The 249,440-nt window shown below is 43.2% G+C and overlaps 1 protein-coding gene across 1 annotated transcript; it reads right to left on the minus strand.

Moving 5' to 3' along the window:
- Nucleotides 1-88,670: 88,670 nt before the first annotated feature.
- On the minus strand, nt 88,671-223,452 carry TBX15 (T-box transcription factor 15). The gene is made up of 8 exons (XM_073329070.1): nt 222,994-223,452; nt 138,378-138,591; nt 130,038-130,139; nt 128,549-128,720; nt 127,932-128,099; nt 122,167-122,231; nt 109,345-109,442; nt 88,671-90,849 (listed from the first exon to the last, which is right to left on the minus strand). The coding sequence occupies exons 1-8, from the start codon at nt 223,193-223,195 to the stop codon at nt 90,065-90,067; spliced, it is 1,806 nt and encodes a 601-aa protein (XP_073185171.1). The 5' UTR covers nt 223,196-223,452; the 3' UTR covers nt 88,671-90,064.
- Nucleotides 223,453-249,440: the final 25,988 nt, after the last annotated feature.

Here is a 249,440-nt window from a genome sequence, read left to right on the forward strand (position 1 = left end):
TTAAATTTAATCAACTCTTCTCCCCCCCCCCCCACTTCTCTCTCCACATCCATAGTCCAGGGCCAGCTGCCACGAACACTGTTACAAGTTTGACCTTAAAGTTGGACAGTTTTGTCACTCCAGTGGATCATAGATTTCATGGGAGATAATCTGAAAACCAAGGTCGTCTGTGGGAGTGTTAGGGCCAAAATGGAGTCCAATGGACTGCAGAATTGAGGGAGCTTGAAACTGTAAGGACTTGGTCTCTAAATTGAAGATCAAATCTAAAATGTAGTCTAGTTGTGTGCATTGATCCAGACATTATCTGATGGAAATTGAAGGTGAACCTGACAGTTAGGAGATTCTGGATAGACCACAGCCACAGCTAGATCACCAGTGACGGCGTGGCTCGTGACAGAGTCATGCTGCCAAGGATGAAGGAAGTAGGGTCTTGGCAAAGATGTCCCAAGGTTGAGACTGGGATACCTTGTAGAACGTTTGGCTCCACCCCAGGGTTAGGAGGCCATGCCCTCTGCAACAATATCTCCTAGAGAACCTCTCCAAGCTTCTCTAAATTACCCTCAGCTGCTGTGGTCCCCAAGGAGCAGTTCCTCAGCTGAGAATAGTGAGACTGAAGCTGGGCTTCACCCACATATCCTCACCTCCCCCAACCATGCCTTTGACTTGGTCCCTGTGTATGGTGCTGTGCTGTGTGGTGTGTGTGTGTGTGTCTATGAGCATAGAGCTATTATGCCAGCCCTGCAGTGCCAGGTAATCCCCGCAACACATGTATATTCCCCAGGGCTGGATCTGGCTAGTTTACAGCCCCATTTGCACTCCTGGAGCAATGTAAAGAGGCCATACTACACCTGTGACTAGGGCTCTGGTGGAAGGCAGTGAAGATGAGGCCCTATTATATAAATAATTGTCTGGTTTATTCAGTGGTTAGAATACTATAGACAATCACATTTTGAGCAAAAATGAACGTAAGAATGAGAAAAATAAATTCTGTATATGGAGAGGACTCCATTGTTCAGATCAAAGTGGACCATAGTTATTTGGATCCCCAAAACAGAAAGAGTAAACAGTTACATATTAGCATCAAGTCTCCAATTATTAAACAAACCCTGAAGGCACATACACATTATAAGGATCTAGGAATGATTCCACTAAATTGTGGGAAGACATGAGTTTTCAATCAGTTCTAAGTCTTCCATAGCTTCTTCATTCTGATCAAACAGAACTGAAGAAATTGGACTCACAGAGCAAGGGAATTACATGCTTCATCAAAATCAGTAAAGATGTATTTCCTTCCTTTAGCAAGACACATAACCCAATGGGAAAAGTGAATCTTTTAAACAAAATGTTTTCTGTGGGCTTGTGGTTCCTTCACAAAATCTGGAAATCTAAGTATTGGTTATATTTTAAAAATGATTCATCAGTATTACCAATATCACTTTAGACTATGAAAATTGGAAGAATTTCAAAAACTTCAATTAATTTACTTTTAATTCTTTATACGACTTACAATGAAAACAGACTAGTCAGTTTGATTCTTGTTTCTAATCAGTTTCTAGGCAATTTCACTTTCGGGTTCCCATGTGCTATCACAGCGCTACAATGGTTTTGAGGCAATAATGCAGGAGAATGTTTATTCATTGGTTTTAATAATTAGATTTATTGGAGTTTTTTAAAATGTTGAAAGAGAATCATAGAACATCAGGGTTGGAAGGGACCACAGAAGGTCACATAATCCAAACCCCTGCTTAAAGCAGGACCAATCCCCAATTTTTGCCCCAGATCCCTAAATGGCCCCCTCAAGGATTGAGCTCACAAGCCTGGGTTTAGCAGGCCAATGCTCAAACCACTGAGCTATCCCTCCCCCAGTTGTGTCTGCTTTAGTAAAAGCAAACTAAAATTTTGTTTTTGCAAAACCTAAATTCTATGCTGTTTGTCCTGACAGCATTCCTTAATATTTTACGGTGGTTTTATACACTTTTCAAGTTAAGAGTATGATTAGAGTATTAGCGTAGAACTATTGACTAGATAATGTCCCTAAAATCTGGAAGTGGAATTTACTCTGAATTCTTCCAGAATTCTTCTTTGCCTCTATTTTTCTGAGAAGTAACCTGAGAGATACTTCAGTAATAAATTACTGTTCAGAGGTGCTTATGTCTCCAGGAGAAAACAAAAATATTCAGCCAAATGTACAGAGCAGTGTATGAATATGAAAATGCATGGACGTTGACAAAATTATTTAAATACAGATCACAGAGGGAAGAGAACTTATATACAAAGTGTATTTAATATACAAATGCTGAACCATTATGACAATGAAATTAGTGTAAGTTCACTAAAAAAGAATGGGAAAAAACCCCACGCAGGTATTACATGTGTATCTTAAGTTTTTAAAGAATTGTATGATACTATTTCTCTAATAGAATAGAATATGTGATCCCATAGTCACAGGCTGTATTGTGATAAATGTATAGGCACAAAGGTGCAATGTTAAGGTTTCACGTTCAAGGGTTCAGTGGTTTGTCATATACTAAGAATGCTATTATATGAAGACGACAAATGTTAATCTAAAGTTCTCCTTTAGTTTCTGATTTCTTTAGGTTTCAAGTTATCTCTTAGGACTCATTAATGATCCCTTACTCACAAGGAGCAATACCTTTCCATGCAAGTAGGCCCATTGGTTTCAGTGGGACTGGTTGGATAATAAGGTACTTCTTAATGTGAGTAAAGGTATCAACATTTTGTTCTTAGTGATTGTGAGGCTTATCCAATTCCAACTGCCATCAGTGGAATGGTTCCCTTTGACTTCAATGGACATTAGATTTGGGCTCTAAGGGAATATCTACACTGCAATTAAAAACCCATGGCTAGTCTGTGCCAGCTGATTCGGTTTGCAGGACTCAGGCTAAGAGGCTGTTTAATCGCAGTTTAGTTGTTCAGACATGGGCTGGGGAACAAGTTCTACGATCCTGCGAGATGGAAGGGCCTCAGAGCTTGAGCTGCAGCCCATATGTCTACACCATAATTAAACAGCCCCTTAGCCTGAGCCCCGCGAGCCTGAGTCAGCTGGCACAGGCCAGCCACGGGTGTCTAACTGTAGTGTAGACATGCCCTAAATGAATTCACTGTGGAAAGCAAAGGAGGGGGAAAAGAGGGTCAGAAGTAGAGCAAACATGCAAATAAACTTGGGTGAAAACATACAACTGAGTTCAAAACTCACCGCCAAAGAGTAAAGAGATCCTAAAGGGGGTCTGCATATCTATGAGACATCTGATACAATAAAATTATCCCCTAGATGCACACAGATGGAGGCTGAGCCCTAAATCTGGACAATGTTAGGAATAAAAGGGGGGCTGCTGTAGAAGAGCAGCACAAAGAAAAATCATAATAGATTTGTATTGCCTTGTCAATTTTCATCCAGTGTGTAACCTTAAAATCATAGACTGCTATCAACAGTTGGATTTGCCAGCTAGGAGACACAAATGCATCTCTCTGTGTCTCACAGGGAATTTCTCTGGCTTGTATTTGATTTTTCTCATTCTCCTCCCCAAGCAATGACATTATTGCTATCCGCATACTTGTTTTAACTTAGTTTGTAACATTTCATGGTGCGGTTAGCACCAATCATGGCTTGTGCCTGCTCACAATGGGAGATTCTCAAAGGTAGAGGTAGCTGTTAGATGCCTAACTGCCATTTATGCATTTGAAAATCTCTCTCAATAGGGTTAAAACTTGGTTAATACAGAGGCTGTTAACAGTGGCAGTGTTCCTGGTGCCAGCGAGGGATGAATTGTTGTTGTCTCCCTGTAATCTGCTTTGCACACTGTTGTTTTGCATGTGGCCCTGTAAATGTTCTTCTGGCAGCCGGTTTGTCTAATCATCCTTCCTAGCAGATCTCTATGTGGCAGGACATTGTCCCATGGTAGCACCCAGTGTGCATGTCCCTATCTCCTTGTGACTGAAGCACTGTGCAGTGAAATGGAAGCGCTCCTCATCTGGCACTAGTCTGGACTGTGGTGCTGCAGTAACTTTCTTTCCACTGTTACCTGGCTCCAGGGCCGGATTGAGACCTTTAGAGGCCCTAAGCACTGAAAAGATTATGGTGTCCCCTCCCCCAATATGTAATTCAAAATAAAAACAATACTATACCGTAAAATGCCATTTTATTTTTCAAAATACACAAAACTTACATGTATGCTGAAATTAAAATAGCTTCTTTCTAGATTTTCTGGCTGCAAAATCTGATTGCAAAATTCTGGATAAGTTCATCGAAGTGGACTCGACAAAGCAGTCCGCTTCCATACACAATAGGGAAAGTGAATCAAGTCTGTCCTGACACGTTGTTCTCTGAGGGGTTTTTATTCTTTTCAGCTGAGAAAAAGAACGTTCTGCGGAGCGGTTAGTAATCATCAATGTTAGAAAAACATGTAGTGTGATCTCTACATTTGGAAATTCACATTATATTCCGTCTTTCAATATTCTGTCATGAAGATCAATGTGACTGAATTTCGTTTTTCCTGTTTCATTAAACTTTGTGTGCATATAACTGGAACTGCCGTACTTCTCCACAGAGATTCATGTTCAAGTCAACAGGGTATGAGTCAACTAGCTTTTGGGAACCTTATGAATATTGTTTGTCAGATAAGTCCATATCGTTTAGAAAAGAAAATCTACTTGATACTTCTTTGTACACTTCACCTCTCCTCTTCATATGAGCTTCAAGTGTATCAATTATAGCATAGTAAGTAGATATGTGAAACTTGTCTCTAGGATTCAATGCTGTTTCTGTTGCACTGCTATCATTTGCTTGTTTTTTCCTGATTTGCTTGCGGGACTAGGCTTCTTTGTAGTTAGTATCAGACAAGATATCTTTTGATATGTCTTCAAATCTTTCGAAATCATTCCTCAAAGTGTGTAAGTGGTCTGCTAATGATTGACAGAGGTCTGCACATGTTTTCAAATCCAATTCTTTTTTTGGAGAGCTTGACTTGTGTGGTAAAAGTGTTGCAAATTTCATTCCACATGGTCAACATGAATACAAACTCTAGGTCTCGCATCCTGTTTGCAATGTTTTCTGCCTCTCATATAGTTTCTCCCTTTTGTGATTGGTCTTCAGCTATACTTTCTAATGCATCCACAATCTTTGAGTAGGACTCTAGAATTGTACTTGTTGCCACTGCATATGCCTCCCAGCGAGTATTAGAAAGAGATTTCAACACACGATTGTTAGGGGGCTTATTCCTTCACCCACTTACTTTCCTGGTCCTTCTCGAATGAACAGAGAGCAACAATACCCGAAGTCCAAAGGTGCAAACAATTCGATGTTTATTGGGGTGAACTTCCAGCAAGCATGATTCCAGTTTCCTTCCTTAGTGTCCCCCTTCCCAGCTCTGACACCACAGAGCCTTACCTGTGTCCCTGTTCCCATTCCCCCACTTAGCAAAACATTATTCCAATTTCCCTACCCCCATTCCATTCCCATTCCCTCCCTTAGCAAAACATGAGTCCAATTCCCCACCCCCATTCCCTGTTCCCATTCCCCCCACACACACACACACTTCCTGATTGACTGCAGACTATATAGTAAAACTTGGGTTCTGCTTAGCTATACCTTAACCAATCATTTTCCTGAAATTTAACTAACCAATCCTAACATAGTGTAACATGATTATTTAACCAGTTATATCCCACCACCTTAATTAGTTTACACCCAGCAAAATTAATTATACAGCAGACAGGAACAATCACAGAACCAGACAGAGATTATGCAGACAAACAATAGTAAAGTGGGAACTATAATGACAAAACAATACAGAAGTGAGGATTTCACATCCCAGCTATTGATAAGTGAGTTCTTGCCAGACAGGATAATATCAAACTAAGTTTTCTTTTACATTTTCTAGGCACTTCCCTTTCTCTGGAGGTGATAGGCACTATCAGGACAGGATTGTATTCCTAACAGCCGAACAGCACCTGATTTCAGTGTGACTGGCCTGGAATGTGAGGATGTGATTGGTCGCTTCCCAGCTTATGGCTGCCTCCGCTGCTTAGCCAAAGGCCTTAATCTAAGAACAGGGCCTCAGACTGTCACAATAAGAGAAGGCCCTTACACTGGCAGACAGTGATTTTGATTCTTTCTTTTATACCTCTATAACTAGCCAATTGATAAGAATACACCTAAATTCTTAGAGTATAGGCCTGTACAGACAGGCCTGAATATCTGTATTCTAACAAAAAGAACAGGAGTACTTGTGGCACCTTAGAGACTAACCAATTTATTTGAGCATAAGCTTTCGTGAGCTACGCAGAAATGAGCTGTAGCTCACGAAAGCTTATGCTCAAATAAATGGGTTAGTCTCTAAGGTGCCACAAGTCCTCCTTTTCTTTTTGCGAAGACAGACTAACACAGCTGTTACTCTGAAACCTGTATTCTAACAACGATCATTGCCCAAATATGTTTTAAGAACTGCCCATCGGTGTGTTGAGGCAGAGAAAAATGTATAAAGTAACTGGACTGTTGAGAAAAAATGTACTGCCACTGGACAACAATCAACAGCACCGCGGCCGACAAGATTGAGAGCGTGTGCAGCACATGGTGTGAATAGGGCATATTTGTTCTGTTCTAAAAGCTTCTTCTGCACGGTCCTTGATAACGCCCTGACACGTTGGCAGCGTTGTCATAAGACTGACCTCTGCACTTTGAGAAATCTAGTTTGCAAACTTGGCTCAGATAATGCAGTACTTGATTTGCCATTTTTTCACCGGTGTGGCTTTTCAAATTGAGGAATGTTATAAATCGTTCAACTGTTTTTCCATCTGTGGGAGACACATATCTTAGTACAATACTCAATTGATCGATATGTGAAAGATCAGGTGTAGAGTCGACAGATAAACTGAAGTACCCAGCAGTACTTATTTCATTCACAATAGCTGAATGAACTTTGTCACTCATTAGACCAATGAGTTCATCACATATTGTCTTGGAAAAGTATGATGGGTTACCTTTGCCAGCATTCCCATATTTTGAGATATGGCTTGCTAAAAATGGGTCAAACTGAGCTACAAGCTCCAACAATCCCAAGGAACTTCCATTCTGCAATGATCCAAATGTATCGTTTGATCCCTGGAAAGGCAGACCACGTTCAGCTAATGTTTGAATAACAGCTATAACATGCTGCAAGACATGTTGCCAGTATTCACGCTCCCCTTTAATTTGTTCTTCCAATTTTTGTGTCAATCCAAAGCCCTGTCTTCGATTTAAATATGTCAACATTGAATCTCTGTGAGTAGTGCTATTTTCATGTTGTTCAATTAAACAGTGTTCCGCCAGTCACTAAATCGGTCTGCAGCAAACCGGGATGTTGAAGGTTTATATGCAAAAAAATTGCAAACAAAACAGTATGCAGACCCTGCTGATGGTGAATACAGTAGCCATTCTTGAGTGTATTTCTCACCATTCGCTTTCATGCCGAAAAATATTTTTTGTGGACAATATCTTGTTTGTTTGCCATTGGCAAAAGTCTGATGTGATTTCTCAAATGGCCCAGTGTGGTGTTGACAGTCATTTGGTCCACGATCTATCCAGTAAGCTACATCATCAGTACTGAAATCAACCCACATACCAGGATCTTTTCTCTTATTATTTACAGCATGAGCAGGTTCAGTCTCTGACACATCCACACCTTCTAGAACAATGTCTGTTTTACTCCCAGGAGTAGGATGATCAGTTACAGTCTCTGACACATCCACGTGTTCTGGAATGGTGTTTGTTTCACCAGTAGAAGAAGGGTCAATCTCTGAAACACCTACAGGTTTTGGAATGATGTCTGTGCTACTGAGAGAAGATGTTGCTTCTGATGGATTCGCTTTGAAAAATGATGTCAGCTTTGGAAGATTTTGGAAAATTTCACTAGTTTTTTGTTTCTTTTCTTCTGCCAGTTTACATTTCTGTGCTCCACTCAGTTGGTTACGTTTCATCCTGCCCCTTATCTCAGTTATCTGAACTTAAAAAAAAAAAACAAATTACACAATGTACACTATTTTATGTATATATGTAATATATATATATATATATAAGAAAGAAAAAAATGAATCAAGTACGTATAACTCAGAAGAATATATCAATAATAAAACATAAATTTATTGCAATACATGACAGGATCTGATTTCCTCTCATTATTTCAATCTACGTTAGTAGGATGCCCCCCTGGTTTAGGTGGGGATAAGTAATAAAAAGAGAATAGAAAAAAGGGGGAAGAGTGTGTAGTGGAGTGTAAGGAAGTCTAACAAAGTTCTGATTTTTCCCATGATGACTACTTAGATGCTTTTTTTGAAATATTAAATATCACATTTTTAAAAAAAAAATCTCATTTTTTTTTGGTGCCCCCTGCTTTCCTGGTGCCCTAGCACATGCTTAGACTGCCTATTGGGTAATCCAGCCCTGCCTGGCTCCTTGTCTGGGCATTGTCACTCTCAGGGCGACAAACAGGGATGTTAAACTATGAGACTATAATGTCACTGAAAGAATTTGTCTGGCTGTGCTGGTGAAAGCTCAGGCTCAGATATGAGCATCCAGCTGTGATGGCAAAGGAAATGCTCAGAAAGAGTTGAATAGTTACAATGGGAAGTTAAGCTCCCACCCAGTGATGTTAGTGAAATGTTACTGATTGTGGCAGGGGCTGCGGATGTGTCTAGGCAGCAGCATTAGCAAGTTGTTATGAGGTGGAAAAGCAGAGGAGATATATGGTTTCTTGTGGCTGTGTTAATGTGCCCTGATCTCTGAGCACTTCCTCTTCTCTTCTGCATCCAGTGAGAGCAGCAGGAAAGGGATTGCCACTATAAGGTTCCCCCGGAGGAAGGACTTTACAGGCTGTGAAATATCATTTCTGCTCTGACTTCAATTCCTGGTAAAGCTGGTTGCTTTTTTCAGCCCAGCCCAGTCTCCTTGCCCCGGAAATAGGTTTGTGAAAGGGAGCCCACCCTCCAGCTAGGGTTTATGGCTTTTGTAGCACTCTTCCTTCAGCAGTAAGTGTGTGATGATAATGCTTGGTTATTATTAACACACCTCACCGTCACCTGGCCCAAGGGAGACCTCCAAAAAGAAAAGGGAGCTCTGATGTATGTGGCTATGAGAGTTTCCCAGCCATGGGACTGTGGATTGGTACTGATACTTCAGGCTTATGCAAAAGGTATTCTGGGCTCCCCATCCCTATGTTAATGATGATGGCGCCCAATGCATTGCCTACTTTCCATTCACATGTGTTCTGAACTGAAGTGGAGACTGGGCATTGGACAATCCAAGCTCCATTGCAAGTTGAGCAGGCTGATGAATGGGAGATAGTGAGCAATGGCTAGGACAACTGAGGTCTTAGTGTGGTAAATCAGCATGGTTTTGCAAAAAGACTTGGGAATGCTGGCTTGGAGCCGCTGTAGGTGCGGATCAATGTGTGTGAGAGTGGATAATTGATTTTTCAGTTTCGGGGGCCAAACCAAAAAATATTGGCAAAAAACTAGGTTGTTTTGAACCAAAATTGACTTTTTCTGTTTTTTATCACCAAAACAGAAACATTGGAAAAAATATTGTTTCAGATCAAAACACATCGGAAACTAACTTACAAGAAAATCTTTTTTTTTTTTGGGGGGGGGGGGGGGGCTTAACTTTAGTTAGCATTTGGAGTGTTTTTTTATTCACAATTATTTTTTTTCTTTTTTACTTCATTTTGGATTTGGATATTTTCCACCCCTTTTTTGGTTTCTAAAATAAATATAACTAAATTTCAAAATGAAATGTCGTTTCCATGTGAAAAGTTGAAATATTTCATTTTGAAATGGTTGACGTAAACTGCTTAGACTTTATAAAAAACAATTGGGGGGGCAAGTTGAATTTGTGAAAAGTTTTGGGTTCCCTGAAAAATCTGAATTTATGATTTACCAAAAAAATTTCAACCAGCTCTGTGTGAGTTTGTGTATGGTATCACTGTTGTATCACTAAACCTGTGATAAATCTCATCTTTGAGAGGTCCAGAAGTGAGCTAGTACCTCATGAGCTTTCAAGGCTCTTCCGAAGCACAGCCAGGTCAGAAGAGTAATCTGTTATACTCTGTTACCCTTCCCACAAACACACACACAGGGATAGATGGCATTTCACTGGATGAATCCAAAGGCTGATTCTCTTCAGTTTGGATGCTAATTTCCATTTTTGCACAATGCTGCTCCACAATGTCATCTCCTCATGAAGGCAGAGCTATAGTGCTAGCAAGAGGAGAGTTAGGATCTCGCAGAATCCTGGAATCCTCCTTTGGCCTGGAAAGGGTTCTCTTATACTACCCTACTACACTGCTCTAGGAGCCTTACATTGCAAGAAGATCATAAATCTTGACATTTAATATCAGTTTGCCTTGCAGCAGTTTAAACCAGTCATCTCTGGTCATCTCTGACCATCCAGATCAATTACTTCATTTCTACCTTAGAACATCCTTGCAAATCACTGTCACATCTTGTGAATACATCTGTGATATCACAAAGAGTGTCACAGTTCTGTTTGGAAAGATGATTTGTAAATGTGGAAGGAGATGTGGGGCTATTTTTAGACATCTTGACAGGATGCTATACAAAAGTTTGCTGTCCGTTTTCCACCATTGAGCTATGCTATCTCTGTTTGTTAGCTCAATACCATTTCTGTGCCCTTTTTCACCCTGCATCCACAAGTAAGGTTCCAAGGAGTGATGGATTACTGAGTGAAATAAATGGGAGAGGTTTGCACCCATATTCCCCCATACAGTTGTCAGAAAATGGCTTTCACTGTCTGTTTTTTATGATGAATTTTATTATGTGTATTACACATCAGAGACAGTCACTGAGCACTTTCGAAAATCCACCCTAAATAGACAAGACAGACAAAGAGTGGAAGTAGCAAAATATTATTATTAAAGGTGTGGAACTGAAGCATTGAGAGATTAAGCAGTTTGCCTAAAGAATCTGTAACAGAGCTTAGACTACAATCCATATCTGTGAGGTATCAGCCCACTTCCTTAACCATAAGACTACTTTTCCTCTCTGGTTAAGTTTAAATCCCAGAAAGCCTGGCCCTGATCCTTCTCCTACTGAAATGACAATGAACGTTTTTCCATGGACTTCAAGGCATCCAGGACTGAGTCACAAGAGGCTATAATAATAGGCCACATCATTCCACTTCAATCTCACCAAACTCTCCTTCATATGGAATAAATGTACTGTGCACCTACAGAAGAAAATGAAAACAAGGAGTCCCCCAGGCTGCCATTCCTGGAGCTCCCTTCTGGGCTCTAAAAATACGCCTTCTCATGATATATTTCAGTACTAATTAAGTTTTCACTGTCCCTCCCACAGAGGGTTATCAACATAGTTTACAAAGTGTCATCTTTTAGCAACTGCTCAAGAGCTGGCTGTTTCCCATCCCACCCCTCGTACAGCCTCGGACATGTTTACGTGTCCTCTTTACATAAACACAGAGACAAAAAAAAAAAATTCCCTGGTGTAGCTCGAATATTTTCAACCAAAGAGAAAAAATCTCTTGCCAAGTTGTTCAGTAGCTGGAAATCACTTCTCACATTCACAGACCAGTCTTTCTTTTTATTTTGAAATGACTAACCATACTGTGATTAATGGCTCACATAAATGGGCTCAAAATAAATCTGGCACAAATGTAGGGAAGGAGGAGGATAGATGGGATAGTAGCTAGCTGGGACCATAGCAGGACATAGGTAGCGTGAATGGCATAGCGGGCACTGACACAGGAAAAAATGTTTTGTGCTATTTGTGGCTTAGGATTGCAGCTGCACATGGGTTCACTGTCATGTAGCAAGGCTCAAAGCCCAGAGAAATGGAAGCCTGCATTACATACTCTCTCATCTCTACCAGATCGCTGTTACTAGCACTTCTCTAGAAGACTCGTGCACAGTTTGATAATAATTCCTCTGTACTAAAATGCTAATGCAACTCTTGGCTAAGTACACAAACAATATACATTTATCATACACGATACCTGCTTTATATTTCATAAGGCAGATTGCACTATATCAGTGCTACACAATTATTTTTTCTAAGGTTACCAAATTGGACAGTTGGGGTTTTTTGGTGACAGTTGAGGGTGAAAGTGGTGGACAGTCTGTACTGGAGACTGAAGACATCTGTTTATTCCCAGAACTGGTAGAATGTGGGCAGTACAAGCTGCATTGCTAATAAAATTTGAGAGTGACCCAAAGATTAGTAGAGTGGTAAATAAGGATGACGACAGGTTAGGCATACAGAACGCTCTTGGATCACTCGGTAACCAGGACCTGGTCAAACAAACTGTGTTTTAATACAGCCAAATACGAGGTCAGACATGTAGGCGCAAGGAATGCAGGCCATAGCTGAGGAACAGGGGGTGGGGGATGCGGGATGTATCCTGGAGAGCAGTAACTCTGAAAAGCATTTAGGGGCATAGGGGACAAAGAACTGAAGATGAGGTCCCAGTGCATTGCCCTGGCAAAAAGGACTAATGAGATCCTTGGATGTATGAACAGAGGGTAGGAGTAGGGAGGTGATTTTACCTCTGCATGCGGTATGAGTGAGACCAGTCCCGGAATACCACGTCCAGTTCTGCTGGCTGCATTTTAAAAAGGATGTTAAAAAAATTGGAGAGGGTGAAGAAAACAGCCTCAGAAATGATTTGTGGGTAGGAGAAAATGCATTTTGCCTTAAGGCATAACAACATTTTCCTTTGTCAAACTGAGTCAAATTGTTGTGTTTTTGGGCTGTTCAATATTTGCCTGATGGGAACAGTAGTTCAGGTGCCTCATGCCTCCTTCACTGGGCTTTATGCTGGTCTATAATCCCGCACAGTTAGGGCCCTGTACAAATTGAAATTTAATGGACTGCACAGAAATTATTAAATTTAGCCCAATGCCATGATTTTTTCCAGCAGCAGGGCGATGGAAGTGGGCATCCATGCATGTTGGTCTTGTGCTCAGTGCAGTTTGTAGTCCGTGTTCTAGGCAGCGGAGCTGCTGGCTGCTGTGCCTTACATAAAACCAGATGCTGAGTATCCCCTTATCCCCCAAACCACTGCCCAGACTTGTTGATGCTGCCACACTTTATGAGCCGCACCGACACCGGAATACATGGATGCCTTCTTCCACCTCCACACTGTTGGAAAAATTGCAGCAGTTCAGGGGGGACTCACCAGCCATACATAGTCCGCAAAATTCTATCCTTTACCCATGACACTGCTGTGAATTTTCAAAAAAAATTGAGTTTTCCCAGGTCTTACCCACAATGACCCATAATGTTTCCTTTCATTGAGGAGGGGTGCACCAGGACAGTCAAATGACCACAAAGCAGGATGAATAAAAACCAATTATTATTTTTTCAATTAGATTTTTAAAATTAAAATTAAATACATTTTTTCTTTTAAATAATGAACCTATTTAAAATTAAATTTGTATTTATGACACTCTATATTAAGGCCCAAATTTATGATAATTTATTAAAATAATTTATATTAGATGATAAAAAGAGATATTCAAGCCGTATAGGTTTGCTGCTGAAGTTTTAAAGAAAGGCAAACCACTGAAATGGTAAAAGTCACAGGCTAACCACCATCTAAAACAACTTTTTATGGCAGTAGTTTCTTCTGCAGGTGTACAGAGAGTATTTTCTTCATTTCAGTTTATTCAACTAGTTCAGTTCAAGTATAAGTTCACTGAAAGATGAGAAACCAAATGGTAGTTGAAAAAGCAGGAAAACTTGTTTTCCTCTCCCAAGCTATGAATAAAATCAAGATGTCAGAGGATGAGATCTACTAGTTCTAAAATCTTGAAGGACATGGTGATCAGAAACAATCAGTTCAATTTAGTAACCATAGATAATACTTCTTTTGTATAATAAATCAGTTCGGTTTAAATGCAAAACATGTTTTGATAAACTTATTTTTTTCTTATGTAACCAGTATTTTAAGGTAATTTTATTTAAATAATAAGAGCAATTTTAATGCTGATTTTAATTGAATTCCAATTCCCATCCAAATGCAGCTTCTCACAAATCATGCATTTTAAAAAAATATAGTAAATAAGAATGCATCATAATAAGAAATGTAAACGTTAAAGATTTGAATAAATATAAATTAAACTATACAGTTGAGAATGAGGGCATGGGGTACTTGAACTATAACTTCCATGAGGCCCTGATTTATATCTAGGCTTGGCAGGATTCAATTTTTTTTTTTTTGGTAATTACAATGGATATCTGTGTTTATTTTTAATTTTTTTATCAATTTAAATTTTCACAGTTGTGCAAAATGATGAGATTTAAGCATTTTTTTCAATTGTTAAATGTTCACCGTTGTGAGAAATTATGGCCAGGGGGTCAGACAATAATTACTTAACAACAGTAGACATTGAGGATCAAAAAGTTAAAGCTTTGTAACCATTAATACACAAATTATCAACATCATATATCACACTGTACAAAGTAAATATCCTGAAATCAAACCCTAAAGGTACGTCTACACTGCACACCGCTTACTGCAGTGTGTAGGGCTACATGCCACAGTGAAAAGCAGGCTGCATCCACAGTGCAGTGTGTGGTCTACATGTGGCAAAGAAAGGCTCTGGATGCGGGAGGCAGCAGGGAAAGGCTCTGGCAGTGGGGAGCTTGCCAGAGACTTTCCCTGTTGCAGAGTCTTTCACTGAAGCAGGGAAAGTCTCCAGCAGCTGGATGACCATGGGACATTACTGCTAAAAATAGCAGTGTAGGCAGGGGAGGAACTGCTTGGGCATAAAGAGTGTTGTGTATGGTGCATACCCTAGGGGTTCTGGTGTGTCTTTGTTCTCTTAAACAATGCCTCACCATCGATGCTGCTATTTATACCTGTGCGAGAGGGGGCGTGCAGAGTATGTATGCTACATGCTGCCATAAGGAATATGCAGTGTAGATGTACCTTAATAAGTTCTTAAACAGCATTTTTCTTACTTGCCCATCTATCCGTTTTGATTATTATTGATGGACATATTCTTTCGTTGATTTGTGTATGTACGGTAAAATCAATACTAACCGATAAAACTCTAATTCTTCCAAGCCTATTTATATCGAACCAAGCTGAAATGAAATGTTTTGAATCAATTCAACAAACCCAAATGTTTTGATTCAAGTTTGTATTCTGGAAAAAATATTGATATTTTCATTTTTTATCCAGATTTGGGACAAAAACTAATTTTGAAATATCAGAACAGAAATTGTGATTATACATACATAACGCATTGGCCAAATGTGGTCATTTTTATGTATTCAAGCATATTCTGTTATACTTTACACAGAAGCACAATGTATATGTTACAAATACAGTATGGCCACATATATATGGAATTATTGAATATGGCTTTGGGAATTTCAAAGGGAAAGAAGGAGAGAAGTAGACAAAGGGAATTTGAATTAAGGTTTGAAACCTACAAATACTTCAGTAGTATCAAAAAATGAGTAAAAAGGTGAAAGTTTGGAAGAACTAAAGTGATAATTTAGAAATGATTTTTCCAGCAATGTTAAAGAAAATTAACAATAAGGCTAAGATTTTATCTCATAAAGCCAGGCAATTCAGAGTTAAGGTTCCCATAGCAACTCTAAGTCTGCCTATTGCATATGTTCGTTCCACAAAGGTCTTTTATTACATCAGCACACAACACAAGGCATAGAACTTAGAAAATATTTATTTTACAGGTCTGGGTTAACTCTAGTCAGGCATAGAAAAGTGACATACCATAGGGTGATGCTGAAGGAATGCAGAGAGTGTTATGAAGTGGGTGCTGGGGTGATGATAGAGCATATAGTTTGTTATGGACTGTGTGTTGGAGGGTATGGCATAAAAATTTAAGGCAGAACTTAAGAATCTTGTATCCAGTTGAAACTACATGGAAAGGTAGGACGGCAATATGCAATCCCCTGAATTGGAATTTGGCCAGCACACCACTGTTACGCCTTCACTTTTATTAAAAGTGCTATGGGATGTTAAAGGCCAGGTTTTCAAAACTGTTTATGCCAACGTTAGGTCCAGCTGCTGCAAGAGAGAGAGAAAAGAACAACCAGTACTGTCGGTAAGTATCACAGAACAACAAACAAGTCATGAGTGTTGGATTTGGCAAACATGTAAATAATACATAAATAGTAGGATCTAGTCTGTTTTATTTGTTTTTATGCAATTTTTTTTAAGTTAAGTGATTTTGCTTCATCATGAGGATACCTAGAACATGAGGGTCACACAACTCAGCAGCTATGGATAGACATGCTTCGGTTAAAAGAAAACAAAGAAGTAAACGTGGCTACCTTTCAGAGGAAAATACACATGGTGAGTTACAGAGGGTAACCCAAGATGAAAATACAGGGGGCCAATTTCTGCTCTTCCTCATGCGTTGTAGGGGAAGCATGGGCACCTAACTCAGGGCTGAGGATTTCACTAGACAGCAGGGCAGCTAGCTGTTAGGCATTGCAATGTCCAAGTCCCTTTATGAATCCAGCACATTAACTCAAACAGAACCACACACACTACTCACAACAGTTCTTTTGGGGGAGATGAGAGGGGACACATTTGTTGCCTAACTCGATGCAGAAGGCACCCAGAAAAATGAGGCGCCACATAGTACAGGTGCTCAGGCCTGGCTATTGCTATCCAATCTATCTATTCCTCTAGGACCTGTCACTGGAATTTGATGCATATCTCATAGATATAGATCAAGGTGCTACTGGCTAACAAAGCATCTGCTCTCTTTGTGCATGTTTTTGCCAACATTGTTCATTAACTATTTCACTGCTCATCACAACACGTAAACAAGAAGAGCAAATATTATATTATATTATTGAGATCTATACTAGGATTTCCCAAAGAGGTATGAGAGGGAGGAGGGGTGTGCAATATACTAGCCCGGATGAGTGGATGACATATAAATTGAAATGTGCAAGCATTTCACAAGATATATGAGGGTTACTGCTGGTTCATTTTCTTGAAAGGAGGCTCAGCTCCTAAACTGGAAGGATGGGGAAAGTTGAATCTTTAAAGATGACCCCCTTTCTGCAAAGTGTGCATTAGACATTGGAGTTAAATAGATGTTAACAAAACCAAACAAAAATAAGGGGCCAGCTTCTTCACTGCTCTGCTTTCTGCTCAGCACAGCAGAGGAGGGGCCATCAGGGAGACAGTTATGGCTCCTTGATTCTGTGCCCATCCTAAGCACAAATTAGTTCAGCCTGGGGTCTGTTCTTTTTGAAACTTTTTAATTTGGACAAAGGTACAATCAAACATTAACATATTCCATCATACACTACTTATTACTTATTCAGGATCAGGGTAATATGGAAAGAACCTGTGTAAAGGTACCAGTGTGCTGGCTGGGGTGCCCGCCTCCAAGTTCAACCACATTTCTAAATACCTGTCCTCTTTCTGGTTGCTTCTCTTGTGTATGTACTTTGTGTGAACACTTTTTCTTTACAAGGACATTCCAAATTTTACTATTCCGCAATTCCGTAGGAGGAGAAGCCACATTTTTCCAAGAATGTCAATACAAAGTTTGCTGCTAACAGTTAGAAAGAAATTATAATTGTGGATAGATGGATAAGTACTTTAGCCATGCCCCCAATATGTCCTCCAGACAGGGAGGCAGGAGGGAATGGTGGCATGAGAGAAATCTATGCCAACCACTGGGAGCCACCCTATGCCAGAGATAGGGTCAATCTCCATCCCATTTGTCCTACACCACAAAAAAATGAAGTGGAGCAAAGAATCTGGCCCAAAGAGTTATAAACAGTCTGACTAAGTATCGGAGGGGTAGCCATGTTAGTCTGGATTGGTAAAAGGGGCAAAGAGTCTTGTGGCGCCTTATAGACTAACAGACGTATTGGAGCATAAACTTTCGTGGATGAATACCCACTTCGTCTGACTAAAAATCCCTTCTCCTCTCAAGCTTTCAGTCTCATGTGATGGCCTCACCATACTCGTTCTGAAGTCCCCATGGAGCTTTTAGGGTGAACCAGATCTGAATGATCAATTTTTTATAGTTACTTTGTAGTTTATACAGTTGGAAATGGTGGAAAAGAACACCAGCTTTTTACAGCTACGTTTCTGTATGAAAACATTTTTCATGAATTTCCACCAGCTGGGTACATGTGTCACTGTATTTGGCAGCTGACGAGGCTTCTCCCGGGAGGTGACCTCCATCCTCCAGGAACACAAGGATTAGCAGAGCCAGCAGAGCATGTGCATAATGCTGGTCTGGAGAATGGAAAGCTCTACCCTGCTTTAGTGGAGCCCTGTTACAGACACAACATGGATAACTGTAAAAAGAAAGGAGGAGGGGTACAGAGTGTGAGATGGACTGAAACATATATTATAATGTCACTACTAATGAACATGACAGTTAAGGTTTAAAAGGTCTTTGCATCCTGTACTTTTCTTTTCAGTCCTTTACAACATTTTCATGACTATTCCATTTGGGCTACAATTGTACAAAGGTGATTTGGTGACTGATACATTTTTTGAAAAGTTCCAACACAATTTATGTATCCGTGTTTGACAATGTGAACATTAAAAGACAAGGGTTTCAGATTTGGCCTGTAGAGAGATGGTGTGGTCCTTCTTTCTGTGCCTCAATTTTCTCTTCTGTAAACTGGGGACTTCCACCCGCACTGTAGCCAGGGGACAGGAGGCGGCTGGGTTATGTCGGTGGCCAGCAGCAGCCTGGAGGTGTTAGCTGCCTTTCAACACTGTGTGGGCAGGAAGGGACAAGCTGCCTGGGGGGACGGGGAGGGCAGGGGGAAGAGATGAACTCTGCAAAGACATAAGCCAGGTCATCCCTTTCCCTTCCCCTTCTGTTGGAAGCAGCTCTTGTGCCAAAAGCATGGTGCCAAAAGGTTGCTGCTGGCCACATTTTGGTGTGAACCCTGGCAGAAATCTGGGGAGGGAGCCATGTCACCCTATGTGCCCCCCTACCCAATGTGTTGCCTCGGGAAGATGTGTCACCAGGTACCAGGAGAGGCGGGTCCATCCCGGGGTCCCAGCCAGGCATAGAGAGTGGAGAGCACCAGGCAGGGAGTGTCCGGTCGGCCGGTCACCCTCCCTGTATGAGAGATGTACTGGAGTGTGTGTGTGTCACCGATCTCTAAAACCTTAAAGATAAGAAGGTAAATAAGAAGAATCCAACTACGCAGTATTTCTTTTTAACAGGGGCTCAGTCAACTTGATGTTAATTTGAATGTTTGTACTGCATAGTTCTGATTGATTGCTGTTGAACTCACTTGAATACGAGGTGATAGATCTGAATACGAATAGATAGATTTGAATTTTACCAGGTGTCCCATATTCAGCATAGGGAAATATGGTCACCCTAGTTCTGACCCACTGTTCTGATCGCTAGGCCTGACCACCCATGCAATGCCCAAATCATTGCCAAAATGTGCTCTTGAACTTCCAAACTCTGAGCTCATTGTCACCTCATTGCTAGAGTAGATTCACCTCCTCTGGCTTCCTTCTTGTAAACTGCTATGGTCTTCTGCACAAATTGGCTTGGCAAGTCACAGAGATGTTTGGTGATCCTGTGCTTCAGTGAGTGTATGCAGCACTTGTGAATAATCCTTGTGATCTAATATGGTCACTGTGCTGAAGGATTTCACCAGTCTCTCATAGAGAGACTGCCTTATGTTTGGGAAGGAAAGGGCAGCATGAGTCAGGCAAGGAAAGCAAGCTGGAGCATAGGAAATAGCTTGCCTTTAACAAGAGAACAGGGAGAAAGCAACAGAAACATCCAAAAATATTTTGAAGCCAGCCATCTCACTCATCCTAGTGCCAGGCACCAGTGAACCCACAGGAAAGAGCAGATGGCTTATTTGGAAAGACTTACAGCAACTTTTGTCTTGTGTGTTATTCTCTGTCTGTGTTCCTAGGACTTCAGAGGAGTTAGAGAACCTTTTTTATTTAGATTGGGTGTTGGAAGAGCTGTAAAGCAAACACCAGTTTGGAAAACAAAAATGTTTCTTTCTAAATTCTACTGATCATGCTCTTTGTCAATTCCAGGGACTGTTCCAGTCATTTCCTTGTGGTTCAGCCATTTCACATGCACATAATAAATCTGCAGTCATGTGGATGTATAATAGTCATTTCCCCTCTCTCCCTCTCTCTTTTTCCACCCTTGAGTGGGTCTACTGCTTTTTTGGAGAGGGAGACTTGGAAGGTTTTGTTTTTGTGGAACATCAATCCAGGTTGTATAAGGAGAAGGGGATGTATAGTTTAAATGCCTCCATCTCAGTAGAAGTGAAACCAAACTTCAAGGGCAGTGTTTCTCAACAAACAGTCCATGGACCATCACCAGTCCAAGGCAGCCTCTGCGCCAGTCCCTGAGATTTCCCTGACACAGAATATTAATATTTAAAATGTAAAGTTTATTTTTTGTACTTGTATGTTACATTACTGTATGCATTCAATTATTTCTGAACATTAAATAATAATAAATAAACCGACTGGGTTCACATTGGTTGCCATGGTGCTGATATGCAAAGCACGTTCGTGTGCATTTACTGGAAGGAAGTAGTTAACAGAAAGTAACAAGTGAAATTTAAGTTCTAGTAAAACTTTTACTTAGCCAAACCAGACAATGTCATTGTTAAAGCAGTTACCTCTGGACTGATTTTTTAGAACTAACAAAAGTTCAGAAAAAACATAATAGAGATGTGAGTGATTCCAAACATGACAATTCAGAAGAGTTAGAAAACATAAGAACATAAATAAGAATGGCCATACTGAGTCAGACCAATAGTCCATCTAACCCAGTATCCAGTCTTCTGACAGTGGCCAATCCTAGGTGCTTCAGAGAGAATGAACAGAAAAAGTAATTATCAAGTGATCTGCCCCCTGTCAGTAGGGTAACAAGACAGCAAGTGTGAAAAATCGGGAAAGGGGGTGGGGAGTAATAGGAACCTATATAAGACAAAGCCCCAAATATTGGGACTATCTGTCACCCATTCCCAGCTTCTGGCAAACAGAGGCTAGGGAGACTTCAGAGCATGGTGTTGCATCTCTGCCCATCCTGGCTAATAGCTAGGGCCCTACCAAATTTATGGCCATGAAAAATACATCACGGACCATGAAATCTGATCTCCCCAGTGAAATCTGGCCTTTTGTGTGCTTTTACCTTATACTATACAGATTTCACTGGGGGAGACCAGCGTTTCTCAAATTGAGGGTCCTGACCCCAAAAAGGAGTTTCAGGGGGGTCACAAGTTTATTTTAGGGTGGTCGCAGTATTGCCACCCATACTTCTGCGTGGCCTGCAGAGCTGGGCAGTTGGAAAGCAGTGGCTGTTGGCCGCATGCCCAGCTCTGAAGGTAGCTGTGCAGAAGTAAGGGTGGCAATACCATCCCAGGCCATCCTTCCTTCTGCGCTGCTGCTGGCGGTGGCTCTGCCTTCAGAGCTGGGCTCCTGGCCATCAGCTGCCGCTCTGCCGCTGCCCAGATCCGAAGGCAGCGCTGCCGCCTGCAGCAGCACAGAAGTAAGAGTAGCAGTACATCAACTTCTCCTACAAGAACTTTGCGACTCCCCCATGACTCCTTTTTGGGTCAGGACCCCGACAATTACAACACCATGACATTTCAGATTTAAATAGCTGAAATCATGAAATTTATTATTTTAAAAATCCCATGACTGTGAAATTGACCAAAATGGGCCGCAAATTTGGTAGGGCCCTAGAAATAGCCATTGATGGAACTAGCCTCCAGGAACTTATCGAGTTCTTTTTTAACCCTGTTATAGTCTTGGCCTTCACAACATCCTCTGGCAAGGAATTGCACAGGTTTACTGTGCATTGTGTGAAGAAATACTTCTTTTTGTTTGTTTTATATCTGCTTTCTATTCATTACATTTGGTGACCCCTATTTTTTGTGTTATGAGAAAGAGTAAATAACACTTTCTTATTATCATCACACCAGTCACGATTTTATAGACCTCTATCATATTCCTCCCTTAGTCGTCTTTTTTCCAAGCTGAAAAGTCTCAGCCTTTTTAATCTCTCCTCATATGGAAGCCATTTCATACCCCTAATCATTTTTGTTGCCCTTTTCTGTACCTTTTCCAATTCCAATATTTTGGTTTTGAGATGGAGCAACCAGATCTGCACACAGTATTCAAGATGTGGGCATACCATGGATTTATATAGAGGCAATGAGATATTTTCTGTCTTGTTATCTATTCCTTTCCTAACGATTCCCAACACTCTGTTTGCTTTTTTGACTGCCACTGCACATTGAGCAGATGTTTTCAGAGAACTACCCACAATGACTCCCAGATCTCTTTCTTGAGTGGTAACAGCTAATTTAGATCTCATCGTTTTATAATGTATAGTTCAGTATTATGTTTTCCAATGTGCATTACTTTGCATTTAGCAACAAAGAAAAGGAAATGTTTGGCCTTCAATCGAAAATACAATTCATCTTACGTTAAGTTTGGGTATGTTGCAAGTGAGGATGTAGAATGCCAGAAACCTCTCTGTGTTGTGTGTGCCATGACCGTAAGCAATTATGCTACAATACCTTTTAAAAATGATTTGACACCTTGAAACCAAACATCTGAATTTAGAAGAAAAGCCAATGGAATTCTTCCAATGGAAGCGAGATGAAGTGAAAGGCAAAAGAAACTACTGCACACTGCCGTAACATCATAAGAAGGTATGTTAAAGGCATCATATATGCTGTCTCTATGCATAGCTAAATGCAAATCACCATTTACAGTTGGTGAAGATGCTTGTTGTGAAGTCTTGGGTCATGCAGCTGCCAAAAAAGTGAGTTGCATTCCACTGTCAAGTGATACTGTCATACTTTGAATCACTGATATTGCAGAAGATATCGAAGCGCAGTTGATAGAAAGGGTAAGAGAGCGTCAAGCTGGTGTGCAATTCAGTTGGATGAGTCAATGGACATTTCTAAAGCAGCAGTTCGTATCGTTTATGTGTACTATGCCAATGAAAGTGCATTTCACGAAGATCTACTCTGTTGTGAAGAACTGCCGCAAAACACAACAGGTGCTGAAATCTTCTGGGTCCTAAATGAGTATGAGACAGGACAAGGACTTCAGTAGGACTTCTGCACTGGAATTTGCAAGGATGGAGTGGCCGCAAATATGGGCAGATATTCAGGTGTAGTTGCGAGAGTGATGGAAGCTGTACCAACTGCTCAAGCAACACATTGCTTTATTCATCGAGAGGTCTGGGCAGCCAATAAGTTGTCTTCAGAGCTTAATGATGTCCTTGGTAGTTGATAACTTTGTGAACTTTATGAAAGCAAATGGACTCAATTCTTGCATCTTCGCTACAATGTGTGAAGAATTTGGGTCTGAACACCATCACTTATTCTTAGAGACTGAATTGTAGTGGTTATCCTGTGGCAAAGTATTAAATTAAGAGTAAGGACTGCAGTGTGAACTTGAAAGGCTTTCTGTCCCTCTGGCAGGATACTTTCAGGATTTACAATGGCTCGCCAAACTTGCATATCTGGAAGATATATTTGATCACTTCAATCAGCTCAATCTCTCTATGCAGAAAAGTATGTCAAGTGTCTTTTATTGGCTGACAAGATCACGGCCTCTAAAAAAAGCTCAAAGTCTGGAAAAAAAGAGTCGGGCACGACTGTTATGACATGTTCCCATCTTTAGCTATTTATGACAGTAAAGATGTGGATCTGCCTCTCCTACGTTAAATATTGCCTCCCATCTAAAATACAACTCTCCAAAAGTTCGTGGACTATTTTCCATCAGACTCTGATCCACAGAAAAGAAAGCAATTGGTTCGTGATCCATTCTCCTCTCTTGAAACTGAGACCTCTCTGTCACCATCACTGGAGGACAAGTTGTTGGAACTGTCAAGTGATGAGGGTCTAAAGTTACAGTTTCATGAAGTGACTCTACCTGTTTTTTGGGTCAAAGTCAGACATGAAAACCCACAACTCAATGAACTTGCTATCCAAACTTTGCTCCCATTCCATTCTACATGCCTCTGTGAAATTGTATTTTCAGTGATGACTACAATGAAAACAAAATACTGCAACTGACTGAGCATTGGAAAGATGCTCTGAGTATCTTTGTCAAACATTCATCCCCAGATTGAAAGACTTGTGTCTACAAGACAGGTACAAACATCTCATTAACAGTATGGTGAATGAATCCATCTGATTTTATTATTATTATTTTTTAAACTAAATCAATTGAATTATCTCTAATCTACAAAATGAGATATACAGTTGAAAGCAAAATTATTGGTACCCTCCATTTGAAACAATGTTTAAAAATCAGGTTAACATTTTCATATCAAGTAAGAAATGCCTTACATGCAGATAGTGCAAAAAAGAAAAGCCTGGCGATACTGAAAAAACAGCAAGAAATACCAGTGATACATTGTTCATTTATTTTCTCTCAAGTGGTCCATGACAATTTAGGAAGGCAGCAAGCTGGCCCCTGGTATCAAAAAGGTTGAAAAATGTTGTTGTAGGGGAAAGGCTGGCTAGAGTAGTCAGGATGGCAATAAACCAATAACAAAAAGTGAGGGTGAAAAGAGGGAAAAATGAGCACTTGTGTAGCCAAATATCAAGCTATAGAGAACAAAATTAATCAAGGAACCAAAGGGCATGAAGAGAAGAAATTCTTTAATTGCCTGTACACCTAGGGGCCTGGGTAGTAAACAAAAAGAATTGGAATTGCTCATTTATTAGCATAAATTCAACCTAGTGGGTGTTACTGAAACCTGATGCGAAGATTTGCGTGATTGGAATGTTAAAATAACTGATAAGCTATTTAGGAAGGATCTAGTAGGCAAAAGGGGCAGGGGAGTGGCACTCTATGTCAAAAATGGCATTTCTTACTTTCAAGTAATTGACAACTTGGAAGAAGATCTTGAATATTTATGGATCAATATTTTCACAGGTCAAGCACAAGATGATGTATTAGTTGCTGTCTCCAAATCACACTAGAGAACAGGATGACCAGCTCCTTATGCGCCAATTTATAATGCGTTGGAAAGAAAACTCTGTAGTATCATCAGGGAATTCAATCTGAGTGATTTGTGCTGGAAGTCTCAGGCTGCCAGTACTAAAACATTCTAAAAATTACAGATGACTATTTTCTAATTCAGAAGTGTTGCATTCAACGTGGGGGAATTCTACATTAGACCTTATGTTGACAGATGAAGAGGAATTGATCACAGAATGGTAGCTTAGGTACAAGTGATTGTGACTTGATTTCATTTGCTATGTTCAAACAGAATAAAGTCCAGACCAGTAATATATTTAAAAGGACTAATTTCACAAAGCTGAAAACAATTATGAACCAAATCAGCTGGAGAAAAGAATTTAAACAGAAAAATGTGAATGATAATTGGGAACTGTTTGAGATCATTTTGCTAGATGCCTAAAAATCCACATTATCACATTGAGGAAGAATGTCACACTGGTTAAAAAAACAACCTGTCTTAGATGGCATGTGAAAGCATCTCTCTCTTTCTCTATATGTGTGTGTGTATATATATGTATGTGTGTGACATATTATAGATGAAGAAAGCAGAAGTAAAAAGTAATGAGTATAAATCAGAAGCTAGCAATTGTAGAAAATTGATAAGGGAAGCAAAAGGACACAAGGAGAAATCTATGTTCAGTAGAGTTAACAACAGTAATAAAGAGTTTTTAAGTATGTTAGGAACAAAAGGGATCCTAACAATGGTATTGGTCCATTAGTAGAGAGAAATGATAGAATTGTCAGTAAGAAAGAAGAAAAGGCAGAAATGCTCAGAAACATTTGTTTTATCTATTTGGGGAAAAGCCAGATGATATATTATATAGTATGACAATTAAATGCTTTCCATTCCAACAGAAAGTGAGAACGATGTTGAACACCAGCTACTAAAGCTGAATATTTTTAAATCAGCAGGTACGGGTAATTTGCATCCAAGAATTTTAAAAGAGCTGGCTGATGAGCTCTCTGGACTTTTAACATTGCTTTTCAGTGACTCTTTGAATACTGGGGAGGTTCCAAAGAATGGGAAAAAAGCTAATCTTGTGCCAATATTTAAAAAGGATAAACAGGATAACCTAGGTAATTATAGGCCTGTCAGCCTCACATTGATCCCAAGGAAAACAATGGAATGGCTGATTTGGGACTTTATTAATAAAGAATTAATTTATATAATTGATGGCAATGAACATGGATTTAAGGAAAATAGATCCTATCAAACTAACTTGACATTTTTTAGATATGATTACAAGTTTGGTTGATAAAGGTAATAGTGATGATAGTGTGGAAGAAAACAAGTTTTTCGATGACAAAAGATTGGGAGAGTGGTAAATAATGAAGGGGACAGGTCACTGATAAAAAGCAATACGCACTGCTTGGTTACCTGGTTGCAAGCAAAGGATGTGTGTTAATACATCCAAGATATAAAATCATATAGGAGAACCTCAAAGATGAGAACACCAGAGTTATGGACTGACCGGTCAACCAGACACCATGTGAAACCAGAAGTAACCAATCAGGCAGCAGCGGAGACAAAAAAAATACTGTACTGTGTCTGTATTCCATCTTAAAGGTAGGCACATCTGGGCTGCCTGTCCACACCCCTACCCCCACCCCCACCCCTACGCACGGGGCACCCACTTATAGCTTGGAGTTGAAGACACGAGATTCACAGGCAAAGCTGTGAGTCCCTGCTGCCAGCCCAAGGCAGCCAGAATAGGAGCAGCACTGGGGTCTGTGCTGCTTTCCTGTAAGCTAGGGGTGCTGTTTTCACCCCCTCCTTCCCCGGCCGTGTGTATGTGTGCTGTTTTCACCACCATCCCCCTTCGCACCCACCCCGGTTGGTAGGGGGACGAGCTTGCCCAGACAAGAAGCTGCCTTCAAGGAAGCTGCCTAGCTGCCTCTGGAACCTGGCCTGAAGTGTGAACTGCTGGAGCCGGCACTGCATTTTGTTCAGAGTTACGAACATTTCAGAGTTATGGGCCACCTCCATTCCCAAGGTGTCTGTAACTCAGAGGTTCTACTGTACCTCCGGGAACCAAAATTATAACCCATACTAGATGGTCACAATGATCCCTTCTATGAATCTAGGGTACAGTCTTGCCTCCTATTCAATGTGTATAAAAGGCCATTACTTGGGTTAGTGAGGAGCTGCAGACGGTGCCCTCAGTATGGTGATGGCATTCAGCATCCTGTCTTTATTTAATTTTATCTGACTAGAGAAACTGAATGATTTACCCAGTGTTTGGAAAATGGGCTGAGGGCAAGCTGGCAGAGGCTTAACCTAGAAAGGTTGGAAGCAATGTTGGAAAAAGCAACCCGTAGAAAAAGCTGAAGTTATGTCCAATGCCACACTGAGGGAGCACACCTGCCATTTTGTAAACAGTTTTAGAGTCTAGGGGGTCATGATAGCTCCTAATCTTCTCCTGGATATGCCAGGAGCGGCTGTGGCCAGGGCTGCTTTCTCCCATGTACAGCTGGCAAGAAGACCTTTTCTTTCAGATGTGGGCCTTACTATAATTGCCCAGATCTCTGCACCACTTTTGTGTTAATTACACTGGGTGACATCAGGAGACTATTTAGATATGTAGATTAGTGCTTCATGTTTCTGCCCACTCATTAAGCAGTTTTCATTCAGAGGTATGCTACCTGCACTGGCTACTTGTTAGGTCCATGTGGAGTGAAAGGTTATCTTTAGACCTTTATAGCCCTAAGTGGTTTAAGACTTTGTGGCTTGAGAGACATCCCTTTCCCCTTGTGAGACTGGTGTACTTTATATCGGTAGAAGTGCTTGATGTAGGTGTCCCTGGGCTTAAAAGAGGGGGTGGGCCTCTTGGAAAGGCATTTTCTGTAATCAATCCCTGACTCTGGAATTTACTTCCCCTTGATCTGAAATAGCAGGAACATGTATCAGCACCTGGCATTTTAAATGGACAAACTCTAAATCACAACAAATAAGTAAGGAGGAACCTGCACCCCTAACTGCCTACAAAGCAATGTACCAGGATCCACTCTATCACTGTCTCCTGAAAAGACAACTTTGTGCAGGTATACTCTGAACAAATTGCTCTAGAAGGCTTAGTTTAATTATGTACACAGGAGTTTTATTTTACAAAGAGTATATTGAGACCTAAATGTGCTGTTGACATCAGCAGGGCAATTCAGTTATTAGTTGTTATCTGTGCTGGTATGGAGTCATGGAGACTTTCAGGAAGGGAAAGAAGATACTCTTTGCTTGGTAACTTGATGCTAAGAGCCAAATATTCATAGATTATATGAATCTATAAAAATTTGGCCCTTAGTGATTGGTTACCAGGAAACCCTACGGGCCAAATTTTCATAGATTCAACCTGCCCTCTAAATTTGTGCCTGCATTGTCACAAATTCAGCATTTGGAGTGTGCTATTTTCCATGCTCTATAACTTGTTTTTTCCTGACAGACTCGGCATTGGTACATTCAAATCAGCAGTCTTCAAGCAAATATTATATAGTTTGCACACACCAATTTGAATTTTATGGTATGCAAATCTTGTGTTTCTAAAACACACCCAAAACTTGCACATGCTGCAGCCTGGTGAGTGAGAATTCAGAAGCCATTTTTAAAATAAATGTGTCCCTACGTTTAGCTTTTAACTGTCACATGTCAGCCTCTTGGTGGGTTGTCAGTCCTGGGGAGCCCCAGGTAGGATCGCAATCAAACACAAATCCATTGAAATACATTATGAGTTAAGTGCTGTTCATCTGGGCAGTGTTCTCCCGCCCGCCCCCCCTTCCCTCCCCCACCGAACCATAATATCATCCAGGTAAAAAAAACTTCTTCGGGAATTCCAGCTATTAACTTCACCCAAATTTTGTTTTTTTCAGGACCCAGGAATTTTTCACAGGGAAAGTGGGTGGGGCTGCGCTGAAGGGCTGGGGTTACCAAGGGAGCAGAAGGCTGCACCCCATAATTACTGATTGGCTGCTAGACAGAGTTCCATCCTGATCCCAGCCCTTCACCATGGCCCCATCTGCTTCCCCCATGTTGTAGGGCTGGGATCAGAAGTGGGCTCTGGCAGAGAAAGTGGATGGGGCTCTGTGCAGGTGTTCTTGGCTGCCAGGACCCAGCTCCTGAAGCCTTCTAAGAAGAGTCCTAAGCCCACTGAAGAGGAGTCTGTACCTTTGGGATTTGATAATCCAACCAAATCTGCTGGACAAGCTATCCTGAAGATGTGTAGGAATCCAGATCTGGATGAGAGATGAACACAATGGTTCATCTGAATTAGTTGTTAAAAGACAGTTAGCTTTTCCATAACTGGTGTTCTTCGAGATGTGTTGCTCATGTCCATTCCATATTAGGTGTGTGTGCTTGCCACATGCATTGGTGCCAGAAGTTTTTCCCTCAGTGGTATCCATAGGGGACTGGTTCTGGTGCCCCCTGAAGCGATGCACACATGTTGTGGTGTATGGGGCACCCCTCCCCCTGCCCAGTTCTTTCTTGCCAGAACTCCATCAGTGGAGAAGGAGGGCAGGTCATGGAATGGACATAAGCAACACATCTCTAAGAACACCAATTACGGAAAAGGTAACTGTCTTTTCTTCTTCAATTGCTTGCTCATGTCCATTCCATATTAGGTGACTCCCAAGCAGTGCCAAAGGAGGCAGGTAGGAGTTCATGGACGTGTAGATTGCAACACAGCTCTGCTCTGTCCGCTGTCACGATGAAGAGCTGGGTCGATCTGCAGAAGGGCTTGGTAAGCTCCCGGTAAAATGCCAGGGCACATCTAACGTCCAGGGCCTGCAGCCTCCTTTCCTCCACAGTGGTGTGCGGCTTGGGACAAAACACTGGGAGGAAGATGTCCTGGTTAACATGGAAGGAAGACACCACCATCAGCAGAAAGGCTGGATGGGGTTGCAGTTGAACTTTGTCATTGTAGAATACTGTATACGGTGGCTCCGATGTCAGGGCTTTAAGCTCCAACACTCGTATCGCAGATGTTATCGCCACAAGGAATGTGACCTTCCATGACAGGTGGGAGAGGAAGCAGGAGTCCATAGGCTCATAGGGCGGGCCCGTGAGCCTAGAAAGAACTAAGTTAAGGTCCCACTGTGGGACAGGAGCCAGGGCCAGTGGGAAGAGTCTCCTGAGGTCTCTGAGGAATCGGACCGACATATTGTGTGAAAATACTGTCTGACCTTGGGTCGGCTGGTGAAAAGCAGAGATAGCTGCAAGGTGTACTCTGCTAGAAGAGAGGGCCAGCTCCTGGTTCTTAAAATGGAGCTGTCATAAATATAAAGGGAAGGGTAACCACCTTTCTGTCCACAGTGCTATAAAATCCCTCCTGGCCAGAGGCAAAACCCTTTCACCTGTAAAGGGTTAAGAAGCTAAGATAACCTCGCTGGCACCTGACCAAAATAACCAATGAGGGGACAAGACACTTTCAAAGCTGGAGGGGGGGGAACAAAGGGTCTGTCTGTCTGTGTGATGCTTTTGCCGGGAACAGATCAGGAATGCAGTCTCAGAAACTCTGTTAAGTTAGTAAGTAATCTAGCTAGAAATACATTAGATTTCCTTTTGTTTAATGGCTGGTAAGATAGCTGTGCTGAATGGAATGTATATTCCTGTTTTTGTGTCTTTTTGTAACTTAAGGTTTTGCCTAGAGGGATTCTCTATTCTGAATCTGATTACCCTGTAAGGTATTTACCATCCTGATTTTACAGAGGTGATTCTTTTACCTTTTTTTTAATTAAAACTCTTCTTTTAAGAACCTGATTGTTTTTTCATTGTTCTTAAGATCCAAGGGTTTGGGTCTGTGTTCACCTGTACAAATTGGTGAAGATTTTTAGCAAGCCTTCCCCAGGAAAAGGGGTGTAGGGCTTGGGGGGATATTCTGGGGGGAAGACATCTCCAAGTGGGCTCATTCCCTGTTCTTTGTTTAACACGCTTGGTGATGGCAGCATAGGGTTCAAGGACAAGGCAAAGTTTGTACCTTGAGAAAGTTTTTAATCTAAGCTGGTAGGTCCTAGGTCTTCATGGGCCTGGGGGGTCTTTCCCTGTGGGGCCTCCACCTCTGGAGGAGGACAGGATGCTGCAGGTGGTGGCCTATCTGAGGCCCCTACCACTGACCAGTATAAGCTTAGGGGGTCTTTTGTGCAGCTCCCCACATCTGTACCCTAGAATTCAGAGTGGGGAAGGAACCTTGACAGGAGCAGGTAATCTTAGATTGTAAAGAGGAGCACGTTGGAGAGATGCTAAGCTCAGACGCACAGTGGGAGAACCTCGTCCATTTGGCCAGGTAGGTTACTCTAGTGGAAGGCTTCCTATTTTCCAAGACAATTTGCTGGACCTCATTAGAGCAGGCCCTCTCCTCCAAATTCAACCACGCAGCATCCACACTGTGAGGTGGAGGGGGGCAAGGTTGGGATGTAGGACACGTCCGTGATCCTGCGAGAGCAGATCTGATCGATTGGGAAGGGGCCAAGGAGTGGCCACTGCTAGGTCCAACAGCATGCCAAACCAATGCTGGTGCAGCCACATCGGGGCGACCATGATGACTTGGACCTTGTCTCTCTTGACCTTCGACAGGACTCTGCTGATGAGCATGATTAGCGGGAACGAATACACCAGAACCCCTGATCATGACAGGAGGAAGGCATCGGAGAGGGAGCCCTTGCCCAGGCCTTGTAGGGAGCGGAAGAAATGACACTTCCTGTTCTATCTGGTGGCGAATAGGTCCCCTTGGGGAGTTCACCACCTTTGGAAGAGGATCTGGGATACCTCTGGATGGAATGACCACTCATGGTGAGAGGAAAAGGATCCCCCAGTGTGTTGCTGATGCCGGGGAGATGTCGCGTGGTCAATGCAGTAATACCAGAGCTGGAGTGCCTCTTGGCAGAGGGCCAATGAGCGTGCTCCCCTTTGCCTGTTGATGTAAAACATTGAGGCCGTATTGTCTGTCAGCACTCTCACAACTTTGCCAGTCAGGTGTTGTAGAAATACTCTGCAAGTCAAGCATACTGCCCTGGGCTCTTTGACGTTTATGTGAAACATCATCTCCTCTGGGGACCACATGCCCTGGGTCTGGAGGCCGCTGAGATGCACATCCCAGCCGAGGTCTGAGACATCCGATATCAACTCAATCGAGTGATGGGGATTGTTGAATGGAACTCCCTGGGGTTGGTCCACCAACGAAATGAGGTAAGTACTGTCTGTGGGATGGTAAGTACTGTCTGTGGGACATTTTTCAGGTGACCGCTGGACTGGAAATAGCCCGTTGACAGCCATTGCTGCAAGGGCTGCATCCTGGCCTAGTAGGGCAGACGATGTATGTGCATGTTGCCATGTGTCCCAGCAGGTGCAGGCAAACCCTGGCCATGGTCAGGGGGAATGCAGAGACTCCGCATGAGGTTCATCATCATCTGGAACCTCTCCTGAGGTAAAAACACCCTGGCGCAGGTGGAGTTGAGAACCGCTACGATGAACTCTATCCTCTGCATCAGAACTAATGTTGACTTTTTGTTCTTTACTAACAGGTCCAGGGATCTGCATGTGGCCTGCAGCACCATGACATCTCTCTGGACTTGGGACCTGGAGCGGCCTTTCACAAGCCAGTCGTCGAGGTATGGGTAGATTTGAACACCTTGGCACCTGAGGTAAGCAGCCACTACCAACATGCATTTGGTGAACACCCTCAGTGCTGTCACAAGGCCGAATGGGAGGACCGCAAACTGACAGTAGTCGGGTCCCACCATGCAGTTTAGGAAATGTTTGTGGCCTTGAAAGATCGCTATGGAGAAATATGCATCCTTCAAGTTGAGGGCGGCATATCAGTCTCCCAGATCAAGGAAGGGGATAATAGAGGCCAGGGAGACCATGTGGAACTTCAACTTCTTTAGATATATGTTGAGGTCTCACAGGTCCAGGATGGATCATAGTCCCCCCTTGGCCCTCGGGATTAAAAAGTACTGGGAATAGAACCCCTTGTTCCTTACCTGAGAGGAACTTTTTCCACCGCACCCAGCTGCAGTAACCCTTTAACCTCCTGTGTGAGGAGACTCTAGTGAGAAGGGTCTCTGAAGAGGGATGGGGAAGCGGTGGGGGGGGTGTAGAAATAAATTGTATTTATTAATACTGCCACAGTATTGAGGACGCAGCAGTCTGAAGTTATAGCGGTCCATGCAGGGAGGAAAAAAAAGGCAGTTGGAGAACAGCTGGACAGACTGATCCAGGGTATAGTCTGGTAGGTGACCCTCTAGCGCACCCTCAAAATGCTTGCTTGCCCCCTGCTTATTGTGGATTGAACCTGACTGGGCAGAGGGTGGAGGTGGGTGGCTCGGGTGGCACTTGTAGCCCCTTCTCTTCTTATGGGGGGCTCCTGGCAGGGTTGACTCTCTTGGCCCTGAGATTGCTGTGGTTTGAACCACTTACAGGCTGGACTGGGAATGTACAGCCCCAGAGTTTTCAGGGTAGTGCAGGAGTCTTTAAGACCATGCAGTTTACTGTCCATCTGCTCTGCAAACAGGGCCTGGCCAGCAAAGGGGAGGTCATGCATCGATTGCTGAGCCTCCGTTGTCAGACCTGAGAGGAGGAGCAGCCAGGACTCCCTTCTCATGGAGATGGCTGAGGCCACGGTGCAGGCCACGGAGTCTGCTGTGTTCGAGGCTGCTTGGAGGGCCACTCTCGCTGCAGCCATGCCCTCTTCGAGGATCGCCCAGAATTCCTTCCTGGACCCTTTGGGCAGCGAGACCTTGAACTTGGCCATAGACTGCCACATATTGTAGTCACAGTGGCCCAGGGGGGCTTGGTGGTTGGCCACTCTCAACTGAAGGCTGGAAGATGAATAAATTTTTCACCCAAAAAGATCCAGTCTCTTTGAGTCTTTATTCTTGGGCGTAGCCCTGCATTAACCCTGCCTCTCCTTCTGGTTAACGGCCTTAACTATGAGGGAGTTTGGGGCTGGGTAAGTACAGAGATACTTATGGCCTTTAGCAGGCACAAAATATTTGTGCTCAGCCCTTTTTGAGCTGGGTGTCAGGGAGGAGGGGGTATGCCATAGGGCATTAATAATTTTCAATTCTAGTGTAGGAGTAAAGCGGGTGCCGTGGAGCAAAGAACGTTGAACAGTGAGTCCCACAGCTCTTCCTCCTCCTGCCTGGAGTCCCAGGTTAGAGGTGACCCTCTTCAAAAGCTCCTGATGAACTTTGGCTTCATCTTGCGGAACCGAGTGAGGGGGACCCATAATCGCTTCATCTGGTGATGATGAGGACAAAGCCAGTGCTGAGGTATCTACCACATCCCCTGGTGGTCCAACTGGCTGCTCCCCTAGGTCCTCATGGGCCTGGGGGGTCTTTCCCTGTAGGGCCTCCACCTCTGGAGGAGGACAGAATGCTGAAGCTGATGGCCTATCTGAGGCCCCTACCACTGACCAGGCAGCCTGGGAAGTCTGGGTGAACCCCCATGGATTCCAGGGGTACCACACTGCCAGCCATTGGCTCAGAGGCCACGGGGTTGGTTGCGATGCCGATGAGGTCAACAGTACAATTGGTGCCAGGGCCTGTCCTGCTGCCAGGGACTCCTGATCAGCACCGAAGTCATAAGCGGAGCGGTCACTGCAGAGTGCCCATGACCGGCTGGCCTGGTGGCTCTCCTCCCTGTGGTGCTGGCCACTGTGCCTCAACACCGACCTGTCCAATTGGGATGAGTTCCTCTCGTGGGACCCCATGGATCTTCAGCGTTTAGCGGATCTCTGTCGGTAGACCGGTGATCTATGCTTCACGCTGCTTGACTGGTACCAGGAACTAGAGCAGTACTGGGAATCGGAGCAGGCCAGTCATTGGTAGGATCTCCCCGATTGAAGGGATTTGCATCTCGGTGATGGGTGCTGGCAGGCAGATGACCAGTGACCCCGTTATGCTGATCGGTCGCAGGACTGGTGCTGAGGCATTGGGGACACAATGGGTCGGTCTCAAAGCTGCCTCCTCAGGACCGTGCCAGGTTACCCGTGAGCCATGCCTCAAATCCCGCTGTCAGTGCCCAGGGTCTGGAGACTGAAGAGGGCTTCTCTGAGCCTGCCTCCCAAGGTCCGAGGCATGACGGCTCTGTGTGGGCAAGCACTGGCGGGATGTCCCACGCAATGGGGAGCGGCACTGCTGAGGTGGGGACACTTGGAGTGGTCCCAAGGTCAGTTTACCCCTGGATTTGGGTACTGCTGGAGCCGGTGTGGGCAGCACTGGTAGCGTCAGGATCTCCTGCGCTGGCTGCAGGGCCTTGGGCGTGGATGGGATTTCGAGTTGACGGAGGCCCTCGTCACTGTCTGGTGTGGCAGACATATATGGGAGGGGCTCAACTGCTCAACATGAGCTGGGGCCCAACTCCCTGATGGAGGTGTTGAGCCATCCAACATGGGTCTTGGCTCTCCTCTAGTTCTCTCCCTTACGGGAAGTGGGAGATCTTCCCCTTGTGGACCTCTTGGGCTTCTTGGTCAGGGCTGGGGAGGGGGATCAGTGCCGGCTCGCAAACAGCACCAGCAGGGCACTCCACACTGATGCTGCAGTGCTCGGGGCCGAGTCAGACCTCTGCTCTGGTTCCAGGGTCAGCGCCGACTCCATCAGGAGTTCCCTGAGATGGATGTCTCTCTCCTTTTTCGTTCGGGGTTTGAACAACTTACAGATGCGCCATTTGTCGCGTATGCGTCCTTCACCTAGACACATTAAGCAGCTAATGTGCGGGTCGCTGATGGGCATAGGCCACTTACAATGATTGCATGGTTTAAAGCTGGGGCATGCTCCCTCCCTAGGCTGAGTCCCATCCAGGACCGACTAACTAGAACTAATACTAAGGGTAACTACTAAACTACATACAACTATTTTTACAGAGAAACATTCGTGAGACACACTGAACTAAGCGAAAGCGAGCCAAAGCAGCAGAAGTTCCAGCACTGTCACTGGTGGCAAGAAGGAACTGAGATGGGGGAGGGACCGGCGGCGCCCCTTATGCTGCGGCATGTGCCCGCCACTCCAGGGGGCACCAGAGCCAGTCCACTACGGATACCACTGAGGGGAAAATTTCTGGCACCGGTGCATGTGGCGAGCACACACACCTAATATGGAATGGACATGAGCAAGCACTCAAAGAAGAAACGTTAGTTCTTATTAAACATAATTTGCACATTAAAAAGTGGGTCAAATGTGATGTGCACAGATAGAGGGAGAAATTAAATGCAGGAAAGAAAAGAGTTCTTTTCCTGTGAGGCAGAGAGGTTCAGAGAATGTTTCGAAGACAGTAGGAACTGCAGAAGAGAAGTCTGGTGTTATATAAGTTGATGGCGTGGGGAGGCTGTGTCTTGAATTAGGGTCTCTATGGTCAACTTGGCCAAATCCATGGACAGTTTTGAAACTCATTTTGAGCTGGATCCTGGAATAAATAGGGGAACAAATGGGAATGTGGTGATGTGGTCACAATTCTCTGTATGTGTGAATAGATGGGCAGTGACATTCTGCATGTGTTGGTGTTTGGAAATCTGGGATTTGGGGATGCCATACAGAAGGAAGATGTGGTAGATAAGGAGAAAGAAGACAAAGGTAGGGATGAGAATTTCAACAGAAGTGGAGATGAATCAGTGAAAAAAAGAAGTAGAAAATGGAAAGTACAATGCAGGACTGGAAAATGCAGGATGGGAAATCGATCATTTAGGATACACAAACCTGAACTTAATGGAACTTAATGGACCTTAACTATAACTGCTCCAGAGAAGATCCTAGCTTGCTTGACTCCACAATGTTTTTGTCAACATACTATGGGAGAAAAATGTAGCATCAACTCCTCTCCTGCAGGCATGGGGTAATGATGGTACATTGCATTGCCCAGAGGTTAATGCACATACGCAACTGCCCAGATTTCTTGTGGGCCAGCACAGTATTTGTTATTCCTAGAGATGTATCTATGGGGTCAGATGTAACAGCCTCAGTGTCCTGACACTAGTGCCCATTGTGCTAATGAGAAGAATTTGCGGGGGTTGATTGGCAAGTGACAACACTGGGTGGTAGTGATACACAAATTTTCTATCAAGCCAATGCCATGATACCTGGCAGGAAAGAAAGCTGTTCAGGGCCAATCAACTTGTTGGATAGCCTAGTTCTGATATTCAGAGGTTCTGAATTTTAAGGAAGAGAATGGATTGAGGCTCCTCAGAGTTGATCCTACATTTTTGAATACAAATTGGGAAGCAGGGAGTGTCTGTAGCTAGCAGAACGCTGGCAATTGCATTTTACCTCCAACTAAGATAGAGGTCTATCCAGAGCAAGCTCACATCAGTGAATAGGGTGACAGCAATCAGTAGTTTGGAAATGTCTGATGTGTGCTAGCAATGTAGTGATATGTTAGCCCTCCTGTCCACACCGAGAATCAGGGGCACTCCATGGCCAATGCAGTTACAAGAGCAACAGGTCTGGATGATCGTATTAACAGATTTGATTTACACTGGCTGATTGTCTCCTTTAATAAGTCATGGGTGTTTTCTCCTGATCTTCCTGGCCTAGTGCTAAGAAGCAGCAGAGAGAAAATGATTATGAATGCCACAGCATTGAAGTGACTGAGAATAACAAAGGTCCTGTTTAGTCATGTGCGCACTGAGACCCCTGTTCTTTCATCTTATGTACTGATCCCTTGGAAAATCATATAGATTGGCAATAATCACAACCGGATGTTATCAAAGGACTTCAGAGAGGTCTAGTAAGAGGCTACTGCCTATTCTTCATGCAACAGGTTTCTAACACAGCTGGCTTGAATAATAATCATATGTGGATGCTTGAATCTATCATTCTATCAATTAGTGGGTTCCACGTCAATGTATCCTGCAGGACACCTGAGTTACACATGGTAAGGAGTCCCATGCACAGTCCCATGCCAGTAGAGCATAGTGAGCTTGCCTATCTGATGGCCTTGCTCCTTGATGCCTATTAATGTTTGTGGAGGTTACACACCCCGTGTCAAGAGAGAAATGGACCCCTTAGTCTGTTCTTTTCTCCTAATGGGGCTTAGGACATCTGAGGTGTTTCTTTGAGGCATTGCTCAGTTGTGACCCAAATGCCTACATCATTCTCTTCTGCTCTCCCCACTTCTGTTGCAATTCAAGGCCTCCTGTCCTCAAGCTGCGGTGTTCCAGTGCTCCTGAGCAAAGCTGCAGCCCCTTTAAATCACTTCTGACACCCAACACCTCTCTGTTTTCTCAGCCTGCCTACCCCAAATATTTCCCTGAAGCCTTGACAGAATGTGTATTCACAGGGCAGCTCCAGAGTAACAAGTTTTCATTTTTGAGATGGTTGAATGGGGAGCTTTGTGGTGTGGCATCCTGCCAAAGAGTGATCATTTAGTCAGGAGAGCTCACTATTGGGTAGTTAATTTGACATGCAGAATAGAGTGGTTAGGCTCTCTCCAAAGGCCAGTCAGACACTTGTCGGTTCCCAGTACTAAATTATACCTGATATTTAACTCCAAGCTTTAAGGCACTTGAGTGTAAAACTTGACTTCAGCGAGTCTGATCAGCCACGCAACCGTTCATTCACTTTGACACACTCAATTTTCTCCAGTGGATTGTGTGACCATTAGCTGCTTTAAAGAGATGTGTGAGTCTCACCCAGCTTTCCACAACCTCTGCGTTACACAGCTGGCAACAAAGATGAAAAATTAGTGCTGGCAAATAGAGCTCCCCTTGATGAATGCCGTAAATATGAGGTTAGGAGGACCAGGACCTCCTTATGTGTAAAAATTTGAGGGTCTGAATGCCTCTCTTTTATGCTAATTATGGCATTTCTAGGAAGGAGCCAATCTGTTTGAAAAAAATAATTTCTCCCTCCCGCCCACCCACTCTCTGGTATTGTTAAGCCTGGGATTCAGAGGTTATGTCTACATTTGAGTTGGGAGATGTAATTATCAGGTCATGTAGATGTCCTTATGCTTGCTCTGCTCAAGCTAGCATGTTAAAAATAGCACTGTAACTGAAGTAGCACAGGGGGCAGCTCTGACTAGCTGCCTGAGAAAGGACCTGCCTGGATCCCTGGGTACATACTCAGGTGGCTAGCTCAGACTGCTGCCTGTGTCACCCCAGCTACACTGCTATTTGTAGTGCACTAGCTCAAGAGGAGCTAGCATGAGTATATCTGCACTGGCTGGTCAGCACACCTCTCAGCTCAAACGCGGACGCAGCCAAAGGCGTGATGTTAGCACATGTTCACTAACACGTGCTAGCTAATGTTATAAAAATCTAATGCTGCCAAGGCACACTACCTGGAACACATGCTATGCTGGTTTTATTACAGCTAAGTTCCCTTCTGTACTCTAAAATATTCAGACAACTTTTTTTTCTTATGAGTATCAGCTGGCACCTAAATACTTTGCCAAAACACTTTGAGAAAGATTATTCTTGTGGTATTTGTATCTGTGACAAGAACCAGAAGTGGTGGAAATCTGGAAAACCCATCTGTGGGGAAAGTCAGTTCAGTGTTGCAGATTTGAGGGGTCTACAGAGTCCGGATAAGCTTTGGATTGAGCTTTTGGATACTTATCCAAATGGATCCTGTACACAGAACATTTTGAGGTTCCCCCATCGTTGGTGATTTGCACATTTTCAGGTGAGATTAGCAGCTGTGAATAATAATTCGTGGCCAATCAGACGGCTGTGCTGTCAAGTCCCTGTCTCTATAGCTAAAGTGTACTGCCTCCCAAGGAGGAACGATGTACCTATTGGATTCTGCCACTTGAAGAAGTGGGAGAAAACATCTTACTATTAATAAAATAAATTATCTTATTTAATTTGTTAGTGATTTTTCCTATCTAAGTGCTGTCTCTAAAATGTGTGTGGTGCCCTCAAGGCCTTTACATCACTTTTATTAATATCCTTGTTAGGTACTCAAATATTACGATGACACCCATAGCATAGGAAAATAGTCCCATTCACAGCTCCATAGGACAGATTTCCTCAGCTGCCATTCATACACCTCTAGCACAGTCATGAGACTGTTATGGCACTGGTGGTAGAGACATGATAGTAACAGATGAAAAGACCAAGTCATTCTAACTAGGACTGGTTGAAAATTGGAATTTCCATTTTGTGGAAAATTCTGATAATTCAAAAATTGTTTTCATCCTGATGAAAAGGCAAAATATCAATTTTTTTCACAGAACAGAAAGTTCTGAAAAAAATATTTTTGAATTGTTTTGTTTTGACATTTCTGATTGACACTAAATGTTTCCACATTCCCAGATTGAAATCGGACTATAATTGAAATATTTCATTTCAGGTCAGTTGGATATTAATCTGTGTCCACTTGAACTGCTGTGGTGCCTCATGGGAGTGGTAGTTCAGATGCCTAATGCCCCTTTTTTCCTTATGGGCTGGGCTCCGTGACTGGACTAAATATCCCATGATGCACTGCACGAATTCAACCAGAGGGGAGCCCACAGTGCATCCTGGGAGATGTAGTCAAGATGAGCAGGTCATAGAAGAGAATGAGGGCAAGAGGCAGCTGAGCTGCAGCTTCTATAAGGTGCTGTAGCAGCTCATAGACACAGATTAGTACTGAGTTTACCAAAAGTAAAACTGGAGAAAGTCCAGCGAAGAGCAACAAAAATGATTAAAGGTCTAGAAAACATGACCTATGAGAGAAGACTGGAAAAAATGGGTTTGTTTAGTCTGGAAAAGAGAAGACTGAGAGGGAACATGATAACAGTTTTCAAGTACCTAAAAGGTTGTTACAAGGAGGAGGGAGAAAAATTGTTCTCCTTAACCTCTGATGATAGGACAAGAAGCAATGGGCTTAAATTGCAGCAAGAAAGGTTTAGGCTGGACATTAGGAAAAACATCCTAGCTGTCAGGGTGGTTAAGCATCAGAATAAATTGCCTAGGGAGGTTGATGAATCTCCATCATTGGGGATTTTTAAGAGCTGGTTAACCAAACACCTGTCAGGGATGGTCTAGATAATATTTAGTCCTTCCTTGAGTGCAGGGTACTGGACTAGATGACCTCTCGAGGTCCCCTCTAGTCCTATGATTCTATTATGCTGTAAAAAATGAAAAATTTTGAGTCAATTTGACAGGCTAAATGTTTCAGTTCAGAGCTGAACCAACTGTAAATACTTCACTTGAATTTTCCAAGTAAAAAATTGAAAAAAAATGGCAAAAATCAAAATTTTCCCACAAAAAATTTCAAATTTGCTATAAGTGCAGTTTCAGGTGAACAAACATTCTGGTAAAAAATTACCAACCAATTCTTAGTTTAATTCTTTTTTTAGATACTTGTACCTTTCTCCTTTCTCCTTTTTTTTTTTTTTTTTTGGTGGAAGGAAGGGCTGAAACTTGTCATGCTCGGTCTCAGCCAAAAGGTGAACTTCAGTGAGCCAGGCTAAGCAAAATCCCTCCAGCCATTTATGAGTTGAGGGACCATAAAGTTTGTATATGCTGCAAAATCTTGCTGAAAAGTGACCTTCAAAGAGAAATATTAGTGTGTGTCCCTTTTTGAATCATTGTGATTTATAAAGAAGAGCTGGAGTTTTGTCTGGAGTTTTGTTTAGATTGGTTTTTATTTCTGTTTTTTACATTAGCTATTCAGGACTTGTCTCTCCTGTTTTCTCTGGAAGATTCTAGGGACGACTGGAGAACTAATAAGACTATGTGTTCAGATGCAACAAGAGTATCAAGCAATTGAGCAAGTACATTCTCTCACAAAGAGTTTTAAGCAGTTTGACTAAAAATTCTTTCTTACTTGCTCAATTGCTCAATCCAGCCCACCCCCACCTCTGATGCTTACAATGAGAATGCATGCAAGTGAGAATGTGTGCTGGAAGAAAATGCGACACTGCCGGGGTACGAGAATATCAGGGTCAGGGTGAGAGGGGCATGCTGAAGCACTTTTATTTTCCAAATAAAGAGTTTCCAGTAGACTGACAGGCCTGGTGACCTAGGCCCGCTAGTTACCCACGGAACATGCACAGCTCAGCAGCAGTGTATTTAGTGATTTCTAACGTTTTATTAAACTTTGACTCTTGTTGTTTTTCAGGTCTGCTCTCTGAGGAGCTGTCTCCTGCAATCCTGGGCTCCTGCTTCAGTGTTGCCCCAGCATGCACTGTGCTGGTGATGTCACAGTTCATGTGGAACACTGGAGCTGACTTTAGGGATCAGGTCAGCGCTACTTTGTGCCATAGTATAGGTCTTAAAAATAAGGCTGTGACTATATACATGGTAGCGCTGAACTGGTATCTCTCACTGTCGCAGGGCTGCTGCTTCTAGAGCCAGTTCCTCCCCCCTGCCTCCATTCTTTGGCCTCCACGCTCCAGCTCTCTTTGTCCTTTCATGGAGGACCCTCCCTCAGCCCTAGCTCTTGCCAGCCACTCACCATTCTAAGCAGAAATGGTTTTCAATCCACACATTGGAGAGCCACAGTTGGACCCTCTCTGTTTGGAGACACAGCTGTGCCTGTGGGTCATGCATGCGGGGACAAAGTGCAAGCAGAAAACAAATGTGGGAGAAGGGGGAACATGGGTCAATTTTGGAAGCAACAGCCTTGCTCTTCTCATGGTAATGCCATGGTCTCATTGTAGCAATGAAAAATACTATAATGGCTCTACTGTGCATATAGTTTCTCCTTTAACATGTTTGCTTAGGACTTGATCCAAATCTCATATAAGTCAATGGAAGTATTTCTACTGGCTTTAATGGGAATTGGGTGGGCTTATGGTGCATGAAAGAAAAGGGTAACATAATTAGAAAGGTGGGAGTAGAGGGGAAACTGGATTTCCCTGTGTCCTAAAGGACTGTCTGTAAGGGCCTCCATGATTCTCTGCTGAGTTTTAAGTCAAGAGGAGAATGCATTCCACCAAATGGAAGCTGGAGAGTCTGCCCTGCACTGACATGGGCCTTCCCCTGCTTAGTTGGGGGCAATCAGCTGAACAAATTTGCAAATCACCTCTCTGGCCAGTTAATTTGTGGTTGGCAAATATAGGGAGACAAGATATTGAGGGATGGGTTTCTGGTGTGCATCTCTGGACTTCTAAAGCTCTACATTTCTTCTACATACTCTTACTACATTATAGAGGTTCAAGGGGAAGAATGGGTGCATATAGGAATAGGTATTGGGATGGTGTCCCTAACCTCGGTTTGCCAGAAGCTAGGAATGAGCAACAGGGGATGGATCACTTGATGATTACCTGTTCTGTTCATTCCCCCTGAAGCACCTGGCATTGGCCAGTCGGAAGGCAGGATACTGGGCTAGATGGACCTTTGATCTGACCCAGTATGGCCATTCTTATGTTCTTATGGTTTTGGACTTACTGTATATTTTTAGATAAATACTATAGATGTTGAACGTTTTGTGGTTGCCTTTGTCAGTATCTTCCATGCCCTAACAACCTACCACTTTCCTTTCCTCCATGATTAGTGTAACCACAATGTTAATGTTATCACCTTCACTCCCCAGTGCACTGGGAGTGGGGGCAACACAGAACTGAGTAAAAAACAGCTGTGATTAATGCCATAAATCAGAAGGATTTTAGAATCTGATGACAAACCTAATTCCTGTCAGAAAAGAGCAGAGCTGACCCCTCCCAAACTGTCATTGAAACCGGGCCATAAAAATCACAGCTGTCACCAAAGCACGTCTGGTCTCTGGGGAACATGCCATCTTGGGGACTCATCTGCTGTGTGCATGGCCAAATTCCGAGCCCTCAGGCACATTCCACTTGACATTTTGTCACATCTATTGCTGGTGCATCTGTTCAGAGGCATTAACTCTTCTTAAATCACTTTATCCCCTTTTTGCTCTGAAAAAACTAGGCTACAGGAGATGGGGAGAGCTCAGCTCGGGCCATCACAGGAAACATAGTCCATATGTTTAAGTACAGACTGCAGGCAGTAACTAATCCCTCTAGGCTACTTGGTTACAGTAATAAGGTCAAAAATCAGATCTTGATACCCCATGAATGTGTAAAGAAGTGATTCTCGTTCATATTCCTACTTAATCATATGAATCTTCCCTGCCCATACTCCTGGCCCCAGTCCACTGACAAACTCCCATTTCCAAAGGTGAAGGGTCCCAATGTCTGAGTTTAAAGCTGAACTACACACATGCTCACTGTGTTGGTAGGCTAGTTCTGATAACTGCAGCTAGAGAAGGGACAAGTTTGTGAAATAGTTGAAACCCAGTTCTCAAGCCTGTCAATGGAATAAAGTCCTAACTTAGCTCAAAGCAAAAAGAATTAAATGATCATTCCTGTGTGCTTCTTGTTTACGAGGTAATAACCCTGTCCTAGACTAAATCAACTTTGAAGCCAAAAACTTTGTAGCAAATGAACTCTAATGCTCAAAGCTGAGGCAGTTATCAGCCCTAGATATGGGTATTAATAGAAGTGAGTGAATAGTTTGTACCATAATAATTCATTTGATGAATTTTGCTTCTTTTCCAGTTTGTGAATTGCCACAGTTAACCTATGATTTTCCTTACTTTGTTCAGCATTCAAGATTATTCACTCAATTTCAGGAGCCAATTCTCCATCTGTAGATAGCTTGTGAGCAGTTTGTTGCACAAATAGGGCACATTGAAAATTCCACCTCCAATTGTTAGTTTTGATTTGAGATACAGGTCATGTGGTATTGCATCTGTCCTCTGATGGGAGGAGCATAATTCTAGGAGGCAATTTTTCAGGTGTGAATACTCATGCTTACAAGTTCAACCTGTGCTTTCTGCAAATATTGGTTAAAACTCATTGCTTCTCCAAACTCTTGCCAGTAGCCATCTTTGCTAAAGTATTTCATGGAGAGCAAATACACAAGGGGCATAAACACAGCTAAAGAAAATTTCAGTTTTCTTATTTCAGTGAATAAATGTCGAAAACGTTATGGGGTATTTGCAAAACTTGGGTCATTATTATTGAAATTTATATTTCTTTTCCCTCCTTCCTTGCTCATTAAACCATTTTTGTCTCTTCCACGCCAAAACAAGTGACACCATCGTCTCCATCAGGGTATCATAGTCCATGACTGGAGCTGGCTCCTACAGCTTAAAGATAAAAGAGCCCACTGGGGGGAGGGATAGCTCAGCAGTGTGAGCATTGGTCTGCTAAACCCAGCATTGTGAGTTCAATCCTTGAGGGGGCCATTTAGGGATCTGGGGCAAAAATTGGGGATTGGTCCTGCTTTGAGCAGGGGGTTGGACTAGATGACCTCCTGAGGTCCCTTCCAACCCTGATATTCTATGATTCTGTGAAGCAACCAGTTCCCAACCAAGATATATACATTTGCAATAACTGCCAAAGATCATGCAGATCTCAGATTGGTCTATTCAGTCACATGAGGCATTGCAAACCATCTACATCATAGGCTGCAATTCTCACCGGGGTCTCTTGCAGCTGAAAGGATGCAAACAACTTCAAAACTTCACATCACATCCTTACAGCAGAGGCAGGCCTGCATGTCAAGAATAAGAACAGTTGCTCTACAGTGCTTCACCTTGCATTTAAAACTGAATTTGGACATCGTTTATTCTCCCAGTTCTGTTGTGTTATTAAATATCAGGGAGAGGGATGGAGAAGGTTCTGTGTCTGAACTGACGCTGAAAGCCTCCTGAGATCAGCCAATCAGAGGGACTTTTAAAAATGCCAGGCCATTATGCCCCAGCTGCTTTGCACTGCTCCAGCAAATCACAGCAGCCTCAGTTAACAGATGCAAAGTAGCTGGGGGGGAAAAAACAGTGAATTTCACCTGCCAGTTTTCCCCATAGCTACCTACAAGTGGTACCCCATCTCCCCAGTCTCCCATCTTTAGTCCTGACTAAAACCACTGGGAGAAACACCTCCTCAGTTGAGTTTAAATGTCATTTAAAGCATAGCACATTATTCTTGCTCTTCACACAAGAGCTTCCTTCAGCTATAAATTATATGGTTATAGATTAGCAGTTATGAAATGCAGATAGGTGATAAGGAATGCTAAAGGTATCGATGCAAAAATCGATAGTGAGGTTGAGGAAAGTTAGAAGGTTTTAAAAAAATATATTAGGAACAAAAAGTATAGATCCAATACTAGATAGAGGTGGTAAAAATCTCAATAATGGTGCAGGGAAGGCAGAAGTATTCAATAAATATTTCGGATCTTTATTTGGAAACAGGCTGGATGTGTTTACATCTTATAGTGATAATTAAATACTTTCTGTTCCAAGAGTAACTAGAGAAGATTTTAAACAGCAACTAGTAAAGTTAAGCATTTTAAAATCTGCAGGACTGAGTGACTTAAACCAAAGTGTTTCAATTTACTGAGGTGTTCTCTGAGTCATTGATGTTGATATTTAACAAATCTTGGAACACTGGGAAAGTTTCACAGGACGAGATAAAAGGTAATGACCCAATATTTTAAAAGAGTGAATGGGCTGACTCAAGTAACTGTCAAGCGGTTCATCTGACATTTATCCTGGACAAGTCTGATATGGGATACAATACGTAAAGAATTATAGGGTGCTAATGTAATAATGTTAATCAGCAAGATTTTATGGAAAACAGGTCCTGTAAAAAAAAACTGTATTTTTATTTATTTATTGAGATTACAAGTTTTATTGATAAAGGTAACTGTGCTGGCCAACTATATTTAAGTTTCTGCAAGGCATTGGATTTAGCACTGCCAACATTCTGATTAAAAAAGAATCAATATAGCGTATATCAATTGGACTAAAAACGGGCTAAACAATTGTTCTCTAAAAGCAGTTGTAAATGGGGAATCCAAAGGAAGTGTTGCTGTTCTTTGCCCAATGCTATTCAATATCTTTATCAGTGATTTGGAAGAAAATATAATATAATGGCTGGTAAATTTGCAGATGACACAAAACTTGATGAACTGGTAACTAATGATAAGGCTAAATCAATTACAGAGACCAATGTGGATCACTTGGTTTGAATAACATGAATTTTAATACAGCCAAATGCAAGCTCCTGCATCCAGGCGCCAAAGAAAGTAGATCACATTTACAATATGGTGAACTGTTTTTTGGAAAGCAGTGACTCTGATAATAATAATAATGCCTATCTGGGGAGAAGTTATGAGATAGTAGAAGCTCTTTATTCCAGAAGACAAAAGAATCACATGTTATAATGTTTGGAAGCCGAAGCTACATAGATTTGAAATAAAGTTCAAATGTTAACAGTGGGGGTAGCTGAACATTTGAGCTACTTAGCTAAGGATTTGGTGAATTCACCATCACTTGACATCTCAAAGTAAAGATTGCATGTCTTTCTAGAAAATATGCATTAGTTCTACCACAAGTTATTGGCTTTGATGCCAGAATCACTGGATGAAACTCTCTGGTCTGTGTTATGTAGGAGGTCTGACTTGGTCATCATAATGGACCCTTCTGGCCTCAAATTCTTGGAATCTATAAAGATTATTTTTAGAGCTGACCAGGAACAAATTTCAGCCTATGGTTGTTTGCAAATAGCTCACTGTGCATTGTCACTACTGATGATGTGTGATTGGTCACCTGAATCAAAAAGGACCAAATGTAAATTTTCCATAAGAGAGAGTACAGTGTGTATGTATGTATATGTGTCCTCTGATAGTCTGTACTCTGAAAACAAAAATGGCTAGTGAATTCAGCACAGGAAAAATACTGGAAACGTTGAAGACACAGGACCCAGAAAACAAAAGGCCCCAGTTTCATAACTATGTACACCTGCCAGGGACAGCTTTTAGCTCTGGATCATTTGAATCCAGGGGCACTACACCCACTGAGAATCTATCCCATTGTGTCAGATTGTGTGCAGATTCTGAAAGACAACTTTTCATTTGCTTTAACTCAGTTCTTGTTAAAAATGAAAATTGGATTCTACTGTACAGTTTCTCTGAAGCAAAGAGTGGAGTCTATGGCAAATTCTACAGCTACAGATTCTTGGAATACTTGGGCCCCTGCTTAAACCCAACTGTTCCATGATGTATTCTAGCTATGATGACCCTGCACAGCACAAGCCATTGGATTGGGAGCCTTCTAGTCTAGGTAAATTTGTATTTATCTGGCAAATCCCTACTGCTATACAGAGCCACTTACATCTACAGAACTGTATAAAATCAAAGAATCATCGAAATGTGGGGCTAGGAGGGACCTTAGGAGCTCATCTAATCCATCTCCTCATGCTGAAGCAGGAACAAATAAATCTAGAGCAAGTGTTTGTCCAATCTGTCCTTAAAACACTCCAATTACGGGGATTCCACAATCTCCCTTGGAAGCCTGTCCAGGGCTTAATTATCCTATTAGTTAGAAACATTTTCCTAATATCTAACCTAAATCTGTCTTGCTGCAGATTAACCCCACTAGTTCTTTTCCTACCTTCAGCACATGTGGAAAACAATTGATCACCGTCCTCTTTATAACAGCCCTTAACGTATTTGAATACTCTTATGAGGTTCCTCCTCAGCCTTCTTTTCTGAAGCCTAAACATGCCCAATTTTTTTAACCTTTCTTCAGAGATCACGTTTTCTAAACTTAGCATTTACAATTTGTCCACAATTTCTAAACTTAGCATTTACAATTTCCTGAAGTGTAGCACTCAGAATTGGACACAATACTCCAGCTGAGGCCTCATCACTGCCAAGTAGAGGAAGACAATTAACTCCCATGTCATACCTTCAACATTTCTGTTAATACACCCAGAATACTAGCCTTTTTCCTCAAGTGTGATACTGATAACTACTCTTTGAGTATGGGCTTTCAACCAGCTGTGCACCTACCTTATCGTAATTTCATCTGGAATCCATTTCCTTAGTTTGCTTATGAGAATGTCATGTGGGACTGTGTTAAAAGCATTAGTAGAATCAAGATATATCACATCTACAGCTTCTCCCCTACCTACTTGGCCAGTGACACAGTTAAAGAAGGAAATTAGGGAGCCAGAAGATAATAATAATAATAATTAATAATAAAAATTATTATTAGGAGAACCAGGTAGCGGAGTTATTTAAGTTAGTTAGTTCATAAATAACTCCTCTACCTGATTCTCCTGTTCAGCTCCTAATCTGAACAAAGCCATTTTGTGCTGTTGCTGAGCAGTCCCTCTGTCTGAAATGGAAGTTCATGAGCCTCAGAAGTCAACCAGTTAGCAGGAGAATTCCCCACTTCTGTCCAATTATCCCCATTCCCCTTCACCCTAAAATCTGACTACCTACTGTCTGGGGGAAATGTGGTGTTATGCTGGAATCCACAACTCTTGCATTCCAACATTTGCTGCAGAAAAAAATGATATGCCAGTCCCCAAGTCTTTTATGTCGAGCTCCCCAGGTTTCCCAGAGAGTGTCCAATCACCTTTAGATTTGGACTCCTCATTTTAAATTTTAGCAAAGGCTCGGTGATTTGCCAGAGGTTTTGCTTTTTCAGCTTGGGCAAACATGCCTCCCAGACCTCTTGAGAGAGGATGTAAGATTTTCCAATTTCTGAATAAGCCAATGAATCATAAAAATATTGAAACATAAAATAAATATGTTTTAAGAAAAGATTTTGTGTTGTTAGAGAGGGACTGGCAGGCACCTGAGGGCCCAAGGATCTTTTCTCCTCTGTGACCCAAGCCCGCATAAAAATAACCTTTACCAATCTGAGGATGTAGGAATGCAGTGGTGCCAAACTTCCTAGTTTCATTCCCGGGAAAACTTTATGGAAAAATCTGTAACTGTTGCAGAATATTCTGAATTCAGACTGTCATGAATTGTTATGATGATGATTGCTAATTTTTCCAGATATAGCTACAGACTCTGCATATTTTATTTTCTATAACTACTTTTTTTAGTAACTTTTTTTTACTACTGTAAATCAAGGTAAGAAAGATCTGAGGCGTTACGCATACAAGCAGTACATAGTGTCAATGGTTTTGCATAGTAGTCTGAAGAGTTATAGTTACATTGCAATGATACTTCTACAGCTCTTGCTAATTCCTGCTTTTCCCCATATACTTTCTTTGGGCTCCCTACCTTCGTTGCTTGAACATTCCCAGTCTGTTATTCCTCTATCCAAGAGCTGCACAGTTACCATACAATTACAATTTCATATATTTACTCTGCATTTTATGACCCAAGGCCAGATTCTCAGCTGGTGTAATTGGCATAGCTTCAGTGCTTTACAGCAGCTGAAGATATGCCCTCCAATTCAAAACACCTTAGTTGGTCGTCCAGATTATCCAAACAAGGATCAGTTTCTGTGTGTGTCTTTGCCTTTGTTTCTGTCTCAATCTTGCTTTCTATTTCCATCTCTTTTTGTCTCTAACTATTGTTTTCCTCCTATATGTCTCTTTCACAAACTGCAGTAAGCCAGGATTTAGCAATTCCATTTGTCCGCTCAAGACGGACGAATAGGAACTTTCCCAAAAGGAGCTTATGTTGTTATGTTCTCCATATTTGAGCCAGACTTTGCATTTTTCAGACACTCTGATGGAGTTCAAGACTGTGGCGTTTTTATGTATGTGATCACAGTGTGTTACATGACGGCTAGAGTCAGAGAAGGACATAAGCACTTAACTGCCACTTCAAGTGCCTATATCCCAGAATCAGGCCCCACTGAAATTCACAAAACCCCTGCCCAGCTGCCACTGAATACTATAGGTGCCTAAACTCTCTTGTACCTAATTTTTTGCTGTAGAAGTTCCCTAGTCACTTATAAAGAAAAGGAGTACTTGTGGCACCTTAGAGACTAACCAATTTATTTGAGCATAAGCTTTCGTGAGCTACAGCTCACTTCATCAGATGCATACTGTGGAAAGTGTAGAAGATCTTTTTATACACACAAAGCATGAAAAAATACCTCCCCCCACCCCACTCTCCTGCTGGTAATAGCTTATCTAAAGTGATCACTCTCCTTACAATGTGTATGATAATCAAGTTGGGCCATTTCCAGCACAAATCCAGGTTTTCTCTCCTCCTCCGCCCCCCACACCCCCACACAAACCCACTCTCCTGTTGGTAATAGCTTATCTAAAGTGACCACTCTCCTTACAATGTGTATGATAATCAAGGTGGGCCATTTCCAGCACAAATCCAGGGTTTAACAAGAACGTCCGGGGGGGAGGGGTAGGAAAAAACAAGGGGAAATAGGTTACCTTGCATAATGACTTAGCCATTCTCAGTCTCTATTCAAGCCTAAGTTAATCGTATCCAATTTGCAAATGAATTCCAATTCAGCAGTCTCTCGCTGGAGTCTGGATTTGAAGTTTTTCTGTTGTAATATCGCAACTTTCATGTCTGTAATCGCGTGACCAGAGAGATTGAAGTGTTCTCCAAGTGGTTTATGAATGTTATAATTCTTGACATCTGATTTGTGTCCATTTATTCTTTTACGTAGAGACTGTCCAGTTTGGCCAATGTACATGGCAGAGGGGCATTGCTGGCACATGATGGCATATATCACATTGGTGGATGTGCGGGTGAACGAGCCTCTGATAGTGTGGCTGATGTTATTAGGTGTCCTGTGATGGTGTCCCCTGAATAGCTATGTGGGCACAGTTGGCAACGGGCTTTGTTGCAAGGATAGGTTCCTGGGTTAGTGGTTCTGTTGTGTGGTATGTGGTTGCTGGTGAGTATTTGCTTCAGGTTGGGGGGCTGTCTGTAAGCAAGGACTGGCCTGTCTCCCAAGATCTGTGAGAGTGTTGGGTCATCCTTCAGGATAGGTTGTAGATCCTTAATAATGCATTGGAGGGGTTTTAGTTGGGGGCTGAAGGTGACGGCTAGTGGCATTCTGTTATTTTCTTTGTTAGGCCTGTCCTGTAGTAGGTGACTTCTGGGAACTCTTCTGGCTCTATCAATCTGTTTCTTCACTTCTGCAGGTGGGTACTGTAGTTGTAAGAATGCTTGATAGAGATCTTGTAGGTGTTTGTCTCTGTCTGAGGGGTTGGAGCAAATGCGGTTGTATCGCAGAGCTTGGCTGTAGACAATGGATCGTGTGGTGTGGGCAGGGTGAAAACTGGAGGCATGTAGGTAGGAATAGCAGTCAGTAGGTTTCCGGTATAGGGTGGTGTTAATGTGATCATTGTTTATTAGCACTGTAGTGTCCAGGAAGTGGATCTCTTGTGTGGACTGGACCAGGCTGAGGTTGATGGTGGGATGGAAATTGTTGAAATCATGGTGGAATTCCTCAAGGGCTTCTTTTCCATGTGTCCAGATGATGAAGATGTCATCAATATAGCGCAAGTAGAGTAGGGGCGTTAGGGGATGAGAGCTGAGGAAGCGTTGTTCTAAATCAGCCATAAAAATGTTGGCATACTGTGGAGCCATGCAGGTACCCATAGCAGTGCCGCTGATTTGAAGGTATACATTGTCCCCAAATGTAAAATAGTTATGGGTAAGGACAAAGTCACAAAGTTCAGCCACCAGGTTAGCCCGTGACATTATCGGGGCTAGTGTTCTTGATGGCTTGTAGTCCATCTTTGTGTGGAATGTTGGTGTAGAGGGCTTCTACATCCATAGTGGCCAGGATGGTGTTATCAGGAAGATCACCAATGGATTGTAGTTTCCTCAGGAAGTCAGTGGTGTCTCGAAGGTAGCTGGGAGTGCTGGTAGCGTAGGGCCTGAGGAGGGAGTCTACATAGCCAGACAATCCTGCTGTCAGGGTGCCAATGCCTGAGATGATAGGGCGCCCAGGATTTCCAGGTTTATGGATCTTGGGTAGTAGATAGAATATCCCAGGTCGGGGTTCCAGGGGTGTGTCTGTGCGGTATTTTTTCATGCTTTGTGTGTATAAAAAGATCTTCTACACTTTCCACAGTATGCATCCGATGAAGTGAGCTGTAGCTCACGAAAGCTTATGCTCAGATAAATTGGTTAGTCTCTAAGGGTGCCACAAGTACTCCTTTTCTTTTTGCGAATACAGACTAACATGGCTGTTACTTATGTTTCTGCCTCTTAGCACGCCCAATGCAGCCCCATGCCAGGTGTCCAGATGCCCCAAACCCCAGAGTGATGCAGAATGTGGGGAAAACACGCATTGCTCTGCCTAACTCACCTGTGGGGCTCAATCTGGTGTGCAGACTCACAGCTTGCCTACCAGAGTATGCCCGATATGTGAACACACACAAAACAGCCTCAGGATCTCCCACATAATTTTTCGCCCAGTGGCTAGGGTCCTCTCTTGGAAAGTAAGACCCCCGGTTCAAGTCCCTTCTCTGTCTCAAGGGCGAGGACGACTGCAAGCAGGAACCTGCCACCTCTCAGGTGAGTGCCCTAGCCATGAGGCTATGCCCTATTCTGAGGTGGGCCTCTCTCACTCTCTCCTGTTGAAGCTGTTTCATTGGGAATAAATAATTAAAAAATTAGTTGGAGCAGGGGGACTGGAACCTCCCACCTGTGAGTGTGCTAACCTGAGGGCTATGGAGTCATTCTCATGCTTCTTTGCTCTTGCCCACTGATTCTCATTATTTATCCACAGTGGAACAGCTTCAACAGGAGAGACTGAGGTAACCCACCCACCCCCAACAGAATATCCCATAGCTCAGTGAGTGCACTCCCCTGAGAGGTAACTGATCCCTGGTCAAGTCCTTTCCCTCCCTCAGGCAGAGGGTAACTTGAACCAGGTGTCTCCCATTTCCTGGGTAAGAGTCCAGTAGGCGGGAGGTCCTTCCCTGGCCCACATCTTCTATTAGCTGGTTTAAGTGAAGAGCTGCCTAGCATGCTGGCTTTTGTGAATCCCATTCACTGTGTAGGGAACTTGTGCACCCAATCCAGGCTTTGTGAATCCCAGGGATTTTCTAGATGATTTTGTGAATTGAATCCTAAGTGCCTGGCCCAAAGTAACAGCCTCTTACACTGCTGCGGATAAGATATGGGCAAATCTAACTTGAACGGCCTGAGAACAATGCCGTTTGTTCCAAAGGTGACCTTGGACAACACCAAGGCTGTTTTGCACTTTGAGAAATGGCCTTTCCTCTCCCCACCTTGAGAGTTGGTGCCAACTGTTCTTTCTTCATGGCAAGTGGAGGGAGAGACGGTGACATTAGGCTACTCTCAGCAGCTCCCTTTTCACAAGGAACATGCGTTCAATTAGAGGATTTTAATTAAAACGCTTTGCTATCGCATCCTGTTTCCAGTCCCTGCTGTAAATTCAGCTTGACATTCTCCCTTTAACAGGTGGATGGGATTATTCTGAAAGCTGCCAGATGGAGGGAAATAGAAACAGGGCTGGAGATTGAGGTACAGAAATAGAGAGGCAGGGGTGTGTGTGTGTTTATGTGCATACACATGTTCTTTGGTGCATACCTTTCAATATGTGCTGTACGTAATACTACCCATTTCTACTAGGGTTCCATTTTTTCACAGGCCTGTCACTTTCTGCAGTTCTCTCTTGTGGCTGAAATTCTCCATGCCCACTATCAGCCTAGAAGTGAATTGTCTTTCTTTTCTGCTGGATGAGATCAGTATCATCTAATGAGCTAGTAAACCGGGGCTTAGGTTCAGCCAGTTCAGGTGCACACTTTCAGCAGGGTGGCCTGACATGGAGGCTGTCAGTCAGCAGAGCAGCTGCAAAGGGCAGCCAGGTAAGCCTGAAGGCTTTGAGGAGCAACTACAGCTGTATCAGCACCATCTTATTGGTGCACAGAGAATAAAGAGCTAAGCATATGGGGATAGGTGGTGGTGATGTTACTAAGATGGTAAAGCTCAGAAGAAAGAATGGGCAGGGTTAAGGAGTGAGAAGGGTGGCCAGCCTGGAGAGAGGGGCTAATGGAAAGCAAGATGGCTAAGAGACAGAAAGGGACGGGACAATTGGAGCCCAGGAGAAGAAAGGGGAGGGACCAAGGCAAAGGAGAAGTGAAAGAAAAACTGAGGGGAGAAGGCAAGGGAGGAGCTCAGGAGGTGAGCAGAAAGGAGTGGAAATAAGGAAGGAGCAGAGAGAGGAACAGTGAGAAAACACAGGAAGTGAAAAGGGGAAGGGCAGATTCAAGGTGGGAGGATGAGGAAAGAACGAAGCTTCTGATTTTTGTCTTTTCTTTAAAAACAACAAATGCCAAGGAAATAAAAAATAAAATACACGTTCAGGTAAAGTGGTGTTGTGTGCGGATCATCGCTTTGCCTTGTGGGGCTGCCTTTTAGTGCAGTCATGATGTTGCTAGGTGTCTGCTACCTGAGGAAATGACTAAGTACTTCCAGTTACAGGAGAGGTGGAGATAAAGGGTATGTCTATGCTGCGTTTGGGGGTGTGATCGTAGCACAGGTAGGCATCCCCACGCTAACTTTAATCTAGATAGTGTGGCTAAAAATAGCTGTGAAGTGCAGCAGCAGAGGCTATCGTATGGGCGGGACAAGCCCTCCCCAAGCCCTGGGTACATATTCATGTTGCTAGCTTGTGCCAGGGTCAGTCCCACTGCATCTTCACTGCTCTTTTTATCCACGCTGGCTACGTGAGAGCTCATGTGGGAACGCATACCTGAGCTGCAACCACACCTCTGATTGCAGAGTAGATGTACCCTAGGAGACAGTCACAGCTAGCATAGGGATGGGTAATTGGAGGATGATTATGTGTAAGCAAGGGTGTCATTGCAGACCCTCTAAAGGGTGGCAGTCAGGCCTCTCAACTATTTCTCCTCTTCATGGTGAAAAATGTTCCTTGTTTCAGGGCCGTTTTCCTATCTGCCCCACAAGAGCTAGGAAAGGTCTAAGAGGACTATCATTTATTGCACCTAGCAAGGAGTCTCTGATCTGGCTGAGGCCTTCAGAAGACACCACAATATAAATGTTCAGTAATAACATAAGAGAAATGTCTGAGGCAAAACCTAATTTGAAACACATGAGGTAGGACTCTCCTTGACACACCATGCAACCCACCATTCAGCCTCAGTCATGGACTCTGAGGAGGAGGCTCCCTTCATAGGAGCATAGGGGTCACTGTACTGAATCAGACCCACAATCCTTCTATTCCAGTATCCTATCTCTGACAATGGCTAGGACCAGCTGCTTTGAAGAATCCTGCAGTATGCAGTTACAGAATAACCTGTAAATATGGCCTAGGAACAAATATCAATGAATTTGCATTTATCTGTATTAAAACACATTCTGTTTGGCTGGGTCCAACTTACCAAACATTTCATACCCTTCATTATCATAGATTACAAAGCCAGAAGGGGCAGTTATGATCATGTAGTCTGATTTGCTTAATAGCATAGGCCATAAAATTTCCTCAGAATAATTCCTTCTGAATTAGACCATACTTTTAATCCAATTTTGACTGAAAAATGGAGAATCTGCCACAACCCTTGGTGAATTATTTCAGTGGTTAATTTTCCTCACCATTAAAAATGTACTCCTTATTTCCAGTCTGAATTTGTCCGGCTTCAACTTCGTGCCACTGGATTGTGCTATATCTTTCTCTGCTTGATTGATGAGACCATTGTCAAATATCTGTTCTCTATATACATACTTATAGACTGTGATCAAGTCACTCCTTAACCTTCTTTTTGTTAAGCTAAATAGATAGAGCATCTTGAGTCTATCACTGTCACAATTCCTTTCTCAACTGTGGACATCAGAACTGGATCCAGTATTCCAACAGCTCTTACATCAGCTGCAAATACAGAGGCAAAATAACTGCTCTACTCCTACTCAGGATCCCACTCTTTATGCATCCAAGCATCACTTTAGACATTTTCACTACTATGTTACACTGGGAACTCATGTTCTGCTGGTTATCCACCACAACCCCCAAATCTTTTTCAGGGTCACTGCTTCCCAAGATAGTCATCCATCCTGTAAGTACGGCCTACATTCTTTGTCCCTAAATATATGCATTTACATTTAGCTGCATTAAAACATATATTGTTTGTTTATTCCCCTTTTATCAAGTGATTCAGATCACTCTATCAGTGACTTGTCCTCATCATTATTTACCATTCCCCCAATTTTTATGTTATCTGCAAATTTTATCAACAATAGTGATAACTAAGTCAATGTAGACGTCTGTAACATGTTTGACTTTGTACTGCATGACACTTTGATTAAAAAAATTTAGAACGATACAAAGTTAACTGTTGGTTTAGCATATATAGACTTAGTACTATTCTTTAAATCAGAATGGCATATGCCACTAAGTCTACATATACTAAACCAACAGTTATCTTTATAACCAGACTTCTAATCTTATAAAAAAAGGATTTCAAATTTGAAAAGACTCATATTCCCATCAGTGTATCTAGCACTGAGATGAGGAAACTGAGGTATGGACAAAGTAAAGTGACACTGACAGATCAAATATGGACAAACAGTTTATTTAAAAATGAGGTTTTACATCACTCAAGACTCATAGAACTGTTTTCATTAAATTGATTATTTAAAAAATTCCACTGGAAATTATATGTTATTTGAAACGCAACAACTCAAACATAGCAGTGTTGGGCTAGTGCATGAAAACTTAAAAGTGAAAATGACTTGAACTTGACTAGAAACAAAGTGAAACTGATTGGTTCATTGTCTAAGTGTCATTGTTCTGCATCTAGTTGCGCTGACTGCACTATATTACAAAAAGTAAACAAAGAGCATTCATGATGAAAAGTGCATTAGGAGCCAGATCCTCAGCAGGTGCAAATCACTGTAGCTTGCCCATGATTTTTAACCGCATTACCTGTATAACATTGTAGGTGTGCATGGTGCTTTACAGATACAAGATAAAGATAAGATCCTGCCCCAAGGAGTTGCAGTTTAAAATAAATACACTGTGACAAAGTTCCTCCTCTACCTTGGTGGATTTGCTCACCTTGGAGATTCATGGCAGCCTTCAGTTTGGCCGTTTTCGTGAACCCACAGTTCAGATCAACTCCTCCTGTGTCTGACCAGGAGTTGGGAGGTTTGGGGGGAACCCAGGCCCACCCTCTACTCTGGGTTCCAGCCTAGGGCCCTGTGGGATGCACCTGTCTCGAGTGCCTCCTGGAACAGCTGTGCGACAGCTACAACTTCCTGGACTACTTCCCCATGGCCTCCTCCCAACACCTTTTTTATCCTCACCACAGGATCTTCCTCCTGGTGTCTGATAATGCTTGTAGTCCTCAGTCCTCCAGCAGTACACCTTCTCACTCTCAGCTCCTAGTGCCTCTTGCTCCCAGCTCCTCGCACGCATGCCACAAACTGAAGTGAGGTCCTTTTTAAACTCAGGTCCCCTGATAAGCCAGCATTAATTGATTCTAGCAGTTTCTTGATTGGCTGCAGGTGTTCTAATCAGCCTGTCTGTCTTAATTGTTTCCAGAAAGTTCCTGATTGTTCTGGAACATTCCATGTTGCCTTACCCAGGGAAAAGGGACCTACTCAACCTGGGGCTAATATATCTGCCTTCTAGCACTCTCCTGTAGCCATCTGGCCCGACCCTGTCACAACACTTTTAACAATCGTGTATTATGGGGGTTATGCAATGGACTGAATTTGGACCTGAATGTAAACTATATTAGTAATTTTTCAAGAAAATCAAAAAGATGATAGCTAAAGAATGAGAGAAGGAAAAATGCAGCTGCAAACATTAGCATGGGTCCTGAATAGTATGCTCACACAGAATGCCAAGAACATCCACTGTGGCCCAGTTGTTATCAGGCAAATAATCTGAGGTATAAGAGATAGTAACTTGTGTCAGGGATCAGAAAGGCTGCTGTTGAAACAGGATGGCATATATAAATATCAAAGTGAGTTTCATTTTAAAGGAAGTTTTAAAAAAATAAAAGGAAGTGAGCTGGATGGAAACTGAATTGAAAGCTACAAAACATTACACAAAATTGCTGATGGGGGCTCAGGGGTTTTGGTATGGAACAATTCACCTTCTAGTTATGGGTTCCAGTGCAGACACCAGCTAAGGGAGCCTGTATAGCTCAAAAGTTTGGGAATGGCCAATGACTCTTTCACTTCTAGGTCCTGAGTTAAAGTTCAGGTTTATATGGGAATTGACAAAGATTCCCCTCCACTCCAGTTTGGTGGCTTATGTAAATTGGGGGAAACGGGTCCCAGTTCCTAATTGACAGGCATCCACAGCATGTAACTAGCACTACTGCTGCTTCTTATGGTGGTCTCAGCAGTGAGGCAAAGGGCTGAGTGTACCATGGAGGCTGAACTCACCCTCTCATTCTAAATCTAGCCACTCCAGGTTCGTCTTGAAGCTGAGAGGTGCAGGTTGGGGCAGCATGTGCAAAAGTGTGGTCAGCTCACCCTGCCACTGCTCACACTGCATCAGCTCTATGAACAGGGGACTTCCCTTTTCAAAGCCCCTGCCTAGTACTTTTCATGAGTGCTATATTCACAAACCCTCTGGGTGCAATGTGCGTTGCAAAGAAAAGACTCCCCAGTGCACTGAGCCTAAACCACTGTGATTAATAATGCCACTAGTGGCGTATTTGTGAGGTTAAGCAATCATGAGTCACTACGTTCAGAAAATTATGATATTACTTTTTGTGAGAAATGGTTACGTCTTGCAAGCTCTGAGGCTTATTTCTGGAAATACCCATCTAATGTGAGTGGAAGTTTCTGAGGTTTCCTGTAATCATATTATTAAGTATGATCCACAGAATAAATTTGTGCCAAAAGTTAAATCAAAAATGGCCCTTGCAATCACACATGTTCTAAACAATTTATTTCACACCACTAAACAGTTTCTTCAAAAGTCAAAGTCCACAAGCTGAATCTGGATCAGCGCCCAGTGCTACAGGGTACTAAGGGTTCGTCTACACAGCAAACAAAGAAAGCCACAGCAGTGAGTCTCAGAGCCTGGTCAACTGACTCGGGCTCGCTCTACTGGGCTAAAAATAGCAGTGTAGAAATTTGGGCTCAGGCTAAAGCCTGGCTCTGAGACCCTCCCCCTTTGCTCAGTTTCTGATCCGGGGTTCCAGCCCAAGCCCAAATATCTACACTGCTATTTTTAGCCCCAAAGCGTGAGACCCACATCCCTGAGTCAGTTGGCCCGGGCTCTGAGACTCACTGCCGTTTTGTTTTCTGTCTAGACATACCCTAAGTTGCTTGGGCATTCTGATGTGCTTGAGCTCTGAGAAGTGTGAACATACTTTACATCACTTAACAGCTCATAATACTTGTCCCAAAAATGTAACTGGAGTTCCCCAGTGGGAGATGATGCCACAGGTTCCCATTTGACTGCTTTAGGGGTAGGAATCCTAGCTGCCTGGAGCCAATCATTGGGGGATACAGTAGCAGCAGCAGCATCCTGAGTTTGGAGATCTGACAATGTAGGGGAGAATCACAGCTGCCATTAAAAGAAGAAAATTAATTTTCTAGCCTTTTTCCTGGCAAAACAGTCTTTAAAATATCACTGATATAAACTGGTCACTGCTGGAAGTGTCGCCAACTTTTCTTAAAGCTCTAGGTTATTCCTGGTCTCCTTCATCACTGCCCAGGGTTGGCCTTTGGGACCTGTCAGTTCCAAAGTCACATGTCCCTTGATTTTAGATAGCCTCACAGAGCCATCCATAGCTGTGCAGGATGGCACAGAGCTGGGTACCCCAATGCCTTTAGGGTCCTCTCAGTTAGCTGCTTGAAGCTGAGCTAGCTCTTCTGCAGTGCAATCAATGTGACTGGCAGCTCAACAACATGGTTTAAGAACATAAGAACAGCCATACTGAGTCAGACCAATGGTCCATCTAGCCCAATATCCTGTATTCTGATGCCAGGTGCTTCAGAGGGAATGAACAGAACAGGTAATCATCAAGTGATCCATCCCCTTTTGTCCATTCCCAGGTTCTGGCAAATAGAGGCTAGGGACACTCAGACCATGGTGTTGCATCCCTGACCATCCTGGCTAATAGCCATTGAGGGTCCTATCCTACAGGAACTTATCTAGTTCTTTTTTGAATCCTGTTATAGTTTTGACCTTCACAACATCCCTGGCAAGGAGTTCCACAAGTAGACTGTGCATTGTGTGAAGAAGTACTTCCTTTTGTTTGTTTTAAACCTTCTGCCTATTAATTTCATTGGGTGACCCCTAGTTCTTGTGTTATGTGAAGGAGTAAATAACACTTCCTTATCTACTTTCTCCATACCAGTCAAGATTTTATAGACCCCTATCCTATCTCACCTTAGTTGTTTCTTTTCCGAGCTGGAAAGTTCCAGTCTTTTTAATCTCTCCTTATATGGAAGCTGTTCCATACCCCTAATCATTTTACTTGCCCTTCTCAGTACCTTTTCCAGTTCCAGTATGTCTTTTTTTGAGATGGGGCGACCAGATCTGCACACAGTATTCAAGATGTGGATGTACCATGGATTTATATAGCGGCAATATGATATTTTCTGTCTTGTTATCTATCCCTTTCCTAATGGTTCCTAACATTGTATTAGCTTTTTTGGCTGCTGCTGCATATTGAGCAGATGTTTTCGAGAATTATCCACAATGACTCCAAGATCTCTTTCTTGAATGGTAACAGCTAATTTAGACCCCATCATTTTATATATTGTAGTTGGGATTATGTTTTCCAATGTGCATTACTCTGCATTTATCAACACTAAATTTTATCTGCCTTTTTGTTGCCTGGTCACCCAGTTTAGAGTGGATTAACCCCGACACTGAGGGTACGTCTACACGGAGGTGGGGGTCTGACTCTCAGCTTACATAGACATACTTACGCTAACACTAAAGATAGTGATAATTTGGGTAGCAGTGAGCAGCAGCATGCCCCAAGTACTTGTAAAAAAAGTGTTTCATAAGACAATTTGAATGCCTAACACGCACAACAGCTATACTTTCATAGAAGGAGACTGGAAGGTGAGTGGGGTGGTGGAGAAAGATACCCCATTTGATATAAAATAAGTTTGTTACACCGGTGAATGCGCTAAAGAATCAGTTCCCTGCCATGTGATTAGGCTGCATTCAGTCCAGGTGCTGGCCTGGCTTGAACCCTCTGTTCCCAGACTCCTAAGCTAACTTATGATCATATGGTCCGGGTGCTGCCTAGTCTCTCTAGACTGTGTAGTCAAACTAGTGTAAGGGACCAGTTTGGCCTAGCAGTGACAGCTGGGACAGGTCAAGAACAGCCACAAGGTGGAAGTCAGTGAGCAGGGATGAGGGTAGTTGTTAAAACCAGGATTGATAAGTAAGAATCAGGGGCAGAATGAGGTCACAGTCAGAGACCAGAGATCCAAGATAGTATCAGGAGGGAACAGTCAGGGTCAGGCTGGGGTCAAAGACGGTTACCAGACTGAAATCAGAGGCTGGAGTTAGGGTCAGAGTCAGGCTGGGATCAGAGATTAGAGATCAGAAAGCAAGGTGAGGTCTGGAATCACGGAAGGCCAGAAATCTGTATGATTGCTCAGACAAATTCCTGGGGTGTTCCCTGGGTTTAAACAGTGAGCATGGGTGAATCAAATGGCTGCAGGTTGTTGTCACTGTGTACCCTTTGGGCAGTGCCTAAACTCCACAGTGTACTTTAGATACAGCTCTCTATGACCTCCTGGTAGCAATGCGAGAACATCAGCGGTCCCAGGCTTTACTGACCTGGGTTCTAGTCTCCTGGAGCCTTATAACTAGGGTTGGGGCCCTCTGCATCTTTCAGCAGTAAACAGCCATCTTTTTCTTCAGTGGAATTGAGCCCCCAACCTGGGGGCCCTTTTAAAGCTTAGTTAAACTGACTCAGTGGCTGAGCCAGCTTGACAGAGTGTATTGCATGAGATCGGCCCATAGCCAACCAGGTCAACAAGAAGAAAAAGAAATATTCGTGTCCCATTCTAAGCGCTAAAACAGTGTGAGTCAACACCACTCAACCCCTCCCCCCTGCTAAAACTAATCAGGACATTGGCTTAAAAATCACAAGAATAAATAGTTTTTCCAGCTGCCTTCTAATTTTTGAGCCCTAAGGGACAAGATGCCAATACCTAAACTGTGTGGGATTATTTTTGGTTCAAAATTAATCATCAGTGCACATGTAAAAATACAGGCAGGCCTCACTGCTTGAAGGGGAATCCACATACTTTCTCCTACCTCCAGGGAGTGGAGAGCGGCCATTCTATCTCTCTTCTGTCTCCCTCCATACCCCACTCAGTCTCCTGCATCACATTCTCCTGTCACACTGCACCCAAGTTTCCTGATCCCTATCTACTCCCTACATTAACTTACCCCCATGTTTCCCTCCCCTTCCCTTCAGTCTCTTACTCACATTCTCACATTCCACCACCCCATTCCCGTGCTGTCCCTCAGCCTCCTACTACACTTCACATTCCCTTGTTGTCCCCTCAGTCTCCCTCCTACACCCCACATTCCTTTTCACCTCTCAGTCTCCTCTTACACTTAATATTTCCGTGAATCTTTTATGTTGTTCTTTGCATTAAAGCAAGGAGAGCTTTTAGCAATTAAATTATACATTTATATAACAGAATAACCAAAGTTGATGCTTGCTGCATTCTACCATTCTCTGATCTCCCTGTAGTCCCGAGGCCTATCTTCCAACATGGAGGATGAATCCACATTCTATATTCTAATATGTCCTATAACAACTGTTCCACATAGCACTTCACTCTCCCTCCTAATGCCCACATTCCCCTGACTCCTCATACTTTCCTGTCCACTTTACTAACACAGTCTCATTCCTTACCGCCCTCTCAGGTCTCATTCCAGGCTCCTCTGGTGATTAAGAGGTTATCATCTTCTCTTAAGGACAGCCTGGTTTCAGCCCCATTAGAATCATGGGAATCTGATGGACATCTTTACTTGGGACAGCCACAAACTCTTGCGAGACTCATGATAAAATCATGAGAGAGTGTATCATGGATGTCCTTCCCCTTGTTCTCCTTTTAGTTGCTGCCTCAGCCTTCTTCCTCCCCCAACCCAATGGATGCTCATTTCTTCCCCTGTCTCTGGTGGCTTCTGCTTTTATTATTCCCTGGTGTCTTCCCCTTCAGTCCCTGGCTTATAACTAAACGAGCAAATGGATGAAATTAAGAAAAAAAATAAGACTTGGAAAATCAGGCATAAATTCCTGATGGTGAGAAGTTTATCATGTTTCACAAACTCTCCTAAGGAAAGACATGACAGCTCATTTAGGGCAGTGGACAATGCACTGGAGAAACCACTGTTAGGAACAATCCTTCATTGATCACAGGGGATATATAAAACGATCTCATAGGTCCTAATTTCTATGATAGCCAACCACAATGGATGAGCATACTACCGTAGTGTTTCTGCTGAAATGATGTGCAGCAACATAATGAACAATGGAGACATTTAAGTCACCCTCAATTGGATTTAGTGTTGATACCCATTAAGATGGATGGGAGCAATTCATGTCTCTTAGAATTAATGTTCAGTCCTTATACAGATACAGGAAAACAGCCACAAATTTCTTTACCTTGGGCTCACATTTGGAAGTTTTTAATTGCAATGACAAGGGCTAGAAACTTCTTTTTAAATTAAAATTCAGGTTCCGTGGAAACTGATGGAGCCGCAAGAGAATTTCTGAAACAGCATTCCTGCCTATCGCTACTCATTTTGAGTCCTGCATCTAGTCCCAGGTAAACAGGGCGAATGTTCCTCCACAGCACCTCTGCCTGGAGTAGCTTTTCCATTCTCCAAGACTAGGGCTTAATTCTAGTATCCAAGCCACATTCCATCTCAGATAAGAACATTCTGCCTCCCTGCAGTTTCAAATGGATGCAGTATTCTTCTTCTGTATTTTACACTCTAAACTGCGGTGTAGCATTGCTGTTAAACAAGAAATGCCTTCTACCCCAGAAGTGGATGGCTGCATTTCAATAAAGAATGAAGTGATCCCCATATTAAATTTGGAATCTTTTGGAATTGATGGTGATAGATTAGTAAATTATTTTTGCCATTATAGCTGTTATAGTGATCATTTATTTTAATTACTCATGTTTTTTTTGTTCAAATACCAACAGGTTGGAGAGAGGGTCACAATTCAAGCTCAATACCGTGAACCGATGAAAAGTTGTATAGAACACAGTTAATCCAGTGGGTGTATTTATAGGTCTAAAGCAGCAGATCAATTTAAGTATTTTAGTCAAGATTGTAACAAAGTACTGACACCAAAGTTCTGATGAGAATCCTGGATAAAGAACCCTCAGAACCAACAGGCATGTCTGACTTGGAAAGGGAGGGAGGGGTGCGAGTGGGGAGAAGAGGAAAGTGTATGAGAAATCCATGTGAGGAGCGCCAGACAGCTTTTGTCTGCACAGAAATGGTTTTATGGGATTTTCTACAGAAAAAGGAACCCAAAAAAAAAAAAAGTTTGAGTTCAAAAGATCAAGTTGCATTTTCATTGATCTCAGACTTGTAAGAGCTGCTCCATCAATCACAGTTGTTTAAAAATTCCTATTAATGACACTGAGTGCTAGGGCTTCCCATATGGTTTGTCTTTATAACATTTGGGCATCTCTCTGGAAGCAGTATGAGAATCTGTCAGTGTCAGAGCCAGACGCCATGCATTCATTCTCACTTCCCTGCCAATGGCATAGGGGAAATGTTAACATGGGAGACCAAAGGGTCCTGCGTTCACTAAAGCAGCAAATAACTTCATATCAGACACGACAAAAGAATGAAGAAGAAGGAAACAAAAGGATGAAGAAGGCAGCAGGACATGTCCTTGAGGAATACCAGGGGAAGCAGGAAGACAAGGGAAAAATTCTGCCACATCCACTACCTCAATGTGCTCATTCCACAAGGTACAGGCTAGAACTTCAAGAATTGATGGTGTGTGACGTGGGAGCAAAAGTGAATACCTGCTTGTTCAGAAGAAACTGATGAAAACATGAAAAAGCAAATCCGTTCACGAGCAGAAAGGAAATGTAAAAGAAGAAATCCCTTCCTTACACTTCACAATGTGTTACAAACACAGATTGGGAGTAAAAAAGATTCTTTATATTACACCTGAGCCTGTTCTGGAGGTGAACAGTAAAACCAGCACTATGTTGGTAGCCAAGTTACCATGTGGATGGTGGTTTTAGGAACCGCAACGTAGGCATTTGTAGAGTTGTATTACTAACGAAGAAGAACCTCATGCCAGACTGTGGCGCATCGGTGTAGGAGAAAGGCACACATCTGTGCATCACATTGTGTACTTTTATAGGGCTAAGGCCCGATGTCTTTACTCAGTCTTTATGCAGGATTTGGCGCATTTATTTACATACTCATATGTGCTGTCAACAATATGCTTGTTGCTGCACAAACTTCTAAGATGACCCAGTCCATATATCAGATAACTTACAATCTAGTTCCAGCTAGCCTAGCCTGGAACAACAGTTCTAAACTCTTATGCTGACAAACCTTGGAGGAAATTCAGATCTGGATCCAATCTTCACCACTCAACCCTGTCTCTGTAATGAGCCAAAACCTCTCTAAAGGGCTGTAAAGCTCACCCCACTGAACTTTGAAGAAGTTTTCATTGGGATAGATTTTTGGATCTGCTCTTCACTATTCAAGTCTATGTCAGGTTCAAACAGAGACAAAATAGTTCAGACACATGATAAAATCGGTTGTGATACTAGCTTCAGAAATCTTGGAGTCTTGGGTAGTTCACAGCTGGAAGGCTGCACAGAATGTGTGTGATATTGTGTATTGTGAACAATTATTTATTTAATTTAGTTATTAAATAACTAATGCAGGACAGGGGTGTCTTACCGTTAATATAGAGTGTTATTTCTGTGTAGCCAAATTCTAGTAGCAGCTACATAATCTATGCTAATGGTTGCCAATGCATTGTCATGAGCTCTAGTTATCACTCACTGCCAATGTCAGATACAATGCTGATCACAGTGACTGACCTTCCCTTTCTGCTGCCTGGTCGAACCTTAAACCATTCAGAGCCTGAAGAGCATAGATAAGAGCTGTCCTAGACCATCTTGTAGCCAGAAATGAGGCTTGCCACTTCTCCTGGCTGCCGGGAGGTGGAGGAGTCCACCCTCTTCTTGGCCACTGAAATGTGGGAGGGCATCAAACACTTTCTGCTGAGATGCTGGATGCACGTTAGAGGTTGATGGTCATGTCATAATAAATGTGTTGCAAGTGTGTGTTATTATTTATTACTAGTGCCATAGATGTGCATGGCACTTTACAAAACATGACAGAGCCCCTGCCCTGGGGACTTTGCACTGTACAGAGGGAGAGGATGAAAAATATGATAAAATGACGATTGTCACTTTGCTTGCAAACCACAATATTTAAGTCCAGGTGGTTGGAACCCTAGAATTGTAAGGAAGTTTAAGCGCTGATTCAAAGCACATTGAAACAAACAGGAGTCCTTCTAGTCACTTCTCGGAGAGGATCTGGCATCCCTCTTGGTGTAAGCAGGTAGCTAAAGGCCAGAGAATCTCCATACTTTTACCTGGGAGTGAAATTAAAGAAACCAGCAGGATTAAACATGGAAACCAACTTAGTCGCTTGCACTCTCTCTCTCTTTAAGGCTATTTACAAGGGGAATGCTCAGGATGTTGTCCAAGCCTACTGCTGAAGATTACGCTCACCTCCTCCCTAACTAGGATCCTGGTGCTGAGTACATTTTTGGAATCTTGTTTATTTTTAAACTAGATAAATGCAGACTCAAATTCAGGTATTACATTTAAGTGAACCACATGCTTAAATACTTTGCTGAATTGAGGTCTAGATCACGCTGCATATACAGGGTCTTTATTCCTACTCTCATATGCTTTTTTTTTTAACAACAAAAATCTGCAAGTAAAATTTAAGTCAAAGATAGTAATTCAATTGTTCACATATTTCCATATGAAAAATGTTCAGTTTTCTGGATTTTTATGAAAATAATTTTAATGGGTAGGAAATAGTGAAAAGGTTGTACACATTTTTATAACTTTTATATTTGCCAGTTTTTCACAGCTCTATTTTGTAGCCTTTATTTAAGAGTCTGTTTATTTTGTCATTGTCAGTTTCAGTATGCAACCCATGTGTTCATGGGCACATATGCACTTTCTTCGGTGGCAGCCTTGGAAGCTCAGCAAGATGCCATGATTTTTGATAAATGCTCTAATGAATAAGGGGTCTAGATTTTGGTCTTCTAGTTCTAAATCCCACTAGAGTTTGTGTTTTCATTTCAAATTCTCCCCAAAATATGCTTTTCTCCACAGTACTGTGACTAATGACTTTATGCTTTGCCTCCTCTGATTAGTGTTCTATACAGAAAGACATGAGGTCACCTAATGCATTTGAAACGCACTCAGAAGACGAGAAATGAAGTCCAATAGACAAAGCACAAGAGAGTTAGACATAGGTGCTGGAACTAGGGGTGCTGGAGATGCTGCTCCACCACCTGGCTTGAAGTGGTTTCCATCATATATTGGGTTTCCAGTTTGGATCAATGGTTCTCAGAACCCGCACTATACAAATTGTTCCAGCAACCCTGGAGTTAGGGCTATTTGACATGGCCAAGCTAAATAAGACAGAGAGCGTAACTTGGTTCCTTCCCCACCCTGCCTGAGGGCTCCCAAGTGTGGACTTGTAAAACGCCTAGGAGGTCCAGTTGGACGCCATTGTAGCTTGTTTAATTTGGCCATTAGAAGGACTAAATCTTTTGTGACTTGGCTCTTCCTCTAGCTCTTATACCTTTAGATAAATGCTCTTTCCATTTCAACCTCTCCTTTTCAAGAGCACTGTATAGGTTACTGACTGGATCGGTAGCGCTGCCTGCACACAGACACGGTCACTGGCATGCATGCACATATCTTCGCATGCAGAAAAAAGGTAAACAATCTGACAAGAGCAAAGACACGTAACATATGTTTTAAACAGAGAGAGGTTGCTGGTGAGATGGTCCTAATGAGGAACTGGCAACTGCTGCCCTGAGTTCCCTACTGGCCAGCAGCATCGTTGTTGGTGTGTCTGTGAGGCAGCATAAATTAACAAGAGAGTTCTTCAGTCTGTGCCAGATACAACCTTGGCAGACTGAATGGGAAATGTGTGGTAGCTGGTAGTAATAAGAAATGTTGCCATGACTCTCTCGTAATACGACGAGCTTGGTGCCACTGATGTTGCACGGCTGACTAGTAAAGTAACAGCTGTGTGAAAAATATGTTCTTTGGTGGCTCTTCCCTGCTACTACCAAGTAATGTATTGCAGTAGCTTGAACAGGCGACTGGGTGTTGGGGATGCTAATCTTGGCTCTGCACTAACTCAGTGTGTGGCATTGGGCAAATCACTTCATCTTTCTGTCTTGCTTCCCCATCTGCAAAATGCAGATGACAATATTTACCTTCCTATCACACAGGGCTGTTGTGAGGATTAACTAGTTAATGATTGTCAGGTGGTTTGAACATTTAAAGCACAATATAAAAGCCTAGCACTATGAAAATGATGCTTTAGGCCCTTCACAATCAAATAAAGCAGCTAAAATTATCATTAATATTTCCTCAGCATACAATCAGAACTAGATGAAAATATGAAATTTCATACTTCTGCTATAGGAAAAGATTTTCAAACAGACCTCTCTAAACATTCTGTTGAAAAGCAGCTAATTCTACATCTATGGACTGGTGGGCAAGCATTCCACAGACACAGCACCAAGAAGCAAACATTTCATGGTTCCTGTCTGAGACGAGAAAAGTCGATGGAAGGTCAGGGCCTGGTGGAGGTGGGAAGCATGCCGAGATGGAAGGAACTTCAGATGACAGGGCATGGAGAGATGGTTGTTAGAAAGTGTCCTCATTTGTGCAGCTGCACATTTTGCACACACCACTCAGCTTCAGTCATTCTGAAGGTTTAGCCTTAGTGATACTCGCCAGTAGGCATTTTGTCCCCTTCCCCAGTTTACTCTCCTGCTCTCCTCTTTGGACTGCAGTTGGGACAGAGCCTGTGATCTTTCAATCACACGCTACAAAGTTTGTCCAAGAAGACTCTCCAAGACAAAGCTCTATCTGTCTTCTGGGATTGAATGCCAACAGCCAATAACATTTTCATTTTTATTATTGCCATGTTAAAAAAAAAATCCAGAAGGAAATTTAAAGAGTGAAGTGTGAAGCTAGTGAGTTCAGGAAACGGAAATGAATGGATGGACACTTTGGGATTGTTACAGGCAGCTTCGGTTCATTGAGATTTGCTTGGCTGCTGCTCTGCTAGCCTGGGAGATGCATTAGAAGATGATATTTAGAAATCATAAATAATCTTGTAATATTGCAGCTGTTAGAGCTTTAGGAAACATGGATAAAAGTAGCAGAGAACTGAATTAAAAAACCCCCAGTGGCATAACTGTGGCTGCAGTTGAAGGGGAAAAAACATAGATATTACGGCGGGGTGAACCTAAAGAATTTCTGGATTTTGGATTCAAGTTCAATTGAATCTCAACTATTTTGAGAAATTGTAAACTCCCAAATATCCATGTAAGGGCAGTCCAGTGGACTCTGTATGATGCTCCCTCTGCCAGGAATAGTAGAACTTAGAAATGGAAAATATCATTAAAGTTGGTCATCTAGACTATCTCCCGGCCCATGCACAATTGTTCCCATAGCACATTTGCCAGTGTTTTGTCCAGCTGAGTTTTAAATGTCCCAAAGCATTTTGGGAGACTATTCTGCAGCGTAATACAACTCACAGCCTGCGGATTTTCTCTGATGACTTAAATTTCCCTTCTCTTATTCCATCCCCTCTCCACAGCCTTGTCTGTGATACAAAATTGAACTGTTGCAGATAATGGGTGTCAGCAATAGGTGCAGCTGAACTGGTGCTGAGCGAGTATAAAGTGACTGTCTATGAGCACTGACACATGGATTGGAAAATGGCTAAAGAACCATGGAAAAGGATTATGATAAACAACAAAGTGAAAAAGCAGAGAGATGTAGAGAGGTGAGTTTCTTATAGATCCATGCTGTTTATTGCTCATGGTTCCATTACCATTTAGATGCTTAGCAATTTTCTCTCTTCATATTTGTTCCATTATTTTACTACTTATTAAAATGAGATTGACCAGATGGCAGCTGCCAGAATTACTGTTTTGAAAATCAGTATATTGTTTCCTTTTTTACCAATCTCTGGTTCTTCCTGAATTCACTGTGACTTTTCAAAATAAAGATCCATGGTTCAGAAAGTCTACTGGGTAATTCCGTTAGCAGCCTACATATCATCCACACCCACAGATTCATATGTACTATCATAGTCCCCCAGTTCCTTATCTGTTTTCATCCATAAAGTTTTTACACAGTCTTCACTATTTTATAATTGTCCAAACTTATAAAAAAATAATAATTTAAAGTCAGATTTTACAAAGCATTCAGATTTTTAGTAAAATAGGAGTTGATATTGATTTCCTTCCTTATTTCTAATTTCCACATTAGTGGGCCTACTTTATTTCTAATATTTTCTCCCATATTCACTTTCTCCCTTCTTTCTGTACTTATCTTTGACACCCTTAAATAATTCAATTCTCTTGTTTTGCTGCTTTCCTTTTTCTATTTGCAATATACATTTTTTTAAAACATCTTTGAACAGTCTCTCCTGAATCACAGTTGGCACTGCAGAAGCCCAGCCTCAAGGTGAGAGATGAATTAATAACATTCTGCTGCAGCTTGTCAAAGGCTTTGAGCTCCTTGATTAAAGGTTATGTTCTATCTGTAAAGTAACTTATTATCTAGTCAAGTATAATAGCTTGGTAAAGTACAAAACAAGATTAGAAATTTATTTGAATAAGAATAGCATCTGCAGGAAAATTAGCTAGTGTAAAATTACACACACTATTAATCCTTCAGCTGTGGGGCATAAAATGATCCCCAGCTGGGAGTCAGAAAAAAAAAATCCCTCACCTCACCAGAAGAATTTTATTAAAGCTAATGTTAAAAAAATTATATAATACATAGGTTGAGAAAAGAGTGTCTGTACATCTGGGTATAGTGCATAGATTATCCACAAATACAAAGTTTGTTTTTAAGTCATATGATACATAGAGTACATAATCAGCAATAACCCACATTTAGGTGAATTGGTTCAGCTTAGATATTAGAATCCGAATACTCAGGTACATCACTCATGAAAAGTTGTACAGAGATTTGGTTGTGGAAAGCAAACTATAACAATGAGTGGAGATTATCCCTCAGTAATTGAAAATTAGATAGGTTGTCCATTTAGAAAATACAATCCATGAGGAAAGTATTTCAGTTACTTCGTACAATTTAAATTATGGCGGTTTTATGCTTTTCTTTGAAGCATCTGATATTGTCCAACATAAAGATCATATTGACCACTGGTCTGTTATGGTATGGTGCTTCCTACATTCCTCTGGCTGGGATGATTTAACTGGGAATTGGTCCTGCTTCGAGCAGGGGGTTGGACTAGATGACCTTCTGGGGTCCCTTCCAACCCTGATATTCTATGATTCTATGACTCTATTTTCCACTCCATTCCTCAAGTCAGGAATTTTTGATTTTTTTATAATTGGACCACATACTGAAAGAGATATTATCTCATGGAGACCTCTCTTCCAGTTTCTGATCACATAACATCCCTGTGGCAACAACAGTAGTTGCGTACATGGAAAAGTAATATTTGGAAAATATTTCATGTATTTTAGTTGGATTTTAATATGAATTTCCAGCTGGAAACTAGGAGAAGCACTCAGAACACTATGCAGCCAGCTTTGTGCAGACCACCAGGAAAGGCTCTATGGACCAAAAGTGGCCCACAGAACCTCTTCCCAAACAGACAATGGACCTTTATAGTAGTGTTCTTAATTAACGGTCCAAAACACACCATTTATAACCTTATTCCTTTCAGCCTGAGTGGTTAGCCAATGTATTTGAGGTCTTGCAGATTGTCTTATGATGATAGTCAGGTATTTCTTGGATGCAAGCTTGTGTATTTACAAAGAATGTGCACAAAGCCCAGTTTCCCTGAACAGAGAAGGACTCAAACCACAGAAGGCTGTTTCTTTGCTCACATTCCTAAGTTTCCCTTCAGCCAGGATTCTGCCCCAAAAATGCTTTCTCTTGGCTCGCTTCTTCTGCTGCTGTTTACTGGCCTTTTCACTGCTTCTCTTTGCCTGTTCTCTGGGCTGTTTCGGAGTGCTTCTGCTCACAGACACACACACATCTTCATCAAACGATACTCAGGGAAATCCCTTCTCTCACACATGTCTGTTTCTGACCAGCTTTGCATTGGCCTGTGTTTTGGGAAATGGCTCCTATTTGTTCACCTAAGTAACTCCAAAAAGGAGCTTAACTACTTCTTATGCTTATCTTGAATGAAGGGTCATGCCATGCTTCAAATCACATTCCATAATAACAATTCCCCCATCTTCAGAATGATAATGCCCTGTTTGACCCTCCCAAACAGAAAGAAAATAATTTGTTTACCAATTACAAACAACATGTGCTTACCTATTTACATATTTACATAGTATTTTTTTGTCAGGACACTTTCACATCACCAACCCAAATTGGCTTTACTCCCATCCAAATATCCTTGGGGGTCTTTCTCTCCCTGCTCAATTTTCTTGCACATGGGAGGGGGGTCCTCTATCATGGAGCCCCTGAGGAATGACTCTTGTTTCTGTGAAATTTGCTTTCTGGCACTGACTTTGGCCATTTTGTTCTAAAGAACAACTCATTACTGTCACAACTCTCCCAGCCTCAGGCTCCACAGTTCTATTTTTAGTGTGGGGAAAATTGCTGTTAACCTTGCTGTTGAAACTGACCCCATTCCATTCTGCTGCAAAATCTATGCACTATATGCAACATATGCCAAAACTGTAACGCAAGAGGCCTACAGGCCTGTATCCTGTAAGACTTGGCTTAAGCTAAAGCATTTACGTATGCTAGGCTATGGCACCTGACCCAGATAATGGAGTAGGCTGATCTCTAACTAGAAAAGAAACAAAAGGGCCTCCGGAAGAGTCCCTAGCTGTCCATTATATGCACCCTCCACCCTGCAAAAGTCCCTAGTCAAAACGCTGCCACAGCAAACCACAGATCTTGATAAGATCTTGATAATAACACGGTACGTCAGCACTGTGCTAGTTATAAAACTGCCCTTCCATTAATTCCTTATAAGGCTTTATTAATAATACTTGAGTGGTAAGGAAATGTATCATTTGGCTTGAATTTGGACCTATATAAGTCTGGTATTATAGGGGCAGGGCAGAGAGAGACTAGGGTGGCACCTGCGTGTGACCATCTCTATCTCCCTCTCCTTGCATGCTTGTATTCAATAAATGGACCTCAGACTGTTTGAACCAAACAGATGGTGTGACTCATTTTCCACAACATTAGTTTCTGGGTGCAGCCACACTGAAATTCTGTCCCCCTGGTAAACTCTTGATACAGTCCTTATGGATAACTTGGGGTTTAGTCCTGGAACCCAGCTGTATCCTATACGCCACTTAATTTATTTGGGTCTGTACTGTCTAGGGTTCCTCCCAAGACTGACCAGATCAGGACACCTACCCTTCTTTCTCCCAGGGAATGACATAGGGGGCTCTGGGAAATACTGTAAGAGAATTTAAGGCCAGACCAATACCATTGTTAGAATTCTTTTTGTTTCTAATAGACTTCAAAAACTCCTTCTTATTGTCCTTACCTCTATTGGCCATTGATGTTTTTGCCTTGTGTCTCTTTGCTTCCCTTATCAGTTTTCTAAAACTCCTAGCTTCTGATTTATATTCATTACTATATGAACTTCCCTTTTCCTTCATTTGTTATACATTATTCTTTGTTATATATTATTTTTATTTTTTATACCTGCCTTCACTTCCCCTCTAAACCAGGGTGGTTTTTTTTAACCAATATGGCCTTCTTCCACAATTATAGGATTGTGGCTTTTGGGCCTCTAGTAAAGTATTCTTAAACAATTTCCAATTATTATTCATATTTTTCTAATTAAATTCTTCCTCGAGCTGAGTTGGCTCACACTTGTTTTCAGCTTTGTGCTTTATAGCACCATGTATATATATTACTGGTCTGGATTTTATTTCGTTTGCACATAATAAATCTGATCAAGCCATGATCACTTGTACCTAAACTACCAATAATTCTTAGTTCTGGATCTGTTCCTCTTTATCTGTGAACATGAGCTTTAATATAGAATTCCCCAATGTTGTATGCAACACTTTTTGAGTGAGGAAATTTTCATCTATAATACTGGCAATGTGAGACCTTCAGCATACATCACTCAAATTGAAGTCCCCCATGATTACACAGTTTCCCCCCCTACACATTATAGATAGATGTGTAAGGAGCTGGTCATCATATTACCTAGTTTGATTTGGTTGTCTGCAGAAAACGCCAACTAATATCCCACCTTGTGCTTTATCTGTTAGCTCATTGATCCATAAGAATTCAAAATCCAAGTTTTCAGTGACTCAGAAATAGGTAATGTCATTTTCTATGTAAAGTCCCACTTCCCTCCTCTTTTGCCCACTGTATCCTTCTTAAATAGGTTATAACCATTGATTTTTAACATTCCAATCATGTGAATCATCCCACCAAATTTCAGTATTACCAAATAGATTGAATTTATGCTCATACACAAGCAATTCCCATTCCTCTTTTGTTACCCTGGCTCCTAGCATTGGTAAATAAACAATTAAAGAATGTCTTCTGTTCATGTCTTTGATTACTTGATTAATTTTGTCATCGGTATCTCAATTTTGTGCTAAATAATTGATCACATCTTACCTCTTTTCACCCTCCTCTTTTGTTATTAATGTATCACCCTCCTGATTACTCTAGACAGTCTGTCCCTGAGGAGATTGGTTCCCCTTCTACTGAAGTGGATGTCATTCAAACTATACAGCCTCATCTCCCCATAGAAGGTGGGCCAATATTCCACAAAGCCAAAACCCTCCACCATTTACCTAGCAAGCAGTTGACTTCCAGAATCTACCACCTCCTGTCTTCCTTCACTCGTGGGACAGAAAGGATCTCAGAGAAGATCACTTGGACATTCTTCTTCTTCATTGTGCTTCTGAGTTCCCTGAAGTAACCTATTATTTGTGAGACATCCTGCAATGCAGTGCCATTACTGCTGATATAAACCATCACCATAGATCCTTGCCAGTTGATTTGAGAATCCGAGCCAATCTTAGAATGAAGGCAGCACACCATCCTGTTATCCAGCTGTTGCTTGCAGAATGTGCTTTCAGTTCTTCTGAGTATTAAATGTTTCATACAAAGTTGAAGCTAGACAAATTAAGACTGGAAATAAGTCATACATTTTTACAATGAGAGTAATTAACCACTGAAACAATTTACCAAGTGTCATGTCTTCACTGACAATTTTTAAATCAAGATTGGATGTCTTTCCAAAAGATATTCTCTAGGAATTACTTTGAGGAAATTCTGTGGCCTATGTTATGTAGACTAGATTATCATAATTGTCCCTTCTGGCCATAGAATCTATGAACAAGGACCATCTGTCTTCCTTGGACATTTGGAGAACTCTTTATGGGCAAACTTAATTTTCTTAGAGGTTGGGCCAAACTGCCATGCACAGGTATGACCCCATATATCTCTCCATTCCCTTGGGCCAACTGGATCTTGAGAGCTATCTTCCACAGTTTCCATGTTGAGGACCTGCTATTGATTGGAAACTTCTAGCAGTGTGGAATTCCTCCTGGTACTCTTCTCTCTGGTGGCCACAGTCCGTCCATACTCATCTGTCTCCAGCTGTGTCGAATGCCCCCATGACCTCTTGCCTCTGGTGATTGCAAACTGCCAGGCCTCCTCTCTGACTCTTTCTTTCGCTGACTTCTTGGTGTCCAGCTCCTTTCTTCCTTGAACCTGGGGTATTGATGTTTTCCAAACCTAGCTGCTGAGGAACTCGTCAGCTTTTCTGATTCTCAGTATCATCTCTACTTGCCACTCCAATCTAAGAATCTTTTTCTTCAGTACAGTTACCAATTTAAACTTCATGCAAAGGAAATTCCTTCTGACTTCAGGAATAAAAAATAACATAGCACATTCATTGTAGGTCACCATTGCTGTTCCATTGCTGGTGTAATCATATGTATTATCCACACCATACATATATTAGTATGCATTAAGCACAAATGGCAATAAGCACAAATATTATAGCAGTTATACAGCCTAAATTGGTCTATAGTTTTACTTTAATCCTGGTCCCTTATCCTGAGTATTCTATAACACCTTGAATTAGCTGAAGTAAGTAAGGATAGCAAGAGGTAGAGCGTTATTCTCGCAGGCCTGTACTGGAATGTCCCAAAGGAAGAAGACAAGACATAGGATTGTTCTACCCTAGTATAGACCTAGGAGGTGCCTCCATGCCCCTTCATACCTGGAATGCATTTGTTCAGAACAAATTGAAAAGGGGTATACCATGGTACCAGAAAAGCAAGGTGGAAAGCTGATCGATTAAACCTAGTTTTGAATGACATACACTGTACTTATAAACAGGAAGGTTATAAAAAGATGGCTTTAGGGGTGTAACTTTGGGGAGCATACCTTCAGTGTAAGGTGAGTGTAACAATTCTGCATGAGATAGCATCCCAGAGATAGGTATTATATTGAACCTTTTTCCTATATTATATTATTATTGCCTTATAGCAATAAATCTGACTAATACTGCTATTTGGTCTCTTGAATATATTTCATAACAAATGAAAATGTGATCAAGCAATTGACTATACAATTTATCAACAAAATGGAAGGAAAAAGCAACAAAGGTTACAGGAGCTCATCAACATGCCACACTTCAGTGCCACAGAGAACTTCAGCTTTCACAGACCTTCACAGTGGACATAATGGCAGCAGTATTTTGCATGATTTTGAATTGCAAACAAGCTCCACAAAGAAACTGAGATATACTGGTATCTTCTTTAATTTATGCTACGGGGAAGCAAGCATATCTTTAAATCTTTTACTTTTAATGAAGACAGAAAAATGACTATGAAAGGGTTGTGGCTATGATTGATACATAATTTATACCTCAAAATTTTGGTTTATAAAATACCATGTTTTCAGCAGATAATTCAAGAACCAGGGAAAATGCTGAATGTTTTATAAGACGTCTGCATACACTGGCTGAAAACTGATTTGGAACTGCAAAATGTGAACATATCAGAGATAAGCTGGTTATAGGGTTAACAGATTAAAAACCTTCACAGCAGCTATAATTAAAAACAGATTTAATCCTACACACAGCTAGCTAGATAACAAAGCAATCTGGACTAGTCAAACTTGAAAAACCTGAAACAAGCTTAAAAGTTATAAACAGACACTTGACTGCTAAAAGTCCTTATCATAAAAACCCCTGAAGCAAAGAGAGAGAGCTCCCAGGTTAAAAGGAACAAATTCTAGTCTACAAGCACAAAGTGTGGAAAAAGTCATATCCCAAGAGATGATGCATGTCTAGCCAGAGGCACACAAAGTAATAATTGAACAAAATATTTGCTGTTTACTGCACCACAGTAGGAAGGAAATTGACCCATATTACAGATACTCAAGAGCTATTGTTTCTGGATGTATCACCTGGGATGACACAGAGCCTGCCTTGAGAGTGAAACTGAATATTCATGGCAAGACTATTGATTTTAAAACTGATATAGAAGCTGGCATCACAGTCGTCTCAGAAGGGACTTATACTCACCTACAAACCTTCCTAGAGCTGAAATCATCTGACACAGCTCTGATTAGCCCTGGAGGTATTCTGAACTGCATGGGTCAGTTCACCGCTGAAACAACTCATGAAGACAAAAGCTTTGCATTCAGAGTGTATGTGATCAAAGAACCACAGACCAACAGCCTTCACAGCCACAGTGAAGCAGCCAGGATAGGCCTAGGGAGAAAGGTGGAAGAACTTAATGGAATATTTGGTGATACTGAACTTCTGAAAGGAGATCCAGTAAAAATAACCTTAAGAGACAATCCTGAACAATATAGTGTACCTACACTTGGTAGGATTTCTATCCTATTACTTCATAAAGTAGAAAAGAGTTAAATTCCAACACATCTTGGCTATGGAGGCCAAATCTAGATAATGACTTCAAAAAGGTAAATGACATGATCTTAACACTCCAGTTCTCAAGTACTACGGTGTGAACAAATCCACAATAGTCAGAGCAGATGCAAGCAGCTATGGTCTAGGTGGTATATTTTTGCAACAGCATGGATCTGAGTGGAAAGCAGTTGCATTTTACTCTTGCACACTCCCAGAAGCAGAAAAATGACATGCACAGATTGAAAAATTGTGCCTGGAAAGCTTATGGGCATGTGAGAACTTTTACAAAAATATCTGTGTGGATTGGATTAATTTAAACTGATATCCAGCCATAAACCACTTGTTATCTTCATCAATGGAAAAGACCTGGATCAAGCACCAATGAGATGCCAATGTCTATTGATAAGATTAATCTGATCTAATACAATTGCTAAATAAGTTCCTGGAAAAAATCTGGTAGTAGCAAACTCTCTGTCATGGAGCCCAGCATTGCATGCAACTACCCTTGAGCTTGAAGATGAAGTAAAGGTGTATGTGGAGGCTGTAAACACATACAGACTAATGCCAGAAAAGAGACTACTCCAGCTACAAAAAGCAACCTCACGGACATGCAACTTCAGGAAGTTCTAAGTTACATTAGGGCTGGCTTGCCCAAGTATTGAAAGGATATGAAGGAAGTGAGAAGAGGCTACTTTGTGGTACAGGATTAAGGACAATTGCATCCTAATTCTAAATGAAATGAGAGGAGAAGTCTTAAATCTCATCCATGAAGATCATCAAGGATTAACTAAATGCTGTGAATGTGCCAACCAGTCAGTATGGTGGCCAGGCATCAGCAAGGCCATAAACAATGAAGTATCTGCATGTGAACATTGAAGAACTAACAGCCCAACACAAAGAATCTTTAATAACACCCCTACCAGAGAGACTTTGGAAGAGACTAGCTGCAGGTTTATGCAAATTCAGAGGTATATAGAAGTAAGATATAACATATTGCAGTGTTACAGAGAAATTGAAGTGCATGTTTACTCTCTTTGGTATTCCAGAACAACTAGTGACAGACAACTGACCCCAATTCATTGCAGCTGAATTTAATACAATTTTGATCATACTACCAGTAGCCCACATTACCCACAACTGAATTGAGAGGCTGAGAGAATAGTACACAGAGCCAAGAAAATCCTACTGCTGAAAGATCAGTTCCTTGCTCTTTTGAGTTACAGAACAACACAGGACTGTAAGAACAGCCATACTGGGTCAGACCAATGGTCCATCTAATCCAGTATCCTGTCTTCTGACAGTGGCCAATGCCAGGTGCTTCAGAGGGACTGAACAGAACAGGGCAATTATTGAGTCCAGCCCTGTTGTCAAGTCCCAGTTTAGGTCAGTCAGAGGTCTAGGGACACCCAGAGCATCGGTGACCATCTTGGCTAATAGCCATTGCTGGACCTATCCTCCAGGAACTTATCCTGTTCTTTTTCTAAAACTGTTATACTTCTGGCCCTCACAACATCCCCTGGCAACAAATTCCACAGGTTGACTGTGTGTTGTATGAAGAAATAATTACTTATGTTTGTTTTAAACCTGGTGCCTATTAATTTCATTGGGTGACCCCTAGTTCTTGTGTTACGAGAAGGGGTAAATAATACTTCCCTATTCACTTTCTCCTCACAAGTCATGATTTTATAGACCTCTAGAACATCGCCTCCGTAGTCGTCTCTTTTCTAAACTGAACAGTCCCAGTCTTTTTCATCTTTCCTCACAGGGAAGCTGTTCCATACCCCTCATCATTTTTGTTGTCCACCTCTGTACTTTTTCCAGTTTTACTATATCTTTTTTGAGATGAGGAGACTAGAACTGTTTGCTGAATTCAAGGTGTGGGCATACCATGAATTTATATAGTGGCATTGTGATATTTTCTGTCTCATCATTTATCCCTTTCCTAAGCATTCCTAACATTCTGTTAGCTTTTTTAACTTCTGCTGCACACTGAGCAGATGTTTTCAGAGATCTGTCCAAGAAAACTCCAAGATCTCTTTCTTGAGTGATAACAGCTAATTTAGATCCCATTATTTTATATGTATAGTTGAGATTATGTTTTCCAATGTGCGTTACTTTGCATTTATCAACATTAAATTTCATCTGCTATTTTGTTGCCCAGTTTTGTGAAATCCCTTTGTAACTCTTCGCAAACTGCTTTGGACTTAACTATCTTGAGTAATTTTGTATCATCTGCAAACTTTGCCACTTCATTGTTTACCTCTTTTTCCAGATCATTTGTGAATACGTTGAACAGGACAGGTCCCAATACAGATCCTTGGAGAACTTCTTGCCATTCTGAAAACTAACCATTTATTCCTACCCTTTGCTTCCTATCTTTGAACCAGTTACTGATCATGACAGGACCGTCCCTCTTACCCCATGACTGCTTACTTTGCTTAAGAGCCTCTGGCAAGGGACCCTGTAAAAGGCTTTCTGAAAGTCCAAGGACCACTATATACACTATATCACCTTTGCCCACATGTTTGTTGACCCCCTCAAAGAATTCTAATAGATTGGTGAGGCATGATTTCCCTTTACAAAAGCAATGTTGACTCTTCCCCAACATATCATATCATATTCATCTATGTGTCTGATAGTTGTTCTTTACTATAGTTTCAACTGTTTTGCCTGGTATTGAAGTCAGGCTTATCAGCCTATAATTGCCGGGATCACCTCTGCAGCCCTTTTAAAAAAAACATTACATTCACTATCCTCCAATCATCTGGTACAAAGTCTGATTTAAGCAATAGGTTACATACCACACTTAGTAGTTCTGCCATTTCATATCTGAATTCTTTCAGAACTCTTGGGTGAATACCATCTGGTCTTGGTGACTTGTTAGTGTTTAGTTACTTTGTTCCAAAACCTCATCTAGTGACACCTCAATTTGGAACAGTTCTTCAGATTTGTCACCTAAAAAGAATGGCTGAGGCATGGGAATCTTCCTCACATCCTCTGCAGTGAAGACTAATGGCCTTATCTTCCTTGAATTCTGTATTAGTACCTTGATCATCCAAAAAGAAAAGGAGTACTTGTGGCACCTTAGAGACTAACCAATTTATTTGAGCATGAGCTTTCGTGAGCTACAGCTCACTTCATCGGATGCGTACCGTGGAAACTGCAGCAGACTTTATATACACACACACAGAGAATATGAAACAATACCCCCTCCCACCCCACTGTCCTGCTGGTAATAGCTTATAGATAATAGATAAGCTATTACCAGCAGGACAGTGGGGTGGGAGGGGGTATTGTTTCATATTCTCTGTGTGTATATAAAGTCTGCTGCAGTTTCCACGGTACGCATCTGATGAAGTGAGCTGTAGCTCACGAAAGCTCATGCTCAAATAAATTAGTTAGTCTCTAAGGTGCCACAAGTACTCCTTTTCTTTTTGCGAATACGGACTAACACGGCTGTTACTCTGAAACTTGATCATCCAGTGGCCCCACTGACTGTTTGGCAGGCTTCTTGCTTCTGATGTACTTTAAAAAAATTGTTAGTTTTGTATGTCTTGTTATTTGCTATTCAACTTCTTTTTTGACCTGCCTAATTATTGCTTTTCCCCTTGACTTGCCAGAGTTTATGCTTCTTTCTTTTTCCTCAGTGGGATTTGATTTCCACTTTTTAAAGGATCTCTTTTTGTCTCTAACTGCCTCTGTTATGCTGTTGTTTAGCTATAGTGGCATTTTTAGATCCTCTTACTGTTTTTTTAAAAAAAGAAAAGGAGTACTTGTGGCACCTTAGAAACTAACCAATTTATTTGAGCATAAGCTTTCATGAGCTACTTTATTTAGGGGTATACATTTAGTTTGAGCCTCTATTATGGTTTTTTTAAAATTTGTACATGCATCTATGAGAAGGCATTTGACAGCATAGAGACTAACCCCGTTCTTGAAGCTCTTTCAGAATAGTGCATCAGTGCGAAATATATCACATTACTAAAGGAAGTGAACTCTGGCTGCAGCATGGACATATCGCTGTTCGATATTCCCCTCCGAATCCCCATCGAGAAAGGTGTGAAACAAGGAGATACAGTTTCACCAAAATTATTCACAGCCCGTCTTTAATTGGTTTTTCAATGAGCAGACTTGAAAGGCGGAATTAATATCAATGGCGAGTGGCTAAATCATCTCAGGTTTGCAGATGATATAGTGCTAATAGCTGAAAAAACAGCCCAGCTTGAGAAAATGCTTAAAGAACTGAATGGGAAAAGTAGTCAAGTCAGATTAAAAATGAACCAATCAAAAAAGAAATACATGAGATCAGATGTTCTGCCAAGAACCCAAAAAACTCTTGGAGGAGAGCAGATCCAAGAGGTTGATAAATACGTTTATTTGGGCCAGGAAATCAACATGCACCATGATCAGAAAGGCAAACAGTTGTGCAGAAAAAAAGCTGGACTGTGTGCATTCAATGACATCAAGGACATCCTCCAAGGAAAGATCATCAAAAGAACTCATGCAAATCTTTTTAACTCAACCGTGCTTCCAGCGATGTTATATGGCAGCGAAACATGGTCGCTGACAAAGATTGAAGAACATCAACTGTCTCTCACACAGAGGGCAATGTAATGAACATTTTTGGGCATTTCACTCTGCGATCACATTCCCAACGAAATAATTAGGCAGCAGTCTGGAGTGCGAGACCTTGTTGTTGAAAGCAGGCTCAGCAAAATGCGGCGGGCGGGGCATGTGGCCTGACTCAGTGACAACAGATGGACCACAGCTATATCCAAGTGGTATCCACAAGAACAAAAATGGCCATGTGGTTGGCCTCCAAAGAGGTGGGATGATTTCCTAACAAGGAGATATGGACAAACATGGCGAAGGATGGCCAGAGTGAGAGAAGATTGGAAGATGTGTTGTGATCGGCTCAGTCTCCACTGATGAAGGACCGACAGTCTACATGCATCTTGTAGACATTTCACTCTTGTGACTTTTCCTTTTAATTTCCATTCAATTAGCTTCCTCATTTTTGTGTAGGTCCTCTTTTTGAAGTTCAATGCTACTGTGCTTGGTTTCTTTGGTATTTTTGCTTTTGTAAAGGGAAATCAAGCCTCACCAATCTATTTTGGTATTTCTCCCCACCCCCCAAGGATGTTAAATTTAATCACATTATGGTTGCTATTACCAAGTGGTTCAGCAATAGTCACCTCTTGGATCAGATCCTGTGTGCCACTTCCTTGTCTTCTGTCCAGCACAGCTATTGGCTATAGTGCAGCAGAACTCCTGATGGGAAGATAACTCAGAACTACAGTTCCAACTTTGGAAAAGAATCTGTCTCCAAAGTAACCAGACATGAAGAGAGTAACCTAGTTGGGTACAAAGGCTAAAAAAGCGTATGAACACATTTACAACAGATATCTTTCAGTTAGAGAACTGCTGGGTCTAGACCTTGGTGACTGTTCATGTCAAATGGGATGGAGAAAAAGGATGGACAACTCCAGCCATTGTGAAGAAAAAGAATTCAGGGTCCAGATCATATGCGGTTGAGACTGACAGTGGAATGTTCAACAGAAACCATCATCTTTGGTTTGTTCCTCAGAAAGAACAATCAACAGAGCAAACTCCACAGATATCAGAAGCAGAACAAGAAGACGACCCAAGGATTCCAGACTGACCACAGTCAGTAGCTGCAACTAATGACCAGCCAGATGACCACGTTGTTATGCATTCAGGTCGTGTAATTAGAAAACCAGTACGATTCAGAGACACTTAACAGATTGATAGGTAGTGAATTTCAAAGATAGTGTAAATAGTGTAAATGGTAGGAATGTAGAATTTAAAGGGAGAGATATAATGGAATGCTAAACTATAGCATACTGTTCAGTCAGTAAGTGGCGCTGTATTTAAGCTAACCTGAGCTATACCTGGCAGTGCATTAAAAGATCTTATGATGATCTGGTGTGTATCTTGCTCAGAAGTTAGCTCCATAGTCAGTGTATTTCTGATACAGGAACATAACAGCTAGCCATCTTGAAATTGCAAGTAAAGCTGAACCTAGAAGGAAAGCCTCTCACTCCTTCTCTAAACTCCCTCCAAAATTCTCCAGTTAGCTTTCTGTGACTCTCAAGTTCACCTAGCAAGTGACTTTTTACACTAAGTCTCCCTGCTTAGATCAGCTCAGCTCCACCCCTCACCACCAGAGAGAGATTAACCACTCAAAGATTTCAAATAGCCAAGCTGATCAAAACTCCAAGGCACCAACAAATAAACCTGTCTCAGCTGTTCACTCAGGGGCCCCATGCCTAGCTATGCAGCTCCTATACAGAGACGAAATAAACAGTTAAATAAACAAGCCACAGACAGACCAAGTGCCCCACTCACCAAGTCCCGCTACCTCCAAGCACAGTGAGTAGCTACATCCTCTAAAACTGTCCTGCTAGCTGCCTCTGTTTGTGTATACTAGAGTCTCTGCTATTGTCACAACCTCTTGGTTCCTTGTTGGGTAAGGCTCAGGCCATTTTGTAAAGCAGTCCATGGCTACCAATAAATATTGATTGCCAGAGTCTGTCTCAGGCAAGGGCTGGGATCCAGCAAATAGCGCAGACAGGGACTAGTGTGTGATACTGGGGATAAGCCATACTTGGGCATGCCGCCTGCACACCCCTTCCCTCCTACACCCAACGCAACACTACATACACACAACCCCCCCACACACTCCTCACCACACACACAACCCTCCTGTGCACACCCCTCACCACATACACACATGCAAACAACCCCCTCCCCCGGTCCCCTCACCACACACACAACCTCCCTGTACAAACTCCTCACAACACACATACAACCCCCCTGGGCAGACACCTCACCACACACACAGAAACCCCCTCTTCCCCACACAAAATCCTCACCACACACACAAACACATTAAGTTTAATGGCAAATTGGACATCCAATTCCTCTGAAAGATTTTTGAAAGTCTCAGCCAAGTTGCTGTGGTTGTCTGTGGCTCTTGTCTGAAAGGTTAGATATTGGGTTTCCAGTGCTGTTTTTTTGGTGAAATTAGGTATTTGTTTAAATCAAATTTAGAAGATATATATTTTGGTTTTTACAGTTTAATTTTTTTAAATCAATGTTCAAGGCACTTTCCCTTTTTATCAGTTAAAAATGCTAGCTTACCAGGGGCTAAAGGGAGCAATTAAGTAAGATAAGGACTTAGCTTTTGAGCCATATGATGTTTTTGCATCACTCTTCATCACAGAAGGTATTGGAGACATATTCACGCCAGACCTGATCTTTTCTGGTAATAAGGGTGTGGTACATTCAGAGATTGACATGTAAGAAGAAATCGTGCTGGAACAGACTGATAAATTAAAAAGCAGTAAGCCATCCAGTCCAGATGGTGCATATCCCAGAGTAGTGAAGGAACTGGGCTGAGCTGGTAGAATAAATATACAGTCTCTTATTAAATACCGCTCCTACAGTGGAGGGTTGGTGGGTAGAAAATGTTGCACCTCTATTTTAAAAAAGGCTTTAAGGGTGACCCAGGAAATTACAAACCAGTAAGCCTGACATCTGTACCTGGTAAACTGGTCAAAACTATAATTAAAGAATAAAACATCTAGAAGTTCACAATATGACAGAGTCTAACTAGCACTGTTTCTGCAAAGGAAAATTATGCCTCACTAATCAGTTAGAATTCTTTGAATGTATAAATAAAGTAAGGGATAAACAAGGTCAGGCTGACATGATTTTCAAAAGGCTTTGGATAAGGTCCCTCATAAAAAGCTACTAAAACCTATGTATTTATGGGGTGAGAGGCAAAGAATAGTCACGTATGGAAAACCGGCTATGAGACAGAAAACAAAGAGTATGCATAAATGGCAGCTCAGTGAAGACCTTGGCACAATGTGCAGCTGCAGTCGAAAAAGCAAACAGCATGTGAGGCTGGATAAGGAATGGGATTGAGAATAGCGCATAAAATATCATCATGCCATTATATAAATACATGGTTTGCCTTCATCTAGAATGATGAGTGCAGTCTTGGTTACCCTGTCTCAAAAAGGATATTACACAATTAGGCTTGGTCTACACTGGGCCGGGGCAAGCTAAATCGGTCTAAATTATGCAGCTTCAGCTATGAAAATAGTGTTGCTGAAGTCGACGTACTTAGAGCTACTTACCACAGTGTCTTCACTGCGGTAGGTAGACCGCTGGCGCTCCCCCGTCAACTCTGCATACGCTTCTTGCTCCGGTGGAGTACAGGAGTCAACGGTCGAGCGCTCGGTGGTCCATTTATCGCATCTTCACTAGACATGATAAATCGACCCCCGCTGGATTGATTGCTCCGAGAGAGTTCATAAATGAATGATGAAAATGATTAGGAGCCTGGAAAAACTGTCTTATGAAAAGAGATTGAACTTGTTTACTTTACAGAAGAAATGCATAGGACGGTCATGATCAAAGAACACAAAATAATGAATAATATAGAGAAAGTGGATCTATTCTTCCTGCTTCACAACACAAGTGGAAGGGGACAGTCACTGATACAAGAGTAGCAAGTTCAAAACTGATTATAGGAACTACATTTTCAGACAGTGCAAATTTAGACTGTGGAACTCATTGCCACAGGTGCCATTGAAGCCAAGGATTCAACAAGATTCAAAAAGGTATAGGAGATTTATGGAAATATTTAAGAGTTTTTGGAAAGGATATAAACCCCACTAATTCAGGGATTAAACCAATAGCTAACTATTGGGGTTAAGAGAAGAAACCCAGAGGAGATGCAAATTATCCCACTTCTGTCTACTTGCACCTTCCTTTGAAGCATTTGGTGCCAGCCACTGTCAGAGACATGATATTACACAAGATGGACGACAAGTCTGACCCAGTGTGACAATTCCTATGTTCCTCTTTTTAAAATGTTTAGAGAATTAACTTCCAAGTGTTTTCCTCCTTCCAAGGAACAATCTGCAATTCAGAGAACATTTTTCATTTAACGTTGGAAAAGCTATGAACTGCAAAACTGCACTTTTCAGCTTTTTTCATTGCTTGAGGTATTATTTAACATGTCAACAACATAGGTGGGAATATAATGTCACAGAAAAGTTGACAAATGAAAAAAAATTGAAAGTTCAAACTATTTACAATCTGTCATTTTCTGTGTTCATTTAAAAATTAACCTTAAATACGGTCTTCATAAGTTCAAAGTTAAAACTGGAAACTCTTGTTACATGTAAAATAATCCTTCCTATCAGCACAGACAGCTCACAAATCCTGTATGTTTGACTTTTGAAATCTTTTTGTAGAGCTCCAACATTTAAAAACAAAATGTTTATTGAGAAGTTTTTATTTTGTAAAGGAATTCCTGCTGTATTCCTATCTATCAGCTTATCTCATGAGACTAATAAATTCTTGGAGAAGTTCTAGTAGTTAATAAGAATCTGACTACGTCAAGGTTCTCATTTGTATAAAATTTCCTTGTTTGAGTGGAATCTTCCACACAAGTTCTTTATTACAATGACAGCTGCACAGCAATATCTTAACTTTGCCCACACTTCTCCTATATTCAGAACCAGTCATGCAGATGTGTGTGTGTATATTTGAACCTCCTTTAATTTCCATGTGTGGCAACCTTGTGTTTGCATTTGTGTCTGCAATTCCTGGGTTTTGCCCATAAAAGCATGTCAGCATTTTTAAAACTTGATGACCGCAGACTATGAATTGACTCTCACAGACAAACAAAAACAAAAGGAACAATTGCAAAGATTTATTTAGCGCAGTCTGTGCTTGGCACTTAGAAACAGAGTTCCGTGCATAGGGCAAATCTTTATACACCTTTTATTCTTCATACATATTTTACATACACTTTTTATTGCCCTCTTTTATATTCATAATATTGAATCCCCCACTAGGCACATAAATACATTTATACAACACTTCAAAACAAATCTCAATAATATCTGTATTCTGTTACTTGGTATTTGCATTTTCACACAACTTAAATGCTTAGCTCGCACCAAGCTACAATTGTTTTCTTATTTTTAAAGGACTTGAAGAAAAAGGAGAAAAAAACAGAAAAGAAAGAAACTTCAAAAGGCAATGATCTATTTGGTAAAACAGAGATCTAATGGCAGGCTGGGTGGAGAACACCTGTCCTTATCATTACTTAAATGCTAAAGGTTTTCTATGGCAACTCTTGCATGCAAGATAGATGAAGTTGGCCATACTATATATCTCAGGTCTGCAGAAAAGCAGAGCTCTCTTTTCTTGCCACCATTCACCATGAGCTGAATCTGGAGCTTTTTCTCTTGTTGAGTTGAATGCTGTGGGGCATATATGTTCCAAGCACAGATTTTCATTTCTTTTTGGCTGTGCTACTCTGGGTGACATCCACAGGAGTTGCACAGCTGAGACACCTCTCCCCTTCGGTATCATTCTAAAAATGCCCCCCAGCATATGGCAGAGGTTCCACCTCTGCTGATGAGGGTGTTCAAAGAAACATTTAATTTATGAGTTAAAACTCCTTGCTCTAGGCTCTCTCTCTTTGTGCAGGCATGGCACCATTGTGATCTAGACCCATGCAAAGAAAACTGCCTGCCAGGCACAGCCAGACTCAGAAAGTAAATATCTTTTGCGGGAGAGACGTTCCAGTTCAGCAATAATGTTCTGTTACTACAGCGGGGAGAAGGGACCACAGGACTTGTGTTAACTTCAGCAATATGCTAAACCACTCAGGCAGCAAGGAAAAGTCAGGGAAGGGTGAGGCCCTTAACGCAATGGCCTCTCATGGGCAGTGCAGCTCTGTAAGAGGAAGTCTTCAGTGACTTCTTTCCTTTGGTGTGGCGGAGATAGCACACGTACAAGACTCCCTCAACATCAAGAGTTCACGCTAATTGAGAGTTAATGCATATACTGTATTTTCTCAGATTCACTCCAGCTTCTCTTAAATGAGGCACTTCTCTCTAAAAAGCCCATTTGGCGCAGACGCTCCATTGCAGATGCTTAGGCCCCGGATTACAATGAGCAGCAGAGGCTGTCAGATCAGGGGCTTTCCATTGGATTCTTTGGAGTGTAACTTAGATGGCTTGTGTTTCCATTGATAATTAAACTACTAGTTCCATTATAAGTTTAAAGGCAAAAAGGTATTGAGACAGGATCGCCCATGGAGACAACGAGGGTCTTGCTGCCTTCAGTTCCAAGGAGACAAATCACGGGTTAAACCATGTGCACGGACATCTGTGAAGATGAGCCTGGAACAGCACCATATTGTCTGTTGTCACAGGCGTTGGCTGTTTGCTGGTTGCTGGATGGAGGACTGATCATGTGCATCCCATGATCCACCCCTGTTGAAAGGTATTGCCTCTCTCCAAAAGCCCCATTAGAAGGGGAAGAACAGAGTAAAGTGCTTTGAGGGGTGGTCAGTTTCTCTGGGCTTGCTGCCAGCCTAGGGGAAGCAGGGAAATTGTATCCATACAGGTTGTAAGGGTTGTGAAGGGAGAAGGCATTGTAGGAGCTCTGCTGCATGTGGCCACCACCAAACATATGTGAAGAAGAAGAGGTGGAGGCAGGGTTGCCTGCTTGCATGACATATTGAAACTGAGAGGCTGGGAACGACCCCAGCTGGCCACCAAAGGCTTCCATCTTACCATTGTTAGGCAGAGAGGAAGGAGTAGGCATTCCTGAGATCAAGGATGGAGTCCTCTGAGGCATGAAGGTTTCTGAGGGCTGAGTGGCAGAAGCAGTGCCACTTTGGAGTCGGTTGTACCCACTGTCACTTAGCCCTGGGTAGCTCTGTAAGGCAGCCATGTTGCTTCTGGCACATGGGGGATAATCGGACAGGTTGAGATTGCACAGCTGGCTCTCCCGGCAGCCAACGTTGAAAGTGTTGGGGGCCAAGTGAAAGGTTGGAGGGGAACAGGATGGAGAGAGAAGATGAGAGGAGGCAGAGGGCGATGGGGTCCCGGTGCTGGAGGTTGTTGGGGAGGTGCCTGTGCTGCCCCCTGAAAAACAAAACACAAAAGAGGATTTTAAAAGCTCCACAGCACATATGCAAAACAAGATGGTCCCCTTACAAACCAGCTTCTCTTAGTAAACAAACATGTAAGGCAAAATGGCCACCGTAAAAACTAGCCTCTACTAGCTTGCATCTTAGTTTCACAAACAAAATTGCTTGCTCCTTCTTTTGTTATTATTTGATTTTTAAACAGGTTTTCTTCCCTTCTACAATAGGAGAGAGAAGCACCACACCTTACAGCAAATTCCAGATCAGTGAAAACAGCTGTGGGCAAACCCAGCTCCATCTGTCAAGAGATCTGCATTTTACAGGGATATTAATCTAGTGTGCTCTTATTTAAAGTCTTGTCTCACTCTCTACTAGTTTCCAGGAAGACCACCTATTCAGCAGTCTGTACTGCACTGCTGCACACGTGCTTTATCATCAGCACTGTGGGCCTGAGGCAGGAAGTGGCTGAGGGCATGTAGGATTTTTACAGCGTTCCATGATTTTCTGTGATGGCTCATTGTGGAGCCAATAGTACTGATTTAAGCCACAGGATAAATTACACTAAAAATGGACAATGGTTACAAGCTACAGTGTGTTCTGCACAGCAGATGAATGGCTTGTTTGAATAAGGTTCTTCCATCATCTGCTTTAACTTTAAAATGGTACTGGATTGCATGCCCTCATTTACTATTAATGATTATTATAATTTCTATTACAGTATTAACTATACTGCATAATAAGCATGTGCCTGGTGCCATACAAAGAAATAGAATACCTTTCCCCTTTGAGCTGATAATATGAAGAAGCTAAAAACACAATAATATGAGAAGAGAACATACCAGGAAGGGATGTGGGGAAATGGGTGAAGAACAACAGAGGCATGGCTTTGGGGAGTGCAATTTTCCACTGAGCACAGACTGTAGAAGATATTTTCTTTCAAATGCTTCTTTTTACATTTTACATATTTCTTTATTTGCGGGGTTTGCATGGAAGGGCTTTGCTGAAGAAGTATAGGGGAGCTGGAGGAGTAATATGGTTAGAGGTGTGATGAGACCAGAGCAGAGGGAGAGGAAGATGATTGTAGAAGCTGAATTTTGGTCAAGCTGGAAGGGACCAGAGAAGAGGCGGGGGCACCAGAGAACAGGAAGACACAGTAGTCAAGGTGAGAGCTGACTAAGGTAAGGAGAAGGATTTTGGCAGTGAGTTTTAAAAGGAAAGGACAGATTCTGAGGTACTGTCATGGGAAAAAAATAAGAGGAGTTGGAGACTGCCTGGACATGGTATAAAAATGACAGAGGATTGAATACAGCCCTGAGGCTGGGCACCTGGATAATGGGGATAGTGTAGCTATTGTCAGTGATTGAAAGACAAGTTCTGTTTTCACCATGTTGCGTCTGAGTGAGTGGTGGGACACTGATGATGCTACGTTAGAAAGTGATCGCATATTTGAGATGAAGCTGAGTGGGGGAGGTCAGAAGGAGCCATAGATTTGGAAGAAATTAATAAACTTGTTTCTGTTTTCACATCTATTTGGAATGAGAACTAGAAATGGTGAAATACAAGAAGAAAGGCTGGTCTTAGGTATTTCCAGCCAAGACAGCAAAGGAGGTTATGGAAATATTGAAGTAAAACCTGTTCTCATGAGATCTGCAGCCTAGTTCTGCAAACTCAGCCTGGATAGCTCTGATAAGCATCCAAACTTTTGGGTGATTATCAGAATTAAACTACAATTCTGAATAATTTTAATGTCCTCTTATCTGAAAATGTCTACCTCACTCTGAGTAAACTGCAGAAAAAAAGTGTCCTCAAATATTTATTCAAATTCAAAAGTAAATTTTGATTCAACAGCATTTAAGCACCTTCACTTTCCAAGAACATTCAAGTATTCAAAGCTTTCCTAGCATGTATACTCATGAAAAGCACATTTGAGCTTGAATGTTCAAAGATTCACTGTAAGTGAATTCAGAATTTTGTATTTGGTTGTAAAATTTGCAGTTCTTTGTGTGTTTGTTAGTTAAACAAGTCACTCAGTTAGGGAACAGATAAAATACCATGTGATATGTAATGAACCAACACAACACAAATGTCAAAATGTGATGAGCTGAAATGAATTTTTTGTGAACAATCCGCAGGCCATTAATTATATGATGATAGCATTTGGGAATAAATATGAACACAAATAATTTCTATGAATTTTGTGAGAATGTTGAGATCCATTTGTAGTAAAATTTGTTGAATAAATTATTCATTGTGACTAATTCAGTGACCTCTTCTTCTTACACTATGATGAACTTGAGAAAATGGTGTAGGAAAGCAGCATAAACTACTGGCTGCAATATAGGCTAGGCTTGAAATGTTTGTTCAGGAAATTGGGATAGAATCTTAACCAGAGTAGACATTCTGCTTCCTCAAAGCAAGGATGTAAAGATCTATATAGTGGTATTACAAAATGTAATAATTATATTGTACACCTAACATTGCACCTGAACAGGAATTAAAGTGGTTCCACCCCAAGTCATCCCCATCCACTGACCAGCAGTGAAAATCCAGTAATTAAGACAAAGCCAACCTAAAAAGTTATTTTGCACTAGGCCCTAAAAATGGCCACGATCTGATGGACACAACAATGGAAGCAATTCCAGAGCTGACGACCACTCACCTCAGTTCAACCCTAAGCATGGAACTCCAGAGTTTTCTGGCAAGTCCCAACTGCTACAGAAGGCATGAGGCTGAAGTAGTCACTTGAGTAGTGAGGTGCCAGGTGCTTTATAAAGGATAACCATTGAATGCCATCTGAAGCAGGATGGAAGACAACGTAGGGCATGGAGTACAGGAGTTATGTATTCATGTCAGCTTGCCCTGCTTAAAAGACAAGCAGCGGGATTCTGCACTAGCTGAAGTTTCTGAGCTGTCCTCTAGGGTAGAACTCAAGTTAACCCCTACCAGCCAGATACTGTTAGTATTTTCCTAGAGTTGACATTTGTAATGTCTGGTTCTTGGAAAGACTGTTAATACCCACTTTAGAAAGCACTGAGTCCAGCAAATGCACACCCTTCAAACTAAGGCCTTGTCCATGCAGAGTTTTGCACCATTTTACTAAAGACATGAATTTAAGCCAATTTAGTTAAACTGGTGCAAAAGGCTGTGTGGACATTCTATTTCATTTTAAATGAGGCATAGTTTGGTTTAGCTTAAATCAATTAAAAATGGGTTTAAATTAAACCAAAATAAGTGATTTTTAAACTGAAATAAGAATGTCCACACAGGGATTTGCATCAGTTTAACTAAACTGGTGTACATTTGTGTATAGACAAGGCCTTACTCACACTTGACCTAAACCTTAAGATTTGGCAAGACAATTCTTTTAACACATTTTCTCTTCTAACAACTCCTCCTCTCACTTTTCAGAAGTTCCTCATGCCAAGACACCTGGTTTGCACTGAAATACATGTTTAAACAACTTTTTGCACTGGTTTCACTGAACTAGTTTCAAATGACACCTTTAGGGCATGTTTACATGGGCAGGTAATGCTTACTATTAAAGTGCACTGATGTGTTGCACATTAATTGGTCCATGTAGACCCTGCTAGTGCACACTGCAAATTCCCTACGGTGGTTTAAAGTATCACTGTTTGAAACAGCACTATGTTGAAGTGCACTTGGAAAATTTTAGTGCATACCAGCAGGGTCTACACGGACTAATTAATGCACAACATGTTAGTGCGCATTTCCCCACCATGTAGACAAGTCATTAGTCAAACTGGTGCAAAGCTGCATATAGATAACTCCTTCGGATACAATTTTCAAAGACACTTGTGTGACTTAGCAGCCTACTGCCCAGCTTCAAATGTGACACAGCTGTAGGAGCTAGCCAAAGAATGCATTTCTCTGGACACTGACACTATTCGTGAATTCAGGTTGAATTCAAAATATAGTTTTGGCTGAAAAACATTCATTTTTTCCCCTTGAAAAGTCAAAACAGTTCATTTCAACCATTTTGGAGTTCATTTCAAAATGGAGCGGGTTTTTTTTTTTCCAAAATTTAGCTATATGCACTTTTTTTTTAAAAAAAGGTGAAAATTCTGAAATTTTCCTCCCGAAAATTCCATGAAGCCTCCCCCCTCCCCACACCGAAATTCATTTCTGATCTAAAAACACCCTGAAAAAAACAAAATTTAATTTTGTTTCTGGTGGGTTTTGATACAAAAAAAAAGTTTTGGGGTTTTGTTTTGGTTTTTCGTTTTGGCAACAAAACAAAACAAAAAAGTCTGTTTTGGTTAGAAACAAACTGAATTTTTGTTTTTTTGTTTTGGGGTTTTTTTCAGATTTTTTGGTTCAGACCCTGACTCAGAAAAACAATTATTTGCTCAGCTTGACTTAGGAGCCTAAGTCCCATTGGCTTTCAGTGACACTTAGGCTCCTAGCTGCCTAAGTCCCTTTTGAAAATGGGTTTGGGGCCAGATTTTTAAAGGTATTTAGGCATTGAAAAATGCAGATATGAGCCTAATGGGATTTTAAAAAGTTCCTGTTTGCCTAAGTCCCATTGAAATCACACTAGATGCTTTTCAAAATTTTACGCTTTTAGTTGTGACAGTCATTAGATGACTGCATACATACAGGGAACGGATGTGTTGAGTAAGAGAACATAATTCCCTTCCCCCCTATAAACACATGCGCATAGATGTGTGTGCACACACACACACACACTTTTGACTAAAAATGGCTCAAGAGCTCTTATTTCAACTTTCCAAAGCACTTTGCCTTTGCACAGAGAACAAGAATGAAAATGATAACCCAAAGGTGAACATTTCAGGAGGTTCTGGGTAAGTGAGGGCTCATGCAGACTTATGTAACTTTAACCATATTGGTCACTTCTGAGTGGTTGCTATTATCTACTTCTAAAAAGAGTACCATAGTTAATATTTATTCTGCATACCCTCCACTGTTCAGAAGCCTTGCTGACAAGTAAGATTTTTTGTTTTAGCCATCCATTTATGGAGTATAATCATGTATAATACTGGATTCCTGCATTAATCAAACCCCAGTGGAGGACCTGAAACTAGTAGTTTAATATATGACAGATTTTCACTTGCTGTAACCGAAACTCTATACTGTGCATAAAAGGTCCTGTCCTCCCTTTCTGTTGTCCTTCCAAACTTTGCATTACAAATATGACTGACAAGCAACAGATTTCTCCTTCTCTTGCCCTCTCTATACCTCCATCTGCTTTTCCTAATTTTCAAGAACTCAATTGCATAGAAATCTAAAAATGGCAGAAAGCTGGGAAGAAGCGAGTCACTAGAGAGTTCTTCATCACATTACCCCTGCAACCTCTCAGATTAGTTTTGTTTCTTCTTTACGCCTGCAATACCTCCCTGTCAGTGGAGATGTTCAGAAACTACATAGCTTTGATGCCTCTTTCAAGGCATCTCAGTCCCAGCAGGTGCAGTGCTATGTGACCTTCCAATGGAAAAGAAGTCCGGAGTGTTCACAAAAAAGCAATGCCCTGGGCTTAACCGTTCCATCAAGGCTGTCATTCCTGTGCTGATTATCCTCACAATGCTGAGTATTGGATTTGTGAGTAACTGGAATCCAGTCCCACATTTCCTGAAAAAGTCAATGGAATTTTCCACCCCTGGTTATCAGCAAGCTAAGAATGGAAGCAACACAAATTGCTTCCAAGATGTGCAATGTGCTCGACTCCATCCTGTTTCTTTCTTGGTTCCGGGAACTATATCTTCCCCTTTCGTGGGGTGATGAGACGGATCTATTTCTCCATAAAGATTTGCTCCATAAGAACATAACTGCTTGTTTCCTCACTACAATTTTTGGGCAATCATTGAATTATCAATTCATGGCACAATCTTCAAAAGGATAGAGATGAGGCTGAAAGGCTGTTTGCATAGTTGTTGCAACAGCCAGGATTTCTCAGAAGCTCTTTTCAGTCTCACGTATGAGTCTATTAAAAGGTCCACAGAAGGGCAACAAAGATGGTTACAGGGATGGATTTAGGAGGAGAAGGGACTTATTAGAGGACACACAAATACAAAGAATTAGACATTAGACATTCAGAGTTAGAAGGGTATAATGAAAGCTGAGCTGTCACTTCTTTTAAGATGCCTCCAAGTCTGAGAATCTGTAGAAATATTAGTAAATTTAGAGCCAGTTACAATAATACTTTCCATTTCTATAGCATTTCTGAAGGGTCCCCCTATAGCTCACGTCGACCAACCGACATGTTAAAGCAACAACTTGCCCAGTTTACACCAGGATTTTAAAATGTGCTAGCAATCAGATGTTTAGACCAAGACCAAAAAGGGGATAAGAACCCACAGTGCCAGGCTCCCAGTCTTGCATGCTAATCACTAGGCCATGCTTTCTTAAAGGAAAAGAGACAATAACACTCATATGGATAGTCTGTCACACAATGGCTTGTGTCCATCATGACAACCATAGGATTTTCCTGTACTGCATCTACACTCACTCAACCAGATGCTCATTGCACCAGATTGTCAGCCTTCGGCATGGCCAGCAGTAATGTAGTAAATAGGTCTCTTTCCTGGACCATATATCACCTACAGAAATTAGTTTCCTACAACCTCAATTCAGATACAGATGTATTAATCTGATTCATCTCTGTGGGCTGTTAGATCCAGTGAGCTTCTAGGACACCCTAGAGGAGAAATTGTCTAGCAGCAAGAATAGTTCACTGACCACTACAACAATCATTTGGACACAACCATTGATATACTGGCCACAAAATGGCCACTGCCCCAATGAAGTATATCAAACAAAGAATGGATGCAAATAATGAACACTTGTGGCACCCCTCTGCATCTGATATTGAAATATGCAAGGAAATCCTGCAGTTTTGCTGCTAAGATTAATCAAATCTGAGATAGTCTCATCAGCACCAAAGAAACCAACCAGAGACAACGACCTGTGGCCCTTCCACCATTCTTGATAGAGTTCGGTCCAGTCCAGCAGAGACCCTGGAAACTCTAGGCCAGTACATGCTAAGCAGATCCCTGCCTCCAGGCCTACTGCTAAGCAAGATTTTTGAATTGTGGGGAAAAAATATACTAGTACTATCCCAAGCCCAATACACAAACCAAGCTCCGCTCATATTGAAATGAGATGCCATTCACAGTAGATTGTGCAATTCTTCATAATATGACTATCCCTTTTCTCCCTTGTGTGATTTGATTAGCAGTGAAACTGATAACATTTAAATTCTGTAATAAGGATTCAGAGTTAACACCAGCGGTTCACCTGGAGACTCTGGTCAACTCAGGGGCCTCAGGTAATTTTATAGAGTGGGATGTGGCTAAGGGCCACGGGATCCCTGCAGTGTGTAAGAATTCTCTGGATCTGGCGGAAACCATTTCTGGGTTGCTCCTAGCCTTGGTGCTGGTCATCCACCAGACCACCCATTAGCAGTAATTACTCTTCTGGGGCACTGGGACCCTCTTCAGTTCAGGTTGATACAGGATCCCCCATGCTCTGGTCATCCTCGGAATGCTCTGGCTTGTTGCTTATGACCTCCCACAAACGGCAGCCTCCAATGGTCAGCTGTACCCTTGAGGTTTTTACTAGTGCAAGCTCACCCCAGTGGAGCAAAACTATGGCTCAGATCAGCCTTTGAGGAATGGCAGCATCTCCTGGAGGGTGCCAGATTCCTATCCATGTCCTCACCAACCACAAGAACCTTGAATTTCTGAAGATGGTTCAGCACCTAAGTCGGCACTGGTCCTGCTTCTTCACACAAATCGACTCCATGGTGACCTACCGCCCCGAGACCAGGCATGGGAGGGCAGATGCTTTATCACAAAAGACTGACAAAGGTGGCGCATTTTATGCCACATTGCAGTCTCCCCACTGCCCAGGAAACAGTCCATTGTTTGAAGACAACGTCTTTCGCCTTCATGGACTGCCCACAAGTGTAATATCTCACCAAGGGTTCCAGTTAGTTTCCTGCTTTTGCTGGGAATTTTTGCATCTACTTGGCACCGAACTTTACACCTCGACAGCTTACCACCCTAGTATCAATGGCCAGGCAGAGAGAGTGAATCAGGTCTTGGAGTAACACCTATGCTGCTTCCTAAATTACCACCAGGTCAATTGGCTGGCACTCATTCCCCAGGCAGAATTTTCCTACAAGTCCACGCATGCCATCACCCACCAGACCCCTTTCTTCACAAATGCCCACTGTTGCTGACCTCACTGCACACATCCACTAAGAACATCAAGAACTCAGGCACTGGTTAGCACAGACTTACACAGCATTCAAGTGCTGACTGACACTGTCAGCTAACCCTTAACTTCAAGGTACGGGATAAGCTTTGGCAATATGTCCAAAACCCTTGCTCCCACCTGTCTATCCGAAAATTGGACCACAAATACTTGGGGACCTTTTGCAATCATGGAACAACTTAACCTGGTAGCCTTTCAACGGCAGCTGTAAGAATCCCTCAAGGTCCACCTTGTGTTCTCTCTACTGAAATCTTTCACTGAGAATCCCTTCCCACAATGCACTACTCCTCCCCCTCTGCCGATAACCAAACAGGGCAAAGAGCAAAACATGGGCCAGCAGATTCTAGAATCCCACCAAGCCTGGGGAAGACTCCAATATCTGATTGACTGGGCGGGATATGGCGTTCATGGGAAACCATGGAACACATTCATGCCCCAGACCACCTGAGCACCTTCCACCAGACCTACCCCAAGAAACCTGGCCCAGGGTCTCCTGGGAGGTGACCCAGAAGGGAGAGGGGTGCTGTCAGGCACCAGACCAGCTAGGAGCAGCTGCTGGCCTTCTCCCTGACTAACTGCACTGCTAGGCAACCAATGAGCCCAGCTGCACTGCCTCAGAACTCTCCTAAGGGCCACAGCCCTGATTGACTGTGTAGCAGTCCTGCTTATAAGCCTGGCCCCCACAGCTGGTCAGTGACTGCTCAGCACACACCACACCTGCAGCTGTGCTTGCCCTTCCTCCAGCCCTTATTCCAGTCTCTGCTCCAGCCCCTGCTCCCCTCTGGCTTTGACCCCCCAGCTCTGCCTCTGGTTTATGACCCTGGATGACCCTCAGGTTCTGACATTCAGCTTCCATCTCTCCAGTACTGATCCATGGCTCTGCCTCTAGTTTACAACTCTGGTTTACCCTCTCCAGCTCTGGCATTTGGTCTCTGCCCCTCCGGTACTGACCCTCAACTCATTTCCTGGACTCCACCCGCCCTGGATCCAGCAGGCCAAACTCTCACCTTCACTACTAGGCCTGATCGCTCACGGCCTGGTCAGCAATAGTATTGCACTGCACTACACTGGTTACATTTAAGTCACATATGGAAGGTTATCTTAACTTTTAATTATGAAATTATATATTCTGGAGCACCATACTGCAGCCTCCCCAAAAAGCAATAGTTTGTCAAGCTACCAGAAGGTGGCCCAGTTTGTCCTCATTTAAAGGAAGCAATGCTGGCCATATGAAGTATACAATAGTCTGACTTGTACTTAGGAAACCAGCACTTCATTCCAATAACTCTGCCAACAATTGCCCTGTTTCTAACATCTCTTTCTAGGGCAAACTAGTCAAGATGATAATGGAGACCAAACCCTAACATCTGACTGCTCCAATTATCCTAGACCACACACAAGTTCTAAATCTATTTCAAGCTCCCAGACCTAATCTTGAAGGCTATTAATGGGCTGTGGCATGGGAGAGAGATAGTCTCTCCACCTGTGACACAGAAGACAGCTGAGATCAATGGGGATGCTGCAGTTAATGGGGATCAGGAGCAGATGGTACAGTGTTCTCAGCAGAGGCCCATTTCAGAGCAAAGATATTCCATTTGAAAGGAATGGTGCCTTAAAATTCATTGTTTGGAATTAAAATTTTGAATTTTTATGGATTTTTAATGTGAAAATAGCTCTTTAGTGGACAAGTGAACTTTGAGGGGTACAACATAGTTGGAACACCATTTCACATGAATATTTTGCCAGCTTTGCGATTCTGCTCAGGAGGAAATCTCTCCCAGCAAGTAGAGTAATGCACAATTGGCTGGGTGCGTTAATTTTTACATGTTGCACAGTTTGTTTGATTTGATATGAAGAATCAGGTACTCATCATTACCACAATGCTGGTGAGATATGGGATTTACTGGTCCAATCCAGTTTGTTTAATCCTATGTTCTTACAATTATTGTTAAAGATCGGCTCATCTTAGTGTTTTGTGGGGACCAGAGTAGTATAGAGGAGCCAGCAACAGCTCTTTCAATGTTGAAAAGTGACATAATCCAGAGTTATTGGAACTCTTATTTTATTTATTATTTGTTTTATGTTCTTTGTTAGAGTCAAGAAACCAAGCCACGTATTTTTTAATAATGAGAATCTGGCTCAGGTTCAGTCTAAATTTCAAAAAATATATTCCTATTAAAGAGTTTAATAGATTCTTGGCTTTCCCCCCATCTCTTTGCCATATGCATTCAATAATGCCAAGTTTTTTTTCCCCTGGTAATAAGTAGATTTCAGTGATGGTAACATCATGCTTCAAAAGTTCAGCTGGATGGAGATCTGTTGTCATTGTGGCAAACTCCACTTACTGAAAAACTGGGACTCATTTGGACTCTCTGCTGCTCAGGAAACATTCTGTGCTCAGCCCTGAAAGACATACTGGTTCTTGGACAGAAGCAGCATGCCCCTCACTGGGAGGTCCATGTGGTGACCTCTAAAGCACCAGTCCTGCACAGGCTTCCACATGCGCTTAGCTTTCCTAGTGAGTAGTCCCAATGAAGTCAGTCAGACACATGTGTTTGCGGTATCATTTGTGTGATTTCAAATGCAAACAGAAACCTGTTATTTTTTTAAACTACAGTGTTGCTCAGTCCTTGAGTAGCGTAATGGAATCCACTGCACTAGATGTTTGATTCTGGGCAATGTCACTGTGGGCTCTGCTCTCAAAAAAGCAAACAATTAATTTATATAAAGGCATTATAATATTTACTGTATACAATTCTCCATCCCATTTTGGAGTGGGATGGAGAATTGTATACAGTAAATATTATAATGCCTTTATATAAATTAATGGTGTGGACCCATCCAAATACAGTCAGCAGTACTGGTCACCCCAAAAAAGTTATTGAAGAATTAGAAGCGATGGAGAGAAGTGCAATGAAAAGGATCCAGGGCCTGGAAAAATTTTCATATTAAAAGAGATTGAAAAGATTGGGATTGTATAATTTACAAAGGAGAAGACTAAGAGGGGAGATAATAAAAATTTATAAAATAATGAATGCTATAGAGGAGATAGATCAGCAGCTTCGGTTCTCCCTGTCTCATAGCACAACAAGGAGACATTAAGTTAAAAGTGGCAAATTCAAAACAGACAAATGGAAACACTTTTTCACACAATGTATGATTAATCTGTGGACCTCACTGGCACATAAAGTTGTTGAGGATTTGCTAGGTTAAATAGCCCTGTAGTACCAAGTATTTTCTCCCCGTGAAGGAACCTCAGGAAGGTCTGTAATCAAGTCACCTCTCAATCTTCTTTATGATAAGCTAAGCCTCTCACTATAAGGCATTTTCTTCAGATCTCGGACCACTTTTGTGGTTCTTTCCCGAACACTTTCCAATTTGTCAACATTCTTTTTAAAACGTAGACACCGGAACTGGATGCAGTATTCCAGCATTGGTCTCACGAATGCCATATAGAGAGGTAAGATCACCTCCCTACTGCTACATGTGACTCCAAGGATCACATTATCCCTTTTTGCCACAGCACTCCATTGGGAGCTCATGTTCAGGTGTTTGTCCAGTACGACCCCTAAATCCTTTTCAGAGTCACTGCTTTCCAGGATATAGCCCTCCCCCACCCCTGGTATAGGTGTGGCCTACATTTGTTGTTCCTAGATGTATGACCTTGCAAATGGCTATATTAAAATACATTTTGTTTTAATAGGCCCATGGTACCAAGGGATCCAGATAGCTCTGTAGGACTTCCCTGTCCTCATCAGTATTTAGCCCTCTTCCAAACATTGTGTCATTTGCAAATTTTATCAGCAGTGATTTTATGTTTACTTCCAGGTCATTGATAAAAATGTTGACTAGCATCAGGCCTAGAACTGATCCCAGTAGCACCCTGTAAGAAACACAATGATTTCCCCATTGACTACTACTTTTTGGAGTCTGTCAGTTAGCCAGTCCTGAATCCATTTAACATGTGCTTTATTAATATTGTATAGGGTTAATTTTTTCATCAGAATGTCATACAAGTCAAAAGCCTTATAAAAGTCTAAGTATATTACATCTACACAGCACTTTTTATACTTTATCAAACAAACTTGTAATCTCATCAAAGAATGAAACCAGATTTTTTTGACAAGATCTATTTTGGAAAGGGTCGCTGGCCTGGATCCCCAACGCCTTCTAGAAAAATCACAGGAATAACACTGCAATCCCCAAAGCCTGAGATAGGTGCATAGGCTCCTTACTCAATGAATAGGGAGACAAAACACCTAGGAATGGGATCCACAAAAGCCAGCACTCTAGGTGGTGAGCTGCCTAAGCTAGCCAATGGGAGATGCCACTGAGAGAGGTGTGTCCTGAACTGCTCCCCTCTGACAGAGATAGCCGTCTAAATCCAGGTTGCAGGGAGCACCTATTTTTGCTCATGATCCACAGATAGGAACCCATCTCAGGGAGGAGTATAAAAATATTGCTCGGGGATGCAGGAGTGAAATCAGGAAGGCCAAATCACACCTGGAGTTGCAGCTAGCAAGAGATGTTAAGAGTAACAAGAAGGATTTCTTCAGGTATGTTAGCAACAAGAAGAAAGTCAAGGAAAGTGTGGGCCCCTTACTGAATGAGGAAGGCAACCTAGTGACAGAGGATGTGGAAAAAGCTAATGTACTCAATGCTTTTTTTGCCTCTGTCTTCACGAACAAGGTCAGCTCCCAGACTGCTGCACTGGGCAGCACACCATGGGGAGGAAGTGGCCAGCCCTCTGTGGAGAAAGAAGTGGTTCGGGCCTATTTAGAAAAGCTGGATGAGCACAAGTCCATGGGGCCAGATGCGCTGCATCCGAGAGTGCTATAGGAGTTGGCAGATATGATTGCAGAGCCACTGGCCATTATCTTTGAAAACTCATGGCGATCGGGGGAGGTCCCGGATGACTGGAAAAAGGCTAATGTAGTGCCCATCTTTAAAAAAGGGAAGGAGGAGGATCTGGGGAACTACAGGCCAGTCAGCCTCACCTCAGTCCCCGGAAAAATCATGGAGCAGGTGCTCAAGGAATCAATTCTGAAGCACTTAGAGGAGAGGAAAGTGATCAGGAACAGTCAGCATGGATTCACCAAGGGCAAGTCATGCCTGACTAATCTAATTGCCTTCTATGACGAGATAACTGGTTCTGTGGATGAAGGGAAAGCAGTGGACGTGTTGTTCCTTGACTTTAGTAAAGCTTTTGACATGGTCTCCCACAGTATTCTTGCCAGCAAGTTAAAGAAGTATGGCCTGGATGAATGGACGATAAGGTGGATAGAAAGCTGGCTAGATTGTCGGGCTCAACGGGTAGTGATCAATGGCTCCATGTCTAGTTGGCAGCCGGTATCAAGTGGAGTGCCCCAAGGGTCGGTCCTGGGGCCGGTTTTGTTCAATATCTTCATAAATGATCTGGAAGATGGTATGGATTGCACCCTCAGCAAGTTTGCAGATGACACTAAACTGGGAGGAGAGGTAGATACGCTGGAGGGTACAGATAGGATACAGAGGGACCTAGACTAATTGGCGGATTGGGTCAAAAGAAATCTGATGAGGTTCAACAAGGACAAGTGCAGAGTCCTGCACTTAGGACGGAAGAATCCCATGCACTGCTACAGACTAGGGACCGAATGGCTAGGCAGCAGTTCTGCAGAAAAGGACCTAGGGGTTACAGTGGACGAGAAGCTGGATATGAGTCAACAGTGTGCCCTTGTTGCCAAGAAGGCCAATGGCATTTTGGGATATATAAGTAGAGGCATTGCCAGAAGATCAAGGGACGTGATCGTTCCCCTCTATTCGACACTGGTGAGGCCTCATCTGGAGTACTGTGTCCAGTTTTGGGCCCCACACTACAAGAAGGATGTGGAAAAATTGGTAAGAGTCCAGCGGAGGGCAACAAAAATTATTAGGGGACTGGAACACATGACTTATAAGGAGAGGCTGAGGGAACTGGGGATGTTTAGTCTATGGAAAAGAAGAATGAGGGGGGATTTGATAGCTGCTTTCAACTACCTGAAAGGGGGTTCCAAAGAGGATGGATCTAGACTGTTCTCAGTTGTGGCAGATGACAGAACAAGGAGTAATGGTCTCAAGTTGCAGTGGGGGAGATTTAGGTTGGATATTAGGAAAAACTTTTTCACGAGGAGGGTGGTGAAACACTGGAATGCGTTACCTAGGGAGGTGGTGGAATCTCCTTCCTTAGAAGTTTTTAAGGTAAGGCTTGACAAAGCCCTGGCTGGGATGATTTAATTGGGGATCGGTCTTGCTTTGAGCAGGGGGTTGGACTAGATGACCTCCTGAGGTCCCTTCCAACCCTGATATTCTATGATTCTATTATTCTATGATCTCCTGGTACCTAAGCAGTTTCTTGTCAGAAGGACTTAGGCACCTGCCTCATTCCACACAAAACAGCCAGAGGAGGAGGAAGTGGATGCGGTGTTGCCCCTCTCCCCCTCCATAACCTTTAGCTCAGTAGTTAGAGCACTCACCTGGGATGTCAAACACCCATGTGCAATTCCCCCATCTGCCAGAGGGGGCAAAAGGATTTGAATTGGGGTCTCCTACTTCTCAGGTAAGTGCTCTAACTATTGAGCTATGGGATATTCTGGTGTGGGGCTCCCTCAGTCTCTCCTGTTGAAGCTGTTCCATTGCGGATAAATACTTAAAAGAGACATTGGGCAGAAGAGAGAGCGCAAGAGAGCCTGGTGGCTGGGCACCCACCTTGGAGGTGGGAAACTCAGGGTCCAGTCTCCCAGATCTAATGACTCTTTCATCATTTACACAAAGTGGAACAACTTTAACAGGAGAGAGTCACAGCCTGAGAGCACCCTATATTAGAATTTTCCCAATCCCGTAGCTTAGTGGTTAGAGAACTCAGAGATGTGGGAGATCCCTGCTCAAATCTTTTCTCCCTCTCTGCCTGAGGGAGGAATTGAGTGCAGGTTTCCCACTTCTCAGCTGAGTGTTCTGGTACCTAGTAACAGGTGATACAGTGGGCACAGGCAGCACCACCACCTCCTCCTCTGGCCACATTTTGAATTGTGCCCAAACTCTTAGAGATGCTCAAAGGCCGCCTACTGGAATGGGCCTCTCAGGCAAGAGGGGTGGATGAATGCCTATCCTACCCCACAACATGGATCACTCTGGTGGGAGATAGGTGTCCAAACACTGAGATGGAGGTAGCACTGCACATAGAATCATAGAATCATAGAATATCAGGGTTGGAAGGGACCTCAGGAGGCCATCTAGTCCAACCCCCTGCTCAAAGCAGGACCAATCCCCAATTTTTGCCCCAGATCCCTAAATGGCCCCCTCAAGGATTGAACTCGCAACCCTGGGTTTAGCAGGCCAATGCTCAAACCACTGAGCTATCCTTCTCCCCCACATGGGCAGAGGCAGAACCTAGGCGCCAAGGGAATTCGTGTGCCAAGTGAGTTTAGGCACCTACAGGGTTGGGCAGCAGCTAAGCAGGATTTTCGCGGATTGCAGTGGAGTCTAAAACCAGGAATTAGGGGCCAAAGTACATTTGTGGATCTGGGGCTCTGAGGTTCTAGACACCATTGCCATCACAAGAGGAAATAAGCAAATGAGAAGTTAGAAATCACACTGCAGAACTATAAAATCCATTTTTTAAGAGGACAGGCAAGCAGTGATGTTCCAGATGCAGGTAGCGTCTCATATGCTAGTTTAGACCAACTGGGAATACTATTTTTAAGGGGTTTTATGCTACCCTTAACATATCTGCTGATTTTGCCCCATCATTGTTGCTTTTCCTATGCTCTGGAAATCATGACTCTTAACTTTACTGAGCAGTAAGTGCTTGTTGCCCGGAAACCTTACATATTAAAATCCACTATCAGAATAGATGGGCAGGGTTCTTGGTTAATAGAATTCTGTGGTTTGTATTGCAGTTTAATGGTGTAGAACAGCAATGAGCATGAGAGCCCCAAACCGGTCAAGGCTGACGAACATCAGTTATATAGTTTTAAAGTTATTTAGATATAAGATTGGCAAATCAGGGGTCCCAAATGGGGACAACTTATTTAAGACCATCCTGAACCTAGTGGGCTGTAGAGCAGCTAGTGGTGGGCTGCAGGGAGCTGGCCAGTCAAATGGTGCTGGCTCTCTTCCTGGTTTTTCAGCTGCCAAATTGCATTAAAAGAAGCTAAAAATATATTAAATACTTTCCTTTCCTAACATTACTTCACCATGTAAGCAACTGCTGTAGTTGCTACTAGGATGTTATTTGATAACCAGTGGGAGGGGAAGTGAACAGTGCAATCACAAATAGGAAGCAGGTAGTTCAGCCAATCGACAGTGATGGGTGGGGGTGGGGGCAGGGAAGTTGCTTTAATGATCATGAGTAGAAGGGGAGGTGTCCATAAGGCAATCTTTTTATTAAAATGTGGTCCGTATAAAGAAAATGTTTTGGACTCCAGGCATTAAGCAGTCTTTAACTACATGTTCACAGGTTTTCTTAGACTTGGGTCTCTGAGGTTGTAGAAAACCCACTCTCTCTTATATTTGTACTATTTGAGAAATGGTTTGTGATCAGGAAATGAGCATGTATAAGGAGACTGACATTACTGCCAGATTCTGGCTCTGTGCCACTGGAAAGCTGGTGCAACAGGCTACCTGGGGATTACGCCGGTGCAACAGGAATTCCCAGGTGATGCAGAGCCAGAGTAGCACCTCTGTGCCAATGCCTCTTCTGACCCGGCCCCAGCAGTGTGCATTCCCTGGAGAAAGGGTATATGGCATCACTGCACCCAGACAATCCCTACCTATCGGAACAGCCCCTTTAGGCCATAAATAGCAAAGCATAACTAACAGCAGGCTTCAAGATGCTCTAATTTATGCTGGGGCTAAGTCCGTTCCTGACCTAAGATCTTTGGACACCCTTTTTGGTCTTGTGCCAAGCACAAATCAGACTAGAGAAAGTGGCCCTAAGATTGTGCATTCAATCTCACCATTTGCATTTCTTTCCTTTTGGTTGCTTAACTGCACAACCTTAACATGAAAAGACGGGGTTTTTTTTGTTTGTTTGTTTGTTTTGCATTTATATCTGAATATAAAGGACCAGTTTGTGATACCTTTACTCACAGTGAATGGTACCTTTTACCATGAGTAGTCCACTGAAGTCAATTGTAAGAAACTACTCAATGTGAGATGAGGTATCACAATCTGGCCGAAAGCAATGAGAAACTTACATCACCACTGTATTCATAAAGGGGTTTTCACACTGCAGAAAACTTTTTTTAAGGGAGCAGTGATAAAGAAATGGCCATGGCTCCTTCTGTTCTGTATTTCTATTAGCTTGCAGGGAAATGAAGTCACATTCCTGTACTTGTCATATCACAGTCTGTTGCATGACAGAAGAGTCTGAGTTTTAATCCCGTGTGTTGCTAGTATTCTTATGCCACTGCAGAATCCAGTAAAGCCAGCCAGTAACAGCTATGTCTTCACTGCACACAAAAAATGGTGTGTTTTCACACTGAGATAGCTAACTCAAGATAGCTATGTCAGTGCAAAATCTGAGTGGAGACAAGGCACAGGAAGTTTTTACCTTGATGAAGCTAGAGATGAAAGCCCCATTTAATGCACCGAGAGATATGGCAAGCAGAAACTGTAGTAAGAAACAGTATGAAGAACCTGTGAAAAGGGTATGTCCGGTATACTGGACAATTTCCACAAGTACCACTTCAACACAAAGGATTTTCTTGAAAGTGAGACTGGGTTTCATATGACAGGTGGTGTGATTCTATTGGCATGTACATGATGATACAGGTTCATGGAATCTTCTGGTTCAGAAAAGGTCCCCAGTGGATCACGCAGTCCAGCCTTCTCCTTCCTCCCACCACATCAGAGCATGACTCAAATGGTAAACATGTAACAATGCCCTTTTCTGTCACCTTCTCCTCAAGCAGGCGTGTCTCCACCACTTCCCTTCTGTACTCTCCTCACATTTGCTAAACTAATGTATTTATCAGAGTAGTTCCCCACGTACCTGTGTTCCTCCTCATTCTAGCCCTTATATACCCCAGAGATCCAAGGGATACTCAAGTGGCTTCACCACATCTCCTAAATTATAAAACCTCCATATTTCTAGAGCTGGTTGCTTCTCTTTTCTGTTTTATATCTCTTCATGGCAGTCAACAAACTCTGTGACTCAGCTGGACAATATAACATGGCTTTTGCCTCCCTGCCACCATTTTTTGCCCTTTATACAATGGCTCACCTTGCTGTTTCTGCATGGTAGTGAAATCTTCAAAAGTGAGGGTGCGCACAGGGGGCCTCCAGAACGCATATGTTTCCATAATGGCCTCCAGACCAGTTCTGTGGAATGAAAATAGAGCAAGGAAAGAAAATGTCAAACAGCTAGCAAGTATATCAGCTTCAATAAAGAAATAGTCCTAACCTCATTTGACAAACTGCCAATGGCCACTGTAAGGTCACCTTGACATCTGTGAATTCCTCAAGCAAGCCCTACTGCACAGGTGTTGTTCACAAGAATAAAACTGAATTTTCCCAGTCCAGGATAAGAATAGATTGTATCAGTATTCCAATTATTTTTCTTTTTAACCAGGACCCTAAAATCTCTGTACTTTTCATGGGCAAAAGTTTTGATGTTTAGTTCTTTGCTGCTGACTTTTCCAAGCTGTGCAGCATGAAATCTGTGTGTGTGTCTCTCTCTCACTCACACACACACGCAAGATGGGATTCAGCCTAGTGAACCTCAAGAAGATGTGAGGAAGGAGGATTTTTTATGAAATTCTCCCTCGCCCTTTCCCCCATATTTTGGATACTTATCTGAACCATGTTCATTTCAAAATCAGCCTGGAACCCTAGCCTAAGGAGGGGCTCTCGGGAGATCCCCACTGCTTTCTAGTTTTGCCTGGGTCAGGAATGCAGTGAGAGGCCTTTTCTTGGGATGGCTGGCACCTCCACTTTGGGTTCCTAGCCCAAAACAAATGCAGAAACAGACAGGAAAAAAAAGTAAGCTGAAATTTTCTTGGCTTCCTAAAGTGGTTGGGTTTTACCTTGAAGGTGTCAGGTGGGTTATTAGTTTACAGCTATCCTTAAATGCCTTGATTTTAAGTTCCTAGTATACAGTTAAGGCTATGAAGAAGAGTTAGCAGGAACAGAACTGTATGGTCTTTATGGAATCCTCCTCCCCAAATATGTTCTCCTTTCTAGAGTGAAATCTGCTCAACTCATCCCACGATTGCTTCATTTCTCTCTGTCTTTCAATGGCACGTTGGCTCCCCTGTACTGATTAAGCACAGCTAAGCGATGCTTCATTAAATGTGCAAATGCATCCCCTTTCAGTGCAAGTGGCTCTAACATCCCCAGAGCCTCTCAGCCCACTGACTGCTGATACTGTAGCTGGCTTTTGCCTTTGAAAATGTCTTCCTGCACATGCCTCCACTCACTTAGTTAACTTTTCATAGTTGCCCCGGAAGCTTGGATGCTTTAAATATATTGGAGTTGGCAAACCAAACTCTCTGTATTTTAAGAGGAGGTTTAGAGGAAAGATTGTTGCTTGGTGTTTATTAGCTGCTAAGCTGTTAGAAGTAGGAACAGAAGACATCTCCACATAGCAGGCTCGCACCAGCACTGAATATATTACAACACAACTATTTGGTTAATACGGAGGCCTTTGGCAGCTCATGGAGCTCAGAGACAACAAGACAAAATAACCCGTGAACCGAAAAGCTAAGCCTAGAACTGTGTGTTGAAGCTGCATGTAAGCTGCTGGCATCCCCCAGACCTTACAAATGTCTTCTCTCCTTTGCTGAGAAATCAGCTCCCGTGTCACGACAGTGTGTTAGCTCTTTCTGCTTCTCACACAGAAAAGTGAAGCTGTGGAGAGACAGGTACAGTTTCTTGGCCTCATGAAACCATCAAAAGCCCAAACCCTGAGGGAAGATTTCCTGTCACATGAAAACTAAAGGGAATAAAGGTTCCAGCACTGTTAACTTGGCTGTTTTGCATGTCCCATACCGAACAATAACACGTCAACCCACATTACTCACTAGAAAAGAGGATCTATGCACAACTTGGCTGAGTTAATTGTGTTCTTAAACCCTTAGCCTTTTCATTCTCTGCGCCAGAACCTGACCTCCAGCGCCTGTGTGCCAATGTGGTCTCCAGTCAAGCTGTGGCTCAGAGGAGCAGAAATGCCCCTTCCCCATCCTGGGTCCTGCACCAAGCATGGCTCAGCTTGACCCCGGGCTCTAGCTCTCCGAGTCTAACTGTATAGCCCTTCATTGTAATTACACAGGTTTTGGTATTTCGAGGGAAAAAAGGGAATAATTTGGAACAAATGAAAAGCAAAACAGAACTAAAACGCAGAGCTCTTTGGTGAGTAGCGCTTTCAGTCTCAGAACTAAACTGTGCCCATTAGGTACAGCTCAGAGTAAAGGACCGTGTGGAGCTGCACCATACCAGGGGCACCATGGGAATACCCACCTGTAGGGGAAGTGAGCCCATTGATACACAAGGTCATCCCACTCTGTGTGCGAGTGCAGAGGGGTGGGCAAGGCCAGAGCCCTGCTTCCTCTCTGTCCCATTTAGTGTGCTCCAGTGGGAATAGGAGTAGTTGCTTATGCAATGCATCCAACTATAAATGCTCAAGTCATGCAAGCAGTGTGTGGCAGAAATAGAAATGTAACCTAGTTCTCCTGTGTGCTAGTTTACTGCCTGAACCACAAGGCCATCCTTTCTCTTCCCGTAGTCCCCTGCCTCATTCACTGCATAACTACCAACAACTGCAACAAATGAGATAGGATTTCTCCACACAACAGCCACATTTACTAAACAACTCTGCCTTATTCACCTTCCATTCTTTTCACTGAATGAGGTGGGGGTCCTCTGGAAAAAGTAGTATGTGATCGTGTAATTAATGAGTGTATCATGGATACGCACAAGGGGGCAGAATTAAGATTTCATGAGCTACTTTATTTCCTTCTTTCCCTAACTTTTGAGTCCTTAACTTTGCAACCTTAATAATATTGTTTTAGTGCAGTTTTTCTGTGTAGATTTTCCTATTTTTATTTCTTTAAGAAAACTGAAGAAAAAAATTCCATCATTAGCAACTCTAATGAACATCCCCCCCAAGAAAAGATGATCAACTGGGTTTGACCCCAGGATCTCCAGAGCCATAGCACTGACCTCTACCACTGGAGCTAAATCAGTTACTTCATTAGCTACTATCAGTACCAGGCTTTTATTTTGTATGTGCACTAGCCACTAGAGGGGGAAACGACAGGCACTCTCTAAGCAGGTTACATAAATGTTTGCAAGAGGGCAGCAATAGGGGAGTGTTGTCTAGTGGTTATAGCAGGGGATCAAGAGTGCTATTTGTTAAGGATGCTTTTCTTTTACAAAGTGCTCTTTCACTGTTGGGTTGCAAAGCTCTTTGGCCTTGATTCAGCAAAGCACTTAATCATATACCCACATGTTATTAAAGTAAATGGGATTAAGACACACTTAAAATTAAACAGGTGCTTAAGTGCTTTTCTGAATTGGGATTACTCAACATGCTGAGCTCCTCTGAAATATCTAACTACTTATTTTGGTGCCTGAAGGGGAGCTGCTGTGCTCTTTTGAAAACCTGGCCCACAGAGCACTGGAGTAACCGTATAATCTCCATTTTCCTTTTCACAGGACCGCACTCAAAGTTCCAACTCTCTGTCCAGCCACAAATCCTCCCCCTCTCACACCATCTTTATGAAGTAGGGGGGGAAATATCTGAAGAGGATTCATTGCCAGCTTTATTTTAATAAGGTTGGACCCTTTAATAGGTATCCAGAATTTGCTCTCTTTTTTTCACTTGATTTTTTGATTTTCAGTGCTATAAAGTTTTAATACTGGGCAATAAATGAAAGTTCCATTGTCTGAAAAATGAAAAAAGATGTCCCAGCTATCTGTGTGTGTGTGAATAATCTATTCCATATGGCTGGCCCGGCCATGCCTGCTGCACACAGAATTCATGTCACCATTTCATTGTTCACTCAGGAAGCCAATCCATAGGCTCCAAGTATCCTTCCTGCGTCTCCTTCCCTATCCAAAGACTCCGATTGCTCCTGGCAGAGCCTACCCTTGTTCATCTCAGCTGCCAGAGATCTAGGTAAAGGGAAGAGTCATTGCATACCCATGGCTTAGGGTTTTCTTTCCCTTTGTCCTCTCCCCCTACATTTGTAGATTGTTACTTTTTAACAGGTAAGCTGCCTCTTGCTGGTTGCAGGAAATACCACATCCCAGAGGAATGAGGAGCCCATGCAAAAGGGATTCAAGCAGGCCTCCAAAATATGTCTTGCAATTTTGCATCTGTAGATTGGCTAGCTAAACATTCAGCTACCTGATCTGCATGTGCAATTCAGAAGCTATTTTAGAAAATTGTGGTTTCCACGCTCCTGCCACTTTTCAGGAAATCAACCAAACCATACCTGAGTCTAACTATTTATCTTAGGTACTTGTCTAGCCCCCATCACCCTGCTATCTGTTCACCTCACTTTTTTTCATTTATTTACCCTCACAACATACCTGTGAGGTAAAGCAGTATCTTATCTTATCACGATTTTACAGATGGGGAATTGAGGCACAGAGAGACTTGCCCAAGATCACACAGGCAGTGTGTGGCAAAGGAAGGAATTGAATCTAGGTTTCCTAAGTATTAGGTTATTCCCCTAATTGTCCTTTCGAAAAATAGTAAGATCACTAGCTACCATCAACTAATATTCTTTAAATGCTAAAATTTTTAAAGCCAAGCTCATCACACTGAGCTCTTGGGCACACCGTTTTTTCCTCCAAACTGTTTGTTCCTCTTCCTCCAAACACATTTCCTGGTAACCCAGGCAGTGAGCTGTACAGGGATCAGTTCTTTCATGCAAATGGCCTAGAACCTGAGGGAGACAGGCAATGAAGTAGAAAAGCAGGGAGCAAAGAACATTCCAGGCATACGGCCATGCTAACCCAAGTTTCACCCCATCCTCATTAGGTCTATGGTTGGCTTGTTGGTTCATGATTTATAATCGGCCTGTTGTCTCATTGTTTCTGAGCTCCACAAGCAGCCAGAGACCACCTTACAAATCACAGAGCTTTGCTGTAATGTATTCAGCATTAGGGCAGGGATTTTATGAGGCGAGATCTTCCTCAGATGGATTTGGATAGTCATACAATCATACAATTTCCCCAAGGCAGCAATTAATTCAGTCTTGCCTTGCACTATCAAGCCAGGTTCTGCCCAAATGGAGAGTTTGGGGGGAAAGTTATGAGCAAATGAAAACCAAAGGTTTATAATGGAGACCCATTTTGCAGTTTTAACAGCAATATCTAGTCCCTGTGGATGCTGCAGGAGGGAATAAAAATGAAAATGGAACAGTGTAAGAAACATTTAAAAAAAAGTAAAGGGGCAGCTTCTATTTCACAGTCATGGCCCCACCGCCAAGCAGAAAGGCAGTTTCAATAGGGAAAAGCTCAACAAAAAGAGGAGGCAGAATATTTTCCTCTTTTCATCTTGTGCTAGTTTTCCCTTTGCTTTATTTGTTCTGCATCACCTGTTGAAAAACTTTAGTGAAAGACATGATAGCAAGATTCAGTGATGCTGGAAAAATCATGGAGCAGGTCCTCAAAGAATCAATCCTGAAGCACTTGCATGAGAGGAAAGTGATCAGGAACAGCCAGCATGGATTCACCAAGGGAAGGTCATGCCTGACTAATCTAATCGCCTTTTATGATGAGATTACTGGTTCTGTGGATGAAGGGAAAGCAGTGGATGTATTGTTTCTTGACTTTAGCAAAGCTTTTGACACGGTCTCCCACAGTATTCTTGTCAGCAAGTTAAGGAAGTATGGGCTGGATGAATGCACTATAAGGTGGGTAGAAAGCTGGCTAGATTGTCGGGCTCAATGGGTAGTGATCAATGGCTCCATGTCTAGTTGGCAGCCGGTATCAAGTGGAGTGCCCCAAGGGTCGGTCCTGGGTCCGGTTTTGTTCAATATCTTCATAAATGATCTGGAGGATGGTGTGGATTGCACTCTCAGCAAATTTCCGGATGATACTAAACTGGGAGGAGTGGTAGATACGCTGGAGGGGAGGGATAGGATACAGAAGGACCTAGACAAATTGGAGGATTGGGCCAAAAGAAATCTGATGAGGTTCAATAAGGATAAGTGCAGGGTCCTGCACTTAGGACGGAAGAACCCAATGCATAGCTACAGACTAGGGACCGAATGGCTAGGCAGCAAAAAGGACCTAGGGGTGACAGTGGATGAGAAGCTGGATATAAGTCAGCAGTGTGCCCTTGTTGCCAAGAAGGCCAATGGCATTTTGGGATGTATAAGTAGGGGCATAGCGAGCAGATCGAGGGACGTGATCGTTCCCCTCTATTCGACACTGGTGAGGCCTCATCTGGAGTACTGTGTCCAGTTTTGGGCCCCACACTACAAGAAGGATGTGAATAAATTGGAGAGAGTCCAGCGAAGGGCAACAAAAATGATTAGGGGTCTGGAACACATGAGTTATGAGGAGAGGCTGAGGGAGCTGGGATTGTTTAGCCTGCAGAAGAGAAGAATGAGGGGGGATTTGATAGCTGCTTTCAACTACCTGAAAGGGGGTTCCAAAGAGGATGGCTCTAGACTGTTCTCAATGGTAGCAGATGACAGAACGAGGAGTAATGGTCTCAAGTTGCAGTGGGGGAGGTTTAGATTGGATATTAGGAAAAACTTTTTCACTAAGAGGGTGATGAAACACTGGAATGCGTTACCTAGGGAGGTGGTAGAATCTCCTTCCTTAGAGGTTTTTAAGGTCAGGCTGGGATGGGATGATTTAACTGGGAATCCTGGCTGGGATGATTTAACTGGGAATTGGTCCTGCTTTGAGCAGGGGGTTGGACTAGATGACCTTCTGGGGTCCCTTCCAACACTGATATTCTATGATTCTATGACACAGTTCCCATGAAGCTTGCAGAGAGGAGCGCAGCTTCACAAGTCATTCTGTAGCTCCCACTGGTGTTTGTTTATTAAAAGGGAAAGAGATTTTAATACGAAATATCAATGAGAAGCTGTGTGCATTCCTCCTTCAGAAATGGGCCTTTCTCAAATTATGCCAGTTTATTTTTCAAAAAAAGACAGCTACATTTTAAGGGGAATGTTTTCCAGCTGCAACCTGGATGCTGCAACTGACAAAAATGGTTGGGGGACAGAGGAGAAGGCACAGAATACCACATGATAATTCTTCCTGTCAGCCCCCTCCAAGATGAGGCTGGAGCTGGGGGTTGAGGGAAGGAAGAAGACTTAGTTAGCATAGTTAAGAGCCCCACACACTCAAAGGATCCATTCCACACTGTGTTCACTCCAGTTCTCTAGTTTTCGCAAAGTTTGGATCTGAATCCCTTTTTCTCTTGTGTGTGTGGGGGGATGTACATGTGTCTGGGTATGTGTGTGCAGGGAGCAGGTGTTTGTTTTTTGGAGAAACGTTCTAAGTGTTACAGAAAATTTCTCAACCTGGCTGAGAATTGTAGTAAAATCTTGGCAGGCCCAGCATTAGTAGGACAGATGCTTTCATGTTATATGTGCTCTCAGATTCCTTCCCCTGCCTCTTCTTTAAAACTCCAGGCTACTCTCTTTGATGTGTAATACCTTAAAGATTTTAATTCCTCTTTACATCAGCAGAGAGCGTTATGAGTTCTACCCACAGCTGCAGCCATGTTACAATTTCTTGACCTTCCTTAAGTCAATGAGCCACAAGATCCCAACCTTTTCAGCGAACTGTCCAAATTCACCAGACTAAGACCTCGTCACTGCCCTCAGTCTCCCATTCAGCTATGCACTGTGTCAGGCCTTATTCTTGCCACTGTGAGCAACTCAACCTCCACTAAGCGGAGACATGAAGCAAGATTGCAACAGGAAAAAGGATAAACACTCATCATTAAGAAAGGAGACCAGGAAAACAGTCGCATTCCTGAAGTATCAGAACTGCTATGTGTGCCCTGACATGGGAATCTCTGATCTAAACAGGGATGGTGTTCGCTCACTTTCCCTAAATCTAATGTGAGATGAGAACATAGGAAATTACATATCAGATCAGACTAGTGATCCTCTTAATCCAACAAGATGTTCTGTCTCCCCACAGTCACCAGCACAATGTTTACCCTATATATTATTATTAACTAAAATCTACATTCAAAGGATATTAAGGTTACAAAGTCAAGCACTAAAAAGTTAGGAAATACCAGAATTAAGATTGCCTGTACCATCGTAATTTGCCACCCTTGTGCGTACGCATTATGATACAGTCTTTAATTACAAGATCACACACAGTTTTTTCCAAAAATGACACACATACACACACCCCGTCGCCTCATTTAGGAAACTTGGGAACCAAAATTGTGTGGGCCAACTGGGGGCATTGAGAATGACTCATATCTTGTCCTGACAAATTTTCCATAAGACCCGAAGTAGAAGTGGCAAGAGAGGGAAGGCAAAGTTCAGATGGTCAGACCACAGAAGGAGGAAGGCATCACCCTGACAGTGACGTCCTAGGGCTCCTGCGTAGCAGTATATTTTGCACTTCCTGTATGAGAAGTGAACAGATCCCTGGTGGGTGTTCCCCACTGAGCAAAAATACTGCTCACTGCTGAGTTATTTAAAACTCACTCTTGATAGTAAAGTGTCTGTTATGGGTGTTGACCAACATTTTTTGAGTCCCTGGAAGATAAACTGCTGATAGGGTGATTTGATTCCTGATGCACCAATTCCATAGGGTGACTGCTTCTGCACACAGAGGAATATATCTCACTGCTCCCTGTTTGTTGATGTCAAGGACAGTTTCATATTGTCCAACATTATGGGTATCTGGTGATGTTATATGAATAGGAGAAAGGCTTTGCAAGCCTCTCAGACAGCCCGCAATTCTAAAATGTTGATGGGCACCCTGGCTTTTCAGGGTATACAAGTGCCCTGTGTCTGTTCATGTGGGCTCCCCAGCCCAGGAGGGAGGCATCTGTGATAATCGTCCTGTCTGGTGAGAGGGAAAGGAAGGGAATGCCTACACATGCTTGATGCGTATTTTTCTACCACAGTAGATATGATATGCTTTTGTATTGCAAACACTGTTTGAAGCCATGCCTGCAGGCATCCAAGATGGAGTCTGGCAAATGGCAAAATGTAAGAACATGAAGCTATATGTCCCAGGATTGAAAGACAAGTTCTGACTGGCGCTCAAGGGTTTTGCGTGACCTGATCTATGAAATCGTCCATCACTTGGAATCTGTCCATTGGTAGATAAGCTCTTGCAGAGACTGAATCTAGAGACTGATGAAGTGTATAGTCTGTGTTAGAGTGAGGACAGACTTTTCCAAGTTTACACTGACCCCTAGGGAAGACAGGAGCTGAAGCATTAACTTGTAGACTTGTAGACTTCTTGATGTGTTTTGGCAATGAGAAGCCAGTTGTTGAGACAGTGGAAGACAGCGCAGTCCCCCTCACATGAAATGGGCAGCTACTACGAAGAACCCAGGGGCAGTTGCAATGTCAAATGGGAGTACTCTGTGAAACTGAGAAAATGTTGTGAGTGAGGCGAATGTTCACCTGAGAGTACGTGCCCTTCATATCGAGAGCTGTAAACAACATGTCCTTTTCCAGGGATGGGATTATAGATGCCAGCGTGACCACGCAAAATTTCAGCTTGCACATAAAGCAGACCTCATGGCAGAAGGTGCACTCTTTTCTGAGTTCGGCCAACGTACACGGAGGTCTCCTGATGTGGGTCCAACCATGGCCTCATGGCTTTGTCCATGAGGTGATTTTTGAAACAAAGTTCCTGCCCCTCACAAGTTCAACTGGAGAAAGAACTGATACTGCGCCTTGCTGCAACACGTACTTCCCTGAGGCAGTATAGGGATCGTTGTTGCTGACCAAGAAGGAGCATGGGCAAGAAGCAAAGATTTTGAACCTTGGGATTCTGGGCATAATCGAATACCCATAATGAGGTGGGAGTTCCCTGGGATGGGGAATCTATTTAACTATATAACTTATCTAAAACTGTAGAGTAAAAAATTCTAAATTATTAGATGGATATAGATACGGATACAGATATATAGATGAAGGTCCAGATGCTGGAGGTTCCAATCCTGGCCATCAGGCAATAAGAAGGAACTGGAGAGGCAGTCAGCCCACTCTGCTATTTATGTCCTCAGCTGGATGCATGAGGAGAGCAAAGATGCACACATGGACCAACAAACGCTACTTTCAAGAATTCTGACTCAGGGCACATTGAGGCTATGCATACCCACAGAAGAATACATACAGGGACCAGCACTCAAAGAAGAATCCCAAGTTCCATTACAGGAGCTGGAGAGCAGTGTGCTCTAGCATTCAGAAACCCTTCTGCCCCTGCTTCCCTCTGAGCCTGACCTCTGCTGCCCCTACTTCCTCCAGCCTGTTCCTGCCCCAGTCCTGTCTCTTCCCTTGTCCCCAGCTCTCAGTTCCATTCCCCTCTGACCCCCAGACTCATTGACCAAGTCTCCTTGCCCAGGCAGTCCCAGCCTCACATATTCCCCACCCTGGGCTCCTCATTCAGTCTCAGTCTTCCCCTCCAGAGTCCTGCTCCCTACCACTTCCCCAGGAGACTGGAGTCTCCTCCCTAGATTCCTTGTCCCAGTCTCCTTGTCCAGTTTTTCCAGGTTTGGGTTCCTCATCTGATCTCAGTCTCCTTCATGATCAGGATCTAAATCCAAGTCCCCACCCTAAATTCCTTTGCCCATCCAGTCCCAGTCTCTTCTTACTGAATTCTCATCTAACCTCAGCCTCCTTTCCCCCTCACTGGCTCTTCCCCTTCCATCCCTGTTTTTCCCCCACACCGGGCTCCCAGTCCCAGCCTCCTTGCCCAGTCAATCCAAGACTTCCCACACACACTGCCAGGTCCCACTCCCAGTCTCCCTTTCTCAATCTACCCCCTCCACTGCCCCCCAGGCCGCAAGTCCAGCTCTTGTCCCTTTTGCATTCAGATCAGGCTGTTTCCTCCCTCTTACTGCCTGGGTGTCAGCAGAAGGAGCTCTGAAAGCACCAGAGAGACAATCTCCCTGTTCTCAGTTCTACTACCCAGCTCCAAGGAGGCCTACAGCAGCTAGGAGCAGCAATTACAGGGAAAGCCCTATTCAGCCCCTGAAGTCTTTGGCTAGAGCATACTCAGAGCAAATGGAATCTTCAAAGATTTTAGCTGCCAAACTCTAACAAGTCTCTACTCTTATAATGACGTGTGTTCAGCAACGTTAATTATAGGCAGTGTTGTCCGCACCATTTATAATAACTGTGGATGGAATCCTACTTAGTTCTTGGCCTGAGTAATAACTTGTAATAATGAATTTCACAGATAAATCATGCATTGTATAAAAAGTATTTCCTTTATAGGTTTTTAATTTATTGCCTTTCCATTTCATTGAATATCCCTTGTTATGTTATAGTGCTGGTGAAATACTGTTCTGTCAAGCATTCTACAATTGAAAAATGCAATTTCATTGAAAATCAAAGTATTTCACAGGGATATTTTGATGAAATTTTTAACTGGAAAAAGTCAAAACATTTTATTTTGACTCTCTTATTTTGTTTTGATAACACTGAAACATTTTGATAGGTAAAATGTTTTGTTTCAATTTTCCCATTTTGATTAATTTTGTTTTGATTTTATAGGAAAATATTAGTGTTAATATTTGTCTAAATTGTATAATTTTATACTATAGCTACTATTTTAATATAAGGGTCTAAACAAAATGAACTGACATTATTGAATTGAAATACTGCCGTGTTTCCAAATCAAAACCTTTTGGAATTTTTGTTTTGCAGGAAATTTTGAAGTTTTGGTTTGTCATTTCAATTCTGAACAGTTTCTTTCCCCCAGCATTTTGGAATTCCCCACTGAATGGAAATTCTGGTTTCTGACCAATTCTAAGTATGACAAAGAGGAGATAGAACCACTTAGTTTACTCTCTCTGTGATATTTATTATTTTGCATGCCTCCATCATGTCTCTTTTAATTTGTCTTTCTAAATTTACAGTCCCAAACTTTTTAGTCTGTCTTCATTTAAAAGTCTCTCCATGCTGCTAACAATTTTTATCATTTATTTTTAAAAAACTCAACAATATTTTGCTATATCTTTATTAATTATGGAAGGCCCTATATATATTATGGTACTATGGAAGTAGTAAATAATAGTTATAAATGACTTGGAAGAGAGAGCAAAGACCACAGCAATTGAATCAGTAGATAATACTAAATTGAGAAGAATGCAAACTTCAGAGAGAATAGAAAAATAATACAACAGTAGCTAAAGAATTTGATACATGACTAGATAATAAAAAAATAAGAATTAACTTGGAAAAACTCATTGCTAATATAGGTCATAAAAACTAATGTGAAACACAAACAAAATGGAAGGAAGTGCTCTTGGAAGAAGTAGTACTGAAAGACGCAATGAGATGATAGTGGACAGTAAATTAGACATGAGTTTAAAATCTGATATATCAGGAAAATAAACAATTGCACTTTGGGGCATAATGTCATGAAGCAGGGAAATGATATCTATCTCTCTTTATAGGGATCTTGTGTAACAATGCCTAGAACATTGCATTGAGTTCTGGACACCAAGTTACCTGGAAAATACTGACAAACTGAAATACATTCACTGAAAAGCAACAAAATGGAAGAACTGACTTGTGAGGAGAAATGTTTAATCTGGTTATTGTGTTTTCTACTGATGCCAGCAGTACATAGTGGGTGTGTTTAAGCAAATTAAAACAGCCATTCCAAAGTTCTGTGGTAACTAGTTTACAGCAAGTATCAGAGGGGTAGCCGTGTTAGTCTGTATCCCCAAAAACAGCGAGGAGTCTGGTGGCACCTTAAAGACTAACAGATTTACAGCAACTTTCTTTTGCTGTAAAACTGAATTACCCAACAAAGAGCTTTCCTGGGACTTAAAAGGGATTTTAAAAAAGGGAGTGTAAGGGGTACAAAGAGAAAATGAGCTTAACAGAAGGAAAGATAAATGAGATCTTCTTACCTGTTCCTCCCAGAATCTCTGAATCCTTTAGCAAAAGGGTTTCGGTCAATTTTTAATCGAGTGATCTGCAAAGGAAGGAACTGAGAATTAGCAGTTGTTTGAAGATTTTTATTTTGAGAGCAACTAAACTACCCTTAATGCCCTAATATATGCTGCCTCTATTCATCCAACATGTTTTTTATTTTCTACTTACTAACTTCCCAAACAATGCTAAGGAGAAAAGGCAACAGCAAAGCACAGAGTACAGCCTCCAGACATTAGGCAGAACTGCAAAACCCAGGATGGTCCCAACCAGAAGGGGGCTATTGTTAGCTCTGCTTCTTGGTGGTTGGTGATTCATAACTACTCAAAGTTGGGTTAGTTAGTTTCCCTGGCCATTCTGATAGCAACAGTCCTATTTGTGTTTGATAATTGTTTCAGGATAGAGATATCTTGGGGTTGTAGAGTATATACATATAATAAATCAACAGCACCCCAGAGCCAAACATGGCCACACTAGAATTACTGCTCCTGAATATGGCTCTTTGAGCCACAGTCAACCTTGTGTAACTCCATTCCACCAATTTCAATAATAGAGATGAAACTGACTCTTTCATTGTGCAAAATTAGGCTGTAAATCTCACAAGAATAGGCTGTGATTTGTGACACCCTCTCCTGAGGATCATTGCCTCCTGTACAGAATTTTGAGCATTTCCCATCTTGGCTGAAAATGAAAATGACAGAAACTTACCTGCACATTTCAGACCTTAGAAAAAGCTTTGGTGTGAGTTCAAGTGCCAGATGGTGAAGGTTCAAGGGGATGATGTACAGCTGGTTTCTAAACCAGTTCTCTGGTCCCTACCTCAAAGCCATTAATCAGAATCTTTTAGAAATTATTCAACTTTGTGTCCCACTTTAGGACATTACTGTTACTTATATACTGTTATAATGTACATGGCACTGTACAATAGATTGAAAGCGTCAAAGATCAGAGACCTAGCCCCGTAGGACTGAAAGCACCCCTGTATTCACACCCTATAATTCATGTAATAACCTTTGTGCAAAATATGCCTTGTGAAGCATCATTTAAAAACTAGGAACACACCGATAATCAATATTCTTGTGTAATATATGTATGAAATGCATATTAAGAGTTATAAACATAAGCTGAAATTATTACTACAGTGTGTTTACCAGATAAGTCTGGGTAGTGGGTATGCCAGTTTCTCAAAGACAAAGAACAAGCTGATGCCTCTAGCCCAGTGTCATCAAAGGTGATTGTCAATCACCTGTCAAGTGGCCATTCCTTGGCAACGAAAGGGGGGAAGGAACAGATTGATGTGCATTTTAACAATCAACAACATGGATCCTCTTTTACCACAAGACCCCATGTCTCCATCCTCACAGCTGGAGTAAGCTTTATCTAGGGGTAACCTCAGGAAAATGAATTTCAAAGGGTGACTGGACTACAAAAGTGAGGGGCAAAACACCCCAGCTTATCTCTCTCTTTCACCTAACAAGACAAAGGAACCAGCCTTTTGATTTTTGGGGGAGAGCCTGACCTGAGAATTTGGTCAACCATGTTGCTGGGAGCCTGTGGTAAGGATTTTACCTTGAACCAAGTGTAGCTTAAGTTTGAACTACAAGAAATGTTTTACCTTTATTTTTTATAACCATTTCTAACTTTAATACCTTATACTTGTACTCACATGAAACCTATCTCTTTGTAGTTAAATAAACTTGTTTTATTTTTAATCTGAACTAATCCAGTGCTGTGTTTAAACTGAACTGTTTGGTAACTCCAGTTAAAGTAGCAAATTCTTGAATATTGAGCCTTTATGGGAGCAATGTACCTTTAATATATGAACTGTCCAGCAGAGGGCTGGACACTGCAGAACACATGTTTTGGGGCGAAATCTAGGAATGGGAGTGTATTGGGATCACCCAGCAAGTAGTAACCGAGGCTGGTGGAAGCCAGAGTGTGACTGGAGTGTTGCTGACAGGCTGCTGGATCAGGGCTGCAGCTATACACAGACACTCAGGGTGTGACCTGCATGCTGGTAGGCTGTTTGTCAGCAACCCTGATTGGGAGCTACAACAGTAAAGCACTGTGAGGCACGGCAGGTCTCAGGGCAAGAAGTGACAGACCCCTCACTGGACTGGATTGTACCCTACAATGTGACATACCCAAAAGGTTCAAAATCAAACGTGGGTAAAATATTAAATAAAACAGTACATATCCTTAAATTGTAAGGCCAGAAGGACTCATTATGAGAATCTAATCTGACCTCCTGCATAGCACGGGGCATAGAACCTCACCCAGGAAAAAAGCCAAAGGTCCAACAATTATTAATTGTAGGGCTAGGGCCTGGCTGGGATTTGAACCATAAGTGAGAAGCAGACCCGTAAGCCACCAATGTACCCTAAAACTGGTTAGGAACTGAACCTATCACCTCCTACACCCCAAGGCACTATCTTAGGGTGACCATACATCCTGTTTTGGCTGGGAAAGTCCCCTTTTTAAGCCCTGTCCCTGACATCCCGACTTTTTTGGTTGAACGGGGTATTTTTGCCTTTTGCTCTTGCCAAAAAAGTGGTGTGTGCCCCGCTAAGAGGGTTCAGAGGAATATTCAGGCAGGGGGGAGGAGAGACAAGAGATGACACCAGCCCCGCATGGCGGGGTTTGGCCAAGCAGATCGGGCCAGCCCCACGCAGAGGTGGAGGGTCTCAGATGATCAGCTGGGATCAGCTCCTCGCTGCGTCCCATTTTCACTTTGAGAAATATGATCACCTTACACTATATTAACCCTACATTAACCAGTACACCTCTACTGACACTTACCATCTACACAGAGTGACTGTGGATATGGCATCAATCTGTCTAATCTATTCAGGATCCTACACCACACACATCACCTTGCAACTGGAAGGCTTCAAAGAAGGAGTGAGATTTGAGGAGGGATTTGGGAATGAAAGGAAAATAGCCTATATTATAATGGGAAACCTCATATTCTGAAATTTTCTCCTGGCCTCCACTTCCCTTTTTTAGATTTCCCAACATATACAATTTTCAGATGGAATGAAAACATGCCAAAAGGTTGTAAGTTCTTTGCAGAAGGGAGTGTGTCCCTGTGTTCTCTAAAGTTCTATGGTGCTGTATAAACATTTTGTAATAATGAATTAATTAAATGTGACAAACTCTTTTGAATTGTTTTGACATGATATTGTCACTTATTTCAATGTTGTTTACTTTAACATATAAATTTGACTATATTTCATTGAAAAGAGAAGTGATTCCTAAAGATTGAGGTTACAATGTTATTGTCTGCAAAATAGCTAAGATGAGAAATGTTTTTTTATTACCATTCTTGATTTAAGACAAATTCTTTCATCCCTGCAATCTGTAGCAGCAAACTGCAGACCATATTTTCCTTTCAAGTCAGGCTACATTATCAGATTTTTCCTTTCAAGCTAATTCATGTTATCATTCTAGTTTATGATGCTTGTTTATGATATATAACTAGACCACCATGGTATTGACACACTGCATAGGACTTTGTCTATTATGACATCTTACTTCACATGGCTGTGATAAATGCTGAGAATCTGCATTAACACTGACATTTTGATCCCAGCACATATTATTGTTTTCATGCAAAGATGGTGAATGGAGGATCCTTTCAATGAGTTGAGGATCCAAATTAACACTTTCCTAAGCATGTGAAGTATAAGAAGTGCTCTCCAAAATCAAAGCATTTGAGAACCACTGTTCTACCGCCCCTGGTTCTGTGCCCAGCAAGTGCCCCCTCTCTGTGGCTTTCAGACTTCCCTGGACATTCAGGAACTGAGCTCACATTCAACTCATATTCAATTCTACCCAGCTTCCCAGAATCAGGACAACTGCTCCAAGCCCCTTTAAAGTTGTGTGACATAATATGTCCTCAGAACCAAAATGGTAGTGGCAGTTAATGTCATTTTCATCTCCTTCCCTACACCAGCTGAACCTCCTGCACCTTGGGAGTATTCACTCTGATGAGGGCAAGCATTAGCACTGACACCAGCTCTCCCTTGGGATTTCCACTTGGGAAGGGTAGCTTTAATTTACAGCTGGGACACCATAGGCATCAGCACATTACCCTGCTGACCTGACCTCACCTCCTCTCCCTACAGTACTCCCCGCTTTGGGGCTCGGTAAAGACTTGATTGAAACCACTCTCCACTTTCTGCCTTATGGGCCATGTGCTTGAGCTGCTGGTAGAAACTGCCGCTGAATCCATCCCTATGAAGGTAAAGTCTTTAGAAAGCAAAGTTGCCATCGGTATGGGATTTCTGAACCAGCTATCTCTTCATCCTTTTACCTCTGGACAATTGGGCTCTTCCCTTTAAGCACAACCCACAGCTCTCAGGCACTGATTCAGACCAGAGTTCTGTAGTTACAGAAAGAGGACCAATTTTTTTCTACAAGCCATGGAAGGATGAAAGAGTGAATCAGACTTTCATCAGGGTATGTTTTAGGTAACACAGAACTGGCCATTCTACTCCAAAACTTCCTGTCTTGGTTAAAATCTCAACTACTTGCATTGTCTTATTTTCCTTTCAGTCTCAAGAAATTCATATCCTTTCAAAACATCTTTTTGAAGTCATTCCTAATTAGAACAGGTATGGAATCCTATATAAATAATTTATAATAATTTCCTTAGTGCATCTAGAATGCCCATTTACTCAGGTGAATAAATACAGTTCTCCATGGTAAGCTCTCTGGTGCAGGGACCGTCTGCTTCAGTATTGGTACAGCTCCTGGTTCGTGACTATTGTATGGCTACTGCAACACAAATAAATAATATGGGCTAAGATGCCATTTCTGGATGTTTAAAAGTCTGGATCAAGGAACGCAGTTAGTCCATAATCAAAGCATTATCTGTTCCAGGAATAACTAGTTCTCCAGATCGTAATCTCATGATAGCAATGCCTTTTTCTGAAGGTATACTGAGTTAATGGACGCACCTTCCTGTGGAAAGTGACCAGGTCCTGAAACACTTGTACTTGTAGTGTACTTGTAAGTAAAGTATTAAGCCATTAAGAGCTGCTATGCATAGTGGCCCCTTTCTCTCATCTATGAATTTGTTTTCACTGCCAAAAACCGGTGTGTTTTACCATGGGATAGCTATGAGTACGTCTACACTGTAAAGAAAAACTCACAGCACTGAGTCTCAGACCCTGGGTGAATTGACTTGGGCTCATGCAGGGCTAAAAATAGCAGTGTAGATGTTCTGGCTCAAGCTGGAGTCCAGGATCTGAGACTCGGAGTGGGTGAGGGTCTAGCCTGAGCAGCAATGTCTACACTGCTATTTTTAAGCTACTCCGTAAGCCTGAGTCAATTGACTGTGCTCTGAGACTCTGTGCCATGGGTTTTTCTTTGCAGTGTAGACATACCCTAAGATGTGTTAGCTTTATCCACTGTAAAATCCTAGTGTTTTTTACTACGAGGTAGGCAGGTGAGGTCAACACCTTCCCCCTACCCACAATGATTGACCTCCCCTAGCTAGCTCAGAGTAAAACTGCAATGCCCTGTGTCTACCTAGGATTTTGCAGCAGGATAGCTAGCCATCTTTTTTTGCAGTGACAACATAGTTTAACTGCCCATACAGTGCATCTTCTCTGTTAGCTAGCTTTCTCAGAGATTTAATTCTCACAGAGACACAGAACATGCTACTATTTTTATAAATACAGGGGAAAACACTGCAGGTGAAGGAGCTGATGGGTCTCAGGGACACACACTGCTTTACCTGCTGGTTTTGATAGGCTGTCACTGTGGTGAAGACAGTTTCAGGGAAGTTGAAAGTTTTCACTCCATCACCTGCAGGGACTGGTTTTGTAGGAGACAGATCACTGCTGAAGTCCTTGCGGATCACATGAACTCGAGGCTGGTACTTGTGCATTGAATGTAGAATTATCTTTAAATAAAGAAGAGAGGGGGAAATTATTTGCCTTCAAGTCTCCTATGCTCGGCTCATAACAACTACATGGGGATGGGGGCAGGCTAACAAATCCCAAGACTTAGACTATTGTGATACAACTGCACAGTCTTTACACTTGTCTGATAACTGAGTGAGATTCAGCCAGTGATCCCTCCGTGGGGTGTGTATATGTGCAACCACCCCAACAAAACTGAGCTCCTATCCAAAGGGAGCCCTGGGACTGGGGGACAAGGGTTTATACATCGATGTGGTTAGGCAGTGTCCCAGAGTGCAAGCAATGGGGCTGGGCAAGAGGCCTTTCTAGCTTGTGTGTGGAATGGTTGCATCCCTGGGCTTGGAGCAGCAGAGCTGAGAAGTGTTATATCTCCCTGGGACACGGTGGGGCAGGGCAAGGGCAAGGGCACTGGGATTAGCTTCTGACTTACGTGGCCTTGATCATCAAGCTCATTGTTGGTCAGCTTGAGTTTGTCAAAACTGACAACCTGCCTCATCCAGGTGTCGCCAGAAGCCAACGAGTCAGGATGGATATACACCCTGGGAGGCACTGGGGAGTCAGCGTTGCCTGCCACCATCCACTTGGAGCTGTGATACACATACCTGAGAGAGAGGGGTGAATCTTTACGGCTAAGGAACCCCAGAGCCAGTGAAGAAGGAACATTGCCAGAGCTCCCCTTCCCCACCACCCTGCCATACACGTGCCAAGGCCTCATGCACAGATAGGGGGAATGTGCTTTACTGCAACCTTTCACCTTGTAAATGCAAACCAGATAATTGAACTGAACACATGGACGAGGGATTCCTTATTAAAATCACCTTCCCAGTTCCTTTCAGCTATAAAGCTCTGCCATATGTGCTGTCCCGGCTCCTTAACCCTCTCTGTGCTGGAAAACAAGCCTGTGAAAATACTGCTGAGCACTTCATTATTACTAAAAGACAGACCTGTGCGGGTGGGACCTCTCACACTGGATTGTTCAGCATGTATTTTCAGGGTGGATTGATTTGACTCAAAGTGATTTAAATCACTGATTTTAAACATGTTTTAAATCAGCAAGCAAGAATTCCTAATTTCAATCATCTATTTTCATCTCGTTTTGCAGTTATGCTTTGTAGTTCTTTTCTTAAAGAGAAGATGATTCTCACTGGTTGGTAACCATTAAAACATGTTGATATGCAACTAAATATAGCCTTCACCCTAAATTGGATAGGTCTTTTTGCTACCAGGGGATAAACTGTATCTACGCACATTTATTAAGCAATCATATAGTGTCACATATGTTTATTCAGAGTCTTAATTTTTACATTTTTAGTTTATTATTTCTTATTTACTAGATGATGATTTTTTTTTCTTTTGATTTGTGTCCACTCTGCTTGGATGGAAATTCAAATGCCTGAGAGCATCAGTGCCTGTGTCACCTGCTACTCCAGTGCTGCATCCAAAATATAGATCTGCAAATAGCTCAGTCCTGACCTGCAGCACTCCCTGCTATTTCAGTCTCAGGTTGCCCATCCCAGGGCTCTCTTGGTGAGTGATTGCTAATCCTGGTTAATTGTGAAATGCACACAGACCAATAGAGACTAGAAAGAGAAAAAAATATTATTACTTGAATCAGAAGGCAGGGTTTGAATCCTGGTCTCCAGAAATGCAAGGGAGGGAATGTATTAATCCACTTTCTCAGTGACACCCTCAGTACGACGGATCAGATACTCAGATAGTTTGAATCAGCATAGCACTACTGATGTCAATGAAGCAATGCTGATTTACACCAGCTGGTGAATCTGACTCAATCTCTCTCTGATTGAAGCATGGGCCTTTACACTTGGGTATAGTGGTAAATGTTTTTCCCAACCTCTCATTCTTTGGTATTCTGAGTCTAGCTCTCATGGTGTTCCTCATTGTGCCGTTGAAAGTCTTACCTGTATCTCTTGTTATCCACAGGCACAATGTCCATGGCTATGTAATACTGCTGGTGAGGGTCTAAGCCTGTAATTTTCACTCTCATGGCTGGAAACATTCTCCTAGAAAAATAAAATTAGAAATGAAGAAGAAAATGGTGAATGCAGGAATTATTAGAAAAGCTTGGGAGACTCGTTGGGATCTTGTTTGACAATAGGCAGCAACCATAAGAATATTGCCGCATGAAGGTCCTTTTGTAATGCAGGTCCTTCTTGTAGGACTGACTTATGGGTGGTTATATGACATCAGCTTGGTAAGGGTGCTATAGTTGTTACGTTGGTAGGTTGCCAGATACCTTCTTCTGTTCTAGTTTCCTAGTGCATAGTTCTTCCATAGCTACTTCAGGGTTAATTGTCTTTGACTCACCCATCTTGTTAGATATTGGCATTTAGATTTTTGTCCTTCTGCTCGTGAGTCTTTGAACTGGTTATGCTAATAAAGTATTGTGAGACATGCTTCAATAGTCCAAAAATACTAAATCTGGATCCCTTGAATCCACCAAGGCTGTTTTTATCAAGTTATTTGCTATTTGTACTGACTTTTCTGTTGAGCCCCTACTACCCAGAGTTAAATGAGTTGACATGGTGTACTTGAACTGATATATCAAAAAGTATTGCTGAAATGAGCCCCTCGTGAATTGTGAGCCATTACCAACTCAGCTAGAATCCCCCGGAAAGCAACTGTGATTTACAATGAGTTACTACATTGCTTTTCAATGTGCTGTGCAACAACTTACAAAAAATGAAATATTGGTCCACTGATAAGAGACAATCTTTTCTTTCTAATTCAAATAGCTTTGGCAATGAGGAATCTCCTGTGGTTTCAGGGATTGTTTTGCATTCTGTTCCCAATATGAGCTACAAATTTCTCACTTGGGTACTTTACCTTCAATGACAACATTCATAGCTGGCCAGAAACAGACATCACAGACTCTCTTCTGACACTTTTCAGTACCCAGGTGGGCACCGTGGATTATGCTTAGCATTTTTTACTTCACGCTGTAGCATGTTGTGACACCAAGCCCTTGTAAAGAATCTGGTTATATGAAGCAATGTCATCTGTATAGCCCCAGAAAGGTTTTTATGCTTGAAGCCACCTGGGCTTTTTCTGGTGGCTGTTCATCTAGCACTACCCTTTCAAGCCATAGTAAAGTTGGGACTTTTTGTGTTTCTTCATTGAGCAGATCAATTTTAGTTCTGGGAACCGGGGTAGTCCTTAAGTCATATTTACCTCCAATTCCCCTTCCTGAAGCTCCTTGCTTTGCTGTTTATAGGCACTCTTAAAAGCACATCTCATATGAATTTGCTTTATTGGGCCTATATTTCACATTTAATGAGAACTTTTGCCATTTCATAATCATTCTCTGAAGTCTAGGCAGTGCTTTGCACATTAGTTTTTGTAATATAAATTCCAGTGACTTATGGACTGGTTCTGTCTTGATTGATTTCTACCCATAAACATACTCCTGAAACTGTTCAAACCCAAAAATCAGTTGTAAGCATTTTTGTTCAATCTGAGCATACTGGGCATAGCTCTGTTGTGATTAGGAAGCATAAGCCACTAGGCAAGCATATCTAGACCAATGCCTAACTCATCCCTCTCCAGAGTGTATTCTCCAGGGCTTCGTTTTACCTAGTTTTAATGTTTTAAGTAATGGGTCCTTTACTACATCCCTTGAGGGACTATTGCACAATCTGGTAGACCTTACGTACCAGATGATTTTTCTTCTTTTCAGCAGAGAAGAGCGACATGCTTGAGAAAAAAAATATTTACATCCTCCTCCCCCCTTTGCTTATCCTTCAAACTGAATTTAACCTCATTAGAGGCATAGGATAAGTCTACCCTGCAAACAGAGGTGTGACTGCAGCATGTGTAGACATACCCAAACTAGCTTTGATCTAGCTAGTTTAAACAACAACAGCAGTGAAGCTGAGGCAGGATGGGTGGCAGCACAGGCTAGCAAGTTGAGTACACATCCGGCATCCCGGGCAGGTTTCTACAGCTAGTGTTGCTGCCCATGCTGCTGCAACTCCACTACTATTGTTATGTCAGCTAGCTGGGGTACGTCTACGGGTGCTGCAGTCACACCACTGATGGTGCAGACATACACATAGAAGTTGGGTCAAAGTACCAGGGAGGTTGTAACAGCAACACAGCACATCCTCCTAGCAGATCCCCTGCCCTCCCCCCCTCCCATTCTCACTTCGTGGCAAATTATCCAGAACTGGGGCCTGAGCAGGGAGTTAGGAAGAAGGAGACAATGGAAGAATTTAACTGTAATTATTCAAACATTTTTAAAGGCTCTGTTGTAGGGGTGTGGGAGATGGGAGGGTATTTTATTCTTTCCCAACCAGTTCACGCTTTCCAGCTGGATAGAAGGTGAGGAAGGAGGAAGTGCCAGTTCATAATCTCTGATGTGCTACTGAGTCACTGCTCCACCTAGTCACAGCTCTTCCACTTTATTCCAAAAAGAAGGAAAATGTAGATCGATTCATTATTGAATCTCACTTTACAAGGGGCATTCACAGGAGGAGAAAAGGAAAAACACGCTGTGGTCACTGGGGCCCAGCCAGCTAGAATGAGAGGTATAAAACTGTCAGAAGAATTCTGTGCAGGTGCCCCATAGTGAGAATGTGGATTTATGCACTGGATGGGGTTAGTTTCATAGCTGAACAACTAAATAAATTAAAAAGGAATGATGGACTACCCTAGAGCGGCATTACCTTGTTTCTACCACAATGGCTCGTTAAATCTGTCAAGTCACATGGGTACAGGATGTGGCATTTTACAGCCCAGCTCTTCTTAATTGGAAAGAGGAGGCTATGGAATTGTTTAAAAGATAAGTCATGTTTCAGCGGATTGATGAGGAATCCAGGATTAAATCTGAGGCTCCTTGGGTCTAAATCTGTGTACCACATTGGGAAGATTGAATGCAGTGTATTCCAAGTGACTCTCTCCAAAGCTAAAACCTCAAGTGTAAGGTTGCAGAATAGCCAAAGGGGTTGGTTGCATATGAAATACCTTGTAAAAGATTACCACAGCCCATTCAACAGGCTTAAAGGGTAATCTCTGAGATAATTGGAAAAAAGTTTATGCATCCCCCTGCCTTCATAAAAATGCTACAGCTGAAAAAATTCAGTTTATTTGTAAAGTTTTGTAGAAAATTATTGTTTTCTTTCACCTTGGCTGTAAAAGTAGCTCAAGTTCTTAGACATAAGGAACTACCACTGTGGGCATCCAGCAGGGATTGATGGATGAAAAGGAGGAAATAGAAGAGAATAGGCTAATGACTTCATTAATGTTCAAGTACCCTTCATCTAGAATGATACCAACGAGCTTCACAATTAATAATTGTACTCACAATTGCTGTATGTACGTAAAGGGAATACATAAGTATCTGGCATGGTACAATATGGTGGTTTTATTTTAACATGAATTTGAGATGAACAAGTTACTTACTACTCAGCAGTAAAGTGGTCTTTAAACGTAAGCTTGTATAAAATCTTCAAAACACACACATGCACCATATAGTCTCTCTATATATAAAAAGTCTGTGTGTGGGCATGGTAGCCTTCCGGATGAAATGTGCTTGAATTAAATCATCATCATTAGTTTAGGAATATTTGTGAGGGTTTTTTAAAAAGTATTATTGGCACAGCTGTTCATCTCATTCCTCCTACAATGCCAGGCTGCCATAATACCATGAATTCAAATGTACAGGACTCTTGGGGCACAGAAAACTAAACTAATATTATTTTTAAAATCTCTAATAACTACTTAAAATAGCTTTTGCATATACAACAACACAGTGAGTGTGAGCAACATCTGAGGATCTTTCAGGGCTAGAAGGAAGTGCTAATTTGGGGCAGCCAGCACATTTTCCTGGTTTCAACGTTTTTGTTTAATACAGAGACAAGGTCTCAGTTTTCCTTTGCGACAAGTGTTAACATACTGTGGTGACGGGGATCAGATACATATTCCAAAGTTGGGGACTTCCTCATTCCAATGGTTTAAAGCTCTGGTTTCTAACTTTGCTGAGTCATGAGATACTGGTCCATTATTCCATCACAGGAGTGTGCCCATCTAGACTTTGGTCAAATTTGATTTTGAGGGAAACACCACATCAGAGGGAAAGAAGGAAACAGTTCTCTGGCAGGTTGTTTTAAAACACAGTGGTAGTTGCTTGAAGCTTTTCAGATGTTGGAAGACGTCCCAGTGTAGGTGGATTAATGAGCAGAGGGAAGGCGAGGGGTTAAAAGTTAAATATAACTGCAATTAGAAAAAAAGCACAAAACAGTCAACTTTGAAACACCAAGCTTCTTGGCTACTCACATTTGCTTCAGCACCAGGCTCATGTAGGGCCTCCAAAACCCAAACTTTATTGGCAAGGGCCTCCAAAACCCAAACTTTATTGCCCACATATCTGGCACCCATGGCATACAGCAGAACTGCTCAGCTGAGCATGCTTAGAGCCAGGACATTGATTATAGGTAGGACCTCTCTTTTAAAGAAGTGAATAATAAGCAGTATGCTTCTGGTCCATATCCAAATCACTTTAACACTTTAATGTTGGTGGGATGGGAGTATATGTTGCTACTGAATGCTAGTTGCTAGTAGCCAGATTTCTATTAAGCAGAATCTTAATGTGTCACTTTGGTATTGCTCATATTGCACAAACTCACTTATGAACTTTGATGCCAAAATTCCTGTCAAAATTCTCAACACCAGATGGAGCTCTTGACTCCCCTCCCTTCCAAACTCATCTCCCCAGACCAGTGTGAGTTGATCAAGCCAAGTGGCAGAGGAGGTAGGGTAAAGTGCTTTTGCTAATGGTGCCCAGATATGAATGCTGGTAGGCTAGGAAGAGAGACTACTTTGTGGAATTTGTTTCTCCTTTGGTCAGCCAGAGCATGTGCCTGTTGACCTTCAGTACATGTACAGTGAAGGGTTTCTCTCTTCTTTCAATGCTTTTGCATGAGTGGACATGATTTGAGGATAGGAAGAAGTCTATGGTTTTGCTCAATAAATTGTGTGTATGGGGCCGGGGGGGTAATATATTTTGTATCATGCCCAGAAATTTTACACTTTGTTAGTGGAAAAATAAATTTAATCAAGGCTGGGATTTTCTAAAGCACCTGAAGTAGCTATCATTGGGATTGCTCAATGGGCTCATGGTACAAAACAGAGAAAGAAGTGTCCCCTTCCCTACTAGACCTTTAAAGACTTAATATTTCCCCAGTTTTGTTCCATATTAAAAATGACTTAAATGAATGCCGTATCATCCTACTTACAGTGAAGATCGTTTTAAGACTCTTAACTATTTTAACATTTGCTGCTAAATATCTCAGACAAGGTGTTTCAGTTCTAGAGATTGTTGAAAAATTTGGGGTGAGGGGAGGAGGATCCATGGAAAATACTGACAAAAACAAGGATTTTCCACAGAACATTGACTTTTAAAGGAAAACCTGAAAACTGAAGACTTTCAGTCAAAAACTGAAAGCTCCCCTTGAGAAAATTGAAACAAAGATATTTCATTTTGGATCATCTTGACCAAATCAAAACATTTCAGGCTGGGGAAATGTCTTATTTCAGGACAGTTCAAAGTTAAAATTGGTCTACCTTTGCTGCTATGGCACTTCATGTTCAGGTGCCTCATGCCCCTATTCTCCCCTAGTGGCCAGGTTCCTCCGCTGGACTACTCTCCCATGATAAACCACAGCCTCCTCTCTTGCTGACCCATCACAGAGCATCAAGGGAATCCCGTGAGTGTGGTGCATCATGGGAGATGTAGTCCATCTGGGGAGCTCTGCCCACAGAGCAGAAGGGATGTATGAAACAACTGAACTACAACTTCCATGATATCCGGGGCAGCTCCAGGGATGTGGTTTAATGTCAAACCAAGTTGAAATGAAATGTTTCAATCCAGACATTTTGAAATATTTTGTTTCAATAAAAAAATCTCAAAACAAAATGTTTTCACAATTCCAAATCGCAAGAGTCTGTTTTCAGCCAAAAGTTTTTGGCTGAAAATTTTCATCAGAAATATCTTTTAGTAGAAAATGCAGTTTCTGCACAAATTAAATTTTCCAAAATTTTTGGAGGAATGCAAAAATGAAATATTTTGTTTTGGATGAGTTTGACCCAAATCTAAATATTTCAGTTTGTTGAGCTGACCCAAAATATTTTGTTTCATTAAACTGTAGCTTTCTATGCTGTCACATTGTATTCTGGGAGTTTTAGTTCAGGTGCCTCATGCCCCCCAGAGTCTCCTGTGGGCTGGGATCCCTGGCTGGACTACATCTCCCATGATGCAATGCAGTATCCCTCTGACTGACCCCCTCGTTGCCTCATGGAAAGCACATGACTGCAGGCATATCTTGGGAAGTGTAGTCCAGCCATGCAGCTTCTTGTCCATAGAAAAGAGGGGGGGGCATGAGGCAGTTTAACAGTCAGAAATGAAACATTTCAGTTGGGGGAATATCTACATGTTTTGTTTCATTCAAAACTGCCACACAACATTCTGCCATCAAAATTTGGTGGAACTTTTCAGTCCACGTAAAATTTCAGTATTTCAACTTTTATCCACATTTGGAATAAAAATAAATATTGCAATATCAGAAATTCCCATGGGACACGCCTGACAATGGCAGTGGAGACACACAGAGCTGACATCTCCTCATAGTAATCACTCATTCTAAGTATGGATCCCAGTATGCACAAACCTGAGGAACAAAACAGGATGTTAGCCCCTTGGTCCCAAAGCCATTACCCACTCTTGTTTCTCAAGATCAGTGGGAATGGGTCTTAATTTAAATTGTAGGAGATTAAGGAACTGCAATTCATCTTCCAAATTTTCTCAAGCTGGGAACTTCAGGACATTTGATGAATCCCAAAAGAGATTTCAGCTCACAAATACCTTTCTCTTGTACATGCTAGTTAGGTGACTCCTGCAAACAACTGCAGAAGGAAATTGTGCCATAATCCCAGCCACTGCAAGGTTTGAGATCTATAGATGGAAAATATTATATAAGAGCAAGTATTATTATTAAGTTATTCCTGTCACCCCTCCTCTTCTATTTGTGATAGGAGGGCATGTACTGCAGTCTGAAAGAATGACAACACAAAGAGTATTGATGATCCTCTAATGATGAGGGGACCTCAAGTTAGTGATGAGAGAGCCTCAAGAGGTCCCAAAAGGCAGTTTGGTTCTGATAAGTTTTCAGAGGATGGATATTTCCAAACTTTTCCCAAGCTATCTGATCCTCCTGGAGCCACAAAACAATGGTGAACATCCCACAAGAATAGCCTAAAAGGACCAGACTAAGAAATATTTTAATCATTTTCCTCAAACCTTCAGAAAGGTTCTATTTGCGTTTTTGAAAAAGAGGCAGAGCAGTTCATATTTTAGCCAAACTGGCTCACTCATCTTTTATCATTTCTCTGTCCATGGTGCTGATTTGTTTTTAACACACTTAATTGGAATTAAAACACCAATAGTTTGAAACATACAGCATTAAATTAATGCACATAGAGTTGGAATTCTCCCTCCCCTCTTCAAATCTGAGAACTCTAGAAATGTTAAAGCTAATCTCAGCTTTCATTTTTGGCTAATATAAAATTTTAACTATTTCAGTGAGTGAAAATGTCTTCAGTTATGGCTGATGGTGTGACAGTATGAACTGCCTTTTTAAAAAAAAATCCCAAATTACTCCTGGTTCCTCCATACTCCCAACTGAAATGCAGCTACTTCTGGGGTGGAAGATGACAGCTGTGAGAAATCCTATGTATGTACCTGTTAGCAGAGGACGTCAAGAATGTACCCAGCTGGAGCTGAAGGAAGATGTTAGATTGGAACAAACCTGAGTTAATTCCACTAGAATTGGGATTAACAGAGCTAACCTCCTGGGGTGTTATGGGATCTTTAAAGAATATGAATGGCACAGGTTTCAACTGTATACCTCATCTGAAAGACAGCACTATGGCCATTTTTTCAGTATTTCCTCAGAAAGAAGACCAGCATCAACCATATCTTGATCTTGCAGTGCACGAATTTCCTTTAGAGGTCTCCTTTCTCAACAGTAACCTGGCTCAGCCCTGTTTAACCTGTGAGATCTGACAAGATCACAGCACAAGGAGGTACAGCTATATAACTTCCACAACTGTTTGCTTCTTCTAATTCATTCATATATTCATTCTCCTTTAAAGAAAGAAAATTAGTTTAAAACCCATCCATAACCATATTAAAAATTGTATCCTCTTTCTGTTTGTTTTTACTGGGCAAGAAGCCAGGAGTATCTTACCTGCCTGCTTTAGTGATGATCATCTCTGTCCCAATGTCATGGAATCTTTTCCAGAGGTCAGCACACTGCAGCTCTACCTGGATCTCCTCCATGGATGATGGAGGAGGAGGTTGGGGACCTGAGCCACCAGATGTGAGGTCAGAGTGGGAGCCAAATGAGCAGGATGTTCTTTCAGTCAACACCTCTGTGTCTGACCCAGTGCTCTGCTCTGAATCTGAAAAGTAAATACACCACGTAAGACACTTCAGTTCTGCTGCACCGGTGGGGGAAGGAAGGAAAAGAAACAACAGTGAGAACCTCTGGAGATGGTGCAATGGCCTTTTATTGTTCTGATTTATGACCTGATTTCTGGATCTCTGTTTCCAACATGACATCTAGCATTTTAGTAAAGTTTTAGAAACAGCTGAATAAAATTGCCCATAACATAAAATATAAAACATCACCATGATGCCAAGAATGAAGCACAATGTATAGATTAAAAATAGAAAGGAAAAAAATAATTCAACCAACAGTTAGATGGGCTCACTGGAAAACTACATGCCATTTAATTGCACATCATCCCACACTACTATTGCAGAGTTAGCTATTTTTAAACAAAGTACTTTTTTCCTTTTAATACCCTTGTCATCAAAAATAATGAAGGGGTTTTTGTTTTTGTTTTTTGGCAGCACCACTTTGGAAATGTATTTTATTTGTTCCTATACATAGGCGGCTAGTTATATGGGCCCGTGGTGCCCGTGCTCTACCAATAATTCAGGAACGTGGGCCCGGTTCCACCAGTGTCGAGGCTTATATGTTCAGATCCATAGGACGGACCGGGGCTACCATCCCGGGCCCTACGCTTTGGGCGGCCCTGCACTTCAGGGGGACGCAAGGTCCAGAGCAGTCTGGGGGTTAGGGGGGGACCTGGCGCTGGCAGCAGCTCTGCCCCACTTCTTCCTGCCCCTGCTCTACCCCCGCCCCATCCCCACTCCACTCCTTCTCCCACCCCACCTCTTCCCACCCCTGCTCCAACCCCACCTCTCCCCCATTCCACCCCTTCCCTCAAGCCCCCGCCCCGCCTCTTTCTGGTTTCCACACCCTCCCCCAAGCAAAGCCGGGAGCGGGAGGGTGGAGCAGAATGGGGTGGGCTGGGGCTGGGTCACTCACTGCTGCCAGCACCAGCCCCCCTGCTAAATCCCCAGGCCACCCTGGACCCTGCGTCCCCCAGAAGCGCGGATCCCTGCAAAGCGCGGGGCCCGGGGCAGTTGCCCCAGTCTGTTCAATGGACAGGACGGCTCTACTTGGACCCGTTCTGGGCACCAACAAAAATTATACAAACCTGGCACCCATGTTCCTATAATATAATTTTTGGAACAATGACATTTCCTGGGAAAACAACCATGCCGCTTTTGGTGAGGAAAATGCTATAGGCTACCAAAGGACAAGGAGGAAGGATGGTAAACATATGGAATCAGGGGAAAGCAATTGAAGCAAATGGCATAAAGGATTTCAAGAGACCCCCTTTATCCCCTTCTCTTTGTGGAGAAGGAAGGGGATAAAGGGGGCTAGCTAAAGAAGAGAGCTGGGACTGAGATCAACCAAAAGAAAAGCTGGCATGTTGAGCCAGATGTCTATACTGAAAATAACTTTTGTACTAACAAGCAAAAGCACAATAATCAGTATAGTACGAGACTACTGGGGTAAATTAAAGTTATGTTTAACAGTGGTGATTCCTTGCACCAGTATTCACACCATTTTTACATCAAAAGAAATTCATAACATTTTTTAAATGGAGATTGCCTTACAAGTTGGTTTTATGGCAAATTACTTACTAATATTAATATTAAATAATCAAGTGCAATTGATAAATAACAAGCATACACAGAGACTTTCAGAGAAAAGGATTCCAAGGAGCTTTGCAAATTTAAAAAATTGATATACAAACTATATCCAGGGATGACCTCACCAATCACTCAAATGCAGCCATGTCCATGGGAGAATAAGACATCTGTTTAATTGTGTACAGGAATATTACATACTGTTTAAGACAGGAAATACTGCCCAAAGTGGTCATATAGGGAGGGCTAGCACCAGGGCTAGCATCTCTTCCATTGCAAAAAGTGTGGTGGAATCTTTAATAATCACAAGTGGTCAGAGTCTCAGGACAGTTTGTCTGAAAGACATACCATCAGCAGCAGAGTACACCTGAAGGCAAAAAGCACTGGTTCAGTAAAGACTCAGAGAGAAACGTGCCACCTACTGAACCACCCAACACCACTTCCTGAAGCACATAAGTGTTCTTGGAAACCTCCTAAAAGTAATAACATGGGCACAAACTGCTTAGCTCATATTAGCTGATGAATTTACAGAATAAGGTGTAATTCACAAATCTTTTGCTTCTGTAACAATCCTGAGTGAACCTGGCTCTGAACCTCACTCTGAGCAATTTTCAGTATAAGTCATCCCTGAGATTTCTCATTGGACAATCTCTGGCTTTAAGCAGATGCCTTAGAGTCAACAGCATTTCAGTGAATTGACTGGAACTGTGTGCTACCGAGATCTACAGATCTTGGGCCTGATCCGCCTCTCTCCCGTTTTACATTGATGTAACTCCAGTAACTCCAGTAGAATTACTCCTGTTTGACAATGATGTAAGTGAAAAAAGAATCAGATCCTTTTATTATAATTCACTGTCCAGGTGCAAACTGTTAGTCCATTAGGCCTTCAGCAGTGGCCAATATCTTATGTGTCAATATCTGACCAACTGTGCAATGTGACACATGGGAAAATCAAATCCTTCCTTACCCCTACGACTATCACTTTTTTGTGCCCTGAAGCATGATCTGCGATTATCCCTATATTAGACTTCAGAACAGCAAATGCTATTGTTCAGAAAATTACTCTTTTGTTTTGTTTTGTTTTTCAATTTGGGAGATGGGTGAGGAGGACTCACTGGCATTGCCAGTTCTTTGTTCTGTAAGCATTGGGACTTACTTAGCATTTTCCTTCATTTTTGCTGAGCCAAGTCCTCCAATCTGGAGTCAGCCTTAAAAAAAGATTGATCCGGGGAAGTGCTGAGCACCTCCTTTGAGATCCAGAGTTCATTCCAGTCCTAATGAATTCCAAATCAGTTGCGGGTATTCAGCACCTCAAAGGCAGCTCCTGTGATTGATTTCCTACTCTGCATCCTGCAGTACTCCAAAACCATAACATGCTATCTTCGATACGCACTGGGATACTGAGGATCAGGGACTTTGCTGTCCCCAAGTGAGTCTGAAAATGTCATCATACATAAAGAGGAATGGCCAGCTTGTCCTGCTCTTTTTAGTTTTATGTCCTAACAGAAAGAACCTGCTGCCTCCAGCCCCTATAGGGTTACTCATTGCAGAGACCAGTGGCTGGCCGTAGCATACATCATTTTGGCCCATCTACTTGTTTGTAATGGAATATAGCAGCAACACCGCCTGAGTCACTTCTGACACTTTGATCTTCTGGGCTTGGTTCTCTTCTCTTTGCATTCAACAGATTTACTTCTGGTTTACACCAGTGCAACTGTGGGGAGAATCAAGCCCTATGATTCTGGCTATGGAAGGAGTGGTTCCTGATGCAGAAAAGTTTGTGGACATGCTCAGTGGTGAGCAATGGCAGGCACCAGTTACTGCTGCTGACTGAGATACTAACAAACGGGCTTCCAGATGAGAGAAGTCATATGACTTCTTCTATCTCCCCCAGGGAAAGGCCCCGCCAGAGTCCCCTGGAAGAACTGCTTCATATAAAACACCAAGTGCCTAATCTGAGATTCAGAGGAGGTGCAGGACAAACAGGCAAGTGACTCCCTGTGAAGGATGGAACACTATAGTGATTGGTATCATATGAAGGCTGGCTACCTGCTTCCATACACAGCACTGATGGGGTGGGGGGTGGGAATTCATACTATTTGCTAAGTACATTTGGTTCTTAGTGGTTACAGACCTATTAGGTGGAGTCTCTCTTCCTTCCAGGACAGGATATAGTCCCTCAGAAAGGACACATCAAAACTGAGCTCTTCCATTGCTGACATTAGTAAGGGTGGGAATGGAGACAATTGAGGATTTTAATCCTTTCATATAGTATCCTTATCCTTTTCACTTAGGGCGAGCTCAGTTCAGAGCTGTCTTCCTTGTTTCTAACAGCCACCATGGACTTGCACCAGCTGACTTTATGGACTTTTCTCTAGGAACTCCCTCCAGTCAAACATCTACATCCAGGATGTCCCTTCCCAAAATCCCATAGCTTCTTTATGGCTCCTGTTGACTGGAACAACTTCCTATACCCCTGTGTTGTTGACTCTCCCACCATTCTCCAATGTCTTCTAAAAACAACCCTTTTCTCTCTTGCCTGTACCTCATATATTCTCTTTCCCTCTGCTGTTCTCTGTTGTTTAACTCAGCTGTGATATATGTAGTGATGTAACTGGAAGGAAATGTTGACATTCTGTTTTCTGTGCGGAGAAGTCCCCGCCTACCACAGGAACATGCTGCCCCTTCAGCCAGCCCAGGCAATCTTCTCTCCCCAGAGAGACTAGAGAAGGAAAAGAGAATAAAGAGTCCACAACCTGCTACCCCACATCACAAAGTGCCTGTAGAACCAGTGAGCTCATCCCATTTCAGATGATGGAGACTGTGTCTGACCTGCATAAGAAGAGCTGGTGCTGTTTGTGAGGAACATCTTGCAACAATATTGACAGTTAGGTTCAGAAGATGCCCTGGGCTTTTTTTACATGCATAATAAACATCCCTAGACCTGAAGCAATGACCTTCTGTCTATTGGACTTGGTGTTTATAACAAGTTCTCCTCTTTCTGTTACCCTATTGTATGGATTTTTACTGTCATAAAAGGCCCTGAATATCACATTGACCACATATCCAGCAGTCTGCTAGCATTGGGCCAGAAGGAAAAGGGAACTCCTGGAATGGTTAACAGTGCCTGTGCCTATCAGCAACACCATGAGGTCACTTTGTGAGTCCTCAGGGATGTTGGTGCTTGGGAAGGCTGGCTGGGACCGGAGGACAAGAGGGAAGTATTATGGTTTGTTTGATGTTATGATTGTTGTTTTGTTAACTTTACCAATAATCCCTTTTTAGATCTCCTTTTCCTGTTCCCTCCAAACAAATTGAACTTCCTTATGGCTTTCACCATGGTTTTCAGCATATATGCCATTTTTTGTCTATGGGCTCTACAGAGCTTTGTATGCACTACTGTGAACTGAAACTGTTCTCAGAGGCAGTGTGACGCCCAATAATGTGCACATTTCCCAAAAATGCTACAAACTGAGAGCCACCAGAACCTGTTGCCAATGAACTGGTTATACAACAAAAAATGTTACTACCGTCCCAACCATAGAACTCATCTCATTTCAAAGGCAAGCATCTCCTAGTGGACCAATAGTGTTACATAGACACTTAATGGAGGTTAAGGGGCATGCCTACTGTAACAAATCACTTTTAAATGGGTGTTAAATATGACATTGTCCCTACTGTTTAGTTAAAAAAATTAAAGTCTATCTATTTGCCTTCTGAAACAACAACCCAGTATCTCCTATCTATTTTCCACTATACACAAGCCCAGTGTCTTCCCCACCCAGGGCTAAATTCTGCCCCAGTTTCACTGTGCAAATCTATTGATATTCCAATCCCTTCCATAGGCATAAGCAAGAGCAGAATTTAACATAACATAAGAACATAAGCCCATAAGAATGGTCATACTGGGTCAGACCAAAGGGCCATCTAGCCCTGTATCCTGTCTGCCGACAGTGGACAATGCCAGGTGCCCCAGAGGGAGTGAACCTAACAGGTAATGATCTAGTGATCTCTCTCCTGCCATCCAGCTCCACTCTCTGACAAACAGTGATCCCCTCTTTCCACAGCCCAACAACACAATGCCACCATCTGCATTATGTGGTGCACAACAGGGCAGCATCCCTGACCTGCTTTCTGCAGCATAGCCGCATATCCCTACTTGCCCTGGAGTCTCACTTTATACAACCACAACAGCCTACTATCTTCAAGTGCTTTCTATAACCCAGTTGCCCAATGTCCCCCACACAGACAACCTACCTTTCCATAACAGCCAACTTGTGACCACACAGCAACCCAGTGCTGAAGATGAAGCCATATCAGAGCTATGAAAGGTGCTGACTTTTTTCACTAATTCTACACATTGGTTTTCAGCAGGGCTTTATTTGTACTTGGAATACAATGGAAATATTGGGCCTTATAGTCAAGCATTAAGAAAAATGACCCGTGGTCATATAAGGTAAATCTTGCATTCAAGTAGTGCAACTCGTGCACTCAAGAAATGCATTACTCTCAAGTACCCAAGCATAAACAAGGGAGTAGTGTGTAGGAGTAGGGGAGGTGATTTTACCTCTGTACATGGCATTGGTGAGACCAGTTCTGGAATACTGTGTCTAGTACTAATGTCCATGTTTTAAAAAGAATGTTGGAAAAAGTTGGAGAGGGTGTAGGAAAGAGTCACAAAAATGGTTCATGGAATGGAGAAAATGTCTTATAGTGAGAGACTTACAGAGCTCAGTCTGTTTAGCTTATCAAAAAGAAGATTGATAGGTGACTTGATTACAGAGTGTAAGTACCTTCAAGGGCAGAAAATACAATGAACTAAAGGGCTCTTTCATCTAGTGGGAAAAAGGCATATAAGACCCAAGGGATGGCAGCTGAAACCAGATAAATATAAATAAGAAATTAGCCATACATTTTAACAGTGAGAGCGATTAACCCTTGGAACAAACTCCAAAGGGAAGTGGTGGATTTTCCATCTCTTGATGTCTTCAGATTAAGACTGGATGTCTTTCTGGAAGACATGCTTTAGCCACAACACAAGTTACTGGGCTCAGTATAGGGGTAAGTGGGTGATGTGTAATGGATTATGATATACAGGAGGTCAGACTGGATGACCTAATGGCCCCTGCTGGACTTTAAACTCTATGAATCTATAAATCTTTGTTTTGGGAGTTGCACTTCTGTAACTCAGGGCAGAACTGGTCCACAATGACTGTCTTAAGATCTCCTAATGGGGTCTCCTATTGGTCACCTATTTTGGAGGCATTACTCATTATATTAGGCTTCAAAAATGCCTTACTGTAAAGAACCCAAGATACTAAACTACACAATATTAAAAATAAAGAGAAAAACCTTACATGTGTATAATGCCACTTCTCCAGGAACACTTTACAACCCTTAACACACACTCTCTCTCTCTCTCTGTTTGTGTATTTATATATACATGGTGTGGATTCCTTCCCACTCCACTGCAATGACGGTTTCTCTGGGCCAGAATGTGGCAGCTGTTAGGTTTTAGTTATTTATTTGCACAGCTTATTTCTGTTTGCAAGCTTTGTGAACATTTTGTACAACAGGTGGCCATTACTCTTCTTAAAGTACATTTGCTAACAATAAGAATCTATGCTCTAAATAGATCACGCAAAACGTAGACATGGCAAACTTGGGTGAGATCACATATAGTCATATAGTGTCCCTTGTGGTAGAGACAGAACACAGCTGAAATGACTATAAAGGGAATTCCTTATTCAGGCTGCTGAACACAGACAGAGCCTGTGGTTCTCTCTAGATCTCTCACTTTCATATTAACTAATGTCAGCACAAGGGGCCTCCACAAAGTCAATCACATATAACAGACATGCATAAAAGGACCTTGTTATTGGGGTCATAAGTACAAAAGGTCACACACCTAGGAAGGCTAAGTGCTTGGAGGATATAGCAACCACATAGTGGCAGCTCAACCACATAGATCTCCCCCTAAGTATCCTTCACAGTAGCCAAATGCCACATAAACATAAAATACAGCTGGAAGATAATTCTACAGCAGTCTGTCATGGTGTACCAGAGTGTCTTACCAGAAAAACTATTTTTCATTCATTCATTCTAATGTATTAACTGTGCTCTCTCAAACTTGAGGTACATTATAAAAAGCGTGCAGTCCCAATTGTAATACATTCATTATTATTAATATGTATTATATGTACTACACTAGCACCTACAGCCCCCAGATAATATTGGGCCTATTGTGCTAGCCAATGTAAAGACACACAGGGTCTGGTTTTCATTTACGAATGCCCCTTTACACACTCTGGCAGCAGAAAGGGGCCTTAAAATAATTTCCTTCCACTTTAAGACCTTTTACACAGCCAGAGCAGATCTCAACATAAATGAGAATTAGGTCCATAGGGACAGACTTTACAAGCTCAATAGAGGAGACAGACAAAAAGTGGGAGAAAGGTAAGTATTATTATCATCCCATTTTACAGATGGGGACTGAAGCACAGGCAGATTAAATAGCTTGCCCAAAGTCACCCATGAAATCTATGACAGAGTCAGGATTTCAATCCAGAGCTCATGAGCCTTGGTCCAGTGTCTTAACCACAAGGATATCCTTTTTATCCTTCAATAAGTTTTAGAAGTGTGCTTAATGAGGGCTATACCCATCAGTAGGGATACTGAAATGCTCTAAAACTCATTGCTATGTTAATCAATAATAGAAAAAGAAGACTGAAAATATGCCCTAGAATGTTTGACAAATTGAGTGGTTACATATAGCCACATCAGAAATATTAATAAGAGAATCTAAAAGTGAAAACACAAAAAGTAAACAACAGTCACTCTAGTTCAAAATGTGGGTCTCACATCCACTGGACTGCTTATTGCCAGGCTCCATTACTTCCTCCTTGGTTTATTCCACACAAGACTCAGTAAAGGAACATGGGTCCGATCGAAGTTAAAAATATGTGCCTGTTTCACTGGTATGCTTCATCTGCTTGGCACTGCTCCAGCAATGCAAAGTTGCTGTACACCTATTTTAATCCACAAGTTGAATTGGATTTACTGCTCCTCTGAATTGGTAGAGCAGTGCCAAGCAGATGATGTTTACCAGTGTATTTGGCCCTATATGTTTGTCTCAGAAAGCTAACTCTTGCTTCATCCAGGAATATGGGTATATATTCACAGTCTAAAACTTAATTAATTAGCCTCTTACAGTTTGTATGGCAACGTCCACCTTCTCTGTATGTATATACATATCTTCTTATTATATGTTCCATTCTATGCATCCGATGAAGAGGGCTGTAGCCCACGAAAGCTTATGCTCTAATAAATTTGTTAGTCTCTAAGGTGCCACAAGTACTCCTGTTCTTAAAACTTTAAAGTGGCTCTTTATCTCCCAATCAGTCCTCTTCTTCAACAGTGTTGAGGTCCCACCTAGCAGTGTGGAGGTAAAGAAAGCTTTTACATTTTGAAGATTACAGTTTGGGGCCAGATTTTCAAGAGAGCTCAGCTCCCATTTAGAGCTGCTCCAGTTGAGAATGGGAGCTACTGAATGCTGAGCTCTTTTGAAAACCTAGCCATTGGAATCTTTCTTGCAAAGCACATTACGCATGTGTGAAGCAGGGGACCAGGACTGTTGTATGTGAAGTTTCAGAACAGAATTTATTTGCAGGGTTTAGTCCCACGAACCAGTCAGTCTGGACCTTACCCAAGATTATCTGTCACAGTCAAGAAATTCGTCCATTCCATTAATCTGATGTTAAACAAGAGCCTATTATATCAACACTATCATCTCTGGATTTATGTATCTTGCTCTCTTTTATAGTCTCCTTTATCGGCATATCCTGGTGCTCCACAACTGCCCTCAGTATTGGTTTGCAGGGCAACTAATCCTGGTGATTTAAAATATTTCAATCCTTCCAGCTGCTGAGCACCCTCAACTTCCACTGAAGAAAATGGGGCTGAGGATATTCAGTATCTCAATGGATGGACCACTAGTGAGCAAAGTGCAACTAAACTTCCAGAATGGAAGAAATCAGGAGAATCTTAACAGTCACTGAGACATATTCGCAGCTTGTGTAAATTGGCATTGCTCCACTGACTCTGAAGGACAAGAAATTACCAAATTGACTTATAAAGAGACTGTTCAAATATCTGAGGTTAAAAAAGCCTGTACCTGAAATGGAAAAGGAGGAGGGAACCAGACAAGAATATAACAAATCAGTTAACGCTGCACAAAAAAAGAAAAGGGCAACATCCACCACCAAATGCAGAGCAAAAGAGAGGCTATGGGTTTTTACAAATATAAAAAGTACCATAGAGAAAGTGGCCCATAAATAAAAGAGGAGGAGGGTATGCAATTAGTGATCTCTTTAACCTGACCAGGATACTCAGCTGTACAGACTACAAAGAAGTTGTTCTACCAACGTCCAAGAGTCTATGTAAAAATTAAAGAGTGGGAACACACCTGAAAGGTAAGGAAAACTAAAAAAAAAAAAAGGTGAAAAAGGTGAGGCAGGTGGATACATCCTATGGTGTCGCTCTTACATAGGACGATTATAGATAAAATCACACCACAAACATTTAGAGTTTGGTCTGAACCAAAATTTTGGATCTCACTAACTGCAAAGTGTGCAGTTTTAAACCACGTCCAAGCTTTATGGCTGACCCTTCCTAATCACAGCCTCTGTGGCAGTTTGTTTCTGGATTCTTCAGCTTGCACTTATCTCTACCAGCAAAAACAAAAATTGGTGAAGAAAGGAAAAACTATCATCTCACTGCCACAAACTGCCCATAGGAATAATGCTAGAAATGTGTGATACTCTCCCTGAGATTAAAGTTCTCAAAATTAGCCATAGCCAAACTGAACCTACAGTCCATCAAACAATTCAACTCAAACAAATCAAAGATTGTCATTTTAAATGTTTATGAATCCCAGTTCACAGAAATGTGGTGATTTATGAACTCCAAACAAGGGGCATTACATATGTCTCCCTATACCATCACTTTTTGCTGTGGCTATGACCCAGAAGTATTAGGGAGTCAGTCACTATAACGAAGAATGTCTAATCCTTTCTTGAGTCCTGCTAAGCTCTTGGCCTCGAAGACATCATGTGCCAGTGAGTTCCACAATGTAATTACACAATGGGGGAAAAAAGTATTTCCTTTTTTCACTTTTAAATGTGTTTAAATGTTCCTTTTAGTTCAATTTGAATGTCCTCTTGTTTTTGTATTATGAGAATACATTAATATAAGCAACTGTTCCCTTCTCAGTATTCTTTATTATTTTAGATACCTCTACCATATCCCTTTTCTATGGGATAAATTCACCAATCCCAATAAGACCTGGCTTGAAATTTTCCATTTGAATGATTTTCTGAAAAAAAAATGTTTCCACAAAAATCAAAAGTTTGGGTGAGAAATTTTCCCCCCAAAATTCAATTTTTTTGTCAGGAAAGCTGAAATGAAATATTTTGTTTTGGGTTGATTCAACCTGAATTGGAATATTTTGTTTTGATGAACTGATCCCAAAATTTTAGTTTCAGATAAGTTCAGCAAAATATTAAACTGCATTTCTCTATCAGCACACTGCCTTATGGAAATTGTATTTTGGACTCCCATTTCTCCCTGTGCACTTGGATCCCATAATGCAGTGCTATCTTCTGACTAAGCCACATGGTGCATCATGGGAGATATAGTCTGGCCAGGGAGCCTGACTCAGGCTCCTGAACTACAACTCCTCTTAGGCAACGTGCCACAATGGGAAATGCAGTTTAATAACTGGTAACAAAAACAATGCAGGTCAGTTCAACAAACCAAAACAAAATGTTTCAATTTCAGAATGTCAAAATATTTCATTTCTCTCAAAATTGCAATATGTTTAATTTGGCATTTCTGAACTGGTTGGTTTTTTTTTTATTTCCACTCTGTGGAAATTTTCAAAATTTCAACTTTTCATCCAGATTTGGGATGCAAACATGTGGAAATGTCAGAATTTCCCATGGGATGGAAATTCTGAATTTCTCTCACCTCCATTACCAGTCCTTTAAGTCTTTCTTCAGATGGAAGCTCTTCCATTCCTCGAATTATTTTTATCATCTGTCTCTGAACGCCCTTCATTTTAAAAAAATTGGGTTCCTGGAACTGTACTCAACATTCAAGATGAGTGTGTACCATTGATATATGTAATGGAATTATATTTTCATTAGTATTTTCTATACCATTTCCTTATGCAATTTAACTTTTTGTTTGTTTTTTAACCTCTTTTTTGCATAGTGAGCAGAAATTTTAATTGAACTGTCTATAACCATCCTCAGGTATTTTTTCCTGAGTGGCAAATTTATTGCTTTCTTCAGAGACTTGTATAGATTAATGCCTTGTATCCAAACTGGATCATTTGTACTACTAGTGTCTGGCCATATAATAAGGTATCTATGGTTGAATGAGACAGCTGACCAGAAAACTTTGTATGAAATAGAGATTTCCTTTTTAACTTCTAGCCCCCAAGGACCACACAAAACTTTATTTGAAACAAAGCCTGCATTACTGTGTGAGACAGAACAGTGTCACAAACTAAAGGGGATAGTAATGAATATAAATCACAAGCTAGGAATTGTAAAAAAATTGACAAAGGAAACAAAACGATAAAAGGAAAAGCATATGTCCAGTAGAGTTAAGGACAATAAAAGAGTTTTTAAAAGTATATTTTAAGAAAAAAAAGAAACCTAACATGGTACTGGTCAATTACTAGATGGAAATGGTAGAATTGTCAATAATGCAGAAAAGGCAGAAGTGTTCAATAAATATTTCTGTTCTATATTTGAGGAAAAGCAAGATGATGTAATCATATTATATGACAATGATGATACTCTTTACATTCCAATAGTAACTCATGAGGCTGTGAAACAGCAGCTAATAAAGTGAGAAAGTTTTATATCAGCATGTCTGGATAACTTACATCCAAGAGTTTTAAAAGAGCTGATTGAGGACATTAATGCTGATTTTGAATAGGTCTTGGAAGACTGGAGAAGTTCCAGAAGACAGGAAGAAAGCTAATGTTGAATCAATATTAAAAAAGAGTGAACAGGATGACCTGGATAATAATAAGCCTGTGAGGTTGACATTGACCCAAGGCAGAAAATGAAGCAGTTCACACGGGATTCATTTAATAAAGAATTAAAGGAGGGTAATGTAATTAATGTTAATGAATGGGAGCTTATGGAAAACAGATCCTGTTAATCTAACTCAATTTCATTATTTTATGAAATTACAAGTTTGATTGATAAACATAATAGTGTTGATGTAATAGACAGACTTCTGTAAGGCATTTGACTTGGTAAAGCACAACATTTGATCAAAAAACTAGCAAGATATCAAATTAACAAGGCACACATTACATAGATTAAAAGATGGCTAACTGATAGGTCTCAACGTGTAATTGTAAATGGAGAATCATCATCAAATGGGTGGAGCAAAGAGAGAGAGAAGGGAGAAGAGAGAAGGGAGAGAAGGAAGGCTGAACTGGCAGCCTGCACTGATTGTGAATTTGTCTTACTTTGTTTTGTTTGAATTAACCAAACACTGCCCTGGAAGAAGGACCTGAAAGACTCTTGGTGTGGCAGAGACTCGTTCCTGGGAAAGTTAGGTGTGTGTGGGCAAGTGACGGGTCCCTGGAATTGAGCGGAAACAGAGGCAGCGGCTAATCTGAAGCCAGACCAGTAAGGCAGCCCTCCTATAGGGTGTAGGAAGCCAAGCCCCCTTGCTACCTTGAGCTGACTACCTTCACTCATGGTGCAGGAGGGGAAACAGGCTCTGTAGAGCCACTATGTTCCCCTTTAAGTGGGTGGAGAGGTAGGAATAGGTCGCTCCTTGGCTTCATCCCTGCTCCCTACATGCCAGGCAGCGTAGCTGAGCCAGCACCTCGACAGACATATACTGCACTGAGTCTATACCTATTTATTCCCTCCCCTGAGCAGCAGAGAGCCGGAAAGGAGTGCTTGACTCCGTATGTCACAACCTACCTCCTGGATTACTCCAGGACAGCAACAACAACACATTACCCCATGCTCAGAGCAGATTGTTAATTCACACTAGCCTATAGTAGGAACTGTCCTTCTCTAGTTAGGCCTGGAGAGAGGGGAGCTGGAATATTGTGTTCAGCTGGAGCACTTCAGTAGCCGAAAGATGTAGGAGAAACCTGGAAGGAGTTCAAACTGGAGGAAAAAATACTTAAAGAGCTAGATGGATTGATTTATGGGAAAAGATTTTAGAAGAACTATATATGTATAGTGATGCACAGGTGCACAAGATAACCATATATAGATATTTGAAGAGTATAAGCACTAAAGATGGATGCTAAGGCCAAGACTTTTTAAAAAATGTGTGCTTAAAGGTAGGCTCCTAAATGCATATTTAAACAGTGAAATAAGTGGTCTGGTTTTCCAAAGTTCTAAGCACCCAGAGCCCCTTGTAGATTTCAATGGAGTAACACCATCACAAAGCTAATGTAACAGAGAGGTGAACCAGTCTTAGTGAGCATTTTCTTTTTCTTTAACAGAAAACCTCATGGTTATTTGTGGCTTGGCTTTCTCTCTCTTGCATTACAAGCTATTTTTGGTTCAAGTTTCCAAAGCAGCATCCTTACACAGTGTGCCAGTCATGATCCCAGACAGCCGTACACCCACAAGCAATCACGCATAGATTCCATCAGCCAGATCCTCAGCTGGTGTAATTTTGTTGACTTTGACTGAGCTACCCTGACTCACACCAGCTGAAGATTTGGCCCAAAGATAAACGCACATACAGTTGTCCCCTATCTGTATACATTACTAGTCAAACTGGAGGAGCACGCACATTCATACACACATTTTCAAACATCCTGGCAATCACAAGCTGAAGAAAATGAACCTGCAAGTTCCTTTCATATTTATAGACTCGCACATTCCAATCACACAGGCACTGAAGAGGTCCCAAACCTTTTCCCTTCATCAAAAGAAATCTTTGTTCTTGTCCTGATATTCAGTGTCACACACAAAGAAATCCATTCAAACACCTATGTTCTATTCTGCCCTGACACACTACCTCTATATCTAGTCACAATTACCCACAGGTGATCAGACTTTGTACATTCCTCTTCAGCCATAGCTGCAGTCTCATGTACATACTATATACAGGCTGTATACACCCCCTCTGTGCTATATAGACTGATTTTCCACTTTGTTATGCCAGCTCTGTGCCAGCAGAGCGATACTGGCATAAAAATGGTGCATCTAAATGGAGAATCAGGCCTAAATGTCCAAGTCCTATAGCATTAGAAATTGATTCAGAAAGTTTGTGCTTGCATAGCTTCACATCTATAGATGCTAGAAACTTCAAAAAACAGTTTTTATTTTATGGCTGTCATCCAATGCTAAACATCAAGGTATGTATGTGTTAAGAAAAGAAGTGTCCTAATTTTAGAAGTTATGAATCTTTAAATCTGGCATATTCTCAAAAGTGCTTAATTCAGAAAGTTTGCATTCGCATAAATCCCAAATTACTGACATCAGAAATATCAAACCATCTCATTTTGTAGATCTCACCAAACCTTAAATTACAAGGTACGTCTGAAAACAGTGGGTCTGACGACACTACACAGCTTACCACGGCACAGCCGCACCAATGCTGCTGCACCGCTGCACCACGGCTAGTGCGCAAGTTCTAAACCGAAGGGAGAGCGCTCTCCCGTCGACTTAATTACACCAGCCCCCGTGAGCAGTGGTGGAAGCTCTCCTGCCGACATAGCGCTGTCCACAGTGGCGTTTAGGTTGGTGTAACTTACGTCGCTCAGGGGAGGGGCTTACTCACACCCCTGAGCGACATAACTTATACCAACCTAAACTGTAGCTTGTACATAGCCAATCAATCTGGCAGTGTTAAAGTTATGAAAGTGGCACATTATTAAGGACCTAATCCCATAGCTGTTGAAGTCAGTGTATTACATGCTATTGATTTACGGGGGAGGAGGGAGTGGCATAGGCACTTTTAGGATCCAAGCTATGTCACACACAGGGACATACATTTTCTACATACATGCACAGCTGTCCACTTTCAAACATTCATAACTAGGCTATTTCACAACCCATTTTTTTAAACTTTGAAAAGCATGTGCTCCACATGGAGAACTATGCCCGTGACAGACTTCAATGTTCCAATTTAGCTGGTTTTGCACCCTCTTCACCCTGCCAAAAAAGTCATTTTATTTATGGCAATAGGAAAAGTGGTTTTGTTCCATTGTATCATAACTCAAAGACATAATAACGTTCAAACATTTCAAAAGAATTCCTTTTGGGATAGAGACCAAGCATGATAGTTTTCAGATAAAAAGGTAAACATGTAGGAATCATATGAGTATCTGAAAACAGGGTTATAACAGGAACTCTATATTTATGGTATGATGGGATAACATGATTTTGGCAATTAATTGATCTTTAAATATTCATGGTAAATAGGCCTAATGGCCTGTGATGGGATGTTAGATGGGTTGGGATCTGAGTTACCCGGGAAAGAATTTTCTGTAGTATCTGGCTGGTGAATCTTGCCCATGTGCTCAGGGGTTAGCTGATCGCCATATTTGGGGTTGGGAAGGAATTTTCCTCCAGGGCAGATTGGAAGAGGCCCTGGGGGTTTTTCACCTTCCTCTGTAGCATGGGGCACGTGTCACTTGCTGGAGGATTCTCTGCTCTTTGAAGTCTTTAAACCACGATTTGAGGACTTCAATAGCTCAGACATAGGTGAGAGGTTTATTTCAGGAGTGGGTGGGTGAGATTCTGTGGCCTGCGTTGTGCAGGAGATCAGACTAGATGATCATAATGGTCCCTTCTGACCTTAATATCTATGAATCTATGAATCTATTTCAGTCTTAACTATAGCAAAGGAGCCAATTATTCCATGATTTCTTGCCACAGATACTGGTGAGGAATCTCCCTCACCATGAGTTTCTGCTTTAGTATCTAGGTTTTAAGTTGCAAAAAAACCTTCAGAATGTGAACTGAGAAAACCAATGTAATGTTGACTTCCTGAGACTACAGACAGCCTGAAACATTAGTTCTGAGAGATATGAATTGCCCCACTTATCTCAGCAGGGAGGCAACTCTGCAATCTAAAGATGACAATTTCAGTGGCAACATAGTTAACCACTTCACTGTTGATCATTTTAGCAGGCACAGATCATATATTTATCCCACGACCCCTAAATGCCTTCCATATTTTCCTAGGTGTCAAAACCCCCATTTCCCCTCTACTCAGCTGCCAAAACCTACAGCTTACTCATTGACAAATTCTATGATTCATAGATTCCAAGGCCAGGAGGGACCACTGTGATAATCTGGTCTCACCTCCTGTATAACACAGGCCACATAACTTCCCCAAAATAATATTTTAGAGCAGATATTTTAGAAAAACATCCAATCTTGATTTTAAAATTGTCAGTGGTGGAGAATACACCACAATCCTTAGTAAATTGTTCCAGTGGTTAATTACTCTCACAGTTAAAAATTTACAACTTATTTCTACAAAAATCTGTGGCATAATGAAAATTGAAAATATAAGAGCGTAAAATAAATGGAATGTAATATTAAACTCATTCTCTCAGTGGCTACTGCACTCACTGAATTATTAATTTTTATATTTAAATAAATAAAAATCTCCACTTTTTAATTTAAGGGAAGGTGCCACAAAAATTTCCTGTCTGCCAAAGAAATCAGGAAGCCATGTCACAGAGTTTAGATCCAGCTTGCTGCAAAGTACAATGTATTGACTATGGGTCTGATCCAGAGCCCACGGACAGAAAGATTCCCATTGACATCCGTGGATTTTGGATCAGGTCATGTAACAGCACTACCTGTGCCAGTGATGATTTAGTACAGGAAATATACAATTTGTGGATACACAGATGTTCCACCTCATCCATCCCAGGCACTGTAGCAGATTAATCTTTCTAGACAATCAGAATGCCTGACAAAACAGCAGGAAGGCAAAATATAGTCAAGTACTGGTGCATATCCCAGGGTTGTTGTGAGGAATGGGGCCAAAGGCCAAGTGCACCAATAGCCAACTAAGGCACCCCTTACTGGGACTTGGAATAAAGTAAGGAGGCATGCTCAATCTAATAGTAATTAACTTAGCTCTTGAAACTGGATATTTGGACCTCTTCTTCCTCTTCCCATCCTCCATTATCCCAGCTATCCTGTCAGCTACAATTTGTAACTCAAAAGCCATTTCAGTCCTTCCTTTCTAATAGTGTAAACTGGCCAGAGGTCTGTACTGATCTGATAGAAAAGCGGCCAGCCCTTACCTCACAGTGGTCAAAAAACAGGTTCAAAATGTCAGTGCCTCTCTTTTCTCCCTGTCTTTCCACTTTCCCTCTAACTACCCTCCTGCTACCCTTCCATTTCCTCTTGTACAGTCAGTCAGTCAGTTTGAAGTGAAACGCATCCCAGCCATTTCTGTAGGGCAGCTGAGCCCCACAGCCAGGCTGCAGGGGGAGGCAGTAATTTCCCTTCGAAGTCCCATTGTGAACTTCCACAGTGATGCTTCAAAGGGAATCTGTTACTCCCCCTCTCAGCCCATCTGCAGAGCTCAGCAGGGTCTGAGAAGCAGCTGGATTGCTTTTCAGGGAAGCTTATTGTGGAAGACTGGGGGATGGGGAGGGACGGGGGGGGGCAAAGAGAAGGAAGGGAAGAGAAGGGAGGAAAGCAAGAAGAAAGCAGAGGTTAAGTAAAAGTGCGGATGGGCTGAGAGAGGAGGGAGGCTAGGGCTGTGTGAAGGGTTTACAGGCACGGGCTTCTTTTACTCCTAAAGGCTGTAATATTTACCCAGAAGACAGTCCCTTTAGCAAGAGCTATGTGTAGTCTGTGGCCCAAAGGAACCAAATTCTACTAAAACAGCCCCATAAACTTCACTATAACATTAATCCATCCCACTGCCATGCATTACCCTCCATTCCCATCTCACCACCACCACACAAAGTTATGGCATTTAATTGAAAATACTCGTTAACATGAAATGTGTTGATAAATAAATTTTTTAAATGAAGATTAATCTCGGGTACCTACATAGTAATGTGGGGGGCTCACAATCTGTAATGTGTTACCCTTACAGCACCCCTCTGAAGTAAGACAGTGCTATTACCCCAGGACAGTGCTGGTATCCCCATTTGACAGATGGGGATCTGGGGCAGTGAAAGCCTAAGGCCCAGATCTACAAAGAGACTTAGGTGCCTAAAACCCAGATTTAGGCACCACTGTGAGCCACAAAAATCATTGTTTAGCTGCTACCAAGCCCTGTAGGTGCCTAAACTCACTTGTCACCCAATTTTTTTCTGTAAAAGTCCCCTAGGTGCCTACGTTTCTGCCTCTGGGCATGCACACAGCTGCCTCAAGCAGGCTCCAGATGCCTAGCTCACACCTAAAACCCAGCGCAATCCACAAACCGGAGGAAGACGCGCATTTCCCCACTTATTTCATTTGCAGAGCCTGCTCCAGCAGGCATGCTCAGAGCACGCCCAGCAACTCCACACAAAACATCTGAGGGAGTAGATGGTCTCCCTTCCTACCTTTAGCCCAGTGCTTATGTTACTATGTGGGAAACCCTGCTTCAACTCCTGCCCTGCCACCCCCACCTGTGAGAAGGGACCTGAACTGGAGTTTCCCACCTCTCACATGAGTGTCCCAACCACTGGGCTACAGAGCCAGACTCACTCTGGCTCACTTAACATTTAATTATTTATTCAAAGTGGAACAGATTAAACAGGAGAGTGAGAAAGACCCCCATCAGAATATCCCTGAGTCCGGTGGTTAGGGCTTGTCTTCAGCAGAGATTTTTTTACCTCAAGTTAACTGATCGCCAATTTACTCAAAGTAGTTAATACCACTGTAAAGGCCAAGACACAAGGAATCAGCCTAGAGCAAGGGTAGCCAATAGGTGGACTGCAGGCCAAATCCAGAACACCAGACACTTTTGAACAGACCGTGAAATCTTTTTTATTTACTTATTATTATAATTATTGTTATTTTTTAAATTATTTTCTCTGGAGTCTGAACATTGACTATACGTTGGCCAAAAAATAACTGATGACCCCTGGCCTAGAGTAACCTACGAACACTTGTAACTTTGAACAAACGGGTATCAACTTGCCAGACTTGCCTTTGCAAAAACATTCGCTATTCTGAGGTCAGAAATTGAAGTGAAGACAAGCTCTTGGAGCAGATATGCGTGCAAAAGAGTTACATGGTCAATGCACCATGCAGCGCTCCACTATTGCAAGTGACAACATGCAATGCACCGCCCACCTTCCTTCCCCACACACCATACCACTGCATTGCTCAGCACAACAAAGTGCCATGCAGGACTCCCCTCCCCTGCAGACAAAAGGTAGCACAGCACTCCATTTCCCCCAGGGGGCAACATGCTGTAAACATGCTGCTCCCCTCCCCCAGGAAGGAATATGACAACATTCCTCTCAGTCCTGGGAAAACAAAGCATTTTCTTCTTCCACATAACAGGGTGCACTGTGCTCCTCCTCTCCCTACAGGATCATGTTGCTCCCATTATGCCATGCACCTAAACAAATTATATTACATTATACTGTCAGCTGAACATGGAAAAGGGAGAGCGTATGCCAGGCAATGCCATGAGGCAGCTGCTCCTGCCATTGAGCTCTGGCAGTGGTCCCCAACCTTTGAGTGGGAATAGTGTATTGCTATTCCCAGAAGACTGTGGCAGCATTTCAGCGGTGCAGTGTCCTGCGGCCTCACAAAAATGCCCCGGCGGGCGCCACGGCACCGCGGTGGGGACCACTGAGCTATGGGATTGCTTTGTTTGTAGTTTTTTCAGCCTCCTCTCTCGCCATGAAACTTCTACAAATCAGAATTTGAAACCCCATTATGCACCAAAACTGCATTAGGAGCTATTCCAGCCCAAGTTCACGCTCCCCCCCCCCCCCAAAGGTGAAAGTGCCACTGATCCTTGCATGGAGGAGTAGGGGAGAAAAGAGCTTTCGCCACCACTTCCTTATTTTCCCTCACACAACGACGTAGCACAATAGCGGTGCCAGTACTGAGGAGAGCACAGGGATGGCTTGCGCCTAATGTCCCATGGTCGCAAATCACCCCAACTGGGGAGAGACAAGGCTATGGCCCCACTTTTTATCCACACCACACAGTAGAGCTGCATGGGTATACCCGTGGGAGCTGGCTGCATCACCCTCCTTAGGGAAGGTGGAGTTTGTGCAGTCCCCATGTATGCCAGGAAGCTCAGGGAGAGATTAGACCTCTTGAGATAGATCACTCCTGGACCTCCTCTCAGGTAGTGTGACTCCACACTGCCCCCATGGAGGGCCTGTTGCAGATTGGCCCATGAGGACTTGTGAGAAAATATTGCCAGGCTGAGAGTCAATATGTTGAAACTCATCTTCAGAACTAAAATACTCCTGCCTGGATTTGACATAACTTGCATACTTCAGTCTCTTCAGTCCCTGGACTTTTACTGGACCAGATCTTATACCAGATGGTATAAATTGGCTCAGGTCAATTGAGCTATACTGATTGAACCGGAAGTATGCAATCAGGCAGCACCAGACACACACACACACACACACAAAAAGCAAGCACAGTACAATACTGTGTTAAATGCAAACTACTAAAATAAATAAAGGGAAAGAAGCATTTTTCTTCTGCATAGTAAAGTTTGAAAACTGCATTAAGTCAATATTCAGTTGTAAACTTTTGAAAGAACCACCCTAACATTTTGTTCAGAGTTACGAACATTTCAGAGCTACAAACAACCTCCATTCCTGAGGTAGTTCATAACTCTGAGGTTAGTTTGAACTGAAGCTAGACGACGTATCCTTAGAAAAATCACTTCTAAGTCACAAAGAGTGATAAGAACCGTCCGCAATGGTGGATGGAGAAAAACAACAGGGTCACAGAGCTGGGTTAAATGCAATAGTACCACCAACCCAAAGTTCAAACCTCCTGGATCAGACCCTAGAAAATCATGTGATTGTCCTGAAAATCCTGATTTTTTTAAAAAAAGTTTTAATCACTTTTTGGTCTGTCTGCTGATTTATTAATTCCTCCTGCTCATCCCCAGTGTGTGGGTAACAACTGCATTGATGCCAGTTCCCACACATTTCTAGTGGGTATGGCAATTCTGGCCCCTGCTGCAGGAGCTCTAACTAGAGCATCTGCCTGGGATCAGGGGGCCATCAGGCTAGACTCAGAACAAACACCCAGTCAGAGACGGTCATTGCCCTGAAGAGACGACACTCTAATGCAAGGCACAGTGGTCAGTCTGTGATGTGGGACCTAGAACTGAGACCCATCTCAAATAGGGGCCACCAACCATCCATTAGATGTGAACAGCTGGCAATCTGTGCTGAGCAGGGCAGGATTCAGACTGTCACCTATTTGCAATAGACTCTGAGCTGATAAGCACTGCCATGCGGCATCCAATCCCTATAAATGCTAACAACCCCTTAGAGAAGGAGAATTGGTTTCTGTAAAGAAACTGATTAAATCAAGTTCTGACCTTTTTGGAGCTTTCACAGGTATGGGCTTCCAGGCTCTGGATGTAATATAGAGAACATCTCCCATACAGAGCTCACAATCTCAAACACTCTAAATCTGCCACTGCCTATCCTTAAAAGGGACAGCTCCCATTAACCAAATACAAATAATAAAAATGCAACAGTAAAACAATTAGCACAACATACAAATTTACCTCTAAATACAATGTTTTACAATATAAAATGATTCTAACAATTACTGCAGGACCCCTACACGAATCTGTATACATATCTTTAGATCCACAGCCTAGACCTCCTCAGATATAGGAATACCTCATGGGTAAGAGCAGCAGGTGGAAAGCAGGCTGATACCCTCTATGCAGACCAGCCAATGCAAGGAAACACAACACTCACACTGCAGTGGGTTAGACAAGTATTTGTGAGACAACAATGGAAGATTTTTGGTTTCTATTCCTGGGTCTGGGAACAGATTGTGGTCTAGTAGTTACAGGCAACATAGCCAAATGTACCAACATCCCTATTCAGATTATCAGTTAGGACCTAACCAGGAATATCTGGATGAATCTCTACTGCTTAACCTAGAGAATGAGCTCACATAGCATGCCCACAGTAACAGACTTTAAAACCAGCATATGTGGACTACCTGCTAGAGGATGGCACAGAGCCCCTGTTAGTGGGTTACACAAGCACATAATCTGATGGCTGTTTTGAGAGATGGTGTGGCAAGGTAGGCGACTCAGCTCTGTTATGTTAGAGCCCTGGGTTCTCTTCCTAGCTCTGCTTGATGTAACTTTCTACAAACTACTAATTATCTTATCTATGAAATATGTGACTCATAGTGATACCCTGGGGTATGAGGCCATGGCCCATGAGGCCATGGCCCATAATAAGGGCTTATGAAAGGCACAGAAATGTTAATACTAGCCAGTGGATCTCAGGCACGCTGTGTGTATAATTCACTACACCATCCACTACTCTAGAGAGCATTGTATCTCAAACATCACACGGAGGCTGCAGGTTTCCACATCATCATGACACTAGATGCACAGGGGCCAAATTTGTGTGAATTGGCAATACTCATGTTTGACAACTGCAGTGTCCTCTTCTCTGACTTCGATAAATGCATTCTTGCCCTGCTCATAGCCATTCAAACATTGCTCCAAAGATAAGCTTCCGGTCTTGTCACTTTGACCATGTCACCCCTTTTTTTGCCTGCCATCATAACATCAAACAAAAGCTACTTGTCTTCTCTTTCAAGTCCCTTCCCAGTCCCTTCGCACCTAGCCCCACCACACCTACTATCTCTCAATATGCTACTGAGAAGTCAGCTCCCACCTCCAACTGGCTAATGATGCCAGTCTTCATCATCCACTTGTTAAATTTTTGAACTAGAACTCTCATTCCATCCCTCATGCATGGGGAGTACCCCCATAAGCTTCCGTAAAGCTACCTCATTATCCACACTCAAAACCCTCCTTAAAACTCTCCTTTGCTGTGATGCCTACAAACAACTAGATAACTGTTAGGCTGCTGGTGTGCTGTGACTGCAGCCTATCATGCTGACCAGAATCATCTCAAGGCTTGTCTACATGGGGAAATTTACCAGCATAATTATACCCCTATAGTTATACCTGCATAACTCCCCATGTAGACACTCTTATTCCACACTGAGTGTCTTTTTTCAATTTAGCTTATACCACTTTGAAATAACAACAATTGCAAATAAAGAGCAGTACTTCATGTAAAGTTGTAAAAGTCATTTCACTTTGTACTAAGCGACAAATAATGTGCAGTGATTACAGATTATACTCTGATGCACAAACACAAGGGGGCAGAACTGAGATGGAGCTTGCAAACCTTTACCCTGCATTTCTTGATTTTTGCGCTTGATTTCCTTCCAACATTCGATTTATGATTTTTTTCATTAAATAAGACAATTTCTTTAAACACAAATTAATAACTATCTAGTTGCCCCCATTAACTTTGAAGTTAACAGGCCCCCGGGATTCCCTTTGTGGGTCCCCCAACACTTCTGCACATAGCAGATCAAGCACAGCAAAGGCCTGAGCCCTGATTATGAGCTTAGCAATAACTCCAAACACAGAAGTATTCATGCTGAGAACATTAGTGCTGTCCCATCCATCACAAACGCACACACACAGAATTGTAAATAGCATACAGGCACTTTCCAGAGGGACCTTGTATGACTGTTTCACCATCACAGCAATGGCGGCATAGTGCTCATCTGCCCAGGAACTAGTGCGCATATACCTCCATATGTAAAGGAAGCTTGCTTTATTGCTGCTTTGAGCCACTGGACCAGTGCAAAGCAGCTTCCATGGGGCTTAGGTTTTAGTTCACTATTTTTAAGGTTTTATTACATATCTTTGGCAGTGTCACTGCTATTTCGTATTTTATTTCCTTCACAAACCTCAAATTGTCCATGCACTCCTGGTGACTTACTGCATGTGTCTTCCTTATGTTTACCTGTGTGCTCCTACATACTACACAGACTTTTGTTTCAAACGTGTGGGGAAGCACTTCAAACTAAAACCCCAGAAATATGAAAAATTTGAGGCAAGAAACACAGTACAGCCCATAACCATAGACATCAGTCAAAAGATCAACAAAGTTCACCATTGACCAAGAATCAAAAAGGCTTTCAGACTTTATAAAGCTGTATGGTCTAATTGGTAGCACAGGAGTCAAGAAAGCACAAATCATGTGTTATCATCCCTGTCTATCACTCACTTGTAGTTAGAACTGGTCCAAAAATCCAGTTTTATTTCCACACAAAAATTCAACCCAATCAATTTTGTTCAAAAATTTTCACAGAAAATTTGAAATAAAATTGTATTTTTCAGTCAGCTATAGTTATTTCTTACCTATTAATATATTGCAGAAATAGCTCATGATTTGGGGGATTTGGGCAGGGGCTAAGTATGCACAAGTGCAAAGATACTCATATACATTATCTTCCATGGTATCTGTAAGTTACAGTGCACTCAAACAATTGCAAGTAGAACTTCCCAATGCCCCTACTGCATCATGCTAGAACTAGCCTGAATGGAACAGCCAAGCAACTCCTGGCTAAATCCAAACAGACCCATACTTGAGGGAATTGCTCAAATCAAAATTCTCCACTCCCAGATGAACTTCATAGGTAGCACTAGATGAACTAAGATTAACCAAAAGGGCCAGATAGCTTTAGTATCTAGCCATGCAATACTATAGCACAGAGGGCAAATTGAGGCATTCCAGGCCCTGAACAGTCTTTGCCCAAGCAATGTCAAATTACTGTCCCTACTCAACTGTTATTGACTGTTTTCTCGGTGTTTAAGCTCCTGAGAGGACATATGATTATGAAATTTACCAACTCATCCCAATTGGTAATTAACAGGAATGGACATTGAAAATAATTATCTGGCCTTGGAATCTATGAAAAACAAATAGACATGAGAGAGAGCTCCAAACACACTGTAAAACCCATCCAGCATAGACTGTATCAACCCACCTATGACAAATCTGTTACACTTGGGCAATACTTGTCTAGCTTGTCATGCCAGTAAGTATGATTGAACTGACTAACATGAATCACCAACCTGTGCTCAGAAGGCTGGTTTAAATCTCATCTATACACAAAATTGCACCAGATTAACTAAAGATGTGATGTCAGTAATAGTGGTACATGTAATCACAATAATTATAGTGATGTATATTATCATAGAATCATAGAATCATAGAATATCAGGGTTGGAAGGGACCCCAGAAGGTCATCTAGTCCAACCCCCTGCTCGAAGCAGGACCAATTCCCAGTTAAATCATCCCAGCCAGGGCTTTGTCAAGCCTGACCTTAAAAACCTCTAAGGAAGGAGATTCTACCACCTTCCTAGGTAACGCATTCCAGTGTTTCACCACCCTCTTAGTGAAAAAGTTTTTCCTAATATCCAATCTAATATCCACTAGAGTATCTGAGTCCTTCATAAATATTAATTGATATATTTTCAGAACCCTTTGAGGTGAGGGGGGTATTATTATCCCCATTTAAAAATGGGGACCCAAGGCACAAAGAGTTTAAGATCAAAAGTGTCCACTAATTTTGCATGTCCAATTTGACATGCCTCAGGCCTGCTTTTTCAGAATTCTTAGCATTATATAGCACTTCCTATGTTCCAAGCACAGCTCTCATTGACTTCAATTACAGCTGTGAATGCTCAGCATGTCTGCAAATTAGACCCAGAGTTTCATGTTGGGCACCCAGAAAATAAGAAACTTCGAGTTAGTGACCACCTATGAAAAGTCTGGCTTAAGTGACTTGCCCAGCATCATACAGAAACTATGGGGCAGAGGCAGGAATAGAATCCAATTCTCCAGAGCAGAATTCAGCTCCTTTGTCCATGAGACCGTCCTTTCTCTTTCTGTAATCTCCTGCCTCATTCCCTACACACTACACAACTTTCAAAGGAAAGGTTTCAAGAATTTTGTAACATGAGCAAAACAACGTATTTTTCACTCAGTTTGTTCTCAGAAACAGCTGAACTGTTTTGGCTGAAATTTTCCAGAATAATTCAGCCTGAGGCCTATAATATGTACTCTTAATAAAACAGCTGAACGCAAACACATACACAAGTTCAATAGCTTTATCTTCACATGTTTCCATGGGAGATGAGCTGCTTTCTCTGCACAAAGCTTATCCAGATGTGGAAGGATTAGCCTACACTGAAATTGGGAGGTAACCTGAGAGTCCAGTCTGGGAAACAAGACCCCAAATGAAGTCTCCATCTTTCCAGAATGTTCCCCCTTGACACCCATTTTGCCCATTCTATTCCCCATTCTGTCTCTGCCAGTAAGGTCCTAAAGCATCTAGCTTCTGCTTCCTCCCCCCTCCAGGAAGCTCCAGACTAACTGAGCACCAGCAGGTTGAGGAATAGACAGTCTCTCTACCCTGCTGCCAGCACTACTCTTAGAGCTAGGAAAAAAATTTCAGATGAAACTTTTTCAGCAAAAAAATGCAGACTCAGTGTCACTAAAAAGTTTAGTTTGTGTCAATTTTTTAGTGAATTGTTTAGGTATGAAATTTTTTTGAGGTACAGGACAGAGAAGGACCCATAAAGAGTCAAGCGGGGGAGAGGGAGGGATTGGCCTCATGTATGACGATAAAGATATGGGACTCTGGGCGGGTGGGGAAGGGAAGGCATTAAGGACAGACAAGGATGAGCAAAGTGAGTAGGGACAATGAGAGCAAAGAGGAGAGAGAAAGAGAAAACTGAGTAAAAGGAGCACAGAGGAAAGAGATGACTTCGGAGTGATGGAGGGAAATGTAAAAGGAAGAATATGCAGTGACTATGAAAGACAAATAATGAGAAGAAAGGAAAGGCTGTCTTTCAAATGAAGAAATAATAAAGGAGAGAGCATACTAAAAAGAAAAAAAATTCGCAACATGTGTACAAAACCTTTCGATGGATGGTGGCCTATTGACGAATAAACTAAATTCCTAGTTTATTTGGAGAACTATCCCTTGAAAATGTTTTCAGACATTGGTTACTGTCCATTATTGTCAATGCAAGCAGATGGGAACCACTTCTTCTGCAGCAGAAAAGGCTACATCTGTAGATCAAGGATTTATTATAATTATAATTATATTTATTACTATTATTATTATTTAAAATGAATGTTTCAGTTTTAGGGGCCAAAAAGAATCACTAAGGTAACACTCCCAAAAAAATCTTATGGCCAGCCCTCAGTGATAGACTGGGGAAGGAAGAGAATAAAAATATTAAGGAAGGAAACTAGAACATGAAGAAAAAAGGAAAGAAAAATTAAGAGACAGGGAAGAGAGACCAGGATAAAAAGAGAATGAGTAATAAAAATGAAAATGGAGAAGACATACTAAAGATGTAATCCAGGATGAAGAAGGAAAGCTGCTGTAGAAGCAGCTGGTTTTCCTATTAAGCAGATAAGTATGTTAGTGATGCGTGAGGTTCAGAACTTTCCAAGGATGCTGAACTGGGACAGCCTTGCTCTAAAGGACTGTGAAACACTTACAAATATTGTATCTAAAAAAAAGGGAAGCTGTTTTTATTGTTAAAGAGGAGGTAAAAGGATTAAGGTTGGTAGTTTTCAAAGAGATACTAGGTCTGATTCACTGGAGAGGGTATGGGCCCCTTACCACCTCCAGTTCTTGGCTAGCCTTTCCCATTTTGACTTATCCAGCAAAGGGGAGGCTCCATTCACTTTCTATCACTTCAAGCTATCATGGTGGACTTTCTGCAAGGATCTGTGTTCCTAGACAAGAACATGGGCCCTGAAGTAAATCTGTCCCATTGTAGGTCACAGTTTCTACATTTATAAATTGGAGAGGGTTCAGAGAAGAACCATGAAAATGATAAAAGATTAGTAAACATGCCTTCTAGCAATAGATTCAAGGAGCTCAATCTATTTAGTTTAACAAAGAGAAGCTTAAGGGTTGCCTTGATCACAATCCATAAGTACCTACATGAAGAACAAATATTTAACAATTGACTCTTTAATCTAGCAGAGAATGATCCAATGATTCAATGGGTGGAATTTGAAACTAGAAAAATTCAGACTGGAAATAAGGCATAATTTTTTAACAGAGTAATTAACCATTGGAACAATTTGCGAAGGTTCATGGTGGATCTCCATCACTCACAATTTTTAGATCAAGATTGGCTGTTTGTCTAAAAGATCTGCTCTAGGAACTATTATTTGGAGGAAGATCTATGGCCTGTGTTATACAGGAAGTCAGACAAGTTTATCAAAATAGTCCCTTCTGGTTTTGGAATCTATGATTATGCAAAGTATGGGGGTTTTGTGAACTCCCATTCTAAATGTGTTTAAATACATTAAAGAAATAGAACCTTTGATGAAGGCAGTTTAAAGTATGTTAAGGTGAGTATTCCAGGCTTTCTCCTCAGAGCATATTCTGTGGTATCTGAATGCTTCACCTCATGTACATCACATCATGGAATGGGCCCCCCAAATACCCTGAGAGAACATGCTTCAATACAGAAAGAAACCCACCAATTGCATTCCTCTAGTTGTCTCCTACCACCCCTGTCATAAATATAAAGGGAAGGGTAAACACCTTTAAAATCCCTCCTGGCCAGAGGAAAAACTCTTTCACCTGTAAAGGGTTAAGAAGCTAGGATAACCTCGCTGGCACCTGACCACAATGACCAATGAGGAGACAAGATACTTTCAAAGCTGGAGGGGGGAGAAACAAAGGGTCTGGGTCTGTCTGTGTGATGCTTTTGCCGGGGACAGAACAGGAATGGAGTCTTAGAACTTAGTAAGTAATCTACCTAGATATGCGTTAGATTCTGTTCGTTTAAATGGCTGAGAAAATAAGCTGTGCTGGAGGGAATGTCTATTCCTGTTTTTGTGTGTTTTTGTAACTTAAGGTTTTGCCTAGAGGGATTCTCTATGTTTTGAATCTAATTACCCTGTAAGGTATTTACCATCCTGATTTTAACAGAGGTGATTCTTTTTTACTTTTTCTTCTATTAAAATTCTTCTTTTAAGAAACTGAATGCTTTTTTCATTGTTCTTAAGATCCAAGGGTTTGGATGTGTGGTCACCTATGCAAATTGGTGAGGATTTTTATCAAACCTTCCCCAGAAAAAAGGGGGTAAGATTTGGGAGGATTTTGGGGGGAAAGACGTTTCCAAACGAACTCTTTCCTAATAATAATAATACCAGTGTTAGACGTTTGGTGGTGACAGCGAAAGTCCAAGGGCAAAAGGTAAAATAGTTTGTACCTTGGGGAAGTTTTAACCTAAGCTGGTAAAAGTAAACTCAGGAGGTTTTCATGCAGGTCCCCACATCTGTACCCTAACGTTCAGAGTGGGGAAGGAACCTTGACAACGCCACATTGGAACCCCTGTGGGGTATCATCAAACCATTATAACCCATACTTGATGGACTATTTCCTGAAATAAATCTTTCCAGAAACCCCCTTTTCTGGCCTTGAAACAAACCCCCAACCTCTCCAAGCTCATCATCAGGAGCAAGCTCCCCACAGACCAGGACACACCAACTCAAAGAGGCACCAGACCCTGCCATAACAACAGAAGCAAAACATGCAGACATAGCTCCGCTACTCAAATGTCAACACCCCCCACAACACACCTTTCAAAATCCATGGGTCTTGAAAAGTGCCTATCATAACATGTGGTATACTCACCAAGTGCATCAAATGTTCCAACTGTGTGTTTCGTGAAACCAGACAATCACTACACTGTCATAAAAAGAAAAGGAGGACTTGTGGCACCTTAGAGAATAACCAATTTATTTGAGCACAAGCTTTTGTAAGCTCAAATAAATTGGTTAGTCTCTAATGTACCACAAGTCCTCCTTTTCTTTTTGTGAATACAGACTAACACGGCTGTTACTCTGAAACCTACACTCTCATATTAACTCACACAGAAAAATCATAAGACCAAAAACTCCCGATTACCTGTGGGTGAACACTTTTCACAAAATGATCACTCCCTGTCTGACCTCTCAGTCCTCATCCTCAAAATAAACCTATATAGCTTCAAAAGATGAGCCAAGGCAGCTTAATTTCATAATTTTGCTATACACTAAAAAGCATGGTCTTAATAAAGACACTGGATTTATGGCTTATTGCAAAAATCTGTAATCCACTAACCCCCCTTTTTTGTTTTATGACTGGAGAGGTGTTAACAGGCCACTTTACCTTGAATGCTCTCTTAGTATAAGTACTAAATGCATATTCTAAACAATCTGTTCCACCTTATATTTTGTTGTGACATTCTGAAGAAGAGCTCGGGGAGCTCAAAAGCTTGTCTTTTTCAACAACAAAAGTTGGTCCAATAAAAGATATTACCTCACCTACCTCGTCTCTCTATTATTCCTTCTGTTTGCCAGAAGCTGCGAATGGGAGACTGGGAATGGATCACTTGATGATTACCTGTTCTGTCCATTCCCTCTGAAGCACCTGACGCTGGCCACTGTCAGAAGACAGGATACTAGGCTAGATGGATCTGACCCAGTATAGCCATTCTTATATTCTTCTGGCATTTCCAGTTCCTCAAATTGTCTCCCCTGCTTGCTGAAGTACTTTGGTTGCTGCAGGGGCAAAAGGGAAAGGACAGCTCACTCCTGGGCCATGGAGCTGTTCTGTAGCTATTATTCCAGCATAAAAACATGTAACAGCTTTTTCACCTCACCTGATGGTGGGGAGAGAATGATCTGTAGTACATCCCATCTGCCCAGTTGTTATATGCATAGACCTTTTAAAGAGCTTTTCTATTGCACAAAAATGAATAAGAAGTGCTTGCTACTTTCTGGGCATATTTTTGCCCAAAAGTTTTCCTTTTGAATCTCTTTGCATTGACAGTTAATGCCTGTAAACAGACATAGGGTAAAAATCATGCAGCTGTGGAGAAAAAAATGTCCTTATACATGGTCCTTACACATTACCAATAGCACCTTAGATTAAGAAAAATGAAGAAAAAAATCTATTTGTCACCCTACTAACTGTTAACATTACTTGCTGCATTTCTATCAGCTTGGACAATGAAAATAAACTATTAGTTAGATCTTATTATCCCTATTTTACATACAGAAAATCTGAGGCACTTGTCAAAGGTCATGCAGTGATTCCATGGCAGAGCTTGGACTAGAACCCAGGAGTCTTGTACATAATGATCTAAATAACTGTATAATCTTATTGTAAGCCTCATTGTTCTTTTCCTCATTCCTCCACCTCCATTTTCAGGTTTAGGCCTCACGGTCCTCCAAACAGATAGTCTGAAAGATTTTTCCACACTGAATTATCCCTGTGTGTATTGGTCACATGTATCATATGTATTATTTCTGTAACTTCTAAGCACAAACACAAGAAGTATGGAAATGAGAAAGAACAACACGTAAAGGAGATGGCATCTGGCCTTCTGTCCCCTGCTGAAGACTCCCTGGCACTGGGTACTCCTCAGTGTGTTTAGAGACTGCATAGCTGACCCTTGTACCAAACTGCTCTCAGCCTCCAGGGCAGGGGATGTGTCAGAGGTGGGGAGAAGGCATGGCTAGACCATACTGTGCTGCAGCTATCCTCAGATGATTGTCTCTTGAAGACCATAATGGAGGTCAGCTAGATAGTCAAGGAGCTGGAATCAGAGAGCCATAACTGGTTGCCTGGTGGTCCTCTCCCCGCCCTCTATTGCACGAAGCAGAAACTCAGCACAGCAGAGAATCTGACCTGAAGAGCTTTTAAAAGATGGTGATCATTATTATTATATTGCAGGTGCCAGAAAAGCTCCTTGGATCTAGTCACTGAGACCCATCATCAGGAAGTACATAATTATGAACTGTATTGGTCACGTCTGCATAACACAGCCATCCATAGGGTACTGAATAAACTTCAAAAGTCCTGGCCTGGTCTGGTGTCAGTGTAAAACCTGAGATGGCTACTCTTGCAGCTGGTCTCTTCTTTGGCTTTTACAAAGTCCTGCTCAAGTATTCTGTGGGAGTGAACAGCCTTTTCCTTGCAGTTCTCCTCCTAGCCCCCCAGGATGGCTGTGAAGATGGGTCTGAAGGCAGATGCCTAGCTACTCTCTGGTCCTTCTGCAGGCTCTGAACAGAGCTCTTGGCAGCAGGAAGCATCAGCAACTGGCTAGCTGCCTCAGTGCCCTACCTTCAGGAGACGGGAGGGGCAATAGAGGGAGACAGTGTGAGGTCAGAGACTAAAGTCAGTGGGATGGGACTGAAGAGACAGGGTCAGACTATAGCTGGCAGAATGGGGGCAGCTAATGGGAAGAAGGGGTAGAATGGGGGGACTCTCCCAGTTGTCCCACTGCCTAACAATCGCCCTCTCACCTGGCCCCACCCCAGTTCACTCCAATAACCCCCAAATTCCACCTTGCCCAAGCCCTCCCACCTCCAGTTTTGAGGGATGCAAGGAATAAGCTCCTGTCACGCCCCCACCTCCTTCTTCCACTACTTGTCATCACTGATGAGAAACATCACAACGAGCTGCACAAAACTGGAGCCCAAATGAAGAATGTACTGAGAACAGGTGGGTAAAAGTCCAGTTTACCAGCACTTCATCTTGTCTCTTTTTTCCCTGCTATTCTGTGCCACATAAGAAAGCAGCAACAAAATGAAACTGTCAATATTAGACCTGGTCAAAAAAATTTAGGCGGAATAGTTTTCGGTCAGAAGATGCAGTTTTGTCAAAATCCAAACATTTCACACAAGTGTGTTGCTTTCAATTAAATTTTCAATGTGAAAAAGTCAAGATGAACCATTTGGGTTTTCTTGTTTCAATTTTGATAGCATCAAGACTTTTTTTACTTTATTGTTTCTATTCATGTAGTTTCAACTATTTATATTATATTGTAATAATGTGTCAATATTATTGAAATGAAACAATCCAACATTATCAAAATGAAACATTTAAATAGTTCTGAATCAAAAGTTTTAAGAAATTTTGTTCCTTGGGAAATTTCAGCTTTTTGTTCCCATTTGACATGAAAACAATGTTCAAAATGTCAGACTTTCCCATGGAGTGAGAATTCCAGTTTCTGACCAGCGATACTTAAGGTCTTTGAAGGGGCAAATATCTCGGCCCCACTTCTCCATTTCTCTCTTCCTGTGCCAAGCAGAGGAATGGAGGGAAAGCAAAGATGGCCTTAACTCACCTTCGTGTTCCTTTACCTTTAACTGTCCAAATACTGAAGGGGCCCTCAGAATAAGTCAAAACAGCCTCAGTGCTTCTTATGCTCTGGCTACAATAGCCTCATATGAGCTGTCTGCCAGTTGAAAAAGAAGGTGCACAGTGCCTTCTGTCCATGCCCCCTCATGCTCACTGACACACTGTCATCATGCCTCCTATGCCAGTGGCTGGGATAATGTTATTCTGGGAGCTTTACCCAGATCAGGAAAACCTCTTACTTATTTCCCACATGGTTTACTGCTCTCTTATGCAACTGGAGAGGCCTTTGGATGTGATAGAGCAACTGAGAATTGGGCTTCTCATCAATTTAGCTTTGCTGCTCCACTAATACTTGGAATAGAGCTGTGAAGTGGGTATTGAGCTGAGCAGCAAGGTCAGAGATTGGAATGACTCATTGCAGTGCAAAGGAAAATTGAATAGCTCTTGCTCACTCTCCATTATGATGCTCATTTCTCATTTACAACTTTCATGGAATATGCTGCTGGCAACATTCCATCCCTTTCCCTTGTTAAGGGATTTTATCTTTTGATGTTTGAGTAGTTACAAAAAAGGGAAATAATAGCTGGTTTGTACCCTGTTATGTTATACTCTCTGTTTGGATGTGGGAAGAAGGTGTGCTTGACCATTTTCCAGACACACATTGTAATATTTTTAGAAGTTTTGCTCTGAAGCACTGATTGTCAAAATGGCATACAGGTGTCTCATGTTCATTTTCCCTCTATCATTTCTGGATCAAATCTGCTCAATTTACAAGTAAAAGGATGTGTTCAACTGCCAGCCTTGCAAATTTAATCTGGGATCTGAGAGTCAAGCTGGGCTCTTTCTAAGACATGCATCCTCAACAATAAAGATTCTTCAATTGTAATTTAGGTAACAATTGTGTTGATGGAAACTCTCTTTTAATTGTGGCTCTCATTGACTTTAAAGGGAACAAGATTGGCCCCTTAAATTGTAAATTAAGACTACCTTAAACTTGATGCATAGAAATGGCAATATGGCTCAGGCCGGTGGTTTATATAGTCTAGTAGTGGCCAGTATGCGATGCTTCAGAGGACAGTATAAGAAATGCCTTAGAGTACAAAAACCACAAAAAATGTATTATAATTAGTAAAAGAGACAGAAATTACCGGTACTCTGAAGAAAAGGAAGAGACTTTGAGTAATAATGTAACATAGTCATGTTTCAGATTAGAATGAAATTATAATCTGACGCCATTTAAAGTTTTTTTTAACTTGTATAGGTATAACCTGTAAGCAGCAGCTATACTCTCTGTCTAAGAATCCTTCTTAACTTGTGTACATGCTATAACCACACAAGTGAACAAAATTGTAAATGGTGCGAAAACATTATAGCTTGGTTCTAATAGGGCAGGTAGCGAGGCAGTGTGGCTCCCCGCCACCCCAGAGAGGGTCGAGCCCGTCCAGACACCAGAGTGGGCGGAGCCAGGAAGCTCTGAGCCCGCCCTGCAGAGGGACAGGCGGCGACCCGGAAGTAGAAAGATGTGACCCGGAAGTAGAAAGTTGGGCCCTCAGAGCTCACTGGAGGACCAGCCACCGGGGAGGCCAGACGCAGCCAGCCTAGCCCGCGACTGGGAAAACCCCATGGCCCCAGGTCCCTGCCGGGACTGGACTGGCCTGGCCTGCCCCGCCCCGCCCCGCCCCGCACCCGCTCTCCAGGGGAGTTACTGGATCTGCCCTGCCCCCGCTACATGGAGGATTTATCGGGCCTGCCGCTTGCCCACTGCCCCGAGGAGCCCATGGTGCTGGACCCCCTGCCGTGACCCAGGTGCCAGAAGGAGGGGAGTTAGGAAGCAGCCTGGGGGCAGCCGACCCTAGTCTGGCTGTAACTCTGCCGGAGCCCACATCAGTGTGTTGCGGTCAGGATCCCCACTGACCCAGCAGCGGGTCATTTGCCACTGTGAGGGCCCTGGGCTGGGACCCAGTGGAGTGTGTGGGCCTGCGTCTCCCCTGCCACCCAACTCCTGGGTGGCAGTCTCCCCCTCTTCCAGGTCCTTGGAGGCCTGGGCTAATTCACACATGCTGTGTTGCTCAGCATCTGCCTGAGGGCCTGAGCTATTGACTGTTGCCCTACCCTGACCCAGGGCCTGGGCCTGCCTAATCTTGAACTGTTTGCTCTGTCCCTGCCTGAGGGCCTGAGCTACTGACTGTTTGTTGCTCCGCCCTGACCCAGGGCCCGGGCCTACGGTGCTCGTTCCAGTTACTGCAAGGGCTGCCGAGGGAGACTCCGGTGACCGGACAAATTCCCCAAAGTCAACTGTGTGTAGCGAACCGGTGTGGCTCCCCACCACCCCAGAGAGGGTCAAGCCCCGGCCTAGCCCCTTTACAGGGCAGAACAGACTTTACTGGCAAAATGTTTAGCTTCTAAAAAACTGTATTGCAGCTGACAATACGCATTATCCTAAGACAACCATGTAATACTGTCTGTAAAAGTGCCATTTGATGATTCCTTTTCACACAAGACAGAAAGAGAAGCAATTCATTGTGTACATGTTGAAATGCATCCCAAAATTTGGTGTTTCAATGCTATCTCTATACAAAGCTCCCAAAGCAATTAACTCAACTCATTAATGCTCCTACTATGTAACAGGCAGGCATAAGCCAGCTGAAAGCCATGTTTGTAGTAATCTCCTGCCCTGCTGCCTTATTTCTGTTTGAGTTAATAATGTGTGTGGGGGGGTAACAAGAGATTTCAACAGAACTGAAAATATCTCATAGCGCTGACTTTGCAGCATGCTGTGAATAATTTAAAGCTGCCAAAACTATCTAAATCAACTCCCAGAAGGGATTCTTCTTTCTTCGAACCATGCACGTTAGAAAACAAAGATGGCCAGCTGCCATCCTCTTCCTCCTCACAGCAGATTCCTGCAGCTGGAACATTTTCACTAGAGGCTACCCTTATGGATTCCAAACCAGCAGACACGCAAAGTTTAAAAATGGTACACAAGCAACTAAACACAGCACAACAATGACTTCACTTTTTTTTTTATTACCAAAAACAGGAAGGGAACTCAGAAAACGTAAGAGGTACTCTGTGGTCTAAATTCTCAGAACTGTGTAGTTTGTTTACTCTCTGCAGTAATTTATATGTACAGTTGCCATGACTGCATGCACAGTCACAGGAGAACTGCAGATTAAATAAATATTTTAACTGGCCATTTGTGTGTGCAGCTATCATGACTGCTTGCAATTAAAATTAATGGGTTTTATATAAAAATTTTCATACAAAAAACTGTGCACTTAATACAAATAAATTATGGACATGTATTTTTTTGCCCATAATTATAGGATCAGAGAAATGTAGGGCTGACCTCAAGAGGTCATCTCGTCCTTCTCCCTGTGCTGAGGTAGGACCAGAAAAACCTTTCCTACCCCTGACAGATATTTGTCCAACTTGTTCATAAAAACCTCCCAATAATGGGGATCCGCAACCTCCCTTGGAAGCCTATTCCAGAGCTTAATTACCCTTACAGTTAGAAAGTTTTTCTTAATATCTAACCTAAATCTTCCTTGCTGCAGATTAAGACCATTACTTCATGTCCTACATTCAACAGACAGAGAGAACAATTTATCACAGTCGTCTTTATAACAGCCCATAACATATTTGAAGATTGACATGCTCCCACCCCCCAGGTTTCTTTTATCAATACTAAAAATGCTCATTTTTTAACCTTTCTTCTTAAGTCATGTTTTCTAAGCCTTTTATCATTTCTGTTGCTCTCCTCTGGACTCTCTCCAATTTGTCCACATCTTTCCTACAGTATGGTGCCCAGACCTGGATACAGTACCCCAGATGAGGCCTCACCAGTGCTGAATAGAACAGGACAGTTACTTCCCAGGGCTTACATACAACACTCCTGTTAGTACAACACAGAATGATATTAATCTTTTTCACAACTGTATCACATTGTTGACTCATCTTCAATTTGTGATCCACTATAACCCCACATCCTTTTCAGCAGTACGACCACCTAGCCAGTTATTTCCCCATTTTGTAGTTGTGCATTTCATTTTTCCTTCGTAAGTGAAGTGTTCTGAACTTATCTTTATTGAATTTCATCTTGTTGAATTTGACCAATTCTCCAATTTGCCAAGGTTGTTTTGAATTCTTATCCTGTCTTCTAAAGTGCTTGCAACCCCTCCCAGCTTTGTGTCATCTGCAGATTTCATAACCATATTCTCCTCTCCATTATCCAAGTCATTAATGAAAATATTGAATAGTGCTGGAGCAAGGACTGACCCCTGCAGGACGCTACTACATATACTCTCCCAATCTGCAGCAAACCATTGATAGCTACTCTTTGAATAACATCTTTCAGCCAGTTGTGCACCCACCTTATAGTAATTTCACCTAGGCCGCATATCGCTAATTTGCTTGTGAGAGTGTCATGAAGGACTGTGTCAAAAGTCTGACTAAAATCAGGATATATCAGATCTACTGCTTCTTCCCATCCACTAGGCCTGTAACCCTGTCAAAGAAGGAAATTATGTTGGTTTGGCATTATTCACCATATAGTTCTGAAAAATGTGTGCCTAGTTTTACTGATTGAGCAAGTTGTTTCGAAGGAGACCTGTTGTGCTACTTTCCAAACTCTCAGCTTCCAGGGAGAAGCCCCAGGGCTGTTATTATGCAGGCTAGCACATACATTATGGGTGAAAGGTCACCATACATAAACTGAAGGAGAACTTCTGCATGAAAACCAGCAAAAGAGTCAAGGCCAATGTGTTGGACCAGTTCTTGGCCAATCAGAAGGCAGAGAAAAAAGCTCAAGGCTGACAAAATGCTGGCTGAGGGACATAACCAATGTGAAAAAGAGAGCTGAAGGCAAAGGAGTAGGAAAAGATGCAGGAGGAACATCTCATGAAGGATCAAGAACTTCTAGTATTTTAGAAAAAAAATTCCAATTCCATAGAAGCCGTGGCTGAGTAATAAATGAAATGTGTTTTATGGCTTTAGGGCAAAAAAATAGCCCCCAAGTGCAGAGGCACCCTAGACAGCAGAAATGGTACAATTCCTATGTGCAACTGGGGCTGGATGTGGAGCAGATGGGGGACTTACAAAGCTCAACTCAGCACAGGCCCCTACACAGCAGCACACCAAGGGCAGAGGGGGTTGGGCATAAGTAGGCAAAAAGTACCAATAGGGCTCTGTCATCCTCCTCGTTGAGGGGTAGGGATGGAGTGGAGGCCATGGGCTGAGGTAGGCTCTGTGGAGAGGCTTCAAAGCTGTGGCGTGGAGAAAGAATTCTTCCTGCCTGTCCTCCTCCAAACTCACCTAGCCTGGGCCAGGCCAGGTGCTAGAGTCTGGATTTGAACCTGTGTGCCCTTTGCTTGTTCACTGCACTTAGTCCATATTGCTCTTCCTGCTTCTGACAGTCAATAATAGTCACTCCGTTGAGGCTGACAAAAGTGCTCTGTTCTGAAACTCTGTAAGGGCTATAGGCTTTATACTGGGGCTATAAGTCATTGAGTTCCTGTTCCTCAGGGGATAAACTGGCTTGCCTGAGTCTGGCCTTGTGAGTGGCCTTTCCCTTGTGGTTTGTCTTTTTCCTTTTATTTGATGAGTTTGTATAATATATAATCCTATGCAGAACGATTCTATTCTAACACTTCACTTTATTGTTACAAGCCCTTAAGTCGTTATTCCTTCCACTTCTACGTTGAAGTTAAATGTGATGCATCATTCACTGTTTGCATTTATCAGTCCCCAACAACAGACAGCTATAGTGGTCAAAATCTTGCTTGAAGACAAGGTGAACTGCAAAGCACAATTGTAAACTGAGTTTCCCTGATTTCTGTACTGAATGATTCCCACTAACCAGGCTCCAAGGGTGAGTCCACGCAGATATATAAACAACTAGCTTTTTAAAATCTTGTTTTGCTTGTTATTTGTTGGTTAGCCAGCGGTATTCCAGAAAATATTGTTCTGTGGCATCACAATAGCTGGGATTGTGTGAGTTGCAGTGCAACTTCAGGTCCTTAAGATTTCACACTCTGAGATCTTCAGTGTACCAGGCAAATGTCAAGGCTATTTAATAAAAGATGGGGGGGGAAGAACTAGCAAAATATTAGCTAAAACTTACTTCTGCTTTTAGTGCATCCTTCCATCCGGCGAGTGTAGAAAACCATGTTTAGCTCAAAGCTCATTATTGCCGTTGCTATATGTGGAATGAATTTTGCTTTGAATGTGCTTTCCCTGTGTACTCCATGAGAGGAAGCAAATTATCTCTTCAATCGTCTCAGCATTTAGTGTTTTTAATTATTTTAATGAAAACACATTGCTGTTTGTGTTGGTTTTTCATGCATCATGCCATTTCCCACATGATTTTCACATTAAGGTATTGTACTTTTTTTATTAGCGCGCATCACAAAAAAACTAATGTGGGGTAGGGGGTTAATATTCCTATTTTCATCTCTCTTGCTCACTTCATTAGTCTCCAACAGGATGGTTTTCTGTTGAATCTCCCTTGGAGTCTCTCTTTCATCTTCCTTCCTCAGACTAGTTTCTGTTTCAAACCTCCAGAGCAATTCTCTTGCTTGCTATGCCATCCCTCCATAGATGACCTGAAGCATGACTGGATATCATCTGTGTTTTTAGGGTTGTCTACACAAATTTGCATTGGTTTTGTTATAGCAGGTTAGTTTGTTAAAGTGGGTTAGTTAAATTCTGCCTTTGGCTCCAAAAACCCATTTTAAACTTAAACCAATCTACCTCCTTGAGCTAAGGAGAACTATCAAGTAATAACAGTAACAGATTTCTTTCAAGATGGTATCATCACAGGATTCCCTATTTTAGTCCCTGTGTTTCCATTGTGAGACCGAATGGAACTTCCCTCTCTCTGTGGTTTTTTAGTTTAGTGGCAATAGTAGCTGACACCTGAGACCCCAGATATACACTGGTCATTGACTTTGGCCAACACCCAGAACAAACTGCCATTGACTTTTTGGGAGCTCAGCCCTTCTGAAAACCAGAGCGCTTATTTAGGTGCCCAAATGTGGATTTATGTTCCCAACTTTAGGCTTCCAAGTGTGAACACTTTCCATCTTTAACACTGTAAATCATTTAGCACAATGAGAACTCTATACAAATAATAAGGAATAACTTGCTATTTCTGCCATTCACTCAATGCAACAGCCTGCTCCCTTCACAACTTTCATCTCCCCCATCTCTCACTCACTTTCCTATTTCCTTTCACTGCTTTAAGCAATAACACTTCACCATGCTCTTCTTCCTCTTCTTCTATCCTCTGAGTTCCCCATGCCTTCTTTATCCCTCTGGTTTGCAGTTCTCTCACTCCTTTATCCAGTCTCTTCTGTGTGTTTGCTATGTAACTAGACCTTCTTTTAGTCATACTAGCCCTCTTATTTCTCATCATTTTCTCAATGTAATGTCTATCTCTCATCTCTTTCTCTTGTAAAACTCTACCTACTCAACCCTGCTCAAAAAAGGACGCATTCTTATGAGGTACTGGGAATCCAGATCAGCTCCAACTGATGACAATGGGATTTGAGGAAATTTAGCTTCTCATAGGATCACATCCTAATTTCTTTATGTTCCTAAATGGGCTTGTGGAGGGGCCACTCACCTCACGTGCGTGCCCCTGCCAGCCAGGGGTGTCTGCACCTGCACTCTCTCAGCTTTGCTCTGCTTGCATGACTCCGGTTGATCGTTAAACTTCTCGAGCAGTGTTAATTTCAGGCCTCTGGCTGAGTCACACATAGTCTGCAGGCATACAAACAAAACAGACCCCTTCCGCAGTACAAGTCCAACAGAGCTTCTCATGGTGCCCTCTGTAACCTCGGTCTGTAGCCCTGTCTCCGGGCTCGATTCTAAGTCAGTCTAACAGGGCCTATCACAGTACCCTGATTAGCTTCAGTCCCTCCTGGGCTAGCTTCCAATGGTACCTGCTCTGTTGTGGAGCAGTGCCCAGACCCCTCCTCTAGCTGAGTCACTAGTTCAAAGTTTGATCTGCTTCTGGGGTTAACACAGTTCAATTAAAATCTAACCAGAGCATAAGAATGGCCATACTGGGTCAGACCAAAGGTCCATCTAGCCCAGTATCCTGTGTTCTGCCAGTGGCCAATGCCAGGTGCCCCAGACGGAATGAACAGAACAGGACCTAGGACCAGGCGAAGCTCCTGCCCTTTGTCTCCCATTGGATGGGCTGGTTATCAGCTGTTCCTGTTGCTCCAGCTTCCTGCACAGCCCACCTCACCTCACCTGGGAAAGAGTGGGGCAAGTGAAGATCCTCCCTGTGCTGACTCCTGCAGAGTTAGAAGGGAGGGAGAAGACCCTCCCTACATTGCCCTCCTCCTCTCATGGTGAAGGAGGCAGGGGAAAGATCCTGCCTGCTCCCCACCTGTATATAGGTGGTATTTGTGTGTGGAGAGGGTGTGCGTGCGTGAAAGGGGTGAATTTTAGGCAGTGTTAATTTCTTAAATGAAATGGGTGAATTTGGGTGGATGTGTGCATGGTTTGGGGTTTGTTTGAAAATTAGTGGGCTTTTGGAGGGTTTTTAAAAACACGATTGGCTTGGGGGAGTGATAGTATTTTTTAAACTGAGTGGGAGGGGAGTGTGTTTCAAGCATGGCATTTTTAGGGGGAGTTTGTTTTTAATAAGCACTTTTGGGATATGTGTTTTTAAATGTAATTGTGTCTTTGCAGGGAGAGGGAATGTGGTTTTGGAGGGGCTGTTTTTGGAATTAACTTGGTCCTGGGTAAAGAAGAATGAAACTCTCTGACAGAGAGGGAAAGAGGGAAGGGAACTATTATTTATTATTTGTATTACTGTAGCCTGTAGGGGCCCCAGTCTTGGGCCCCATTGTGCTAAGAACTGCACAAATACATAGCAAAGAGAGTCCCTCCCCAAAACAGCTTAAATTTAAGAAAATGAATGAAGTGCTCATGCTGAGGAGAAAAAGGCAGGAGAAAATGTAATGTTAGAGACTCTTTGCCCCCCTCACACTCTCATCTCCTTTTCTCTCGTTCTTTCTAGATGTGTGCAAATATATGCAAATTTATTTAAATGGCTGTAAATTCATATAGATTTATGCAAACCTTCACTCCACTGGTTTTCACTGTGAGGATGGTGGCCAGTATCCCGGAACTAGGGAGTGGTAGGAGGAGCGCTCCTTCTCCTGTTTAGCAGAGGACAGGAAACTCCGCTCTCATCCCTGCTCCTCCTTACTTTAACTCTTGCCTTCCATAGGCTAAAGGGGCTATGGTAGTTGCTGCTACTGCTGCCTTTCCTGAGCTCCTCCAGCTCTGTGCCTGGGATCATGCTCAGGGAAGTTGTTATGCAGGGAACTCTGTAAGGCTGGCGCATGCTTAGTGCTCCTGGACTGTTCAGCGATTTTTAGCAATAACCCGTAATAAGCTTTTCTGAGCATGGCAACTTTCAGAGGCTTCTCACTGAGTCAAAAATGGGTGGATTTTCATGGGAACAAAAGCATCTTCCTGGCAAATTTCAGATTCCTGCTCTGAACCTTAGAGATGTTAAGAGATCTGAATAGAAACCATTGCAGGGGGGATTAATATAGGCAAAGCTGCTTATTTTTCCCTAAACTCATTCTCAGAAACAGCTGAGCAATTTTTGTTAAAAAAAATGTTTTTAAAGGAGGGGAATGTGGGGAGAGAGGAATAGAGAGACAAATAAAGAAAAGAAAATCAGCCTTAGGCAATGAGCAATCATGGAAAGTTTCAGCTCAAACAGTAAAAGTTTGTCAAAGTTGTAAACAACTGAAAACAGGGGCTTGTAATGGAAAGTGTTAGGCAATCTTAAATATAGGGGTTGTTTCCAGCTCCACTTATAATTCCCAGTAGAGACCACGATGCTTCCTATTCAGATACCCATATAGCATGACATAACATGCAGCAGGGTGCCCGCAATTCAAACCACTCCAAATGGAAAGAAGCTATTTTCAAAGTTTTGGAAACAATATTCAAAATTCAACCCTTCAGACATTTTCTTTTCACTGCTGATGGCAAAGGACTCCTACACGTACCCAGTGGCTATCTGTGATGATGATCCTGCAGCTGCTTGTGCACTCCCACACCTTCTGTGCACGTGCCTTCCTAGCCTCAAACCCCAGGAATGGTGGTGCAAGACACTTCATCCCTTTCCCCACAGATCTGCCGGTGACTAGCTGGCCTCGGGCAAGTCACTTCACCTCTCTGGGGTTGTCTAGTAATGGTACCATTGTGGAAGTGCCTAGAGACTTCAGCCCAACTCTGCTTGGCATTATGGGCTTGTCATAAATATAAAGGGAAGGGTAAACACCTTTAAATCCCTTCTGGCCAGAGGAAAAACCCTTTCACCTGTAAAGGGTTAAGAAGCTAAGATAACCTCTCTCGCACCTGACCAAAGTGACCAATGAGGAGACAAGATACTTTCAAAGCTGGTGGGGGACAAAGGGTCTTCTGTGTCTGTGTGATGCTTTTGCCGGGACCAGAGCAGGAATGCAGGCCAGAACTCCTGTAAAGAGTTAGTAAGCAATCTAGTTAGATATGCATTAGATTCTGTTTTGTTTAAATGGCTGATAAAATAAGTTGTGCTGAATGGACTGTATATTCCTGTTTTTGTGTCTTTTTGTAACTTAAGGTTTTGCCTAGAGGGATTCTCTATGTTTTGAATCTGATTACCCTGTAAGGTATTTACCATCCTGATTTTACAGAGGTGATTCTTTTACTTTTTCTTTAATTAAAATTCTTCTTTTAAGAACCTGATTGCTTTTTCATTGTTCTTAAGATCCAAGGGTTTGGGTCTGTGTTCACTTATGCAAATTGGTGAGGATTTTTATCAAGCCTTCCCCAGGAAAGGGGGTGTAGGGCTTGGGGGGATATTTGTGGGGGAGACGTTTCCAAGTGGGCACTTCCCCTGTTCTTTGTGTAACACTTTGGTGGTGGCAGCTTCTAACCTAACCTGGTAAGAATAAGCTTAGGGGGTCTTTCATGCAGGTCCCCACATCTGTACCCTAGAGTTCAGAGTGGGGAAGGAACCTTGACAAGGGTTGTATGAAAGAGTATTTCATTTTACATTTGCTGTTTTTCAGTTTTGTTGGAAACCCCTTTGTTTTTGTGTTATGTGTGCACCTGGAGCTGCAGCTAGCCAGAGATGTCAAGAGTAACAAGAAGGGTTTCTTCAGGTATGTTGGCAACAAGAAGAAAGCCAAGGAATGTGTGGGCCCCTTACTGAATGAGGGAGGCAACCTAGTGACAGAGGATGTGGAAAAAGCTAATGTACTCAATGCTTTTTTTGCCTCTGTTTTCACTAACAAGGTCAGCTCCCAGACTGCTGCGCTGGGCATCACAAAATGCGGAAGAGATGGCCAGCCCTCTGTGGAGATAGAGGCGGTTAGGGACTATTTAGAAAAGCTGGACATGCACAAGTCCATGGGGCCGGACGAGTTGCATCCGAGAGTGCTGAAGGAATTGGCGGCTGTGATTGCAGAGCCCTTGGCCATTATCTTTGAAAACTCATGGCGAACCGGGGAAGTCCCGGATGACTGGAAAAAGGCTAATGTAGTGCCAATCTTTAAAAAAGGGAAGAAGGAAGATCCTGGGAACTACAGGCCAGTCAGCCTCACCTCAGTCCCTGGAAAAATCATGGAGCAGGTCCTCAAAGAATCAATCCTGAAGCACTTGCATGAGAGGAAAGTGATCAGGAACAGCCAGCATGGATTCACCAAGGGAAGGTCATGCCTGACTAATCTAATCGCCTTTTATGATGAGATTACTGGTTCTGTGGATGAAGGGAAAGCAGTGGATGTATTGTTTCTTGACTTTAGCAAAGTTTTGACACGGTCTCCCATAGTATTCTTGTCAGCAAGTTAAGGAAGTATGGGCTGGATGAATGCACTATAAGGTGGGTAGAAAGCTGGCTAGATTGTCGGGCTCAACGGGTAGTGATCAATGGCTCCATGTCTAGTTGGCAGCCGGTATCAAGTGGAGTGCCCCAAGGGTCGGTCCTGGGGCCGGTTTTATTCAATATCTTCATAAATGATCTGGAGGATGGTGTGGATTGCACTCTCAGCAAATTTGCGGATGATACTAAACTGGGAGGAGTGGTAGATACGCTGGAGGGGAGGGATAGGATACAGAAGGACCTAGACCAATTGGAAGATTGGGCCAAAAGGAATCTGATGAGGTTCAATAAGGATAAGTGCAGGGTCCTGCACTTAGGACGGAAGAACCCAATGCACAGCTACAGACTAGGGACCGAATGGCTAGGCAGCAGTTCTGCGGAAAAGGACCTAGGGGTGACAGTGGACGAGAAGCTGGATATGAGTCAGCAGTGTGCCCTTGTTGCCAAGAAGGCCAATGGCATTTTGGGATGTATAAGTAGGGGCATAGCGAGCAGATCGAGGGACGTGATCGTTCCCCTCTATTCGACATTGGTGAGGCCTCATCTGGAGTACTGTGTCCAGTTTTGGGCCCCACACTTCAAGAAGGATGTGGATAAATTGGAGAGAGTCCAGCGAAGGGCAGCAAAAATGATTAGGGGACTGGAACACATGAGTTATGAGGAGAGGCTGAGGGAGCTGGGATTGTTTAGCCTGCAGAAGAGAAGAATGAGGGGGGATTTGATAGCTGCTTTCAACTACCTGAAAGGGGGTTCCAAAGAGGATGGCTCTAGACTGTTCTCAATGGTAGCAGATGACAGAACGAGGAGTAATGGTCTCAAGTTGCAGTGGGGGAGGTTTAGATTGGATATTAGGAAAAACTTTTTCACTAAGAGGGTGGTCAAACACTGGAATGCGTTACCTAGGGAGGTGGTAGAATCTCCTTCCTTAGAGGTTTTTAAGGTCAGGCTTGACAAAGCCCTGGCTGGGATGATTTAACTGGGAATTGGTCCTGCTTTGAGCAGGGGGTTGGACTAGATGACCTTCTGGGGTCCCTTCCAACCCTGATATTCTATGATTCTATGATTCTATGAAACTGTAAATAGAAGCACCTGATTCATCTCCTCTATCCATCCATTGTTCTGTATTCCCCTTCTCTCTAAATTGAACAGACCTAATGATTTAGTCTCTCCTTGTATGGAGGCTTTTGCACATAGAATCATAGAATATCAGGGTTGGAAGGGACCTCAGGAGGTCATCTAGTCCAACCCCCTGCTCAAAGCAGGACCAATCCCCAATTTTTGCCCCAGATCCCTAAATGGCCCCCTCAAGGATTGAGCTAACAACCCTGGATTTAGCAGGCCAATGCTCAAACCACTGAGCTATCTCTTCCCCTCCCCTCCTCTAATCATTTATGTGATTTGCTTCCATTTCTGCTGTATACTTTCTGAGATGGGGTGACAAGACCTGAATATTCATCCCCTAATTTTATGTGGCTGCAAGGAGAAATTCTCTCCCCTTTCTTCTAACTCTGTAATGGTGGAGTCACTTCAAGTCAGCGGCACTGCTATGGGTACCCACATGGCCCCACAGTAAGCCAACATTTTTATGGCTGACTTAGAACAATGCTTCCTCAGCTCTCGTCCCCTAGGGCCCCGCTCTACTTGCGCTACGTTGATGACATCTTCATCATATGGACCCATGGGAAGGAGGCCCTTGAGGAAATCCACCTGGATTTCGACAATTTCCACCCCACCATCAACCTCAGCCTGGACCATTTCACACAAGAGATCCATTTCCTGGACACTACAGTACAAATAAGTGATAGTCACATAAAACACCACCCTATACCGGAAACCTACTGACTGCTATACGTACCTACATGCCTCCAGCTTTCATCCAGACCACATCATACAGTCCATTGTCTACAGCTAAGCCCTAAGATACAACCACATTTGCGCCAATCCCTCAGACAGAGACAAATACCTACAGGATCTCTATCAGGCGTTCTTAAAACTACAATACCCACCTGGGGAACTGAAGAAACAGATTGACAGAGCCAGAAAGGTACCCAGAAGTCACCTACTACAGGACAGGCCGAACAAAGAAAGTAACAGAACGCCACTAGCCATCACCTACAGCCCCCAACTAAAACCTCTCCAGCACAACATTAAAGATATTCAACCTGTCCTGAAGGACAATCCCTCACTCTCACAGACTTTGGGAGACAGGACAGTCCTCATTTACAGACAGCCCACAAACCTGAAGCAAATATTCACCAGCAACTACACACCACACAACAGAAACACTAACACAGGAACCAACCCCTGCAACAAACCCCGTTGCCAACTCTGTCTGCATATCTATTCAAGGGATACCATCATAGGACCCAACCACATCAGCCACACCATAAAGGGCTCATTTACCTTCACATCTACCAGTGTGATATATGCCATTATGTGCCAGCAATGCCCCTCTGCCCTGTACATTGGCCATACCAGACAGTCTCTATGTAAAAGAATAAATGGACACAAATCAGACATCAAGAATTATAACATTCAAAAACCAGTAGGAGGACACTTCAGTCTCCCTGGACATTCAATAACAGACTTAAAAGTGGCCATTGTTCAACAAAAAAACCCTTCAAAAACAGACTTCAATGAGAAACTGCAGAACTGGAATTAATTTGCACCATCAAATTAGGCCTGAATAAAGACTGGGAGTAGCTGGGTCACTACAAAAAATAATTTTCCCTCTGTTGATACTTACACCTTCTTGTCAACTGCTGGGAATGGGCCACATCCACCCTAATTGAATTGGCCTCATTAGCACCGCTCCCCACCACACTTGGTAAGGCAACTCGCATATTTTCATGTGCTGTATATTTATACCTGCTTAGTGTATTTTCCACTCCATGCATCTGATGAAGTGGGTTCTAGCCCATGAAAGCTTATGCCCAAATAAATTTGTTAGTCTCTAAGGTGCCACAAGGACTCTTCATTGTTTTTACTGATACCGACTAAAACGGCTACCCCTCTGATTCCTCTCCCCGTTCCTTCAAGTGTGTGTGGCTGTAGGGGGACACCTCTCTTCCCCAGCTGTGTTTTACTGTCCATCCCTTCTCCCGAAATAAAACAGCAACAAATAAATGCTTTCACTAAGCAAAATTCAAACTCACAGGTGCAAAAGCCCCAGAAATCACCATGACTTACCCAGTGTGTTACGCTGTAAACACCAACACTGTGGCACAGGTGCACAGGCAGAGCAGCTAAAAGTGACAGCCATGTGCATGTGTGAATGATGGTGAGGCGAAGAGCTTACGCGCTGTCTTAGCAGCTGCAGTACTAGTGTTAAAGCTGACTATTAGCATGCACCAGAGTTTCCTGCTAGCAGGTGTGACTGCTGCTTCCATTAATATGGTCATTGTCGTAGATATGCTATATAGAAAAAAAAGAACCACAAGAAAACAATTGACAATTTAAGGGCCAACATCTGTCCTCACACCAGTGCCACTGATTGACTTCTTTGGGGTTGCACAGGGGTACCTGAGGGCAGACATTGGTAAACTACATTCACATTAAATATGATTCAGTGACAAGTAATTCAGTCAGCCTCCACAGTTCAGTTTGAGTTTGATGCAGAGAAAAAGGGGGAACCCATGGAGGGACCTGAAGACGGAGATGATACAATTGAAACAATGAGCTAGGAACGTGATTTTGGCAGCAGCGTTTTGAATGGACTTGAGTGCACCAGAGATATATTAGCGAAAGCCAGACAGGGTGAGGTTGCATTAGTCAAGATTAAAGAGCACCTGGGAATTTACAAGCATTAGATCTTCCACCAAAAGGCAACAATATACATGCCTCATTGGTGCAAGAAACTCTGAACATTGCAAGTTTAAAAAATTACTACTAAAAACTTGATCTTTAAGAGCTAGATCCACAAAAGGGACTCAGTACTGCGCCACCTGATGTTAGGGACTAGATTCACAACTTGCGCATGGTGACACTCAGCATCCCCAAGCCTAACTTTTAGGAGCCTAGAAAAATCACTGGGATTCACAAAGCTGAAGTTAGGCACCTAACAGCCCTATGCAGTGAATGGAGAAAGACAGGCACCTGAAAACAAGATTCACAAAAGCCAGCATGATCGCTGATTCCTTCTAAACTAGCCAATAGGAGCTGGCAAGGAGAGGGATGTGTCCTAAGCTCCACCCCTCAGGAAGTTAGGCATCTGGGCACCTCGTGTGGGAGCTGCCGTGTGTGCAGAGGCAGAAAGATAGGCGCCAAGGGAATTTTACTGCAAAAATGTACGTGCTGATTGAGTTTAGGCACCTACAGAGTTCCGTGGCAGCTGAGTGAGGTTTGGTGAATCTGGGATTTAGGCCTCTAAAGTGACACTTAGGTGCTCAAGTCATTTTATGTCTCTAGCCCTCGGTGCTCTGCTGCCCAGTGGAATCCTGAGCCTGAGTTAGGCACGTAGGGTCCCTATACAATGTATGGAGAGAGTCAGGGGCCTAAACAGAATCACAGAAGCCAGCAAGCAGAACAGGAAACTACTGAAGCTAGCCAGTAGGAAATGCCAGGGTCGGGAGCCTAAGCCCCGTTCCCTCAAAGAGATTTATTCGCCTAACTCTGGGCTGGAGGGAGCATCAGGCACTCCGCCTGGGATTCACAGCTGCAAACCGTCTCCCAGAATTAGCTGCCTAAGCCAGGTCAGCCCTTCCTCACAAAAAACAAAGAGGTGGTGCCCCAACCCCACTCACTCCTAATGGCCAATAACCCAGTGGTTTGAGCACTTATCTGGGAGATAGGAGGCCTGAACTGAAGTCCCCAGGCTAACTTGGGCACTTCAATTTGTATTTCCACTTTGTATGAAATACTTAAATATACAATGGAGCTGGAACCTGGATTTCCCAGGGGAGTGTGTGGGCTATAAAGCCATTTCACTTTGGGAGTTGATATGATTGAAACAATGAGCTCAGTTCAAGTATGAATCTATACGTAGAATGCCTAATTCATATTTGTATATAGGTGTATAAGCACCTTCAGGGGGAGAACATACCATGAACTAAAAGGCTCTTCAGTCTAGCGGATAAAAGCATAACAAGAACCAATGGCTGGAAGCTGAAACCAGACAAATTCAAGTTAGAAATTAAGCATAAATTTATAACAGTGAAGGTGATTAACCACTGGAACCAACTGCCAAGAGAAGTGGTAGATTCTTCATTTCTTGATGTCTTTAATTCAAGACTGGATCCTCTCTGGAATAGATGCTTTAGTCAAATACAGTACAAGTTATTGGGCTCAATACAGTGGTAACTGGGTGAAATTTAATGTCCTGTGGTATCCAGGAGGTCAGACTAGATGATCTAATGACCCCTTCTGGACTTGTACTCTATGAATCTATAACTCTATGAACATGAGTTAAGAATGTAGATAAAACCTAATGGATTTATACCAGAGTAATTGAGAATAGTACCTGGCCGAAAGATTGTTCCCAGCCCATCCATTGGTACCATAGGTCTACTCCATGGATACTACAGATCATGACTTAATACTGCAGTTTCACTACCTGCTCCAATATTTTTTATTAAATGATGAATCTCTTTGGATTCAAAGTATTTAAATGAAAATGTTGGCACAACGTTTAAAATGCAACTCCAAAAAAAGGTAAACTTACTGGGCTTCCAGCTACAGTCAGTCATTTCAACACACTTCTGCAAGTGCAATGGAGGCAAAACATGACCTGTGAAGTTAAGGTTTGCCTTAGCTGCAATCATGGGAATGTACATGAATTACCTTACCTATAGGAGGGCTTCTCTGCCGTGCCCTGAATGCAATGGGAATATAGCTCAGTAAATTATTGGCTCTGGGCAGTCCCATTGATTTCAACGGTGTTGCATGGTGAGTTAATCAAGACAAAATGTGGCCCATGAAAAATTAGAAGAAAATAATAATTTCTAAATTAAATATAAGAATTATGAAGCTCAAACATAACGTATCCCCGTCATTCTGAGTGGGACAAGCACAGAAACTGCTCACGCCACCCATTATGCTGATTGAAATATAGAAACTGCTAGCACCACCTATTGATGGGAATAGAAAACTGTAAATTATACCCTGATCATTCGCATAACGCCACAGACAGGTAAACGGGGGGAAATAAGCAGGAGTTATTGCTCTGTCCTTGTGAATTATTTCTAATTGATACATATGAAATTCTGTCTTGGAAATGCTTTAATGTAAGCTGTTTCGCATACATCTATTACCTTTCAGTTGCAGGTGGGTAGATGGGTTGGAGGAAATGACTGCAAAGGAAAGTTAAGCTGATTGGCAGAAGAGCTCCTGAAGAAATAGTCTGGGAATATGTGAGCTTTCCGTTTGACTCCTTGGCTGAGCTGTTCATGCTGTCATTACTTACTTTAAATATAAGCTTTGAAGCAAAGAAGCTCCTGCTTTGGGATCAGAGAAATACCCTTGGAGGACTGTACAGGTGTTTGGTGATAATACCAAGATTTAGGCCAACACAGCATGTCTGCAAATCAGGCATCATTTACTATGCCCTGGAGCTTCTCCTCTGCAAGTGCACATTCCCAGTCTGCACAGAAGGTAGATACCACATCTCCATCACGCCCAGGAGCTGCCCACGTCTCTCTAATGGGACTCTCTGAAGAAGGGTCTCTGGGACATTTGAGGCACAGAGCAAGGAACTGACCATGCTTCAGCTTCACCCACCCACTGCAGACCCAGCAGTATGCAGAGAAATCCAGGGGCAGTGAACACAACTCAGCTCTATCAGCTGTAACTGGGCCCCTTCCACAACTGCTACTGAGAAGCCACAAGCAGGAACAGGCCCCAGGAATTTTGCCAGCTGGGGCAGAAAAACATTTTGGTGACCCTCCGGAGCAGCCAAGCAAAAAACAAAAACAAACCAACAACAGCAAAAACGTCCGGCTGATCAGTAGAGCAAATAAATAAAGTGGCCAAGCAGCACAGCGGTATGGCAGCCCTTGGAAGATGGCTTCCAGAGCGAGTGCCTGGCTTGCCCACCCCTAGAAGCAGCTCTGGCCCCCCGGGAGCCAAATTAACGGCAGCATGAATTCTTCTGGATCCCTGAGTGGAAAATCGGGCCACTGGAGCCAAACAGAGACAAATGGCTCCTGACTCCATGAAGCTAAGGGTGCCCTTCCCCAGGAGTCCCCCAAATCCTTGGATTTGGGAGGCCTTGTTCCCTCCCCATTCCATAGTCCCAAAAGAGAAAGGAGATGAAAGGGGAAGAGACGGAAGGCAGAGAGCTCAGTTACACTGTCTAGAAAACTGAAATTGAAGAGAAGATAGCTTGAAAAAGGCAAAGGAAAGGGTGAGACTCATAGCAGAAGGCAGGAAAAAGGAAGAGTACAGGCAATGGAAAGAGAAAAGAACAAATACAAAGAAACCAACTCAGATGTTTCGTTTTACGTACTAGAAAGTGTACCTGTAAAAGTCATTGATTGTAACATTTTTCAAAGCTTTTAAAAGGGGATTTTGTTCAGATGCACTGTGGGAGTTGGGCTAGAAATCTGCAGAGGGCCAACCCTGCCTCGCTAGCCACCCTTTCTCCCAATTTTGTCTTTTTTCGGTTGGATGACGTTTTCTATGGTCCCACCGATGAACAGCCAAAATGAATCAGCATCAGCCTTTCCCCCATTCTCTTTGGAATGTGCACAGGTCTGGGAGATAAGAGACCATGAAGTCAAGACCTTTTCTACTGATAGATGCTCATAGTTCTGTGCCATTCATAAACCTTAATCCTGAGGAAGGCCACGTGCCCCACTGAGAGATTACACACGCTGGGAACAGAACCCAGAAGCCAAGGAAACTTAGGAGTGGTGCCATTCAGCAGCACCATGCCTATCTTTTAGGGGCCTAGAAAATCACTGGAATTCACAGAGCCTGAATTAGGTGCCCAAGCTCCTATACAGTGAATGGGGAGAGATAGGCACCGTAGATGGAATTCACAAAAAGCCAGCTTGCTGGGCAGCTCCTGCCCTAACTAGCCAATGGGAGATGCCAGGGAGAGGGGTGTGCACTAAGCCTCACTTCTCTCTCTCTGAAATGGGCCTGACTCTGGGATTTAGGCACCTAAAGTGGCGGTTAGATGCCTACATCCTTTTGTGACTCCGAAATGTCTGTAGCATGGAGAAACTCCTGCATTTGTAACCCACTGTTCAGTGTGTTGTACTTCCTCCTGTAGCTGCTTGTCAACAGGGAATAATAACGTACGCCTGCTACCAGCTGACTTTAGCTCAAGAGGAAAGGTGTGTGCTGCAGTGCGAAAGGTCCCGCGTCCAAACCTTGCTACTATTACACATTTTTTTTTATTTTCTTCTTTAAAAAAAATTAGATTAAAGAACGTTTTTCAGGTTGCAAAGTCAAGCACCCAAAAGTTAGGAAAAGCCCCAGCTAAGGTTACCCAGACAGCTATAATTCAGCCCCATTGTGCATATGCATCATGATAGTCTTTAATGACATGATCACATACTGTTTTTCCCCCAGGACCTCTGCCTCATTCAGTGCACAGGATGGATGGTGTCCATGTTCAGGGGCCAGCTGTGCAACATTTCCTTTTATCCATATTCTTTTCACTGCACAGCATTAAAACCCTGCACTGAATTTGGAATTATTAACATCCTCAGGGGCTTTTTTAATGTTATCCCTACCTCACAGGTGGAAAACTTCCTAATATGAGACACCTAGGACCTAATTTTTCAGAGTATTTAGCATTTTATAGCACTTTACATGTTGCCAGAACTGCATAGACAGTAACTAATTAGCCCTCACAACACTCTAGTCATGAGCCAGATGGGCAGTGGAGTCTCCATTTTACAGGTCTGGAATCCAGATAAAGTGACTTGCCCAAGGTCAAGCAGTGAAATCAGCAGCAGAGACGGCATCCAGATATTGTTGAAGAAATGGTTTTTCAGACTCGGGTAAATCAGGGGTTTGAAGCTGGAATTCTGACATCCTAGGTAAGTGCCCTGCCCACTGGGCTATTGGGCATTCTTGGACTCACTTTGTTGCTTTTTTCATTTCCTGGGCTTGTTCTGGTATGAAATGAGAAAATCTTTGTTTTCCTGTCTCATGAACATTTTTGAGATTTCAGTTTGCCACCCATCTCTAGTCAGAATTTACGACTGCCTGGCTCCCAAACCTGTGCTCATTTCATCAGACCAAGTGGCCTCACTGCCAGAGGACGTACAGCTCCCATTAACTCTGGTTGCAGTTGTGAGCACTCAGTACTTCTCAGAATCACCTGTCTGAAGCTGTGCACCCAGAAAATGAGAAACTCACAATTAGTGGCTACCTCAAATTAATTGGTTTACATGACTTGCCCAGCATATCACAGAAAGTCTGTAGCAGAGCAAGGGACTGAGCCACCTTCTCCAGGATGGCATGCAACTGCCATAACTACAAAAGCCATCCCTTCTTTCTCTGACCTGCCTCCTCCCCTATATACCCTCCAGCTTTGGCTGCAAATGAGGCCAGGGTCCCAGAGGTAGCCTCATTCACTACTAATCCCTGATTCACTCCGGAGCAGAGTTCTTTCAGGGCACTGAATAAGGCAGGGGTCCTGTGGGCAAAATAGTATGGGATCCTGCAATGAAAGACTATCATAATACATATACACAAGTAGGATTGGGTGGGCACCTTTAATTCTGGCATTTCCTAACTGCTGAGTGCTTGATTTTGCAACCTTAAGAGCATTATTTTAACATAGTTTGTGAGTGTGTGTGTGCATATAACATATCTAAGTCTAACCCAGACTCTGCCTTTGCAAAGAGGGTCTCTACTTCTCAAATGGATGTGCAGCACTTCAGGGGCCTGTGGGAAATTAGTTGGTGAGTCTCAGTCCAGTTCCTATTCCACAGGTTGCCCCATCACAGAACTAGCACCAAGTGGCCGTCTTGTTGTCAATCTCATCAAAGCACCTCAGGACTGAATGAGACATGATGACTGAACTCTCTTCCTACTCTTAGAGCTGGTCCAGCCAGGGAGGTGCTAAGGCCACTGGTAGGACAGATCATAGAGAAGCTTAGTACCTGGTCTGGTGGGAAACAGAGGATTCTGGTATTATTGGTATTGCAGTAGTGCCTAGAGGCCTGGGCCCCACTGCACTAGACCTGTAAAAATATATATCAAAGAGACAGGTTCTTCCCCAAAGAGCTCAAAGTCTGTTCCAGGGCTTTCAAGGCAGCACCTTTTGCCAGCCTGAAATTCCCTTTGAATTCGCCATTTTTTTATTTAATTGGATTTAACTAAAAGGGGGAAGGGAGCTCACAGGAAAGGCAGGTTTCTCAATGATCCGCTCTGTCAGATATCTGCCCCCAAGTAGCTCAAAACCAGGGGTAGTTTGAATGGTAAAGACAAATCAACCCAACCAGAAATACAGCTGAAGAAAACGTCAGATGTAGAGCAAGTTCCCTTTTCCTTCTGAAGATGTAGGCCCAGATTCTGATCTTTTTTGCAGTGGTGTAGATCTGGAGTAACTGAATTGATTTACACCAGCATAACTAAGATGATAATCTGGTCCCTTCAGTCTTGAAGATGGCTACTAACTCAATACACTTGCTGTAAAGCTTTACAATGCAAAGCGGTACAGGAGATTTTTGCTCTTGCATTAGGCCCTGTATTTGGCTGCTTTGTGATTTCTCTTTGCCTTCCAGAGTCCCTGCTGCTCTAGCTTGCACTGCAGGCTCTGCAGGCTCATATGGAATGAGCCAATTGACGGGAGAAGGATATTTCTCCGCCTTTGCATTTGGCAGCCTTGCATCTTGCAATGTTTATGGCCCTGACGTGACTTTTCAAGTGTGGGCAAATTTGCCACATTCTCCCTCTTTCTTATTTCATCCAAACCATACCCCAGAAGTTCTGGTTTTAATATCCTCCTGCATGTTTTCAGTTGAATCACAGAAAAATCAATACACAAGAAAGCATCCCCCCTCTAGAAATATGTCGTTTCCTTGTTAAATTACCATCTTCAAACCCTCTTGATCATATCTGATTTCCTCTCTAAAACCTTTTAAATCTCTTCTAAGCCCTGGATGTCCTTGTCAAGTGTATCCTGCTTTCAAAAATGCTTTTGCAACTGCTCACGGTTTCAAGAGACTTAATAGTAAGCAGCATTTCCCCCGTCTGTGCACCAGAAATCAATCGTTCTCTAGCTAGGCAGGGTGCCTTCCTTGCCTTGACTTGCAAAGAGAGCTGATACTCTGGGAACACCCATAGTCTTTTTGCATTGTCAAACTACCAGGACCATGAGGGCCACCCCTCACTGGTATGACATTGAACTGATCACAGACACTCTCATCTTTAAGACGGGCATGCTGAGTCTCCGTTTGATCTGAGCATAGCACCATTCAGATCCAGAGGGAGCATTTTAGGTTGGGACCTTTGAATTATCTAAACAGATCCTTCCTATGTGAGCTACATCTTGTTCATCCCGTGGACTATCCTACAGGGTAATGAGTGATGAGTTGCCTGGTCCTGCAGGACTTTTAGGAGAATGGCTCTTAACCACCTCAACTTCATCTGAACCAACCAGTGGCCACTGCCTCCAAATCAACTATGCCCCCTCTAACACGCAATAGTGTCTGAACTGCAAACTGATTGATTAGCAAGGATTTTAACATGGCTTAGAGCACGCACAATGGAATGGGATGGGATGGGGCAGCAGCAGTGCACTGGGGCCTAGCGTGGAAACTCACCATTAAAGTAAAAAGGGGAGCACAAAATACTCTTCAAAAAAGCCTGAAGTGTTGGTGTGTGGGCCAGTGGATGGAAAGCACGCTCTGGGATTTCTGTCATCACAGAGCATCTTCGTCCCTTCATAGTCTAGCTATGGGCCTATCCTTTATAAATCAGGACCAGAACTCAGACATGGCTCCAGTAAAGAACAAAGCCTGTACAGGCTGCAGAATTATCATCTCTCTTTGTCTTCTGATTTACACTAGTGTAAATAAGAGGAGAATCAGGCATATTATGGGATAGATTCTGCTCTGAATTACAATAACGCAAAGCTAGAATAACTCCATGCAGTCTGTGGGCCAGATTCTGAACTGAGTTTCCTTGGTGTAAATCGGGAGTAATTCCATTGAATTCAATGCAGTTAGTCCAGATTTACCCTGGTGTGACACATAATTCGCACTTAAAGAAGGACAAACTCCTTAGAAAGACTTTCTCAAGGGAGTGCACCAACGTCATTTATTTGATCTCATCAGCAAAACAATCTATTCTCCCCCTTCCCGCTCTTGCCTCTCCATGTCCCCTGTTCCTTGTATTTCTTAACCCCTTTACCCCCATATCATTTTTATCTGTAGCAAAAATATGTGCTCCTCTGTGAACCCTTGGGCATCCTGCAGTCTCCTCTGACTGCAAGATTCGTCAGAATCAGCTGTTTCTCCTCCCTGTGCAGAAAGAAGGCTACAAACTCACAAAACTATCAGGAGGGAAAAGGCAAGTCTCATTCTCCTTCCTCTCTAGTTCATCACAGGCCATTTTGTCCTACTTTGCTGGATCTGTCCTGTATTTTGGTGTAGAGCCAATATTGCAGACCTACCCACAGAGCTGACACTTGGTGCTGGACATTATTAAAATTCACAATCACATAGGGTACGGCTACACTACAAAAAACAAACCTCTGCAGCAGCAAAGGTCAGAGCCCAGGGCTACAGATGTCGGCTCATGCCCGGGTGCTAACAATAGCACTGTAGACATTTCCGTTTGAGGTGGCGCTCGGGCTCTGAGACCCACTCCCCTCGCTGGGTTTCAGAGTCTGAGATCCAACCTGAGTGTGAATGGCTACACTGCTACTTTTAGTACCATAGCATGAGCCCGAGACTGTAGACCCAGGCTCTGAGACTCGCTGCTGCAGGAGTGGGTTTTTTGCAGCATAGTCAAACCCATAGCATAACCACCAAACAAACTGACAAAGACAATGCCACCGGGCACTTATTTTCCTCCGAAACCAAATACAAGTAAAATATTGTTTTTCCTCCGCACGTTTCCTTCCAGTTCCCGGTCAATGTAGCGCTTGTTTCAGGTGTCCCCAGCCTGTCTGCTTGCAAGGACATATCCACGGGGTATGTCCAAAGTGGAAAGGACAATATTCTAATAACATTTCCAAATGCAGCGGGCCTCAAAAGGTGATATTTGCTCTGGCTAAAAAAAACTAGCACCCACAGAGGATAAACAGAAGAAGCAACAAGAAGTGGATTACACCCCAAATTACTTCCAAAGGGACGATGAAAAAATGCATGTGATTTATAGACTCAGACTGAAAATGGCTGAGGATAAAAGCAGGGGAGGCGCGCTAAGGACCCCTTGTTTATCCTCCTTTCCCCCCAGGTGGCTGTGGTTTCAGGAGAATGGATTGTGCCACTGCCTGAGTGAATTAGGGAACAGACTCGCCTTTGGCTTGTGTAATGGGAATGGAATTGTTCCCCGCTGCTTCCTTTTGCTGTTCATGTAAACATGTCTGGATTTGGATGAAACGTGCATCTGTAGCTGAAATCAGCTGTTTGCAGGGAGTGATGGTTACAGAAACGGGTCCCATTTAGTTCTGTCATCTCTCAGAGCTCAGTCTCCAGAGAGACTGCATGCTGACTGGCCTGGCAATTGGGAAACTGGGATTTTATACCTCTTTCTGCTACTAAGTTTAGCTCTGATCCAGCACTCTGATGACCATGGACAGACCCCTGAATCTGTTCAGAGACTCAGGGCAGGTCTACTCTTACAACACTGCAGCAACGCAGTTGGGCTGGTGTAGCACTTCAGTAAAGGTGCTACTATGCTGAGGGAGGAGCTTCTCCCATCAGGATAGTTAATCCACCTCCTCGAGGGTGGCAGTTATATCAATGGGAGGAGCCCTCCTGTCAACATAGCACTATCTATGCTGTGGATTTGGTTGGAATAACTACATCGCGCAGGGGGATGGATTTTTCACGCCTCTGTGTAAAGTAGTTATCCCAATGCAAGTTTGTAGCGTAGACCTGGCCTCACTGAAGTCAGCAGAATTTTCACAGGTCTGACTGTGTGGTACAAATTGCAGGAGTGGGGCATCCATGTGTGATCTTGGCCAAGTCATTTCTCCTTTCTGTGCCACAGGTTCCCACTCGGTAAAATACTCCTTTGTAAAGTGCATGGAAAGTGCCTGCTATTAGAGGGATTCAAATTTAAAATGAGACAAGCTGTTGAACGAGGGAAAGGGCCTAGGAAGGAGAGCTGACTGTCATGTGATTCTGCGTGCTCGAAAATGGAAGGCTGTTTCCATGCTGAGAGGGTTTTGAGGGACAGCATGCATGATCCACATTTTTGTTAGATTTTTAGAGATTTTTTTTAAATTGTAAAATAAAGTTCTTGTTCATTCAAATATGCCCTGAAAACACAAATAGAATAATACGTAAGACACAGACAAGATCAAGTGGGTGAACATATGACACCTGTAAATGACAGGCCTTTTTTTTTGGTAACTTTTTTTTAAATCAGTCAGATCCTCAGCTGGTATCAATCACACTTGGCATAAATATAAATGCTATCCTACTATGTCTCTCTTTATTCTTATGACCGTTGTAAGACAGATTGGGTTTTGTCATCATTACCTTTGGATATATATACATTCTGTGTGCTTATTAATAATAATTAATTGGGCTATTATCTTTCAGAGCTCTTTAGAATCCCCATCTCTCTATCTCTCTCTTTTTCTCTCATTTCCAGCCATTCTTGTAAAGTATTTTGCACGTCTGAATATAATTGAAGCCAATACAGCATGCTGTCGTGTTGAATGAAAAATCTTTTTTCTTCTCTCACAACAAAGAGCTTGCCTCTATAATTTGTTTACACCTGATACTGCACTTTATTAATGATATTTTATTAATAAAAATGATGTTATTCCTAACTGTCCCTGGCCTAGGTGCCTGCGGTAATGCAGAAAACAAACCCAAAGTATCCAGGAAATAATTCTTCATATGTAGCTGCTATTCCAATTACCATTCACTGTTAAAATGTTTACTCAATTTCCTTTTTCGTGCTGCCACATTGTGTTGCTCTTTATTATTTGATTTTGTTTTTATATGAATTATTTCATGATATTTTAATTGGGTGTTTTATTCATCTTGGCTATGAGTACTCCCAACAATTCAGTGGGTGGCCACTTTATAAATAACAATATTGGCATTATTGTAGTTATGAAATGACCAGATATTTATTGCTGTTAGTAATTTTAGTACAGAAAGGCCCATATCTTAAGAGTCCTAGTCCTGCAAACTTACTTTGTTTGGATACTCATTGTAGCAAGTGCTACACCTGATAGTGCTTGCAGGGCTGGACCAATCATTTTTCTGTGCCCTCATTCCTTGATATGACGCTAAAGAAATCTGGAAGCACTTTAAAGAGTGTAGCTGTTGATCCTCTAGCTCCTGCTACTTTAATGCTTACTAACAAGTAGCCCCTCTGGCACCATTTATGTGAGTAAGGATTTTTTGGATCCGGCCCATAGATTTTGGGAGGTAGAGCAGTAAAGCCCAGAACCTTGACATGCACCCGAAACTCCAGAGGCAGTTACACAAAATAGAGAAGAGTTTCCTGTACTGGGCAGCAAGGCTGCAGTTAGCGATGGTTTGTATAAAGTCTATTTGATCTCAGACCACCCCCACTATAGCAGCACAAAACTTACCGGATTTTCTGATGAAAGTTGGTGAAAGTGCCATTGATTTCATTGTTGTAAGTAGAGCAACAGAGAGGGGGAAAGAATTTTAGCTGGCACCAGCCGCTCTTTGACTCACTGTGACCAACCCCCAAAAGCAAAAGCTCCAAATTATTAGGAGATTTTTCCTTTTGCTGGACAGACAATGTTCCCGTCCTGCAAACACTTAAACTGTAGTGCTTAAAATTGTGACCAGACCCACATGACTAAACACGAACACTCACAATAGTGAAAGCTACCCTCAGCACTAAGGATTTGAAGCCACGTCCAAAGTCACCTGCAGTCTTGTACTTTTAGCCTTTTTATTTATTTGTTTTTACTGTGTTTAAATCAATTCCCCACATCTACGTAGCCTAGGTAGATAGAGCTACATGTAATTTTAAAAGCCTTTATTTTCTTTCTGTTTGCAAAGGTACCTTTTCCTGTAGTACAGAAAATATTGGGGTGGGGTGGGGGGGGGGAATTCAGAGCATAAACTGATGATTTTTCAAAAATCTCATCAAATACTCCAAAAAAACCACAACCCAGCTGAAAATGTGTGGAAAATATCATTGCTTCCCTATAGAATCTTAGGATATCAGGATTGGAAGAGACCTCAGGAGCTTATGTAGTCCAATCCCATGCTCAAAGCAGGACAGACCCCAACTATCTAGGCATTTACGCTGCATTAATCACCTCAGTCTCATTGTCACGTCAGCATCATGCTGGCTCTGAAGATGTATCAATAAAATGCACTAAAATGCGCCAGGAGGCAGTGCTGGTGGATGCAATCACATGAATTCATCACACCACAGATATGTTAAGACACTATACAGTTCAAAGACCCAATCCTGCTTCCATGGACACCAATGAGCAATTGCTTACAGTGAGAGCAGGACTGGGCTCAAAGTCAGCACAACTGTATGAGTAATAAGTTGCTAAAAAATAATATTATTCATTGTTTTGGTTCCATTTACATTTTAGTTCATCTCATGTATATGTCTTCGTTTTTGTTCTCTTGTATTTATTTCTGTTATTCCCTGGGCTTTGCAAGAGAGAGAATGGGAGAAAGTGAATACACATTTTGTCTATTAATACACAAACTAGAGCCAGATCCTGCATTCTTTGTACCCCCAAGACTCCCAGGGCATGCAAGGAACGCAGGGTCAGGCCTATACATATTACCTCATGCTTCTTTGTCCACTGTGTGGTGGTGGTGCTGTTATTTTAATGGCACATCTTTGCTTCTGCTGTTATTTTAGCATCAGATTTTATTACTTCCACCGACGTAGGTACAAGCCCCAAAGCTGGGTCAGGGACACAGAGGTGGTAGGCATATGGTGAGCCGAAGGAGCTTGGGCAATGCTGGGAGCCTGAAGTAGCTATCTGTACTCTGGGTAAAATTCATACCTGAAGCTCCACACAAGGGACCAAACTGAACCCTTCGTACAGGATGTAAATTGGTCTTATATGGTAAGCAGGATCTTATGTAAGGCCTTCACACCAGGGAAGATTTCACCTGGAGGCTGTAGCTATTTGCATCAAGCCAGTGGAAAGTTTTACAAAAAGCTAATTCTGTATTAATTTTATAAGAAAACTATTAACATGTGCCACACAAGCAGAGACCTTTCCTACAGTGTTACAAGAGGTTAGAAAATACCCAGGGTGAGAAAGCATGGTACTCAACGCTCTAAAAACGTTCAGTGAAGAAAAGATATTGTTACAGTTGAATATCTCACTTACATGTACAATGAGGCATACCTTGTTCAAAATAATCATAGTGAAATAAATAAAAGCACACATATTTTAACACTATTTTAATGGATTTTTTTATCTTAAAATATTTTTACTCTTAAAACCTACGATTAATAATAATACTTTGTATTTACATAGTGCCTTTTATATGAGGATCTCAAAACATTTTCTACAGGAGGGTGAATTTTGTATTATCTCCCATTTTACAGGTGGGAAAACTGAGGCACAAAGAACTTTGTGTAAAGTTTGGGCACCCAAACATTGAGTCACACAAAACTAGTAAACCCTTGAAAAGCTGGGGCTAAGTGACTTGCTTAATGTCACACAGCAAGTAAGTAGCAAAACCTGGAACAGAACTCAGGTCTCCTGAATCCAAGTCCCCTGTTCTAACCATTAGGAAGTGCTGTATCACTTAAAATAATGTTTCCCGAAGTGTACAACATAAATTCCTGGATGGGGATTACAAAGGGCTAGCTAGGAAGCACAGATACGCTTCTCAATTGTTCTTCAACATCTCACTTCTCATTTAAAGAAAAAGTCAATCTCTAGCAGTTACAGTTGCAAAGAGAATCTTCAAAGTCTGACACAAGGGTAACCAAGGCAGAGACATCTGCCTGAGTTTGTAGAGAGCCTGAAAGAGTAGCTCTGAGTTGTGAATGGCACTGATCATTTCGGTGGGTGCTAACTCGGATGTCGATGATGATATTTTATATGTCCACATTAACTATTTCGCCGCTCATCGCATATTGTAAGAAAGGAGAGGAAGTGTGATATTATAAAGATCTACACTAGTGTTTCCTAAGATATGGAGGGCATCCTCCTGGGGGGAGGAGGGAGAGGAAGGACTAGTTGGGAGTGAGAGGGCACAGAAGGTATATAAATTAGCATGAGTAAGCCTTTAACAACACATTCCAGGGCGGCAGGGGTATGTACAATTGGATTCATTTTCCTGGACTGGGGCTCAGCTTCCAAAAGTTTGGGAAATACTGCCTTAAATTATGAAGCAAATTATATGAAATTCAAAAGCCGTGTTAAAATAACCTTCACTAAAATGGAGCAGAAACTTCCCCAAGGCACGGTAGTGAGGTCATACTGAACCTCTATCATAAAAAAGGGTTGAGGCCCCTTTGAAAACTTGGGTGTAAAACTAGGGGAGTTTACCTCTCGGCGCCACAATTTCTCCAATTACCAAAGTCCGTCAGAGTCCGAGGAGTGGTAAGAATGCAACATGGAGACCTCGGAGTGTAAAATGTTGCTACAACCTTCCAAATGCACTACTCTCGAGTTGTTTTCCCCACATGTGTTAAAGATCAAACTGCTGACATCTCCCCCTGTGCTGTGCAAATGGCGCGCAGAATAAAAGAGCTGCCCGATTGTGCGGGAAACAAGGGCTGGGAGCTGGAAGCAATAATTGCTTGTCTCCGTTGCACATTCTCTGCAATCAAAATCCAAAAAGCAGGGGGACAGCAGACCCCTTCTCTTCCTTTTAGCCTGTATCTCAGATAGATACTTGGAGAGGAAACAAACTTTTCACCAAATCCTTTTCAATCCCAAAATTATTCTGACTTCATTATTTTGGGCCTGATCATGTTAACTTCACTTTCCTTGTCAATAGGATTTAAGGTGTGATGTCAGGGCCGGGGGTCCCTAAGCTTTAACTCAACCAGTTAAGTATGTGCCAAAAGCAATATGCCTTAGCTAGACTGGACTTTTAAAACATGTTAGTTAGCACACACCAACATAACCCTTTAAAGCTTGGCCTAGGCAGCGGATCAAATATTCAAAAACAGCTAAGTGACTTAGAAACCAAAGTCCCATTTTCAAAAGTGACATAGGCACTTAGGAGCGTAAGTCTCTACTTATATAAATTTTAGCCAAGCCATTACCCAGTGACGTTAGTGGGACTAGTCATATGAATAAGAACTCAGAGGACTTGTGGCTTGATTTTATTTTCTATTGCGGCATCTGGTGTCACCATAATGGGAGCGCACTAACAACATCAATACCTCTGAATGAAACCGTCCCAAGCTCCGGAATCAAAAATGCTAAACGTACCAAGAGACATCGTAAGGCAGGTGAAATAAAACCAAGGCTTCTTCCTCACTAGATTCCAATGAAGAGCAACCAAACAGATCAACAGTTTTATATTAAAAAGATTTTTTTTAAAGAATCAAATTTTGTCCCCGCCCGCTCAGTTCTAATACGAATCAAGCCAATTATTTCTTAATTACAATGAGCAGTTCTGTTTAAAAGGACATACTTGACGTGAAAAATCATATGCCTCTCTGAAATTTGCGTATCTCCTGGAGTTACTAATAATATCCAAGATTCCTGTGATCGGGGAATGGGAGGACAATATTTTACTCTGTGTTCTCCATGTGTTTAATTTGTGCCACTGGCAGCACTTTGTGCATGGGCAGTTTCAATTTCCCCTGTACAGCTGGCCCTGATCCTGCAACCGTTCTGAGTATGGTTACCTTTACTGCCACAAATGATTTCAGTGGGACTGCCCAGGGTTGCAAAGTTAAGCACATGCATAAGCATTTGCAGGTTTGAGGCCTTAGCTATCAAAATGGGGAAACTGACTAACTGAAATTACCTTGATAAGTATGAACAGAGAAGCAAAAAAGCTCTAATCAGAAATGTTTAAGGCATTTTTTAAAAAAATCAGCCCGTAATATAAGAAACTGAGTGATTTTGAAAATAGGCAGTATCAAAAAATTCATGTTGACAGCGTCCCTTTTGGACTGATGGCAGGATACAACCCCAGATTGCTTTGTTTGGCTTTTACTAGACTATTATTGTCTTTTGCTAAAAGCACCAGCAGTTCAAAGTCCAGTTTTCTTCTCCTTACGTCTGTTTTGCAGTTGCTCCTGAGTTATTCAACATTAAAACTTCTTTCTATTCTGCTTGGCCCACGCCTTGCTCACTAGATGTAAATGCTTCAGGAATTTCTCCAGCTCTGCTTCAGTTTAGCAGAGTGACAATCTTAGGCAAATGTTTTCAATGTGTCTTTCAATGTGTTGTTGGTTTTGAGGGGTGGGGGGTTGTTGTTTTTTTAAAACCTTCTGTTTAACACTGGGGAGTTTTAGAATTACCCTTTTTGAGAGAAAATTTCACCCCGACGCTTGTCTTCTGGGAAGCCCTGGCTGTCACAGAAACAAATCTATAGTATAAATGGGAGAGGTGAAGATGCAAAGTGGCTCTGATTAAAGACAGGGGAAAATTTCCTTCTGTTTCAAGATTTCTAATTAGCATCTTTTTTAAAAAGTTGTGAACTTCAAAGGACTAGTAAAGATTTAATCAGATAGATAGATAGATAGATTAGTTAGATAGATAGTACCAAAAAGACTATAAAAAATCATTAAGATAGACACACACAATTAAAACACACACTGACCAAAACTGCAGTTATCACTGCTGAAATAACAAGAACAATGGGAGTTGCTTCTAGTCAAAAATCCCTGTTATTAAAGGAGTGATAAATCTAAAAAATACAGAAAAATAAATTATATCCATTAGAAACAGGTGATGCAAGTGGCTCACTCCTGCAAGTTGCTGAGCTCTCTGACCTGATCCAGCAATGTTCTTAGTATGTGCTTAATTTTAGGTATGTGAGTACTCCCACTGAAGTTAATGGGACTATTCACATACTTAAAGTTAAGCATGTGCTTAAGTACTAATGAGTATCTAACCAAGTATGCAAAGGAAGCCATCATTATAAATGTTTTTCCAAGTTTCTTGCTTCTTTCTAATTAGTACATTTTTCTTTTCTCTGCCACTACAACTTGGCATTTAATTGGAGGGAAAAAATAAGCTGTTATTGCTCTGATCTTTGTAAATTCCTCCCTTAAAAAACTAAACTCTGTCTTCTCTCTTCTACATCTTCCTTACTAAGATATTTGGATCTGATGATTCTGAAAGATGACTCTTTGCTGTGTTTTAATCGGATTTAAAACTTTATCCTGATCATTGCAAAGTGGGCCAGAAACAGAAAGGTTTGACATGTCTCTGTTAACCAAGCCTTCTTACCTCAGCAGCGCTTGGCATGCAGAAAGACAAAAAGCCCTTTCTTTCTATCATTTTAATATGGGAAAACTTTATTTTTAAAATTTCCTTTAGTATGCTAGGTAGGATAAGCAGAACTATTATGTCAGGAATCTTTTCTTTTTCATAAACTAATTTCACTATAAAATCTATGATGGTTTAATCTGTGATGAATCCTGAACTGAAACAATGTGGGACTTGCATTCTATTTCACTGCAACTGTGATTTCCACTCTTTCCCCTTCCTCTCTAAGCAGGTTCCACTGTATTAAGGTGTTTGGGTTCCTGTGTTTTCTATTAGATCAATATCTACAACAATCCTCTATTACTGATCATGAAATGATGCCACTCTGAGACCCCATTCACACACACTTAACAACTTTCTGCTTCAAGGCCCTGTTCTCCTGCTCACAGCAAATGCAAAGAAGGGGTAACAATTCTAAGATTGTCCAGCTGAAAAAACTGTGAAAATGATATTAATAGAGGGTCACGATTTAATATGCCTTTAAAAACATCTGTTTCAACCCACCAATATGTAAATGGGTGATGGGCTATACAACCTACTTTTTGGAAGGCATCTGATCAACTCCACCTTCATGTTATTATTTCTTATTGTATTACCGTAGCTTCTGGGAACCCTTACCATGGGCTAAGACCCCATTGTGCTGGGAGTTGTACAAACAGAACAAAAAGGCAGACGCTGCCTTGAAGAGCTTACAGTCTAAGTCACGGGTGGGCAAACTACTGCCCGCAGGCCGGACCCAGCCTGTCAGGGCTTTGGATCGGGCCAGCGGGATTGCCCCCCCTGTGGTGCCGCAGGCCCTGCGCCACTCCCGGAAGTGGCTGGCACCACGACCCTGCAGACCCTGGGGGAGCAGGGGCAGAGGGCTCTGTGCACTGCCCTTGCCTGCGGGTACCGCCCCCGAAGCGCCCATTGGCTGCAGTTCCCTGTTCCGGGCCAATGGGAGTTGTGGGGGGCGGTGCCTGCAGGCGACGGTAGCACACGGAGCCCTTTGCCCCTGCTCCCCCAGGGGCCACAGGGTCGTGGTGCTGGCCGCTTCTGGGAGTGGTGCGGGGCCAGGGCAGGCAGTCAGGGAGCCTGCCCTGGGCCCAGTGCGCGCCGCTGCCATCCCGGCACCACTCCAGGTAAGCAGCACCAGGCCAGAGCCCGCACCCTGAACCTCTCCTGCACCCCGCACTCCAACCCCTGCCCTGAGTCCCTGCCGCACCCCACACCCCTCCTGCCCTGAACCCCCTGCTGCATCCCACACCCCTACTGCACCCCAAACCCCTGCCCTGAGCCCCCTCCCACACTCTGCACCCCCTCCCGTACCCCAACCTCCTTCCCTGAGCCCCCTCGTACACCCCACACCCCTCCTCTACCCCAACCCCTTGCCCTGAGCCCCTTCTTACACACCGCACCCCGTCCTACACCCTGCACTCCCTCCCACACCCCAACCCTACATTCATGGCCCTGCATGCAATTTCCCCACCCAGATGTGGCCCTCTGGCCAAAAAGTTTGCCCAGCCCTGCTTTAGCGCATAATGAATATGGAATAATTCCCTTTCCAGGACAATTTTGGGCTGTGTAATCACTCATGCTACAACTAGTGACAATTTGGGAATTCACAAACATTTTCAGGAATACCCAGCAGTTGTCCAAATACTTATAAATAACCAATAAAAAGGCCCCATCTGTGTGAATTCATGAACCAGGTTTTTCCACTATCCCGTGGTGGTCTGTGACAGTGTGATAAGGAAGCAGCCTTGTTCATAACATTTCAGATGAATCTAACTGGCCCTCGCCAGCATTCTTAGTCGATACTTTACCCATCTGTCTTGTACAATATATTGAACTGATTTCCCGTACCTGCATAAATGACATTGGACTGTAGTTAATAGGTTCTGTCTATTCCCTTCAAGAGCCAGGCTTGTCCTTATGTGCAAAAACCCACCAAGGGGAGGAAAAAACATCAAATTCCCATTCATGCATCACATAGTCTGGGGATGTGGTGTGCTCAGGCCCCTAACTCTCCCCTTCTCTTTCTTTCTCTCTGTAGTCCCTCTTCTCTCCCTCACCCATCAATCCCCCCATCTCTGCCTTGTTTCTTACTTTTGTGCTCCTATTAACTCCTCTGTTCCTGATTGCCCCATCACTCCACCCGGGTCATGATTTTATAGATCTATATAATCAAAACAAAAATTTAAAAATATACCTGATCGTTGATCACTTTACTTGTATGTTGTACCCTTTGCCTCCCCCCTTTGTCTATCATGCCTATCTCGATCGCAACCTCTTTAGAGCAGAAACTGTACTCCCAGGAAGCTTGACCCTAACTGAGGCTGTTAGGCACGACAGCAACAAAAACAATAATAATAATTGATCATTCCTGTGGCTCTCAGGGTTCTCTTTGATCTATTTCCCTAGCGCAGCTTCTCAGCCTGGAGTAGCTCAGCTCCTACAGGAGCCCAATGGACCCCCAGTCCAGCTGCTATCTCCAAACTCCTCTTCAAGGGACGGGTTGATATGGTGGAAGGGGACCATTAGTGCCCAAAGCCTTCTTTTCGGTAGATTTGATTTGCTAAAGGTTATGATTGTATTGGATCATTTGCTATTGTGTCCTGTATGAATTTCATTGGTCCTGTCTTCATTTTTATAAAAAAGTGACTAATTCCCCAAATTTTCCTGGAAAACCACACCCCCTCTCCCCCCCCGCCCCAGCTTCTTACCGCAGATCAAACAACAAATCTGGACCCCCCCCCCCCCGATGAGCCAGCACTTCAGCACACATTCCTTAATAAAGGAAATAGGTAAAGCCCTATCATGTAAGTATAGCCTCACAAAGTCTATTCACCAACACCATTTTCTGCAATATCGAAACAAATCACTACAAATCTCCACAACCATCCCAGCTCTTTGTGAGGGTTTTCTTGAATCCAGGAGCAAACACAGCTACTGTTTCAGGGCTAACCTGAGCAGTCACTAAGAGGGCAACACAACCTTTCTGCCACCCAGCCAGAAAGTTTCAAGATTTGCACAGCAGACCTGCCATGCTACAGTCTTGCATGGGTATCAGTAGCATTAAAGTGGATAATATGCCTGCAGTGCTGGGGAACAGACAGAGCCTTTACCTGAGTTGTTTGATGGACACTTTTTTTATTTGCTCCAAGCAGCCTGGACAGGAAACCCCAAAATCCTAGAACAATAAATCTTTTGTTTATTTTTTAAATTTGAGAGTGAAATAAAAACGTTTAGGCAGCTAGGACTATGTGCTGTACTATATGTTTCCAGGCCTTCCCACACACCTTAAGCACACTGCTTTGAAGGGTAGATCCAACTTCTTACGTTAAAAGCACAGCCTCCGAGTGGTCTTGCATTACGGGCTGTGAAGAAGTTACACCATAAAGAGGTCACATGCTAAAATGCCACAATGATGGGCACGTTATAAAAAACCTAAACTGACAACCAGATAGAAAGCATGAGGAGCATTACCGCCTGGTAACTTTACACTGGAGGCGGACTTGATTCCTTCCATTTGCAAAAAGCAGTCAGCCGGACCTAGAGCCACAAAGAGACGTAAGCATTGCAACACATAATTTTGGGCACCCTGCCACCCAGTGGAATCCTCAGCCTAGAATTCCTAGGCACCCCGAATAAAATGCATAAGGAGAGTTAGGTGCTTAAGAAAGGGATCCTCAGAAGCCTGCAGACTGAGCAAGAAGCTGTCTAAGCTAATCAGTCGGAAATGACAAGGAGAGGGGTGGGGCCAAAGCCTCATTCATCAAAGGGAGTTAGGCACCAAACTCTGGGCTGGAGGGCCTTGAACTGGGATTTCTTATATCCCAGCAGAGGTACCTGACTACCAGGCTATTGGGAGTTCTTAGCAGGAGGAAGGGGTTCTTTATGGCCTCTCTCAAGCACTCATTGAAGCTGTTCCACTGTGTAGAAATAATTTTTGGTGCAGGGTCTTGAGCCCAGCTCTCCCACATCCAAGGGGAGTGCCCTAGCTCTGGCCTATTGGGTATTCTGTGGATATGTATGCATACATACATGCACAAGCCCCCAAAATTCCCCAGCTAATCACCCCTAACCATCTTTTGTGGGGGTTAGGCACACTTTGAACACACCTGCCAGGTTGGGCCATGCAGGTGAGGGAATACCTACTTTGAAAATCCCACCAGGGCTTAGGTGTGAGCTAGGGTGCCAAGCAACTCAGCAGCATCAGGACTCAAGTCAGCTGTGCACATGCCCACCGATGACAACTTCTTTCGGCGATGTGTAGAATATGTACTTGGACAGCCCCCCAGCACAGGTTTAAGTAGCAGTGTAGACGGTGAGGTGAGTAGGGCTGTGGGTATGAACCCGAGTACATTCCTAACATGGCTCTCTACTAGCCCAAGCCAGGCTTTCCCATCTACACTGCTATTTTTAGTACATATTTTAATACAATTTTTAATATTTTTAGAGGCTATCCTGCTGCTTCCCTGCTGCTAGAGCCTTTCCCCACTGCAGGGAAAGAGTCGGGCACCAGGGAAAGGCTCTGGCAGTGGGGATACAGTGGGGAAAACCTCCCTCCTCTCCTGCCAGAACTTTTCACTGACACGTGTAGCTACACATAGCAGTGGGGACACGGTGCATTTTTCAGTATGGCGTGTAACTACGCAGCCCCTCCGTGCCACACAAAGTGGTGTGTAGTGTCAAGGTAGCCTTAGGTACCATCGGAATTTAGAGGCCTACAGCATTAGGCAGTGGCTGAGAGGGGGCTTTGAGAATCTGAGGGGCATAAAGTGCATCTCAGCTGCATTAAGTGGCAGTGAGGCACCTAAGTCCCTTTGTGGATCTAACTCTCTAGCTTTCCTCTAGCTTTCTCTATGATTGATCCAGCATCTCAGCACATCAGAGAGAGATGCCAGTATAAAAATCAGGAACACCTGGTGACTCCACAGATGGGGTGGATGGAGGGCAGTGGCTGGCGGTGAATGCCTGACTGGAGTAGCTGAGACCCTGGGTAACTGCCCAAGGAAGAGGTCATAATGATTTCAGTGGGAGTTTTGGATGATCAGCACCTCTGAAAATTAGGCCACAAAGGTTCAGACCTAAAAGGTCAGCACCATAAAGCCACTGTGCCTGGTGGGTGCTCAGCACTTTACAGGATTTGTCCCTAATACAGTAGCTAGCAGGTAAACAAGACTTCAGCATAACTTTAGGTTTATCATCTTCCACAACATGATAAAGAATAGGCACTTTGTTACTTCATTTCATTTTTAAATGTTGTATGTCATAGTCAGAGTTTAAGGCCAAAAGGGACCACTAGATCATCCAGCCTGACCACCGGTATATCACAGGTCACCAGCATCACTAAGCCACCCACACAGGAAACCCAACAGTCAGAATTAGACCAAAGTATCACAGCCTTGTGTGTGTCTGGTAAATACATAAAAAGAGCAATTTCAGAAGCACTTGCTACATTTGCAAGAGGAAATGTTGCCTAAAGATTTATGATCACCCATCTCAATTATCTCACGGAGGTTTATTTAAGCTTAGGCAGCATTTAGTATAATGTATGGGCTAGACCTTGCTCCCACGGAAACCAGTGGGAGTGTCGCTGTTAGCTACTGTGAGAACATGAGCAGATCCTATTCATTTTATTTCCTGTACTTTTCTCACCCAGATGCACAGGAGAGCTAATGGCAGAATAAAACCAGGTGAAATGTAATGCACATCCGAATGATTTCAGACGCACCGACTAAGATGTAGGGATAGCCGGACAGCACTGGGAAGATCTGGGAGCCAAGTTACACAAAATGTGATTTGTAAAGGTCATAAACAAGCCAAAACAGCTGGATATTTAAACTAATAACATCTTTGATCTTATAAAAGGATTTCTGAATGGGATTGAGGCTCATCAAAACGCCAAGCTGATTCCTAGTAACTGTGAGAAAATCACCTTCAATCTAATTTTCCTGGAAGAAGCAAATGGGATGAGGCAATGTACAGAACTTTCCTTCCTGAGCCCCACACTGGACATCGCTAGCTAGAGCCCAGGAGAGTTGCACAAGGTAAATACACTTCGCAATGTGAAGTCCTCAGGAATTGATGGTGCTGTGAAACTGATCGAAGAAACCAGAGCCACTCTGACATCTCCCGCTCGTGAGCTTTGGGTTGGTGTGTGGCAGTCCAGATCAGTTCAACAGACAGTCTGATAATAGAAAAGGAGGACTTGTGGCACCTTAGAGACTAACCAATTTATTTGAGCATAAGCTTTCGTGAGCTACAGCTCACTTCATCGGATGCATACCGTGGAAACTGCAGCAGACTTTATATACACACAGAGAATATGAAACAATCTGTGTGTATATAAAGTCTGCTGCAGTTTCCACGGTATGCATCCGATGAAGTGAGCTGTAGCTCACGAAAGCTTATGCTCAAATAAATTGGTTAGTCTCTAAGGTGCCACAAGTACTCCTTTTCTTTTTGCGAATACAGACTAACACGGCTGCTACTCTGAAGTCTGATAATACTGATTATAAAGATTATTAATTATGGGGCTTGTGAGACCACAAAGAGGTTTATAAAATGTAACCCTGAGTTTGGAACTGTGATTCTTCCCTGCCGATGGAACTTGTGCCGCTGCACTTGTGAGATAATTATCCAGCCACTCTCTAACACTAGTTTTATTTTCTTAAAATAATGTATTGATTAATTGAAAATCATAACAGTGCTAGGTTCTAACAATACGGCCTTGAGGCAATATAGTGTATGCAATTTGCTATGCAAACTTCCACAAATAGCTCTGCTGAAGCACCCTCAGTCCTGATCTGCATCCCTATTTCAATCCTGGGACATCTTCAGCAGCTCAGCTGTATAAATTATATGGAGGTTTTGCAATGTGTGCAGATGTTTATTAGAGTTTTTGATGAGAGACCACCAAATTTATGTTCCCTTGTGACCTGGTCTAGAGTTGAATGCAGCTCTCCAAAGGTAAGGTGAGGTGCTGGTGCACTAATTCACTCAGCACCAAGGCCTCAATATTGGGACCACATCCACAGAAATGTGCTGATTATTAATATAACTTGTATCAGTTCCTAACCAGTTTGTAAGCTACTCTTCAGAAACTGTAAATCTGTTATTTTAAGGCTGGTTGGCAGTAACTGCTTTCCAAGCTATGCCCACCAGCTTCCTGCCTGCTGTGGATATCACTGGTGATGTACATTTGACAACACTCTAGGTGTTTCCTATGTGCCCATCATGGAAGGCAGAGCCCTTGTCAGTGTGGTGGGGAAACAGAGACAGATTAGATGTGAACATGGAAGTAAATCTTAGGAAGACAAACTGTTAGTGGCTGGGCTGAAGTATTTGCTGGCCTCACTCTGGCCTACATTACAGTCATAATTTACATTTACAAATATAGATTTTAACATTTTAACAAACATTTTATATCTTACATTGTCTCTGGAGCAATCTTTGGACAACTATTTTGCATCTGTCACTGGATCTTCTTCACTCCATCTTCACAATATTGTCAGATCAATAGGGCTACTTAGAAAATGGCTCATGGAGATATTCATTTATCTAATCCTTTTGTCACTTCTCTGAATGATTTTGTAACTCATCATTTTCTAGTCTGCCAGTCTACTCAGTTAAAATATTGGTTTTGGTATGAATACTGCTGATAGAGCTTTAACTGGACCTAGGTTTTCTGATCATGTTACAGTTGTAAAATATCTTTACTGGCTTCCAGTAACATTTCAGTTTAATTTTACAATAATAATACTTTGCATTTTTCTAGACACTGTCACTGTTGGGCCTTACAAATATTACCAGAAGAAGAAGAAGTATTTTCTACCCAAGGATCTCAAAGTGCTTTACCAATCAGTTAGGTTAATATTATTATCTATATTTTACAGAGGGTGAAACTGAGGCTCAAAGGCCTTGTCTAGACTGACATTTTTTTCTGAAAAATATCCCAGCATTGCTAACAACGTGCAGTGCATCACTATTAGTGATAGCAGTTGAGAAAGCTCTCGTGTAGATATGGTACCGGAGAATGCCAATACTTTTAACATTGTGTTGTGTAGAGGAGCTCTAAGCAGGGTTAGATGACAAGGCGCTTTAAAAGACAAGGGTTACCTGGAGTCCTGTTTATACTATGCTTCCCATTGTTGCTGCTGCCAGCAGAGATGTACCATTTTTAGCAAAGATGGAAGTGTTTTTTCGTTCATTTGTTCATTTAAAAGGCTACTGTGGTTCAACCTAAAAGATTAAATGAAAGCTGGGAACACCATGCACCCTGACTAGCAAATTCTCATCATTTCACCTCTGCTTCTACTATTGAATATTAAATGCTTCCCTCTCCCCTGCTGCAAACCATACAATATCATTAAAAGTGTTTGCACAAGATGTTTGAGCACTAATATTTGGTCACAAACTAATAAAATTCCATCGCTAGGTACTGAGAAACCCAGGCCTTCTGGGAAACTATGATAATCTCAGAAGCCTTTTTTATAGTATACTAATACTTAAAGGAAGTATTTTTTCACACAATGCAGTCAACCTGTGGAACTCCTTGCCGGAGGATGTTGTGAAGGCCAAGACTATAACAGGGTTCAAGAAAGAACTACATAAGTTCATGGAGGATAGGTCCAGCAATGGCTATTAGCCAGGATGGGCAGGGATGGTGTCCCGAGTCTCTGTTTGCCAGAAGCTGGGAATGAGCAACAGGAGATGGATCACTTGATGATTACCTGGTCTGTTCATTCCCTCTGGGGCACCTGGCATTGGCCACTGTCAGAAGGCAGGATGCTGGGCTAGATGGACCTTTGGTCTGACCCAGTATAGCCATTCTTATGTTCTTATAGTAGAAAATCCCACCAACTTAACTAAAAAATTGATTTAGTTACACCAGCATAAATCCCTGCTATAGATGTACTTAAACTGGTTTACATTGCACTTAAACTGATTTAGCTTAAAGCATAAATTGGTTGAAGTGCTTTTTGAACCAGTTTCAGTAAATGTACATTAGGGGTTTGCCCCTGTGTAATTGCATTGATTTTAATGAGTTTTGTTACACCAGCACATTTTATAATATAGCCCAGGGCTCAGAGAGAGACAGAGAGAGAGAGATTTTAAAACCATGTTGGTCCTTGAGGGCCCAAGACTGCAAACCTTGTTTCATACAAGAAATCCATTGACTTCAATAGGAATACTTGACTTGTGTGAGTAATTCTTACTCATGTGAAGAGGGGTTTGCAGGACCAGGCCCTACAGCAATAGAAACGTTCTTCTCTGGAGGTACCAGACTTACAATTGTAGAATAATAGAAACGTAAGGCTCGAAGGAACTTCAAGAGATCATCTAATCCATCCCCTGCACTGAGCCAGGGTCTCACAATCTCGCTCTTGCTTTTCCATCTGAAAAAGGCATCAGTTTTCTGTAAAGACAGATATAGATAGACCAGGACACCTCTGCCTGAGGGAGACTAGCTAAGCTGATATTTGATATAAGAGCTCAGCCTGAAGTGGGAGGAAAGAGATGTGATGGATGGTTAGTAGGAAGTTACTTGACTTGTGCCTGTAATTGAAGCTCTTTGGATTTTCCCTGAGATCTCGTCACACACAAGAATGTCCTTTGAATTCCTGCCTTTTCCCACTTCATGCAGATGGAATAATTTTGGACAGTTTTGGATATTCAAAATAAGTCACAAAGAAAGCAAAACATTGTCTGATATGCTGTCTCCTTTCTAAGACTCTGCTGTCTTGGAAACAATTCCTGGATTTTTTCATATTATTCCATTACCTGCAGTCTTAGTTCAGTGTGAGTAATTCACTTCCCTGCAGGAAGAGTTTAACAGGCATGACAGCGAAGCCCACCAATTCAATAAGATATAGATTACTATAGAGATAAACCCTTCTCATTCACTCGCTCTTTCCTCAAGAATGAAAGGTCAAGGTTGGATGAACTTGAGCAACACAAACCTCGCCTGCACTCCCACACTGTACTCCTGGTTCCCATCTAGACAGCTCCATCTCCTTTTCTCTACCTTCTGACAGCAAGAGCCTCCACTCTATGGGCAAAGCGCAGGGGGAGCATACATGTCCTGGAGGTTACATTTTTATTATTTCCTCAAATTATCAAACACAGCACAGACTATCACAGTCTCAGCCACTTCTGCTCAAATACACATTTAGAGCTTTCTAGCTAACACTTAATTCTAATACAGCATTTGGGATCTGCAGATCACAAAGGGGGAGTAGTTTTCATACACCCCATTTTACAGATGGGCAAGCTGAAGCACAGAACGGTGACTTAACCTGTATAAGGTTCCACACCAAGTGAGTGGCAGAACTAAGAATGGAACTGAAGTTTCCCAACTCCTCTTCCTCTGCCCTGGTTGCCTCACCACACTCTATCAGATAGGTCTTAACCAAAACTCAACTCTAAACAACCAAAGCTGGAACCATATTTTGCAGCTTAGGCCCATGGGGGATATGTCCATCAATGGCTATTAGCCAAGATGGTCAGGGATGCAACCCCGTGCTTTGAGTGTCCCTAAGCATCTGACTGCCGGATGGTGGGACTGGACGACAAAGGATGGATCACTTGATAATTGCCCTGGTCTGTTCATTCTCTCCGATGTATCTGGCGTTGGCCACTGTAGGAAGACAAGATACTGGGCTAGATGGACCATTGGTCTGACCCAGTATGGCTGTTCTTATGTTCTTATTTCTAAACTATATACATTATACATAGATTCACATACATGAATAGGAACGTACGTAATAATGTATATACATTAAAATAACAAATAAAGTGGTGATTATATCTCTGGGATCAATTGTGAAAGCATGTGGCAAACTGTATTTATTGTTGCAGGAATTACCAGCCCTTTGACTCTCTTACCTGCTTTCTGCCCACTAATCCCTCTTGGCCAGGATTACTTCCCAGTTCTAAACCTCTGAGCAGATTTAGACAGCTGCTGTTTGTTGTAGTTATTTTAGACATCCTTGCTTTCTCCTTTCCTCAAAGTCTGGAATTTCTCCCACAAAATTACATGATGCTAAAGTGCAAGATGGTCAGTATTCAGTCCAGGGGCAGGTTTAAGATGAATAGCTCATGAACACTTAGGTCTAGGCATAAGAGCTTTCTATCAATGGAAAGGCCCTGGGAATTCCCCCCTAGCCAAGGGTGTAACGCTTTTGTCTCTAATATTGGTAGGACACAAGTCATCACACCATAAAATTAGGACAGTGTGGTGGAGCTTTTTTAGATCTTTCTAAAATGTATTATTTTCTCTCCCTCTAAAGCCCCACAGTAACTAGGCTGTATGCTGTGACAGGAAGAAGGATATGAAATGCTGATCGAATTTGACAAAATGTAAAACTCTCAAACATTTTCGTCTTTAAAATATGTGGCATAAACAATATCCTGGAGGACTGTGTAGCATCAAGGTGTTACAGGCATTTGTTTAGGGAAATGTGCATATTTCACTGGTGGCTTCTCTGCTTGTAGTATGGCTATCTTAAACTCAAAGAATAAAAACGCTTACCACACCACTTTGATCCCGCTCCCTCGCTCTCTAATACAGATAATGGGCCTGCCTATCTCTCTAAAAGTACAACGTTGGCAACTGAGAGAAGAACTGTGCTTCAAAGGAGAATCCAGATTTCAGAGGTTATCAGTCACCATGAGAAACTTCAGTCACAAATTTCTGATGAGCTGATGAGCTCACTAAACTCTCCCCCCAGCCTGCTAATTTCACTCCGTCACTGATGAAAGATACAGCTGTAAACAATGATGAATAAATTATACATAAAGGATTGAAAGATACAGTGATTAGGACACTGCGGACTTTAGCGCTGATCATACCTGGAAAATACCTGGAAACCCAGAGACACCAGGGATATGTGTTAATTGATTGACGGTCTAAAACCGTTACGGGGCTGGGCATTTCAGTGTCTGAGTTAACCCACCAGCTAGTTTTCCCCATCTCTGAACTGCGGCTAATATTCACCCACTTCCCAGAGGCATGGAACGCTCCGACTCATTCGTGTTTGCAGCGCGCGTTGAGATCCGCAGGTGACAGGCAGCAGCGCGGAGCAGAGCGTCATTACTGCTCGGGCAATAAGCCCCTGAGATGGGAGTAGCCTAGGCGAGGCCGTTCCGGGCAGGTCAAGGCCAGGCCCCTACAGCAGTTAATCTGCAGCACTAGGGACCAGAGTCATTGCTCCCCTGGGCCGCAAGCTCAGCTCCGGAGCCACTGCAAACCCTCGGCTAGGGAGGCCGCAGTGGGAGCAAGAGAGAAGGAGGCTCGCAGGGGGTGGGAGGCTCGCGGATCCGGGTGCTGAGCTTCCCTCTGGCCGCCTGCAGCTGCTCGGCTCCCGGCAGGGTCTCACTCAACGCCTGGCACCTACGTGTCAACCTGGCCGGCGCAGACAGAAGGGCCCTTTCACTCAAGGCGGTGCATGTGCCGCAGCCCTGGTGAAAGGAGATTTCAGCGCCTGCCTCCTGCCAGGCCTGGGCAGGCTGCGTCCTCCATTAGCTCCCAGCCCCACGGCAGCTCCCCGCGCCACTCCCCTGCGCTCCACGCTGGCCCAGGGCTGCCGCGGGCTTTCCTTCATATTCGCCCCTCATCCTCGCCCAGCCGCCCGCAGCAGGCCCTGCACATGCCCCGGGGCCAGGGCCAGCCCCCCCCCCCCCCCTTCATAGAATCTCAGGGTTGGAAGGGACCTCAGGAGGTCATCTAGTCCAACCCCCTGCTCAAAGCAGGACCAATCCCCCATTTTTGCCCCAGATCCCAAATGGCCCCCTCAAGGATTGAACTTGCAACCCTGGGTTTAGCAGGCCAATGCTCAAACCACTGAGCCATCCCGCCCCCCAAAAGAAACCCGAACCTGCGCGGGGAGACCCCAATGGGTTTCTAGTCCATCGCCTTAACCACTGGCCCAGGACTACACTGCTGCCCCAGGCCCAGCCCGCTCCCCTAGCGCTGCTGCGGGCCGCGTGGCAAGGCCAGTTCTGAGACCCAGCCGGCCTCCTGCTGCTCCGGGCTCCCCCCAGCCGGCCTGCTCGGCCCAGCCACCCAGCGGAGCGGTGGGGATCCGGAACCACCCCCCGTTCTGGGCCTAAGGCCTGGGCTCCGGGCCCTGGGCAGAGGAGCGGAACTGGGCTTCGCTCCCCCCCGCACGGGGAGGGGGGGGAGGGGTCACTGCCTGGAGCCAGGGCGCATTTTTAAGGCTGTATTGACACTTGTGGGGCGTTTTTCCTTGCGAGGACTCTGCGCTGACCACGCCGTTACCGAATAAGCCCGCCTCACCCTGGCGCCTCACCCCGCGCGCACCCATTCCTGCAGGGCCCCGGCCCCTCACGCAGGGACAACCGGCACCGGCCGCCGGCTCTCTCGGCGCGGCCCACACACGCGCTTAGAAAGTCTCCAAACAGCCCCGGCCACGCCGGGTGCACACGGCACGAGACCCCAGCTCACCCGCGAGGGGGGCGTCACCCCGGGTGCCTTTCGCCTAGCGCTGGGATTCAAAGCCAGCTTCAGACCCGCCTCAGCCGAGCCGCCTAGAGCCGCCCGGCCCCTCTGCCGGCGGGAGGCATGGCTGAGGCATCAGTAACGCGCACCTTTAGAAACCCCGAAGCTTTCTCCAAGTCATTCTCCCCCGCCACAGGCAGGGCCCTTCACTTCGGGAGAGGGGGGGGCTCTGCCCGGCTCAGGCTCTCAGGTCTCCTTCCTGTTGAATACACCCGCACGCAAGGCCTTGGGCATGGCCGGGAAGTCCCACTACTCGGCGGTTTGTTTAACCCAAAGGGAGACGTGTGGACGTGCCGAGGTCCCCCCCAGGTGCACGCGGTTTTGTGCGGAATGGCTCTGGCCCGATGCAGCGCGGGAGTCGCCAAAAGGGCGCTGCCAAACAAGACTGAAAAGGAGACGCGGCGTCCGGCAGCAACACCGGCATTAGCGTGTCCCAGAACACGCCATTCCGACAGCATCCAGTCATCCCGCTCGCTCGGGCAGGTCCCCGGGGAGAGGCGTTAACACCTCAGCTACCCCCTGCTAAACCCAAACCCCAGGCGCCTTGATAACGAAGAGAAAACTATGGAATTGAAGTAGCAAACGAGTCCCAGCTACGCCCGGCTTCCATTACATAGTACAGACAGGCGTCGCAATATAGTAGCATGAATTACTATTAATGATTGGTTATTAAGTATTGGTTACTTATTATGCATTGTTATTATTTAGAATATTTTATGCTCGGCCTAATTGTCATGATTCTAAAACCTCTCGGTATCCAATTTTGTTTCTTTAATTTCAATTTAATACAATTAAAATTAAACCCTAGTAGGTAACGGAAAACTTTTAACAAAAATTGGCTTGAAAATATGGAATTGATGGGAAGTAATAAGAATAAATCCACTGTCGACGTACAACATTGTTGATTATTTGCTGTAATATTTGGTGCAAACACTTTGAATTTGGGCTATTATCTTTTTTGTTTATCTTCTAATGCATCTTTTGAGATTTATTAAGATTTAAATACTTTAGCTTCAAAGTTTGCATTTAATTGGTAATTTTGTTGTTGTAAATAAGCATGGTATATGGTCTACATGTATATGTATATAGATGTTTGTATCTATATCAGCTAATCTGTTTTCACCCAGTAGCAAAGGAAAACTACAGTAGATTTGGACTGAGTTGATTTAATGAAGTGATTGTGCAAATTGCACTCGCAGATTTTTTTTATATTTATTCTAGCACCCTAAAAATGATTTTAAAATCTGGCCTTGATTTGCTGTGCTTTATGAAAACACTTTGCTTTCCAATATTTCAGACGTTAGCAGCCGTGTTTACCCGCTTTCCAAGTCTGGCGCTTTGGGGTGTCTCTCTTTATTCCAGATTCATGCAGAAATGGACAAGTTAAACAGTCTTATGCTTTGTGTGTAACCTCCAATAAAGGGTATTAATTGGAAATTAAAATAACAAAAAACGGGATAACACGCAGATCTGCCAGATTACTGAAGAAGGGATTTTATTGGTTGATTGATTGATTTTCTTGAGGAATAATTAGTAAACTAGGTTTACTTCTCTCTCTTTCTTTTTATTCTTGTCTCCACTCTTTCTCATTGCTAGGGAGCATTTTCTTCACAGGGAATTCCCTAACCATAAAATTTTAGGCAGGTCTCTTTGGGTTACATAGGGAGAAGAAACTGAAGTTGTCGCAATTCAGATAACTATTATTAATCATAAAATTCCTTGAGAGCTGGAGGGAGGGGGAAAGGGTCTCGAGAATTTTCAATATTTTCCCACCTTCCTTTTTTTAAAATCCTTTTTTACAATTGTAAACTTTTGACCAGTACCTTTCTGTCCGATTTTTATGCTGGATTTGAGAAAAGCGATCTTTATTTAGTCATTTAAAATTGTACAAAAAATTACGTATTTGCGTCCCAAAGTATCGTGGGTTCAAGTGAGTACAGGAGGCATTGATTTTTTCAGCGAGGAACCGAAAACTCTTCCTTCCCCAGACACAAAAAGTGATTTGGACATTATTTAGAATTCCCTTTCGCCACTAAGCATAATAATAATGGTAATAATAATTGCTGTAATCGCATTTTAAGATATTGTGTAGCCGCAACGAGCCGAAGGCAACTAGCCTAGCAAGACGGTTGTGTCATCGGGTGAAAAGGAATAGTTTTCATCCAGTGTCTGTTTTCTTTCCCCCCGTAGCTCTAGCCGTGGCATTGATCCGTACTTCTGTACTCCCTGAGAATATTTACAGACAGGGACTTCTGTGGAATACATTTGCTTTTTAAAATGGAAATTAGGCATGAGTCAAATCACCAAGGGACAATAGTTGAATTTTTCACTCAGGCAAATCTCTTAATTAAGTCAATATTTTAATTCTTTTTTAAAACAAGTAAAAACTGAGTGAGAGAATCCAGCCTGTTCTCCCAGACAATCCTCAGCAGGAATCCGAGCTGCGGCCAACCGGCCTGTCTTTTACCTTTTGTGTTGTTACCCCCGGGGGTTGTTTTCCACATATTACCCAGTATCTGTCATTGAATGCACGTAGGCAGTATTGAATCTAGGACTGTAATTCAGCCGTCTTTTAATGCGTTTCATTTCTTTCCCTTTCCCTTTCTACCGGAAAGGCTGGAATCGAGGAGGGCCAGGCCCAGGGCGCAAGCGGGGAGATCGCTACTATTACAAGGGGCCGCCTGGCCGGGAGCAGAGCTCCCCACCGAACGTAAGGGCGAGCCCCGCTCAAAGCCGGACCGGCTCGTATGGCCCGGGGCTGTCGGCCTGAGCCGTCAGCCGGCTGCTGCGGGCCTGTCACTGCGGCGCTGGGACCTCTCTCCCCAGCACAGAGAGCTAGCTCGGCACGAGCGCCAGCTCCCTCCGGGGCCCGATCCTGCCGCCTTCACCCTCAATGGCACTTTGCCCGTCGGCCTCCCCGGGGTCAGGATCAGGCCCCAGCCCCCTGGGGCCGCTCAGGGCGGGCTTCGCTGCACAGGGCATTTTACCCACGCCTGCTGCTCCCTGCGTTTCTGTGCTGCTTTCACTGGCCAGCCCCAGCACGGGCGTTTCTCGCAATCCGCGCTCCGTCAGGCCGGCTGGAGCTTTCGCCTCCTGCCAACAGCTGTTCGCCCCGGACTGGGCGCTTTTGTTTTCATGGGAGCCAAGTGCCTGCAAAAGCCGGGCGAGGCGGCTCACAGAGCGTGCTTGGGAGTCCGGAACCGGGGGGAACCACCTCGCCGCCCAGTATTGACCCCCCCCCGCACACACACTCACTCACACTCACACACACACACACACACACACACACTCTCCAGTGCTCAGAAATGGCACTAGTTGCTCGGCGCCCTGCAAAGCGGCGGCGCAAGGCAAGGCGGGTGTCCGAAGCCAGCCGGCAGCTAGCAATGCCCAGCGCGCTAGAGAGACCTGGGGAGGTGGGGGGGAAGCAGCGGCGCCGTGCCCCGCCTGGGGGCTGTCAGAGCCAGAGAAAGGGAGCGGGAGACAGTCCCCTCTCCGCCAAGCAGGAGACCGGGGGCTGGGCAAGGCCCGCGAAGGGGCCCGCGGCTGCGAGGGGCTCTTTGGGAAGCGCGGTGGGGATAGAAAAGACGGGTCACTAACCGGGGTTGAGGTCCAGGCACTGGCTCGGGTCTTCGTTCTCCCCTAGCTGGCCATTGGGGCTGAGGCTCTCCATGGACAAATCCAACCCCTTGTCCTCCCAGTCTCGCAGTTTCCGCTTTTTATTTGTCCCAATCAAGGCTTCTACCGAGAAAGCGTGAGCCCGGGAGCTGAGGGCTACTGCAGATCTTCTCCGCTCACTCATCTTAGCCCCCAGCCCGGAGCCGCGCCAGAGGAGCAACCGGGGGCTCGGACGGCAGAGCTTGGGGAGCAGAGGCAAAGGCCGTCGCCTCTCTCCCCACCAGCCCCTCCCCAGCTGCGCCTCCAGAAGAGCCCTGAGTCCTCTGTCGGCTCTACATGAGGCAGGGCCGGGCGAGAGTGGGCAGCCCAGGTCCTCAGCACTTGCTCAGAGGGGTTGCAGGCTGGATTGCATCTTTTTTCCCCCCCTCTCTCTCTCCTTCCCCTTCTGCCTCCCTCTGATTGATACAAACTTCTGGGAATTTTTTTCCCAAAGAGTTAGGCAGGCTGCTTGCGCCTGTCAAAAAAAAAAAAAAAGTCCCTGGCCAATAGGAGGAAGGGAAGGAGAGAAAACCAAAAGCTGAAACCCAATGAGGAGGGGAGAGAGACTCAGGCTTGAGGGCTAAGAATTTGGCCTGGTGGGTCCTGGAACCCTGGAGGAGAATTAACCCTTTGAAGAATGGAGACGGGCAGGGGGAAAAAGCTAGCTATAAATGCAGCGCGGTGACAACGCCAACGCTTATCTAACCCCCTCCGCACCCAGAGTTTTTAGCGACTTCTGGCCACTAAAGCACCAGAGTATTTGGAAGGGCCTTAAAAGGTGGGACTTAAAGATCAGGGACTGTTTGCAGGACGCCCTCAAACGCCGCGCTGTTGTCTTTGTTGCTGCTGCTGCTGGTGGTGATGGTGGTTTCCCGTTCAAAAATAAGGGCTTTGTGTATGAGACCCGTTTTCCCTCGGAACGATGTCAGATGTTTAAGTGATTTTGATAACCATCGGGCTGTGAAATCGGCGTTAAACTGACTGCGCCATTTTGCCCTAAGTTTTAAATATTTGCTACCATTGGGACTACCTTATATTTTGGCATTTGGATTTTTTCCATGTTCTTTTGCTAGTGTATAATTTTATCCCGCCAGAGAAAATCCGCTCAAGGCCAACTCTGGCACAGGCAGTTGTCTGGATATTTATTCAAAACCTTAATTAAGGATTTTTCATACAGCGCTGTTTGAGATTTATATACACATAAATAAATAATAGTATATATCTGTATAACCACCTGGGTAGTGAGTTCGTAGTAAACAGAAAATTAGCTCTATTTACCAAGAAAAAAACCCCACGATATGTTTCCGCTCATGTTTTTCTTTCAGCAAGAAACATATTTTGAATGATTAGCTAGAAAGATAAACACAACGCTGAGCATTTAATGAAGTAAATAATAAATGAAACATGGAAAATATATCAACAAAATAGAAATTAGAAAAATAGAAGGCCGACCGACATGATAATTGGATCTTCCACATCTAATAAATTAGGAGGAAAATGTAATAGACACTTCAAATTCAGTAATGGATTGATTGATTGATCGATTTATGTATTTATTTATTTATTTCGATGGTTACAGAAGGAAAAAGAGAGAAATGGCTGACCTGGAGCTGTTTTCAAAGTAGGTAGAATGGCTGGACATGGTTAAGCTAATTTTAAATTAACCTTTGCGATGGAATCGCCATCCCAAAGACTTCTGGGCAGAAATCAAAACTTTGAGCATAAAAGTGCTGGAACTCTGAGCATAAGTGCATAAGTGCTGTTGCACCTCCTGGCTTGAAGGGTTCCCATCATATACAGGCTTTACAGTTTGCTTCAGTAGCTCTCCGCACCCCCATTGTACACATTGTTCCAGCGCCCCTGACTTTGGGGCAGCCGTGGATCAGTTTCTGGGGCTGAACGCACACACATCCATGTCTAGGTGTGTGGTATCAAAGACGCTTTCACAGCTCTCTTTCCATCCCAATACTCTGAAGTCCTCTGGTAAAGTTAAAGCAATAACCTTTTGCGAGGAAGAGGTTTTAAAGATAAAAGACCTGAAAGGTGTGATTTCAACGGCTGAGTAACACGGGGAAACTCGATGCAATTTTCCTGAGCGGGAACTGGGAATTGTTTTTTTCAAAATATATCGCTTTCGACGGCTCACTTCCATAGACACCGGGCACATATTCAGCGACAAACTGGGGTGCACTGGGGTATTCTTGCCTTTCCCTGCATCGCAGGCCATTTGGGGCTTAGGGCGTTCTCAGCTAGCCCTGGTTACAAAGGGACCATTCGGAAGGGAGGTTTTGAGGAAGCTAGAATTATTATTTATTATTATTATTTACATTCTTAGGGAACTGGAAAGGTCAGACTTATTTAAATACGATTGTTTTCCAGGGGTTTTCGCTCTAAACCTAATAGAGAAGAAATTTCCTGAAAAATGATCCCCTCTTTTCTGCACTCCTGATAGCATTCTTCTGCGAGATAGACACAGCCAGAACGATTTTACAGGAGAGTCGCAAGTTAGGAGGTAGATTTGAAGGGGGAGGGGGGAGACCAAGAAAACACAGAATCACTTATGAAGTTCAGCAAAACGGAATTGTATTTGAAAAGCAGTATATTTAAATCCCATGTTGAGCTTATATTTCCTTCAGATACGTTTCTCAGGCTTTTTAAAAAGTGTTGGTTTAGTAGACAATAGTTTTTTTAATTATCTACCAATTTTCATTCTAATTGTTAAGATATATAGATCACACACACACACACACACACATCCCCCGCATGTGCTATACAACCTTTAGTTTCAAAGGTTCTGATACAGGAACAAGTTTTTTTAATAAAATGTACAAAACCTCTAGCATATCTAGATTACATCCCATAATCATACAATCGATAATTATAGACTCAAAGGGTCACAGAGTTTGTCAATAATTGAGAAGAAGCAAGATTTTCAGATACTAATTTCCATTTGATAAAGTTTTTGGGGAATTTGGATGCCATCAGTATATATTACTATAGGGCTGTGTTTTACATTTATTATCTCGAAGACACAGAAAGAGGTCAAAATTCCCTAATATCATTGTGACCTGTAGAATTTACGTGCCTAATGCAAATGGTAGATCTAATGAATGTTGAAAATTTGACCAAAGTTGTGACCAACAACACCCGACCTGTTAGGAGCTTCTCATTTACTTTAAACCAAGCGCAAAAACGCAAAGCAAAGAAATGCCTCTGTTTCTTTGAAATGTGGCCACCGTTACTGCACACGACAGAAAGTAGTTTAATAGGCTTGTTGTTGTTGTTGTTATGGGAAAACAAAGGCTGCCCTCTTGCAAAGATTTCTTCTTGTGTGTTAAGAAGTGTTGTCTGTGCGAGTCCTCGCTAATCAGAAGCAAACATAAAATGGAATCTCCACTCAGTCTTAAAAGTCTAGGGCCAAATCCTGGTGCCTTATTCACACCACGAGGAAGTCAATAAGTCAAACTCAATGGAGTTGCCCCAGGGATTAATTTGGCCCATTGGAGTTCTGCTCGGGTGAACTAAAAGCGCAGTATTTGGGACTAGCATCTTGGTTACAGCTGTGTAACTCTGGAGTCACTCCATTGAAGTCAGTTTGGAGTTACTCCGGATTTACCCCAGAAACTGGTGTCAGAATTTAACCTTGCCTCATTAAAAAATAATGTATCTATCTCATAGGAAATTCCTGGTCCTTAATCCAGGAGCGAATAGCCCTGATTTGCAGGAGTAGCCCGCATTGTCAAGGAAACTGCTCCGCTGAATAAAAGACCCAGGGTTGCAGGGTACGGTCCGAGGGTGTATAAAGAAATCAGACTCCAGCTTTCCAGTCGTCGCAGTGCAAGCCTGGAGATATTCCTTTCTCTCTGGCAATATTAATGCAAGAAAGAAATGGGGGTGCCTGCTGCGGGGTGGGAGAGCTGTGCAGATGTTCTGCTCTCCGAGGCGGAAAGGAGCTGGTTTCAGACATTCTGCTACACCAAACGAGAAACGTTAACTAGAAGCCTGTAGCAGCCAGAGCTAGCCTGGGGATTTTTCGAGCTAGTAATTGAAAACAATGTTAAAGCTAGTCAGCGGGTGTGGGCTGAAGGCTGCCTTATAATGTGAGCCAATGATTTACGTGACTTTAATACAATTTAGATTGTCTTTAAAGCGTATTGGAGTATGTTTATACCGGCGCTTGTTTAAGAGGCGAGATTAATTTAGGCAGAATTGCAGTTTGCCAGTGGAATTTCAGGAGAGGTGAATTTCCTGTGCTGTGCAAGGTCATTTATTGTGACTGTAAAAAATATACCTACACTTTCTTTTTATGGCCTGCACAAACTGTATTGTTATTTATTATTAGCTAATTAATAACTATGCCCCCATTTTACACCCGACTCATTCAACCGCTTCTCCTGGGTCCAACGCAGGCTTTGAGTAGTGAAGCACCGCAAAATGTTTACAGTTCCAAGCGTTTTTAAGTGGGCTTTTGTTTGTTTTTTACAGAATAAAAATCTCTATTAGTATTTTAAACAAACACCATGCCAGCCTCTTAAACCTTCCAGATGTTTGCAATAAAATGTCAGGTTTTGCCTTTGGGACTCGAAATAAAATTTAACTACTTTCACCCTGTAATTATTCTCTTAGCTCTCCCTCCATAAATTTATCTGCTTTCTATCAGGAGAGAGAGAAAAAATCTGATTATATACTTGGACTATAAAACAAGCCACCAGCTCCCCTCCATTTTACCAGGACTTCAGCCGGTTGGCTTTGGGTTGTAGAGCCCCAAAGCCCGCCCATTGTTCCGGGCTTGGTTTCTGCCTTGCATCCGATGAAGTGAGCTGTAGCTCACGGAAAGCTCATGCTCAAATAAATTGGTTAGTCTCTAAGGTGCCACAAGTCCTCCTTTTCTTTTTGCCTTGCTTTTGTTTTCAGGGTGAAAGCTAAAAATCACCAAAGCAAGGACTAGGCAGGAAATTTCCTTCTCTAAAGCCAGCCAAGTGCCCGCGTGCCCCCGGCCCCAAGCCACCAGAAGGCGGCACCCCTCTGGAATGAAAACTGCCCCTGACCTTCCACCAGCTCCAGGCGTCGCTTCTTCCCAGGCACTAATCAGACCTGACTGTCCTGAACTGCAGCGGCGGCGCAGCCGTGTCCGTCCTAGGATATGGGAGAGACAAGGTGGGTGAGGTAATGTCCTTTATTGGACCCACTTCTGCTGGGGAGAGAGAGAAGCTCTGGAGCTTACTCAGAGCTCTGCGGAAGCTGCAAGGCTCCTCTCTCTCCCCAACAGAAGCTGGTCCAGGACACGAGTTCGCCTCACCCACCCTGTCCCTCTGACTGTTGTGAAATATTCCCGGGGAGCTTTTTGGAAATAGTTACGGTGGATAATTCATACCCAATAAATTTCCCTTACTGATCAAGCCCAGAGTCCAAACGAGGCTTGCAAGGAAGCCTCTTTGCACACTATCTCCCAGCTCAACAAACAAAGGGCTGGCAGACCTTTATGTTGCATTTTCGACTTTAAACCTCCAAGCAACGCCGAGCAACGGGCGGGTCTATTTGTATTTTAAATCTAAAACTCACTGCGCCGGGCCCTCCTGCCCAGAGAGTGTCTGCAAAGTTTTAAGCCTTTTGACATCGCGACCCCCACGGAGTCGCACATCCGCGTCCACACACTGATTTACACATTTTAGCACCTGGTGTTAGCACCCCAGTCGTAAACACACAGCTTCCACACAAACACACGTCGGTACACAAAATCCCCCCTCACACGGCTTTCTGGTGGAGTAACTTTCTTTTGAAGTTCGCTACCTGCTCTTGCTGAGGTCTCTGTTGACAGGTGGTCCCTGGACCCAGATCATTCGGGACAAAAGCGAGCTACCCGAAGGGCACCCGAAACACACGGGAATGCAGCCGAGCTCGCTGGTTCGAAAGCAGCGATTGCAAAAGCAATAGGGTTACTTAAGGCTGGCCAGTGTTCTCGGCTTCTCTGAACCCGAGGGAAGGCCAAGGAGACAGATAAGGGTCTAATCAGCTGGGCCAAAGTGCCCCGTCCACAGCTCACCTTATTACCTTGCTGGCCATTGCATCTGCCCTGCAGGACAGAGCCGGCACGGAGGGTGCTGACACACCGGAGCCCAGGCTGGAAAGACTAGGCGTGTGCTTTGTTCCTCCCGTTGTTTTTATGTTTTCATGTGGGCTCCTACCTCGGCCGCTTTGCTCCTGGCTTGCAGGTGTATTTGTTTTTCCACGGAGAGGAAGGATTATAGAATGGGATCGTATATTTTAAAAGCCTCAACTGTCCGTTTCTACAAACAATTCAGAAGAAAAGGAAAGCGAGTGAAGAAAATGGGGAAGGTGGAACCCTGAAATGATTGGGATAAACTGAGAGCAGAGGCGAGACGGCAAGTGGCTTTACCTCTGACGGGCGCTTAACCCAGAGCGAGAGCTTAAGGCAGGTCTATTGTAACAGCAACAGCAGAAGTACATGAACATGTATGTGTGTGCGTGTGAAGATTTATTTCTGCGATCACTTTTTGTACTGGACATTATATACGTAATAATCCAGCCACAAAACGACAACCGTCTCCCAGAGGTTAGAGGACAGGCTCAGTTTTCTCTCTCCTGTGTATAAGGGGAAACAAAGAATATTCTTATTAAGTAGCAGACAAAATAAAACAGTAAAACATGATGGTAGTGACGGTGTCACTCTTAAATGCTGATGATGTTAACATGGTTATCTGGTAATTGGGAATAAAAAGATTTTCACGAAAGCATTCCAAGTCTATTTGATAAAATATAACAACCATGGAACAATATCGCGTTGTTCGAAGCAAGAAGTTAAACAGCTTTTAATAGAAGCAGCCTGTATGCGGCTATAAAATACAATAGTGTAAGAGTGTTACATTGTTTGCGCCAATGGGTAAACACTGTAGTCCAGGGAATCAGACCTAGGAGAATCAGAGAAGCCAAGGAAAATGGATAGTTTCTTTGCAAACTGATAGCAGATGAACCTTCTTTGCTGTCATTTTACTCCGTGTCAGACTCATGGAGAGTAAAAAAACCCAACAAACTGTCTGTTGCTTTATGGCTGGCAAACTAGATTTAAACGCCTAAACATATCGTTTGGTGATGTGACCCTATTTTAAAGTGTTCTGCCAAATTCTGAGATCCTTTGCTCAGTCCCTAGGCAAACTCCCACTGACCTTACTGGAAATCAGGTCTTCACGGTTTGACTTGCAATTCATAAAAAGGCAACTCTTCACAAAACTGTTGGCAAAGTCATACATTTGTTAGCTTCCCACCCGCTGCTTTTTAATTACTTGCGGCGTGAACGTGTCGGCGTGAGAAAGTCTGGGCAATAATAACGTGATCTGGAACAAACAGGGTTCGGTTTTTTTGCATAGAACGTGTGTGATTCTTCCCCAAAAGCCTCGCTTCGCCCTGTAACTCAGAGCGATTTGCCGGCTCTGGAGAGCTGTGAGTCCATGGAGCCCACCCCGGGGACAAGCGCGCCACAGGGAAGCAACGGTGGGTTTGCTTTTGAGAGGCGAGTCTCCACAAGGGAGAGGTTAAAGCTGGCCCAGGAAACCGCCAGAAGGTGTCTGAGCAAATCTGCTTCTTTTCCTGACGCTGGCTGATGCCAGGCAGGACACACAGCCCAGCCTGGCGACCTAGAGGCCTTCTCCTGCCTAGCCCTATTCCTGCCAACGCTCCTTGCTCGCCTTAGGGAGCGTTGCAGGGTGCAAGTGCATTGCCATTGTCCCCCGTGACTCAAGAGTTGGGGTCTGCGGGGGCTTTGAAGGAGGAAGACCGGGTTTGACAGGGTCTGTCTCAAACCTGCGTGAAAATTCCCAGGGCAGGGCAGGGAGAGCGTGCGGAGTGCTCAAAGCCGGGGGCAGTCCAATGGGGCTCTGCAAGCCTAGGAGCGCCTTCCTGGGTTTATTCCTCCCCTAGTGGAGAACGGAGCAGGCCGCTGAAGACTCCCCTTCTATTGGCTAGAAGTGCGAACAAGCGCTCGGCCGGTTGTTTTCTGTTCAAGGGAATCAGGGCCATCTGGCTGGTGAGAGATCCCTTCCCACCCTGGATCAGAGAGGGGAAGGGATCTCTCTGGGCGCCCCGCAGCCTCCTGCCATCCCTACCCGGACTAGAACTAAGCAGAGAAAGCAACAATCTCCTTAGAGCGAGATTTCAGAGGCAGGAGAGGAAAAGTCCCCGGCCCAGACGGCGGGTAACTAGCTTTAGGAAGATGGGTTTCAGAGTAGCAGCCGTGTTAGTCTGTATCTGCAAAAAGAAAAGGAGGACTTGTGGCACCTTAGAGACTAACCAATTTATTTGAGCATAAGCTTTCAGCTGTAGCTCACGAAAGCTTATGCTCAAATAAATTGGTTAGTCTCTAAGGTGCCACAAGTCCTCCTCTTCTTTTTAAGAAGATGAGAGCTATTAAGGCAAAGTGGAAAACAATGGAAACTGTGAGCCTCCAACGGGAGCTGACCCGCTTGCATCCCTCATTTGCCCCCTCTGTGCGTGGCCCGCCTTGCAAATTCCACTCTCCCACTGCCGCGCACTCAAAGCCGGAAGCTGCACGCTTTAAACGTGAATCGTTTCCCATAAAGTGCTGGGCTCACACACACACTGGCTCTCACATGACCTACTGCACCCGGACAGCCACCCCTTGTTACAGAAACAGGATCCAGGTTGGACTACAGAACTATTTCCCCGCTTTTTCAGGGTATAAAGTCTAACTTTGCAGGGCATTTCCAATGTTCGTTCAGCCAAAACAATAAATACAAGAGCGTTTTGTTTGGGGGATGGGGGGGGCACAGCTCTTGTGAACCAAACATTGAGTCTGGAAAGGCCCTGTGCGTTACCCATCCCCACACATGATGTATATTATGTTGTAAACATCCCACTTTAGGCCTGACCCTAAAGCATAGCAGACTTCACTGGGACTATTCAAATAGGGAAGGGTTGCAGGGTATAGCCAGTACAATAACTTTTTGTATAGCTACTGTAAATGCAAGGCATGCTTGTAAAAGTCGTCAAATGGGGATTATGGGGATTATACGTAAAACTCCTCCATTTAACCAAGATAAGTTATTGAACAAATATAAGTGAAGTTTGTGAGATAAATCAGACTCCAGCATTTACAAAATTGCCAGGATTAATTTCGATCGGCCAGCCATGCAAAGCCTTTTATCGTATTACTACGTTTTTATTAATATATAGCTGTTGTACCTTTTTGTACCCAGCTGCTTAATTTATTAGTTGTCAGGAGTATTCATTGCACATTTAATCCCCTTTGCAGTTTCTAAGACACCTCTCCCGACTTCTAGGAAATAATTTGTTTATTTATAAAAATCGGCTGTTGATTTTTCTGCCTATTCGGACGACTCAATCCTTTTAAAGAAGAAAATACTGATTGATGGGTCACTAATGGCACACCTTCTGATACAGAATGTCAGGCCAGTCATGTATACTAAAATTTTCTAAAACTTCCTGCATTTCCAGGAATGTGAACATTCACAGCCTCACTCATCAGAGTAACCGGTTCTGGTCGCTTTTCTTCCTGACTCACTTCTTGTGTTATTTCGCCTGTTCTGCTCCCAGACTTTGATCCCAAAGGTTTATCCTTAAGACTGAAGGAAGACAACTTCCCCACCAGGTCCTCAGCCTTAGTAGTGAAGATGCAGACTGAAGACCCAGGAAGCTGTGCGGGCCACGTAGAAAAGGGAATGATGTGGCACCCAGCAGCTTGGTATCTGAGCCCCCCCCCCCCCCTGCTCTGGGAAGATTTAGCCTTGCCCTCAGGCTGTGAGACAGGGAGGTGTGTGGGATCAGAGATTAGCCCAGGGTCAGGCAGAAAGCTGGGGTTAGAGCTCAGAGCTGAGAGGGTCTCTGCAGTGGCAGCCTAGTACCTGAGCCGCAGAGCCTGCAGGGGAAGACTGCAGCGCAGAAAGCCTGCCACTGGCCTGGAAACGAGTGGCATGGCTTGGCCGCTGGGAAGGAAGGCAATGCTTAATTGCCCATCATTGTGAAGGGCTAGCAACCTAGGCTTGTCAATTGGTTCAGTGTCTGAGAGCCGAGAGCTCACACAGCTACAGAGGCAGGGCCTTGGCCAGAACTGGGAGATGCCACAGGCCCAGCCTGCGAGTCCGCGGCCACCTGGCCAGCTAGTGACAGCTGACATCCCCGAAGGGGAGCGAGCAAGCTCCCGGCCCGCTGGGTCCCGGGCCCACCAACGCGCTGCGTGGCTGACAGCTCTGCCTCCTCCTGGAAGTGTTTCCAGCGGGGCTGGGAACGGCGGCCGGCTCTGTTCTCCTCCCAGGCGCCTGGGTGCAGCTCAGTTGCAAGGGACCTGCTGCCTCGGCAATGGGAAGGCTGGCGAGGGACCGCAGGCCAAAGGGGTCAGGCTCGCGCCTATTGCCATAGGCCGGGAGGTCAGACCCCGAGGGGAGCTCGTGCCGGCAGCATTGGGGAGAGGGAGAAAATTGCTGACGGCAAAAAGACCCAGCAGAGCCTGCGCCACTGTAGTAAAGTGCCTGATAGCCCAGCTCGAGACGGGGGAGGCATCCCGTGCAGGCAGCAGCTAAGAAGCCCTGAGACAGGGAGCTCGGGGCTGGGCTCGCGGCAGAGGGTTGTTTTTGTGTGGTGGGCGGCGCACGGCTAAAGAGGGGCTTGTTTCGGGCTGCTCGTCCCTTTGCGACAACTAGACGCCGGCTGTGTGCCAGGCGGCAAGGGCTGATTGCAGAGCTACTTACTGCCTTTGGGAAAGGCAAAGCCGGACACAGTGACAAGCAAACGGCCTTTAGTGGGACTTGTTTGTCCGGATGCGGACGGGCTCCCCATCAGAGCATAGGCTTGCCCTTGCCTCTCGCCTTCCCAGTGTGCCGGGCACCCTGGGGCGGCGCTTTCCAGTGGCCCCCGGTGAACACCGATTCCACACGGGCATCTCCGCGCAGAAGACCTCGCCGTCCCCTGAGACCTAAACCTCAGCCCGCGGTGCACTCCGACACCGGCCTGGGGGCGAGGGTCTTTAGTTTAATTGCAGGGTATGACTCATTTCTTAGAGTAAAAATCGAAGCTTTCTTCTGGACAGAGGTGTGGCCACAGATCAGTCCATTTCTTACCAGCCTGATGTGCCCGAGCAATTCTGCCCTGCTGCATCTAGTCCTTATCGGCTGGCGTGGTTTCTCCTCTGGCTCTTCGAGATAAAAATCTGTCTTTTCTTCCCGGACTTTGGGGTTCAGGGGAAGGTTGGCAAAAACTCCTCCTGTGCTGCTTTCTTTCCCCTCTGATGGCAAAGTCAGCGTCACGTGTGCACTTGCCCAAGGCAAACAGTACAGTAAAATGTATTCCGAGACATTTTGTTGTCGCTCTGCAATTCTTTGATGTGGTTTATAAGCACCAAATGTTGATGTCTCCCCATGACTCTTCCGTGTCCGCGTCAAACAATTTCTGTCGCTTTTTTTTTTCCTCTTCATTTTTCCTTTCGTCTTTTGACGGAGCCTGGTACATTTTTTCTTCTCTACAACTTAATTTTGCGATCAAGCTATTTGTCTCTTCTTCACACTCACACTCAGGCAGACTCACACGTCTCGAGCTGAATTCGGATGCTGTTTTATTTGTTAGCGAACGGAAATGTCCCTCGGGCTCGTCCATGAGGATTTGGTGAACGATGAGTGTGCTAAGTGGTGTGGCTGCATGCCAGTGTGTGTGTGAAATGGGTCTCTGTGTGCGAGACATTCACATTTTGGGTCCATATAGATGTGCTCTGTACGTGCACACACAATAGTGTCTATTCCTGCCCCGAATCTGATTTTGGGGGGTTACATTTGGTTAATATACTATACGTGGGCCCTATTCTGCAAAGCTTTAGGAAGGTGAGATGAAAAGTCCCTTTGAAATCATTAGTAAGGACTAGCTCCTAATAAGGAGTAAGGACTACTCGTGTGAACAGGGGGCTTGCAGGATCGGGTCTGCAATTGTATTAACCTGGCAATGCGATATATAAAACCAAGACATCCTGCGCCAAGCAGCAACCTTCACTTTTTGTTGTTCAATTAATATATCCTTTTTGTGGATGTTTTTGTCCTGTAATTTTTATTTAATCTCATTAACTAATTTGCTTTGCGGGACTATAAGCAACTCTACCAATTTCGTTTCATTTATTTATTAGGTGCAGTAGAAATATAAACGCGAATATAATTATGTTCCGTGCATTGCGTCGGCGCTGGAGCCTTTCAAAAACACCCCAAAACACTCCATTACTGAAAAGGCTCTTAGCTACTCCGGATTAACTCCATGTGTGGACACTCCTATTCCGGTATAAGAGTGCCTCGTTCCATTTTCATTTAATCCACTTCCACAGTGACAGTGACAACCTTCAGTTCCTAGGAAATCAGTAACGCTTGCTCCCGCGATCTCTGAGACGTCTAGTTCAGAGGAATAGATGACTCTTGTGTAGCATCCTGCTCCCAATAAAGCCAATGGCAAAGAGAGCGGGCTAGGGTATAATGAAAGAAAGAGAATATGAAGAAAGTGTATTTAATAATTCAGACAGACTTTAAAAGTAATTATTGGATTACATCTTTGAAAGGCAAAGGGTTTTAATAATGAAATAAATAAAATACTAATAGATTAATAAAGTAAAACATTAATCCTAATAAATATCATAATAAATAACACAGCAACTATGTCCCCTCTAGCACCAGGAATCTGAATATTGTTAGTAGTGACGTGGAATTCACCGCAAGTTTTTACTTTTATATTAAAAGAGCCCTGGGCACTGGACACTGCCTCTGGGATTCTCTTGCGTTTTACTTCTGGATTCGCTACCCTCTCCCAAAAGAGCAGCGAGCGGATTTCCATCACGTCTTGTTTCCTGCTCCAGTATGTCAGGGCCAGACACAAGTCCGGAGCGGGTTGGCTGATGAAGCCCCTGAAATGATCAGAGGCTCTGGACAGGTGGAAGGGGCCATCGACCCGGCTCAGGATTTTAGGGGGGTGTTAATGGGGACTTTAAGCACGGCGCTTTAGGGGAAGCAGGGCCAGATCCCCTGATTGCCCAGCTACAGGCCCCTGAAGCTGCCCAGGGTCTCTGCCTTGCAGCACGCCCTCTATACGCCCCAGAGACATTCATTCACTGCAGCCTGAGGGGCTGTGGCAAAAGTGTGTGACTTTGCTGGAGCCAGATCTGGAGCCTCAGGAAATGCAGGGCAACCAGAGCCTTTGCCCTCCTGGTGAGGGGTAGGAGGAATGCAGGCGGCCCCGGCTCTGGCTGACATGATCCTGCTCTTTCCCTGATCCCCAGCCGCTCTGGATTATGAAACTCCACGGACACAAAACTGCACGAGCCGTCTCGTTTCACTGAGCCCCTTGCTAGGGGAGCGAGTCAGGACGGCTGGAACGGCTGTGCCCTATCCCAAAGCAAACGAAATCCCTTCTCCTGTCCTCTCTGGAAGGACGTGGGCCCCTTGCAAGTGGCTTTCCCTATGTTTCACAGTAACAGCCATGTTAGTCTGTATTCGCAAAAAGAAAAGGAGTACCTGTGGCACCTTAGAGACTAACCAATTTATTTGAGCATGCTCGGGGGTCGCATAATGCCACAAGTACTCCTTTTCTTTTCCCGTATGTGTGGCTCCTGGCCCTGGCCCCCCAGCCCACTTCAAACTCCCGCGTTGTTTTTATACGAACTTTCCCGGTTTCAAAAGATCCCGGGCTGTTTATAATCCCTGGGTGTGAGCCACCTCCCAGGCACCCTGCCCCAGTTCTCGCAGCCCGCGAATAGACCCGTTTACACATAAAGGGGAGCGCATCGCATACGGCAGCTACGCCCATATGCACTGGCGGAAACTTTTCTTCTGTGAACAAGAATGGCTGTAAAACGGGCCGGGAGCAGATGTTCCTGTGGAGCCCGTGGATAGAAAACCCGTCCCTGCATCTTGGTTCCCCAGCTCCATTAACTGTCTGCCACCGCCCCGCCCCATGACCTCACTCCCGGCATGGTTGCCATCATGCTCTCAGCCACTCAGCCATTTTTTGAAAAATTAAAAAATATAAAACGTGGCTTTGTGAGATCAAAGTCAGCAGTTCTGGTGCATCTGGAGACTGGCGGGGGGAAAAGTGGAGCTGCAACAGTTGGACGACTTCAAAGCGTTTTCAACCATGATTTTGCTCCCTCCCCCCAGCCCCCAATCTTTCAAGCATCAGATAAAGACAATGGATTCGGTGGCTGGGCTCCAAAGAAATAACCTGCCTAAAGAGCTGCACAAAACCTCAAGACAGGAAACGCCTCGCGCAGCTTTCTTCTGTCCATAAAACGGGAGGGATACAAGACTGGTCTTTCTCTCTGCCTTGCGCCATCTCCACAGTTGTTTGGCGGAGTATGAAGGCTGCAGTTTAATAACACGCCGGAAAACGAGTTTCAGAGCCAGGCTGCGCCTTATGCTTTATTCTTTTATAGGAGGTTCTAAAAAGCAATCACATTCCTGCATGACACAACAGCCTAACACAACCCAGTAGCATGCGGTGCAATAATACAAGGTGGGGGGCAGGTTTAGTCTGTTTTAATAAACCAGCTCCCAGCAGGTTATTCTCAGGTGTGGAGGACCGATGCAGTCAGGTCCTTAGTGGTGCCAGAGAGATGTTTATTTCCTTGTATACCAAGAAATGAAACGTACCCACCGGATAAGAATATCCATAACAGACAGGCCTCTAGAGTTAGTCAATAGGTAGGCAGGTGTACCAGCGTTTAGCCACTCTCCTTGCTTGGCTTCCACTCCCACGGATGTCCTGGATTTCGCTGTAGCAATTTTCGCAGGATCCTGCCCGTGATCCAGGGGTGCTGGGACAAGTTGTACAGCGAGGGTGCTGAAGGCCATTGAACCAAATTGAAAACCCTGTACGTGATGGGAACCACTTCAAGCTGGGGGTGCGGCAGCGCCCCAGCCCGCCTAATTCCAGCACCTACGTCCAGATCTCTGCATCGACAATACACAGTTATATAATCATTGTAATTCTCGCCCCCTCTCGCAGTGCTGGTCTGTCAGAGAGTTTCCTGCAAAAGGGGAAAAGCCGGCTGGGGGGACTGTACCTCTGGTCGGTAGCCGAGCCCGACAGAGAGCTCTAGGAACAGACCCCTTTAGAAAGAGTGATTGCGACGTTTATAGAGCAGCACACACACTAGGAAGGGAGAAGGAATCGCCTGGCTGGGCTGCGGAGGAGAAATGACAGCGCCCAACCGGCTGTGGGATAAGGAGCAGTTTACAGCCCTTCCTCCAAGCCATCAAAGGGGGACAGCAGAGAAGGCGGCCTGGGTCAGATTTCGGGGGAGAGGCCTGGGACCCCCGCCGCAGGTCCCTGTTGTGAACGTTCCTTATCTAAATAATTGTCTTCCCAGATTGTTCCTCGTTAATACCTGAACACCGCAAATATCAGACAGACTCTGGCTGCGATCTGGGCCTCCGTTCTCCCAGCCCCCAGGCAGGAGGAGGAGACGGGAGCAGAGGGAGAAGGGTCACCCCAGCCCGTGGGTTGGACTGCTGGCTTCATTCTGAGCTCTTGGTCCAGGCATGGATCTAAAAGAGGTTTCGCTGCAAAATAAAGGCCCCAACCAGGCCTGTAACCCCTCGCTCCTATGAGCAGGCGAGCCTACTTGATGGAGCGGATTTTGCGGGATTAACGCTGTGACCGGTACCTTGCGGGCTGGCGGAACAACTATCTGGCTGCGAAACAGAGACGACAAACGTGCCACGAATAATACGGATTCAATCCCCCTAAAGATAGTCTTGCGACTGCACTTTTGGGCGGGGAGGGGAATCCTTGCTACTGCAAACAAACGCCTTGGCGCAGTTGTATGCCCTGGTCACCCTTCGTTGCTGCCTTGTGTGTATCCCGGGGGGCAGGTGTGTGGTCTCATAGTGCTCCTCCCGTAACCAGCCCCGGGTACAGAGAGCTAGAAGACTCACGGAGCGATCAAACCATCGTCCTGCCCATCACCTCGCTTTTACTTCTGCCCTAGCTGGGCTGCTCGACTGACCTGCTTCGTTACACTAAAGAGAAGCGCAGAAGGGACACAACTGTTCTTCCACACAGCAATGCAGAACACGATATCTGTCAAACCTGGCACCCCTCCTTTTCTTTCCCCTTTCTTCTGCATAAACATACGATTAGACATGCAGGCTGACACGCGCAAACCAGATTTTGCATATCCCTCTCTATGCCAGATTTGCGTTTTTCTTAGCTGCTTCCTTACTGTAGTTACCATATTTATCTCCCTTATTATTCTTTAAACACAAGACTCAGCACAGTACTGACCAGCTTATGCTACACGAGTCCTCCTTCTCTTCCAGCGCAGGATTTTCGGGTTACCTATACCAGCTTCAGATTTCATAATTGGTCCCCTGGGGACTGTGAATTTTCAGGGCTGCAAAAAAAAGCCTTGGTTAAAAAGTTTCTTTAATTTTTTGGGAGACCATTTAGCAAACTACTACCCCCAAGAGATCACAAGAGAAATCTCCCACAGGTGGTAGAAGTAGCCTGGGGGAGGATACCTGAACGATACAATATGGATCATGAGCAGTTGCTGCAAAATACTCTCCAAATGCAGCCATTCCGAATCCAAGACATTAAATCCGCTGGTTTTTTGTTTAAAGCCTTCGAAGGTCCGTATCCATAAATCTTGCAGTAACCGTCAGTTCAGCAGTTCCTCGGTCAGCTCTAGATCCTGCAGCCTCCCCACTCGGTGTGTCTATTGGCTCGAGTAGGGAATAATTTTGACTTTTTAGATAGCAAAAGTTGCAGGATCGGGACCTGTTTAGTTTCTAGATTCACAACGGTGTTCTGCTCATGTGTTCACTTTGGGGCTCACTTTTAATGATTTTTATAATTTTATTGCCATTTTCCAACGAATGCCCCACTCTAGTAACAAAATTGGGTTGTAGCCATTATCTCTTCACATTTTAGTCGGAAGGCAAGACTCCACCATTGCTGATTCCCTTGTTTTCTAAGGAAGAGCAGTTAAAAAAATAGAAGGGTTGAAAATCTGAAAGGAAAATTATTAAGAAAATCAGAACTCGTCGGGTTTTTACATTTTAAAAATAACGTTTATGCTTGAAAAGTAGCAATAGACTGTGAGAGGACTTTGATGAGCGCTGAATTTTGTCTTTTTTCCTATACAGTTATTCCTGTTTTATGCATTGGCATAATTTTGATGGCCTGAGAGTTTGTACGATATTGCTATAGTCAAGTCAGATAAATACATTTCCGTCATAGAAATCTCGATCAGTCAAAGTCCCTTGCTTTTCTGGCTGGTGATGATGGGGTTTTCTTTTAAACGTCTTGAATTGTTTTGTTTTTGTTTTTTAAATTCCTTGCACAAGAAACAGACCAGCCAAGGGAAACTGTATACTGAAGTGAGGGGCACATTATCATTTATATCGAACCTAACCTGTTGTATCTATGTATCTAATTTATAATGATAGGTAGATCTGCAAGTTAGAAAAGGGGCAAGAGTTCACCTTGGAAAGGAGAGGAGACTTTAAAAGAATAGGTGTGACTTTTATGTATTTATTTGGGTGGGAGGCTCAATTGTATGGATCTCTTGAAATCATCACTTCCCACAAAACACGTTTCACCAGCATCTTTCTGTTGCCTCCCTAGAAGTTCAGGACAGGGAGGAGAGCTGAGAATAAAGCGTTGCTGAAAAGTTGAAGATAAAAAAAACAAACAAACCCCAGAGTAGAATGGGTTAGGAACGCAGATATTCCTGGATTCCAAGGCTAGCAGGACCTTTGTGATTCTCTAGTCTGACCCCCTGTATAACACAGGCCACAGAACATCCCCAAAGTAATTCCTCGAACATCTGTTAGAAAAAACATCCGAACTTGATGTAAAAATGGTCAGTGACGCAGAATCCACCGGGATCCTTGGTAAATTGTTCCAAAGGTTAATTACATTCACCCTTAAAAAATGAACCCCTTATTCCCAGTCTGAATTTGTCTAGCTTCAACATCCAGCCGTTGGATGGGGAATTGAAGCGGAGCTCCCTTATATTGGGAAGAGAAGGTCAGAGCCATGGGGCTGCGCCATTAATACTCAGGGACTCCAGCCTGCCCACAGGAGGGTGTGAAAGCCAGAGAGAAATCAGAGATACCCTTCAAACTTACAGAGCATAAAGTTCACGGAAACACTGGAAACACAGGCTAACACACAGGCATACACCAAACCACGCACAGAGCAAGTTGCTCTCCGGAGAGAGCATGAAGCCAGGGTGACTGCCACTGGATAGCATGTCCCAAGATATTAGACATCAAGAAAGGTGCGGCCCTCCAGGGTTTCAGAATATCTACAGCGCCTGCACTCAAAGGGGTCCCTCCGCATCTGCGGTGGCTAAGGGGGTGTTTGAAAAGCACCTTCCTTTCCGAGAGGGGTTTGGAAGAAGTCTCCAAAATATTTTGCAACTAGTGAAAAGATCAATTTCCCGGGGCTTTCAACATTGCATTTCAAAACATTAAGGTTCTTACTTCATCGTGTGCAGCCTGCTCGATAAGAGGAAGCGCCATGGGAGGAGAAGACCTGCACGAGACCCACGGCACCATGGCTCCAGAGCCTGAAATGGTATTTATTTCAGAGAGTAGACTCAATGAGTCAATGGAGCTACCGGGCTGAGAAATGACTGCTTTGGTGAGGTAGAGGTACCTAAGGGCAGGCAGTATTTACAGCGAGAAAGACAGCGCGTGTGTGCGTGTCACTTTCTGACAATCACATTGCGTGTGTAGCTGTTTCCCACTGTGTTATTGTTCGCTTATGCTTTACACACCAAATCTCCTGTACGCAATCTGTCTCTTTGTACACCCATACAAAATGCATATTCCCACGGACTATGCACCCACATGCTGTATTTTCTATGCAGAGTTCTATGCCTTAAATACAGAGTCTCCTCCCTGAAATCCTCTTTCACGTGTGTTTGAATAGGACTGTATCCAAATGGCTCTCCAAAGGCGCAATATACATTGTATTGTGCTAGAATGTGGACACAGTCAGACACCTATAAATACTCATTTCCTAATTCAAAGATGACCGGCTCTCAAGAATTAAAGGGGGGGACGGACCCTAAAGCACATGCGTACAAGACTAAACACTGCATTGCACTACAAGATAAAGAAATGCACAGCGAGTAAATAAAAAGGAATCTGTCCATATTTTGAAGAGAAATGTTTGTTCAGAAAAACCGACAAGCAAGGGAATTTGCAATATTCTTTGAAAGAATTTGGGACCCAGGATTTTTTAAATTGAATCACGGATTTACTCGCTCCGAAACCCGCCCCCCCCCATATAAAAAAGATACTTTATGAAGTTGAATGCTGAAATCCCAGAAATGTGTGGTGTCAGAGAGCTCCTTGCCCAGACTTCATAACAACGGGAAGACAGGCGAGGGAGCTAACTAGAACTGTATCAGCTTTCAGTGTTCGCTGTTGTACAATGTTCTAGACGCTGAATTCTAGTGTTCAAACGAGAGTCTTTGGTGAAGTCCTCTTTTGCATGCATGGCTCTGTAAATCTTTACCGGGCGTGGAGGGAAGGGGGAGGGCATTAACAGAGAACTAAAGGACTCTATGCAGGGAATTTTGTCAGGAGTTTGGGATTTAACTTCTTTAAGGAAATCAGGTCTGTAATTGTTTTGTGCTTTTATGTTTCTTTTAAGCTTTTCCCCCCTTCCTTGTGAAATCACTTTCATTCCCCCCTCTGAGACGCTTGAAAAACGAGGACCCTTGCACTTCAGGCAAAGTGTTTCTGCCTGCCAGCTCCAACGCTTGGTGTGTTTCCCGGATGGGTTTTCATGTAAGGGTAAAGTTGACCTCGTGCTCAGCCAAAATGGTTCGAATGCGCCAGGGCTGGAAATGTTCCATTTTGGGGTAAATCGCAGTTTGCAGGCTATTCTTTGTCTTCCGAAAACATACACACTTCGGTGGACCTCCGATCAGCCTGACGCAGACTCACTTAAACCAATTCTCTTAATTGGGGAGAGGGATAGCTCCGTGGTTTGAGCATTGGCCTGCTAAACCCAGGGTTGTGAGTTCAATCCTTGAGGGGGTCATTTAGTGATCAGGGCAAAAATGGGGGATTGGTCCTGCTTTGAGCAGGGGGTTGGACTAGATGACCTCCTGAGGTCCCTTCCAACCCTGATATTCTATGATTCTCCTAAAAGCCACTGGAATAGCGATGCAATTAGGGTGGGTGCAACAATTCTGCATTTCCCACCTACCCAGTCCTGATCTAGATCTGCAGCCCCAGGAGGACTTTATAGATGAAGGGTTCCAGAAAATGCCCCAACCCCCGAGGCTGCTCCCAGCCTCCGCCACCTTCATTCGCTCAATGGCAATTGTTTGGAGACGTGGTTACTAAACGCGTGGCAGTGATGCAGAGCCCTTAGCAGCATTGAACAGGCAAGTGCAGAGAGGAAGAGCCCGCAGTTTGGGCGACTGCCTTTGCTACTCACTGAGGACCGGCAGTCTCTTAAGAAGAAGGAATATTTTTAGCCATCCTCTCATAACCACTGGTATAGATCAAGGCGAAGAACTGAATCAAAGACAAACCAAGAGCCGGGTAACGTACTTAAGTGACACATCCAAGTAGCGGTCCTTTATATATGGATGCATTCACCGGGCTTCCAACAGTGGTTAGCAAGATGCATGGGGGAAATACCTTAACGGAATATTTAAAAGCTTCCAGTGAAATCGAGCGTGCGTCCCCCCCTACGTGCCTTAGACATTCAGGGAGGCCCTGCGGCCCAAGCTGATCCTTGGCCCCTCTCGCGTCGTGTGTGTGTTTAAGAAAAGCAGAGCGGTTGGGGCACCGTTTTAATCTCATCTGTGCCTCAGCGTCTCTGCTCCAAAGAGCAACACGCGTCTCTCACCCTGTATTAAACTCACTTTTGCTTTCGGGGACAGGCTCGCTTGACCGCCTTAGGTTGCCTGATCCAAGTGTCAAACCTCCTCCGGCCAAGGGAGCGGGATTGTGCCCGAGACATCTCTGCTCTGAAATCTGCACGGTAAGGGGGCAGGCCACAGGGTGTAATATTTCAGTGCTGCAGGAAGGGACCCCCCCCCACCCTCACCCCCAACACCCGGATCCTAACGTGTTCCTCGGGCTCCTCGGAGCTGAAACTGGGCCCGATCCTGCACTCCTCGCTCCGGCGCTGGTCCCTCCGCGGCCACGGGGAGTTTCCTGCAACTTGATCTCAAGCGACACCTGCCTTTATCGATCCGTGACCTTCCCAGCGGCGGTGGGACCCCCGGGGGCCTCACAGGAAGCGGCGGAGGAGCCGGGTGGGGCTGGGGACCTGCTTTCTGGCTGGCCAGGGACCAGACCGCTTGAGAGCGGGCTTTGCCCCGGCACAGAACAGGGGTGGTGCCGCTGGGACCCCCCCCCCGCCTCTGGCGCTAGGGCCACTTCGTGGGTCGGCGCTTTGGAGGGCTGCCCCCCAGCGCCGCGGGCCCCCAGGGAAGATCACCCACCACCGGCAAAGCCAGGCTGGGCTCCTCCGGGGAGCCGGAGCTGCGCCCTCGTCTCCAGCCCGGTTGGCTTTTCGCCTCGCACAGCGCAGCGGCAGGAAGCAGCGCCGGGCTGGGGGGGACGCGTGGGGGACGGGAGCGATCTGTGCCGCGAGAAAGCGGACTCAGCAGTTCCCGGGCAGCGCTTTCCCCGCCCCATCCCTTTCTTCCCGTTCCCCTCCGGAGAGTAACCCGCCCCGCCGCCGCCGCCGCCGCCCGCGCCCGCTGACCAGACTCACCGCGCGGCAGCCAAGTCACCACGCTGCCCCCTGCTGACCGTCCCGAGCTACTACTGGTCCCCCGGCCCTTTCTCTCCCTTGGCGCTCCCGGCGCGTGCGGCTGCGGGGTTCTGCACTGGGGCGGTGGAATTCCCCGCAGAGAAGGGGAAGCCGCACTGGAGAAACTCCCTCCTGCCCACGGACTTTGAAGCATTCATTCAATTTGTCCTGCCAGGCCCACCGCTATTAACGTTTATGATACCTTTTAAATCAAACTTTTTTTTTGGGGGGGGGGGGGAAGGGAAGCTGCAACAATAGCCCAAACTGCAGCAGGCAGATGGATGATATAACTGTGCAGGCATCCACTAGGGCCCAGCTAGAAAGCGTTCAGGGGTTTTAAAGCTGTTTACTATTCAGGAAATTTGGTAATTACTCCCCCCCTCCATGAAGTGGCATTACCCTTTCCCTTTTGATATTAGATCCTCAGTGGAGGCCCTCCCTTTCAAGCTGCCAGGAGAGAGGAAAGATGAAGGGGCTGCAACAGTGCAGGGCCATGCACGTTTCTTTTAGGCCAGCTGAGCCCTTGGAGCAGAGAGCAAGAAAACCAAGGTAGGAAGGTCCTGCCTGTAGGTTTTTGAAAGACACAAAGGCATAATGCTTTCATTGGTTTCCTTATTTATTATGCAGGACTGAAATGTCTGCCCCCTGGCATGTTTCATTGTTTGTCTATGCCATGCACTCCACTAGCAGAAAGAAAAGGAGGACTTGTGGCACCTTAGAGACTAACCAATTTATTAGAGCATAAGCTTTCGTGAGCTACAGCTCACTTCCTCAGATGCATATCCTGGAAACTGCAGCAGGCTTTATATATACACAGAGAATATGAAACAATACCTCCTCCCACCCCACTGTCCTGCTGGTAACAGCTTATCTAAAGTGATCATCAGGTGGGCCATTTCCAGCACAAATCCAGGTTTTCTCACCCTCCACCCCCCCACACAAATTCACTCTCCTGCTGGTGATAGAGTGTCAGGTTGAAATGCTACACCTCTAGGTTGACAAACAGTAGTTTACCTTTGGTTTCAGAGTAACAACCGTGTCAGTCAGTATTCGCAAAAAGAAAAGGAATACTTGTGGCACCTTAGAGACTAACCAATTTAGGAAGGCTCATTAGCCTCATTTTACAGCTGAGGAAACTGAGGCACAGAGGGCTAAAGTAACTTACCCAAGGTCACACAGGAAACATATGCAAAGCCAGGTCTTCAGACTCCTATTCCTGTGCTTTCACAAGATCAAACTTCCTCCCTCCAGAATACAATCCAATTCAAGGAGCAGGGAACCATGGCATGTAATAAAGAGCCATTATACACCAGGGATAAAACTCTGCCCTTACACTAATGCAGTTATTTTCTGTGCAGTTGCAGGAGCGTATCCTGAAGGGAGAATTTGCTCTTTATTTACTACAATTTATCAGACTTTTCTTTTTCTCCAGGCCCTATGGAGATTTTGTTAAAAAACACATCAAATGTCCCAGTATCCATAAAATCTCCCCAGTCCACTCAGAATCCTGAGTGGCAACCTGCACACATCAGCCACTAAAACTTTCTCCTAAATCACAAAGACATTGCCACTTCAGCTAACCTCTTCCCTCAAAAGCAGCTTGAGAGTAGTTAGGTTTAGGAGCCAAAGCTCAGCTAGATTAAAAATAAATAAAAAGGTGGTTCTTTGACCATCAAACTTGACAGTGTGTGATACCAGCAAGATGTGTGACAAATGAGCACGTTGACTGCTATTGTATCTTGTGTGTTATGCTGTAACTGACAGATTATGATGTTTTTTTAACTATAAAGCCTATTTAAAGGATATTATTTCACTGTGTGAATTAAATAAATCATTAACAAACATACAAGCAAACAAAACAACCTACCCCAGAAAAACAAGCCTATCTTTTGTGAAACCACACTCCACAACAGAATCCAAATCCTGGACCTCTAAATCCACATCACAGATTGCTGAACTAGTTGAGCTACTGCGGAAATTGCTAGCCTTATGCGGACCAAATATTACAGGGAGATTTGACATACACTTTCCAGTGAGTTACACAACTCTTTGATGACAGTAGAAGCACACTGGAGATCAAGAATCCCAGGTTCTATCCTTAGTTGCAGGCAGGGAGCATGGTGGAGTGGTTACAGATAGGATAACTACAGCACATAGATTTGGTTCATGCAGTATGAAAGGAAGCATGGATAACCTGATGAAGTTTAGCTCTGCTGTATTAGAGAGCAGGGGTTCAATTTTCAGTTGGTTTGAAATGACATCATACAATTTTGTTGCAAACCTGTATGTAAAATAGAGAATGGATTAATATTTGACTGCCTTCTAGGGTTGGGGCATAAAGCTTTGTTCAGTGATAGGGGCTAGGAAGTATGCTGAAGCATAAACAGCAGTCACTAGAACTGAAACCACAACTCATGGCTCCTAGCTCAGTAAATCTTCCTTTATACATTACGGTATTTAAATGAAAAGACTCTCTTACAACAAGCAGCCTGATAGTTCCACTGTGGAACATTCTGCACAATCTGGTACAGTTGAGCACTCTCTGTAGTATTCTCCAGCTTCGTCCATGGAAATGAATCCCATTCACAGTAGACTGGCAAACATTCATAATAGGCTCTTCCTTTGTGTGTGTGTACTTTGATCAACAGCGAAAAAGTAAATAATGTTGACAGTTAACATTAGGTTTCAGAGTAAACAAACCTATTGAGATGAATGGGACGGTTCACACTTCCTTCCTGGTTATTTTTTTAATCCATGTGTGGACTAAACTGCATTGGTTATATATGCTGCACAACTGGCCTGTGCTAGGGTGGAAATCATACTTAATAATTTATCTTCTCAACTTGGCATGTGTGAAATATAAAATACCTACCTCCAGCCCCCCCCCCCAAAAAAACCCCCAGATTTTTATCATACTTTTAGGTTGTCCCAAAGAAAATAAAATGATCAATATGTTCTATAAAAATGTGGTAAAAGTGTAAAATTTGTTTAAGGGAAGAAAAATAAAATAAAGAAATAAAAAGGAAAAACCAGTTCTCTTAAATGCAAACAAAAGGAAAGAAAGAAGAAAATTTTCCAGAAACAGGGGTAAACCCTTAAATTTAATAAAGCCAAATTACAGTAGCAAGAGACCTTCGTCAGAACCACTCTCCCTGCCCCAAGCAGAGTTTTTGGCTTCTCAGAAAAATCTCAGTGACACCTCTTGGAGACTGGTAGAGACAATCCACTCTTCCAACATGCCAGGAGTTTCTCTCTTTTGTCCCCATCTCCTCCTTATTTTACTGGTACGAAAGATTTCTATTTTAAGAGCACATTTGCTCCTGTTTCTTTGCTTGAAAGGGAGGAATATTGAACCCCAAGCCCATATGGAGCTAAAGCAAAATAATTCAACAACATTCATAACACAATGCAGAGTGGCTGCAGTCTGCACATCCAGTGCTTGTGTGAATTTGTGCAGAATTTGTATGCTCTGATATTTCAGAGCTCTGAAATCTCTCTTAAAAAACAAACAACTTAAAGATTAAAACACAAAACCAAACCCTAGGAATATCAAGATTTGTCTTGTCTTTCTTGATCTTGCTGGAGGTCCCCCTTTGAAAGAGGAAGAAATGGATTGGGAGCCTTTAATCTTATCTGATGTGGTACAGTATAGAATTTTTAACAAATATATTTTACCAAAGTGTTTGTTGGGCATTTGAATTAAACAGGTGTCAACAGAAATCAAGAGAGTGTTTTAAACAGGCTGAATAAAAATCCCTTCCCTTGCCAATTAATCAGGTTTATCTTCCTGGTACCTCTGACGTCATTTGTAACCATATGAGTTCTCCAGTCTTTCATGCTGTCCCGTAGGAAAAATACAGCAGATGAGAGCTGAATTTCTAATGTAAAAAACAAGCAGGGAAAAACATTAAAAAAATACCTGTGGGCCTTCTGCATACATCATTAAGAAAGAAAAAGTATACAACATTTTTGTTTTCTTTTATAGGTCATTTTAAGACTGGCCAGCTCAGTTTGAACAATTCAGAGCCAATAAGTTATTTTGTACCAGTGAGAAACATCTCCGTATGTGACTGTATGGCTATATCTGTGATAACTGAAGAACTGTAATGAGCCTAATCACAGTGTCTAGTGATGGGCAGCTTGGTTAATCTAAGCTGCTTCAGTTAGTGGCAGGTCCAAGACCCTCCCAACGCTTTCCTGATAAAATTGGGTGGATTTGAACTGAATTGTTTCTGTGTAGAAACAGAAATAGATATAAACTGTGAGCTAATTGCTTCAGACAGTCCCAAATCAGAATTTTGTTGCACAGAATTCCCTTAGAAATACAGAAATTGCCATTCTGGAGGAGGCTAGTTGTCCATCTAAGCACCAAATGCTTCAAGATGAAGGTACAAAAATCCTCACAATGAACAGATATGGAATAAAGAGCCCACAGTATAAGTTTCTTCTTAAGCATAATCAGTTGCTTATAGTCCATGTCTAATACTTTGAAGCATATAGGTTTATATTCTTTATTCATATATGTGCAAGTTTTTCTGAATCCTGCTGAATACTTGCACTTTAATATCTTGTGTAAATGA

This window comes from Lepidochelys kempii, chromosome 1, assembly GCF_965140265.1.
Source record: "Lepidochelys kempii isolate rLepKem1 chromosome 1, rLepKem1.hap2, whole genome shotgun sequence".
Lineage (NCBI taxonomy): Eukaryota > Metazoa > Chordata > Testudines > Cheloniidae > Lepidochelys > Lepidochelys kempii.

Coding starts and splice junctions, on each gene's coding strand:
- TBX15 (XM_073329070.1), bottom strand. CDS start 223,195: ATGAGTGAGCGGAGAAGATCTGCAGTAGCCCTCAGCTCCCGGGCTCAC. Junction 128,721..130,037: donor GTGGATAACAAGAGATACAG/GTAAGACTTTCA, acceptor CCTCTCTCTCAG/GTATGTGTATCACAGCTCCA. Junction 128,100..128,548: donor AGCTTGATGATCAAGGCCAC/GTAAGTCAGAAG, acceptor CTTTATTTAAAG/ATAATTCTACATTCAATGCA.